This window comes from Lethenteron reissneri, chromosome 11 (assembly GCF_015708825.2).
Source record: "Lethenteron reissneri isolate LAM-NWPU_2019-01 chromosome 11, ASM1570882v1, whole genome shotgun sequence".
Classification (NCBI taxonomy): Eukaryota; Metazoa; Chordata; class Hyperoartia; order Petromyzontiformes; family Petromyzontidae; genus Lethenteron; species Lethenteron reissneri.
This window is the reverse complement of record NC_083789.1, coordinates 5,150,960-5,411,621: the sequence shown is the minus strand read 5'-3', so window position 1 is coordinate 5,411,621 and position 260,662 is coordinate 5,150,960. Positions and strand designations below refer to the sequence as shown.

The 260,662-nt window shown below is 50.4% G+C and overlaps 10 protein-coding genes across 24 annotated transcripts in view; 8 read left to right on the top strand and 2 right to left on the bottom strand.

The window, feature by feature from the left end:
* Positions 1-1,734: 1,734 nt before the first annotated feature.
* LOC133341323 (homeotic protein female sterile-like) lies at positions 1,735-15,292 on the bottom strand. The gene is made up of 5 exons (XM_061549856.1): positions 15,228-15,292; positions 13,801-13,825; positions 12,993-13,357; positions 9,426-11,099; positions 1,735-7,571 (listed from the first exon to the last, which is right to left on the bottom strand). Exons 3-5 carry the CDS (start codon positions 12,996-12,998, stop codon positions 6,468-6,470), a joined length of 2,784 nt encoding a protein of 927 aa, XP_061405840.1. The 5' UTR covers positions 12,999-13,357; positions 13,801-13,825; positions 15,228-15,292; the 3' UTR covers positions 1,735-6,467.
* Positions 15,293-18,848: 3,556 nt separating this feature from the next.
* ACYP2 (acylphosphatase 2) lies at positions 18,849-29,157 on the top strand. Of its 4 annotated transcripts, none has more exons than XM_061549854.1 (4): positions 18,849-18,891; positions 21,857-21,982; positions 27,152-27,261; positions 28,043-29,157. In XM_061549854.1, exons 2-4 carry the CDS (start codon positions 21,959-21,961, stop codon positions 28,155-28,157), a joined length of 249 nt encoding a protein of 82 aa, XP_061405838.1. In that variant the 5' UTR covers positions 18,849-18,891; positions 21,857-21,958; the 3' UTR covers positions 28,158-29,157. The 4 variants fall into 4 exon arrangements, with proteins under 4 accessions (XP_061405838.1, XP_061405839.1, XP_061405837.1 ...); XM_061549855.1 differs by lacking the exon at positions 18,849-18,891 and adding an exon at positions 26,225-26,241 and having other exon boundaries at positions 21,636-21,982; XM_061549852.1 differs by lacking the exons at positions 18,849-18,891; positions 21,857-21,982 and adding exons at positions 22,035-22,179; positions 26,225-26,241.
* A 309-nt stretch (positions 29,158-29,466) lies between these two features.
* On the bottom strand, positions 29,467-35,206 carry EIF3K (eukaryotic translation initiation factor 3 subunit K). Of its 2 annotated transcripts, XM_061549850.1 has the most exons (9): positions 35,092-35,206; positions 33,763-33,861; positions 33,138-33,258; positions 32,391-32,468; positions 31,719-31,779; positions 31,060-31,137; positions 30,537-30,662; positions 29,867-29,894; positions 29,467-29,645 (listed from the first exon to the last, which is right to left on the bottom strand). In XM_061549850.1, exons 1-9 carry the CDS (start codon positions 35,151-35,153, stop codon positions 29,609-29,611), a joined length of 690 nt encoding a protein of 229 aa, XP_061405834.1. In that variant the 5' UTR covers positions 35,154-35,206; the 3' UTR covers positions 29,467-29,608. The 2 variants fall into 2 exon arrangements, with proteins under 2 accessions (XP_061405834.1, XP_061405835.1); XM_061549851.1 differs by having other exon boundaries at positions 29,467-29,894.
* A 1,907-nt stretch (positions 35,207-37,113) lies between these two features.
* On the top strand, positions 37,114-59,421 carry PNPT1 (polyribonucleotide nucleotidyltransferase 1). The gene is made up of 28 exons (XM_061549849.1): positions 37,114-37,388; positions 38,037-38,097; positions 38,251-38,325; positions 38,965-39,070; positions 39,626-39,675; positions 40,157-40,220; positions 41,082-41,129; positions 41,796-41,909; positions 42,389-42,575; positions 42,754-42,805; positions 43,466-43,523; positions 44,090-44,186; positions 45,227-45,329; positions 47,392-47,462; positions 47,927-47,963; positions 48,840-48,906; positions 49,702-49,791; positions 50,298-50,351; positions 50,980-51,089; positions 51,553-51,624; positions 51,877-51,940; positions 52,467-52,550; positions 53,172-53,255; positions 54,085-54,191; positions 55,738-55,793; positions 56,511-56,589; positions 57,031-57,078; positions 57,887-59,421. Exons 1-28 carry the CDS (start codon positions 37,138-37,140, stop codon positions 58,043-58,045), a joined length of 2,448 nt encoding a protein of 815 aa, XP_061405833.1. The 5' UTR covers positions 37,114-37,137; the 3' UTR covers positions 58,046-59,421.
* A 3,490-nt stretch (positions 59,422-62,911) lies between these two features.
* On the top strand, positions 62,912-82,252 carry LOC133341319 (serine/threonine-protein phosphatase 4 regulatory subunit 3-like). Of its 5 annotated transcripts, none has more exons than XM_061549845.1 (17): positions 62,912-63,237; positions 63,909-63,964; positions 65,798-65,896; positions 66,543-66,758; positions 68,602-68,850; positions 70,095-70,265; positions 71,181-71,258; positions 71,396-71,512; positions 72,264-72,380; positions 73,256-73,387; positions 74,477-74,576; positions 75,295-75,453; positions 76,401-76,570; positions 77,198-77,343; positions 77,793-77,980; positions 78,942-79,339; positions 79,900-82,252. In XM_061549845.1, exons 1-17 carry the CDS (start codon positions 63,099-63,101, stop codon positions 80,017-80,019), a joined length of 2,655 nt encoding a protein of 884 aa, XP_061405829.1. In that variant the 5' UTR covers positions 62,912-63,098; the 3' UTR covers positions 80,020-82,252. The 5 variants fall into 5 exon arrangements, with proteins under 5 accessions (XP_061405829.1, XP_061405831.1, XP_061405830.1 ...); XM_061549847.1 differs by having other exon boundaries at positions 74,474-74,576; positions 77,793-77,902; positions 78,945-79,339; XM_061549846.1 differs by having other exon boundaries at positions 74,474-74,576; positions 77,793-77,902.
* A 6,030-nt stretch (positions 82,253-88,282) lies between these two features.
* Positions 88,283-163,802, top strand: LOC133341317 (girdin-like). Of its 4 annotated transcripts, none has more exons than XM_061549840.1 (34): positions 88,283-88,904; positions 92,204-92,304; positions 112,601-112,709; positions 124,547-124,616; positions 129,761-129,819; positions 130,014-130,097; positions 131,779-131,919; positions 132,836-133,038; positions 134,359-134,440; positions 135,962-136,120; positions 137,435-137,581; positions 137,712-137,856; positions 138,261-138,565; positions 138,995-139,132; positions 139,734-140,039; positions 140,516-140,836; positions 141,347-141,712; positions 142,328-142,455; positions 143,621-143,762; positions 144,355-144,543; positions 145,023-145,184; positions 145,683-145,960; positions 147,032-147,175; positions 147,464-147,650; positions 149,053-149,165; positions 149,761-149,853; positions 150,372-150,625; positions 151,881-151,958; positions 154,161-154,559; positions 154,745-154,822; positions 155,441-155,515; positions 158,177-158,388; positions 158,874-160,150; positions 163,142-163,802. In XM_061549840.1, exons 1-34 carry the CDS (start codon positions 88,842-88,844, stop codon positions 163,230-163,232), a joined length of 6,699 nt encoding a protein of 2,232 aa, XP_061405824.1. In that variant the 5' UTR covers positions 88,283-88,841; the 3' UTR covers positions 163,233-163,802. The 4 variants fall into 4 exon arrangements, with proteins under 4 accessions (XP_061405824.1, XP_061405823.1, XP_061405825.1 ...); XM_061549839.1 differs by lacking the exon at positions 155,441-155,515 and adding an exon at positions 157,724-157,804 and having other exon boundaries at positions 88,284-88,904; XM_061549841.1 differs by lacking the exons at positions 151,881-151,958; positions 155,441-155,515 and adding an exon at positions 157,724-157,804 and having other exon boundaries at positions 88,284-88,904.
* Positions 163,803-198,182: 34,380 nt separating this feature from the next.
* On the top strand, positions 198,183-204,904 carry CALM1 (calmodulin 1). 3 transcript variants are annotated; one of them, XM_061549837.1, is made up of 7 exons: positions 198,183-198,222; positions 198,460-198,554; positions 201,756-201,786; positions 202,259-202,402; positions 203,108-203,214; positions 203,822-203,957; positions 204,094-204,904. In XM_061549837.1, the coding sequence occupies exons 2-7, from the start codon at positions 198,552-198,554 to the stop codon at positions 204,120-204,122; spliced, it is 450 nt and encodes a 149-aa protein (XP_061405821.1). In that variant the 5' UTR covers positions 198,183-198,222; positions 198,460-198,551; the 3' UTR covers positions 204,123-204,904. The 3 variants fall into 3 exon arrangements, with proteins under 3 accessions (XP_061405821.1, XP_061405822.1, XP_061405820.1); XM_061549838.1 differs by having other exon boundaries at positions 198,192-198,235; XM_061549836.1 differs by lacking the exon at positions 198,183-198,222 and having other exon boundaries at positions 198,242-198,554.
* Positions 204,905-214,192: 9,288 nt separating this feature from the next.
* NRDE2 (NRDE-2, necessary for RNA interference, domain containing) lies at positions 214,193-231,826 on the top strand. Of its 2 annotated transcripts, none has more exons than XM_061549835.1 (17): positions 214,193-214,866; positions 215,785-215,875; positions 217,381-217,665; positions 218,420-218,569; positions 218,903-219,275; positions 219,629-219,850; positions 220,095-220,304; positions 221,623-221,755; positions 222,204-222,337; positions 223,057-223,180; positions 224,195-224,382; positions 225,059-225,511; positions 225,921-226,820; positions 227,301-227,440; positions 228,343-228,481; positions 229,000-229,071; positions 229,563-231,826. In XM_061549835.1, exons 1-17 carry the CDS (start codon positions 214,737-214,739, stop codon positions 229,686-229,688), a joined length of 3,870 nt encoding a protein of 1,289 aa, XP_061405819.1. In that variant the 5' UTR covers positions 214,193-214,736; the 3' UTR covers positions 229,689-231,826. The 2 variants fall into 2 exon arrangements, with proteins under 2 accessions (XP_061405819.1, XP_061405818.1); XM_061549834.1 differs by having other exon boundaries at positions 219,626-219,850.
* Positions 231,827-239,041: 7,215 nt separating this feature from the next.
* Positions 239,042-252,139, top strand: LOC133341314 (epithelial cell adhesion molecule-like). The gene is made up of 9 exons (XM_061549832.1): positions 239,042-239,388; positions 242,783-242,929; positions 245,345-245,597; positions 247,604-247,675; positions 249,247-249,310; positions 250,173-250,268; positions 250,448-250,639; positions 250,833-250,883; positions 251,353-252,139. The coding sequence occupies exons 1-9, from the start codon at positions 239,319-239,321 to the stop codon at positions 251,380-251,382; spliced, it is 975 nt and encodes a 324-aa protein (XP_061405816.1). The 5' UTR covers positions 239,042-239,318; the 3' UTR covers positions 251,383-252,139.
* An 8,436-nt stretch (positions 252,140-260,575) lies between these two features.
* The window catches only part of LOC133341313 (DNA mismatch repair protein Msh2-like), a 25,267-nt gene continuing 25,180 nt past the window's right edge, over positions 260,576-260,662 (top strand). The window contains 1 exon segment of the mRNA XM_061549831.1: positions 260,576-260,662. This exon segment is cut by the window's right edge and continues 803 nt beyond it. The gene's annotated coding sequence lies outside the window, so the exon portion shown is untranslated.

Below are 260,662 nucleotides of genomic sequence, written 5' to 3'. Positions count from 1 at the left end.
GCCGCTGATGTTCACGCTCCTAAAAATGATTATACTGCTGACGCTGCTGCTGCTGTTGATGCTGATAATGAACCTGGCCCTGCTGAGAATGTTGATGATACTGACGCCGCTGATGTTTACGCTATTTACAATGATTATACTGCTGACGCTGCTGATGATAATGCTGATAATGAACCTGGCCCTGCTGAGGATGTTGATGATACTGACGCTGCTGATGTTTAGGCTCCTGACAATAATTATACTGCTGACGCTGCTGCTGCTGCTGATGATAATGCTGATGATGTTGTTTGTGCTGCAATAGGGGATGCGGAGAGGGAGCGTCACGTGGTCCCGCTGCCATTAAGTCCCCGCCAGGCGAGGCGACGTGTGCGTCACTGGAGCCTGGAGACTCGATAGACATCCGTGGCAGTGGCAGCAGTGGCAAGGGCAGCGAAACTCATTGCTGTACTGTGCTTTATACTGCTCCCGTCCTCTTTGTTTCCCCGCCTTCACCAAACAGCACTGACCAGCGTGGCGAAGTATGGTCAAACAAACTCCGTAGCAGCGTGGGGAAGCCCTTATCCAGCAGTGGAATAACAAGCCTCGATTTGGGCTGGTGATGACGCCGATATTGTGAATTGCGATTTATATTTTCAACATTGTTATCATGGACAATGATCAGTCCACTGCTGGATGCAAGGCCTCTGCAATCCATTGCCATCTGTCACGTCGGTTCTGTATGTACGGCATGTTGAACTTCGTTCAGCACCGTACGTAGCCAACCCTGCTAATCGGAAGTGCAGGACAAAATAAAAATCATCAATAAGTTTGTTAATCTAGATGATGATTTGAAAGTGGATAGTTCCAGTGGCTTCCTAATATCGGAAGGAAGAGCGTTCCAGACGGCCGCAGATGCGCATCTGAAAGCGCGCGATGCGGTCACCACCGTCTTTGTTCGACGGCCAGTCAGAAGAGGCAACAATCCATCCAGCCTGCACCTGCACACGAGCTGGTTTCATCGCTCCATCTCCCGCGGTGGACGTCCTCTCTCTCGGGCGGGCTTCCCTCCTTTGGCTGCCACTCCGTCGTTCGTCTCGACCGCCCGCCATCATCATCAACGTGATGCTTCTGCTGCTACTAACTACGTGGATGAAATTGATAATGATTTTGATTATTTTTCTTGTACTTAAATGTATCATTCAGCGGCAATGCTACTCGCTGCTGATGCTACTGTTGCTGCTGCAGATGATGATGTCGTAAAAATGCATCATTCCGCACGCAACGATTAATCGATGAACTCGCAAACTCCAGTGACATTTCGATTTAAAGCTTCCGTGACTGCAGGGATTCATCTTCTTAGTTCTTTCGGTAAAGTCACGTAGAAGGGAAATAATAAAATAAAAATAAAAATAATAATATTGTTATTTTAAAAAATGTATACATTTTTTTTTTCTGATTTCCCTTCTAGGTGACTTTACCGAAAGAACCAATAAGATCCAGTGACATTCACATTTTCCGGTCAATTTATGGACGGAACTTCCGAGAATGTCTAGCGGCTTACGGGAGTCACGTGGGAAAAGTCGGCTCTGAGTGACGTCATAGCCCAATAATCCCAGACCACCTGCCGTGTGCGTTTTAGGCCCACAGGTGAGAGAGCCGCAGGTACAGAGATATGCCCTATTACGTAAGCACGCTTCATTTCACACGTAGGGCTTTCACAACCGAGATTACCATTTCACAATTTCGTTTATTCGGGTGTCAGATCGTTCCAATGTCAATTACTGCAATAACCCTCCACCACCCGGCACAGCCTAACGAATCAGTTGTCACGTTCGCAAATGTGCCGGTTGATTTAGTTTTTTGCTGTTGTAGCAAACCGGCTTTCGTTGTTATACGAGTGACATTTTAACGATCTGGTACAAAGTTGCAGACTGAACCGGGGGGGGGGGGGGGGGGGTAAATGAAGGTTATGAAAAAAATCTAAGAATACCGGTGTGGTAAGATGTCCAAATACCAAATGGACAACTGCCACGAGCATGATGTGTGGTCAATGCAGACTTGGCGCCTCGCGATAAAGGTGTCAGTTTGGTGTTTAAACATCTTCAACACGTCCCGTATTCTTGCCGGAAAGGGCAATAACGCATCTTCTCTTTTCATCATCTTGATATCGGGGTGGGGGGTGGGGGAGAGTCCCATGGATAAATCAGGGTTGCTGAGCCACATGACCATTGAACGCCAAACGGCCAGCAATCAACAGCACCTGGGTGAATAACGGAGACGTTTAGGGGCTCTACCGATTGGACAAACGTGGCAGCAGGGGCATGTCCATGAGTTCATAGCACACCTCGTAAAGAGCACCAAAAAGCCGTTTTAGTGATGATAAAATACACTTTCCATAATAGAGGTTTTTTTTGGGTTATATCGCGTAAATATAAATGTGTCGTTGAACCCGCCCACTACCCGACACAGCCAATTAGTGAGGTTAGTCACGTAAAACAAAGCATGCCAATTCGTTACCAGTACAGCACACCGGTGTGTTGGAGAGTAAACCCACAACATAAAAAATCCGAGTACGAAGTTTCGCCAGTAATTACAACCAGCATCATCAGGCGACGGCCAGATTTATGGAGAAATAAAACGCGCGTTTTCGGCTCGTGAATGCAGTGTGCGGCATGACTTAACCGGGCACGGTTTAACAAATTCCCCACGAGACCCACGTCTAACAAAAGTCTTCTCCACCTAAACTAACGTTTCAATAAACCTTTCTACTTAAACGCTGCACGCACCGGATGGTTTGGTATAAACACATCCCACATGGCGTGGAGAGCATTCGAATCAAGCATGCGCATCTCTATGCAACGTGGAAACCGCGTGAACGAAGACAAATATCCCCCGTATAGCCTGACCAGGCTGTTGGGGCGAGTGCTGTTAGCGAGCGGCACCTATGAAGGTCGGCACACGAACACACGTGCGTGCATAAACAAACGAATGAAATGTGACTTAAATAAATGATTTGGTGATGCTACTGCGTTGGCAGTGCCGTATAAGCACAATTCACAATACAAGAAAACTCAACCCATTCGTCAATAACACCGTGACCTTAAAGGGGAAAATATATAATAGGCCGAAAGGTCGCCTATTATATATTTTTTCCCCCTTTAAGGCCCCGGTGTTATTGACAAATGTGTTGAGTTTTTTTGTCTTAAATAGAGAGTCAGCAGTGCTCTTTACGTCAAGCCACGTGTAGTTCACCAATCATCCGGCTCGTACGACGCGTGACGACTTGGATTTGCATTTTGACGGTGAACAGTTGGTCGCTGTGGGGACACGCTTGTCTACACGCACGCGACTTCGATTTTAAATAGAATCCGCTCGCTGTAACATCACGTGGGAAGTGTTTACCAATCATCGGGTGCAATCAGCGCGTAATTACTTACTTAACGGAAATGGTCATTGTTGAGATCCACACTGTACGCTAACCCACACGGCTTCTTATTTGGTGATAGTACAGCGCTGGCAGTGTGATATGAAGAAGGACCACTGCACGAAACGTCACTTATTAAATATTGTGCTTTCTCTTTTAAGACGGCAGCGTTGTTGTTCGTTAATTGTGCCTGTGCACCTCTGCCAACGCAGAAACAGCGGCATAACCGAATAACGAGTTTAGTGGTTTCGTAAAATCGGAGCGAGGACGCGTTTACCAATCATCGGGCCCGTGCGGTGCGTACCGTGAACTCGTTCGTATTCGAAGTGAGAACACTGGGAGGGGGTGGCGAGTCGGATGGCCGTCGTGGTGCGTGGGGGGTGGGGGGGGTCACACGGGAGGCGAAGTTCGGAATGCGTCGCGCGCTCAGCGAACAGCGCGGATAGATAAAACAACGGAGGTTACCACCGCGACAAAAAATGCACTTGACGTCGTAAAAAATTAACCCGTAAAAACAAAGTTTTTCACTATAAATCCTTTATATGCGTGGCGGCTAGAGTCCTCTCGTCCTCTGGCTTGAGATGGCTGCCACCTATGGGTCAGATGATTGCCTGCCACCATTAAGCAATTGGTAATTAAATATAATTTATTTTTTCATAAAAAGTGTAACATTTTGGAAAAAAAATTTCACGAAAATAAATTGTCACGCACAACGAGTCTGTGTGCAAAATGTCAGCTCGATTGGATCACGGGAAGTGGGTTAAAAAACGACCAAAAGATTTGCACGGTCGTAAGCAAGCACGCAAGCACGCAAGCAAGCAAGCACGCAAGCAAGCAAGCATGCGAACTTAATATAAAGGATTTAAAAAGAGACTCGCCGTCTAAATTAATTCCGAAACGTCGTTGCCGACTTACTGCCAATGCAATTGCGATCGGCGACCGCGGGCTGCGTGGTCCAGAGTGAAAGGGGCCGCCCAAAGGCTGCTGGGGCAGGCCCCCGTGGCTCCTTCCCGTTGTGGAGGTGGAGGGGGTGGGGGGGGGCTCTTTTAAAGCGAGGCGGCCCCGGGCTCTAAATTGGGGCCTTTGGCACCTATCCCCGCAAACCACTTTGGGGGTCTCCCCGTCGCATGGAGTTCGTCGACAGTCGCGCTCAACGTACGCTACAGCCTACGATATGTAAGAGAGGTGGTGGTGTTTTTTGGGTTAGATCACGACAACCAGAACTGCGGCTGTTGCCTGACGAGGTCACTTGTAATTACCAACGAAACGTCACAATTCTTGAATTGTAAATGTTTCAGGTTTACTCTCCAACACTCAAACGGTGTGCCGAACTAGTAACTAATTGGCACGTTCTGTTTTCGTTGAAAAACTTTGCTAATTAGCTGTGTCGGGTGTTGGGCGGGTTTAACGACACGTTTATATTCTGCGCGATTTAACCCCAAAAAATACCCTGTATTATGGATAATATTGGGTCGCGAAAACCTACGACGTATTAAAGCCAACCATACGTAACATGCAGACAGCTATTAGCTCAGTTCCTTGAGGTGACCAGTTCAATTCCTGGCCGATGTCCACTCGTCATTGTCATCGTAATCATCATCATCATTATCACTCAGGTCAAGTGGCCTTAAATATGGAGTGTGCAGGCGGTGCAGCTGCACTGAGGCCGAAGGGGACTCCAGGTAGCATCGTGTTCGGAAGAGGCGGGGAAAATTGGACAGTGGCGAGTCCCATCACAATTTATTTCACCAGGGCCCATGCTCACCACGCGACACCACTGAAACCGAAGGTCGGAAAAATGTGCTGCACTGCACTGCTCGGTCCAAGGAAGTTAGACTGCAGTCCATTTAGCGTGAGCTGTGTGCGTGTTTAGACTGGTCCAGGCGTGGTTGCTGGCCACCCACCCCATCGCGTGCCGTGCCGGCCTTCATAGGTGCTCGCTTACAGCACTTGCCCCTTTGCTATACGGGGGATCTGAGTTGTGTGTGTGCGTGTTTAGACTGGTCCAGGCGTGGTTGCAGGCCACACACCCCTCGTGTGCCGTGCCGGCCTTCATAAGTGCTCGCTTATAGCACTTGCCCCTATGCTATACGGGGGATCTGAGTTGTGTGTGCGTGTTTAGACTGGTCCAGGCGTGGTTGCTGGCCACCCACCCTGTCGCATGCCGTGTCGGCCTTCATATGTGCTCGCCTACAGCACTTGCCCCTATGCTATACGAGGGATCTTTGTCTTTGTTCAATTTCCATCAATGGCCAGTAACGTAGACGCGTGTACATTTTGAGTTGGGTAAGCCGTGTGGCTCTGTAAGTGGGATGCATTCACTCAAATCTCGGTGGATGGTCGAATCAGTCAAATGATCGTCCATCATCATCTCAGGTAGATAAAAGAAGTACCAATTTGTGTAAAGTCAGCCAGTGCGGTCATCCTATGCCTCCTGCCATGGCGATGTGGATGTTGCCACAATTGGATCAGAGTTGGCAACAGAATGTTGATGGCGAATGTTTGAATCACGCATTGTTAGTGAGCGTTCCTCCTTTTTGGTCTCATGCTGGAGAATGCTCTATCCCCACCAATGAGCGATATGGCAAACCGACGAAAGAAGGTGATTTTCCGTTGTGCCGTCAAGGTATGAATCTCCTCAGATCTTAAGCTAAGCGGGGTTCAGCCTGGTTAGTACTCGGATGGGAGACTGCATGGGTGGGTGCTTCCTGGGGCTGCGGAGTGACACAAGGAGATGGTAGCACAGCGATGGATGATTGAATCTATCCGTGCAGAGCCATCACTGTTTCCCATGATGTATGTGTGGTGGGCTTTCTCTGCTATACTCCTGCCACGATGCCAAACACTCGTGGAAATCGGCCAAACATTCCAACCCTGCAGGAGCCTCCTGAAAACGAGTCTTGAGACTTGGCGAGACTCAGCGAGGCTCTGCCAGGTAAATGTAGGGGCAATGTTACGACTGACACGTTATGGGAGAGAGAGGCTCTCATCCAGCAGTGGGTTGACAACAAAGGGGCTATAAATCACCATTGTGAGTTCTTATCGCAAACATTGCCCCAACGCTTCAAACAGAAGGTACGGGGATCTGCCCCGCTTCTCCGGCCAACCCTTCCGCCACAAAGTCCGACAGCTTCGCCACGTTCTGCTGCTGATTTTGCTGTTGCTGCTGCTCTTGATACTGCTGGTACCGATGCCGCTGCTGCTCCTGCTGCTGACGTTGCGAATTGGCTGAAAATGTGGACAGCGCCCCGAGTCGGGAACGCGTCCGGCTGGAACGGAAGAGGCTGCCTCCGTTGCAGTCGTCGTCGTCGTCTTCGTCGTCGTCTCTGTAGGGGAGGTGGACGAAGCCGCCGTCGCTGCTGGCCTCCTGCTGCGAGGGGCTGCTGCTGCCGCCGCCGCTGCCGCCGTAGGGCTCGACGCGCGTGTTTAGCGAGCTGCTGGTGACGCCGCCGGTGCCACTGCCGCCGCTGCGGTGCACGTACGGGTGGCAGCCGGACACGAGCACGCCGCACGGGCCCGGCTCCGCCGTCGCCGTGTCCGTGTCCGTGGCGCGGCCGCCGCCCCGTCCGCCGCCCATGACGACGTCGTTGCTGGGAAACGTCCTCTCTCCCCTGCAGGAGGAGCTGGGGCCGCACGCCTGGTCCACCAGCTGGCGGCGCGGAGCCCTCGGCGAGAGGATGTACGCCGAGTTGGTGTCACGGTGCGATGACCTCCGCACGCCGATTCTGCCGCCTCCGCCGGCGCCGCCGCGGCCACGGCCACCGCCGCCGACCGCGACTCCAACGGCGTGGCCTTGCAGCCGGGCCTTGGGGCGGCAGCAGCAGCAGAGGCAGCCGAGGGCCACGACGAGACGCAGGCAGCAGGACACCCTCCTGCGCAGGCCGGGCCCACTGCGCGAGTACAGGAAGGGGTTGAGCGCCGACTTGAAGAGGGCGAGGGCTGCGCTGCACAGCTCGAGGCGGCGGCGCCGCGAGCTCTGCGGCACGGCCGCCTCCTCCTCCCCGAGCGCGAGCGTCGCGCTCAGCGGGGCGCAGCAAACCAGCGCTGAGATGACGATGAGCACGCACGTGACGAGGGCGCGCGAGTCCTTGGAGGAGGAGAGGTTGAGGTGCGCGGTGGCGGCGGCGGCGGCGGCGGGGGGCCTGGCGTGGCGAGCGTGGGTCGCGACCTGGAGCCGAATGAAGGCGCAAGTTGAAAAGGGAGCGGGCACATCCGGCATTCGCCTCGCCACCCAAGCACTCACATTCACGCAAAATGTGAGTTGCTTGCGAGCACCCCAAGCTGCGTTGTTTCTTTTCACGTTTACCGATTTTATCATCATCATCATCCATGGTTACCGGAGTGGAAAATGGGAGCCTTCACGCTGCCCACTCTGATCAGTGAGAAATTGCGACGAATGCCGTCGTCGATCCGGCGACCGATGCGTCGAAACGAGTTGCGCTGTGGTGAGCAGCAGCTCGAGTGTGAGCGTTAGAAAATGCTCACATTGTAAAATGCTCGCTCACCAGGTGAGAGAGAGCCCGCAACTGAGATTAACCACATGCTCTCAGGTAAAGATCGGCTGGCAGGCGACCAGCACCAGTTTGAGAAGCTACCGGTGAAGGGTGGGAGGGGTGCATTATGGGTTTGGCAGCAGGGCCACTGAGCCGAACTCCCTCCCTCCCCACCACTCCCCACCACCATCCTCCTGCCCCGCATTTCCCAGTGAGATTACCTTTAAAAACACATTCTGTGTCCTAGGAGTTGTAGCCGAGGGGACCGATGATAATAATAATTTACGTTTGAAAGGCATATTTCATCCGTAAATCCAAATGATGATGACGACGGTTGCTGAGTTTAACTCACGAGAGATGCGCGTTCCAATCCCCGGTTTGTCTATAGCCGGCTCTCGCTCACTCTTTCTCGCTTTAGCCGATCCTCTTTGGCTAAGGCGTCTCTCTCCATTGTCCCAATAGACCATCATTCTCCCAATAGACCACCATTGTCCCAATAGACCATCATTGTCCCAATAGACTAGAATTGTCCCAATAGACCAGCATTATCCCAATAGATCAGCATTGTCCCAATAGACCATCATTGTCCCAATAGACCAGCATTGACCCAATAGACCACCATTGTCCCAATAGACCAGCATTGTCCCAATAGACCACCATTGTCCCAATAGACCAGCATTGTCCCACTAGACCGGCATTGTCCCAATAGACTAGAATTGTCCCAATAGACCAGCATTATCCCAATAGACCATCATTGTCCCACTAGACCGGCATTGTCCCAATAGACCGGCATTGTCCCAATAGGCCGGCATTGTCCCAGTAGGCCGGCATTGTCTCAATAAACCAGCATTGTCCCAATAGACCATCATTGTCCCAATAGACCATCATTGTCCCAATAGACCAGCATTGTCTCAATAGACCATCATTGTCCCAATAGGCTATCATTGTCCCAATAGACCGGCATTGTCTCAATAGACCATCATTGTCCCAATATACCATCATTGTCCCAATAGACCAGCATTGTCCCAATAGACCATCATTGTCCCAATAGGCCATCATTGTCCCAATAGACCATCATTGTCCCAAAAGACCAGCATTGTCCCAATAGACCATCATTCTCCCAATAGACCAGCTTTGTCTTAATAGACCATCATTGTCCCAATAGACCATTATTGTCCCAATAGACCAGCACTGTCCCAATAGACCATCATTGACCCTATAGACCATCATTGTCCCAATAGACCAGCATTGTCCCAATAGACCATCATTCTCCCAATAGACCAGCATTGTCTTAATAGACCATCATTTTCCCAATAGGCCATCATTGTCCCAATAGACCAGCATTGTCTCAATAGACCATCATTGTCCCAATAGACCATCATTGTCCCAATAGACCAGCATTGTCTCAATAGACCATCATTGTCCCAATAGGCTATCATTGTCCCAATAGACCGGCATTGTCTCAATAAACCAGCATTGTCCCAATAGGCCAGCATTGCCCCCCAGCTGATGGTGCTGCAGCACTTCACCTGGTTGTTGCTTATGACAAGAGCGTGGGCCTGTGGCTGATGCTGAGAGTGCTGCTGCAGATGTTGAGGCTCCTGCTGCTGATGATGACTCTGTTGCTGCTGCTGCTGATGTTGAGACTGATGCTCCGACCGCTGCTGCTGTTGATTCCGCTGCTGGTGCCGTTGGGACTGCTGCTGCTGATTTTGAGACTGATGCTCCGACCGCTGTGGCTGCTGCTGTTGATTCTGATGCTGGTGCTGTTGGGACTGCTGCTGCTGCTGCTCCTGTTGAGATTGCTGCTGCTGCTCAGACTGATGACGTTGAATCACTTGCTGACGGTGGTCATTCTGAAGCTCCTGCTGGTGTTCAAGTTGAGACTGCTGCTGCTGGTGAATCTGAAGCTGCTGCTGCTGGTGGTGACCAGATGGCGCCAGCCCCCGTGGCTGCACGCGTTGCCTGGGCACGTCCACCGTGATGATGGCGCATCGTCGAATCTTGGCCTTGCGCCGCAGCGCGTGCGCAATGAGGCTGTAGGACGCGACCACCAGCGCCAGACAGCCCCCGAACCCCACCGCGTACACCTGCGGCGCCACCTGCGTCCACGCGGCCGACACCGACGCCGTCTCCGCCGCCATCCAGTAGTGGCCCGGGATCGGTTTCGGGGTCGCGACAGGGGCAGCCGGGGTCGCGGTCGGGTCGACGGTCGGCGTCGAGGCGGCCGCCAACGAGGAGGAGGCGCACAGGCGGACGCGCACGGCCGGTGAGCCGGCCAGGGTGGAGAGCGCGGCCACCGTCAGCGCCAGCGTCCACAGGCCCAGCGAGAGGCAGAGGGCGGTGGGGAGGGACGTCGAGGAGCGGCCCGGCTGGAGGCGGCCCAGCACCAGCCGCAGCCTCTGCACGGCGATGATGGCCACCGTCTGCAGGCTGAGCAGGGGGAGCGCCGAGCCCGCGACCGCGAAGGCCAAGCAAAGGGCCGCGGGGCCCTGGACGGCCGCGCCTGCGGCGGCGGTGGCGGCGGCGATGGTGGTCGCCACGGCGGCGGCGGCGACGGCGGCGGCGTCTTTGTTGTTCACGTTCACAATGATGTTGATGTCCTCGTCGTCGCTGCTCTTGTCACGACCGCCGCTGCTGTTGCCGCCGCTGTGGAGGCCGCTGCCGTTGCTGCCACCGCCACTGCCGTCGCCGTGGTTGTAGTTGTTGTAGCCGTTTGTTGTGGTGGTGGCCGCGGTGGCGGCGGTGGCCGTGGCGACGGAGGAGGATTCGTGCTCCTGCAGGAAAAGCACGAAAGCGAAGGTGGGCGCCAGCGCGCACGACACGAGCAGGTCGCAGAGCGCCAGGTTCACCAGCATCAGGTCCAGGCTAGAGCGTGCCTTGCGCAAGGCCGGGTCCAGGAAGGAAGCCAGCACAGCCACGTTGCCGTAGGTGCCCGCGCAGAACAGCAGCGCCAGCAGCACGGAGCACACGCACAGTGTGGCCAGGCACTCCACCTCGACGGCTGTCAGTGGCTCGGCCACGGACGGCCTGGAGCCGGCAGTGGCAGGTGGTGGTGTTGGCACGCATGGTGCTACTGCTGGTGGTGGTGTTGGACCAGGCCGTGGTGGTGGTGCTGTCTTCGTCCATTTATGTAGAGGGGAAGATGGGCCTTGGTGTCGAGTGAAAGGTGGTTGGCGGTGGTGCTGGTAAAACGACGGAGCCTGAGTGGAAATCATAACAATAACATTGGGTAAATATTCCGCCATGAAATGAACTAACTACTACGAGTTCAGCAATTTTTGTTTTACCAGGTAAGGCCCACTGAGCTCTATAACTCTTTTTCAGAAGTGACCTGGCTATCACAAATTGTAGCTCAAAGAAGTGGCTTATCGCATGGAAATTTACAGCCGCCAAATACTCCATTGTATGTTGATTCTGAAAAACCGGAGCAACCGGAGAAAAATCCACACGACCACCATGGCGAGAACAAAAAAATTCCTAACATACAGGCGTCAGGGTCGGGATCGAACCCATGACCTCCTGTATACCAGGTGAGGCAAATAACATCTTGCCACCAAGAACCGTCTTCCTCAAGCCACTGCTAGCGGAAGGGCTTCCGATCGACTACCTGTGGTTGTAGACATTTAGAAATGTGCAGCATTGCTTCAACTCCCGCGCCGGGAGACCGAACAGGGTTACCTCTGGATTTAAAGTCCAGTGTTACTGACCATTACACCAAGACAGCATCCCCATTAAAATGATCATGATAATAACAATAGTATTGTTTTTTGTAAAGCGCGGAAATACTAAAAAAAACACGGTAAGATGAATCACCTGCCCACTTACACCTACACCCAATGATGATTCAATAAATTATCACAATCCAGGGGTCGCCTTTCGATTAAATAAATAATCGATTTTGGGGGGGGGGGGGGGTGAGGGACTCGAATTTGCCAGCCTACTGCTTTGTCTTACTGTGTAACGTATCGGGCACTGGTGTGTGAGCCGCGCCCGGGAATCGAACTTAGGTAGTCGGGTTCATAGCACAGTGCGTGAACCCACCTTTGTTAAGTAAATGCACGGGTGTGTACGATGCTAGTGGAGATTGCGAAGCGGTTGTAAAGATTTGACTACAATAGAGGTGGTGTGAATTCCGGGAAAGGATAGCGAAATTATGTTAATTATCATCATCACCAACATCGAAATCAAAATCATCATCAGCACTCAGTCATTGGTTATACACTGCCAGGAGGCCTCCCCACGGCTTTGCTATTAATCAACGAAATCATCACTATAATAATCTTCAAGAACACCATCAGCAACAGCAGCGGCCACTGCCTCTCCACTGCTAGGTGAATACCTTCACAGGCCGTTGCCACCCCCCCTCCAATACAGGACCCGTTCAGATATGTATCGCCACTGATGTTAGCCGTGCCAAGGAATCGAACTCGTAGTCACCGGGTTCGTAGTGCAATGCGTTAACCACTGCACCACCGCTCCCCACTTTTGTTCTGTTCGCGAGCACACACGAAGCCCGGCAGGTCACACGACGGGGTGAGTGGCGAACGCTACCCCCGGCCGCCTTTGTCTCCCCACTTCTGATGTTTACACACCACATAATATAAGCTCGAGCGGACCTCAGTCGTTAGCGGTTATCGAACTCGGGCCGACGGGTTCGTAGTGCAGTGCCCTAACCACTACACTACCGCTCCCCGTACATATCGGGACACGTACCCACCCACGTACACACACGTATCCGCGCAAAGAGGCATGGGGCGATACACGCTGGAACAGCATTGACAGCACATGGATTAGAGGACATACGCCGGGCTAAAGACATCATTCGGACTGTCGCTAGAAGGGATGGTGGGTGGCTTGATGGTCAAGAACGATGACGGAGGAGCAGCCAATGGCTGGAACGCGACGGAGAGGATGTCCGCCGAAGCGAGGATGGAGCCAGCAAAGCGACGCGTCATGCCGACGCTGGGTGCATTTCTACATCGCGGGGGAGATGGTGGCGGCTTGGGAGAGGGGGGGGGGGTCTACATCCAGCAGTGGATCGACCGTGGCTGATGATAAAGACGACGACGACACAGACACACAGAAGCACGTACACGCATACGTACGGCGGCCGTTCCCTCCGATCGTGCTACTCATTCCCCCAGGGTCGATCGGTTTGTTGGAGAGCCGAGAGCCGAAAGGCTGCGAGCTGCTGGGATGCCAGGGACTGGAAGCTGGCACCCACGAGCAAGGCGAGTTGACAGCGTGGCCCTGCGAGCTGGGAGACGGAGCTGAGATCTGGACGGGGGCGATGGGGAGACCCTGGCCCCAGCCGCTGGACGTATCCTCCGCGCTGCGTTTGCCGTCTCCGCATCCGCTCCCGGTGTCTTCTTCATCCGTGCGTCGCGACGTCTCCCTCCGGATGCGCGTGCATTGACGCCATAGTGATGTATGCGCGTGCGTGCGCGCGCGCACGCGTCTGTGTAGGGGGGGGGGGTGTGTGAGTGTGTGTGTGAGTGTGTGTGAGTGTGTGTGAGTGTGTGTGTGAGTGTCTGCGCGTGCGTGTAGGTGTTTGTAAGGTCGACTCAGCCTCAAATGAGTACCTGGCTCGGTGCGTAAAAACATCGCCACTAGGGAGACAAAGGCGGCTGGGCGTGGTGCTGGCCACCCACCCTCTCGTGTGCCGTTCTGGCCTTCATAGGTGCTCGCTAACAGCACTTGCTCCAACAGTCTGTTCAGGCTATACGGGGGAGTTTTGTCTTTGTGTGTGTTTGTGGGGGAGCGGTAGCGCAGCGGTTAGTGCTACGATGCGCTACGAACCCGGCAAACCCGAGTTTGATTCCGGCTCACGGCCAACACCGGTGACGATTATCTGAACCTGTCCATGGCCTCCCCTAGGTCGACTCAGCCTCAAATGAGTACCTGGTGCGGGGTGTAAACATCGCCACTGGGGAGACAAAGGCGACCGGGCGTGGTGTTGGCCACCCACCCCCTCGTGTGCCGTGCCGGCCTTCATAGGTGCTACTCGCTAAGTGCTCTTGCCGCAACATCTTACAGAGGCTACGTGGGGGATCACCTCCTGTCTTCCCTATCACGATAACAACAACAATATTTACAAAATAATGATCACAACATCTCGTATAAAAATCATTGCCATCCTTAAACCGCTCTACCATACTCTCTGACTCACACCTCCTGAGCACTCCTTCAAAACTCTCTCCATCACCACCGCAACTATCACCATCGTACCACACAATCACTAACATCACCACCATCATCATCACCTTCACACCCACCATCACACCATCATTACCATCACATCCATCACCACCATCACTACCACACCATCATAGAAGACAAAGATGTCTTCTATAGCCTACAGAGGCTGTTGGGGCAACTGCTATGAGCGAGCACCTATGAAGGCCGGTACGGTACACGAGGGGGTGGGTGGCCAACACCACGCCCGGCCGCCTTTGTCTCCCCAGTGGCGATGTTTACACACCGCACCAGGTGTTCATTTGAAGCTGAGTCGACCTAGGGGTGGTCCAAGACCGGTTCAGATAATCGTCACAGCATCACCACCACCATCACACCCGTTACCACCACCATCTCACCAATCCACCACCACCATTACCATAACACAATCACGACCATCACCATCATCACCATCACCACAACCATCACTACCGTTACCACCACCATTACCATCACACCATCACCATTACCATCATCACCATCACCGCCACCATCATCACCATCACGACAACCATCACACTCGTTACCACCACCATTACACACATCCACCACCATCATTATCATCACACCATCGTCACCATGACCATCACATCCGTTACCATCACCATTACCATCACAACCACCATCACACCATCATCACCACAACCATCACACCCGTTACCACCACCAGCTCACCAATCCACCACCACCATTACCATAACACAATCACGACCATCACCGCCACCATCATCACCATCACCACAAACATCACACCCGTTACCATCACCATTACACCCATCCACCACCACTATTACCATCACACCATCACCATTATCACCAACACCATTCCCACCATCACACCATCATCACCACAACCATCAGACCCGTTACCACCACCATTACACCCATCCATCACCACCATCACCACCATCACCGCCACCATCCTCACCATCACCACCATCACACCATCTTCACCATGACCATCACACCCGTTATCACCACCATTACATCCATCCACCACCATCCTCACCATACCACCATCACCACCATCCTCACCATCACCATCATCACCACGACCATCAACACCCGTTAGCACCACCATTACATCCATCCACCATCACCACCATCACCACCATCCTCACCATCACCATCACCACCATCACCACCATCACTGCCACCATCCGCACCACCATCATCACCATGACCATCACACGCATTAGCACCACCATTACATCCATCCACCACCACCATTACCATCACCATCACCACCACCATCCTCACCATCACCATCCTCACCACCATCATCACCATGACCATCAACACTCGTTACCACCACCATTACACCCATCCACCACCATCCTCACCATCACCATCACCACCACCATCCTCACCATCACCATCCTCACCATAACCACCATCACCACCATCACACCCATTAGCACCAACACCACCCCTCCACGCGCACAACCTCACCCTGGCCGTTGCCAAGGCGACCGTTGCCATGGACACGCGGGTTGCGTCACCCATCAGAGAGCACCGGTGGTGATGAGATTGTGGGAAGAATGCACGCTATTTCGTAATGGCAATTATATCATTGTAAATAATAACGCGCATTATTTTATGCGACGGAAACATAAATCCTGTGATTATCACTTTAGTGTGGTGGGGAAAAGGCTGGGCCGAGTATTTATCTGCGATCTTTGCGATGATTGGTGAGAAGCGGTGTGCGGACTGGGGATGCTTTCATCCAGCAGTGGATTGGCCATGGCTGTTGATGATATTCCTGTCGCACCAACCGGTTGTGTATACTCTTTGATTTCTTTCGTTAAGGTCACGTCGGTAAAAAATAATAAATCAAGCAATTAAATTGTTGTTTTCGTTTTTTTATTTTAAAATAAATGAAAGCAATTAAATTGTTGTTTTATTTTTTTATTTTAAAATAAATGAAAACAAGTAAATTGTTGTTTTCATTTATTTTATTTTTTACCTAAATTGTTGTTTTCATTTATTTTATTTTTTACCTAAATTGTTGTTTTCATTTATTTTATTTTTTACCTAGATTATGAATCCTTGCAGTCACGAAAGCTTCAAATCTGGTTGTGTATACTGTTTGTGTGTGCGTAGTGTAGTGGTTAGCGCACTTCGCTACGAACCTTGAGTTCCATTCCCGCTCATGGCCAACACCCAGTGACGATTATCTGAACCTGTCCTGGGCATCCCCTAGGTCGACTCAGCCTCAAATGAGTAGCTGGTGCGGTGCGTAAACATCGCCACTGGGGAGACAAAGGCGGCCGGACGTGGTGTTGGCCACCCAACCCCTCGTGTGCCGTTCCGGTCTTCATAGGTGCTCGCTAACAGCACTTGCCCCAACAGACTGTTCAGGCTATACGGGGGATCTTTGTCTTTTGTTTGTATGCATGTGGGGAGCGGTGGCGCCGTCGTTAGCGCTGCGCAGCGCTACGAACCCGGAGTCCCACGGGTTTGATTCCCGCTCACGACCAATAACGGTGACAAATATTTGAACCGGTTCTGGGCCTCTCTTAGGTCGACTCAGCCTCAAATGAATACCTGCTGCGGAGTGTAAACATCAGCACTTGCCCGGACGTGGAGTTGGCCACCCATCCCTTCTTGAGCCGTTCCGGCCTTAATAGGTGCTCGCTAACAGCACTGAAGACTGCATAGGAGAGACGTCTATTGTATTTTATCTCCGTATGTATTTACAATACGTCTATTGTTAATGAACAGAGGTGGGAGCCAAGAAGAACCACAGCCAGAAACGTTGGCCTATCCGACATTGGTATGTCTTAAGGCGGTCTTAGTAACCGATGCGGGGAGGTTTTAATTGTTTTATTTTTTTAATATTTATTCTTGTGAATAACTTACGGTTCCTAATTTCAGTGTAGAGTACTGTAATTATATCCTCAATGCGTTTGTGTCCATGAATGAGTTATTTGCACTCGATTTCGTACGTGTATGAACGTATAACTAACGGGCACTGAGTCAATTAAATTCCACTGTTGGACGAAAGCCTCTGACGTTGTGTCAATTTGTATGGGAGGGGGGTGGGGGGTGTTTGACCATACTTCACCACGCCGGTCAGTGCGGCCTGGTAGAGGGAAAGCGGAGGGTACGGGGGGACAGGACTGCTTCAGATGGTGCTAACCGTAGCGCCACCGCTCCGCCTACTGCAAGTGTGCAGTATACAAACCACAATTGCCGTCAATGCAATCCACCAACACGGGACGAGAGTGGCCCGTGTACATTACACTCAGGCAGATGTGGGAGGACGGGATGAGATACAGCGATGGATATTATCAGGTCGCATTCATTTCCACGCCAAGTGCTTGGCCACAAATGAACCCCAATTCAGCGCCGATCTCGTCAAGGGGTGGGGGGGGGGCATAAGCCATCATCGCGCAAACTCCGGTGGTCACTCCTCGCAGCAGCGACGTTTGGCTCGCCATCTAACGAAGATAGCGGTCACCGCGTCGCGTGCTTTCCGATGCACTTGCACGCAGGTACCGCACCGTACGGAGGCAACGGTGCTAACCGGAGGTGCGGCCGTCTGGAACGCTCTTGCGATATTAGGAAGCCACCGGGGCCCGTGTACTTTTAAATCTCGATTGAAAACTAATTTCTTAAGAACTGCTTTTTTGTGTTTGGTTTGTTGTCCTTTGCCCGCACCTCCGATTCGCACGGGTGTCTACGTAGGGTGCGAAAGAGGCTCAACATCATACATACAACGTGAGTTTGACACCTGCGTCTGGGTATCTCTCTCTCTCTCAAAATACACGAGCAATTCCAGTCAGTCTCAATTCAGAAAATCATGAAGGCCTCCCCAGTCCCCATAGCAAGCCTTTCGTGGTGTTTTTGACCATACTTCACCACGCTGGTTAGGGGAAACAATGGCAGGGCCGGCTCTGGCATCACTCGCCACTGATGGTCACCGTGCCTTGGAAACACACCTGGATCACCGGGTTTATAGCGCAGTGCGCTAACCGCTGTGCCACCGCTCCACCCTCTTTGATTGGGCTCATACTTAATGAGGCGCGTCAAAGTCGCTGAACCAGCACCGCCGACAGCCTGGGTTTGAGTCTGGGACTCGGCGCGGGATGATACGTCCCAGGGCGGGCAGGAGTGGAGGAGGCGAGTCGTTGAGTCTGCAGCGAGGGAGGAGGGGGGGCTCATATTGTGTCAGTTTCATTTATTAGGTATAACCCTGTGAGCCATGCGGCTCTTGACTCGGGTGCAACCGCAATAAAACAAAAACATGAACAAGAAACATCTTAAAGTGGCTACACGCAACAGAAAAATCCTCGGGGAAAAACAGCAAAGTCTTCCAGAAAAAACACCGCATTTCAACGCTGTGTGCAAAAATCCCAGTGAGATGCAAGTAAAACAATAACAACCATAAAACAATGTAGGCCAACTCTGTACTAAAACAAACAAACATGGCCAGACCAAATCGTCCTCAAAATCACCAAAAGAAAGCCACAAAAACAATGTAACAGTGATCATAGGAACTGTGATTCAAATCCAACAATAAACGAAATACATAACATGTACGACCAAAATATTGGTTAAAAAAATATTACGCAAAGAGACTGTGCTCGCCTACCTCGGCGGGCACGTGGACACGTGGCGTCGCCATGGAGACTGTTACCATCCACGCATCATCTTGGTACCGAGGGGCGGGGGGGGGGCGTCCGTTTAATGATGGGCGTTGGCATGGAGATGGCGAGAGAGGCTGAGGAAATCGTGAGGAGGGCTGAGGAGATGGTGAGGGAGGCTGATGAGATGGTGAAAGAGGTGATGAGATGGTGAGGGAGGTGAGGAGATGGTGAGGGAGGTGAGGAGATGGTGAGGGAGGTGAGGAAATGGTGAGGGAGGTGAGGAGGTGGTGAGGGAGGTGAGATGGTGAGGGAGGTGAGGAGATGGTGAGGGAGGCTGGGGAGATGGTGAGGAAGGTGAGGAGATGGTGAGGGAGGCTGAGGAGATGGTGAGGGAGGTGAGGAGATGGTGAGGGAGGTGAGGAAATGGTGAGGGAGGTGAGCAGATGGTGAGAAAGGTGAGGAGATGGTGAGGGAGGTGAGGAGACGGTGAGGGAGGCTGAGGATATGGTGAGGGAGGTGAGGAGATGGTGAGGGAGGTGAGGAGATGGTGAGGGAGGTGAGGAGATGGTGAGGGAGGTGAGGAGATGGCGAGGGAGGTGAGGAGATGGCGAGGGAGGTGAGGAGATGGTGAGGGAGGTGAGGAGATGGTGAGGGAGGTGAGGAGATGGTGAGGGAGGTGAGGAGATGGTGAGGGAGGTCAGGAGATGGTGAGGGAGGTGAGGAGATGGTGAGGGGGGCTGAGGAGATGGTGAGGGAGGTGAGGAGATGGTGAGGGAGGTGAGGAGATGGTGAGGGGGCTGAGGAGATGGTGAGGGAGGTGAGGAGATGGTGAGGGAGGTGAGGAGATGGTGAGGGAGGTGAGGAGATGGTGAGGGGGGCTGAGGAGATGGTGAGGGAGGTGAGGAGGTGGTGAGGGAGGTGAGGAGATGGTGAGGGAGGTGAGGAGATGGTGAGGGAGGTGAGGAGATGGTGAGGGAGGTGAGGAGATGGTGAGGGAGGTGAAGAGGTGGTGAGGAGATGGTGAGGGAGATGAGGAGATGGTGAGGGAGGTGAGGAGATGGTGAGGGAGGTGAGGAGGTGGTGAGGGAAGTGAGGAGATGGTGAGGGAGGTGAGGAGATGGTGAGGGAGGTGAGGAGGTGGTGAGGGAGGTGAGGAGATGGTGAGGGAGGTGAGCAGATGGTGAGGGAGGCTGGGAGATGGTGAGGGAGGTGAGGAGGTGGTGAGGGAGGTGAGGAGATGGTGAGGGAGGTGAGGAGATGGTGAGGGAGGTGAAGAGATGTTGAGGGAGGTGAGGAGGTGGTGAGGGAGGTGAGGAGATGGTGAGGGAGGTGAGCAGATGGTGAGGGAGGCTGGGGAGATGGTGAGGGAGGTGAGGAGATGGTGAGGGGGGCTGAGGAGATGGTGAGGGAGGCTGAGGAGATGGTGAGGGAGGTGAGGAGATGGTGAGGGGGGCTGAGGAGATGGTGATGGAGGCTGAGGAGATGTTGATGGAGGTGAGGAGATGGTGAGGGAGGTGAGGAGACGGTGAGGGAGGTGAGGAGACGGTGAGGGAGGCTGAAGAGGTGGTGAGGGAGGTGAGGAGGTGGTGAGGGAGGTGAGGAGATGGTGAGGGAGGTGAGGAGATGGTGAGGGAGGTGAGGAGATGGTGAGGGGGGCTGAGGAGATGGTGAGGGAGGTGAGGAGATGGTGAGGGAGGTGAGGAGATGGTGAGGGAGGTGAGGAGATGGTGAGGGGGGCTGAGGAGATGGTGAGGGAGGTGATGAGATGGTGAGGGATGTGAGGAGGTGGTGAGGGAGGGGAGGAGATGGTGAGGGAGGTGAGGAGATGGTGAGGGAGGGGAGGAGATGGTGAGGGAGGTGAGGAGGTGGTGAGGGAGGTGAAGAGATGGTGAGGGAGGTGAGGAGATCTTGAGAAAGGTCCTGTATAGAGGGAGGCAATAAAACTAGCATCTACCCTAAAGATGCATCATCATCATCACCACCCACATCGTCACCACCTTCTCTTAGGCGTGAGCTCTGCGCCTTGTGCGTAATGCGACCTCTGCTGCTTCTCGAACTCCGGGGTGGGTGCCCATCGCAGAGAGTGCACGTTGTTGCATTTACAAACACTGACTCGACGTACGCCAGCGCCTCGTAGCCGAGCTATAAATACTGCAACGCGTAACGTGGCGGAGAGGGAGTGGAGGGGAGAGGAGGGGAGAGCAGAGATGGATTTGAGAGTGGGAGGGAAGAGAGTGAGAAGAGATGAGTGAGGTTGGAAGAGAAAGAGTGGGCTAGGTGAGAGAAAACGCTTCACGAATTTGCGTGTCATCCTTGCGCAGGGACAAATATTACATAGAAAATATAGGGGGAAAATAGGCATGGAGTAGGGAGAGAGGGGGGTTAAAGAGAGAGGGAAGGGGTAAGAAGGAGCAGAGCGTGAAATCTGTTGTGAAATATTTCATTTTAAAAGGGGGAAGGGGGCACATAAAGCAAAGCATTGAAAAAGAAACGAAATGATGAACGAAGCAAAGCGCCGACTACACCGAGCATGTTCTTGTTTCCACTGATCGTAAAAAAAGAGAGGGTGGACAGAAAGGGAGGGAAGTAGGCAGAGAGAGAGAGAGAGGGGGGAGCGTGGAGACGCAGGGAGAGGAGAGGCAACGCGATGAGACGGAGTGCAGAGGAGTGGAGAGACGGGCTGCGTGCAGAACGAGAGAGAGCGAGAGAGTGAGCGGGAGCGAGGTTACATAAAGCAAAGTTTAAAAAAACCGAAATGATGAACGAAGCAAAGTGCCGACTACACCGAGCATCTTCTTGTTTCTACTGATCGTAAAAAAGAGACGGAGTGGAGAGGGAGGGGGGGGAGCGTGGAGACGCAGGGAGAGGAGAGGAAAAAAAGGCAAAGCAATGAGACGGAGTGGAGAGGAGTGGAGAGAGAGAGGGGAGCGTGGAGACGCAGGGAGAGGAGAGGCAAAGCGATGAGACGGAGTGGAGAGGGAGAGAGAGAGAGAGGGCGCTGCTGGCGCGGGGTGCGTCAACCGTGGCTGGAGACAGAGCGAGAGGGAGAAAACGAGGAGTGCCGCCACTCATCATCATCACCATCATCACCCTCCTCTTGTGCCCCTCGTCATCTCCCACATCATCATCAGCTGCTGCTGCTGCTTCGTCGTCGTCGTTAGCTCCCCGCTCCTCCCATCGCACGTCCCCACCCACCAGCGCGGATATGAGCAAGCGATTGGTGTCCGTGGATTATGAAGTATTCGGACGGGTTCAAGGTAAAACTGATTATTATTTCGTTGTTGTTGTTGTTTCCACTTGTGCCCAAGAGTTGTGATCGCGTCGATATAATGGCATCGATTAATTTTCCGGGGAATTCTCCCGTGGGATTTCCCTCCTTGCGACAGCCGTCCGTCGGCGGGGGACATCGACCCAGACGCGGACGCGCCTCGAGGGACGATGCCGTTCGATCCCGGTGTGCACTTTTGCACAGCCATGAGTTTGAGGTTAAATGATAACTTCAATCATTATGATCACGATAATCATCATCATCATCATTGTCGTCGTCATTAAGATGAGCTTCAGCAGCATCATCGTCATCGTGAAAAATACAAACCAAGTCATCATCATCATCATCATCAAAAACATGATCACCAAAACAAATATCACCACACGCACACACTTCAGCAACAAACGTTAATCAATTACACCGTGTGTCCTTAAAATAATGAAACATATATAACAGACGACGTGTCGGGCAATGGCCCTTCATTGCACAAGAGGGCCATTGCCCGAAACGTCTCCAGCTACATATATTTTTCCTTTTAAGGCCACAGTGTTGTCATTGATGAATGTGTTGAGGTTTTTTTTTGTATTAATTCTGCTCGTGCACCGCTGCCCACTCAGCAGTACTGTCGCCGCATCATTGCACGGACATTAACGATCAGCATTTAAAACGCAATCAACCCCAGCAGCAGTGGCATTAAAGCACGCATCTTCTTCTAAAATAATAAAAATAAAACATAATAAAATAAAATATTTGATTATGTTTTATTTTTATTATTTTATTACTTCCCTTCTACGTGACTTTACCGAAAGAACCAAGAAGATGAATCCCTGCAGTCACGAAAGCTTTAAATCGAAATTTAAAGCACGCATGTTTAGCCATGCTAGACCCTGATTAGCTCTCGTCAGATCTCGGAGGCTAAGCTGGATTTGAACCTGGTTAATGCAGTACTGGGATGGGGGAGTGCATGGGAATAGTTGCTGTGGTAAGCTTTAGGCTGGTAGGTGTCCTCAAAGGATGGAACCAAGGCAATGTATTTAAATACATATGTGCGGAGCTTTGAATGTCAAGCCGTCGTGTGCATTGTGGAATTATCCCATGAAAGTCCTCTGGTTTTCGCTCACACGAAGCCAAAACACTCGAAATGAAGATCAATTGTCCAAACATCCCAATGTGGCACGACCCTCTTGACAACGTATCTTGAGACTCGGGTGAAGCCTTCCTGGGTTATTCATCATTACAGTATGAATCATCATCATCAACAACAACAACAGCAGCAGAATGATCGGCATCATCCACAGCGTTGTCATCGTTACCAACATCGCACCTTCAATCGTTCGGGAAAGCTTCACGGTGTCTCCTTCGTCATCGAGCTCCGCAAGGCCAACATAATTATTTTACAAAATTAAAACCCATATTTTTGTTCTCATACTCTTTGGTTCTTTCGGTAAAGTCGCGTAGGTATAAAATAAAATAAATCACGACGTTTCGGGCGCAACACAAGCGTCCGTCATCAGGTGGGAAAGCATGGCCTGCTGCTGAGGCAGACTGTTTTAAAAGGTTTGAAATGGGTGCAGCTCAAGGGTCATAAAGAAGTGGCCGGGGCTGGTGATGTTAATGTGAGAAATTAGCATGTAAGATAGGAAAGCGGCCTCCTCGACGAGAGCACGGAAGTGGCTATGTTAATTTGAGAGATTAGCATGGCGTTAATGTGAGAAATTAGAGGGCACGGAAGTGGCTATGTTCATGTGAGAGATTAGCATGGCGTTAATGTGAGAAATTAGAGGGCACGGAAGTGGCTATGTTAATGTGAGAGATTAGCATGATGTTAATGTGAGAGATTAGAGGGCACGGAAGTGGCTATGTTAATGTGAGAGATTAGCATGATGTTAATGTGAGAGATTAGAGGGCACGGAAGTGGCTATGTTAATGTGAGAGATTATCATGATGTTAATGTGAGAAATTAGAGGGCACGGAAGTGGCTATGTTAATGTGAGAGATTATCATGATGTTAATGTGAGAAATTAGAGGGCACGGAAGTGGCTATGTTAATGTGAGAGATTAGCATGATGTTAATGTGAGAAATTAGAGGGCACGGAAGTGGCTATGTTAATGTGAGAAATTAGCATGGCGTTAATGTGAGAAATTAGAGGGCACGGAAGTGGCTATGTTCATGTGAGAGATTAGCATGATGTTAATGTGAGAGATTAGAGGGCACGGAAGTGGCTATGTTAATGTGAGAGATTAGCATGATGTTAATGTGAGAAATTAGAGGGCACGGAAGTGGCTATGTTAATGTGAGAGATTAGCATGATGTTAATGTGAGAAATTAGAGGGCACGGAAGTGGCTATGTTAATGTGAGAGATTAGCATGATGTTAATGTAAGAGATTAGAGGGCACGGAAGTGGCTATGTTAATGTGAGAGATTAGCATGGCGTTAATGTGAGAGATTAGAGGGCACGGAAGTGGCTATGCTAATGTGAGAGATTAGCATGGCGTTAATGTGAGAAATTAGAGAGCACGGAAGTGGCTATGTTCATGTGAGAGATTAGCATGATGTTAATGTGAGAGATTAGAGGGCACGGAAGTGGCTATGTTAATGTGAGAGATTAGCATGATGTTAATGTGAGAAATTAGAGGGCATGGAAGTGGCTATGTTAATGTGAGAGATTAGCATGATGTTAATGTGAGAAATTAGAGGGCACGGAAGTGGCTATGTTAATGTGAGAGATTAGCATGATGTTAATGTAAGAGATTAGAGGGCACGGAAGTGGCTATGTTAATGGGAGAGATTAGCATGGTGTTAATGTGAGAGATTAGCATGATGTTAATGTGAGAGATTAGCATGACGTTAATGTGAGAAATTGTTTTCATATTTCGTGCCGGAGGGACACGCGATTATCCGGAGAAAAACTCACTCAAAACGAGGGGCCACCACCACCACCACCACCCCCACCGTCTGCATGGTGACCCACGTCTGGGTGCTCGTGAACAAGGGAAGAGGGGGAGTAGTCGGGGTGGTGGTGGTGGGGGAGTCGAGCTATTTCGGGTTGGTTGGACCTGCCATGGCCCTTAGCCGCGGGGTTTTGTATTTATAGACGGGCCAGTGGCGGTGGTGCTGTTGGTCCAGATCTGTCCAAGCGAGTAGGCATCTCGTGCAGGGCGTCCATACGAACGTGGAATGTCCACCTCTGGATATGGAGGAAGTGACACGCGGTGTAAGCGAATGATGTGGTGATGCTGCTGCTGCTGCTGTGTTGGCAAGTGATGCGCAGGCAACAATTAACGCAATAATACTGTGGCCTTAAACGGGAAAACATATATACACCGTAAGCGACGTTTTGGGCAATGGTCCTTCTTAATGGCATATTACAAATAACCATTATCCGAAGAAAGGCGATTGCACCGCTGGATGAGGGCCTACCCACGCCATATGGGTTGTGGGGGAGAGGGGGGGTGGTATTTGACCATACTTCACCGCGCTGGTCAGTGCGGGTTTGGTAAAGGGCGGGAAGCAATAATATACTGTAGGTGGTAGCACAGAAAGTACGATACAACAATGGATTTTTCTGATTCCCACCACGTAGCCTGCCCCTCCCCCCGCATCAGCCTGGCGCAGTGCACCGGTGGTAGTTTTGTATCTTGTGACTTCTTTCGCACCGTACGTAGCCAACGGCGCGAATCAAAGGTGCGACATTAGACTCGCACTGTGATTAGGGGCCGTCCATAAATGACGTCACGCGATTTTGGACGATTTTTGACACCCTCCCCCCTCGTCACACGGCGTCACAAAATGTCAAACCCCCCCTCAAATATGACGTCACAAAGCTCTGCCCCCCCCCCAAAAACATGCTTCAAATCGCTTTAAACTATTGTCATTGTAGTGCGTATTTAATGTGGCGCTGCACTCTGATGTTGTAGGAGAAAACATTTATTATGAAGTATATTTAATTAAGTAGAACGTGTTGTCCATACTTATTTAAAGTTGCGCATTTTGATGTGACGTCACATTTCTCACCCCCCCCCCCCACTCGTCACACATCGTCACAAATGTCTGACTCCCCCCCCCCAATAGGTGCGTGACGTCATTTATGGACGGCCCCTTATATAAGAATCACCGATGATGCTGTCGCGCAATCGTAGCTTAACCTCAGCGAAGATGCGGATTGAACTTCCGCCGCGTGCGTCGATGGGTGCTTGCTGACGTCATTGTGTCTTTGTCTTCCCCGACAGGCGTGTGCTTCAGATCGGTGAGTTGGGTGTTCATCTCTTACCGTAATTATAATATGCTCAAATGTCCTCCCCCCAATATATTGCTATAAAAAAATTGCCATGCTATGTAAATAAAAACAAAAATTTTCTAAACCTTGGCCACAATATCTGGACTTGTCTTCATGTAAATCAATGCATATATTTCTGTTTATATGATTGTGGTTATGGTTGCACTTTATTAATTCCTAATCTCTGCCATTACATACAATGAAAGAAGAAATGGTAAAAAAGTAAAAACAGAGCAATGTAATACAATACACTATTAGACATTATTGTAAAAAAATATATAAAATGTCCATCCTACGTGTTAGTGAATTTTTTAAAAATATATTTTAGGCAGGAAATTAGTTTTAAAATTTAGATATTTTTCTGGGTTGGGACCTCCAGGCACCCTGGAAGATTTGGTCCCCCCCAATGTTGACTCCATGGCTACGGCCTTGTCGCTTACACTCTCACGCGCGCGCGTGTGCGGGGGTACGGGGAGCGGTGGCGCGGCGGTTAGCGCTGCGCTACGAACCCGGCGACCCGAGCTCGATTCCTGTTCACGGCCAACACTGGTGGCGAATATCTGAACCGGCGCTGGGCCACACCCTAGGCTAAACATTCAAATGTGTACCTTGGTGTAATGGGGTAAACGTCATCATGGGACCTCCATTGCCAGGGGTAAACGTCACGAGGGAGACAAAGGCGGCCGGGCGTGGTGCTGGCCACCCCACCCCTTTGCGTACCATGGTCAGGCCTTCATAGATGCTCGCTCACAGCACTTGCCCCAACAGTCTCTATACGGGAGGGGGGTTCTTTGTCTGTACAACACGTGTGGTCTCCGCGTCTCCACGTGGCCGGTGTTTCGCCGCACACCTCCACCCCCATCCCGATGTGCCCGCGCAGTACACGGAGGAGCAGGCGAGGAAGCTTGGCCTGGTGGGGTGGGTGAAGAACACCCCGGCCGGCACCGTGGTGGGACAGGTGCAGGGCCCCGACGACAAGCTGCAGGCCATGTGAGTTTCGCACCGCACCGCCCCCACCCCATCGCGAGTGGTTGCAGCCCGTTTGCTGGTAATAATTTGTCGACGAGTATTAATATATTTCGATTTAAAGCTTTCGTGACTGCAGGGATTCATCTTCTTGGTTCTTTCGGTAAAGTCACGTAGAAGGTAAGTAATAAAATAATAAAACATATTAAAATAATTCTCACGTTTCGGCCACAACGCAAGCAGCCGTCCTTGCGTTGTGGCCGAAACGTCGTGAGAATTATTTTATGTGTTATTTTTATTTATATATTTTTAAAAAATATTTATTCGGGAGTACTGGAGGAGAGCGAGAGAGGCGTGGGCTTAGTAGTCACGACCACAGCGAGAGAGGTGGTTGCTGTTTACTCGATATGTGAATGACACCTCGGGCAAACACTCGTTTTTTGGTGGCCCAGCCGTATGTGGCCCATCGTGCTTATCGGAGGTGCGGGGAAGGCCATTCTAAACACAAAAAGTAGTTTTAAATATAGATTTAAAAGCGTGGTGCGATTATGATTACAGTAATGTTGTCGCGATAATCGTGTTGGTGCTACGTGGTGGTCAGTAGAGGGCAGTGCAGAAAAAAATCCATTGTACTGCAGTTCTATGTTCCCACGTCTACGCTCCCAAGCCTTCACAAACCTGCACTGCCCAGTTGTGGTGAAGAATGGTCTTAATTGCGCTCACGATCAGCAATGACCGTGGATTTGCGTCGAGACTGCGAATGATTTAAAACGACAAAACGTAACGGTGACATGTGTCTGTGCAGGAAGCGCTGGCTCAGCAACGTGGGCAGCCCCAGCTGTCACATCAAGCGCGCCGACTTCAGCAACGAGAGGGAACTCACAGCGCAGGACTTCAAGACCTTCACCACGCGCTACTAGACGTCAGCCAGCGAGGAGGGGGGCGTTTGGCGAGGCCGATGGAAGAGACGTCTGCAAAGGGGAAGCTGGAGGTCATAAAGATGGCCAGTTCGGCAAGGCATGAAAGGCCACACGTGGTGTAAACTAAATCGAGGTGCGCAGGGGTGTTGGTGCAGACATTTTTCGCGGAAAATAATGACTTATCGAAATTCTCACGCGGGAAATTCAGTTCAGCCACCCAAGTAGCGAAATTATTAGGAACGCGGGGTATGGAGAGGATTTAAAAACTTGCACCGTTTCAACTGTCCAGTCAAGATGTGGAACGGCAAACGTTTGATTGCAAGTTCAATGTGCCAATCATTACCACCACAGCGGTATTGTCTTTAAGATTGTCCCCGGTAGAAATAAGACATCGCACTCACTCTCTTACGTACGTTGTGTTACAATCCATCAACAGGGGTCGTAGTGCTACAATGCCCATGTACCAGTGGTCCTCCAGCCAGGCGGTTGCCTTCGTAAGCAGCCGTTTGGAGCACTCCTTCTGATATTAGGAAGCCACTGGAGCTATGCACTTTAAAACATAGATTGAAAACACACTTCTTTTCAACTTGTGTATCGTTTGTCCTTCCCACCGCACCTCCGATTAGCACGGTTGGGTATGCGCGGTGCGTCCCCCTATGCAACGGTTGGATGTGCGGCAGAATAGCAAATGGTTTTGCTTTCTTTCAGTCTCAATTTAAAAACGGCATTGCCCATGTGATGGAAGTGTATGCATGCTTACGTTTGGTAAAAACAAATGTGAAGAGATCGAATTCCAATTTTAACCCCAGGTCTACCTTGTATAATAAAGAGACAGCGTCGTCTCAAAAGGGCTCTCGCCTGGTTAAATGGTTCGAGTGAATGATAATTATTAAGTGCAACTGCATTCGATGCAGGCAGCTGAGATGCTTAATTATTTATCTCTTTGCGACAGAAACGATGCCAAGCTTGCTTGTTAATAAAAGTGGCTTACACAACCGTGTCAGGTTTCAGGATTGTTGATTTATATAAAAGTTTTCCATTTCAGAATGCAGCATTCGTGAACAACGAGTTATTTTGTCAATTTACTGCTGGATGAAGGCCTCCTCCTACATGTTGTTTCACAGGGTTTGTTTGAGCATACTTTTGCCAAGGTGGTCAGCTGTAGCCAGAAATCCAAATCCAGTTTGGCAAATTCACAGCGCAGTGCGCTAACCCGCGACTAAGCCACTGCTAGCTACCCCATGGATAATTAACCTTCACTAAATCTATCGGTAATTGCAGCTAAAATAAAAACATGTTCAAAAAGCAGCAGAAGACGGTCAAGTTTATTTGTATGAAATGAACACGAAGCTTTTAGCCATCTGAGTGTACAATGCATTGTTTTGTACAAAGTTCTTGCTGATGTGTTTTGGTAGAGCTAAGAATGAACTCTTGAGACGATGGGGATGAGATTACGCTTGAATTCCAACATCATCTGTGACCTCCGATCTATATAAATAACGGCAATTGCATACAACGTTAATTCACGCAAGCAACAGCCATTTGAACAAGCACAAAGTTGGTCCATCGGATAGATGAACGGTAACCACGTTTCAGATGTCGAGATTTAACAAGCTGGAAAAGCAGTTGTGATGTTTTGTTTTATCGGAATGCTTAAATTCCACAGAACTGGGCTTTGAGTCTACATCTGCAGATGTGGTGAGTCTCACTTTATCGAGGCCATGATGCTTGCAACACCTGAAACAAATAAAAAACACACGCGCACGCAGTGGAATCATTGCACCGCAGCTTTAGACGTAAAAAGTCTTAACTAGTTATGCTTAACCAATGGGATTAGATCCAGTTGTGTGGATATGATTATTAGATGTTAGTGCTGTATATATTTTTTTCCCTTCCAATTTTATGTTCGCTGTGCTATCGGCATGTCATATTTTTTTTATAATAAACTTTAGAGAACAGTCCTGCAAGAAGTCACAGGACTACTTTTTAAGACGCCCCATGATACGTATTTACACGAGGTAAACGTTGTATATGCCCTGCAAAGAGCATGTCGCTTTTCATTTTAAAGTTATTTTAGTCAGCCATTCCAAATTGAGTGAAAATCAAATACAATGCGAGTTCATTTATCGTGCTGTCATTGGTGACTTGCTGAGACCATCAATACACGACACTTGGGAACCCAGTTTAATCACCATCGACTCAACCCCTGATTTAAATTCGAGACCTCAGCGGTGCTGCCTCAGCATATTTCAGAGTATAAGCCCCCAGAAGCCACCTCCAATTATGTTAGCGTCAACAGCTGGCCGGATTTCTCTGCCAAACAAGAAACTCTTCTGTGGCTCCAGCTCCCGACGTTCAGACATCGCTGTATGAACTCACTCTCAAAGTCGATCTTCTCCACGATGTTCTTGGGCTTCACCGTCTCCTCCTGGTTCGCGATGTAGATGGTCCCTGGCTCTCCCTCGTTCCAGCCATACTTGCTCATCCACACATTGAGTTGGCCGTCTGTGCGGGAGTGTCAGAGTGCACGAGTGTACGTGTGCGCGTGTGGTGGAGCGAGGAGGAGGTGGCGGAGACAGTCGGCGAGTACGTGAAGTGTGACACGCCCAGATGTGGGTGTACTCTAGCACTCTATTAGCGAGGCTAAGATGCTCGCGGTAGCAGTAGTGGAATGAATATCGTTTGCCGGCCATTTTAAAGCGCCAAGCCTCACGTGGCCGCGGGCCGTATGAAATAAAGTCACGAGCTGCATGCGGCCCATGGTGCCATAGGTTCCATCCACCCCTGCGTTAATTTCTGTCATGAAACATTAAAGAGAATCTCCGCCCATATGGTTCACCACCTGGGTCGACGTGAATAATGAGTCTGAGTAGGGAGAACTCGTGAAAACCTAACCCCGTACCTGTGAGTCCGCCGAGCATGTCCGAGAGCAATCGCTTGCCGATGCGCTGGTACGTGATCCCGACCACGTGGCAGATGACTGCAGGACACGCGCAGCGAGACAACAGAGTTCACAAGGACCAGCCACTGGTATGCACCAGCATATCCTGGCTATACGTACCAAAGTTCCAGCGCTTTGGAGGCAAGGGTTGGTGGATCACGCAGATAATCATGAAACCCCTACCCCTACTGGGCCTTGCCATTTCCAGAAGGCATTACAGTGAGCAGATTTTTTTTACCCATCTGTGTGGACCTTGATTGTTCCTGTGTGAGTCTTCAATGGACACTCTGATTTCCTCCCACATACCAAACATGCCCTTCAAAAGGAATTGGCCGAACATCTCAATGCAGGATCCTGTTTAAAGTCTTCAAACTGAACGAGGCTTAGATTAACAAATGGTGTTATTTATACAATACATATTTCCCTAAGTTGCTTACAATGTGTCATCAAGTCACTCCAGACCACATTTCAGTTTATGCGGAAGGCTCTGAGAGCCAAACTGGAGCAACTTAACGACGTTCCTAAGAGTTGCAGGAGAAACATCACAAACCATCCTGAATAGCTGCCTTGTTTAAGTCATCACACAAAGCAGGTGTGTGTCAATGTGTTTTAATACGCACATTTTCTAATGGAGTCTTCAAATCCGGTGATTCCATCGACCAGTGTTTCGTCCAGTTCCGTCTTTGGGGGAACAAGTAGGAAGGTATTTGCGGCACAAATCATGACACACAAACGCAACGTGCAGTATTAATGAGACTGAGAATACGATAGCATCCAATTGCTGGAGAGATAAGTAACTACAGGTGTACCGATGTATCGATTAATATCGACGATTAAACTTAAGAGCCATGAATCATGCACGTTTTTAAAAGTTTTTGTTGCACTGTATTCACATGGCTGCTACATTCAATGCAATGTTAATTATTCTGAATGACAACAAAACATAGGCAGTAAATTGTTCCAACTCTCATCATCAGCCATGATCTATGCTCTGCTGGATAAAGGCTGTGACCGCCTCTCAGTCTTGTGATGCAACAATCCATCTCGCGCAGAGGTCGGCAACCAAAATAGCGAGACATTTTTTTTTCGAATTCGGTATAAAATCTCAACATTTCAAGAGCCGCAATGTACGTGAACACAAGACGGTGCTCCTTATCAAATAACGTCCATAAAGAGACGCATGCGGCCTCTGAAGACAGGTTGTCGACCCCTGATCGAGCGCCTACATGTGAGCCGATTTCATTGCTCACACTGGGCGACACACCCTTGGAGAGCGGTCCACCTCAACTCACCCAGAAGTTCTGAAAGCGGCAGGTCTCCAGGAGCTCTCCAAGAAGCAGGATCCTTCCCAGCTGCTTGTCTTCCAACTGCTTCACCTCGGTCAAGGCTCAATCGTAGCAGCAACGTTTCCATTCTCAAGTTGTCCCCAGCTTTATCCCAACTGTCCTAACAGTGTCATGTTATGAGACGAACTTTCACAGAGAGCTGCACCCTTCGAGTTATAGAACTGACCACCGAAGCGGATATTCCTGGGTTACCTCAGAGATTCCTTCAAGGTGACCTCTGTTCCACAAAGTAAGAGGCAGGACTTTGACACGCCACCATCGATGTTCGTCGCATGACAGTAAAACAGATATTTTTAATTCTTAGAAATGGAATTTTGTCAAATTAAGTTAAAATGTTTTTTGTGGTTATTATTAACCGGGTTGAGACCTTCAACCTAACTATCCCTGAGAATCTACTTTATTCACAGGAGGCTGAAACTAGGATTCAAACACAGAACCTCAGCGGTGTTGGCTCAGAGTTCCTAACAAGGTATTAGTACCCCCAGCCACCTGGCCCTCACTGTTAGTACAATTACTATGATACCCAGTATTTTTCAGCTGCCAGTGATAAAAATGTATTCTCACTTGAAGCGAGTCAATGGTCTTAGCCCGGTCACCCAATGTGACGTGCGTCTCTGCCGCTTCCATCTCAAACGCGAGCACTGCTCTCCCGTGACGTCAATCCACCCGACACATCCACCTCGACAAGGATACATGGACCTGGTCGATGAGGCACTTGCAGAGCGTAAAGTCGGTGTGCGGGAGGTTGGTGAGTGCCTTCAGCAGGATCTGTGCTGTCACGGACGTCTGGAAGTAGGCCGGGTTGAACTGGTACCTGTAGCGCAAGCGGGCACGCGTGGCGTTGTCACGTTAACCGTACGCACGGTAAATTGGCGGAGCCAAAACGGAGGCTGCCCTCTCTTCGCAAGTCCAGTTACAGTGATCCATTTCACAGGGGTGAGAAACTTGTTAATTAACATTTGGCACAGCATAGAATGAGTGTTTATTTCAGGAATCAAGTGATGAACAGATGTAAGTTAGATTGATTATGCTCACTGATGCATGGCATTATGCAAGGGAATCAATTATTTATAAAGTATGCATGTTATTATATTCCATTACATTTAAGCAAACTTGGAGTTCTCATGTATTCAAACAAAATATACATTTTAAACAATACAAACAGGCTTCGAACCCAAACTGCAACCTGTCCCTAGCCCGGCCACAAAACCAAATTAACTAACTCCTAACAGCTCTCCTCCTAGTCCTGACACTAACCCAAACCCTGGGTTACATATATCACACGTCTGTTCATAGTGCAGTGCGAGGAGCTACTCACAGTTTCAGAACCGCCAAGTTAGCCTCCAGGTCGTAGGCGTTCTCCTGCGCCTGTGTCTCCACGTAGCGCTCCAGCGTTCCCAGGTTCTCTGGGTTGTACCTGCCCCAGGAGACACCACACACACACACAAAGATTCACCGTGATGTTTTTTTTGTGGAGTGTTGGGGCAAGTGTTATCAGCGGGCACCTATTAAGAGAACACGGCATGCACAGGCACACCAACCAACGTCATGCACACGAACATGCAAGGAATTTTTATCAATCCACTGCGGGTTGAGAGCCTCAACACCGTCGTTGTGGTTGAGTAATTGACCAAACGTCATCACGCAGGTCATTGCGGGTTGGTTTAGGCGGGGAGCACAGCCGTTGGAATGCGGTACTGTACAACACGTGGAATTTCCAACGCCGGATCAGGGCTGTAAAATTTAAACGAGTGCCCCCTTGTGTCTAAGTGGAACATAACAGGTGTTAATTTAAGTAATGAATACGTGTACACAATGTAGCTTTATGCGCATAATCACGTGTGCGCTTGTGATGGTATCCAACCCAACGCTCGGTGTACGTGGTGCGGTGACGTGTGGATATTCCATATAACTATGGCGGGTACCATTCCCTACATAATTACAGTACCACCGCCGATTTCCCAACACGAAAAGTGGTGCAACCTCTTCGGACGGCGCCAATTTCACCTACACTCTGATGATCACAGCAATCACCATCGGCCGTTATCAATCCACCGCTGGATGAAGGCCTTCCCAAAGCAGCCATATAACTGCGACGCAACATTTAAAGAGATTCAATCGCTCTGTGGAGAAGCTCGCAGCCAAGCACGTGACGAGAAAACGCCGGGCGCGTCATGCCCGCGACACGAAAGCCAAAATCGCGGAGAGATTTGGTTCGGGCGGTGGTTGTGCAGGCGGTGGCGTGATAATGGAAACAAAGATGCACCAGTTCACGATCTTCATTGACCCACTGGCGGCGAAGGCCTCACAGCCACACAACGCGAACACCCCACACGTGTCGCTGCCAAACGTGCAGAACACCACGCACAAGAAGCCCGCGCTCCTTTAACGGAGTCGGAATAGCAAACACCAACCCCACACGAACGCGCTCCTGGTGCCCTCTCGTCGCGGCGAGCGCCGCAAGAGGTATGGCTCGCCTGAAACCACGCTGCCGCCATGATAAGGCCACCAGAAGAAGGCCGAATCAAAACCTCGGGGCTCCCACTTTACTCGCAACCCTACGGCGCCGCCGGTCTCTCCACAGCCCCAGCGACTAGGCCCGGCTCTCCCCGTGCGCGTGTCCCCACGGCGGGGACGGCTTACGGACCGGTCGATGCCCCTCAGCAGCACCGTCACGTTGGCACGCATCTGCTCGAAGGCCGCCGCCATGATTGCCCCCCTCCGCCTTATTCCCCCGCTTCCTCTTCCGGCCCCCGCCCCCCCAAGAGGGGGCGGGGGCCGGAAGAGGAAGCGGGGGAGGAGGAAGCCCCTCCCCCTCTACCCACAGGTTCCAGATTCCCCAACGCGGATAGGCGCGCCCGGCGCCATTCGCCCACCCCGTTGCTCCCTGATTGGTTGACGGCGAGGCGCGCGCGCGCGCGCGATTGGTGCCGATAGAGGGAGACGGCCGAAGCCACCAATCGTGCGCCTCGAATGTAACCACCATGGGGGGTGGGGAATGGGTGGGGGGGAATGGGTGGGGGGAATGGGTGGGGGGGAATGGGTGGGGGGGGATGAGTGGAATGGGTGGGAGGGAATGGGTGGGGGGGAATGAGTGGGGGGAATGGGTGGGGGGAATGGGTGGGGGGGAATGGGTGGGGGGGAATGAGTGGGGGGAATGGGTGGGGGGGAATGGGTGGGGGGAATGGGTGGGGTGGAATGAGTGGGGGGAATGGGTGGGGGGGAATGGGTGGGGGGGAATGGGTGGGGGGGAATGGGTGGGGGGAATGGGTGGGAGGGAATGGGTGGGAGGAATGAGTGGGGGGAATGGGTGGGGGGGAATGGGTGGGGGGGAATGGGTGGGGGGAATGGGTGGGAGGGAATGGGTGGGGGGAATGAGTGGGGGGAATGGGTGGGGGGGAATGGGTGGGGGGGAATGGGTGGGGGGAATGGGTGGGGGGGAATGGGTGGGGGGCCCACGTGTCTTCTCCAACGCCTATGAACTGTATCTCTCTCTGGCCTCAATGCATTGCTAATCGAATGAGCCAATAATGTGTGTCCCGCGCGTGACGTCACTCCACATGAGCCCCCCCTCTCATTAATAATCATGAGCGCATGACGTCACTCCACATGCCGCATCCCTCCCCAATAAACATGAGGGGGTGACGTCACTCCACATGCCCCACCCCTCCCCAATAACCATTAGCGGGTGACGTCACTCCCCATGCCGCACTCCTCCCCAATAACCATTAGTGGGTGACGTCACTCCACATGCCGCACCCCTCCCCAATAACCATTAGCGGGTGACGTCACTCCACATGCCCCACCCCTCCCCAATAACCATTAGCGGGTGACGTCACTCCCCATGCCGCACCCCATCCCAATAACCATTAGTGGGTGACGTCACTCCACATGCCGCACCCCTCCCCAATAACCATTAGCGGGTGACGTCACTCCACATGGGGCAACCCCGCCCCCTCATTAATAATCACGAGCTGAACAATTTTTCTATTTAATATTTAAGATTTACTGCAATATTCACCCGTCCTTAGACGGGCACACAAGCTAGTTTCCTATAAAAAGCCATTGCCAGGAAAGTTAACAAATTTTCTTTCTGTGGATTTCCCTTCTACGTGACTTTACCGAAAGAACCAAGAATATGAATCCCTGCAGTCACGAATGCTTTACATCAAAATTCAAAAAGTATTTGTTCAACAATCCTGACACTGCTGATGAGACCCAGAAGATCTAAATCCGTGTCGAGCTCGCTCAAACGAATTCTGTTTGGCGATATTGGTCTGGAAAGTCAATAAATTAACTGACGGGCTAAAATAAATCCAAGTATAAACACATTTCGAGCGGCGCTATTGACGATATTGAAGAGTGTGGAGTTTCACCCCACGCCTTGGTAAAGCCATGCGCTGCCTCTCAATGAGTCAATAGGCAAACCGATTTACTTTGCTGCCCGCTGATTCGAAACACCACCAACTAAAATACTACCCATGACTTCTGAAAATGAAAGCATCAATCGATAACAACACCAACAATAATACATAATTACAAAATCGATCAATAACGCGTTAGTTGCCCCCAAAAAATATTTAAGCATGCTGTTAGAAATTAAAAAAAACGTATTAAGACTACGAATCAGGTGTGCGCGTGAATAAAAGCCAAGTCCCACGTGGCCCCGCCGGTCCCCCCTTGCCAACCAGCAATGGCCGCGCCCTGTACCCGCCATGCCGCCGCTCTCGCGTTGGGCCTCAGGTCGCTGCTTCTCTGCGCTCGCCGCTACCCCCGCGGGCCCCGTCTCGGCTGGGGCGGCGTGCGGGGCGGCATGGGCCTCGGCGCAGGCCTCGGCGTAGGCCTCAGCTCGGCTCCCGCGAGCAGCCGGCGACGCTGGGCGCACAACAGCGCGTGGAGTGCGAGCGGCGTCAGGGGCCAGGCCGAGGTGGCGCTTGGAACTCGGTTCGTACTGCTGCTGCTGCTGTGGTCACCGGCTGCTGTCACCGGCTGCTGTCACGGCTGCTGTCATGCCTGCTGCTGATGCTGCTCGTGTTGATGTTGCTGCTACCCACTGGTGCTGTCGCTGTTTTTGTTGTTACTTGTGCTGCTGTCACTTCTGCTGCTGCTACTACTGCTTCTGCCTACCGCTGTTTTCGCATCTCTTGCTCTGTTGATGCTTCTGTTGCTGCTATCTGCTGTTACCTGTATATGCTGCTGCGTGGCTTTCTTGTACTGCTTCTACTCTCGCCGCTTGTGCAGTGGTTCCTGCTATTCTTGCTGCTCCTTGATGGTCCTGTTTTTGTATATCTCGTTGTACTGCTATTGCTGTAGACATCCCTGTCAAAGCGACCGCTGCTTCTACTATTGATACTGCTTTTCTGTTGCTGCTTCTGTTGGTGTTGTCGTCCCCACTTCTCATTATCCTCACTTCTCATTATCCTTCCCTGTCCTACCATCCTCACTGCACCGCGGCAGTCGAAAATGTGATGTCTCAGATGGAGACCTTTCTGTTGCTGACCAGCAAGCTTCTGTTTGTGATCGGCAGTCGTGCCTTTTGTGTTTTTAATTCAGTCCTATATCAGCGATTTTGTGTGTCATTTCTGGTCACAGGAAGCTTAAGATCTCTACGGGGAAGTTGGCGAGGTTCGCAGATGGATGCGCTATCGTTCAGGTAAAATCTCAATGTCGCCTCTGACGCCACGAAGAACCGGGCGCGCACAAGAAAATGGCACGGAATGAACTGCGTGCCCAGTAAAGTGACTCTGTTCTTCTGTTGTTCTCCGCGTGTTGAACGTTGCGTTTCTGTGTTCCCTCTTGCGTGTAGCTCGGGGAAACGGCGGTGATGGTGACGGCTGTCAGCAAGGCCAAGGCGGCCACAGTGCAGTTCATGCCGCTGGTGGTGAGTGTCGTACAGTATTCGAATAAATGTACATACTTGTATATAGGCAAATATGACAATCCACTACTGGATTGTCATGCGGTTCATGGGGATTATTTGACCATACTTCACAATGTTGGTCAGGCGCATAGCGTAGGTATTGGAAGCGGAGACGTATGAAAAATATATATTTGCAGTGCCTTCTGCTGCTTACAATGTAGTAACTCGATTGATAATCTGTTTGCATATACTGTAGTGGTCACCTATCCTATCACGATTCATGTTCAACTCATTAGCTTCTAAGATCTGACAAAATCGAGCACATTGTAGATGGTTAGGTCATAGGCACGCCTCTTCATTATTTGTTCATTATGGACTTGTTTAAAACTCTTGACACAGCTATTGCTTTTAGTAATTCCAGTTGAATTCATTTTACAAGCCGAAGCATCGCTTGGCTTTCAAGACTCCATTTCGGAAGGTTCTTGATTGATGATACATTTTTCCACATTGTGGAGATAGGTATTAGTGTAACAGTGCATTGCTTCAATTATTAAAATCGATCCTTATGCTTGTGACACATGCGTAGAATCATTGATTTACATTCCCTTACCAATGTATAATCTGATTTCATGAACATGAATCTGTTCTCCTGTGGTGCAGGTCGACTACAAGCAGAAGGCCGCGGCTGCTGGGAGAATACCCACAAACCACCTCCGGCGAGAGCTCGGGACCACCGACTTGGAGATCCTGACGAGCCGAGTCATCGGTATGACAGCCAGGCCCAGCACCTTGCTGTGCCAGTCCTCGGTGACCACTGACAGTGGCGACAAGTCATGTTGTATATACAGAAACCCTTTTATCTGTGGCTAAACTATCGGTGATTCCTGTTATTCGTGACAGCTGTCGGGTTCGTGAAAACACCTATTATCTGCGGGCCCTTATCCTTTCTTCGACTTTTCCCACAAGTCTTAGTGGAACGTCATTCTATTATCCGTGCTTTTAAGAGCGGTAGCGTGAGTGCTCACGTCTACACCTTCCCATAACTGAGGCGAATCGGGGTGACTGCCGCGGGGGGTGGGGGGTGTCCGATGTAATACTTGCGGTTTATTTTGAAGGCGTCGGGGGGGTGGGGGGCGGACCCACAGTGTTGTTATTTTTTTTCCCCCGGGCATATAGTTTGGATACTTTACGGGCCTTTGTCAATCAACTGCTGGATGAAGGCCTCCCCTAAAATAAACAAATCAAACTGGAACGTTATAAGCATGACCAGTTTGTTACTGTTTTTATTCCTAATTGTGTGTTTGTTATCGCTTTGTTACAGATCGGTCCATCAGGCCTCTCTTCCCGGCTGGATATTTTTACGACACGCAGGTGTGTGTGCGGAATCGTGGCAGAAAATCTGTCACATGTGCACCTTGTGTGCATTCATAGGTGTGACTTCAGTTGTAATTCTGTGACATCATCTTCAGGGGCTGTTCTTTGACATAGGGTGATGCACTTCTCGCTGCAAGGGTTCCAAGTGGACATGTATTCCTCTTGACTTAAAGCTTTCATGACTGCAGGAATACATATTCTATGGGTCTTTCGGTAAAGCGACATAGATAGAAAAATAAAAAAAATATCACGACGTTTCGATTGCAACACAAACAATCATCTTCATTTGAAAAAATACAGCTGTATTTGTAAAAATTATTTTTCTATCTACATGGCTTTACCGAAAGACCCATACAATATGTATTCCTCTCACAACATGACACCGACAGCATGATTTGAATATAATTGGGAAAAATTTAAGATAGTATATTTTTGGGAACTGTTCTTGCATCGTGCGTCTTTGTTTCTTTCACTTCAGGTTATTTGCAACCTCCTGTCGGTGGACGGGGTTAATGACCCCGAAGTTCTCGCCATCAATGGAGGTAAATCCATCCTCTTCAGATTTACGCTCCAGCCATCCCTTAATTTTTCTACAAAGACTATCATTTTTACGAGACGAGAAGGGGTCAAGGTGCTTGTGGCGGAAGGGCCTTTATGAGAGGCAGCCCTAGATAGCCTCTTTAGAATGTATCTTGGCCTACTCTTCAACGCTGGCCAGTCCCCTAACTGGAGAGTAAACAATGCTACATTTTACCCAGAAAAAAAACTCGTCGAGTGCCAATACTCTTGCAAGTGGATTCCGCGTTGACATATCAGGCCAATTTAATTTTGTGAGTGTTTGGCTTCATGTGAAAGGAAACTGGAGTACCTGGAGAAAATATAATCCTGCATAAGAGGAGATGTCACTCAAAGCTGTTCATAGCTAGCTTAAATCCATTGCTCTGCTGTGATTCCATGGCCACCTGTTATTCATTTGTGTGAATGTTGATTTAAAAAATATATATTTGTACTCCTTTCAAGTTTTGTTGAAAGTGTTAATGCATTAGCTCTGTCCATTCGTCAACATCTCTGTAATGGGGGGGGGGGGGGGGGGGGGCCACAACTGGTGTTAATATGATCCAAATGTGACCAAAACTTGTGTATTGAGTTTTGTGTCGCTATTAGAGACTCCTCCTATAGAAAACCACGATCCAGTTGAAGCGTTATCCGAGCTCCGTCGACTTTATGCAGCCTACGAACGTCCTTTTTTCTGCACGCCTGGCACAAGCGCTACCATTATTAACGCTAATTAAACACTCCCAAGGACAGACGCATTTGTCATGCTTTAAAGTGTGTGTGCATATGCATGACTTTTCTTCCTCGTTTAACTTATTTAAAATAGCCTTTGTCTCTTGGTCTTGCAGCATCAGCAGCGTTGGCACTCTCTGACATCCCGTGGGATGGACCCGTGGGTAAGTAAACTGGGATCGGTTCAGATCCGTCAAACACTGGGAAGTGGGATTCTCGTGAAAGGCAATGAGTAAATGAGTCGCTTGGGTAAAGTTATGGCAGTCGTTACCAGCAGCACAATTACTGCGAGCGGCTTATGGCAACATTTTAGAGCGTTTGCGTAGAGTGGTGGCGTTCTGTCTATCTGCTAAAAATATTATTGTTTTAACTGTGTTTGAATACCAGTTTAATCCTTGCCAGAAATCCATGTGGACAATAGTCATCATTGTCTGCTGCTACCTCGTGCCAACTCCGGTATTCCCGTAAGATGTTTGGCCTCTGACCAAATTACCCAGAATGCACCCGATCCCATCAGATCTCAAACGCCCAGGTGGCTTTAACTTGGCTAGTGCTTTGATGGGAAACCATCGTGAACATCGCCGTTGGGGAGGTTAAGTTATGGTCATCGGAGGGCAGTGCAGTATTATAAATTGTTGTACTCTACTTCTATGCCCCCGCATCTATGCTCCCCGCCTACAACTCGCCCTGACCAGCGTGGGTGAAGTGCGGTCAAATAATCTCCATGATCGGCATAGCATAGCGAGCAGTAGATTGACAACGGAGCACCGCGTGTATAGAGTGAGGCATCACTACACGTGCTCCCCCATTGCATCCCTCCCCCCCCCCAGGTGCGGTGCGCGTGGGCATCGTGAACGGAGACGTGGTCATCAACCCAACACGGCGTGAGCTGACCCAGAGCTCGCTCAACATGATCGTCACGGGTGGGGTCAGCAGCTCTGTGGGTGAGTCCCGTGCGGCTCGTTGCGTTAGACACCAGCTCAGCGTGGCTCCCTCTGACTCTGCTTAACACTATGTGACTCAGTGGGATTGGAGTATTTGGCTGCTGCCATACATTTCCACAAGATAAGACACTTTGTTGAGCTGTCATTTGTGGCCAGGTCGCTTCTGAAAAAGAGCTACATAGCTCAGTGGGCCTTACCTGCTGAAAAAAACATCGTTTAGTTTTAGTTTATTGAGCACGTAGGTTTTCATGGCCACCACAACTGCGGTCTTCGTGCTAGTCCACGAGTTGAGCATTTATTCTCGCAAGATTTTGCCAGGCGCCACAGCTGGGCACCTTCAACTCCCGAAGTTGCCCGTTGTGGGGCATTGGCGAAGAGCACATTTGGATCACCCTGATTGGCTGTGGCTTAGCGTGGCTTCCCGTGGCTCGGCTCAACTCTCGGCAACCTCGGGGGTGACTGCGCGTTTCTCGGTGCAGTGATGCTGGAGGCCGCGGCCGAGGACGTCCTGCAGCAAGACCTGTGCCACGCCATCAAGGTCGGCGTGAAGCACACCACACAGGTGGTGCTCGCCATCCAGCAACTGGCACGACAGCACGGGCGCGCCAAGCGCACGCCGCAGAAGCTGTGGGTGCCCCGCGCCGACATGGTGGAGAGGGCCAGGCAGTGAGTGACGCCACCATCGTCGCCACTGCTGCCACCACTGCCTCTTTCTCTCCGGCACCATCCGGCTCACTGGCATCGCAGTCGCTCATGCCGGTTTGGCTGCCGGCGCTTCATAATTGCTCGTGCCAGCGTGGCTGTGTTGAGTGCGTTGTTTAATTTAGGTTTTTCCGGATCGCAGGTTGGCATCAAAGGAGGTTTACGCGATATTCACAGACTACACTCACGACAAGGTGAGCGCTATCGTTGTCATGTTATTGATAATACGATATTGATTTTTGTATTAAGTATTAAAAAAAATACAAAAATACTTCATTATATTGTGTTCAATCATTCTAAAAAGTTATGTGACCATTAAATATTTGTTATTTTATAAGATTATGACATTAAAGAGTGTGCTAAATTAAGGATAAATAACTACCAAGGTGTGGGCAGACCCTTAACCAGCAGTGGATTGACAAAAGGGCTTTGCATGGACATGTTATTACATTTAAATATAACAATGCATTTATTTTTTATGTAAACAAAGCATGAACATTAAACATACGTTCCATACTTGATTTGGAGCTTACTTGATTTGGAGCTTTTATGACTGCAGGAATTACTCTTTGGTTCTTTCGGTGAAGGCATTTTTTAAAAAGGGCAAAGATCATGCCAAATTATTTAGAACATCACTACTGGGTTAGATGCATTAGATTGATTAAATTTATTAACCCTATATATGGAAACATTTGCAAAAACCCTTAAAGCTGAGTGTAAAATCATCAGCCACGCTCAACAAGAACCACAACTGGCACAGGCAGCCTGGAAAACCTGCATCTGGATCCGCTCCGCTGGACCGGAATTGACCTCCGTTTGACGTCGTGACGTGTGCGCGTGCCGGGTTTGTTCAGATCTCGAGAGACGAGGCCGTCAACAAACTCCGCCTGGAGACCGAGGAGCAGCTGCGTGGTGAGAAAACAGTGACGGGAGTCGACGTCACGGTCGCCGTGACGCCGCCGCGCCGACGACGATGGTTACGCCGGCTAACGCGGCGGTGGGGGTATCCCCACGGGCCCACTAGCCTGACGCAGTCCACAGCTTCGTTTCATACGGCCCGTGGGACACCTGCTTCGATATGGCCCAGAGTCGATAATTATCGACTTTTATAATTATAATTATCGAACAATGCAGGCATCTAAGGCGTCACTAATTGGGTGCTAGAAGTGGGAATATTTTCGAGCTGTCCCCCATGCGTGCTTCTAATTTTACCGTGCTCACGTTTCTTTCTTAGGGCCGCTGGAAGTATTCATGTGTTCATGTGTAGTCCGGCTCGGGCACATGATGGGTTATGTTGATTAATTAACTGAGAAACAGAGACAGTATCGACCGAGCCGGGAAAGTTGCTCGATTGGTGTTGCAATAAGTTTACATTTTTCTCGGTCACTTGCATTATTCCAGCTACAAATGCGTGCTCGCCCAAGGGGCTTTCACCTCCCCGTGTGTTACGTAAGCGTTTTCATTATTTTTTTTTACAGCGTCGTTCACGGATGCTGAGCATTATGACATCATCGAGGCCTTCAACGTGATTACCAAGGAGGTTTTCCGAGGACTTATTCTCAACGAATACAAGAGGTGACTTGCTGGACTACGGAGTTTTGTTTTTGCATAAAAATCTCATTCATCTGTCCGTTCTGACACCTATTCATGAACCGTCACTCATTCGTCCGTTCTTTCCGTCAATCCTCACGTGTAATTGTTGTCATTGTCACCGTCGCTGTTCGCTCTTGCTCTGCCACCTTCACTTTTACAGATGCACGTGTACTAAACAACAGAAACTTGCCGTGCGAGACGGAAACACGCATTTAATATAAACCACTCAAAGTACATTCCGTAAAACTAGTTTAACGCAAAAAATAGTCGGAGTATTATCATATGCAATGTGTATTCAAGTAAAATAGGGAAAAGCCATATCTATGAAATAACGGAACTGACAATAGATATTTCCTCAGGAGTTTGCCTTGAACCTTCACGAATAAACTGGTTTCCAGCTTAGTTTCAAAGGGATTAAGGGGGGGGAGCGGTGATGCAGTAGTTAGCGCACCGAGTTGCAAACCCAGCAGCCAGGGTTTGTTTGATTTGAGACCGTCGCTGTCGTCAGTGGTGAGTGATATTGTAACTGGTCCTGACCCATACGTTTCCAGCATGGGGAAGTATGGTCAACAGAGGGCTATACAGCTACATACAAGGTTGTACTGTACTTTTTGTACTGCCGTTATCTATTCCTCTTCGCCTTCATCAACCCGCACGAATCAGCGTGGTGAAGTATGGTCAAATAAACCCCCGTTACCCTCACGGTGTGGAGACGCCTTCATCCAGCAGTGGATTCACACAATGGGCCGTACGTATAGGTTTGCAATACCAACAAAACAATCGGCAGTAAGCGTAGCTTTCCATTTTGAGTCTTGAGACTCGGTCACGACCGTGCAGAAATCATCATTATCATCAACCTCGGTCAGCCCACTGCTGGAGAGAAGGCCTCTCCCAATCCTAATAACTATCATTGAGAGCGGTGGAGTAAGGGTGCACAACGGGCCCGACTGCGTTGCGTTCGGAATGTTTTTTGTGGCCAGTGCGGGGGCCCTGACTGACGACGGGTTTCCCGGGCGGCGCAGGTGCGACGGCCGCGAGCTGTCGGCCCTGCGCGACATCGCGTGCGAGGTCGACCTCTACCGGCCCCTGCACGGCTCGGCGCTGTTCCAGCGTGGCCAGACGCAGGTGCGCGCACGCACTCATGCGCGCGCCCACGCACACTCGGAATCAGATCAGAATCAGAATCTTTATTTGTACTGGAAGAATCCGATGAGCTGTAAAGCTCTGTGTTTACGGATGTCCAGTAGGGGGCGAGTCAGAAAGTTACAAGAACAAACAGTACGAACACACGATAGGCGTGCAAAGTATAGGAAACGTAGGCAAATCACACAAACAAAAAAAACTTTCATTTTACCAGGTTAGGCTCGCTGAGCTGTTTACTTTTTTTTCAGAAGCGACCTGGCCACAAATGCTAGCCTAACTAAATGGATTATTGCGTGAAAATGAATAGTAGCCAAATAATCTAAACACTCGCGTGTCTGTTCCACATACAGACTCAAACAAATATAAAGTTCCCCCCCATAACGTCAACAGACTGCTGCGGAAAGTACTGTTAGCAAGCTCGTAGAAAAGGGCACGGCGCACGAGGGGGTGGTGTGGGTAACACTATGCCCAGCCACCATCATCTCCCCAGTGGTGCTGTTTACGCACAGCACCAGGTCCTCATTTAAGGCTGAGTCAACCTAGTTGAGGCTCCAGGACTGGTTCAGATATTCGTCACTGATGTTGGCCTTGAGAGGGAATCGAACTCGGGCCGCCGTGTTCGTAGCTTGGTGCTCTAACCACTGCACTTGCTCCCCACATGGGACACACATACAGGGGCGCACTCTTGCAGACAAGCATATGCACTTGTGCACATGCACTCACACACTGGCACAATGCAGACTCCCGCACACACATGCACACTCGCACATAATGCGGCCACGCGTGCACATGAACACACACACGCAGATATCCCCACACGATGCAGACGTACGTACACAAGCACACGTGCACACATTGGGACTCACGTGTATGTACGCACACACACACAAACGTGCACATATGCCTGTGTGTGCAAAGATACACTTGATATCCTCTCCAGCCCATAATGTTTTCTTTGTTCAGTCTAGTTAAATTATTCTGTTTTTTTTATTATGTAACCTGGCAGTGGCAGGTTACATAATAGTCCCGCACATTTTTAAAGGTCATGAGTTAAAATTCTGGAATGGTGGTTATTGGCTTGGGGCCCCATCACTCCTTTTGGGGGCCCAATCCCTTTGTTGAGTGGCTATGATTTTTTGCCACCAGTTCAGGGCCGCCGCCACCGCCTCCCCCCCCCCCCCCCCCCTCCGTGGAGGCGAGCACGGCCCAAATGTTCGTTAGGGCCAGAGGAGGGTGGTATGGACGCATTTGGAGTAGAATTCCCACGTCTAATGGGCTATTAACTTTTGTGCAGCAAATTGCCGAGGGTAATTTTGTTATATCGGCTGAAACGTTTCTCTGCTGGCAATCCACGTCATTGCTGGTGGTTAACGTCGATGCATTGGCCAGTGTGTGAATCGGGCCTGGTGAAGGGGGGGTGGTGGTGGGGGAGGCGTTTCGGTCGTTGTGTGAAGACATGAATCTGATTACCAGAGAAGGGGGTTTTAAACAAATATCATTATTGTCTTGTTGAACTTGTGTGTATTTTTTTTGTCTTCTTAAACGTCTTTTATTGCAATTGTGCTGTCCGCCATTCTGTCACGGAGACGAGAAAGCGTCCATTCAGAAGTGTTGCCGAGTGGCGTGTCACCTCGTGAATTGGCCCGCGGAAGGAAATATCACAGAGTAACTTCTGGGAGGCCCCTTCAAGTGACTCTTTGTTACCCACAACACTGAGGGGTCGCTGCGATTATCCGCAAGCCCCGCTACGGATAAATGTGCATCGCACGACAGTCAAACGGACACTTAAAAATAATCTGACATCTGGAATTTAGCCAAAAAAATTGTGAAAAAGTTATTTTCATGTGTGTTTTTTTTTACGCAGTAATGTGTGACTGAGCTGAGACCACGAACTCACTACTTTTGACAATACGGTTTAATCACGGGTGGCAGAAGCCAGGATGCTGAACCCAGACTGTCGGTGTTGCCAGCTCGATGTTCTCTCCGCGGAGCCGCCCGGTCCACCTCTCACCCTTCCGTGTGTCGTCGTGCCGACCGCGCGCAGGTCCTGTGCTCGGTGACATTCGACTCCATGGAGTCGGCGCTCAAAACCGACCGCATCGCTGCGCTCGGCAGGTGGGAGATATCGCCGCGAGGTTTCATTCGAGATAAAAACAAAGATCCCCCGTAATAGCCTTAATAAACTGCTGGCAAGTGCTGTTAGCGAGTAGCACCTATGAAGGCCGGAACGGCACACGAGGGGGTGGGTGTCCAGCACCACACCTGGCCACCTTTATCTCCCTAGTGGTGATGTTTAAACACTGCACCAGCTAATCATTTGAGGCTGAGTGGACCTGTCACTCGGAGTTCAATTCCTGGCCACGGCTAACATCGGTGGCAAGCAATCTGAACCCGTCCTGGTCCCTGTTACGCTAACCCGCACTGACCAGAGATGGTGAAGTATAGTAGAAAAAACCCCATGGCGGACACAGTGTGGGGGAGGTCTTCATCCGGCCGTGGATTGACAGAGCTGTACATTATTGTTTTTATTCTTATTATCATCGTTCAATTAAGATGTCGATTTGTCTTTTGTGTTCCAGCGGGGTGAAGGATAGAAACTTCATGCTTCATTACGAGGTGCGTATTCATTTAATTTATACTAAACTGACTGCAATCATTTAACTTGTACAGTTGATCAGACACTTATCTGACGCATGTTCGTACAACTAACCCTACACAACAACAAATCCTGTGGCATCTAAATGCGACTGCATCTCAAGACATGCAGATCCATCCCATTTGTCAATGGGGTCAAAGCAGATTGAGAACAAATCGTCTGGTCTCCTCTGGAGGCACGGATCACTAAGAAATAGTCAACTTTAAACTAATGGTCAATACATCTGCCATCATAAACCTGGTGGTATGCAGCCCTGCCACAGTGCTGAGATATTAACTACCTCACCTGGTATCCAGGAAGTCGCGGGTCAATCCCGACCCTGACGACTGCTGTATATTTGGAGTTTGCGTGTTTTCCCCATGATCGCGTGGATTTTTCTCCGGGTCCTTCAGTCTTTGCCTCCACATTTAGAAACATGCGTTTAAGATTATTTGGCTGCTATAAATTTCCACATTATAAGCCACTTCGTTGAGCTATCATTTGTGGCCAGGTCACTTCAAAAAAATAGCGATATTGCTCAGTGGGCCTTACGTGGTAGAATAAAAAATTGTTTAGTTTAGTTTAACATGACCTCAGTCTGTCCGCGTCAATCACTGGGAACATTTTTCTGCACTCGGCACACCGCATCCAGTGTGCCTCTCGCTATGGCTACGGCTGGTAGACGTGTGTGCTTATTCGGTCTACCAGCCAGCCGGATAATTGTCAGTGGGATATTAAGCCCTGCTGATATCAATACAAACATTAAGTAGCTCGCTTTAAACGGTTGGCAACGATCGCCACCTTCTGGAGAGAGCTACGTGGCATTTGTTTACGCTTAACCGTGTCTCTCCCGGCAGTTCCCTCCATACGCCACCAACGAGATCGGCCGAGTGAGCGGACTGAACCGGAGAGAGCTGGGCCACGGTGCGCCAACACGGCAGCCACAGTCATACCCGCAGCAGTAACAACTACAACAACAATAGTTAGCAGCCTTAGTAGTATTAATAACAGCAGCAGTAACAGCAACAGGAGCAACAACAACAGCAGGAGTAACACCAACGTAATAGTAATACCAGCAGTAGTAACAACAGTAGTTGTAGCAATATCGGTAGCAGTATTGTCAAAAGCAGTAACAGCAGTTGAAGCAGCAGGAACAGAAGCAATAGTAGCAGCAGCATTAACAACAGTTATGACAGCAGTAGCAGCAGGAGTAGCAGTTAGCAGCAGTATGGGTGGCAGTAGCACTAACAACAGCAGTAGTAGGAGCAGCAGCAGTGATGTATGTATCTTGAACCTCTTTCGCACCATACGTAGCCAACCGTACTAATCGGAGGTGTGGGGGAAGGACAACAACACAAAAAGCAGTTCTTAAGAAATTCGTTTTCAAAAAAATATCAGCAGGAGTATCAGCAGCAGCAGGGGCAGCATTAACAGCAGCAGTAGTAGCAGGAGCAGTAATAGCAATAGTCACAACATCAACCATAACAATGGCAGCAAGTCGTAGCAGTCACAGCAGCAGGAACAGTTGCATCAATGATAGCAACTTCAGCAGTGGGAGCATTAGTAGTTGCAACAGCAGCAATAGTAGAAGTCCAGTCATACAGCCACGCCCAGATCTACCACCAGATAAATGTGCATGCACAGAGAGTGCCTTGTGAAATTGCATCGCCATGTGGTGAGGGGGTTGCCCTTTGACCCCGTGCGGCTCGTTGGTTCCAGGCGCGCTGGCGGAGAAGGGCCTGCGGCCCGTCATCCCCAAGGACTTCCCCTTCACCATCCGTGTCACGTCCGACGTGTTGGAATCCAACGGTGAGGGGAGGGCTGCGTGACACGGGCAACCTCCCCACCCCTCCTTCCACCCTGGTGGTCCCTGCGCTAGCGAGAACACGAATGGCCACCTTTTCTCCACTGTCGTTTGTTTCAAAATTAGAATATTATTTTTTTGCCCACGAAAAGATGTGACCACGTATTTATGTCGATAAAAAGCCTTCCATCACCCCACACACGGCCAAGCAAATTGGTTTTGTGAGAGTTTGGTTGCGTATCTAAATCTGCCAACTTTCGTTGTGAGAATTGTTCTTCATGTTACCGGTGTGCTCAAACAATAACCATTGGCACGTTGAATGCTTGCAGACGTGGTGATTTAATATTGTTTGGCTATGTCTGGTGGTGGAGGGTCCTATGACTCAAATTTGATTAGATCGTTTGACCTCTGAGCCACCGGCACGCCTCCGTTGTGTCCATTTGTCGACGTTTGTCGACGTTTATTTCTAACGTTCCTCGACGCCCGCTGCTCCTCTGCTTGTCCCGTCCAGGCTCGTCCTCCATGGCGTCCGTGTGCGGAGGAAGTCTCGCTCTGATGGACGCTGGTGAGCTTGGGATAGGAGAGTTGCCCATCGTCCCCCCTGGGCATTGATGAAACCAGTACCACTTTGTTGCAAGTCAGCAGCGGTCATCCTCCTATGGACACTTGTGCTTGCCTTTAAAAAAAATTTAATTTTCACCACTGGCTCAGGAACCGCCAAAGGAGATGAGCGCCACCACTCATCACTATTTTGAGTTGGCACTGTCAGACTTAACAGTGACCAGTAGATTTTTTTTTTCGTGTGTAACCATTCACCCCTTGCCTGGCGATTTTTCCCATTTCCATGATTCACGGCTATGATTCGATTCCAGTCAGCATAATTTTTGTCCCATTTTTCAAAAATCCCGTTTGCATCATCTCTTCACTCACTTAAATGTACCATGACCATATCTTTTCTATACCATTTGCATAAATTGTAAGTCATGGATTTCCACACCTTACGATTGGGTGGCGTGTAAATTATGAGCATAAGGATCGATAAGTCGATGGGTCGCTGCTTGCCGAGTTATTGATTTCCCGTATTTTATTTCTTTCTCATTTCGTTTCCCCCATATCGGCATCGCTGTTCCTTGGCTACGTTTTCCCTCGGTTCGGTGCCGTACCGTACCGTGCCTCTTGTTTTGCCACGCCAGGCGTGCCGATCTCTAGCGCTGTGGCGGGCGTGGCCGTGGGTCTGGTGGCGAAGATGGACCCAGAGAATCCGCGGGACATCTCGGACTACCGCCTCCTCACCGACATCCTGGTGAGCCCTGCGCGCTCCCCCCACTGCCCCCCGCCCCGCCCTACCCGACCCTGTGCCCCCTGTCCTCGTGACTCTGTGCCACCCTGTGCCCTCCCGACCCCATGCCTTTCGACCTCTTCGGGCCTCCAGATGACGGCGCTTTGTCGCACCCGGTCGCAATTTTCCCGTCAACTCCTGTATGAATGTATGTTGAACTTCTTTTGCACTGTACTTAGCCAGCAATGCTAATCGGAGGTGCGGGGGAAGGACAACAAACTAAACACAAAAAGCACTTCTAAAGAAATGAGTTTTCAATCTAGATGATTTAAAAGTGCACAGCTCCCCAATGGCTTCCTAATATCGGAAGGAAGAACATTCCAGATGGCCTCCCGATCGGCGAATTCATCCCTTTCCTTGCCGAATGCTTTCTACACCCATTGATTACAATGTGGCTGTGTGTGTTGATGGGTGCTGTCACTCGCAGGGCATTGAGGACTACTTTGGGGACATGGACTTCAAGCTCGCGGGAACCAAGAAGGGAATCACGGCCCTGCAGGTGGGACCATAGCACCTGCTCGACCGCCTTCCCGCACACCTTTACACTCACCATGCACACTCATTTACCCATACACACACACACACGATCACCCGAACACACATCCACAAGCATGCACATTTGCCCTATATGTAATATTTTCCCTAAATGTAATCATTGCATGTCATTTACAACATGACGTGAGGCCTGAATTTCACTGCATTGTTACATGGCTGCTGTGCATGCCCTCTGCTTGTCTATCGCCGTGTTCAGGCTGACATTAAGCTGCCAGGAATACCCTTGAAGGTGGTGATGGAAGCCATCCAGCAAGCCACGGGTGAGGGGGCTCGCCATCCTGTTTGCACGGCCGTTGTTACACCGCCCGCACTCCCACTCGCCTGTCGCCACCCTTCCGGCTTGTGATCGTGATTCATTGCTAACACTGTACTGTACTCTCGCATGCGTTTGGTGATGAAAGTATTGCGGTACTGATTTTTCAATTAACCATTTTGTTGTATGTGCACGGCACTTCATCGATGCCTCTTAATCCGCTGTTAGATGGGACTTTCCCATGCTGTGGGGGATATATTGGACCATTTTGGGCAGTGGGGGGTTGGTCAAGGCAGGGAGCATAGAAGTGTAGTGCAACAAAGCCTATAAAAGCTGTACTATATGGTGGTTGCCCATCCAAATACTATCTATGCTCCATCCTGCTAAGCTTCAGAGATTTGTTAAGATCGGGTGCATTCTGGAAGATTTCATCAAAGGCCAATGCCCCTTTATTAAATTACAAATAAAGCTCATATCTGTATGTGTGTGTGCATCTTCCCTATGTATTATATATGTACCCATTTGTGGGGCAGTGGCAAAGTCGGAGATTCTGCAAATCATGAACAACACCATCGCCAAGCCCAGGCCCAACCGCAAAGAGAGTGGCCCCGTTGTCGGTAAGGTCCCAGCATCGGCTGTCAATGTCGCTTCGTGCCACGCAAACATTTATGTAAATCCGGATTTCAGCCAGTCGATTTGCTTCAATACCCACACGTGTGTGATACGTCACATGATGCGAGCGCGCACGTGGAACTAATGTCCCTGTTGTTAGGGACGGCGCACTGTTTCATGCTCGATAAGTGTTCACTGCTTTGGGATGATGGTAAACGCCTCGGATTGGAATGACCGAGACGGACTGAAAATTATCAGGCCATCACGTTGTGCGTCTCCTCCATGCGTCTTCAATCGCCACAGTTAAAAGATGCCCCTTGTATATTAATTAATGAGTGCCGCAACCTTATGGATCGTTAAAATTAAATGATAATTGTATTAAGTCACTACCCATTATCAGTCCATGGCTGAATGAGAAGGCCACCCCATGCTGTGTCGGTTAGGGAGGTTTGACCATACTTCGAGGGGGTCAATGTGAGTTGGTCAGGACCGGTTTGCATATTTGCCACAGATATTAATATCGTGCCTGGGTATCAAACTCTGGTTGCTGGGTTCATGGTGAAGTACGCCAACCACTGAACCGCTCAAATATTTTACATTAATCTTTGTTGTAAATTTTTTTTCAGACACAATCCAGGTGCCCTTGTCCAAGAGGTCGAGGTTCGTGGGGCCCGGTGGGTACAACCTAAACAGACTGCAGGCCGAGACGGGTGAGTTGCCCCATCTTTAGAGGGCAGGGGGTGGCGCAGTGGCGACACTTGCGTCTCACAACATGAATGGTCTGGGTTTGATTTCCCACTCTGTTTAGAGGGCACCTCTCTGTATGGAGCTTGTCTCTTCTCCCCCTGTTCACATCCGTTTTCTCTGGGTTTTGTGGTTTCCTCACGTAGCTAAAAACACAATACTTTGTAAATGGTATTATTGGCCAAACATCCCAGTTCTGAAGAGTTACCGACAAATTACTCAATTTGCATTACACATAGTAACATTGCCTCCTTCTGAAAATAAGTCTTGAGATTCAGATTTTCCTGGGTGAATAAGTGTAATGGTAATAATTTTAAATTACAGATGTTTGTTCAGCCACTGCTGGATGGGGCCCCGCCCACACCGTGTGGGTCGCGGGCAATGTTTGACCGTCCTTCACCACGCTGGCCGATGGGCATTGGTGAAGGTGGGAGGATAGAAGTTCAGTTCATCAATGGATTTTTCTGCATTGGCCTTCGTTGCCCACCATGAGCCTTCACATTTATGTATGTAGAACTTATTTCTCACCGTACGTAGCCAACCGTGCTAATTGGAGATGCGGGGGAAGGAATCTTAGTTGCCTACCATGTAAGGCACCCAAGGCTCTTTAACAACCTGCTTGTGCATGGTGGACACCCATCTAAACATGACCCGGGCTAATCCCTGCTTGGCTTCAGAGATCTGACGAACTCGGCGATTCTTTATATCTCCAACATTTTAATGGGAGCTTGGTGAACGAGGCTAAAGCGAGCGGCTGGGGGGTCTCCGTGTCTTGCGCGCGACTGCGTCGAGCAGGCGTCACCATCAGCCAGCTGGACGAGGAGTCGTACTCCGTGTTCGCGCCCACGCCCGACGCCATGAACGAAGCGCGCGAGTTCATCGACAACATCTGCAAGGACGACGTGAGCTCTCACCGCGTCGGAAACGACGGAGTTTTTGGCGGTCGTAAATTTACGGACTTGCCTTGCCATTGGTGCATAACATTGACTTGCCCTCCCCACTCCTGTTGCAATCTTTCAATGGATTGTTGCGATTCGACATCTGGATAATTTCAGAACTTTGTTGTCTTTGGTGTACTATAGCCATGTGACATTTTGTCCCCAATCGCAATTTGATTGTGGCGATTTGGCATCAATCGCAATGGTAAATTAAGAACATGCATTTGCATTGATGTGTAATAGTTGTGACATTTTCCCCTCTCTCCGTTTTTCGATAAATTGACACAGGCCGATTTATATATTTCTTTAATTACTGCTATGTTTCTATTTCAGAGCTTGTGGAATCTCTATTGCCTGCAGGGTTTACGTGACCCAATCGTATATAACCTATACAAATTGCTAAGTAATTGATTCTCGCAATACGGTTCAATGGATCGTGAGTGTCCAGGAAATTGAACTCTAGTGTCACCGGGTTCATGGCGCAACGTGCCACCCAGTAAACTGTATCGCATTGCATGTAACTCATATCCGGAGGAGTACTGGTTTGACCAAGGGGTCGGCAATATCTCAAAGAAGAGGAGCCATTTTTTTGTCTTTGCCAAAATAGTTCGAGAGCCGCATCACACGCAGAGCTACTTGTACACAAACACAGCAGCATGTATACAGTAGATGACAAACAAATGTTGGCTTAAACAGCATAGGTGATGGAATAAACTGTCTATTTCGCTTTTGACCCCCTTAGTTATTCTTTAACAAAAATGTACATTTTGTCGTCACGAAGACATTCCATCGTGACCCATTCCCTGTCATATTTAATAAATTGCTAATTATCTTTGCATTAAATTATGTTTAAGAATGAAAAAAACGACTGCCTGCAAGGGTCAGCCAAAGAGCCGCAAGGGGGGGAGCCAAAGAGCTTCAAGGGGGCAGCCAAAGAGCCGCAAGGGGCAGCCAAAGAGCTGCAAGGGGGGGAGCCAAAGAGCCTCAAGGGGGCAGCCAAAGAGCCTCAAGGGGGGCAGCCAAAGAGCTTCAAGGGGGGAGCCAAAGAGCCTCAAGGGGGCAGCCAAAGAGCTTCAAGGGGGCAGCCAAAGAGCCGCAAGGGGCAGCCAAAGAGCTGCAAGAGGGGGAGCCAAAGAGCTGCAAGGGGGCAGCCAAAGAGCCTCAAGGGGGCAGCCAAAGAGCTTCAAGGGGGCAGCCAAAGAGCTTCAAGGGGGCAGCCAAAGAGCTGCAAGGGGGGGAGCCAAAGAGCTGCAAGGGGGCAGCCAAAGAGCCTCAAGGGGGGCAGCCAAAGAGCCTCAAGGGGGCAGCCAAAGAGCTGCAAGGGGGGCAGCCAGAGCCGCCGCAGGTTGCCGACCCCTGGCTTATACCGTGGCACAGAAATTGCTTAATGATCGATAAAGGTTTCCAGAAACAGACGATGAGCCGTTTGCGACGGTGGAGCGAGGTGCTTGTTTTGTCGCTGCTCGCAGGTCTCGATCTTGTGGCTCACGGTTTGCGATTCCTCCCGCAGCAGGAGCAGCGGCTCGAGTTTGGTGCCGTCTACACGGCAACCATCGCGGAGATCAGGTGCGTTGCTCCCGTGGCCGTGGTCTATGTGGTGTACAGAATCGGTGCTGAATTGAGTGCTAGTTGAACCCTGACTGGATAAAATTAGTTTATTTTGAATGCTCAATCGCTGATCTGCACATTAATGAACAGTTTTGAGTTGGATACATTTTATAGTCAGGTGAGCTCATAACTTTCAAAGAACATCTGGGTCAAACATAGAATTCTAGTAATTGTCTGTTGAAAGGTCAACGATAGCCTTTTACAAAACCTTAATACATTAATTATTCACGATAATACTAGTTAAACATACACATTCAACTTAGTACTGTGGGAAAATATATATTTTTTAATTAAGTGTTAAGGTACAGGGGAACGCTTTAAATTCATAGCAAACAACATACAATGTCATTTGTGTTGGCCAAACATCCCAATGTAGCAGGAACCCTCCTGAAAACGAGTCTTCGGATTGGGTAAATAAGTAAGTTACTATAGTGACCAATTAACAAATGTGATTTTATGTTTAAATTCTGACGTAGAAGGAATAGTTATGAAAATATAAAAGAGTTGGAATATTATTCCATTTTTGAGGTGCATCATGGCAGAAAGAACACTTCCCAAATGTTGTATTTACTCTTGGAACATGACTTAACATCCAGTACGAACATTCGTGCTCGTTTGGCACTGTTTTTCCAATCGTAGCCTGACCATCGTTCTCTTCCACTCTCATCGCCACAGGGATTCCGGTGTGATGGTGAAACTGTACCCCAACATGACTCCCGTGCTTCTGCACAACTCCCAGCTTGACCAGAGACGGGTGCGTTCAGCGATCATTGCGTACAAATGTATTATTTTTACACCGTTAATATATTTTTAGCATTTTACCAAATGACAAATGGGTGCATTGGGCCAGGTCGATGCGGGGATGGGTGAGTGACGATCAGGGCTTACCAGCTGTGTGGGGCTTGCGAGGTGGTCAGAAATTGGCAGTGTCGCGTGTCACTCGCTTGCGTGCATGGATTGTCTTCGCGCACTCCGGTTTCCTCCCACGCAATTCCAATCAACATCACAATGGAGGCAGGACCAGCCAGAATTAAATAATCGCGAGACCCAGTGAGTCTTTGCAGGTCGTTATTATTATTTACTATTACCAACGTCTTGGACCGTGGCGGAAAGTGAATTGTGGTGCTCGACTTTGTCGGTGAAACTTGGTGTTATTTATTGTGCACTGCGCATGTGTGTGTGTGTGTGTGTGCAGATACAGCATCCCAGTGCGCTCAACCTTGAGGTGGGACAGCAGATTCAGGTGAGCCCTGTTCTCTTGTCTTGGCACTCTGGTTTCCTCTGACGTGAAGCCAAACGCTCTTTAATAATTAATTGGCCAAACTTCCCGGTGCAGGACCTTTCTGAATAATTTTTTTGAGATTAAGCGAGGATTTAAGGAGACATCAAGGGGGTTAAATTTCGATTTAAAGCTTTCGTGACTGCAGGGATTCATATTCTTGGTTCTTTCGGTAAAGTCACGTAGAAGGGAGATGATAAAATAATAAAAACAAAACAATCAAATAAGACAGACGCTGTCTTTCCGACAGACCTGTTCTTCACCTGAGGACGGCTGCTTGCGTTGTGGCCGAAACGTCGTGATAATTGTATTATTTTATTGTTTTATTTTTATTATTTTATTATCTCCGTTCTACGTGACTTTACCGAAAGAACCAAGAAGAGACATAAAGGGTCCCACAGTTCTCACCCAGCCGTGTAAATGGGTTCACCACAGGCGATCGGCAGTGTGATGGGGTAAATTGTGGGTACTCCCATTTCTTCAAAGCCCTCAGGCCAGCGTGGAAGTCAGCCAAAATACCCTCCAGAGGAACCATCTTGAACTCCCTATAGTCAAGGCCCTTCTGCCATCAATGGCATGAGCAAGACATGGCAGGTTTGCACCTTTTATGTTTTGATGAAGCTTCAAACTCATGATGGAGAGCCCTCGACACACAGCCTCGGTGTGTATCTACAAAAGCCGTTGGATTTTTGGGGTTGCGTCTTCTAGTTAGTGCGGCCCTTCCGATGGTCATGCCACCGTAGAACCCTGACCTTGTCTCGCATTCCGGCAGGTAAAGTATTTTGGGAGGGACCCAACGGACGGCCGCATGCGTCTCTCACGCAAGGTGCTCATGGCGATGGGCTCCCAAACTCCTGCGAAGACGCTCGGAGACCGCCAATCCATCTCCATGACCGGAGACAGGCCCCTGGCCATGCAGGCTGACAAGTAGCGCTGCCGAACCCCCCACCCCCGCACTGCGGTGTTACATCGTGGGACTGGTGGCCAAATGTGGTCACAGCAGAATAATTGAAACCTCATGTTGCTCTTCCTTGTCAAACTCATTCGCCTGGAGTCCACTCTTCTCTCGCCGCTGGATATGTGGGCATCAACCTTCGTCCTCGGCCGTCTCTGTCAAAATATATTCTGCATGAATATCTGATTTCTACAGCAGATTCAGCCTGGAGTAAAAATATTGTTTTTTTCATCGCGCACTTAATGGACTGTTATCCCCATTCAAGAATGTTGGGACTGCCGGGGTCCGAATGATTGTTTCCTGCCAAGTTGAGTGATTTATTGGTTGGTTGTGGACTTGCGAAGGCGATTGTAAAACCTGTTGTGGCCTCTGGAATGTTTTTTGAGCTCTAAGGGTGTCTGTTCCCGCACATCAGAATCAGAATCTTTTTTTGAGACTGGAGCAATCTGATGAGCTATGAAGCTCTTTTTCACATGTCCAGTATGTCCACATACTTTGTTTGGTCAAGAAAATAATATGGGTTAACGTTCTTGTTGCCGGTGGTTGTGTTAGCTTGTCGCTCAGTATTTTAATAAAGAATATACTCTGTACATATATCAACTGAAATTACAAAAGAATGTGAATGAAATTGTTATATATCAACTGCTTGCGGGGTTTGTGTGTATGTGTTTATTAAAGATATTATTGGTTATTTCACGACTTGGATTTGAGGCTGAAAGCTTGTATGTGGTAGTTATGTTTGCGATTCAACTACGTGAGATTTGTGTAGCAGTGTACATTTAAAGCTTCCGGTTGAAGCGTTATTGAGTGAACCGCACATTGTTTTATAGTTACTTTGTGCATTTGGATAAATGGTCTTGGTTGCCTCATAAATGGTTTATGTGGCAGTCTTCACTTGTTTGTTGCTGTACGGGAAGAACCAATAAATTAATGTCGCACTTGTTCCCATCTGAACTATAAAATCCGTGAATTTATTTGCACGGTAAGAGATACTCTAATATGTTATAAACTGCACATGGATTTATTAGTTACATAATGTGTACTGATTCGTAATTGTTCATGTACCAAACGTGTCTTTTTAAATGTCACGGTTCAAATCTTTATTGTTAAATTACCACATTGCTAATGTTGAAAATGTTTGTCACGTTTCTGCTGTCAAGGCACATTGGTCTGAAATGTTAACTTGTTTTGGAGATTTCAGTTGTGAAACGGTGTTAGAAATTAGATTAAATCAGGGTGTACCATGGAGCACTGTGGGGGGAGATTTTGATGTACACTGCTGCTGTGGATGAGGTGTTGTGACATATTTTTTTCAAAAGTGGTCAACACTTGAATAAAACAATTATTCATAATGTTTGCGACATGTTCAGTACTATTGTTGCTATTCTTATCCGTGCTGTATTTTACACACGATGGACCGATTAATCGGGACATGTCTGCTTTAACTGGAAAAATTATGATTTTATCTTGTGTTCAAGCCATCCCAGCTATAATCTGGTTCAAAGTGAGCTCCTTGAATGAAAAAAAACCACACTGACCACACCAATAAACCCATGTCACTCAGACCAAGAGGAACACCCAAAACCCATTTCACCGAATATCCCTCAGTCACCGCAAGGGCCACGCAGATGATCAACCTAAACCTCTCCACCCAAATCACACTGACAACCTCAATAATGTTAAGCCACACGGACCACACTGGTCACAGAGAATACCCCAGCCACTTGGTACATCAACCAGCCACAGGAGCTTTTAGCCTGGAACTGGCTCATCCACAAGATTGGCTATATCAAGGGATGTGAGAGATGGAATTCAATGTTTGATATTTACTACCAGTTTCCACTTTCTGAAAATGTAGAATCGGCATTATTGCCATGAGAACGTGAGAAACACGCTGAATGAGTGAGGCCCAGATGCATGACTTGTGAACTTTGCCCTGTAACCACACCAGCCAGTCAAGGCCACACTGGTCACCCCAGCCACTTAATGTTTGTCCCATAGAACATCACATGTCTCTCGTCTTCTCTTTCACATCTTTTTTTTGCAGAAGGGCCGCATTTCCGGACCCTATGAGACGCATTCCAAAATGTACTCGTGGCCACAACGCATGGTGGTAACGCGGTCACTTCGCTCGTGGCTGGCTGTGCTGTGGTGTGTGGATTTTTGAATTTAGAAACGTGTGTGTGACCGCTCCAGGAGGACGCGTGTCTGCCTCTGTTGCCAGGGAGCAAGTGCAGATATATATTTTTGCTGTCTCAAATACAAAAGTTATAAAATCCACTTCTTATTTATCGAGCTTCACTTATAAACTGTCCGTGAGCGACATGTTGATTGCAGGCCTGCAGTTTGGCCTCCATGGTTATATTGTCTTCGATGATGAATTAAGAAACATTTCCAGGAAGGTGTTTTATTTTTGCAACCAGCCTAAGGGATGACATCAGACACTCCAGTCATCTGTGCATCTCATTCAGTTCAGTCACCCAAAGTCACTAAGCCCACACCGTATCCCTCATTCACCCCCAGCCAATTTTGCCAACTGCTGAAGGCTTTAAAGTTGTCAAACGAACCTCAAAACGTGGCTAGATGTTGCTCGTTACACCTGAAGTCAACAACACTTGTCAACACACAGTATGAAACATAGTAACCTCATACAGAATCCTAAATGCATAGCCATACACACTACTAACTAAATGTGCACGCCCTCGGTTTCAGAAATGTGCGGTACCGTATTTGTCACCACGAGTTTGAAAACAAACTTCGTCGTGAGGCAAACCCATAAATCTCGCCAAAAAACTTCCTTCCGTGACCTTTTTAAAATTCCTTCCTTAACATTGTGGTGAACCAACTCCTCTCGAGTTATATATTTCTGTGTTGCCTGCCGGTGTTACTTGAATTGTGCGTGGTTTGAGTGTTGCTCTCCTCCGATGCGTTTGCAATTCAGCGTTTGCAGTGTTTACGGGTTATTGGCCGTCACTTTGTTTTACACGTACGGTGCGAAAGAAGTCCAACATATAGTGCACACATACACCAAGGTCCTCCCCCGGCTCACCCTTATACAGCAGCTTCAGGTCTGAACATTTCTCACCCACGCGAAAACAAACAAATCACACAGCGACAAAATCTTGAAGTTGGCAATATTGGGGCCCCAATCATTCCCAAGTGCGGGGGTGGGTGGGGGGCTCCATTTGCCTACCCCAAACCCCATTGCCCCCCGATAACCACCCAGTTGTGCCCCCCTTAGCCACCCCATTGCGCCCCTCGCTGACCACCCCGCCGTGCCCCCCCTCCCCCCGTTTACTAACCCCGCCGTGCCCCCCGTTACCCACCCCGTCGTGCCCCCCCGTTGACCAACCCCGTCGTGCCCCCCCCCCTTGACCAACCCCGTCGCGCCCCCCCCCCGTTGACCAACCACGTCGTGCCCCCCCCTCCCCCCTTGACCAACCCCGTCGTGCCCCCCCCCGTTGACCAACCACGTCGTGCACCCCCCCCGTTGACCAACCCCGTCGTGCCCCCCCCCGTTGACCAACCCCGTCGTGCCCCCCCCCCGTTGACCCCGTTGACCAACCCCGTCGTGCCCCCCCCCCGTTGACCAACCCCGTCGTGCCCCCCCCCCCCGTTGACCAACCCCGTCGTGCCCCCCCCCCGTTGACCAACCCCGTCGTGCACCCCCCCCGTTGACCAACCCCGTCGTGCCCCCCCCCCGTTGACCAACCCCGTCGTGCACCCCCCCCCGTTGACCAACCCCGTCGCGCCCCCCCCCCGTTGACCAACCCCGTCGTGCCCCCCCCCGTTGACCAACCCCGTCGTGCCCCCCCCCCGTTGACCAACCCCGTCGTGCACCCCCCCCGTTGACCAACCCCCGTCGCGCCCCCCCCCCCGTTGACCAACCCCGTCGTGCACCCCCCCCGTTGACCAACCCCGTCGCGCCCCCCCCCCCGTTGACCAACCCCGTCGTGCACCCCCCCCGTTGACCAACCCCGTCGTGCCCCCCCCCCCGTTGACCACCCCCGTCGTGCCCCCCCCCCGTTGACCAACCCCGTCGTGCACCCCCCCCGTTGACCAACCCCGTCGTGCCCCCCCCCCGTTGACCAACCCCGTCGTGCACCCCCCCCGTTGACCAACCCCGTCGCGCCCCCCCCCCCCGTTGACCAACCCCGTCGTGCCCCCCCCCGTTGACCAACCCCGTCGTGCACCCCCCCCCCCGTTGACCAACCCCGTCGTGCCCCCCCCCGTTGACCAACCCCGTCGCGCCCCCCCCCCGTTGACCAACCCCGTCGTGCCCCCCCCCGTTGACCAACCCCGTCGTGCCCCCCCCCCCCCCGTTGACCAACCCCGTCGTGCCCCCCCCCCCCGTTGACCAACCCCGTCGTGCACCCCCCCCCCCGTTGACCAACCCCGTCGTGCCCCCCCCCCGTTGACCAACCCCGTCGTGCCCCCCCCCCCGTTGACCAACCCCGTCGTGCCCCCCCCCCCGTTGACCAACCCCGTCGTGCACCCCCCCATTGACCAACCCCCCCTACCCCCCCCCCTTGACCAACCCCGTCGTGCCCCCCCCCGTTGACCAACCCCCCCTACCCCCCCCCCGTTGACCAACCCCGTCGTGCACCCCCCCCCCGTTGACCAACCCCCCCTACCCCCCCCCCGTTGACCAACCCCGTCGTGCCCCCCCCTCCCCCCCCCCCTTGACCAACCCCCCCCCTTGACCAACCCCGTCGTACCCCTCCCCCCCGTTGACCAATCCCGTCGTGCCCCCTACGTCATTGGCCACCAGCGGGCCGGCAGTTTGAATGTCCCGCCAATTCGCCCCTGCCGCCGGGGCCGGGAAACCCCGCGGGGTGGGGGTGGGGGGGGCCGTGATGAAGCGGCCGAGGCCGAGGCGCCAAGATGGCGGCGCGACCGTGGTGAGCGGCCCGGGGTCGTCTTCGTCGTTTTGGCCCTCACGTCTGAGCGCGAACGACGCCGCGAACGACAAGCGGACCGACGACAGCGGTTGCCGTCGCGACGAGCGACGAGACGAGAAGGCGACGCCATGGACACGAGGAGGCGTGTGAAGCTGTACACGCTGAACGAGGACCGGCAGTGGGACGACCGGGGCACGGGACACGTCTCCTCGAGTTACGTGGAGCGGCTCAAGGGGATGTCCCTGCTCGTTCGCGCCGAATCGGACGGTATTTGTTGTTTTCATTAAAGATTAATTCCTTATGCGCAGAGTGTTGCTGCTCGCGGGCGAAACATTGTCATTATTTTTTTAAATATCCGAGGTCTTTTGTTAGAATGCGAGAGCCCCCCTCTGCTCTCCTGACGCGGCCGCCGGGAACCCGAGTGAGGGCCTCCCGCGGTGCCGCTAGCCGAGGGTCGGTGTGTGCGTGATAGCGGTAGGCCGCGGGCGGTTTTGTGGAAATATTTTTTATTATTTTCCGTGTTTATCGCGGCGGTGTTGAACAATGTGTAACGTTGCTATGAAAGCCGAGGCTGTGGTGTCTTTGCGTTTTTTGATAATGTCGCAGGAGTTGTAAGCCGTGTGGTGATCGGTCCGTGATTATATTAAGGAGTATTGATAACCATTCGTGCTGTATTGTTTCAAAATGCATTGCTGCAAAAGTGTTTACTCGTGTGGTTGATTGCATAAACCACCTACATTTTATCGTAGTTTGCCATTTTAATTAGTGTAAGTTGAGAAGGGTTAGGTCACTTAAGGTACCTTATGCAACCGTCCACTGGTCCCCTGGCGCTTGGTGAATTGTGTAGTCATTTGTGCCGTGTACTACTTACTGCCTTGTTAACTTATTACCATCATTATTGTCCTAATCAACGATCGCTTCATGTTAAATATTTTCAGGTTCCGTGCTTCTAGAGTCCAAGATTCAGCAGGATACGGCTTACCAAAAACAACAGGTGGGAATATGCTGTGTTTTTTGTGTAAAAACAAAAATCAGAGGTAGATGAACGGGTAGGGAGCCCGGTACGTTTCAGTTTATGAGCTGAGTCATTGGCTGTAATAAGTACCTTTTCATCCGTGTACCATCCGATAAAGTATACACGTTTTGTCAAGGCTCACTTTAAATTTCGGGACAATTGTGTTCGCTTGACTGAATTTAGCCTTACCGCGAAATTGAGTACATAATGTGCATTCAAAAAAAAGAGAAGACAATACGAAATTCTATTTTAAACAGTACAATACATTAGCCACCAACAAGTTTTAGTCGGCCTAGAGCTAAAGCAGAGCTTCTTTACCGGCTGTCAACCCGTATAAAATGTATTGATAATAGTCTGGGAATTATGTTTACAAATTGGATGTACAGTATACAGCGTATAAATGCAAGCACATCTCAAGATGCTGTACACAACAGACCACATCGGTGGGTTTTCCTTGTTTTTGTTGTCAGTACTTTAGGTGGGGGGTGGGGTGTTTGACATGCTTGCGACATTACCGTGCCTCTTTGCCACCAAAACGAAAGTCGGACTTTGTGCACGACTGCTAAACCTAGTTAGCCCAGCAAGATGGAACTTGTGTCGAGGGGAGGGAGGGGGAAAGAAGTGTTTTTAACGGCCTGAAAAATACCCTGAACAACAACTATGGCTGATTTCAGGAAACACCTCAAATGACATGTAAGTGTTTAGGCTTAAGCATTACAAATATAATGTAAATATTTTCATTGAAGAGTTTTTATGCCATTGACTACAAAGTCACATTTTAACTCCCTAGTCAAGTCACACTGCAATGAAATGCATCATGTAATGCTGCATTTAATACAGGTCACATGTAATACTGGGTTTTATTGAACATTAAACAATGCTCCGTTTATGCCTCTTGTTTTCAAGGATGGCTTGTAAAGGAACGCCATATCTAACAAAAGAACAGTCTAATTTCTCAATACACTACATTCGCACTTTTGGGTTAAAAATAAAGGATCATCATGTTTGACTGTCATCCACATGACATCGCCTCATTTCATGGTGGGCAAGTGGCTTCAAATATTTTTTTGTCACCGCTCAGGTTTGGTGGAAGATTGGTATATATATTTTTTGTTGGCTGCCAAGAAATACCTGCCATTCATTTCAGGTTCCATCTTCTACCCTGTTGGTTTCTCATCAGCATAACGTTTCATTTACTTGACTGTCACTGACCATTTCTACTTTTCAAAAAAGTATTTTGTATTTGTAAATGCTTTCCTTATAGTTACTTAATACTACCCAACATTTTACTTGGTGTGACATTAACAGTTTTTCAGGGATAGAATGTATTTTTTTACAATCTAGAAAATTTAAAGCAGGACCTCTTTTGGTTGGGGACAACGAGTGGCCAAACGATTATGGCATTGAAAATCTATGACGTTGAGGTCCTTTTTAAGGAAGTCGTGGAATAAGCTGTCACCTGCTTGCACATGTGAAGCAAAGCTTAAAATAACCACAGCTTGGAAAGTTTTTCTCTCAAGACAAAATAGATAATGGAATGTCCAGTATTCAGCATGGCCTGACAGTTTGTGTGCTGTTTCTGTCATCTCCATAAACTGTCATGTGTGCCACAAAACAGATATAGATGATAGCACATTCTGTTTTGCTGTTTAGTGTGTCAAAACATTTGTATTTGTTGATTTAAGGAAAATAAGATGGAGTTTAGTGAGTTTTTTGTTTGCAACATGTTTCCTTGATCAACATACTTAACCAATTTCCGTTGTCTCATTTCCGGTTATATTCGTGATGTTTCGGCAATCTCTGCCACTGTAGGACACGCTCATAGTTTGGTCGGAGGCGGACAACATCGATTTGGCCCTGAGCTTCCAGGAAAAAGCTGGGTGTGACGAGATTTGGGAGAAAATCTGTGAGGTATGACACTGCAAAATGAGTAAATGTGTTAAATGTGATGTCTCGAGTTTTTTTATTTGCTTTTATGTTAATTGTGTGGCTGTTCGAATGTGGGTTTGCAATGTTTTTTTAAACTTGCAAGCAGAATGTCCTGCAAATATTACAAGTGATGATTATCAGTCACAAATTTATAACAGTAAACAAAACAGTAGCAATTTATTATAATTTTAAATAGTGTACAATCTGGATATAAGCACACCCTTTGGGAGCAAGTCATTGTATGCTTATATACACAGTAGTGTGCTTGTATTATAAGTTTGCCTTTGCCTTCCCTCCCACCAGTTTAATGTAAGGATGTGTTTCTTACCTCGTAACCGTGTTCACATTAGGTTTGCTTATATCCAGTTTCTATTGCACGAATAATATTAACGCTCAAATATAATGTTTAATTACTCTCCCTAAGTGCAAGTGACATCCACATGAACAGCAATGGTTCTCAGCAAAACGCAAGTAAAGTTTCTCAACGGTGCACTGCATACACAGATGTAATGTCTACGCCCGCTTGTATATGGGACCCTCGAGAAGGCCCGTCGGGAAGGTCTACGCAGAAGAACTGCCTGGGAAGGCCGACCCGTGGGTCTTGAGCGCCGCATGTCGGCCACCACAGGTTCAAGGCAAGGACCCGTCGGTGGACATCACGCAGGATGTGGGCGAGGAGGAGTCTGAGGAGGAGCGCCTGGAAGATGTCCCGGAGCCTGCTGTGACGTCGGCGTGCGTGGACCTGCCGCCATGCGAGCTGGGCCGGCTGGGCGAGCTCGCTGCGCTCGTTACCTCCATCCTGCCGTCGCCTATACGGCGCGAGCGGCTCGCTACCGCCATTGAGGTGAGGTCTCTCTCTCTGGCACCCGCCCAGCTGCAGCCCTCTGAGTTCCATAGATTAGGATTTTCTCTTTTTAATCTGTCGGTCATGTTGTGAAACGGACGCACGGGTTCAGTTGGACCCAAGATTACCTGATTTAGGGTTTATGAAGACCCAACCTAAATGATCAGCTCTTGGAGATATGTAATGCACCTAATGTGCGTGTGTTCTTGGCTGTCTGACATTTTTAAGCTTTGTTGAGAAAGGAAAATATTAAAACCATGCTCTAGCACTCTGTCGTATTGCACTGCCGGCACTGCTTTGGCATTTTATTGAAATGTGTGTTGAAATGATTTTGCACACATCACTAAAATATTACATACTCTTTGGTTCTTTCGGATTATTATGGATTCCTGCAGTCACGAAAGCTTCAAATCAAGATTAAAATATTACAATGATGCGCTTGACTATTAATGAGGCTACAAACTAGTGTTGGACATACATATCAGGTATTTATCTACATGATAATGGTATATTTTGTGTTGAGTTGTGGCTTCATCTAGCTTCAAACAAAGTGAGTCTTGATTCAAATGGGTGTTTGGCAGTGCTTATCTCAATTGGTGGACTTTCGTCTGTGGCGGAAATTCCCTATTTCATGGGTGGTCTGTCTAAAAGACTAGCACTGTCTTTCTTTATTGCTTGTTTATAATTCTAATAATTGGGTTTAGTTTCCCATGGTGGTATACCACCAGTGCTTTAGAAGCAAGATTTGGTGGATCACATAGATTTTTTTTTAATTCTCAAAGGCAATGGACTATCAGGTAGCCAGAATATGGCATGACAACTGTGTTTTGTGAATCCTTAGGCATTGACCCTTAACTGTTGCATGGTCGTATGCCAGAGATTGCTTGGACATGTCATATTCCTCCCACATGCAATACACTCCTTGAAAAGGAATTGCGGCAACTTCCCATTACAGGACCCTCCCAAGATATAGGGTTGAATTTCGATGTGGATTTTATGCAAGCATTATAATGTAAATAAATGGTACCTTTGTAATGTATACGTTTATTTCAAATGGTGTTTAGTTTAGTTTTGATGTATGTTCTGGCAACACAGTGACCTTCACCCACACTGATAAAAGAGGGTGCTGCTCAGGAAAGGTCTTTGCATTTGTGGGCCAGTGAGTGTAGTGTGATGGCAGTAGAGAGCCCACTTGCCTCTGGCCACGAGGAATATTTTTTAAAGAGCTACCTCATCCTGTGGATCTGCCTTTCTTGAAGGACCTTCCATAGCTCCATAATAAGGTGGCATTGGTTAAACCCCTCATTGGCAGGAGGTCCTTGGTTCCTTTTGGTCTGGCAAACACCGTAGGTTTGAGGTCCAGAGCACTGCAGATTGTGGAGGAGACTTGGAAAGGGCTAGATAGCCCGCTCCTCTTGTCTATTGTGCCTTTTCATGGAGCCCAATAATGGGGTGGTGGTTTGGGGAAACTCCTTCCTGTACTCTCGATGTCCGACTGAGGGGGATAGCTTTCACATATTACCCAGGTTTGGAAGAGGTCATTTTGGTTGATTGGATCCTTTACATAATTTGGCAGTACTATTGCCAAATCGTGATTGATTGTGAAATGTATGCATGTTTAACTTCTTTAACATCATAATAATGTCTCGTTTTCACCACTTGTTCGGTGATTGTAAACGAGATCTGAGCATTACCCAACCAATTTTCCAGACTTTTGACAGTTTGCAGAAGGAACAGTTATGTTCTCTAAGCCATCATCCTGTGGTTAGATACAAGGTGGTAATAAATCGGTTGTTATTCAATGCACTTTACACGAGCTCCCATGTCCGTGTCGCCTTCGTAGAAACAAGGCTACGTGAAGAAGCTGCTGGAGCTGTTCAGCGTGTGCGAGGACCTGGAGAACACTGAGGGCCTGCACCACTTGCACGAGATCGTGCGCGGCCTCTTCCTGCTCAACAAGACGCCGCTCTTCGAGGTGATGTTCTCCGACGACTGCATCATGGACGTAGTCGGCTGCCTGGAGTTCGACCCGTCCCTCTCGCACCCACGGAGGCACCGCGAGTTCCTCACCAAGATCGCAAAGTTCAAGGAGGTGCGTGTCCTTGGATCTGCCAAATCGTCTATCGAGCCTTCCCCCCCCCCCCACCCCCGTTCTCCATCATCTCCCTGACGATCGCATGGCAGTATTCCCATCTGATAGTTATGCGATAAACATGAAGCTGATGAGTTGTCTTGGAGAGTTGTCTTGGAGAGTTACGTAACAATTCTACTGTTGTCCACCATAAATTAGATTAATTGTTATGATGCAGTCATGATTTGATTCAAGAATTGATTGTTTTGTCTCGTTTATAATGTCTAGTTTGTATTTGTTAGATTTTTTTTCTGTATTGTTTGTGTTTTTTCATTCTGTATTGTTTGTGTTTTTTCATTCTTTGTTTTTTTATAACGGTTCTCATTTGTTCTATCTTGTTTCCACCGTTGGCCTATAAGTATCATGCCAATTTTTTATGTTGCAGCTTAGCATAAATACAAAATATACATCAAGCGTATATAATTTTCTTATGCATGCGATTTGATGTATGTATTGTAAGCAAAAGAGTACATTTTATCGCTCAACCGGTAACTTGGTTAATGCCTAGTCTTGAATGTAATCCCACACTTTGAAGGTAAGGCGAATGGATAGATAGATATCATGTTATTAAATATCACATGTACGCGATACTCCAAATCGACAGGTGTAGTATTGCATTTCATGTATATAGTTAGTCTTATTTATACTTTAGTTCCTGTAATGTATGTTGTGTGGTTTATGTAATATGTATTGCACGCATGTTACAATTCTTTCTCTGCAGCCTTTCCTCCCTTCTCATGTCTGCCCCTTCTCCTCACATCTCATAGTAACGCAGAACCCTCCGAGCTATCATGAGGTTCTAGTTAAATGTGTAGTAAGCATGTCATTGTTCACCTACCCACCTCACCATGTGAGGAATTGTTATGCTTAGGGGGTCACAATGCTGAAAAACATTCTCTTGTGTACGGTCTCATTTGTATTGACAGTCTTGTTGTCTTGTTCCATGTTGCTTTAAGGTAACATGTAATTGTATTAATATGCATAAATAGTAATAATAGCTGCTGACACACCTGATTTAATGCTTGTAGCTTATTTATCGACGAGTCGATTAATTGCCTAATAAGTTGCTATATTCTTATGAAGTGGGTTCTTACAGCCGTGACATTTTTGTTGACAATCGAGATGATCGAATACTCTTGTGAGTTCCAAATATTGAACGCGAGTTAAAAACGAAAGCCGTGCGTGCCACGTTGTCGCGTGTGCAGGTGATTCCGATCAGGGATCCCGAGTTGAGGCAGAAGATCCACCAGACGTACCGGGTGCAGTACATTCAGGACGTGGTGCTGCCCACCCCTTCCATCTTTGAGGAGAACATGCTCTCCACGCTGAGCTCCTTCATTTTCTTCAACAAGGTGGAGATCGTCGGCATGCTGCAGGTACAATTCGGCATCCTTGCGTCGTGTATCACAATCGATCGTCTTTATTGGTAACGGCACCTTCCGCGGCGCACGTGTAAAATCGCGATCGTTTCAAATGCAAGTGCTGTGGGTGTAAGTCTAAATTTAAAGCAACGCTCAATTCGGGAAGCGCACGTAGATCAGCAAATGGGTAACTTCCCTTGCAGCGTACAGGAACCACCTATACCAGGGGTCGGCAACCTACGGCTCCGGAGCCGCATGCGGCTCTTTACGGGCTGCTTCTTGACGATATGTACGTGTGTACAGTATGTACTCAGATGCATTGCGGCTCTTGAAATACTGAATTTTGTACCGAATTGGAAAGAAATGGCTCTTCTTGTTATTTTGGTTGCCGACCCCTGACCTATACGAATGATTATTTTTTTATTGCAGATATAGAGCAGCAATTAGATGTTCGAACTGAGGTTGGTTAGCCATTGAATGGTGTCATCCTGAGCATTGTTTGGAGTCCTGGCTTTCCTCCTTTGGGCTTATGTTCAGGGCAGTGTGGTGTTTTGTGTTCCACTTTGTGGTAAGAATCACTGATGGAGCTTTTTGCGGTTCTCGCTCCTCGATAAGGAACTCGTTGCCAGAATTTGTACTTTATGCTTTTTCACGATGTCCTAATACAAAAATAATGCTGAAGAATATTAGTTCAGTATTGCGTTTTGAACGCTAAAACTCTCCTACCACTGCCTTTAGAGATATATTTTGGTTTTGTGTTCTGTGTTGTTAATGATGCTTGGATTTTTTGTTACTTGTGTGCTGTGTCAATGTCCAAACTCTTTTAATGCCTTGAGGCACTATGTAAGTCAATGATGATCATCAAGATGATGATTGTGATGTACGATGAAAGTGACAAATACAAATTGATAATCACGTCACCGTTTGCAGGAGGATGAGAAGTTCCTAACGGAGCTCTTTGCTCAACTCACCGACACTGAGACGGAGGACGACAAGAGACGGGAGCTGGTGAGTTCACCTTTTAAGAACTAACAACTTTATTAATGGTTTCCGATTATGATTATTTGTGGTTGTTGTTGCTGACTGGTCACGGGTTCGTTTTATATATATATAATATTGTACGTTTTGTCCGTTTTTTGTAACAGGTTAATTTCCTGAAGGAGTTCTGTGCCTTCTCGCAAACCCTTCAACCACAGAACAGGGACTCGTTTTTTAAGACGTTGGCAAACCTGGGCGTCCTCTCTGCACTGGAAGTCATCTTGGTAAACACGACCGCATTGCAACAGGAGCGCACGGCTTGTCCAACGCCATGGGAACACGGCACTTTATAATGGATTTAAAGAACCAGTTTTCATTCGCTTTTGTGATGAATAGCCCCAAAGTCGATTGAGTGGTCCGATTGCAGTGCACTGGTTAACATTTTGCATTCCCACAGCTGAGCAGTAATTACCAAGTATGCAGTCTAATCTGTTGTGGACATTAAATAACCACAAGACAACTGTTCACTGGTTTTTTATAAGTAAAAAGTAACTCCACTTATTTAAATCAATACTTAGCTTTTTATTTGTACAATTGGAGTAAATTACCATTTTACAAAACATAATTTGACTTCTTTAACAAAGGCGTCTGGTACTGGGTACTCTGACTTGCGTTTTGTTTTTGCAGTGGCCTTCTGATTTTAACTGTTCATAACTGGACAGTTTTTTTACATACAGCTAATTTTCAATTGAATCCTGTTACCGCATTCCAAAGTGCAATTATTCAACAAAATAGGAAGTACGTAAAAAAGATTTGTCTTCTCGTTTTGGAAATATAATTTTTTTATCCCATCGATTTCCCAAACAGCTGGTGTGGTGTTAAGCGGCACTTAATTTGAATAAACACGTAAATTGCAAACGAGGCCATAAAAGCGCATGGGACGTTCCGACGCGCTTGTGAATTCCTCACGTGCCCGAGCGGTACTGACTCGTTTGTGTGCATGCGTGCGTTGCGACACGGGCCACCGTGCTGCAGGGCTCGGAGGATCCGGACGTTCGGAACGTAGCGACAGACATCTTCTCGTACATCGTGGAGTACAGCCCGTCCATGGTGCGCGAGTTCGTCATGCAGGAGGCGCAGCAAAATGACGATGTGAGTCCATACACGCCGTGTTTTCATCCGGCGATTTTAGGTTTTTGTTTACACGGCTAGCCATACGTACATCGAGTCGCGTGTCTGAGGATGGGTTTCTATAGATTTTTATCAATCCACTGTTGGATGATGGCCTCGCCACGCGGTGATGGTCGTGGGGGTTGTTTGACCATTTGTCATCATCACTGGTCTGTGGGGGTTAATGAAGAGGGGACACCAGGACAAGTTCTGATATCACTGATGTCAGCCTTGACTGGCAATCCAACTTGGGTCGTTGGGTTCATAGCACAGTGCGCTAAGCAGTATGCCACCACTCCAAAAAATGTATTACTTTCCAATAATATGCATGATTAATAATTTACTTACTAACATAGGTCATACGATTTTTCGCTGAAAAAAGTTTATTTATGAAGGGTAACTGTCTAAATTATAGTAACTCACTGAATTATAGTGGGATGAATCATTACATTCCTAACAGATATTGTGCATGACCTACAGGCATGACACTATATATAATACATTTTTGCAAACTATGTGATAGTGTTACATTTATATTACTGAAACAAGACTATACGATTTAAACAGACAAATAAAGAAACGAAATCTTAATTTGAAGCATTCGTGACTGCAGGACGACCGCTTGTGTTGCGATCGAAACGTCGTGATATATATTTTTTGTTTTATTTTATTTATCTACCTACGTGACTTTACCCGAAAGAACCAAAGAGTAAAGAAACGAAACTGGAATTGAATCCAAACCTCAATAGTGACGGCTTGTTGACTCATGAAGGGGCTGGGGAGGGTGGGACGTGAGTAATTGTATCCTTTGCGAGAATCCCCTGACCTGTTTTGCTTGGTGTGTGTGGGTACTTCAGGATATCCTGCTCATTAACCTGCTGATAGAGCAGATGATCTGCGACTCAGACCCGGAGCTGGGTGGCGCCGTGCAGCTCATGGGGCTCCTGAGGGTGCTCGTCGACCCGGAGAACATGATGGCAACGGCCAACGTGAGGGCAGCAACGCCGGCACGCACGACACACGCCACACACGCCACATACGGCAAACGTGAAATACAGCATACGCAACGATTTACACAACGCTCCGGACGCGGAGCACACCACCATTCGCACCGTGAGCATCCCCCACGCACTCCGCGAGCACATCATACCGTACACAAAATAACACGAGCGTCTGTCCACACCAAACACTCTACACACCTTCACCACATGCACCACACGTGGAAATCACCGTGCACACTACACACGGCACACACCGCATACATGGAATTTGCCGTATACGCCTTATGCACCGCAAACGTGGAATGTATATGACACGCTATGTGTATCACACCCGCAGAGTGCACCACAAACACGGAACACGCCCTGCATACACTAACGCTGACACCTTGTTTTCACCACTCCACAAACGGAACGCAGTGCATCGTACACACATTGTGCACCACACACTTACGGCAACACACCATACATGGACTACACCATGCACACACTTTCACTGCACATACTACATGTGTAGCATGTTCTGTGCACACCACATGTACCCCACAGATGCATTTACATGTCCCAGCATTAATCCTAAACGTTTGCTGCTTAAAAATGTATGTACGTGGAACTTCTTTCGCACTGTACGTAGCCAACCGTGCATGATCACTTACAGCTAATTGTGTACACATAATGTATATCCATGTATGTAGTAGCAAGCACCCACAAGCTTATTGGGTGATTGTACACGTATGTACGGTATCTTTTTTCAAATACGTTTTCATTCTTTGCTTTTGTAAAGTGCTCTGAGGTGTTGCATTTAAGCTTGAAATAAAGCAAAATCTAAATCCTATTTACTTCCATTATCTACGCCACATGTATTTTCTTTTTATCATTGGGCGCTTTAAGCAAAGCTGGATTAACGTAAATTTTGCTGAATATTACTGAATTTATTGCTTGCGTTTCACTTACAATAGATAAGTAAACAATTGAACTGGTCTTAATCTCGAGGCATTAGGCATACAGTGGTAGTCTCTTGTGAATACATGATGGGGGAGTTAATGGAACTGGTGGAAATTGTACGTTTTTCTTTAGAAGACGGAGAAAACGGAATTCCTCAGCTTCTTCTACAGGCGATGCATGCACATCCTTTCAGCACCACTGCTTGCCAACACGACAGAGAACAGTCTTTGCAAAGGTGAATAATCAGAAAATCACAACGCTCATCCACCATCATCATGAAACATCGATCATCAATGGTCATGTATAAGCATCTGTGACAACAAATATGTTTAATAGCACGTTTCATGTACATTCATTCGTTTAAAAAAAAACATACCAGGAACCGTAACTCATCTGTTGGGTTAATGAGGAGAGGGGTCTGCGCAAAACTCTACCGCCGTTTATATATTTCTGTTACAAGACTGTTAATCACTAACTTGGCTTTTTTTTATTAGTAATCCGGCAATAATTTGAAATCGGTGACCGTTTTAGCCAGTAACATTCAATAATTTTCTCTGTCTTTGAAGAACATGAACTGTCTAATTAACATTTCAAACAATTAGTATTGGTGTTTGGAGCCATTGTATATATTGCGAACCAATGGGCTCAAGTCCTCAGTTTTGTTTTTCAAGGAATAAAAGTGGAGGTGGCCAGATGGCTCAAGACATCAGAGAGCTGAGCTGACAACTCCAATGTTTGGTTTGAATCTAGGAAGTTACCTATGGGTAAACCACTATTCTCTGTTATATCCGCTTCCATGGGACATTCCTTGACATGCTGTGCGAGATTCCGAATGGATCCTTCATGTCATACCACAACACTGAAAGATAAAATTGGGTAAGGAATTTTTTTTTAAAGCATAAAATCAACTGCAAACAAAGTAGCCACCGAATAAACGACCGCCCCTGTTTCAGATGACTTCCAAACGGCGCAGCTCCTGGCGCTCATCCTGGAACTGCTAACGTTCTGCGTGGAGCACCACACCTACCACATCAAGAACTACATCCTCACCAAGGACCTCCTGCGCAAAGTGCTCGTGCTGACCACCTCCCGGCATGCCTTCCTCACCCTCAGTGAGTGACAGGGACCGTCACTGCTCTCGTTTTACGTTTGTTTACGTTTGCATATACAATCTCCCACTTTCTGCTTATCAACTAAATTGCAATTATTTCGCTTGTAGGGGCCCACGGAGGAATGTGATGAATGTTCATAATTAATAAGCTATCATTTTCACACCATCTGGTGTCGCGTAGTTTGTAATTGATGTTCATTTTCCGTGTAGCGTTGGTTTATAATCCCACCCAGACTAAGCTCCTTACTTGTGCATGAGAACAGCTATTTTTAGAGCATCATTCTTGGCTATTAAACGAAGATGCATCCCATTTAAAAGACTCTCTTAAATGTACCCAATACATAGTTCCTGGGTTGCCTGAAACTATTTGGATGCTTTGTTAATCAGGAAAAAAGACGAGTTATGAGCAAGCGCCCCACCAAAATGCGCTCTGGTGACCTCATTGCATTGACATTCAATTGTGTGGGAGTAACATCACTAGTGGTTAAACTCTAGTAATCTTTAACCTTTTGTAATTGTCGACTGAAATGCATGTGACTTAATGACCTCGAATATGCTTCAGCTTGTCAGACCTCTGAAGCAAAGTGGGTATGAGCCTGAATAGTACTTGAATGATTGACCACTATGCATGACAGGTGCTATAGGCTCTAGACCGGGGGACTGCTGAAGGCAGTACAGCAGAATCCATTGTTGTACTGTACTTATATACTCACATCTTCGTCGCCACCTTCAACCTATACCGACCGTCAAGGTAAAATATGGTCAAATAATCCCCACCACCCATACGGTGTGGGAAGGCCATCATCCAGCAGTGTATTGTCAAAAGGGCTGCGCACGTACAAATTGTAACGTCTAACGGTCGAGAAAAACCATGCCATGATGCTGCTGCAGATTTTAAAAGGTGTCCCATCGCGAGCATCATCACCTGACACAAAAATCCCTTCCCAGGTGCACTGCGCTTCATGAGGAGGATCGTGGGCATGAAGGACGAGTTCTACAACCGCTACATCCTTCGGGGAAATCTCTTTGAGCCCGTCATCAAGGTGTTCATGAGCAACGGCCCCCGCTACAACCTGCTCAACTCTGCCATCATCGAGATCTTCGAGTTCATCCGAGTGGTGAGAGAGACACGGGCGAAACTATTGTAATTGTGGTTATCAGCGTTATGCACACCTCGGGTGAATTATAATTACAATTACAGCAGCATTATTAACCGAAATTATAATTCCACTGTGAATGCAATCTGTTATAAATGACACAGTTACAATAGTAGTTGTTCCCAAATTTCGCGTCATGTCAGGAGGTGAAGATTCTATTTGGAACTGTACTGCTTGCAGTTCGTCGCCCTGTGTCGGAGAACAGACCCGGAAGATGACATCGCAGAGCCTTTTTTTTCTCAAGTCACTTCATTAGACCTCAAACTAAATTTGTGGCACACCTTTTAACACCCTTCAAAGCTTATTCTTCACATTTTCAATTTAACCAAACGTTTGAGTGAGAGCTGGACTAGACCACATTAAGTGGAAAATCAAATTTAATGTGATGAGTTATTTTTGATGGAGTCAAGGTTGACCAGGCCAAAATCGTCAACTTGCAAAAGTTGACAACCTGCTATAATTGCAACCTACGACTTGAAATCTAAATTCATACCCAGGTTCTTGGCAGTGCCGCATCAGTGCTCTGATCCCTGTGCAGCCCAGCTCTGTGTATTGGCTGGCTCTCTAACCTGAAAATTGTGCTGTTAGGAGAACATCAAGTCTCTTACGGTGCACGTGGTGGAGAACTTCTGCAAGGCGCTGGAAGACGTGGACTACGTGCAGACGTTCCGTGCCCTGAAGCTTTGCTATGAGCAGGAGCGCGGGCGGCATACGAGCCAGAAGCTCTCCGGCAGGTGAGCTCGTCGCGATGCGACTGAATTGATTATACGGGATGATGTGTTTGTTTACGGTGTCTGTTGGCAGATGATTGATTTACTGATCCTGCAGCGTTCGATTAGTAGGCAATACATGCATCTGGTCATGGGTATAAGAATACATTAATTGTGATTTGTGCATAATTGTATACCATTTTTCCCCCTTTGGGCAAATTGCGTGATTGCTCAAGACAAAAATTAGAGACCTTACATACGAGACGAAATATGAAACATTGCAGGCAGGTCAAATGATATATTACAGTTGAGACGGAGCACAGCATGGTTCAGATGAAATGGTGAAAATGTAATGCACCCTGCAGACTAGATGGTGCAAAACAGTATAAATGAGACAAAACATCGTTACACGACTCGTTTCATGGTGTTTGATGCATCTCATTTAATTAATTTCACAATCTCTCAATTCAAAGCATCGGAGCGTCGATATTCCGCAACGGCGCCGGGGCACGTGACCCTCGCGCTCTGGACGACTCGGACGAGCTGTGGAACGGCGAGGCAGAGAGCGAGGAGGGGGAAGAGGGTGAGGCGGTCGTCCCCCACTCCAAACAGTTGGGGACAGAGCACGACAAAGAGGAGAGCTTAACCGACACCAAAGAAGGTGCCACCGCTGCGCCCGGCTGCCTTTCCCTGCCACGTGTGGCATGCAAGCCTTTGTCGGCCTGTTGCACAGCTGGGCCCATTGTCCACTCCTACTATTGTAGCGTCATGATTTGCATCCATTTCATTATTACCAAACCACATTCGCCTGCTGTGATGTGGATATTAAAGACCCAGTGGTGCAATTCGCAAGCGTCGGCCATTGTGTTTTTCCTACATTAAATGTCAGCACGCACGTCGTAATCCCTCCCCCCTGGCACTTGTCGCTACATGCAGAGAATCCTAAGCTTTTCCTCGAACTCTGTCGGGGTCCTCAGGCAGCCGTCCAAATGAGTTTAAATGTTACATTGGAAAAAGTTACGCAGCAAGTCGTAAGCAACCGTCCCACCGAACTCGAGTTAGCCAAGACTCCCTTTCTCAGGAATTCTTAGTTTGAATGGAATTTCAAGGTGGTTGATGTGTACATGAAATTAAATGACTAATTCAATTAATATGGTTCTGTAGTTATTTGTGGCAGCATTCAAAAGGGGCTTGGTTTTAAACGTAAAAATGTGAATGAATCGGCCGTATGCCAGCAAAATGCATTTTGTTAAAAATAAAGCATTAACTTTTGTTGATTTGGGTAAGTATGAAAACAATTATTGTACACCTCAGGGTACATGTATTACAACTCTGAAGTTTCAGTAATAAGATATATTTTTTTAACCCTTAAATATTGTCGTTGTGGAGTTACTCTGGTGTGTTTATACTATATCCGTTATTGTGGCTTCACTACATTTCTGCCGACAGGTTTGCAAGTCTTTTCACAATACTTATGCTTAAAACTCATCCAACACACCATTACACACACGACATAGGTACATATCTCTTCGAGATAATCTCCATAAATGTTACATCCTATCATGAATGCAAATTGCCTTTTTGCTTCATTTGTTAATTTTTTTTTATCGATGTCCATCCAGCAGAATGCTTAGAAAAAGATACGCTGTTACCTTGCAAAGAGGACGCCGACAGCCCTGAGCCGGAGAGCAAGTCCCCCAAAGGCCGCAACTCCCCCGAGGAGGAGGATGCCCCCATGCCTGAATGCAGCAGTGGCACCGGTGACGACGCCACGGCGCACGCCGCGGTCTACACGGACAGCCCCGGGAGTGGCAGTAACAGCAGCGGCAACAGCAGCAGCAGCAACAGCAGCGGCAACAGCAGCGACGGTGGCGGGAGCCCCGAGTCCCCGCTGTCGTGCGCTCACGCCGCGTCGCCCAACGAATCGCTCTCCCCGGACTCGACCACGGGACCCGACGGTGCGAGCGCGGAGGCGATCGGAGGCAGTGTCGGCGTCGCCATCGCCGCCACCGCCACCAAGGCAAGTCGGCCCGCGCGGCGTGCAGACCGAGACAACCCGAGGGTCTCTCTTCGTAATAAACTTCCAGATTGGTTGCTGGCAGACGAAATTAGTTTTGTTTTCTTATATATATCTTTTTTCAACCAGTTATTCTTCAGTTTTGCTATATTCATCGTGTGACGAGATGAAGAAGTGCAAGTTGGTGGTCTCGTAGAGAGCTGTGTAACACTGTAAAAAAAAGGCATGCTAATGATTCACACTCCTTCCCTCCCCTTCCCACAGCAGTGTGAATTGTCAAGATTTGGGAGTCATGGTTCAATTCAAGAATAGTTTGTTTCGTCTATTTTTGACCATCTTTTTATTGTTTCTTGTTTTTTGTACGGTTTTCATTATATAGCTTGTATACATTCTAAATAGTTGATTTTCAAGTACCTTTCTGTGCATGTATAGTGAGCAAAATAATTTCAATGTACGAATTGACCCTTGAATCACTTGCCGCTGTTCACCATTTCCGTTAACGTTTTGCCTCCTCTCGCCCTGCCCCCCTCCCCCGTTGGTGTCCGACCGTAATCGTGGCGCAGGGAAGTCTCGGGCTCGTGGACTACCCGGATGACGAGGACGAGGAGGACGAGGAGGAAGACGACAAAGAGGGGGAGGCAATGGAAGAATCGGTTGCAAAACGGCCTCGTTTGGAGCCATAACGGCGGTTGCGGCCTGCCGCAACTTTCCACAACCGACAGGAGGCAGGAACTCCAGGATTTAGTGTGCTCGGCAGCATCCAGTGCAAGTGAGATCGACGTTTTAAAGAAATTACAAAAGAAGAAACGAAGAAATAAAGCAAAACAAAAAAAACCTGTCACCTTCCCTACCAGCATCAGCGGAAAAATACACTTTAAATTAAAGAAAACGGAAGGAGGGGCAGGGTGCGTTTGCAGCACTGCAGTCACTTTTTGCATTGACCAGCAGCTGTTCTGTGTTGCAAGTCAAGTGCCAATTTCTGCTTGAAGCGCTGACAAGACAGATCTTGTGTGCGTTTTTTTTGTGTGCGATGATCTCCGAACACTATACTCAGGGTGATAAGCACGGTTCCTGTGAAGCATGTTTGATGCCAGTCCCAGCTCTTGGTGCGTAGTAAACTTTCTACTCAAATGAAAACTATTCATCTTGCGGATGCGTCACAAGGGTTGCGTATTTAAACAGTGTCCCTTTTAATGACAAAATTCCAAATTGATTTAATTGAAGGATTTAAATGATGGGTGGGGGGGGGGGTTAGGTTTGGGTAGGGGCAGCTTTTTTATTCACTCACTTTTATTAAATTTTAATGAATTATCCTTCATTTTAAAATACTGTAAAAGTTTAGCATAAAAACCACTGCTGGCCCTGGTGTCTTGTGTGTTCGGGACCAATTTTACTATTTGTTGTGCAGATTACATGTTAAAATTAGTGATCAGTAGCAGTTGGTTTACTTGACAGACTTTAAAACTTCCTGCCCATTTCTGCAACAAATTTTGGAAACTGTCTCTATCCATTGCATAATGCATAAATCTTTGTGAACCTCATTTAAGAAAAAATGTCGCCAGTTGTGATCTCTCTGAAAGCCCTACAATCAGTCCCTATAATATGTATTTAAAGGAACATTTTGAACACTTTTGATATGCATGCCCTGTTGCGCTTGAAGGTCGGTCACAATGCGACTATCTTTTGCCATTTGTCATCGTTTCACAAAACTGGTCTGTCACGATCCAGTTATGAGAACCCAGTCCATGGGAGCCACCTGTTCCCCGACGCAGCTTCAAGTGTTTTTCCTTCTTTGTTGGCAGTTGAGCGTAAAGTTTTGCTCGTGATTGCCGATCGATGGAATTGGTGCGACTTAGATTGGGTTAGAATTGCATCACATTACCGGTATTTGTAAAGCAAAATTTGAAATAAAGGCTATTTTCAGAGAGACACCAACTTGCAGTCATTTCATTGAGAGACTGATTTTTATTATCAGCTCAAGAGGTGCTATTGACTTATGTTGAATGCGTGATTGCAGTGAATGTCCTAAGACCGGTGAAATGTCACGAGAAAAGGCCGCTGAGAAACTCCCCCAACTAATTTGTCATCAGAATCTTTTACGAACCTGGTTAGGACAAATACATTTTTCTACACATTTATTTTTTAAACTGAAACTGCTGGCTGCACTTGGTCAACTCAATTTTTTACATCCTTACAGAAACAGTGTTTTTAGTATCGACTGTGTCATATGTAATATACAAACCCTTTATTCACACAGTTAAGGCAATCCTTGCAATCAAATCAAACATGAAATGTACAGATCCACAACACTGCAAGTGTTAGGATTATTAATATTATTTTATAAATGTATGTACATTGTACAAAATTGATTGCCTTCGAAGTTCTGTTTAAAATGTTTTTTTTTGTCCAAGTTGTGCGGAAAACTTCACCCCAATTGCTCCAATAACCGTCTGTTTTGAGTTGCAAGTCATTTGAGCCCAGTGGTGCATAATGTTCGCTTTTATTTCCAATGCAGATTTTGCCGTTGAGTTCGTGATCAGTCAATATACATCCCAAAAAAAGAAAAAAAATTAGCGGTTTTTTGATTGGTGTGGCTTTGTGTTTTTAATAATACTTTTTTCTACATGTGTTGAACATGCTTGGGACTGAAAAAAAGTAGCTGATTGTTTTAAATTAATTCCATGTAGTTTGTACCAAGAATAACATGTAAAATAACCAGCATACAGTCATAACAATGTATAGTTTTATTTCTGCGAGCGTTTAAAAAAAAATGTAGCAGTGCAGTTATTTGTAGAATGAAGTGTTTTGTGTTCACTGTCGCAGTGAAGAAATTTAAAAGAAAGAATTATACGATCGGCTTTTGTCCTGTTTTAAAAATTTCCATTTGCCCATTGCCACAATAAAACTCAAGTTTCAGTCGGTGTTTGTATGGTTTTCATTGAGTCTTGATGGCTTTCAAGAACCCTTTGATAACTTAATTTTGTCAATGATATACCAAGAACAAAGTCCTCTTGGACTGGTGCTGTGGCCATAATGAGTTTTTGTAAGTTTGCGTATTTTTGGACTTCGCGTAATACCGCTGTGCATTGTCGTGGGCAACAAACAACATTCGGTTGCATTTTGAGGTACCGCTCTTTGGCAATGGTGCACAATCGGAAACCATAAACATCTCACAGTCATCGACAAAGCACTGTCTACTTCTGCATCACAAAGCTTCAGTTTGAACTCCATGCGTTACCTCCCAGCCCAAACCTCGCCCCCACACTCACCATGCTCCCCTCCTCCTTCCCCCACAGCTATATCATTCCTCGTCACAGCCATCTCTTAGACGCACTTAAGCGGTTGTGCTTTCGCTGCGTTGACCCCACCTGAAGACAGACGCTTGTGTTGCGCCCGAAACGTCGTGATTTAATTTAGTTTTCATTTATTAATTTTTTACCTACGTGACTTTACCGAAAAAACCAAAGAGTATAAAAGCAAGTGAATGAGCTTACCTTTTGAGCACTGACTTGGTTTCTCATACAAGAGATACCCATTTCCAAAAATGTTATCCTGATCCAGTATGATGTATTTATACAGCACTGTTGATAACGAAGGTAACGAGAGTGTGTCTGTGCCTGTGCGCCACTGCCAATGTGATCTCGGGTTAATTTAGCAATTTCTCCGCTAAATCGGAGCTCGGTGGTGTTGGTGATTGACAAGGCTCAGGAAAAGTTAACACGAGGCCAGGGTTTGGCCTTATTGGCATTAACGTATATTGACACAGACCTATTTCTACGATTACTTAAGTTAAATTTCACGTCGGTATTTTCTATTGTCTAGTGAATTAATTACATCTTCTATGGTTTACGTTTTCCAATCATGATTTGGACAAACTTATTTTGTATTCTGACCAAGCTTAAGTTAAAACAAGTCAAAAACGACAAGGAACTTTGATGGCAGTATTTGGGTATTTTCATGTTTTCTCATATATAGTTATGCACTCCATTAATTTACTTGGTGTGGCTTTCCCGGGTCCTGCTTTGTTTTTTTAAGGTGTTTTCGGACGATTAATGCATTTATATATATATGTGGGAGGAAACCCAAGCATCCAGAGAAACCCCATGCGCGTGAGGGGCCAACGCTCTATCCCCGTACAGATGGAAACAGATAGCGATTATTCCACTTGCTGTACTGTCTCCTGGGGACCCAGGGTAAGGCACAATGGTGCCCACGGGAAGGGATTTTCACAGAATTTGTGAAAAACTAAATATAAAAATTATTCAAGTTCAGGAGTCAATTCATTATACGTCAACGGGGCCATCATCAGACATCACCAACCAACCGACTACCAAATCTAAGCAAGGTTGAGCCTGGATAGTGCCGTCCGCTTGCGTTGTGGCCGAAACGTCGTGAGAATAATTTTATTATGTTTTATTTTTATTATTTTATTACTTCCCTTCTACGTGACTTTACCGAAAGAACCAAGAAGATACCTCGCCTGGTGTCCATAAGTCGTGAGTTCGATCACGACCTTGACGGCCTGTTGTATATTTGGAGTTTGCTTCTCTCTCTCTCTCTGTGGTCGCGTGGATTTTACTCCGGGGCTTTCCATCCACGTTTATAACCAGCACGCGTTCAGAGTATTTGGCTGCTGTCAATTTCCACGCGATGATAAGCCACTTCGTTGAGCTATCATTTGTGATCGCCAGGTGGCTTCTGAAAAATAGTTATAAAGCTCAGTGGGCCTTACCTGGTAAAATAAAAACATCTTCTTGGTTCTTTCGGTAAAGTCACGTAGAAGGCAAATAATCAAATAATAAAAATTAAACATAATAAGTAGTGACTAATCCCATATCTGCATTTCCCATAAATATGCTAAATTCCTCTTGATATGCAAATTCCTTTGTCAAGGCGCTCTTCCCCCTCCAACCCAGCTTAAATATACGCTGCCAAGCGTGGTGGTGTTTCATTCAGACGCTGTCTTTCCGACATACCTGTTCTTCACCTGAGGACGGCTGCTTGCGTTGTGGCCGAAACGTCGTGAGAATTATTTTATTATGTTTTATTTTTATTATTTTATTATTTCCCTTCTACGTGACTTTACCGAAAGAACCAAGAAGATGAATCCCTGCAGTCACGAAAGCTTTAAATCGAAAAATAAAAACATGTTTAGTTTTAGTTTAGTCGTGCAAAGGGAGGCCCCTCGTCCAGCGATAGAAGCACTAAAGGGCTGGGGTACAGCTGACGACAATAGGCGTCTCGACAAGCAGTTGTCGATGTGTCCGCCAGTGGGCAATGTTGACCATATAACAACATACTTTTTTAAACGTTAAATTTAATATAGTTACCGGACTGTATATGGCCGAAAGGTTTAGTTCTAGAATGAGATCCAAAATATCGAAATAGGAAATCTTAGATTTTAGAAAAGTTAGACGATTAATTATTTTGTGAAAATAAATAATTCGGCAGAAATTTGTATTCGTGAACCCAACAGCATTCATCAATCACACAGCCTTAAAAGGAATGCATACACAGTACGTATTATAGACTGATTAAATAATGCGTTTAAAATAAGGCCGAATGGTATGTCTGTAAAAGTATAATAATCTACCTACAATTTACAGACACTTGCAATTGACAATTACATGTCCCACTAAATGTGATATATAGTACTGTACTTCTTAAAGTAAAAGCTAATGAAATTTCAAAAGTGTACATTTCGGTTCACTGCATTTAAAATAAAGAAAACGCTAAATCAGAAACATTTAAAATCATCCGATCAGCCGATCACGTGACGATGTAAATTATAATGCACCCAATCGTCGTCCACGGGGTTGAACGTCTCCCGCTTTCTTAAATCACTAAATAGATTAAACATTCAGCACCAACATTACGATTTCACGTAACAAAATGTAACATTTACTTTCACACGCTCACCAAGAAGCTGAAAAAAACCACAAAATTATAACAATTTGAAAAGTATTTTAACATAAAAGTGTTATTCCATTTAAGAAGCTGTAATAAAGACCCCAATTGGAACGGTCATGTTTTCTATTTTAGAGTATTACAATATACAGTATTCATATTCTATTCTTGTGTATGATGGCAGCAATGTGTTCATCATAAGCTCTGCACTCCTATCGTTTTGTTGTTGCATTGTTTCTTGTTGTAACTCTCTGACCCGCCCCTTACTGGACGTCTGTGAACAAGAGCTTCACAGCTCGTCGGATTTCTCCAGGATAAATACAGATTCTGAGCTTAATCATAATTAACGTTTTTGGGTTAGATCGCGTTATTTATAAATGTGTCGTAACCCTCCACCACCCAACACGGTCAATCAGCAAAAAAGTGTCACGTTGACAAAAGACAAATAGTTCACTACTTTAGCCCACCGGTGTGAGCTTAATGTCAATATCGAGGTCTGCTGGCCACTACGAATGGACTTAAGGAGTTCGTAGAGTTTTGATTTGACTCCTCGTCCTCCGTTGAAGGAGCCATAGTGTGGTTCATATTTGTTTTGCTGAGTTGTGCACTATTTTTCGATTTAAAGCTTTCGTGACTGCAGGGATTGTGCAATATTCTTGAATGGAACTATATCCTCGTTCTCTGCAATATTGACTTTTTTTGTTGTCTTTGTTTTGTTGTTGTTATACTCACCGCACCACGGATTCCCCCTTGTAAAAATAACCGGGCAACTGGCTAAACGGGATCATCCGTGTAACAAATAAAATAACACGTAGAGTCAGTGGCCCGAGTAAAGACGTTAGCAGCTCAAGGCGGGGGGGGGGGGGTCAATCGGTCAAGTGCCCCCCAAAATTTGATTTGTCTCGCACGGTGGCACCTAGAGGCTTTATTACAACATCGTGGACTCCTCTTGGCTAATCACGTCGTTACGCTCACGGTCTCGAACATTGCAAACTGCATTTTAAATAATTGTTGTTGTTCTTTTACGCTGTTGTTGAAAACTAATATCATGGTGGTTGTAAAAGGGGGGCCCCAGCTCGTAGCTTTGGCCACGGAAGGGGAGGGAGGGCAAGGCACCCCCTTGCCTGCCCCACGTTAGTCACGCTACTGAATCCAGTAACAACACCAATACCCGCCATTCGCCACGAAGTCACGGTGACGCCTGTGGTGCCAGGCCATGTGCACTTCGAGGCCACGTGAAGTGTCGAAGTCTCGCTGCAGGCAAGGGGGTCACGGGACGGAGACCAAGCAGGCGCCATGGGTTGGCCGACCGAGATTACTGGCAGATGCGACCAGCTGTAACCCCCCTTACTGTGCCAACTTTGCTGTATTTTATCCGCCCGGCGCTCCGCTCGTCGTTGTTGTGAGCGTTGTTGTTGTTGGAGGGCGACTGCCTTCCAACTGCCCAGTAGTAGTAGCGTCCTTCACGAGACTCCTCAATATAGGGGCCAATCTTGACACTGCTGTCAACCCCTTATCAATGCCCTACCTTATTACAAATTACAAACAAATTCAGAACTTATTGGTCACCCCGTGCCCTTATAAATCTCAATTTGCATCCTACCAAGTCCCCATCACAAGGGAAAAATGAAAACAAAGACCCATTTTTTCTGCCTGTATTAAAACCGTTGTACGCGGTATGCACCTGAAAAGTCAATTTCTCTACAAGTGTAATGACAGGGTGCCACCTGTCGGTCTGAAGGGGTAATCGCGGTTATGGGTATATGACGTAATGCCTAATTATGAGGGGGGCGTACCTGGGGTCAAGGTGAAAGGCGGAGTCAGTTGAAGCTCCGGGAACCTGCTTGAAGGTTCTGGAAGGGGGTGTGGCCGGAGGCGGGGCTTGGCCGCGTTGGGGCAGATATAAGGGGGACCGAACCAGAGGTTCGGTGCTGTTGCAGGTCCTGGGTCCTGGCTGCGTCGCTGCTCGCCATCATCTCTCTTCGTCGTCTAACCACGTGGTCGAACATCTGCCAGGCTCTCATTGTCGCCGTCGCTGCGCTAATCGGACAGCTGCGTAGTTGGACGCCGACGATGTGGTTGTGTGATAGGGTCGGCGATGTGTAGCTGCGTTACGTAAATGTATGGCCCAGTGTGTTCCTAATAAAACACATTCCTGCGGAGGGAGCTGGTAGGAACGTTGGGTTGCTCGGTCAATGGCCAAGGTCAACGGCGGCGTGGTGTATTCCGCAAATATGGCCGACTGTGAGGGCGGGCACAAGCCGGCGTGAGTAGGTGAAACAATGAGTTTTATAAGGGCACCACGGGGTGACCAGCCCCTCCCCACCCAGCCCCACCCCTTCCACACCCCACCCAGCCCCCTCCCCCACCCAGCCCTCCCACCCTCCCCCACCCAGCCCCTCCCCACCCTCCCCTCTCCACTCAGCCCCACCCCTCACATTTTTGAATGCACGACGGACGGACGGACACAATAATCCCCTGTGGGCTGGTGTAACCAGGAGGTTCCTACCAGTATAAGAAGCCTTCTATACGATGTGTCTCGGAAGCCGCTCACTGCACAAGAATACGGGTTAAAAACCGTGTGGGTTGACAGGTTTATGGGTTACCAGTCACCGGCAAGTCTACGATACCGTATATTTAAACACTTATATGGCCCATATAGTATTCATATTGCCATCAGCGAGAATCCTATAGTGGGTGGGTGGGTGGTGGGTGGGCGGTGGTGGTGGTGGGTAATGGGGTGGTGGTGGTGGGTGGGGGGTGGTGGTGGGTGGGAGGTGGGGGGGGGTGGTGGGTGGTGGTGGTGGGTGGGGGGTGGTGGTGGTGGGTAGGGGGTGGTTGGTGGATGGTGGGTGGGGGGTGGGGGGGATGGTGGTGGGGGGGATGGTGGTGGGGGGGATGGTGGTGGGGGGGGATGGTGGTGGGGGGGGATGGTGGTGGGGGGGGAGATGGTGGTGGGGGGGGATGGTGGTGGAGGGGGAATGGTGGTGGGCGGGTCTTATACCAACGGGCCACGTCAATCATCTCCGGCGTCACGCCCCCGGGAGCTTCCCACCCACGGGGTCCCCGCTCCGCCCTCTCCCACACCAGCGGTGCCTCCGCGCCTAAGCAACTCGCCCGCGGGCTGCTGGTGTGGTTTGGTTTTGTTCTTCTTCTTGTAGCCTCTCACCCCTCCCTCCCACCTAAGTCTCGTCGATAACTTAACCCAAATAAATCGCTCGTTCTCCCGCATTCGGCGGTGGCGGTGACGACCTCGCCCACGAAAGCGGGCAGAGACTAGATAGTCGCGGCGGTGGGTGGGTGGGTGGTGATCCGCGCGTTTTCTCATTCGATTCGATGTTAGCGAGAGCGAGACGAGTGATTCAAATGTGAATTTGAATAGCGAACCGCTTCGCCCTGGGCCCTCTCCGCCCCCCATTGTGCACCTAACGGTGCCCTCCGCGCTCGCCTCGTTAACGGCGGCGGCGTCAAGAGCCTCGGTCGGACGGTGGTTTAAGATGCGCTGGTGAAGATGATGACGGTGGTGGTGGTGGTGAGGAGTGATATTTGGTAGTTTGTTGTTGGGAGAGAAAAGGAAGAGAGACGGGGAAAGGGAGCGATGCAGGCCGAGGGTGGAATCTCTGCAATGGAGGAATTCATGGGCACGCCGCTTGCCACATGGGTGAGTAGTAGTGGTGGTGGTGGTGGTTGTTCGTGGCAGCATTTAACTTCACCATCACACGCACACGTTTATAATTGTACCCCGTGTATGGTTAAGACGTAGAGCACGTGGGTTTAACGCGGTGATGTTTTCACGATACAATCATCAATGCTGTTGTAGTGCGCGTGTGGTGTAGATGACTGTGCCGGGCATAGAGTTGCCATGGACGCCTGTCCTACTCGCTCTACATCGTGTTAACAATCTAAGTTATAACAGTCGTGTGTACATATATATTGTTTTCTGTTGTAATGTTTTATAACGCGTGCGAAAATGCATCGTAGAGTGACGATTCGTGCGGAGCGCTGCGCTGTCGTGCATCAGTTGCCAAGGACGCGTTGCACCGCTCATTATAAACAATATATTGCGAACAAACCATGGGTTATAGCCACCGTGTATGTATGTATGTACACATGGTTGTGTAGTGATGTTTGACAACGTGCCATGCCGTCAGGCTACGTAAAGTGATGTGCCGTGCATCAGTTGCCATGGATACGCCGTACACTGCCTCCATACGTTGTAGTTACATCAATTAATAATAATAATCACGCGTGGTGGTACTAATAATCATCATCATCGTGTATGCACGAATGTAATGCACAACATCGTGCGATGTCGTGGTGTTGTGTACGAGCCGTTGCTATGACTACGTCAACTGTACAGTACACATACAGTACACGGTACAGTACATAGCACGTGTACAACGAACTCAGAGATTTTTTAATTTCGATTTAAAGCAGGGATTCATCTTATTGGTTCTTTCGGTAAAGTCACGTAGAAGGGAAATAATAAAATAATAAAAATAAAACAATAAAATTCTCACGACGTTTCGGCCACGACACAAGCAGCCGTCTTTCAGACAGCTCTGTTTCTTCACCTGAGGACGGCTGCTTGTGTTGTGGCCGAAACGTCGTGAGAATTTGATGTTGTTTTATTTTTATTACTTTATTATTTCCCTTCTACGTGACTTTACCGAAAGAACCAATAAGATGAACTCACACATCTTTTCATGACCATCGTGACGATTCTATATCGCGATTTAAAGTAATTGATCGCACTTTAGATGATTTGACCGCAGTGCACTGAACGCAATGATAATTTGTAAACGTGTCATCATTTATACAACTGTCACCCGAAACCGAATACTGCACCCAAGTATGTACAGACTCAAGAGTGGCGATCATCCAGCAGTGGATTGGCTTATACAGTACGGTGCACACGTGTCAAACGTGTTGCAGCTGCCATGCAACAACAATAGCCGACGTTTCAGGCAATGCCCCCACACCCTCCCGCTCTTCGTGTGTTCTATGAAGACGAGCGATTGCGTGCGGCCACATCGTGGTGGTGTTAACGAACGTGGTGGTGGTGGTCATGAGTGGTTTAGTTTTTCGAGTCTTTATTTAGTGTCAACAGCGGGTGACGATGACACGGGTCTCAGACACATGGCCCTTCACAAATAAAACCGGAACAGAAGATAAATCCGCAAAGTAAAGTGTATAATGCACAATATAACAAGACGCTGTTTATTTGTAATTACATCAACGTGTACAGTACTCTGCAATACACATTTTCCCTATACGCTTTTACATACACAGTATGCATAAGTACTGCATTTTATAATCTGTGTATGAACCCAATATTTGCACAAATGGCTTGCCCGTATACAATATCACGCAATATACAGTTAAATTCACATTTAAACACGAAAACAATTATTCGGTACAATATATTTAATTCGAATAATATAAAAAATATATGTCATAAATCTGTGCTCCTGTGTTACACACTGTTCCTGGATGATGTACAGGAGCTCTGTGCTTGGATCACGTTGCTATGGACACAAACCTTGCCTGCACACTCAGCTGTACACACACCTTGACACACCCTCTGCCGTATACACAGCGCCCCTAACGTATACATAAAGCGTGGAATAACATTCACGTTCAAGACAATCTACTGCTGGTTGAAGGCATCTTCACACTGTGGCAGTCCATGGGGGGGGGGGGGGGGGTTACATGACCATACTTCCCCACGCTTGGCCAGTGCTGTTTATTGATAGTGGCACGGGAGGTTTGGGGGCAAAGACCAGATCAGATTTCGATTTTATGCTTTCGTGACTGCAGGGATTCATCTTCTTGGTTCTTTCGGTAAAGTCACATAGAAGGGAAAAAAAAGAAACATAATAAAATAAAAAAAATAAAAAATAAATGCAAATATTTAATGTTTCAATTTTATTATTTTATTATTTCCCTTCTACGTGACTTTACCGAAAGAACCAAGAAGACCAGATCAGATATTACTTCGCGCCGCTGGTGTTAGCCGTAGCCAGGACTCGAACAGGGGTTGGCTTGGTTCAGAGCACGAATGTGATGCATTGTGCATATGCATGTTGCACTTCTTTCGCACCGTACGTAGCCAACCGTGATAATCGTATATAGTGTATATCTTATCATTGAATGCCTTACACTGCACATACGTTTTTTTTTCATAATCGATGTATGTGTGTGGAAGTAAAATTGAAGGTACAGATTCCTTTGTCAATTCACGACTGGGTTGAAGCCCTCTATCCCGCTGTATGGGTCGTTGAGGTTTGACCAGTTCAGAAATCACTCGCCACTGATGTTGACCGTCGCCGGGAATCAAACCGAGATGACCACGTGCGGGGCGGTGGAGTGCGTTGACCACTGTGCCTCCCCCAACCCCTGCCTATTTATTCCATAAAAATGTTGCGTGTGGAAATGTACTTGAATATACATCTCTTAAAATACTTGGTACGTAATGTCACGCATTAGTTGCTATATCACACAGCCGTATATCATATCAGTCGCTACGGACGCACGCGTTGCGTCTCGTAAAATGCAGGCAAACGCATTTTTAGAGCCCTGTTATATTACACGGAAGTGGGCTTGGCAATGCACGGAGCGATCCACTTACAGATACACCACTCAAATAACACGTTAAAAAAATGACAGCGAAAAACATATTTCCAAGTGTCTAACACGTCTGTCCACCGATCTCAATGCACTGATTAAATCTCCTAGCTCCGCTCTCTTCTGCAAGACAGACAGGGAGCTCATCGCTTTCATGGTATTCAATTGAGGCTTGCATAGACACTGGTGTGGTGTACAGATACAATGGATCACCCTGCCCGTATTCGTAAACCCTACAAGCCGGCAACAGCAGCCGCGGTGCGGCACTACGCCTCCTAACGGATCCTTTTTTGTTCTGTCCCTTTCGCCGCCACTGTTTTTAATGGGAACCAGGTCAGGACGTTCTCCCCAAAAAACGAGGAGGAGGAGGACACGTTGACGGAGTACACCAAGCTGGTGGATGGCGTGTTCCTCAACGACATCATGCAGCAAATGTGAGTCTCATCCCCCCCCCCCCACCGTGCTGGAGGCGAGAGAGGCGGCGGGCAGGCAATTGTGTTGGCAACCGGCCGTTGCCGGGGTCAGAGGTCACCACCAAGGGGGCACTGCATGGACCCCTGTGCTGGCGGGAGGGCGGAGGGGTGGGGGTGGTTGGCGAGATGGCCCGCTGGCCGTAAAGATGTACTTAACAGCTCTTAATGGCCGCACCAGGGCAACTCGTTTTATTAGTCGTCTCCAGACCCTGTTCGGCCAGGAGGGATGGAGCCGCAGCGTAAAAGTGAATCCTGGCAAAATCATTGTCCAACCAGAATGTTTCCCGACACAGTAGCTGCTCGTATGTTTATATTCTTCGTGTACACTACCGTACACCATCATCGTAAAATGAGAATAGATTTTTTTCAATTGAATCGTGACCCTGAATCACGACGGAGAGAATCGTTGCACCCCTCGTAACATTGCACAATGAATAGCATGTTACGTATACATATATATGTTGAATTTCTTTCGCACCGTACGTAACCAACCATGCTAATCCGAGGTGTGGGGGGAAGGACAACAAACTAAACACAAAAGCAGTTCTAAAGAAATGAGTTTTCAATCTAGATTTAAAAGTGAATAGCTCCAATGGCTTCCTAATATCGGAAGGAAGAGCATTCCAGACGGCCGCAGAAGTGCATCTGAAAGCGCGCAATGGTTAGCCAAAAGCCACTGAGAATGACCGGAGTTTGCTTGATGGTTTATTCCCCTCGACGAGATGAAATGAAGAACAACATTGGATTGGAACCTTCCCATGCCGTGAGGTTCACGGGAGTTATTTGAGCATATTCCACCACGCTAATCAGCGCAGGGTTGGTGAAGGCGGGGAGCACAGACGATGCCCTAAATCGCTCCCAGTGTTGTTATGAGTTTATAGTCACTCATGCAAACACGTACAGTGCAGTCACAAAAGAAATGTGTATCTTTATGGGTTTCTGGTTAAATAGAGCTCATTACCGTCATCATAGTCATCGTCTCATTCAAAGACACATGATTGAGGAACAGGCTGGAAGTCGCTGACTCAATTGCGCTGTGCGGTTTGACGTGGCGCTGTGCTCAGTAGTTTATGCAAAGCTCATTTTGGCTGCTGACCATCCCTCGGGCAATCTCATGTGATCCGTCCAGCGCATGCCAGCCATGAATCCCTGCGTATGTAATAGTTGTGTAATTGTTTGCTCCCATCGCGATTTGATGATAGTGATTATCACAATTTAGGTTGACGATTCAATCCAGAGATCGATTGTGATTATTTTACGTTGTTGTTGCCGCCGTTGCTGCTATTGCCGTGCACGTAGAATCTCTCGTGGCCGCTGGGGTCACGCGACCCCATTGACCTACAATGCATACGAATTGCAAACGATTGTTCGTCACGAGCGTGATTGGATGCAAGTGTCGCGAGTGTAGAGGATCGATTCTAAGCGATGAATCAACTAATCGATGAGTGCCTAGAATGTAACCAACAGAAGAAGTGCACACGTGTAAAGTTAGCAACAGCAAAAAACGCCCATTGAGTTGGTTGGCAAGTGTCAACTTCATGGGTGTCTGTCATTATACTGATAAACCCACTGGCAAAAAAAAATGGAACAACTGAAAGTTGTTCAAAACAGCACGGAGAAACGCACGATTGGAATTATATTTAGAAGCAGATAGAGGAACTCATGGATCAGCAGACTAGACAACTCATTGTGATGACTCTTTTGGAAAATTGGCTCGCATGGAACACATCGCAACAAGGGGGGGGATGATGGCTGATGGATGAGACCGGTGAAAGAAGGAACACATCTGAGAAGATGGTCACCGTGGAAATGGATCGACAGGGATCATATGAGGTGCAGGAGGAGAGAAATCGATCGTGACGGCGTTGGGGGGAGGCATTCATCCATCAGTGGTTAGACCACGTTTGACGGCGATCGTGAATTATTGTTTCCTTTAAAGAAATACCTTGCATTTGTAAAACACGGGTTTACCATGTTACGTAAATGAAGGCAGTGTTGTTGCAGTGAGATACACAATGCCCTGTCGTAACAGCAGTGAGTGGCTGTGGCTACAGCCGCCGAAAAGGTGCGGCTGCTGCCGCCGACAGCTCGCGGTGATGCCGCTTTTACAGCCAAGCGAGCACATAAAGAGACAAGTGTATATGCCCGTTTTGCCCTCGGTTTCAACTATATTCACGATGTGATGGAGGGATTCATCCGGCAGTGGGTAAAACACGGGTCAACCATCAAACGTAAATGAAGGCGGTGTCGTTACAGTTAGATACACAATGCCCTGCCGTAACAAAACATTTATTGAGCTAGATTTGAAGCTTTCGTGACTGCAAGGATTCATACTCTTAGTTCCTTCGGTAAAGTCACGTAGGTAAAAAAATTAATTAAAATTAATAAAAATAAAACAATAAAAATCACGACGTTTCGGAGGCAGCACAAGCTTCCGTCTTCAGGCTGTGACAGTTTCACCTGAAGACGGAAGCTTGTGTTGCCTCCGAAACGTCGTGATTTTTATTGTTTTATTTTTATTAATTTTAATTAATTTTTTTTACCTACGTGACTTTACCGAAAGAACTAAGAGTATTTATTGAGCTGCTTCGCTCCTCACCACTGCCTCCTGGCCGGTGGAGGCAGTGGCAGCAGTGAGTTGCTGTGCCCACAGCCACCGAAAAGGTGTTTCAGCTATTTTCACGGCCTTCCTTTCTTGAGAGATGTCACCTGTTTACAAGGACAGAAGGAGGAGGGAGAGGTGGAAGGGAGGATGCGGTGGAAAGAGATGTCATGATCAGTGGATGCCCACCAGAGTAGAGGCACCCAATGTGAATACTGTATGTTGAGAGAGAACATGTGAGCAGCCGACCCCAGGCAATAATGACACGTTTTGGCTTAGAATAAGAATTTACTGTGTGTGTAACGCCTCGTGCATTGTTGCACCTCATTCCTTTAGAACAGTTTTTTTGTGTGTTTAGTTTGTTGTCGTTCCCCTGCACCCTCCGATTAGCAAGGTTGGCTACGTACGGCGGGAATGAAGTTCAACATACGTACCTCGTGTTTTATACCTTTTCACTTTTGTAGGGGGCTCTCACCTGGTTTTAATCAGGTGAACCAATTGTGTTTGTGCAGATTATGGACGGAATGCCACGTACAGTACAGATAGGTGTTTGATGATTCACCAGTACCATTGTGATGCTCTGAATTGTCACAAATTGTGGGGGGGGGGGGGGGGCGTGATTAGATTTGCAAATAGATTTTTTTTGCCCTTGTAGTTGCATGTATAATCTACTGTGGTATGGAGCCTACAGAATCTACCGTGATACGAACGTCCAGGATTTACAAGTGGTGCGAGTCAAAAAATGCATCTATTATCAAATGTAGTGTTATCTATATATATAAAATCGCAAATCTGTCTGTTTGTCTGTCTGTCTGTCTGTGTGTGTGTGTGTCTGTTTGTCTGTGTGTCGCTGGACCATACGCAGTTTCATTGGACGAAATGTGAGGGATTTGCGAGACGCGATTGGTCCGTTTGGTTTTCCACGGCGGTTGCCCCTGGCAACGGGTAGCGACGCATTCGCTGCGGGGTGGACGCCATTTTTAATTCCCATTAAAAATATGCGCACGCATTAACACGCGACTCTGAGGTAAATTCATCAAAGTTTCAAGTCCTCTTCACTCCCCCCCACCCCAATGTGTGCAATTACTATTATAGGGTCGGTAGATAATAAAATTATAGCGATTAGACAGTATTATTGTAGCGCGGGGGGGGGGGGGGGTTAACGGCCCCAGTACCCAGCCTCAGCCGGGTGGGCAATTTAGGCGAGGCCGGAGGCTCTGCACGGTACTAGGCCTTGACACCTCACTCGTGTCAAGCGACGACTTTGTGGTATAAACTCGATATACTCAGCGTTGTCCGGGGGGAAAATACATTAAAATCTTCTGCTTAGATGAAAGCCTCCCCATGTTGTGTTAGACCATGGGAGTTGTATGACCATATTTCACTGTACCGATCGGTTTGGGTTAGTGCCGGTACGGTTCAAATATCGCTCCTAACCGACGTGAGCTGTGGCTGGGAATCGAACTCAAGTTGCCGTGTGCTCAGAGCGCTCACCACTCTACATCACCTCCGTCCACTATTACTGATATGAATATTCAGAACGTATTGAGGTATAAGAACTGTGAAGACACAGTACGGGTATATAATTGTTATTTATACATGCGGTGAATCATTGCACGTGTCGTAAAAAGTGAGGATAAAATGTGACGGCTAAATCGTGGGGTAGTTACATCCATAAGTACTGCACATAACCGGGTATGCGAGTCAGCATTATCCCCGCGAATGCTGGCCGACCAAAAAACGAAGCAAAATTGCCTTTATTTTCACATCCCATCTTGAAGCCGTAAGCCGTGTTACTTATCGTAAGCCGTAAACGTGCACAGCTTTGTGTTTTATAGGCGCAGCGTTTGTGTGAAGAGTGATGCATGGCCGTCCGTACACGTTTTGAACGTCGGTCGTATCAAGCCGTGATGCATTAGAAAGGCTCGATAACTCTGCCGGGGTGCCGTTTGCAAACCCGCGGGGTGGTGGTGGTGGGGGTTTTTTATCAGCTGACAGGCAGCACAGGAAAAGCTGACGGATGATAATGGGAGTGAGGTGGGGGCAGGGGGGGGGGGCAGCCTGCCAGGTGAACGCACTTGGCACGCGGCCGAGGCCGGTCCGCAGTGGCGGAGGTGGGGCGAGAGCCGTTTTTGTGGCAGCAAGCGCTGGCTGTGACATCATCCGGCTTGTGCAGTGCGCACATCCACAAACGGGGTCGCAGGTGTATGGCAGGTAATAGCGCAATGGTGGTGACTCATGCTAGCCACAGCCGTGGTATAGAGCGGTGGGTAAATAATTTATAAATGTGTGTGTAGATACAGCTGTTTAGTCAATCCCCTGGTGGTGGTCCACGAGCCCGAGCAGATGCAGCATTTCACTCCTGTCGGTACCGCTTGGGGTGGGTTTTGACAGCCCGCTACGCTCTCCTATCTTGTCTTCTGTCATGTACGGTACGTAGCAGGTACCAGGAAAAACGCCCCCCCCCCCTCCCCCGGCGTAACAACCATTGGGTTGTCGCCGTGGCGCACGCCGCAAAGCATGCCGAGTTCGGCGGGCGGGCAGGTGGCGGGGGGGAAGAGGTGATGGAGAGGTTCTGCAAAAATAATTATCAGAGAAAAATCGGGATGTAATCTTCTGCAGCTTTACGTGCATGCCGGCAAGGGGCGGGGGCGGTGGGGGTCTTGTATAAATCGTTGCCGCCGCCCCCCTTATAACATTTTCCGCCGCCGTCTGCAAAAGCGCGGAGTCGGTGCCGTCGGTTTGTTTTCGTTTGGCGAGCGCCCGGGATGTAAGCCAATCCTCGGGCCATACGTGAGCAGCAGATGGCTCGGGGAGCTGGGCTCAGTGGGCCTGGTGGTGCCCTTTGTCTTGTGTTTTTGGGCCACGGCAGGGCCGGAGATATCACGTTGCTCGCGGCTTCGTGCACTCTCGCCCGCACGATCGCCCGCTTTACCCGTGACCCGCCGACGACGACTGCCGTGTCGTTAGTCTCGGAGGGTCATTACTGATGAGTTTAACATCGATCGTGTGGTCCATCATAACAACAACTATAATAATAACAATGGAAAATAATTTACAGCCACCGGATGAAGCCATCCCCATGCTGTGTTGGTCGTGACGGTTTTCAACACTGTTTACCCATATTTCACTGCACTGGTCAGAACGAGCCGGTGAAAAATTTAGCGCCCAGGACCGGTTCGGATATCACTCACCACTGACGTTCTATAGCTGTGGCCGGGAATCAAACTCAGGTCGTCATGTTCCGAATGTGAGCTCGCTCACGACTGCATCACCGCTTGCCCGGTTCACCTTTGAGAATGCGTTACACCAAAAACATTAGATGTTGTACCGGAGGAGAAAGAAGGTGAAGCCTAATGTGCCCTCTTCTAAAATCACGAAAAGTTGATGAAGCTCATTATCTGGGGATCAACATTTTAATCTGCTCTTGCTTACGAGAGGTTTGGGGGGTGGGTGGGCTTGGAGTAAAAGTGCCCTGTGTACACCTTCATAAAATGTCCGTAATGTTTAACAATTCCTTCGGTTGTAAGACGATCAGACCCACTGTAGCAATCTGCATTGAAAACGGCGTGAAAGGCAAAACGGGCGTTAATTAAATTATTCAAGGATGTGAAGTCATCGCCTTACACTCTACGGGACCGAGGTTCTGGAGGCGTCTACAATTTCAGTAGTGGCACTGTTGTATGTTTTTTTAACTGGATAGCACTTAGATCAATGCATGTTGGTGACTTTGTCACAACAATTATAATACTGCCTCTGTTTAACCAGAAAGGCCTCACTGAGCCTCAAGATACTTACTCAGGAGGGTCCCGCTTTTGGGATGCATGGCCGATTGCAATTGGAGTATTTTTTATTATACGAAAGGAGAAAATGCTAACTCTGCACGAAGAAGGCATACATTTACCGCGTAGGTTTCTGCCGTTGTGCGCTCTGGCTCTCTCACCACGTGTTGTTTGGAACGACATCCGACGTTTCGCTCCGCGTCCTGAGAACTCCTTCAGTAACCGAAATGTGTGGAGCGAATCCACGGGACACTGTTGCCAAACAACGTGCGGCACAGCCCAAATACACATCGGAGAGTTGTGCAGCAGCTTAAACCTACTTGCGATACTTTCTCCAACGCACATTCCATTGCTGTGCAAGCTGGCCCCTAGGCCACTGGAATAGACATGCCACTTAGCCATTACTTGATCATATTGGCACAAGGGAGTGGAAACAAATAAGAAAATGTGCAGCGTACACCTACGGGCTATCTGCCCATGGATTGCGATGATGATGACTTATCCATTAACAGGCCAGTTTCCTCCAGTGACTCGGTTGTTACTGGCGGACGTCCCCATCTACTTCTGTTGCACATTAGAGAGAGTTTGAAAACGAACGGTCGTTGGCCCACTGGAATTTTTTTTGGTGAAAATGATAAATTACAGACGTGGCGGCTGCCGAGAATTTGGATGTCGTAACGTTCCAAAGTGTGTGCGCAACTGCCAGTGAATGCATTTTTATCGCCCCTTCTTGTCAGACTTTTCTCCAGGTTCTCCTTCTGATATTAGAAAGCCACTGGACCTATGCACTTTTAAATCTATATTGAAAACTCATTTCTTTGGAACTGCATTTTGTGTTTCGTTTGTTGTCCTTCCCCCCCGCACCTCCGATTAGCACGGTTGGTTACGTATGGTGCGAAAGAAATGCAACGTATATACGTACACGTCACATGTTATTCATTGTACAATGTTACTAGGGGTGCAACGATTCGCCCCGTCGCGATTCGGGGTCACGATTACATTTTTCAAAATCTATTCTCGCTTTACGATGATGGTGTACGGTAGAGCCCCTAGTGTACATGCAGAATATAAACATACGAGTCGCTACAATTTTTTTGCCAGGATTCACTTTTACGCTGCGATTTAGCATTGTTGGCTACGTACGGTGCGAAAGAAGTTCAACATACATGCATGCATACATACGCCACGTGCAAAACACTCATTAATGGAATTGCCCAAACACGTGGCCATGCAGGACCCTGCTGGAAAAGTCTGGGAATTCGGTGAGGTTTTTGAGCACAAGTAATGGCAGCTATAAGATGTATGTGTATCGACTTAGTGGCTATGAGATTGCAGTACAGCAAGTGGCTTTGTTATAAACCCATCTGTGTGGACTCATGAGTATCATCACCTCACTTGTGTGGATCTCTTCTGGGTTTCTTCAGTTTCCTTGCGCATGCAAAACAGAAACCGCTCCTCCCAAAGGAATTAATTGGCCAGATATTTAAATACAGGGCCATCTTGAAAGGGCACCTTGAGACTCGGAGAGCCTTGCCTTGGGAAATACATTCCATTGTCATAATATTATTACTACTACATTTCAGGATTGCAAGAGATGGCAACAGCTTCGGAGAGACCTTCGTCCAGAAGTGGATTTACCATGACTTACGGCATACACACCAACGGTGTGCATTTTCAGTCGGGGATTACACAATGTCCTGTACGTGTGGATAATCGTTTATGCGGTCGCTGTGTTTGCTGCAGTGTGGCTGAGTCCCATTGTCTCGAAATTCTTCAGTGTCAAGAGCCGCACGTTTTAAAGTTTTATGAATTCTCAACTTTGGTCACATCCCCTTTCTGGCCGCGTCGTCGCTGAGCGCTAGGAATGCAAATCACATCGGCACGAAACACCCCGCGGCTCAAACCTGGAGCGATTTGCCTTTGGTATTTTGATAGAAGGTTTTTCTCCGGCTTGATTTTTTTGCTTGTTGGCAGAAGTCCTCCGAGAGTGGTCGTTATATCCATGGAAATGTGGAATTTCAAACGCGCGGCCGTTGGGGGGGGGGGGGGGGGGGGGGCCTCTGCCAACATGTTCAAATCGTTTTTTGTTTCTTTTGCGAGAGAGAGCGGGAAACGTTGGTTAAAGTTTATTAATGGCCACCCGTCTTTTGTTACGGATGCGTCACCAGCAATAATGTAAATCGGTTAACGACGCGATGAAGAAGAGCGTTTGTTTGCACTGATTTACCGCGTGCTGCCATTTCAAATCGCGGTGGTGGTGACGGTGGCAGTGACTGCTTTCACAGAGCGAGAGCCATAGATTTTACGTGTGCCCGCCGCTCAGCGAAGGTCCGGTTGCTTTTAACGTCACTGTGAGCCTCTCTCTTGTCCAGGCGCTCAGCTCCCGGCCTGACCCCGGCAGGGCTCCCGTCATGCTTGGGCAGTGACATCACTGTGTGGTGCATAGGTAGTCACGGGATGGGGGGGGGAACGCGATGCGCGTGGCGAAGTATAATGAGTTTAACAGCCTCGTGACCGCCGGAGAGAACAACCGAATGGCAAGCAACTGCGCTCTCGCTGTCTTTGGCCAAGCGTGCGTGCCAACATGTCCGCGCTTGCTCTTGACACCGCAAACCAACGCTGCGAACGTTTCGCGAGTGTGAGGCTTAGCTGTAATTGACACAAATATGGCATTTGTCCCACTCGTGTGGAGTTTGCCTTCCTGGTCCTCTTTCTACACTCAGTTCTGTACACGGCCATCATGTATGTATGTATGTTGAACTTCTTTTGCACTGTACATAGCCAACCGTGCTCATCGGAGGAACGGCGGAAGGACAATAAACTAAACACCAAAAGCAGTTCTTTAGAAATGAGGTTTGAATCATCTCCATGTCCTCTACATCCTGGCTCACCGGAAGGAACCATCCATGTATGTCTAGACCTGCCTCTTGGTCTCCACTCATGTACTCCCATGTTCATCAACTTTCTTGATTCGATGTGGCTTTCCTCTTATTACCACATGTCCTAGCCATCTGAATTGAGAGGGGGATGGTTGTCATCTGGTAGGCAGCCAGCCAGCTATAAAACTACCACTATACTATGATTACTGGTTCAATCATGTATAGTGTGATACAGTGCGATCTGGATTGATATGGCATCGCATCTAAAAGCAAACGCATCTCAATGCGTTGTGTATAATTGAAGGGGGGCATGCATGTCGTGGGGAAAGGAGGAATGTTTATTTGATAGAGAGACTGTCATAGGCAGAGGTGAATCGGAAAGTACTGTGTCTTGACTTCAGAATCAGAATATTTCTTTATAGTGGAGGAATCCGAAGAGCTATGAAGCCCCTTTTCACAGATGTCCGGGCTTGAACAGGGACAAGGAGTCCACGGCATGGACGGGTCAGTGGGAGTGAATCGCAGGGGAAAAGGAGTGACCTCCCACTAAGCAAGGCATCTGCTGGAGCAGAGAGCACATAAAAATATGTTACAAGCAGAAATTATTAAGTGGGCTAATGTTTGTAGTAATTGCCCTTCTATAGAGCAGAGTTAAAGCTAGGCGACCTCGGAAAAAAAATCTTTACTACTCTTTGTTACCCCTATAGATGTGTGATATTTCCCTGTGTTTTTGTTCTATAACATGCACTGCAGCAGAAAATCCTGCCCACACATTTTCTGGCAGAGTTATTTTATTTTTTGTGTGTGGAATATGAAACCTAAAAATAGAAAGCGGGCACTTTTTGCAAATGCAGCCTTGCAAATCGGCACCGCTGGAGCGTGCTGCACTCTGGCAGCCACGGATCTGGAAGATAATCGCAGCCCCCCAACCTCTGATTAGCAGGGTTGGCTACGTACGGCGCGAAAGAAATTCAACGTACATGCGTACAACAAGTCTTTGCCTGGGGCTCAGCGAAACTTCAAAAACCACGGAGAGAAACGAAATCCGTAGACGGTCCGGCCATCCTCGTTTGAATATCTGGGGGGACCCAATAACGATACCAACAACAATACAAAAATAAATTCCGTGGCATGCGATAATTTACCTGTCAGCCGGGGAACTGTGTTATGAAGGTCTCCATGGGTAATTGAGCTCAACATCATGGCTGGCGTTTCATTTTCAGCACCCGATGGGATCGGAAGCTTTTGTTCGCCATGGCGACGGCGTGGCATGCGCAAATTGCCATTCTCAAGCGTTGGGTGATGGCGTAATTGCAGTGGGCGACATGACTGGAGAGCAGCTGGGCCACATTGTCAAGCCGCGTTTCGTACGCCCACCGAGCGGAACGAAGGAGCAGGGCAGTGTGTTTTAATTAAAGAAAGTGCGGGGCTCTGAGACCGCTGGAGCGCAAGTCACGTGAGGTAAATATTATTATTAATAATAATGGTGGTGGTAATGACAGCAGCAATGTTGTCATTGCTGTGCAGCCAGGGCCATCCATAGGTGGGTGCGGGGCCAGGAACAAATCACACCGTGTGGGTCCCCCGACGCCTTCCAACTAAACCGGAAGTATTACATCTGACACCGTGACATCAAAGCATGGGGGGGCCCCCCAAACCACGGGGCCCGGGGAAGTCACCCTGATTCGCTGCACCCTGGGGACAGCTCTGCGTGCAGCGTTGTCGCGCGGCTGTGCTGTCGTGAGACATGGTGGACACCTTTGTGAAGCGGCAATGGAACAAAAACTGGTGGAGAAATGTGGACTCTGTGGGGGAAAAAAAGTGGAGCCCTGCAATTGCTCGCTATCTCCACCGCTGGTGGAAGGGCCTCCGCTAGAGGGAGCTATTTAGAGCCACTCTCGAGAGGGGAGTTTGACCCTCACTTCCACGCTGAATAACTGCTGTGGTGTCCTTGTTTATACTGTTGGGTGGACAGAGGTGGGGGAGGGGGGGTGGTGAGGATGGGGGTGGTGAGCAGGGAGATGACAACACTTTTTGGGACACCGTAATGAGACGAGAGGGCTCGGCTAAGCAGGGCATCACCAGTGAGATTGAGGGCAAGAGAACAGCAGAGAGAGACGGAAGAAGGGAGCGTCTAGATAAAGTTTTGAAGCGGTTCGGTTCACAAGGCCGCACCGTGCGCGCTCGCATTACAGGAAATAAGAGACGGGAAGAGATGGAGACAAGACACTTGTCGGCCCCCCGATTCGGGGACCACGCGTGGCGGAGGAGAGATGTGGCAAATGAGAGCGGCAAGCGCACGGTCGAGGTCGACGTGCCGACGATTGGGAGGTTTGGCGCCGACGTTGGGCGGCGTCCTCCAGAGAGGACGTTAGATTGTAGAAGGCGACCCGTGACACAACGGCCGCTCAGCCAGGCGGTGTCCCGGGGCCTGTCTTGTGAGACGCCGAGTTTGAAGCCCCCGTTAATGAGAAACCGAACATGGCGCCCACATTGAGGGGTGCCCTGTCGGTGTCATTTGCGGTGGCGTCGTAGGAAAAAGTGTTGATTGAAAAAAAAAAACGCCACTCGCGCGGGGTGGGTGGGGGAAGTATGGTCAAATAATTCCCCCCCTAAAGTCTTAATCCAGCAGCAGTTTGACAAAGGGGCTGTAAGTTATTGTAACGGAAAGATACAGAATTTATTGTTTAAACCCACATGCAATGTAACTGGTATTGGTCAAACATCCCTACGCTAATAGGTTACCTGAAAATGATATAATTGGGATTGCACTCGGCTACTTCGCCCGCAACTGGTAGAACTTGGCAGGACCCTTCTGACAGAGAGCCTTGAGACCCAGTGATGCGTTCCCGGGTAAACGAGCGTCGTAGTAATAACAACAGTCGGGCGACGTTTTGGATAATGGCCCTTTGTGAGAGCAGGGAGAGAAGGGACAGAGAGATTGCCTGACTTTATAGTTGATGATCGTACTTTATACCGTGGGACCCTCTCTCTCCTGGCAGCGATGCCACCGTGCCGTTTGCCGCGTTATTGTTTGGGGTTTTGCCTTGTCTTTACGGAGGCACGCTTCCCTTACGCTCGTTGGCGAGTCTACCACGCCGGCTCGTGAGCGTGCATGCGTGCTACGCCAATTGATCGTTCGCTCGCATCCTTTATTCACGGCCAGGTGACGTCCCTTCGAGGATTTTGTATCCCGGCTCTGTAAGAGACACGCCCGGTGCTGCGTGACACAGCAGGGCACGGCCATCGCAGTATCGGTTGCGGTATTCATTTTCGCAGGGACCAGTGGCGATAAGGAATGCATTAGTGAGTCAGTAGTCAGGATAAATGCTGCTGCTGGTGCTGATTATAATAATTGTACACAGCTCGTAATGACGATGAATGCTGATAATAATATTTAACGCAAAAAGATTGAAGCATTAAGTGCCTTATTCTGGTTCTCAGCAGCATTTATTATTTTTTTCACCACAGTGAACATCTCGGTCCTTAACGAAAAAAAAATACGCACGCAATGCAACCGGTATTGGCCAAGCATCCCCAAACGCCGAAACACTACATGCAATTTACCCAAATTAGGATAAAGCGCAACAGCTCCATCGCCCTCCTAACTGCGAATACTTGGCAGGACCCTCCTGCAAAAAAAGTCTCTTGAGGCTTTTCATGTTTAAACATGCGGAAGCGTCACAATAGAAAAAAAAAATCAGACCTCGTCATGCGTTCTAATGGACGCAGAGCTGTGATTCACGCCGAGGTGGCAAGCGTAGCTCGGGATGATGCGGTAGCGCCGCTTGAGAGGCAGCGGCGGGGAGGGGGGGGGGGCGCAGGGCGGCTCTGCAGGCCTGGTGTTTCAAAATGCTGTTGTGCATTTGCAAAGGCCCGCTTAATGTTTGCCGTGTCTCGCGTCACGCGACGTCGCTCCTTCACCCAATTAATCGAGAATGGACCCACGACGTCGACGTTTGCGCATCTGCTGGCTGCGGGGGTTTCATTAATTATATCATACTTCCACGGTCACTCGCAGGACAGGCTCCACATTAGACCTAATTAAAACTGACCCGCCGCGCTGCAGACGGATGGCCCCAATTAGCCGTGGCCGCCACGGGTTAGAGGTTGCAGCCTGGAGAAGCCGGGAGGTTGTAAAACCATGAGCCCAGAACAGATATTTGACTTGTGGCCAATAACAGTGGGTCACGTGATAACCAGTTGATACGAGTGGGATGTCAAGGAATTCACTCATATTAGCCATATAAAAACGTCGGTACGACGAAATATGGTACTAATTTTTGGCTTTGGTCAATTGGCTATTGTCAGTCACTCGCGTTGCAGCATGTTCTGAAACTTGGAGCCAGATTCCAACGTTGGACAAAACGTCTGAAAATCGTCACCTTGGCGAATAACCACAGCCGTTGGTGATGGAGACATCGGCGCAATTTATCCAAAAATTGGGAAGAAAATGGACATTCACCAACACGCGAATCGGGGCACGAAAGCAGCACTGCAAAAAAAATGGATAATGATTATGATGATGATTTTAATACAATTTATTTACGTCGAAGAGCCTCACTGGGTCTCAAGATACATTTTCAGGAGGTTCCTGCATTGGAATGCGTGGCCAGTACCATCGGTGAATGTCTGGGACTTGAGAGGCAAACCGAAGTAACCGGACAAAAAAACCCTCACCACGTCAATGCGGGGCCGACAACTATCGCTGCCATCTCCCGGCCACCTCACAACATATGGCAAGCCCTGGTGGTCACCCATCCGAGTACTAATCCAGCTCAGCCCTGCTCAGCTTCCAAGATTGGGCGCATTTAGAGTGATTTGGTCAGAGGCTTGACTCCTCTGAGCCACTCGTTTCACCCGAATCCCCCCCTCGCGCGGTGACTTACGACAAACCCTATCGATTTCATCGACCTGACAGCGCGGGCGGCGATATTCGGGTGCACTCCGGCTGAACGAGCACTCGGAGATGTGATTCACGCCGAGGTTGCAAGCGCAGCTCAGAGGTGCGGAAGCACTGCTTGGGAGGCAGCGGCGGGGAGGGGTGCAGGGGGCGTCCGCGCAGGCCTGGTGTTTCAAAGCGTGCCTGTGCGCACCCAATAAAGAGTTCCATTATTGTGGTCGGCACTGGAGCCAGTGGGAGTCGTGCCTATGATCTCCGTGGGGCTCCCCGGGGCAGAGCAAGCGGTGTGACACACAATACGGCCGGCCCCACAAAGCCGCGGCTTGTCCGACGCGGCCGCCGGATTCGAGGCATGGCGTTATTAATTTAACCGATTTAGCAGCGGTGGAAGGTTTTATAAACGGGCCTTATCCTTTGAGATGGGGGGTGGGCTTGAAAGAGTTGTGATTGTCTGCCTCCCAGAATACCCACAACTCCTGCTGTCACCCTGCCTCCCTCCTCCCCCCCTCAACTGCAGTTTTATCTGTAATCGGTCAGGACGTTGGCATTTGAAGCGTCGTCTGGGCATCGATTGCCGAATATTACGTTCGTGGTGTTCTCTGCCAGCGGCGGTTTTCTAATCATTCCACCCCAAGTCGTTGCCGGGAAACGATGACCGCTGCGCTGGATGCTGCTGTGCTTCGAGACAACAACATCATATTTCGCATCGATTTTATTTCCGGGCGTCTGCAGCCGGTAAGCTCCTCTCAAGTCACTAATGAGGAGGAGCAGCAGCAATCAAGCGAGTGAGTGAGTGAGTGAGCGAGCGAGCGAGCGGGCGAGGGGAGAGCAGCAGACTAGCTGCCCGTTCCCCACCACCCCCCTCCCCTTCAGCAAAACTGCAGAGGTTTGCAAAGTCTGGTCCCAACGAAGAAGCCCGCGGTGCATCCCCCACGTCTGCCCCGGCGTGGTGCGGATTTTTCTCGCTTGCGGCTTAAACCTATTTTCTCTCGCGAGCAGCTCTACTCCATCACATTTCCTGTAACTCGGGGCACCGCTGTAAATAGATGCTCGCCGTTGTGCCCCCGAGGTGCGGGAGAGATCTTCGGAGGAAGGATGCGTCACTTCGGATTATCGGAGAGGCATCTCGCTCGCTACAAGTGCGTCGCGCGTTGGAGGTGCCGCGTCCCCGACTCGAGCGATATCTGTACGGGGCGGCAGCACCACAGCCACTGCCACCCCCCGCCATCTCATGCCCAATTTGTGCGGTTTGTTTTGTGGAGAGCCCGGCTTGGCTCTGTGCAGGGACTGATGTCTGCTGGGGCGTGTAATGGAGTGCGTGCGTACAGTGCCGCCTGTCTTGCGGTTGCTGCACTGCCGTAGACACGTGATGCAAGGATGGGGCTGTCGTCTCTCCTGAGCGTAGAGAAAGTGTGGTGCTGTTGCTGCTCTCAAATGCCGAGGTTTAAGCGGCACCGCGTTTGCTAGTTAACGTTGACGCAGCTCCGCGCTTCCGAGGAGCCGTGTTCAATTCCCTGTCACGGTAGTTGATAAGAGACAAGAGGCCCCATGTCATCATTCCCCGCACCAGAGTCCATACCAACCACCCCTACGCCACTGATGATGATACATTCGTCGGTGAATATAATTGTTTCATCCCGTTATTTATGCATCGAATCGTGTGTGAAAGAGTCAGTGCGTGTTGACGTACGTTGCACACAATAGGCTCTCGTGACCCCCCGAAGCTACAATGGAGCCGACCGCACGTCCACTGCAGTGTTAAGTAAAGAATAGATTCTGGAATAGAATCGCCACGGTTGAATTTCGACGAATCAGAGTTTTTCGTGATTGGGGGTGGTGGGGGAGGGTCAGAGTTGGATCGTCACGCCCCCTACTTTACGTACACGTGTATCCACAGATTTAAAAAATGCGAATGCTGCTGCAAGTCCACTGCATGCAAGTCACCTGCACGTAAAGCAGTCCCCCTCCTTAACCGCCTTCCATTCTTCTCTTAAAGCCTCACATCTTCTCTATTGCCCATTCTCTTCCCTCCCCTCGCCCCTCCACTCCTTCCCGTTCCTCCCCTACCCTTTCGTGATCCCCCGAAGCACCCCTCTATCGCTGTCACTCATTCCTCAATCCTCGCACTCCGCTGCCATCTAAATGATTATTTTCTGCCACCGTCTGTCAAACTATGCCAAGCGCCTTGAGTGAAGGCGCTCTATAAATATATAATATTACATTAGATTGTTGGATTGCTTGCAGGCAGTGAGGTAAAGTGTTGGTGCACGTCTTACTTCCTACCTCTATTTCTGGCCGGTGTGGAAAAGTAAACGCTGAGTGGCAACCACAGAGGGAAGTCTTGGTGTGGAGCGGAGTGGAATAAATACGAGCTCTGTGTGCCCCAGCTGACCTTTCCTTTTTTTTCCACTTGGTTATGTGGTGCCACAGTGGCGAGATGTTAACTACCTCGCCTGGTTTGCAGGAGGTCGAGGTTTTGATCCCGACCCTGACGCCTGCTGTACATTTGGAATTTTCACATCTCTCTTTCCCCCTGGCTGCGTGGATTTTTCTCCGGGCCTTCTGGTTATTCCTTCCATATTTCGAAAAATGGTTTTAGAGTATTTGGCTGCCATACATTTCCATGTGATGATAAGCAACTGAGTTTAGTTATCATTTGTGGGTAGGTAGCTTCTGAAAAAGAGCTGTATAGCTCAGTGGGCCTGACCTGGTAAATAGAAAAAATTGTGAATAGTTCAAATAGTTTTGTAGTTTACGTATATATTATTAATTTTCACGAAGAATTTGAGTGCCCCAGAAAGTGTTGAGCCTCCTTCGCCTCCTCTTCTCCACCACTGCATGCACTGTGCCACATTCTGTGCGAGGAAGGGTGTAGGATTACACGCATTCGACCAGACTGATATTAATCGACCTTTTCAATTGACCGCATCATCCGGCTCAGCCATTTGTGGTTGCTAATTCATCTTAATTCTAGAAATGCTTTCCCATTAGATTATCACGTAAAGTGTGCACGCACTGTATGCCTCTCGACGTACGTGCAAAAGAGATTGCGATTTGAGATTAATTTCCGTTGCTAACATCGCTCCCTCTTTAAGCAAAACCTTTGCGAGCGAAATTCTAAACGCTCGCTTGCAATCCACCCCTACCAATTTTATTAACTTTATTGCGACTGTTAGCGACTGCCACGGCCGCCACGATGCTGTGCGGGTGTTACCCCCGGCGATTGTGGAGACCCTGGGCTGAATTACCAAGCCGGTCGCTGCCACCGGCACCCGCCACGAGCAGGGCTTCCTGCCCGGGTGGAGGTGTGGCGGTGATGACGGCGGCGAGGGAAAAAGTAGATGTACAAGATTGCGTATCGGGGAGCGCACGCGGAGTTGGCGGTGGCTAATCGGGGATGGCACAAGCACGCACTGCCTTCCTTCCCTCCCCCATCCTGCCGTTAAGTTCCATGTGCCTCTATTTCCTGGGTGGCCCGCAGTCACGATGCCCAGTATGCGGGCACGAGGGGCGTAACGACTCGTCGATTCATGCTTTGAAATTGGGGTGGCAGGGTGGCAGCGCAGTAGAAACAATTGTGCATCCCAGTAATAAGATCCTGGGTTTGATTCCTGACTTGGGCACCACTGTATATGTTCTCCCCTTGTTCTGCATGGGTTTCCTCTGGGTTCTCATGGTCTTTTCCCATATCCAAAGAAACAACCAAAGATACAATGTAACTAGCATTTGCCAAACATCCCAATGCTGAAAAATTACCTGCAAATTACTAAATTGGGATCACACACATCAGCATCGCCCCCTCCTGCAAACATTTGGCAGGCTCCTGCTGGAAAAGTCTTGGCATCAGGTTTTCCTGGGTAAACGAGCACAATAATAATAAAATGAACCCTTGCTATTCGTGCGTTGAATAGTGCATGTAAGAATTGATTATTTTCATGATATAGGGTCGCGATACGATTCAAGAATCAATATTTCACATACGCTGTCCGCGCTCATGGCACGCATTTCAGAATCGGAATTTACAGACGCGTTTTTTTGACTACTACCACCTCTTTTCTGTGTTAATTTGCAGATTTCCGTAAATTCTTATGTCTCTTCCAAAATATGTGGCCAGTCTTTTGGAGTCGGCCCAAATTCCCTGTGGAGGGGCTCTCTCCAACTCCCTCTCGCGGAGGCCCCGGCCTCCAGTTAATGGCGTGAGCAGGAAATTATCAAAAAAAAATGTTTGACTCGTGCGCAGATGATACCACATACGAAGAGAAATCCGTCACATGACTGGGCCGTGCCTCGTCAAAATGTGATAAGTAACCTTGATCCTTCGTCGTGTATCGATAAGTGCAATTTTGAATGTGCAGTTTTATTGAGGGACTACCGTGTGTTGTCTTGCTGTGGTCTGGGACTGTTGTTATTGTTGTTTTGCTGCCTTGCCCAACTTTGCATTTATTGTAGAAAAATTGACAGGAATTTATTAACTTTTGAAATTTTTACTTGTATACTCGATTAAGTTTTAAAAATGTATTTATTATTAGTGACTTGCTTACCTTTCCCATATTTTGCACCCATATCAGTTTTTGTATTGTTGTTGTAACTTTCTGACCAGCCCCTACTGGGCATCTGTGAAAAAGAGCTTCATAGCTCATCGGATTTCTCCAGTATAAATACAAATTCTGATTTTCGTCGTCATCGACGCCGATCGCCGCGATCGGCGTCGATGATGACGACGACTACGATTATGATGATGGCGGTGGTGGTTATTACTGAGCGCGACGGTGCTGGCAGCAAATAGCGGTGCCAGGAAATCTCACCGAGACGCAGGCACCCCTCGGCGCAATCATCCCGGGGGGATTCAGCGTCTCGGCCACTCACCGGGAACGGCCGCTACGCTCGCCAGGAAACTTAAACAGTTGCCGCAGACGCCTCATCCCCAGAGGGGTGGCTTGTGGGGTCAGGGGGGCCGCCCGGCACAGCTGTGTGCCGAGTTCACGGTTCCCCAAATTGACGGTGGCCTCCACGCATTTCACCGCAATAGCAGAAGCGTTACGTTTTTATGCGCGTTATGGAATATTATTATTACTAGCTTGTGTGCCCGTCCAAGGACGGGTGTATATTGCAGTAAATGGGAAATATTCAATAGAAAAGTTGTTCAGCTTGTGATTATTAATGAGGGGGCGGGGTTGCCCCATGTGGAGTGACGTCACCCGTTAATGGTTATTGTGGAGGGGTGCGGCATGTGGAGTGACGTCACCCACTCATGATTATTAATGAGGGGAGGGGTGCGGTACGTGGAGTGCGCGACCTTCTTGTGCGTTAGTGTAAATTTCCAGGCGGGCATGAATATTAATAAAAGGGGGGGGGGGGCGGCTCTTTTGCAGTGACGTCATTCACGGATGTAGCACTGTGCTGCGTATATTTATTTTTTACCGTCATTTTCTGTAAAGAAACGTCATATTTGAAGCGACTTTGCATAATAAATTATTTAAATCAGCTCGACCTTCCGCTGCGTTCGTGTAAAAATCCACCCACTCTTGAATATTAATGAGGGGGGGTGGGCCTCGTGGAGTGACGTCACATGCGGGACACACACAAATTCTTGGCTTATTATAGTAGTAATTATCGGTAGGTTAAATATTTTCAAATCGCCCCCATCCACCCCACTCCCCCATGCTCTTGAAAGCTGAGTTAAGCAGGCTTGAGCCTGGATAGTCTTTGGATGGGTGACCGCAGCGCACACCAACTTGCCTGTGGGGTGGGGGGGGATTGTGGTAGGGCAGGAAATTCCGTTGTTGTACAGCACTTTGTATGCTTCTATGTTCCCTGCCTCCACTAGCCCGCATACCGTAATTACCCTTAAATTCTAAACTGCATTTGCACAGCTGTTTATAAACGTCTGTGCGTGTGTGTAATGCATTCCTATGCACATGTTACGTGTGCCTCTGTGTGCTTTGTATGGAGTGTGTGGGGAGGCCCTCATCCAGCAGTGTTTCGACAATCGGCCATACGCGTGGATGGATGATTGTGTCGCCAGTGCTGTAATGCGACGGTCCTGTTGTCACTTCCCCGCCCCCCCACCCCCCCCTCATTTTCGCCACAGAGACCCGAGGCCGGACGACCACCGCGTGAACGCGAACGTGAACGGCGACGTGAACGTTCGTATTGAGAACCTCGGTGTCCTCGTTCGTCACATCAAGGCCTACTACCAGGTGAAGGAGCTTTCCCCAGTATTGCCGGGCGACGGCGTACACTGTATTTTAATAGGGCGTGCGATGATTAGAAGCTTTCGCGACCAAATCGCTCAGGACGTACCCCGGTCTCATCGGATGTCAAAAGCTAAAAGCTGGGTTGAGTAGGGATGGTGCTTGTGTAGTGACATCGCTGGATGTCAACAGACTGTGGGTGCAGTACCGGCCCTAGAGGGGCCCAGTGTGCGCTGAATAATAGCGCTAGATGGCACCACGCTTTAAGTGCAGTGCCGACCCTACAGGACAGGGTGTGTGGGTGCCGACCGAAGGATGAGGTTGTGTGAGGCCATGGCACTTTGGTTGACACGGGAGGACACGTGACTTGTTAAGTTGACAAAGGGGCCCCAAGAGGGAGCTAGGGGTGGTCACGTGATTGCGACCCAGATTCTTCCCGAGGATTCTGGAAGGTGGTCGTGGCCAAGGGCGGAGCCGGCCACGCCGCAGAATATAAGTCGGGTCCCGAGAGGGACCAGGGTTGTTGTTCATCCTGGAAGAAACCCTTCGTCTACGTTCTCCATTCAACGAGTCTCCAACACGTGGACCCGGGCCGAAGTCGTTGGTCCCGGTCCTTAGTAGCAGTTACGTTGTAACTAGTGTAGTTAGACTGGTGGTCACCACCTTAGGTTGTTATTCTGTTAAGGGGAAGTTATCCCGTGTTTTGGAACTGAATAAATGTGTTGCCTCCAAGTCTACGTTTGGCGACTCAGTGGAACCCATTACACTTGCATGGGCAACCATCGTGCGTAAAAGCAAGGTGTTGCAGGCTGCAGCAGAGAGCAGTGCGGCAAATATCCATTGTATTGTACTGTCCTCCAACGTCTACGTGCCTTCCTTCACCACCTCCATGCCGAGCGGGTGGTTAAGCGTGGTAAAATTTAGATCTTGTCTAGCGGTGGATTGACAGAGGTCCTTACGTGTACGTTACAGTGACGCATCAACCCTGGTGAAGGCCTTGAGCCAATGTACAGATAATCTTCCACATCACAGAATATCATGGCTCACCCATTCCCATTGGCATCAGCTGTAAATGTTGTTTTTACTGCAGTGTTTATTGGGGAGCAGTATTCCGTAACCGTTTTGGACCCTGTGTCTTTCCTTGGCCTGGACCCATTTCCAGGAGTTTTACTGCAGGCGTTACATTTCTGTGCAGTGAAATCTGCATCCAATTAATCCGATTAACCGTGCCGCACACACGCGCGTCGGACCAAACAGCAAAACTCGAGACGGCATCTGAAGGCTTAGCGGAAGACGAGTTCTCGTGACTCCATCGTTTGAGAAAATAAGAAGAAAGGAGTGTTTAAATCAATTGCCAGGCTTGGCCGAAAAGAGCCTCGCTGTTTAATTTGTTACTCCGTTTCCTGGGGCAGGCCATTGAAATGCAGAGTGCGAACCAAAGGAGTACAAATAACAAACGCTGAGCAAACCGAAATAGCTGGCGTGAATGGGCGATGGCTTTAACGCTCACTGGAAGCGCGTTCTGTTCATCGTTGGAGCATTTGATGCACTTGAAGACATCGGCTCGTAACTCTGGAGGTCATTCAAGGTGTCTCTGGGTCATTAACTACGCGCGTTCCGTCAGATGCAGGGATCGGCTTGACGTTGTCATCAAAACTTTGCACGTATATCGACAACGGCGGCCAATTTGGGTGCATAAGTTAGGTTGCGTGCAGAGAAACTGTGGTCAATCTTCTAAAATCCCCCCGCATTTGTCCCCCGGACAGTATAAATGTATACTCCCCAGTCGATCAGCAGGTCGTGTGCATTGAGGTAAAATGTACGTACTCCCACCTCTTCCAAGACCGCCTGGCCAGCATGGAAGAGTAGACCAAATACCCTCTAGAGCGGCTCTCTAGAGCGGCTCTCTAGAGCTCTCCCCTGACTCGAAGCCCTTCCACCCACGCGCAGTGGAGCGGTATAAAATTTCACGGCTGCACACTTCACCGCCACCTTTTTTTAACGAGAAGCAACTGTCCAATGCCTTTGTCCCCCCCATGGGGGAGAGAGGGAGAATCCCCGGGAGAGCGGTGGTTGCTACGAGGGTTTTGCGGCGGGGCGGAAGCCATCGGTTGACAGCGAGCCTCGCCGCGCTCTGGAGCTAACGGCCAGCATCGCCAGCGGAACCGTTTTTCAGACTCGATCCAAAAAAACGCCGTTGGTTGTGGGTGAATTTTGCTCCCTTTGTGTGGGTGCGGTTTTTAACGGGTAGGCTTTCGCGACCAATATCATCCATAATAGCGGTTTTTTTGGGTTAGATCGCGGCGGTTATTTGTAAGTAAAAAAATGTAAATATTTACGCGATCTATCCCAAAAAACCCTATATTATGCGTTTTTAAGGGTTTTTTTTTTACTTACAAATAACCAACGCCGTCTTTTTGTTTGAATGGACGGTTCTTGGGAACTGTACGACGATGAAATCTAAATCTCACTGTTGACGGTAACGGAGAAGAACCCACTCAGAAACGCGTTCCCGAGAGCGTCGGCGTTTTATAAATGCGAGTTCTGTTTTTGGGGAAAAAAATCTGCAGTTTGTTTTTACCAAACTGGGTCTTCGTCCGTTGGGTCTACAGTTTCCTTTTTAATCACGAGACCTGGTAAAGGAGAAGCTACGCTCGTCGTTGAAAGGCGTGCCCCACTTTTGTCGTAAACGTTTACCAAGAATTCCTCTGGCGTGTTGTGTCCGTCGGGCTCCGCCGGAGCCGCTGACAAACACGGGCGGCGAATCGCGGTGGTTTTCTAAGTGCTCTGATTTCACGCTTCTCCACCCCGCTCCTCCCTCCTCCCTGTCCTCATGGAGCTCTCGCTCGGGGAGATGTGTTTGAACAAGCAGAGGCCGCCGCCACTCTGCGCTCAAAACGGGATCCAAAACGCCATCGCTCATGTGACATTGTTCCATTCGTTGTTGTTGGGGCTGGGCAGTGGGGGAGGTAGGAGTGCGTGGCTACCGATTGTTTTGACTAAACGCAACACGTATTTTCCTCACTCCAACAACCAGAACTTTATTTTTGCGAATTATGCAGTCAACTTCTGCTCAATGGGCGGTCACTCCTTCTCTGCTGCTGCCTCCAGTCTCGGAATTCCTTTTCCCCCTGTTGTCTGTGCTGCCGACTGCCTGCTCCTGTTTAAGTCCAGGCTGAAGGCCTTCTTCTTCTCTGCATAGGAATTTCTCTCATCTGTGAAGCAGCTTCCATTCCACTTTAGCACACATCTAGGAGATTTTGTGATATCCAAGACCAAAGCACCCTGAATATGCCATCATATGTCAAAAGCTCCCGGTTCGTACTTGGGTGGGAGACCTACTGCATATACCAGGTATCATAAGGGGGCAGGAGGTAACAGTAAGGCAATGGAACCCAGGAAATGCGCGTATATTCAAGGGAACAGCTATTAACAATTCCCCCGTCACTGGTGTTATAAAGCGCGTAATAGTTTATCGATGCATCTGTTAAAATTGATTCCTATGTGCACGGCAAAACGCATTGCACCTTGTCTGTAAGTTGGGGTTATTTCCAACATGTGGAGATCACGCAAACCGTTCCTATTCGACGAATGGGTCAACTCGACAAAGATCAAACCAGAAACAAGAACGCAACCCCGAACTCGCGACGATTCATAACACGCTAAGCAGCAACCTACTCGGTTGCTGTCCAGCCATTTGCTGGACAGTGTGCGTGAGAGTCTCACGCACACACAAGATTGATTCCCACACCTCGGAGCTTGTGCCGTACGCATATATCGGCCCCGACTGAACTTTCTTGGTCCTCATTAGGTGAGCCAAAGGGAGCGAAATCTGATTTCTGGGTTTTTTCTTTTCTTTTTGCGAGCACCCTTTATCTGATCCAGATGAGCTGCTTTGTTGAGGCAGACAGCAGCACCCATTGTGTTCGTCTGGATTGCGTTCTCCCTCCGGTCTCCCTAACCCAATTTGGCGAGCGTCCGGGCGAGGGTCCGGGCGAGTATCGAGCAAACGCCGCCCCCCCCCCCCCCACTCGGTTTATTATTTTGTACAGCGATCACTGCCGCCGTGACCCCGGCAGTCCCGGGGCCTACAGTAAAAACAACAGCGAGCAGAAATGTACACGCTTAGGATCACACACTAGTGTTTGCCGGAGAGGGCGACTCTTGATCCGATGCTCGGAGGAGGGTTGGGGGGGTAACACTTGTGTGTGTACAGCGTGCCTCTAAAGACCTTTTGATGGCAAGGTTTTCATAGCAAAACCCTTTCATTCGCCCCTCTTCTCTTCTCTTCTCAAACCCTTGTTCACTTTTGACGAGCAAATGCTGCCCTTTAGTCTCCAGCTCGAAAGAAGAAAGATGGTAGGAGGAGGAATGAAAGAGGACAAAAAAATCGGTCATGAACAATCCGAAACACACACGCACACATTCAACAAAAACCTTGAGCGTTTCCTGTAAGTGCTAATTACGATGGACAGCTGGCGCAGCGTGCTGACTGACGTGCTGTCGGACAGGAAAGAAACCAGGGTTGTGGAATAGTTCGAAAATAAAATTCCTGGGAGCTGCCGGAGGTGATTGGCACGAGCGACACGCTGCTCACTCACAGCCAGATGGCTGCTCGTAGACTGCTCACTGGCTGCTCACTTAGAGCTCGCTGGCTGCTCACAAGCTGAAGTTCTCTTTTGTTTGAACCCCACTGGGCTTTGAGTCTCGCAGCAACAGGAGTGTAAACGTGTTTGCACGTCGTGATGAAACGAAATCGCCATGTTTCACACTGAGCCCTTTGTCAAAAGCTGGCCGCGGCGGTGTTTGGGGGCAAAGCGCCCGAATTTCAGTCGGAAGGTCGTGGGTTCAAATACAGGTCATGGGGCGGGGGGGGGGAGGTCGACCCACCGCGCCATCATGTCTCTTAAAATAACAATAATTTACATCTCTCTGTCAACCAACTGCTGGATGAAGGCCTCCCCATGCTGTGTCATTCGTGATGGGCAGTGACAGGGTTGGTGAAGAGGTTGGAAAGGTGGCCAGAAATTAGATCGGATATAACTTGCCGCTGATTTTAGCCATGGCCTGGAATTGAACTCGTGTCTACGAGGTGTATAAAGGGAGCACTGCCCTGTGTGGCTTGGAAGACAAGCAGGGGCTTGCGCTGAGGAAAAAACCTGGCAGTTTCCTTTCTCCTTTTAACGCACAGGCCTCGGGAGATAAGTTGTTCACACAGGAGATGCATTCTGCACACACAGGAAAATGATGCTCAATGTGCCGAGCGCGACAAAACAGTCGTATTGTGCGAGGGGCGGCATGAATTATTAACGACAGTATTGATGATGAGGTATGCTCGTTAAATAATTCATCAGCGGAGCGGTGTCTTTGACGATTCCGATGCTCGGTTCCGCCCCCTACCCCCCCCCCCCCACCCAGTTACGATCGATCGGTGCGACGTTGCCGTGTGCTTTTGTCTTAATTGAGAGGCATCCTGCGGTAATTAATTATCCCCCTGTGCGATTTTCGCAGCGCCGGCCGGTTCGTTTGTGCTGTCGCTCACGAAGAGCCGCACCTGAAGAAAGCCATTTGGCTGAAACATCGCGATCTTCCCCGTCTTAGCAGTTGCCGTAAAAATAAATACCTTGCGGTATGTTCAGTGAACCTGTTATTCATTGTGCGCGCTTACGGGGGCTTTCACGGCCGCCCTGCGTCACGATTCAATGACCCGAATCGTTTATACGTGTACCAAATGTCGGTACAACACGTCCGGCATCGCGGTGCCGGTATCGGGGAAGCCTGCTCATCGTCGCCAGTGCTGGTTTTGTGCATGTTGGATAGTGTGCCCTTGCGTATCGCCCAGCACCGCTGCGCTGGCTACACCTGTATACCGGCCTGCGTGTGTGCGTGCACATGTGTGTGTGTGCGTGCGTGTTTGTGTGTTTTGAAACTGAATCACGAGCGCGGTGTTATGGTTTTCCGCTTGCTCTCCCCGTGGGCCGTTGCCAAGCAGTGCGGAGCATGGTTTGCGAGTCTCGCAACAAAGCGCCACGACAATCGGGGGGGGGTGGGGTCGCGTTTGGGGTCGCGTTTGGGGTCACAGGCTTGCGTGTCTCACCGGCGTCGCCCGTCCCATCGCAGCGGCGGCCTCTCCTCAGGAGCGAAGGCCCCGTGAGGGTCATTGGATGCCCGCCGTGGAGGATCGCGGGCCTTGTGCCTTCGTGGGGCGCTGCGGCGGCGAGATGTTAATTAGCACGGTTGGTATACAGGAGGTGGTGGGTTCCATCCCGACCCTTGACGCCTTCTGTATATTTTGAGTTTGCGTGTTCTCTCCGTGGTCGTGTGGATTTTTCTCCGGGTCCTCTGGTTTTTCCCTCCACATTTAGAAGACGCGTTTAGGAGTATTTTGGCTGCTATAAATTGCCACGTGATAAGCCACTTAATTGAGCTCTTATTTGTGGCCAGGTCGCTTCTGACAAAGAGCTTTATAGCTCAGTGGGCCTTACCTGGTAAAATAAAAAAAATAGTAAGTAGTTTCTATAGGTTAATCTTCCCAGCGCGGCGGTCCCTTAATAAACACGCAGAACAATCACGCGATTCTGGAGCCCGCAGAGACCATATAAGTAATACTAGTAATACTAAAACACTATTTTGTTTAGCAGCCGCATACTGGGCATTCCATTTAAGAGAAACGTTTCGTGGCTTAGTGAAGCCACTGAGGTTTGTTTACCTTAATAATAATAATAATAGCGCTTTCTTTCTGCCGGAGAGGCTCGCCCGAGTGTAGAGTGCCCGAGACTCACAATAATACCTGGGCTGTGTTTTGCTTGCAACAGCACCTTGGACAAATTCTCTTTTCATTCCAGCGCTGAGCACGAGGGGGCTTGTGCCGCCAGCGTTTTGATAACCTCTCTGGCAAAACCAGCAGCATCATTGCCGTACGCATAACTGTTTGACGCATTCCCATATTTCAGGCCGATAATGATGTTCATGTTATTTTTTCCCCTTTCTCTTACATGCGTCATTTATAGTGTTAGGAATCAATAGAATCTGCAGTGGTACAAACGTACATCTGGCCATTTGGTCAATCCACTGCTGGATAAGGGCCCTACCCTACCGTGCCGTGCAGGTCTCATGGGTTGTTTGATCTTCACTGGTCGGCGTGGGTTGGTGAAGGGGAGGGAAAAGCAGGATCAGTTCTGATAGAGCTCGCCACTAATGCTATAGCCGCGGCTGACAATCAAACTTTGGTGGCCAGGTTGACGGCGCAGTTTTTGCTCGCCATTGTGCCACACCGTTCCACCCCTTTATTTTAATAGAGGCAACGTTTCAGTGTCTGAACGGGTCAATATATCTAATCTGCTGGTTATTTAAAGGATATTACTATTTATTACTCTTTGACTTTACTTCACCACGCTGGTCAGCACTCGTTGGAGGGGAGCTGTCAGCTGTCAGCTGTGGCCGAAGTTAGTGGCAGCCGCAGCTGACGCGAGGGGACCAGGTTTGTGGCATTCCGCTATGGGTCTGGTCAGAGGGATTCTTAGCGGAATGCGCAAACCACTGCGCCACCGCTCTAAGCCGCAGCGAATCATGCCTCTACAAACGGCAGGACCCTCCCGAGGAACCGTCCTGGCTCATGAAAATAACGAGCCGCGACGGCACCCATCTTCTGTGGCCCACCTTATCCGTGCCGAATTGAACTTGGCCGCCACGCGGAGGAGGAGGCCTTGAGAGCCACACCCACCGCGCCCAGCCGGGAGGTTAAACGTCACCCATCTCCCTGCACCTCCCAAGCAGAACATGTGGGAGGCAGCCATGCTTGTTACTGTTTACAGAGTTGTGTAGTTGTTTGCGTATGCCTGTGTGAATTGATTGCGTGGAGCGGACAATGCATTGTGCTACACGACCCGGTGACCCGAGTTCGATTCCCGCTCACGGCCAACACCAGTGACGATTATCTGAACCGGTCTCGGGCCTTCCCTAGATCGACTCAGCCTCAAATGAGTACCTGGTGCGGTGGGTAAATGTCGCCACTAAGGAGACAAAGGCGGCCGGGCGTGGTGTTGGCCAACCACTCTCTCGTGTGCCATGCCGGCCTTCATAGGTGCTCGCTAACGGCACTTGTCCCAACAGTCTGTTCAGGCTTTACGGAGATCTTTGTCTTTGTGTGAATTGATTGTGTGGAGCGGGCAGTGCATTGTGCTACACGACCCAGTGACCAGAGTTCGAGACGCGGCCACGGATAACCTTGGTGACGAGTGGTATCCGGGACACGTCCTCCAACTTCCCCAGGTCAACTCGGCTTAGGGGAAGAGTGGGGTGGCCGTGTGTGATGCTGGCCTCACCACCTCCTTGTGCTCTGTCAAAGTGATTAGCATCTCAAAAACGAGCGTTGAGGTGGTATTGGTGCTCATCTGTTCACAGCCCTGAGCCAGCGGTAGAAAATCCACATTGCTGTGGTGAGGCCGAGTCTATCCTAATGGCAACCGCTATTGACTTCCCCACACAACGTGGAATGTATTTTACCGACCCTAGAGTGATGATGGTTTGGCGTCGATAACCCCCAGCCAGGATTTGAAATCAAAATCTTTCTGGGATTGCAAGCCGCCCGCTCAAGCGGTGTGCACTCCCGGCTGGCGACTTGTGTTCTGTGCCAGCTTTAATAGGAGCTTGCCCCACAGCACTTATCCTGGCATGATGGTTTGGCGTCGATAACCCCCAGCCAGGATTTGAAATCAAAATCTTTCTGGGATTGCAAGCCGCCCGCTCAAGCGGTGTGCACTCCCGGCTGGCGACTTGTGTTCTGTGCCAGCTTTAATAGGAGCTTGCCCCACAGCACTTATCCTGGCAATGTTAGCGGCTGCATAGGAGACTTATGTCTTTGTGTGTAAGTGTATCTTTGGGAACGGTAGTGCAGCGGTTAGCACGCTCCGCTACGAAACTGGCGACCCGAGCGAGAATCCCGTTCATGGCCGTGGGCCTCCCTGAGGGTCGACGCAGCCTCTCATGAGCACATACCTGGTGCGGTGTGTAAACATCGCCACTAGGGAGACAAAGGTGGCCGGGCGTGGTGTTGGCCACCCACCCCCTCGTGTGCCATGTCGGTCTTCATAGGTGCTCGCTAACAACACTTGCCCCAACTGGTCTGTTAAGGTTTAATGGAGGCTCTTTATATTTTGTCCTGTAGCCTAGTGTTTAGCGCACTACGCTACGAATCTGGTTATCCGAGTTCGATTCCTGGTGAATATTTGAACCGGTCCTGTGCCTCCCCAAGGTTGACTCGGCCTCAAATGACTACCTGGTGTGGTGCGTAAACACGAGCACTCGGACACGTTCTTGGCTGCCACATAAACATTCTTGACCATTGGTCACCGATCCTTCTCGCGACACCGCTTCCTGTTGTCGAGCGCTGATAATTAATCACCGCGCACGGTTGGCCATCGCTCGGACCCCCGCTCTGCAAACAAACAAGGACAGCACTCTGTCGGAAATGTCGGTGGTCTGACACACGGGTGGTGCAGGAAATGGCCCAGACCAGGGAGGAAGATAAAAAAAAAACATTAATTCAAAAGAAGCATAGATACAGAAAGGCTCGGAGATCGCGCTGCCCCTTTGTGTGGCCGCTTGTCAACAAGCATCGCAGAAAGGGGAGACCGGAGTTGCATTCCTCTCGGTGGAATCTCTCTCCTCCTCCTCCTCCTCGCCGCCATGCCACTGGCTACCCGCCCGTTCTCCGGATTAGCCTCCCCTCCCAGGATCACAGGCACAGAGCGACGCTAATCCAGGAGCTGTGTGAGCGCGAGCAAGCCCAGCGAGCTGGTGCGGTGTCCCCAGCGTCACAGATGATTAGCTCTGGAAATGAGGGGTGTCATGATTGCCTCACCACCCCATCCGCCCGATTCCATCAATTGTTGCGATTCGGTTCAGGAGGAAAAGATGTTCCCCAAAGTGGCTGTGGATGGTCGCGCTTCGAGTGGCTGCAGGGGTGGCATCAGCCCATGACATAAATTGTAAACAAATCTACCAAAACGTCGATTCTTACTCGATTCAATGCGTGTATCTCGTGAGCTTAAGCATCGATATGAATCGAGGTGTCCCTGCTGTGAGCGTTTCCTTTGTCACTGATATTTGGCATCACAACATGAGAATGTTCCTTCGTCCATGCCACATGTACCAACACATAGCTTGTGCTGGCACTTGTCAATCCACTGCTAGAGGACCTCTCCATACATTACGGTCCATGGGAAGTTGCATGACCATAGTTCACCACCCCGGTCGGTGCGGGTTGGTCAAGGCAGGGTACATAGAAGTACAGTGCAACAGTGGATTTCGCTTCACTACTCTCTGCTGCCCGTAACGTAGCCTCACAGCATGGGGCTCGCCGAGTCCATCCCTGAGTTTTAATTTGTCTTGGCAGTTTTTTTTTTCAACACTCGTGTGAACAGGACAATTAACTCGAGCACTGCCGCCACTGCATTCCTGTGCAGCTATAAATATCGCGGGGGCGCCCAGAGCTCTCAAAAGCCTGGTCTTTTGGCAGCGCGCTTGGCCCTGAAGCTTGCTCGGAGCCCCGGCAGCAGCGACGGGGGAAACAATCGGCCCGAAAGAAACGAATGACGGGGAGAGTGAGAAGTAATGAAGGAACCGCGGTCGCGACGCTTGTGGCTGAAGGAGGTGACCTCTGGTAGAGGGGGGCGATCGCAGAGCTCTTCATCTCACTACTTGCCGAGTCTTTACAGTGGTATAGGGGTGGAACTAATTTATATACACCCCTCGCCACCTAGCAATGTGATGAATTGTTCTGATTCCGGGTAGTTATTCAATGAAAGAATCGGTTTTTTTTCCCCCGACCAAGAACTGCATCAAGATCGAGATGTGTTTGTTTCCAAAGCCATTCATTGATGCTGCCACCACGGCCACTGCCACCGCACCTCGTCGCCAACGCTCCCTACCCTCCACCAGATAACCGCAGCTGCTGCAAAGTAGACGCACGACGACCTCCAAGATCTGCCCTGACAGTATCCCACCATCCGATTTCATTTTTTCTTCTTCTTCGTCTCTGGATTTGTGGAGACAATGATTCCGGTGACCGATTACCCCACGACAAAGCATGGCAGGAGAGCCCAACTGAGAGTTTCCGGTCTGAGATATCCGTATTGCGTGTGCGAGCGTTCGGTAGCGGGAGACGTTGAGAGAAACAACAGTGGTTTCTGTTTTTCGAGCGTTGCGTGCGAATGGTAGCGCCTCTAGTGGTCGCAGGGGTCACGTGAACCTGGTGCGCAACATACGAATTGAAAATCTATCGAGACATGCGATTTGATGCACGTGTCGTGAGATTGAGAGTCGATATTCGTCAGTGAGTTGTTGATTCGTTAGACACACTACAGTTTGCTGCTCATCCAGTCTCACAGTTATTGATACTGCAATTAAATTACATTATTCACCCCACGATAGATATATCCGTATACATTTGTATCGCTAATTACAGTGTTTATGCTTGGGCGGTGCAATGGCGAGCGAACTGAGCTTTGAACTTGGCAACCAGAATTTGCTTCCCGGCCACGGCTAACATCGGTGGCAAGTGAGGTCCGAACCATTCCTCGGTCTCCCACCCACCCACCTGCCTTCACCAGCCTGCCATTGTGACCATCTTGGGTTGAAGTATGACCAACGTGGCATGTCGAGGATTTCGTCCAGCAGGTGGATTAACATATGTCTGTAGTAACGTAATACCATACAAAGTAACGCAACGTTTTTGGGGCGGGGGGTGGGGGAGTATTTTTAAGCGCCGAGCGTGCCACCCGTGGGTTGATGCCCGCGGACGCCCTTTGACCTCCTTGTTGCTGTGTGTGTTTTTTTTGCAGGACACCCTGCAGCAGCTGATAATCATGATGCCACCCCACGTGCTGACCCTGGCTCGCGACCCCTTCTCCGGTACGGCCTCCGCTGCTCGCCCACCGTCCCACTCCATACATGTGCACGCGCGACCCTTTTGCTCAATCCACTGCTGGACGTATGTATGCATGTTGAACTACTTTCGCACGTAGCCAACCACGCCAATCGGAGGTGAATGTGGGCCTCCCTCCAACCCATGCCATGCGGCTAGTTATTTGAGGATATTTCATCACGTTGGCCGTTTTCGGGTTGATGAAGGCGCGGTATATAGAAGTGCAGTACAACAGTGGATTTTGCTACACTGCTCTCTGTTGCCCCAAAATGTGTTTTTCAGTTCTCATAAATGTGAACAGTATATCCATCATTTAAAAAAATTTCAAGTTAGTAGAAATTGGTTAGAGATGTGGACTGATAAAGTCAATAAAGATTAAAAAAAAAATTCCTTGAAATAAATGACAACAGGAACGCTATGAAGATGGCGTTAAATGTGGCGGCGGGTGCACGCCTGTTCCAGCTCGCTCGCGTGCAAATCTAATTTTAATGTTAAGAGCAGAAGCCGTAAAAAAACTGTCGCAAATATTTAATCGTTTAAAACCCCACGGCGCCGTAAACTACACCATATGGTTTCGCCTCTCTGTGCAGTCGGCGTTAGGGTGTTCTCTCCGCTCGTTTGCATTGTGGTTTTCTGCGGCCACTCTACCAACATGAAAAAATATTTTAGAAGGAACTATCCAAATATCTCAAATGGGCAAAGGAACCCAGGACTCCCTGGGTAAATGGATAATTGCAATAGAAGTCGAGTGTATCATATTCCCGCGCGCTCTCCCTCTCTCTGCGACACATTTCTGCGGCTTTTGAAATCTGAACGGCGACAGAGGGGGCTGGGGGCAGTGGTGGGATCCTCATGTGATTTGGATCCCTGGGGCCGCTATTGAACGTCGGGCCACCGGCATGGCGGTCGCCGGAGAGATAAAAAAAAATATAAAAATCCAGCACCTCGAGCCGTCCGCGCGCCGGCGTGACCTTCACGCAAATGGCTGCGCGTCTGTAGCCCCACTCCCCACCCCCCCCCCCCCCCCGTCTACCCCACATTTCTCCGTTTAACCCTTTTCTGGCAGCGAGGCCCGGTTGCCACGGGGGCCTTGAGAGGCATCGATCACGCGGCCGCTGGGTTGCAAGGTAACCTCTGTCAGTGGGTTGATTGAAGATGGAAGATCAATGCTGCTGAATAGAGAGAGACTGGTCTCTCGGTTGTCTTTGTCACGACGAAAGACTCGGCATAGCTCGCTGATTAGCGCACGACGAATCACCGTTTCGTCTATTTAAGAGGATTGCCTATGTTTGCAATATTCACGTTTAATCGGGCCCGTGAGAATTGACTATTTACAAAGGGTGGAATTTGGACGATCGTGCCATGTTTAAAAGCAGACAGGGGAACAACAAGAATGATTACAAACGATATAGAGAAAAAATCAAGAGAATAATTATTCAGTTCTTGAATTGCTTCGCTGCTCTGAATCGTGAGGGTGGGGGGGAATTGTTACCTGCTTTGACTCACAGATGAGTCCTTATGAAGGCAAAACATTCTGTCTCCCCGGTGCAGTGAACCACTTATTATCCTTAGCTGGAAAGTGTGTTGGCCTAAAAAAAAATCACTAATGCAGTCTTCAGAAATCGGAATCGGAATATTTATTTATACTGGGGGAATCCAACCAGCCATAAAGCTATTTTTCAACGAATGTCCAGGTCAGGGCAGGTCAGAACGTTACTACAACAAACGGGACAAAAACACGATAGGAGTACAAAGTATAGAAAAGGTAAACAAATCACTTGGTAAAAATATTTCCAAATTAAACTAAACATTTTTTTTCTGATCAGGTAAAGCCCACTGAGCTATTAGCTTATTTTTCAGAAGCCCAAGTGATAACTCAACAAAGTGGCTTATCATGTGGAGATTAATAGCAGCAAAATAATCTAAATGCATGTTTCTAAATTGCTGTCAAAAGATTGTACTTTTTTCCCCCACTTTCTAGGCAAGGAATGGTTATTGCATCAATTGTGTTCAATGTTTGTCTTATTTAAACCGGGCAGCAAAGGGTCTGCATTTGACCGCTACAGCACACAGTCAGATGACCGAATTAAACTCAAATCAGTGCTCGCGAGCAGAGCTCAGCAAATCCCAAAGTGCTTTTTAAATTTAATTTTGTTTTCGATGTCGGCAGCAGCAGAAGGCGGCGTGGCAGAACGGCCGCCTGCCCGCCCGCCCATCCGCCCGCCGTATTTAATCCTGCACGTGCCTGCCGACCTTTAGCAACAGATGGCACGACGGTCAATATTCGCTATCGTGCGGACGAATATTGCGAAAAAAGAAATCCCTTTCACAGGACGCGTAAACGAGCGATGCTTTTTGTGACGTGCGGCAAAGCATTTTTTTTTTTTGCTGCTGCAATTGCACCACGGTAACGAACGACCCTAATATCGTTGGCGGTGCGGTTGCTCGTGTTTATGATAAGTGCACGGGGATGGGGCGTCAAATTAAGCCAAACAGCTGGGCTGTAACGCACAACCTGAGACCACTGAAATAAATTTTCTTACGCCACCAGCTAGAGCGGTGGCGCAGTTGTTAGCGCACTGTGCTATGAAACCAGTGACCCGTGTGCTTGCTTAAACAAACGCTGTTTGATAATATCGATCTGGAAAGCCGGTAGGCTGGTGGAATAAAACATATTTATACCTGGAGTAGGCACTGAGTCCTGCTCATATTTGTTTTTACATCTGTGCGGTATCTGTCGTAGCGAACAAAAATCACTCTGTTTGTTAAGAAAAGTAAGTTGGCTTGGGCAGGACACGTCACTCGAAAAGACTAATTGCAGAGTGGAAGTCAAAGGAGTGAGACGCTCAAGTGAACGTCGACCGGAGAGATGGAGTCCGCTTGGGCGAAGGAGCTTAGCTGTGTTATTTGTATTGCAAGACAAAGAGAGGAGATGGTGACGGCCTTCATCCAGTCTTGGATAGATCATAGATTATGATTATGACGATGATGAGTATTTATCACAGAACTCTTCTCATAATTCATTTATATTCTAAGGCCGCACTCCTTACACACAAAGTGCGTGCCACAAGTGAACCACAATACCATTCTGATCTCGTCAAGGAGCATAAACCATCATGCCAACTCTGGTAATCCTCGCAGCAGTTTTTTGCTGGCCATCAAACAAAGATGATCACTGCATCGTGCGCTTTCAGATGCCCTCCTGCGGCCGTCTGGAATGCTCATCCCTCCAATATTAGGAAGACACTGGATCTCGGCACTTTTAAATCTAGATTGCAAATTTATTTCTTGAACTACTTTTTGTGTTTAGTTTGTTGTCCTTCCCCCGCACCTCCGATTAGCACGGGGTTGGATACGTACTGTGCGAAAGAAGTTTGACATACATAATTATGGTCTCTCTTCCAGAATCCTAAAAATTACTTGACAAATGAATCATATTACGGAAATGAAGCAGTTGTATTGAATTGCTGTAGATCTGGCTCGTTTTCAAAGAGGCGTTCGCCCCGCGCTCGCCCCGTCCTCGCTCGTTCGCCATCAAGCGGGCGGACGGCTCCGCTGCTTGCGCCTTGTGTGCGCCCGAGCACTTTCGGAAAGTGGTTCCGTCATGTCGCATTTCGCTCATCGGCTAATGTAGGCCATTTTCCAGACACGACTGCCGCAGTGACCGCACCCATCACCGCCATCGCCGCTGCTGCTGCCGTTGTCGTGCGTTTTAATCCGGCTCGGCACGCCATAGCGGTGGCGCGAGTTCGCGTGAGAGCCGCGTTTGCCGATGGGGAGAGAGACAGGGAGAGAGAGAGAGAATCGCCGTCCTCTGCAGATATGCAGATTTGCTCGAATGCAATGAAGCAATGGTCCTTGCAAAATTCATCTCGGAAGCAGGATGATAACGAATGAGCAAATTAAAAACCGTCGGGGTGGAGAGGCCGTGGTGTAGGAATTATCGCCATGACGAAGCCGCCAACCCGAGTTTGATTCCCAGCCACAGCTGACGTCAGTGACAAATGATGTTGTACCCTGGGTTGTTAATGAGAAACAAAACTAATTAATTGTTTGCTCAAGTCCATCATTATGACACCGTACTGCTGTCACGTGCGCACATTTTAATACATCGTCATCGCGGTGATATCACAAGATTTGTATAATGGCATGGCTGACTTAATTTATACATTTTTTTAGTCAATGAGGTTTTACAGATTTCTAAAGCCTCATTTGTATCTCCTAAACAGCCCTCTATTTCGTGGGTTGCTTCTTCGGTTTGCATGAAATCTGTAAGAGCGCTGTGTGTGTGTGTGTGACCTATTAGTTGTCGAGCGGTTTTCAACGCAGCTAGCGGACTCGAGTGACGCCTGGCCCCGAGATGGAGGGGGCAGCGTTCACTCATCACAGGGGTTGTCCCAGTTTCCGAGGCCGTGTTGACAGCGCAAATGCCCGAAAGGGGGTGGGGGGGGGGTGGGAGGGGTGTGGGGCGGGGGGATCCTCAGACCTACTTTCCCAGCGCAATTCACCCCCTGACCTTGTTTCATCCGCCTACGATCGTCAACAGTCTGTCTGCCGTTCCATCGTAGATATTGATTTTCAGAAACAGATGCTGGTCCACCTGTCAAACCTGTATGCGTCTAATGGTGAGTCGATTCACCGCCGATCAATGCATTTGTATTCCCAATAAGCTCCACAATACTCCCATTGAATTGTGTGCGAGAGAATGCAAGCGTGGCACGTGCAGCGGGATCATGTGACCCTTGCAGACACGGGAGGTCACCACATTCAGCGCAGTGTCTCGATAGAGAATCAGTTCTGGAATTCGAATCGCCACCCTGAATCGTGACAATGTACTTGTGGAATTACTGATGCTTGGGCATTCGTGGGGCGGGGACGTGGGGTTAGAGTTGAAATGTCACATCCCCTTACTCGCCAGACACGCGCCGAGTCGCACGTGTGAGAAGCTACGTTTGTCGATACGTATGAACCGTGTGCGACGTCATCTCGTCCATGCAAGCTTGAAGCCTAACATCATTAATGGTGCTTAAATAACTCTCGTGGTGGGGGGCGGGAACGCGTCGTTGTTGGATGTCGTGAAGAGAATCCGTCCGCGTGCATGATTTTTATTCCTCGTGCTTTTCTTCTTCAGAGAAGAGCATTCTGGAGCTGAAGAAGTTGCTGCTGCTCATTCTGGGCTGCGCTGTGCAGGTGAGGAACTGGCGTGCGCCGCCCATGCCGTGCGCTCTCGGTCGCGATCGTCCCTTCCACGATTTTCTTTCAACAAACTCTCGCGGATCAAATCGGGCCGCATTGCGGTTCGGAGGCTTGATGTGTTGTTGTTGATATTTTGTCGTTGACGTGCTGTTATTTACGTGTCGTTGATGTGTCGTTCGTATATGAAGTGTGAGAAAAAGGAGAAGCACATCGAGAAAATCAAGGAACTAGACATCAACACCCAGGCGGCGATCGTCGCGCACATCAAAGAGGTGAGAATGCACGCTGCGGACTATTCCTTTCCGGATTATTCCGTTCGTGGCAGACGATGACAATAATGATCAATCAATCTTTATTGATTGATTTACAACAATAACAATAATTTACGGCCCTTTACAATCCCCTCCTGAACGAAGGCCTCGCCCACACCATATCACGCTTGGGAGGTTGTTTGACCATACTTCACCTTGCTGGTCAATGGCGGGTTGGTGAAGGGACCGATCAGGACCTTAAATTCAAACATCACTCGCCACCGATGCCAGCCGTGGCCAGGAATAAAAATCATGTCTTCTCGGCTCACTTGCGTATTGCGCTAACCACATTTTTTGTGAGCTTAAGAATCGATACGAATCGTTGAATTGTTGCACCGGATGGGTGTTGTGGTGTAGGCCAGGCCACGCACCACCACTTCTCTCCACCCCCCTCCCCTCTTTTTCCCCTCTCTCTCTCTGCGTTTATTCGTCCTCGGGCTGCACTTAGCGCGACGATGACGGGGCCCCGTAATTGCCTCCTCGGCCCTCCGCTGACTCGAGGGCACTTTCAGGGTTTATTTTTTTTAGTTCTAATGCCGGTTGTCTGCCTCGTGCGGCACAAAGCTTGGCGCGCCGCTTTCCACGGTGTTTTTTTTTCTACCTCCTTCCTCCCTTGGCGTGGTGCTGCGGTAAATGTCGGAAAAATGCCGACGGTGCCTGAGCATGGCGCCCCCGGCGCTTGCATTATGCATGCGGCCGAGCCCTCACGGTTTTTCCTTGCCATTGTTTGTTTCATTCGTTAACCTAACAACAACAATATTAAGTAATAATAATCAAATGCAATGGCCCTTTGGTAATGCACTATTAGATGAAGGCCTTCTCATGCCGTGTTGGCCGTGTGGGTTTGTTTTGACCATACTTCACCACGATAATTATTCCGATATCGATCACTATTGATGTTCGCCGTGGCTGAGAATCGCAGTCTTGTGGCCGGGCCATCTTTGTCTTCCCTGTGCTGATGGCTAAACACCATACCAGTTACTCATTTGAGGCCGAGTCGACCTAAGGGAGGCCCAGGACAAGTTCAGATATTCGCCATTGAATAGGAATCGAACACTGGTCCGCTGGATCCGTAGAGCAGAGCACTAACCACTGCGGCCACTGCTCCCCACATACAATGAAGACAAAGATCCCCCGTATAGCCTTAAGAAACTTTTAGGGAAAGTGCTGTTAGCGAGCACCTATGAAGGCCGGCACAGCACACGATGGGGTAGGTGGCCAGCACCGCATCCGGCCGCCTTTGTCTCCCTATTGGCAATGTTTTCACATCGCACAAGGTACTCATTTGAGGCTGAGTCAGCCTAGGGGAGGCCCAGGACCGGTTCAGATAACCATCACTGGTGTTGGCCGTGAGCGGGAATCAAACTCTGGTCGCCAGGTTCGTAGCGCAGCACGCTAACCGCTGCACTACCGCTTCCTACATACCAATACCCGTCATACGCCTCTAAGTGACGGTGACGTCACCACGACGCCTGTGCCCGGCCAGGCCCCACATACACACACATACAAAGACAAAGAACCCCCATATAGCCTAACACAGACTGTTGGGGCAAGTGCTGTTAGCGAGCACCTTCACACACACACACGTGCGCACACCAACACGTGTGTGGGGGGGGGGGTGGGTGATCTTCCGCCACCACAGGTCACGCAGAGCCAGGAGAACATCCTGGACATGCAGTGGATGCATGTGACGGAGGTGGTGCCCGAGGATCTGTACGCGCTGACGCACGGCATGGTCTACAACCTGCGCCGGCTCGTCGACGAGCGCGACAAGTTCTCGCAGGTGATGCGTTGGGGGGGGGGCGCGGAGAGGAGGGGGGGGGCTAGTGCTGGAGCACGGAGGGGGGTGAACCGGAGAGGAGCCAACTGAGATACGGAGTTCACGGGATCACTGTTCAGGTCATTTCTTTGGAGCTGCCTTTTGTGTTTAGTTTGTTGTCCTTTCCCGCACCCCGATTCGCACGGTTGGCTATGTACGGTGCAAAAGAAGTTCAACAAAGTACATATATACATGTCTTATTATTATTGTTTTGTAATTGAGGTTCTAAATTGAAAACTCATTCTTTACAACTGCGTTTTGTGTTTAGTTTGTTGCCCTTTCCCGCACCTCCAACTCACACGATTGGCTACATGCGGTGCCAAAGGCGTCTAACATACATACACACGTATATGCATGCAGGTGAAAGGTCAAGACCAATTGTAAATTCTAACGGTAGGCGTGTAATGAACTTTTAATGAAAAGCGATCGTAACAATCGCGACGTGTGCGTCAAGTTGCACGTGTTCGGATCACCAATCACGATTTGTGCGTGTTATACTCGATGCAAATATTACCTTTAAGGGAATGGAGTTGGTGCATCAGAGGAATACAAATGATCCAAAACAAAGAATAGATTCTCCAACCCAGTAATGAATCCTGAATAGTTCGATGCAAGTGGATCATTGCCTGCCTATTGAATGTCATCTACACCGCAGGCCTGCAAGTTGTGAGCGACTGACACCCCTAAAACTATTTCTAATTCACATGTTGACGGAAAGGCCCTCCCAGCTCCGATATTTCATTTCAAAACGGATATAAATTTCCACAATCGGCCGCCAGCATTGCCCACTTCTCCACGCGCCAATCCGACCGTCTTTCCGTCAACCAAATGACCGGCGCCTTTTAACGTCGGGGCTGTCTATCGATGCCTCTCCTCTCAGATGATCGTGGAGCTGGCCCAAGAGCGAGACCACCTCCAGCAGCAGCTGCAGCACGGGAAGCTGGAGACGTCGTCACCCAGCGGGCCGGAGCGGGCTCCCTCGCCGTCGGCCCACGTCCGCCTGTCGCCCATCGACAACCGGCAGCACCTCGCGGTGGAGCTCGCCGACACCAAGGCCAAGTGTCGGCGCGTCCGCCAGGAGCTGTGAGTGGAGATGGCCAGGGGCCTGGAGCGGCTCGCCCTAACGCCTATTCCTCTGTTCCATCAAATGCTTCCCCTTCTCGGTGTACAATACAGTGCAACGTCGCGTATCCGAACAGCCGCATAGCCTGATTTCTCTTTTGCTTCATTGTTGTCACTTAATTTTCATATGCTTTGCTTTTGTCATTTATGGTGACACCACAATTTATGTATGTGCGTATGTTGAACGTTTTTCACACCGTACGTAGCCAACCATGCTGATTTCTCACCTGGTTACACAAAATAAACTTGAAGCTACCCATCCTGTCCAATTAATCACGCACACCCAGTGCAGTATTTGTGCATCGTGCAACCTTCATTTGAAACGATGACAGTTACACCAGGCATTAGAATTGGTGTCTAAATTAATTAGCTGAGTGGCTATCCACAACGCCGCTCAAAGGATTTCCGAGTGGCAGTTTTGAGTATTCTCCTTGTCTGTGCGGGGTTTCTCTAAGCACTCTGGTGTCTTTCTACACACGGACATACACAATGAAAGAGCTAATGGCAGATTGTTGAATGCACATAATTTATGTTTGTGATCGGAGAAGATTGCAAGATGAGTAAAGGAGCCAACGGTTGCTTTTAACTCTCAGATCAAAGTTTGGGAAATTACTGCCCTCAATTACTAAGCCCTACACTATGGGGACCTCATTTGCCAGTAAAAATATGATATATTTTTACTGGCAAATGAGGTCCCCATAGTGTAGATGCTTGCCCCGAGCTCTCATACTCTGATGGTGCATTGTCCTTGAGTTGTGCGCCTTTTGGCGTCATCTGGTCCAACCCATATGAGACTAGGCTCGAAGGAAAGCTGTCTCGGGTGTGGACCAATCAACTTCAAGGACAGTGCACATTATCAGAGTTATGTTCTTTTGTTTGTATTATGACTGCAGGTATTGCGGTCTATGCAAACATGACTCCTTGCAAAAAGGTGTCAGTTTTGTTGCCAGAAAGAAGGGTAAAGAACCAATTATCTTACTAAGCCCTATTATGAAAGCTCAGGCTGCATACGCTTTGTAATGAGGGTATATTTAGCATCTAGAGGCACGAGTGTCTCGCAATGCTTGGGTCGAGGTGAGATTGCGTGCCAAAATAAGTGTCGCTTATTTAATCCGCACGGATTTGCCATCATTGATGGGTTAAGTGTTCTCATTTCCGCCCGCAATTACAGATTTTGTAATTCAGTTTTTTTTCAGTTATTTGTAACGATCTGCACGTCTTTTTTAAAGTTAAGTTTTTATTACCTTGCGAATTTTAACACGTCGCTGTCATTGCTTTCAGGGAGGAAAGGACAGAGCAGCTTACCGACTGCAGACACGAGCTTCAGCAAATGGACCTGGAGCTGAAGAGGTTACGGCAGGAGGTCAGTGACGTCCGGGGCAGCCTCATCTGACGCTGAGTAGCAGAGAGTTCGCAGGCAGTCGGTCAAAACCACCTTTATTTTATGGTGATATGTTCACCCCTGTAAAGCCACAGCCGACTGCGTAATTTATCTAACGTTTCTTCAGAAGAATAGGCACTCACCTTGGGTCTCCATTCCTAATACAGACTCGCTGTCCCATCGGATTAGTAAATGGTAGTGAAGCAAGGAGGTTGCTGACATATCTTTAGGGTGCCACAATGGGGAGATGTTAACTACCTCACCTGGAAAACAGGAGGTTGTGGGTTCGATCCCGACCCTGACTCTTGTATATTTGGAGTTTGCATGTTCTCCCCGTGGTCGCGTGGATTTTTATCCGGATACTCCGGTTTTTCCCTCCACATTTAGAATCGACACGCATTTGGGAGGATTTTGGCTGCTATAAATTCCACACGATAAGCCACTTCATTGAGCTATAATTTGTGAAGGCCAGCTCGCTTCTGAAAAAGAGTTATATAGATCAGTGGGTTTTGCCTGGTAAAATACAAAGTTTAGTTTAGTTGGTATGGATTTTTGGCTGTTATTCCCATGTACGTGTGGGTTTGCTCCAGGGGCGGAAAGCCTGGTCAAACATCTGAAGTGATCACAAGCGAGAGGCTTTGTGTCCCCCTGCTCAAATGGGTGTGAGGGAGTTGCTAACCTCCGTTGGCAGCCCGTGAGCCAGTGCTCACAATTCCACATGCTAATAAAGGTGACCAGCCTCTCCTCGTAGAACAAAACCAATGCTGACTTTTTGCGTCTTAAAGTCAAGGCAGGTTCCGGGTTTTTTTTGTTTACGATTGAACAAATGGTGGGTCCAGAAGGCTGGTGCACTGATGTGTGCTTTTATGGGAAGAGACATATCCGTGTGTGTGTGTGTGTTTATTTATTGATATGAGCATTGATGGTTACATTTTACCTTGCCAAGGTGTGGGGCTTGGACCCTATAATGAATCCCGTGGCATCCTTTGGGGGGCCGTGGCCCAATCGCTGATTTAATTCGAAGGCATTCCAGGTGGGGTTGCCACCTGAGGTACATTGAACTGGGTCATATCAAGCAATACCAGCATATAAATGCGTTGTCTTGAGCAGTGTAATATTGTTGTTATTATTATTGAGCAAGTGACGAAAACCTTGGCTTTTAATATCCTGGGAAGGCTCTGGAGATTTCCCAGTACCGCTGCTGTCGCCTCACCGAGAGAAAAAATCCTCGGGGTAAACCAGGTCAAGGCGGCAACCCTCATCGCAGGGCACGCGCGCGCAAATTCATTCAGACGCTGTCTCCCCGACAGACCTGGTCTTCACTTGAGGATGGCTGCTTGCGTTGTGGCCGAAACGTCATGAGAATTATTTTGTTATGTTTTATTTTTATTATTTTATTACTTCCCTTCTACGTGACTTTACCGAAAGAACCAAGAAGATGAATCCCTGCAGTCACGAAAGCTTTAAATCGAAATTGAACCGCCTCTGCTCGTGTTTGCGCAGAACCTGCTGCTGGTGCCGGAGGCGCGGGCGGCGCGGACGTACCGCGACGAGCTGGACGCCATGCGGGAGCGTGCGGGCCGCGTGGAGCGGCTCGAGAGCGAGGTGGGGCGCTACAAGGAGCGCCTCCACGACGTCGACTTCTACCGCGCGCGCGCCGAGGTGAGGCCTACCGGCGGCGGCAGGAGCGGCGGGAGGGCGGCCCGCGCTCGGAAAGGGGGGGGATTGTCCGGAGGGTGGAGAGGGCTTGCGCCAGACAGTTACCTCGACCAGACAGCCAGACACGAGGCCCAACGCGTGGCTCTCACCTTTAACAGACTGGACAAGTAAATCCTAGGCCTACCCATAACCCTAACCGTTCGAGATGAACCTGATCCTTGCCCTACCCATAGGCAGAAAATCACAAACTAATTGGACACTAAATTATCCATAAACATAACCACACTGGCTAATCAGACCCTAGCTTTTCGTGTAACCGTAACGACAACTAGCCAACCAGACACGAACCCTACCTGTGACCCTTACCTATAACCACGCTAGATGAGCATGTCCTTGCCCTACCCCGAACTCTACCGCATTAGCCAACCAGGCCGCAGTTCTAAACCAAAACTTAATCACACAGGCTAAGCAGATGCTTGATCTGCCCTTAACTATAGCGTCATAAACCAACCAGGCCCAAGCTCAAAACCAATACCACACTGGCCAAACAGACCCTCACATTAATTATCCTACTCCTGCCCTGTAAGCTTGTAAAATAGAATTTCTTAGTTCAACGTTGGCCTCTTTACACACCCCCATATTCCATTATCTACTATTTGTGGAAGTGTTATCCTTAGGCTAATGGATAATGGAAAGTACTAAGCAGAACAAACAAGACAGACCCACGACAGGCAGTGCAGAGCACACAAAAGGTAATTTGCTCCAATAGTTTCGTAGCCTCCCCCCCCCCCCCCCCCCCACTTGGTGCCAGCCAATCGGATTGCAGCGGGGAACACAGCTGGGAATAACAAATAAAGCAATTTGGCAGCAGCTCTTGGACATAAATTAAACAACATTCAGAAAATATATAGAGGTGAACGTTAAGAGGTGCTGCTCCGCAAATTATTGGCTCCCACCGCTGCTGGTGGAAGGTCCCTCCACTAGAGAGAGCTCTAGAGCAGAAATGTCCTATGCTGGCAGAGGTCGCAACCGGGTACCCGATACCCGTACCCTACCCGATACCCGGCTACCCGTACCCAGCCGGGTACGGGTACCCGTTTGCGACCCTGGTGCGGCCGGGTACGGGTACGGGTAGGCCGTGAGTCACCGGTGAGTAACCGTTTGTCACTCATTTCGGGTAGGGTACGCGTACGGGTACCCGTACCCGGTAGGGTACGCGTACGGGTACCCGTACCCGGCCGGGTACGGGTACGTGACACCTAACCCTAACTCTAAACTCCCCCCCCCCATGCCGCTCACAACCGCGCTCGCGAACAGGAGCTGCGCGAAGACAACGGGGTGCTGCTGGAGACGAAGGCGATGCTCGAGGACCAGCTGGAGGTGGCGCACTCGCGCTGCGACAAGCTGCACGAGCTGGAGAAGGAGAACTTGCAGCTGCACTCCAAGATTCACGACCTGGAGATGGTAAGGGCTGTCGATGCGACTAGACCACGTGCGCTCGAAGATTCGCGGGAATGTTTTTTTTTGGGGGGGGGCGGCACAGGATGTGCGCAAAATAACGAGCGGGCCGCCGTTGTCGCCATGGTGGGGTGAGGAACGGGACGCGGACAGGACGAGGCTGGAGGAGCTGGTGGAGGAGAACCTGACGCTGGAGATGGCGCAGAAGCAGAGCATGAACGAGTCGGCGCACCTCGGCTGGGAGCTCGAGCAGCTGAGCAAGACGGCTGACCTCGGCGACAGTGAGTGTCGCGATCGCGCGACGGCGAGCGACTGGACGAGAAGCGCGCCGTATGTCCTGCGGTTCAAACGGCAGCCAGTTGCGTCGCTGTTCGTGGCACAACGTTTGATTCCCAGCCACGGTCAACATCGGTGACGAACAACTGTAACCGGTCCTGGGCTGCCCCAAGGGCGACTCGGTTCAGATGAGTAACTGGTTGCGGTGGTGTGTAAAACATCAGCACTTGGGAGACAAAGGCGGCCCGGCAGTGGTGTAACCGTTAATAGGTGTTACTCGCTCACAGCACTTGCCCCAAAGATGTGTTAAGGCTATACGGGGGGATCTTTGTCATTGTATTTGGCTGTGTGTGTGTACGTTTGCACCGCTCGCCCCCACTCCCCATCTCGTGCCCTCCGCCGCCCCCAGACGGACGGCGGCAGTCGGTGAGCACGGAGGTGAGCGAGGCGACGTCGAGCCGCGTGCTGCGCTTGGAGAAGGAGAACCGCAGCCTCATGCAGACCGTGCAGGAGCTGCGCGAGGCTGCGATGGCAGCGGCGGCGGCAGCGGCAGCCACAGTAACAAACGCAACCACCGCAACCGCTAGCAAAAGCAGCAGCAAGAACACCGCCGCTTCTGGCGCGGCCAGGATCCCCCCACGGCTGCCGCCCAAGCCAGTCGAGGTGGTGCGGTTGCGCGAGCTGGAGGTGAACAATCGGCAGCTGAACGACAAGGTGGGCGCGGTGCACAGATGCGTGCACGCACGTGCGGAGACGCATGTACACACGCGGGTCGGGCGACGGAGAGATGCTGTCGTCACCGTTGAGGGTGTGTGTTACCAATCAGCGGCAGGCTCTACGAGAGACCAAAGGACGTTGAATATAAAACCTCAAATTAATACAATCGATTAATTCATTGTATTAATACATTCACCATCTAATGATATCAAAACGGAGTTTTTATTTTATAATTATAACCTGATTCGAATCCTAACAAAACGGCCCAAACGTATCTTTTTACCGAGTTCCTCCCCCCCCCCGCCCTCCACCGTTGGCGGCGGCGATAGCGGCACAGTTTTCACAAAAAGTCTTCATGGGAAAAATCAAATTTGTCCAAGTGGTATCTGGGCCCTAAACGTCGTGCGTGCGTGCGTGCGGCGCCAGGTGGAGCAGCTGCAGGCGGAACTCCAGAGCGAGCGAAGAAGCCTCAAGGATATGGAGAGTCTTAGCAACGAGCTCCTGCGCGACAAGGAGCACCTGGAGGGGAGCATGCGGACCGTGCACGACAACTGCAGGAAGCAGGTGTGCGGTGGCTACGCGGACCACAGATCCAGAATGCGCCGAGCTGCGAGTTGGCCTGGAGATTGCAGTGCACCAATTGCTTTTCATGAACCCATCTTTTCGGAGCTTTGGATTGTTATTTTTCCCGTGGGGTGTCTCAAGTTTTTATTCGTGGATCATTCAAGTTTCTAATCTCGCGCACGAAAAAAAACTACTTTAAAATAAAATTGGCCTAACAATCCCCACGCTGCACTCTCCTGAAAACACACAACGATACTCGGTAAGACTTTCCTGGATAAATCACCGACCTTCATGTAACATCCTCTGACCGAATTCCGCAGAACGTGCCCGATCTCATCAAGTCTCGGAGCTAAGCAGAGTTGAGCCTCGGATAGTGCTTGGAGGGGCGGCCGCCTTGCATAAAGCCGGCGTTCTCGGCCATCTTGCGTCGGCAGCAGAGTGGATTGGATTGACAAAATAGCCATTTAAACGATAAAGAAAAAGACATACAACACACATTAAAAGAGTAGAAACTGAAAATCCCATCGGCAGTCTTTTCCGCCGCCACTAGGCTGCTCGGCTCGACCGCACCTCCTTTAACAGGGCCCGTGACCGCGTGCAGATGAAGGCGCTGGAGCAAGAGAAAGAGAAGCTGATGCGGCTGGTAGAGAAAGACGCCGACGACGCTGGCAGCCCCGTGGCAGTAACGCCGGCGGAGCCGGGGGGGGCACGGCTGGCGCGGCTCGAGGCGGAGCGGCGCGAGCAGGCGGAGCGGGCAGACGGCGCCGAGCGGGAGGTGCGGCGGCTGCAGCGCGAGCACAGCCAGCTGCAGCGTCGCGGCGCCGGCAGTGCGGAGAGGCTCGCCGCGCTCCAGCAGGCGCACTCCGCCCTCGAGGAGGACAGCCGCAAGCTCCGGAAGACGCTCGAGGTCGGGGAAAGCGCCGGTCGCGCGCATGGGCATGCGTACTCGACACGCCGGCCGATTCTTGCAATTAAATCGCGCTCACGAGCACTTGCGGGTGGGGCGTCGGTGCCGTGGTTCGCAGCTCTTGCTCGGAACCTTACGAACCCTAAAGCCTCGTGTGCGTAGGAGGCACTTGAAGGGATCTCGAAAGTAGTTCTGTGATATCACCTTCGATGGCACAGGGTGCTGTTACACTGCTTTACGTTCAGTTCTATCAATTACAGCGAGGTGGGAGCTGGACGTCCCGCCCTAGATAAGTGTTCCAAACTTGGCCGCGTGTGTGCTCTACACAGCAGTTGTAATTGCAGGCCAGCACGCAGGCCCTGGTGACTGAGAGGTATATCGGAAGGGGGGCGATCGATGCCACCGGTAGAGGATTATCTCGGTTGGAAAGCGCTAACGACGCGCGCTCGCTCGTGCTGGCACGCGCTCCCATGTAGGGGCTGCAGGGCGTGCGCTCGCAGCTCGAGGGCCTGGAGAAGGACAACGCGCAGCTGGACGAGGAGAACGCCGCCCTACGCCACACCGTCGAGTCGCTGAAGTCGGCCGAGGCGCGGCTTGTGCAGGCCGAGCGTGACAACCGCGACCTGGAGCAGGAGAAGGAGACGCTGCGGCGCTCGCTCGAGGGCCTGCGCACTGCCGGGCGCAAGGCCGAGCGGCTCGAGGCCAGCGTGCAGGCCCTCGAGACGGAGAGCCAGCGCACCCAGCGGGCGCTGGAGGCCGCCAGCAAGAAGGCCGCGCAGACAGAGTGCGAGCTGCAGGTGCGTGCGTGCGGGCGATCGCGGGAGAAGGATCGGAGAGTGCTTGCCATTATCGCCACATGGATCACTGGAATAGTTGGTGGGGGGAAGGGGGGTAAGCTCGTGACTGGGGAGAATCGGTGAGAGCTGCATTGTTTATGAACCCGTGAAGCCTTTCCAGTATAGTGAGGTCGAAACTGGGTGCTGTAAACGGAGATAAAGGTGGCTGGGCATGGAGAGCGGTAGTGTGGCAGTTATCGCGCTATGTACCCAGCGACCCGAGTTTGATTCCCGATCAGGACTAACATTGATAACGAATATCCGAACCTGTGCCCGAGCCTGCCCTCGGTTGATTTATCCTTCACGGAGTACCTGGTGGGAAAGCTGGACTGGCCACACCGGCCCGTCATGCATCTGCACTGGCCTGCCTAGGCCCGCAGAGTAAAAACAACGATGTTTAACTCAACCTGATTAGCTATGTAGCCGTTCCGTGACGGGTCAGGTGACATTGCCGTGGCTGTGCCGGCACAGGAGATGGAGCTGGAGAACCAGTCGCTGCAGCGCAGCGTGGAGGAGCTGCGCATGTCGGCGCGCCGGCTGGAGGTGGCGGAGCAGGCGGCTCGCTCGCTGGAGGCCGAAGTGGCACAGATCGAGAAGGAGCGCAAGCAGCTGAAGAAGGAGGTGTGGCGGCTGCGCCAGCAGGCGGAGGTGCGCGAGGCCGTGGCGGAGGAGGCGGCGGCACGCATCGCGGAGCTGGAGGTCAACGGGCGCTCGCTGTCGCGCGAAGTGGCGCGTCTCTCGGAGTCCTGCGCCCGCCTGCGTGACGCCGAGCGAGACAGCAAGGAGCTTCTCAAGGAGGTCACCATCGGCAAGAAGACGCTGGCGACGCTCCGAGAGGTCGGGCCGATGCGCCGGCGGCATCCTGCGTGTTTTGGCTTCGTCGCGTTTGAATTTATGTTGCGGGGAGGGCGTTAAAAAGCTTGTTTTGGCTTCAGTTGGGCAACCAGGAGTCGTGGCATGAGATGAAGAATCCATACCGAACTCTCTTAGAAGGCGATATTGCAGAACTATTTCTGAGATTACTTCAAATGATATTTAGTTTGCTTATCTAATTTGTGATATTCTCCATAATCATGCTAACTGTTACGTTGTGTTATATATTTTTTATACTTGGGGATGATGCATTTTTCCTCTTTGGCCTACGATAGGGATGTTCACATAGCAGTCAAACTAATTTTTAAAAATATTCCTAGACCTGGAGGGTTTATCACATCGATACATCTCAGAGCCAGATTTTTGGCACGTAGTGATTTTTTTTGCGTGCAGTCATTCATCGGATGGGCTGAGGACTGAGACCATCGGCCCAATTCACCGGTATAATCACGGTGGTGGCTTAATACGGGATTCACACCCAGGATTTTGATAAATCGATTGGTTGCAGCCCATGTTTGAAATACACCGAGCATCCTGGAGTTCTTGTACGAGTTCCGGGTTGGTGCGTGCGGCGCGCAGGACCTGGTGACCGAGAAGCTGCAGGGCCAGCAGCTGAGCAATGAGCTGGACAAGCTGAGCAACGAGCTGGAGAAGATAGGCCTCAACAAGGAGCGGCTGCTACAGGACGCGCACAGCAACGACGATACGTAAGGCACACGCGCCACCGCTCCCCCACTGGTTCCTGTGCGTACCTCCACCATCAACAGCAGCACCTACGCCAGCGCTGCTGCCCACCTATGTACGCTCGCACACCACCATATGCGCCAGCACAAGCTTACATGCACCATCCACTACAATGCCTACGCAACAACAACCGCCATTCGCCACTAAGTGGCGGTGACGTCACCACGATGCTTGTGCCAGGCCATGTGCACCTTGCGGCCACGTGAAGTGTCGAACGCCCGCTGGCAGGAGGTCACGGGGCAGACCCAGGTGCCACGGGTCGCCTACTCAAACACCGCTCACGCCAGCACTGACAATACAGCACCACCACCTACAACACCTATACCACCACAAGCATCGTGGTGGCGCCGTGGTGGAGAAATGTTAACTACCTCGCCTGGTATGCAGAAGGTCGTGGGTTCGATCCTGACCCTAATGCCTGCTGTATATTTGGAGTTTGCATGTTCTTCCCGTGATCATGTGGATTTTTCTCCGGTTTTCCCTCCACATTCAGAAACACACATTTATAGTATTTGTCAGCTTTCCATTTCTACACGATAAGCCACTTCGTTGCGCTATCATTTGTTGCCAGGTTGCTTCTGCAAAAGCTTTCTAGCTCAGTGGGCCTTAGCTGGTAAAATATAAATAGTTTTAATTTGTTAGTTTTAACAACCTCCCCTCCTAGGACCATCTACAACCAAAATTGTCTCCTACATACACCACCTTGAACAGCATGAACTCCATCACCCACATTGAGAAAGGGAGTGATCACCCTTGTTGAACAAATAAATTTGACTTGAGCTCCATCGTATCAGCACCACCACCAGCAACACAACCTTCACTATCAACGGCACCGCCACCACCACGACCATCACCACTTCCGCCACCTGCAACCAAATCAGCCCGATTACGACCGATCTCTTTGCATCTCGGAAGTTCAAAGCAGGTCGACGCATGGTTCGTACCTCAATGAGAGACTCGGGCAGTAGGATTGGCTTGCACGGGTTTGTCGGGAGACGTCGGCGCACCGATGGAAAGTCAAATGCGTTCGTGCAGAGCTCCGAGCGTTTGTTTGTTTGTCGCCGTCACGGTGTGAGCTCTTAACGGTCCCCTCCCGTGGTCGCGGCGGTCGCGGCGACCGCTGAGCAGGAAGTACAAGATCCTGGAGTCGAGGATCGAGTCGACGCTCAAGAAGACGCTGGAGCTGCGGGAGGAGAAGATCTCGGCTCTGGAGTCGCGCCTCGAGGAGTCCTCCAACCTCAACCAGCAGCTGCGGCAGGAGCTCAAAACGGTTTGTGGAGCACGGCGCCTTGTCCTTCGATCCGCCCCCCACCCCCCCCCCCTAACTTTTTGGGTCATTTTGAATAAAAAAGAAAGTTATTACGAGTAACGAAAACCAGTGGCAGAGATATTTGCTTGTGGTGAACCGTTGCTGCTGAATGAATGCGCTACCCCCAGTAGGCTCTATGGCTGATGGTTCGTGTAAAAAATATGTTTTGTGTTTTTGGTTTTATGTGGAGGTACAGATATGGCAGGGAGGTGTATTGTTTTCTTATTTATCTTGTTTATTACATTCCCCACGGCGACATTTCTCTTCAGGTTGTACAACGGTCATTTAAGGGCAAGTGAGGATTTTTACTCACGTATTTGAAGTTGAGATTAAAACCCGAAAGGTAGGGGGAGTGGACTTTATGACTCCTCCGACCCAGAACCCGGCGGCCAGTTCAGCGGGGCCCTCCGCTTGCCTTCGGGATTAGGTGACGTCACCACCGTCCGGGCGTGAGAGACACCGTCGGCAGGCAGGCAGGCGCACGCGCGAGCTTACAGAGAGGAGGAGCGGATGCGAGTTGCGTTGACGGGCCCGCGTTGTGGCTCCCAACCAGGTGAAGAAGAACTACGAGGCTCTGAAGCAGCGGGAGGAGGAGGAGCGGAAAAGCGGCGGCGGCGGCGTCAGTCCCCTGCCGGGCCGGCGCGCCGACGCGCTCGCCGTGAGCCAGACGCAGAGCGAGTCGCGCGAAGCCACACGGGAACTGCTGCGCGTCAAGGACCGGCTCATCGAGATCGAGAGGAACGTACGTCCGTGCTCTCTCTCTCTCTCTCTCGCTCGCGCATGTGAGCACGGCCGCTGCTAAAGATGTCGCGCGGAGCGAGGTGTTCCGCCGAAGGGTGCTTTGGTAGTGAGGCCTACGAATGACGTGTTCTGGGATGGAAGCGTGACCCCCTGACCGTGACGGCGCGTCGAGAGTCGCTGGGGTTGGCGAATCGTCGCATGCCGTGATTACTCCCTCTCCTTTGGAGAAGACTGAACTTTACATAGTAATGTGGAATTTCAGCATCTGGCTCAGGTGCAGCCAACGGATTCAAGTGCTGCCCAAAGCTCGCTTGAGCTTGCAAGATCTTTAACGTGACTTTGTAGTTATAATTATTATTATAATAATCGTGATTTTTGTTGATTTGCTACACGATGAACGATGAATCCTGTGACACAAACTTTCTTAAGACTGCTGCCCCACCTCCCCCCATGCTGCTGCTTCCCCCTATGCCCCAACAGAATGCGACGCTACAGGCAGAAAAGCAGGCACTGAAGGCGCAGTACAAGCAGCTGGAGTCACAGAACAACCACCTGCAGACGCAGATCCTGGCTCTGCAGAAGCAGGCCGTGTCGCTGCAGGAGCACAACACCGCGCTGCAGACGCAGAACGCCAAGCTGCAGGCAATGCTCGCACCCCAATCACAGCCCATCGCACAACCACATCCACACAGAGAGCTACGTTTACTGTTCAGGAGAGTGCTGTTAGGGAGCACCTATAAAGGCTGTCGCGGCACACAAGGAGGTGTTGCGACCAGCCCGCCCGCCTTTGTTTCCCCAGTGCCAATGTGTGTTTAGACATGGAGGAGGCCCAGGACCTGTTGAGATGTTGCTCTGATATCACTCGTCACTAATGATAGCCATGGCCTGGAACCGAACCCAGGTCGCCAGGTTCACAGCGCAATGCGCCAATCACTGCTTTGTGCCCCAACAGCATCAGCTTCCGTGCTGCCAATTATTTTTTTCCATAGACAAGCAACACACTCCATAATGCACGCGTACGCCCGACGTTTCCCAGCTCGTGCCCTATATCTGCTGACTTCTTGCGCACCGCCCCCCCCCCCACCCCGTCGTCCTCATACCGTCCCCGTCTCCCGCCGTCGCCCTGGGCCCCCCGCGCAGGTCGAGAACTCGGCCGTGAGCTCGCAGAGCGCCTCACTCATGGCGCAGAACGCGTCGCAGCAGGGCCAGCAGGCGGCGCTGGAGGCCGAGGCGGAGGAGCTGGCGCGATCGCGCGAGGAGCTGCACGCCACCTACGAGGCGCTGAGCCGCGACCACGAGCGCCTCGTGGGCCTGCACGAGCGCCAGGCCGCCGACTACGAGGCGCTCATCGGCAAGCACGGCCACCTCAAGAGCGCGCACCGCGCCACGGAGCTGCAGCACAAGGAGCTGGAGGACAGGTACCGCTGGCGTCCGTCCCCTCGACGGCGCCGTCGGGGACGCCCCACGGCGCCTGTCATGGGCTGGCGTTGCGGGATTAAAGTCGGGGGCGTGCAAACTTTGTAGCCCACAGGGCGGGCCGGAAGCCGCCTGGCTTTGGGCGACGCTCAAGCACCGGCGGGGGGGGGTGGAGTTGGGGTCACACGAACGCGGGGCCATCGACAAGGCGGGCTGTCCCACCAAGCGACGTCACTCTGGCTTACGCAACGTCTAGGCTTCCATTTGACCATTTTTGGTCCAAGGAGAGCCGGGAGATATTCTCACAGTGGCCCGAGCTCAAAAAGGTTGCACGTGCCCCAGATTTTTAATCTTAAAGTACGACGCGGCAGCGACTGCTTGTCCTTCAAGTCTAACTGAACACCGGTCAATCGATCTTGAATAAAAATGTGTTTGGTAAGACGTGAGTTTGACGAACACGCTGCTTGTGCTGACCTTTAAATCGGTCGGACGGGAGGAATGGTGGTGAGGGATGGAGGTGAGGGATGGGGGTGAGGGATGGGGGTGAGGGATGGGGGTGAGGGATGGGGGTGAGGGATGGGGGTGAGGGATGGGGGTGAGGGATGGGGGTGAGGGATGGGGGTGAGGGATGGGGGTGAGGATTGGGGGTGAGGATTGGGGGTGAGGGATGGGGGTGAGGGATGGGGTGAGGGATGGGGGTGAGGGATGGGGTGAGGGATGGGGGTGAGGGATGGGGGTGAGGGATGGGGGTGAGGGATGGGGGTGAGGGATGGGGGTGAGGGATGGGGGTGAGGGATGGGGGTGAGGGATGGGGGTGAGGGATGGGGGTGAGGGATGGGGGTGAGGGATGGGGGTGAGGGATGGGGGTGAGGGATGGGGGTGAGGGATGGGGGTGAGGGATGGGGGTGAGGGATGGGGGTGAGGGATGGGGGTGAGGGATGGGGGTGAGGGATGGGGGTGAGGGATGGGGGTGAGGGATGGGGGTGAGGGATGGGGGTGAGGGAGGAGAGCCGAGGAGGGAGCTGAGCATAGGTTTAGTGAGCCATTCGTTCTTCATGTGCACGGTGCCGCAGGTACAACACGCTGCTGAAGCAGAAGGTGCAGCTGCAGGAGCTGGAGGGCGTGCTGCGTGCCGAGCAGGACAAGCTGGCGCAGGATGCCAGCAAGTACGAGTCCATCGCCAGCGACTACCACCGCCTGCGTGACGAGAACGACAGGTGCAGGCAGCTCGAGCCGCGACACATCTGCGTGCGCCAGTGTGTGTGTGCACGCGGTAGTGCTTGCCGAGCAGAGGGGCGGCGACGTAACACTGCGTGTCGTATTGGCGCAGCGGGGAGTTCTGGTGGTACGCGCCTGCCAGTCGTCTCGGTCGGCGAACTCGCGGCGTTGTCAGTTAGCCGACCGAGACGACTGGCAGCGAGCCCTTCCCCACTTCTCGCGGTCTCAAAGCGCGCCCAGCCCCGGCACGGGCGCCCTCGCTGACTCTGCGTCCGCCCACCCCGCAGGCTGAACCTGACCTACAGCCACCTCATGAAGGAGCACGAGGGGCTCCAGGTAGATCACAAAGCGACCAAGAGCCAACTCAACGGGAGCCGCCTGGAGCAGGCACGCCTCGAGGCCGAGTACTCGGAGCTTCGCGAACACTGCCAGCAGCTGGACGTCACCTCGGCTAAGCTGAGCAACCAGTGCGAGGTGCGCCCCCCCCCCCCGCACCCCCCCCCCCCCCTCCACTCCACAAAGACAAGACCCCCCCCCCCCCCCCCTTTATATAGCCTTTAGAAACGTATTGCTACAGGATACTGCTGCATCTAAGCTGGACCCCGAAGAGTGACCAACGTAGACGTAAGAAAAAGGTGGCACACTTTTTGAACACGCGTGTAGGATGGACAACAACAGGACCTAAAGGAGAATGGCTTGGGGACGACGTAAGAGATTTGTGCTAGAAAGATGTTACACTACTCGAGCATATTGGCGCAAGACGAAGGAAAGTGGAAACAAATGACGAAATGTGCAGTAGACACCTGCGGGCTTGTCTACCCATGGATCGTGATGACAATGATTTTGATAGCCGTTGGGGCAAGTGCTGTTGGCCAGCACATACGAAAGGCCCATTGTGGACAGAACTACGCCTGGCCTCCTTTGTCTCCCCACCGGTGGTGACGTTTACACACTGCACGGGGTACTAATTTCAGGCTGAGCCAACCTAGGGGAAGCCCAGGATCGGTTCATATATTCGTCACCGATGTAGGCCGCGAATGTGGGATTCGAACTCGAGTTTTTACGGGTTCGGAGCGAAAGTAAGAAGAGACGGCTGTCATTGTCATTCTCCTCTCACCATCCTGTACTCGGATGCCACCTCAGAGCACCGATGGGGTCTGTGTTCCCACTGCATGTGATTGTGCCCGTGCACGGTTATCAAACCAAGCCGTGTGCTTTCAATCAGGCCGATCCAGCAGGCCAGTCGTGGAAACCGGCCGTGACGTCACACGCCAAGTTCACAATCCCAGCCATGGATTATTTGTTTTTTTATCAAATGCGAGCCCGTTACAGCCCGTTGCGCAGCTCTCAAATCCTAAAAATTATCCCGACGCAACTGAGCCGCATGTAGCGGTTGGGGAGGGGGTAAAAAGAGGGGGGGCGGACCCGCTGCTCCAACTAAGTGAGGACATCACGTTGTGGGAGAAATGAAAGCCGTGGGTATTGTTAAAAACGGAAGAGCATTTTTTTGATGTGAACTTTTAGCCATGCCTTACTTTGCTGGTTCCGTGCTGATATGTGAATTGGAGGGGGGGAGCCTAGGACCGGCTTGGATAAATTCTCGCCACTGATGTAAGCCATGGCCAGGAATCAAACTTGGGTTGCCAGGTTCACCATACGATGCAATAACAATTGCAGCACCGTTCCACCCATGGAAAATGAAATACGATCCAAAATCACACAAAATGTCATAGGCTTTCGTTTAAAATGAGATTTCATAAATCTTGTCACGAGCATAAACAAACCAATTGTGTAACGATGACTTGATGCGTCATCACATGCTCTCTTCTGCCAAGGCCAAAGGAGGAGGTCACCGTCTCTGTGTTTGCATGTGCAGCTTTTATCGCAGCTCAAGGGCAACCTGGAGGAGGAGAACCGGCACCTCCTGGACCAGATCCATCGACTCATGGAGAGCAAGGAGCAGTACCACTCTGAGCAGATGCAGTACATGTACGTTACCAAAACACTGGCCCTGCGCGTTTTGCAGGGGTTCCCCTTGGCTTAGCCCGTTGACATTAAGGTACGGGGGTGGCTCAACCTGCCGAAGCTGGTACCGCTGAAATCCTGGGTTCTAATCCAAGCAGCCATCTGCAGTTTAATGGAGTTCTCAAGCGTAGTGAATTCATTGTCTCAGCCCGGTCACCAGTGATCGCACGAAAGAAACCCATCGGATTAAATTTGGCTCCGCACTTAATTGGACTATGCTTCAGCTTTGAGAATTCATATATTAGTTTGACTGTTGGACTACGATCATTACCCTCGGTGGCAGAGTGAGTGACAAAGTGCTGCCCCCTCTACTGCTGCATTGAATAGAGGTCACTTGAAGGGATCTCAGAAGTAGCTCTGTGGTATCTGCTTCCGTTAGCCGTTTCCAACCACAAATGGGGCTGTGCTCGAGATCTAAATAGATTCTCCGTCTCACGACAACATTGTGACTTTTGACCTCTCGTAGTCATTGGACGGTAATGTCTGCACAGGGCACATCGAGCAGGGAGGGGAGTGGACGGTACACGGTATACGGGATCACGTGCCACTTGTGCCGCAGAGACAAACTGAACGAGCTGCGGAGGCAGAAGGAGAGGCTGGAAGAGAAGATCATGGACCAGTACCGCTTCTACAGCCTCTCGCCGCCACGACGGTACGGCAGGGCTCAGCGCGGCCGCTACAGATGCCCTAGCGCACACTCACCACACGGTCAGTGCCACACCCAAACTATATGGGACAGCCAGATGTAACCCAGCGGTATCGAGGCACCGCCAGTTGAAACCTAGTAGCATCTAATCCTGTACGGCTGACTGCTGGTGAGCGCCGGAAGAGTGAAACCAGTCCAGAGTTTCCATTGTTGAAGCAAATACGACGTGGTGAGTAGCAGAAGGCAGTGTGGCAAAATAAAATTGTTGTTCCTATGCTCATGTCGATGCTGTCGGGTCTCATCGAATAGTCCTCATCGTGAATCGGAATCAATTCTCGCGCACGCGGTTTGTTGGTGCCACGTAACGTGCATCGCGAGCGCAGGAATCGATTTGAATCGATTTGAATCTATTTAACCGTTACATCTTTAACTTCTTGAGACCCTGCCTCGCAGTGAGCCTCGCGCCTGGCTCAAAAACCGTCCCTAGGCCACGTCGTCATCAATCCCCGCTATCTCTCTGCTAGGAAAAGCAACTGGATCGCGGCGAAGATGAAGAAGCTGATCCGGCCGAAGAAGGAGGGCGGTGGCGGCGTCGCCGGCACCGGCGCCGGCAGCAGCACGACCGTCGGTCGGGAGCAGCTGCGCTGCAGTGTGGAGGGGGCGCTGGGCGACGGCCTCCCCGGGGACAGCCAGGACAGCTCGTCCGTCGGCTCCAACTCGCTGGACGAGATCGGAGCTCACGGCGCCCACGCCGTCACCGTCACCCGCAAGAGCAGCAGTGAGTGGCTCCGCCGGGCGGGCGAGGCGGGCGAGGTGGCAGGGCGGGTGGACAAGAGGGCAAGCGGGGCACCGCGTAGCAATATCAGAGTTTCGAGCTGTTGTGAGACTTTTTTTACCCCATAGGATTTGGACCCGGGATCAATATACTATATTTATTTGAACCCTGGTGTACAATTCCTATTCAAGCAATGCGACTCCCCTCCACCCTGCCCGCGGTCAGAATTAGGGTTATCATTCGGATTAAAGAGGTTAGCCTTCCTACCATGGGACTGCGTTAAAATAATAGAAAATATTATGACCCCAGCATTAGAATACTATCTCACACCGTCTCCGGGTATTGACGCCGAGCTAATGTTCTCAACCCTTGCTTGTGCCGTATGGATGTTCCGGCACACGGGCACGTGAGTCACCGTCCGGCAAACCGCCTCGGCCGCGCCCATCGCCAGGGAAGGCAACGGTTCACCAGCTGCGCCGTTAAGATCGACTCGTAGCTTCGCATGATGTTCGGTGCCTGACGGTGCGTCGATTCGTCAATCAAAATCGATTCTTGCACTTGCAAAACATCCGTGCGCTGACGGTATTCCAATGTTTGCAAAATATATATCGCTCGTGCCATGCCTATAAAATGCATCCATCAAGTCATGCATACAGGAAACGATTATTTTCAGTCGATATATTTATACCACTACATACGAATATGTACGTATGTATGTTGAACTTTTTTCGCACTCTACGTAGCCAACCGTGCTCATAGGAGGTGCGAAATATAAATTCTATACATGCCAACGTAAATATTCTGCGTGCACCACAAGACCGAAGAGCATACATTTGCCAATCTGATCGCGACGATCTGTGGGATCGTGGAAGGTGGTGGAGGGAATCGCTCCGTCGCCTTGTTTGCAGGTCACCATCTCCCTGTCGTTTTTAAACATCGAAGGATTTCTGAGCTCTCTCTGTCTCCCTCTCTCGCGGCTTCGCTCTCTCGCCGGGCTGGAGGCCACACCGCGCTGGGTCGGCACGACACCCCTCGGCTAAACTCCGCGCCGCACCCCCCCCACCCCACTGTGGTGCTCTCGCTGTCGGTACCCCCCCACACCCCCTCGCCACCTTCTCCAAAGTTTGACCTCTCTCTCCACCTCTCTGCCTTCCTGCCTACCTTCCCCACCACCTCGCGGCTCCACCGCCTCCCGCCCACTTCTCCCCTCCCCCCGCACCCCCCCTCCCGTGGTCCACGTTGCGTCCCCCGTGCGCAGCGAGCACGCTCAAACGGCTGCTGCGGAGCAGAGCCAAGGACAGGGACGAGCGGAAGGCGTTGCACCGGCGATCCATGTGTAAGGCGCTCCACCACCCCCCCTCCACCCCCCCCCGCCCTCCCACCTGCTGCGTCGGGCTACCTCCCCCAGCATGACCCTGCAAGCAGCTTCCATACTAACAGCCCGAGCCCTTGCCGCCCGTCATCTCGCCCCGTGCGTCTCGCCCGCGACTGCGACCAACTCGAACCCCCCCCCCCCCACCCCGCGCTGCTCGGCGCACTGTGGTGGACTCTGTGTACGTGAAGCGGGCTACGCGCTGCGCTTGCGAAACCTCTTCGTGCGTTTGTTTTGACGGATGTGTGGGAGCCCGTGGTTTTATTGTCGTCGTTGTCTGCCTTGCGATTAACATTTTAATTTTTTTTAACGCCGCGTGACCGTCGTACTTTGTTGGCTTGCATCCCCTTTCCGTTGCAGCTTTTTCTTTTTTGGGTTTTGTCGGCGAGGTGAAGTAGATGGCTGACCCTAACGCTCTAGTTCCCTCCTCCCAGACGATAAAATACCCAGTGGAAAAATTGGCCAAACGTACCTCAGCAAGACCCTCCTCAAAAAAGGAGTCCCTGAGACTCGGCAAAGCTTTTCCCGGGTAAATAACGGGGGACTCCCTTGTTTTTTTACCCTTTTATCTGGCAACAAGATAGATAACGGGGGACTCTTCATACCACTCCTCCGTTGTGTTCCCGGCTTGTACCGCGTAATTGAATAGCACGATGTCCGACGATTCTTCAGGCCCTGATGCGCTCCGGGTTTAGCAGTGGAGGGTTTAGCTCTTAAACGTCAGACGCCGTGCCGAATAACACGGGCGTGCAAACCGAAAACCACGGTGGAGAAGCCGAGCAGCTCAACCGCGCAAAACACCACCCAGCAAATAAGACTCTTTAACGTCCTTATTAGCGTTCCGGATGCCTTCCTTTCCAGAGACCCGGGTACGGCCGCGGCGTCTTCGCGTCTAACAACACCGACGTGTCGCCCCGACAGCTGCACGCCGAACGCCCTTTAACCCCCCCCCCCCCCCCCCCACCACGACCCAGCATGATTATGGCGGCGATGCCGTGCGACCCCGGCGCATGCTTTGGCATGAGACTGCATGCACACGATGGGAGAAGGAGGAGGATGGAGAGGAGGGAGGGAGGAGCGAATGATGTAGGCGCACGCCCCCCCTCCCCCGGGGGCTCGGGTTGCCTGCTGCGCTTCGATTAATCAGCCGTCACGTTGTCGCAGTAACCCGCGCCGCGCACACCGCCGCTTTTGTCTCCGTGGTGATCATGTTTTTGTTACATGAACGGGGGTGTCGTAGGGGGGCCCCTAACTAACAGGGGTGGGGGGCAGGGAGAAGGGGGGGCGGGGGGGGACACCAGCCGATCCAATTCTGAGTGATGCCCGAGGGGGATTTGTAAATTACAGGCACAGCTCATATACCGTTTTCAATTAACAAATCGCTGATGTGGCGAAAAGTCATAACACCGCATTCATATTCCTGTCGTTTGAATGACTGGTTCAGCGAATGGAATTTATATCTCGTCTACTATGTAGATTTTTTTTTACGTACGAGTTTTATTTTAGGGACGTAATGTAACTATTTGCCGATTAATATGGAATCTTGCTCTCATCCTGTACACTGGCAAAAAAACAACAACGAATGCATTTGTGGGGTAAATTTTTTATCCGGGAGTCGTTACAGTTCATCAAGTTACAAGGGGTGATTTATTGCATTCCCACTTAAAATATCGGTTATGTAGCCTGCTTCAAATCGTACAAGCTCTCTTTCTCTAGTGGATCACAGCGAGCATCTTTTTATGCCACTGGTATTTGTGCAACACGATTGGACACGGGCCGTTTTTTTTACGCGCATTGGCATGCGCATCACCACCGGCTGCTTGCGTGTAAACAACTGCCCGGGACCAGGATCCCCCAGCTCCGACTTAAGACCCTGGCCCCCGCCCCCGCCCCCCCCGCATTTAAACATGAGGGCGGGCAGCGCATCGCAAACGCCGAGCGATGCCGGCACACCGCCGAGAGTGCGTCTCTCTCTGCGGCGGTCACGGACGTCGCCGACGTTGCCGGCGCCTTCGCGTCGGCCCGACGAGAGCACCGGCGCCATCGCTCCGGCACAGCCCGGCAAGGCGTCCGAACTCCAACCTCGTTTCTTAATCTCTCTCCACCTTATTCACCCCCCCCCCCCCACCTCGTTTCGCCGTGTTTCCCGACCCCCGACTTGCTCAGCGATGAACGACCTGGTCCAGAGCATCGGCTACTCGCTCTCAAAACTGGGTGGCGTCAGCGGCGATGGCAGTGGTGGTGGCGGCGGTGTCAGCGGTGTCAACGGTGGAGGTGGTGGTGGCGGCAGCGGTGGCGTCGTTAACATTTCCAGCAGCTCCAAGACCCTGGAAAGGCAGCAGCAGCAGCAGCCGGCAGGATTGATGCAACAACAGAAGCAGCAGCAGCAGCAGCAACGTGCAGGCAGCATGGACGCGCTGGACGCGCCGGACGAGGGCCTCTCTCGGCACCGCCGGCGCGACCTCGGCTGCATGGCCTTCTCCACGTCAGCCGTCAACATGGTGGCCAGCACCTCCACGCCGAGCCTTCTCCTTGCGCGCCGCCGCCCAAAGGGGAAGATGCCAGGTGGGTGGGGGGGGGGGGGCAAACGTGTAAATCACGTTGCAATGTTTTGAAAAAAATGTCTTTAATGCACACTCATTGTGCGTTAACCCCATCGCGCACCTAGCGTGGCACAGCTTGTGTTTGTGGTTTATAAAACCCTTGTGGAGCGTGCGTCCCTTGGCTTTTGTTTGTCTTTTTTTTATCAGTGAGTTCGTCGTGCGAGGATTCGGCGTTGCCCAGTCCCCAGGAGCTGCATTCGTCCACACCAATGTCCAGCGCGACATGTACGTAGCCAACCGTGCGAATCGACCCCGGGCCATGCGTCGAGTACACCCACGAGTGGAGTGCCCATCATGTTACATGAGGTTTTGACTAAATGCCAGCTCTGAGAATTAAAAATCTCGCTTTGACTGTCATACAACAAAGTTTCTCTCCGTAGCAGGGCGCGTGGGAAAGTGCTGCCACTGGTGTACATAAGAGGTCACTTGAAGAGATTTCACAAGAAGTTTTGTGATATCCCCTGCCATTGACCGTTCAGTAACACGGGGCGATGAGACTCCTCTGTGCGAGTTCCGAGCGGATTCATTTTGTGATGTTACGCCGATGGCACGATTGGGATAAAACTAGAGGGAAAGACACAAAAAAAAGCCACTCTCGTTATTGATCTCGGTCAACAAGAGATTGTTCCTGGAATATTCTTGTAATGATAATGCACCAATATCACAATCTATTGCCGTACGACTCGAGCCGCTCGAACCCTCGCCACCCTCCCCATCCCGATCCGCCCGCCGGAGCCACCGAGCGATTAAAACCCGTGAGCGCCGACCCCAGCGAACGTGACCGTTTGTGATGTGTGCCGCCGCCGTCACGTCTCCTCCACGTTCCCTCCACGAACCCGCCAGACGGCGGAGCGTGGGAGATGGAACCCGCGGGGGACGCGGGGGCCTCCGTGTGCGCCGCACCGTGCCACTCCTGCTGTAAGTGCAGCGCTGGCATCGCTGCGGAGGGGGGGCGTCCCGCCCGCTCCCAGCCACCCCCCCATCCTCTCCCCTCACCCCCCATGCAGCCGCCTTTCGCGCTTTGTCTGCGCTTACCAACGCTTTTGCCCAAATGCGCCATCGCCTCGTTTGTTTTTTGCGGTTTGTGTTTCTTTTCATTTCCAGGGCTCTTGACCGGCACCCGACGCCGCCGATCGAAGTGCACTGCCCAGTGATCGTTTGGGTTTGGTGGTTTAATCCGGCCGTGCGGGTCGTGCCCCAACTTTGCGCGTGGGCCACAGCAGACACTGGGCTTTGTTGGGGGTGGCCGAGACTGTGGTGGTACTGGAATTACAGGAAACATTAACGGAATGCATGAGCTCAGTGTGCACGAGTACGCATTACACAAAGTAATCAAATCTCCCCACTTAACAGTTAACGCCGCCTGATAACAGAAAGAGCCCCAATCGGCTGGCGTATCGGTCAACGCGCCCGCTCCAACGAAGGGCGATTTCCACAGCGATGTCTGCGCATGGCATGAAGCGGACCGCGCTGTTCGTTGTTACTGGTCCGACAAGGATTAGCGGTTCCACTGGAGCCGTTCCGCGTCAGGTGGCCCCGGCGAGCGCAGGATCTGCTGTGGGCCCGTCCACGACTGTGGGTGGTGCTGCGCTCTTTGAGCCGCGGCGTGCGACAAAGGCAGCTTGACTCGAATGGAAGAGGGGAACGTTGCTCGGCTTTATCGTGGAGGGTCCGCGCCGAGGTTGCAAAGTTGTTGGACTTTAGTTTCCCGCCATGTCGCCACACCAATGTTCAGGGGTACGCTATTGAGGAACAGAAAGGTTTACAAATCGCGGTCAAGTGCGTCATCGAGAGCACTCTAGCGACACATCGCTACACGGACATTGTATGGCATAGCTGGGCCTTCAAATCCCACATAAGACAGGTCTGTGAAAAAAAATCCAGGTCGAGGATCGCCGCTGCTGTACGAATTTGCAGGAACGACCTGGGGGTGCCCTCGGCTGATGCACTACGATCTGCCACCTTCTCGCTGATCTTAACTCGGTGGCAGTCGCTGGACTCCAGGATGGGCCCCGGGAGCTCGTGAACAAAACTGCTGGATGCACAGTTAAATAACGCACTGCACTATCACAACCAGGACGCTGAAACCAACAACAATCTCCTGGTTCCCTGATCTGGCGAACATTCTGCCACCAAATATCCGTGAAGACATCGCCCAAACTGCAAGGGGCGTTTACACATTTTCTTGCCAACAACAACCAAACCTACCCATCAACCAAGGCCTCGACAGTGTACCTTGATACCGACTCAAGTTCCGACGAGTCTCCACCTAGTCCAACCAGATCCCAAAGAACGCCGGAAAAACGCGGACGTCCAGAATAAATACCTTATCCGGAACCCAAACATCATCGCACCTCCTGGCTTTCACATTCCTCCTCGAAGACAACCGTTGCCACCATCGGCCGCATCGGAACATCAACAGGCCGATGCGCACATCTCCTTCATGAGTGGGAAAATTAAAGACACGGCCACAGGAGTGCGACTGTGGCTATGCAACCCCAAACTATGGACCCAGACAGGAAACCACTGTAGTCTACGCTCCTTCGACGGAGGAGGAACGGCAACGCTGCACACACTCTCTCGTGAAGCCCGGTCACGGCTAGCAGACCTTGACGCCGGCACTTGGCTCCTGAACATATTGCTGCCCTGCGCAAGAATAGAAGACTTATTTTCTTATTCGAAAAAACTTCAAGCGCTAATGTCGCTCGGCCTGAGGCACGCACACACAGCCTTGGCACACATCTGCAAGGCAAGAGCTGTCAGTCTTTTTTTTGGGCTTGTGTCTTTTAAATCACAGAGATTGATTCAACCACCCGATTCGCTGTTGTTGGCGCGTCTCTGGACGATCGGGTGCCCGCCTTCCATCTCCGTTCGGGCCGAAAGCATGGCTTGAGGCTGCTTGATGCTACACAGGTGTCCAACTCATGCATTCCCAGTTTTGTTTCATTCCTGCGTGATGTGTTCCCCATTCCCCTTTCCCTCCTCCCTTCTACCTCCCCTCCTCCCCGACCTGGCTGTAACTTCACCTGCCTTCCCGCTCGCCCGCCCGCCTGCCCGCTCGCTCGCCCGCCCGCTCGCCCGCCCGCTCGCCCGCCTTCCCTCCATCAACGCCCTTCCCACCCCAAGCCTCCGGATCTTCAAGCATAGACGGCAACCGCCGGGACAGTAGCAATAGCAATAACAACGCCAGCACGCGGGCCAGCAGAGGTAATGCCTCTCACCTTCCCTGTGCCCCCCCCCGCCCTGTGCCCCCACGCCCCCCCCACCCATTCCCAGCGTCCGCTTGCCTCTTCATTTGTTTCGTAAATGAAAGTCGGTTACTGCTTTGCCGCGGCAGCGGCGTTCTCTCGTTGTTTGATCTCGTAGTTAAAAACCACATGGCCGTCCGCCATTGTGACTGCATTCCGAGTCACGCAATCTTTCTCTTCGATAAAACTGGCCAAATGTTTCTCGATGCAGGAGGGCCCTCCTGATCGACAATAAGCAATGGTATTAATACGACTATTATTATTTGTAAAGGCTTCGCATCGACAGCGAGCCAGGGGCCTAACGGTGCAACTGTGCGGCGCGGTTCGGCAGTTAATGGCGCGCCGGACAGCCCGGCGAGCGAGGAGCCGGTGTCTCCCAGGACGCCGGGGACCCCGGCGCCGCCTATTTCCACGCAGGTGGCGCCCTCGGCGCCGCCTGTGCCCGGCTTGCGGCAGAAGCCAGGGATCGGGTCGCCGGGCAGCGAGCTGATGACCCTCGAGCAGTTCCTGGAGGAGAGCAACCGCCTGTCGCCGACGTGCCTGGTACGTACGGCACCACTCTGCACGCCACCGCCGGCAACGTGATCGCGTGGCGTGTGCGGTGTAGTAGTAGTGTGTACGCACTGCTATGAACCCAGCTGCTTGCGTTCACTTCAATTCCCAGCCACGGCTGACATCAGCAGCGGCGAGCGATATCGGAGTGATATCTGAAATGACACGGCATGGAGATGCTTTATTCCAGCCAGAGAATGACTTAAAGGCCGAATTCAAGCCAAAAAGGGCATGCCAAATTGAGGCGGTCAGAATGTTACACATCCCTTGGTCTTTGACACAAATCCCAGGCCTGCAAATGAGCATCACCCCGTAGCACAATTGAGCAGCTGTGCTCCATTAATTTGGTGACCCGCATCTCGCAGTCCACTCAGGCAGGTCGTGCTTACGAGCTTGCCGTGACGACGCAGACTCCTACCACCTCCTCACCCTCCAACATGACCCTCCGCCCCTGCGTTCCCCCCGGTATCTCCCAGCGCAAGGTCGTCAGCGAGGAGAACATCCTGGACGGGCGGGAGGAGCGGCCGGCGACGGGCGAGGCGCAGGACCGGCGCCATCAGCGCGAGCGCGTCGGCTTCGCCGCCCGGGACGGCGTCCGCCCACCCAGACCCGGGCAGTACGTGCGGCCCAGCCCCCGCAACGGCAGCGCCGCGGACGGCGTCAGCGGCGACGCGTCGGGACCGGGTCTCGACGGCCAGCGCCGGGCGCTGTCCGTGGCCGAGCGGCTCGACCGGCTGCAGCAGCAGCAGCCGCGATTGTCGGATCCCGACGGGTACCTGCACGGGAGCAGCACGCTGCCACGCAAGGGGCTCTCCCTCCGGGACCGCCCGCCGCTCGCCGACGACCGGGGGGCCTCGCCGGCACGCGCCGCCTGCCGCGGCGAGGACGCCGGGAGCCCCGGCGGGGCCGTGGCATCGCCGCCGCCGCCGCGTCCCGGCTTGTCGGCCGGCGGGGTGGCGCGCTCGCCCTCGTGCAGCGTGCAGGAGCTGATGCAGCACGACCGGCGGCGACCTGTGTCGGTGGACGTCTCGCCCGTCGGCGACAAGGCGCCCTGCGCAACCGCCGCCCCGCCGGGTTCACAGAATTCCCAGCTTGCCGTAGAGCGGGAGGCGGCGGCGGTGGAGGCGGTGACGGCGGTGACGGCGACGGCGACGGCGGTGCGCGTGCATCAGCAGGAGACGCACCCTCGGCTGGAGCGGCCGCAGTCGTTTAAAGTCACGGCCGTGACGGCGAAGTCGTTAACGCCCGAGTACCCCTGCCGGCCGGTCGACACACGCCGCTTCTCGTTCGCCCCGGCGAAGGAGGAGGGCGGTGGTGGTGGCGGCGGCGGCGGCGGCGGCGGCGGCGGCAGCGGCGCCACAGCCCGGTGGTGCGTACCGGGGACGGGGGGCAGCGTCAGGAAATCGGCTACGGCCACGCAGATCGGATCGCCGCCGGGCAGCGGTGCGGCGAAGGAGATTGTGGTGACGCAAGTGCAGCTGTCGGTGGCGCCGCCATCGGGCAGCCTCATCCGGCTGCAGCGGCCCGCGCCGAGACCCAGCGACATCGCCATGGTGACGCCGGTGGTGGCGGTGGGGCCGGCATCGGGGTCGCAGGACGACGCTGAGCAACAACAGCAGCAGGCGGTGGCGCCGGTCGCCATGACGGGCACGGACGCGGCGGACGCTGGCGCCGTTACGCCGCCACCGCCCAAGGACGGCGCTCAGACGCCGCCCCAGGCCACCTCCACCCCAACGGACAAGCAGACCGTGTGGTACGAGTACGGCTGTGTGTGAAGGGTGGGGGGCGGCGAGCCAGAAGATTTTAGGAGGTGGGGGGGTGGCAGTGGTGGGGATACCTGAAACTTAACTCGACTTCCCTAGAGCCTGCCCACCACCACCACCACCATCATCCCGCCTCCTGAAATCCGGCCTCCTGAAATCACGCCTTCCCAGCACGATGCGATTGAGCAGAGCGAAATGGTTTTGTTTACTCTGGTCCGCTCGTGTTTTTCCAAAGCCGGAGGGAGGAGAGGCGCCCGTGGCTGGATTGACTTCACCGAGGGATCGCGGTACATTCCCGTCGGTCCCTTGCAGGACAAACCTGATGGACAACCCTGATGAATCAAACCCCTTTGCATGAGAATTCACAAACCCCCACCACCCCCTGCTTACACTACAGACGGACGGGCAGCAGCAGCACGGCAGTCGGGGAAGACTGGCGACGGACGGCAAGAGGAACCCTTCATCTCGTTCTGAATCGCGACCTATATCTTTGCGGCGTTGCGTTCTTTTGCTAGTTAAAGTTTTGCCTTTCCTTGACTTTCGTATTTTTTTCATCTTTATCCGTGGCCATCACCAAAATGTAGAGCGTTGTATTGAAGAGAACGATGGGAGTCAAAATTTTAAACCAAGGATCTTGTTTTTGTGTCACGTAGGTTGTAGCCGCGAGTGTAAAGAATGCAAAGCAATAATGTGTGTACGACAGGGAGGGGCGCGAGGGATTTTACCCCCGGACGTTAGCCCCTCCGTGTCCGTAGTTTACAAGCAACGCGTGATTGTAAAGGGAGAGCATTGCTTAACACTTCCAATCATCAGTCGGTTCGTTTTCCGAGCGCGGTCGTTTAAATCGTCTTCAACGCTAACGACAAATGCGGTTTGAAGCGCGCGGGCGGGGCCTGTCCATTGCATCGGCTCAGTGACAATTAAACATCTAAATATTTACCCAGGGGAATCTGGAGGAGTCTCGCGACCAAGTTTTAGGAGGTCAAACCGCACCGATTATATCGGCAACGTTCCATTTCATTGAGACCTATCAACTCGTGAGAGATCATAACCTTACCCCGTCATCGAGCCCTGTTTGTTGACCACCACCCTCCATTTACTTGAATGGATATCCGATAGTTAAATTAAACCGCCGTCAACTTTCGTACACGTCCATTTCATACAAGCAGTCGCCATTCGCTTGAACTGAGCCTCCTTCACCTACGTCACCCACGCGGCAGTGGCACAAACGCACAGAAGCTCATCTGGAACCCGCGTTGCGTGTTGTGATCGCGGCAGTGAAATTATGCGGCGGACGCCAAACGCATCGCTTGGTAGATCTCTGCACAGGCGCGGCGATTCTTTCACATACCTGTCAATCCCTTATCAGTGCCTAGCTTATTACAGACCAAGTCAGAACCTTATTGGTCACCCCGTGCCCCTTTAAATATCAACGTTCATCCTACAAAGTCCCATCACAAGGGAGAAACACAAACAAATAGACACTTTTCTAAATAATTTTTGTCCGTATTGAGAAACGGCTGTCCGCCGTGTGAACTTTCAAACTCAATTTCCCTGTACAAGAATACGGGTAAACCGTATGGGTTGACAGGTATGCTTTCGCTAGACCAAATATGAAGCGGTAACTGTCCTGGGGGAGGGCGAAGGGGGGGGAAGCCCTTCACCGAGCAGCGGTTAGAGATTTCGACGATGACTATTCTCAAGGGTACTATTGCACGTCGCTCGTCGCCCTTACTCTTGCGGACTCAAATTAGCCGGCGACGAGTTCACGCGTCGTCAGCTAATCGCCCGCGGCGCCGTGCGCTCAACGGGTTGCGTGAAGCCCCCCCTCGGCCTACTGTAGGCGCGCCGCGCCGCGCCGCGCGTGGTCTCCGCCCGCCGGCCGCGAGGCCCCTTGGTGTAGTTCGCCGCCTCGTGCGTAACGGTAGGAAGTCTTGAGACTGGGCTGTCGTTTTAATTGGGCCCCTTTTTATCGACGGTAGTTTTAAAGTTTTTTTTTAGTTAGCTCGTTTTTATTGTTATTTTTCGTAGAGTTTTTCGTTGGGTAGCCTGTAACACGTTATTTAATTAACGTCAGATTTTTATTTAAATACTTCATTCAGTCGGAACGGAGCCCTGAATTTTATACAAATATATATGCGAGACTCCATTTTATCTGTGACGGGCGGGCAAATGTGGGAGAACGGAGGTCAGAGATAAGAGAGGATTTGCACGAAAGAAAGAGGGTGGTGGATAAAAACGAGGTTCACATTTTATTTGCTGCAATCTACACTACACGATGAAGGTGACGATCGGGGACTTGGCTCGCAGAGAAATTATTCCACAAGGACTCTCGTGTGTTTTCGGGTTGCACCGCAAGCTCCGGTTCACGAAGAAGCTCCCGGCACGTGGCGCGAAATGTCGGTCGGGACTTCGTGCCGAACAACGCGCGGTACGCCCCAAATACGCATTGGGGGAGGTGTTGGGGGGAGGTGTTGGGCGCAGCCGCGAACACCGACGCAGCGGCGATGAACTCCACAAGTCGGTTGTCGTTGGTGAGTCGTCTGTGGAGGTCTCCGACCAGGAGAGCCTCGCTCAATCTCAAGGCTTTTCTCAGGAGGGTTCTGCATTTAGGTGTTTGGCAAATGTCTTTACCGAGTAGTTTTTTTTCTTCTATTCGCCAAGTTGAGGGAAAACCACGACAGTGCCCGGAGAAAACCCACACGTATGAGGCAATGACGCCTTTTGTAAAACAATTGTACGAATTCTTCGTGAACAGCCTATTTTTGCCTTCCGCAGGGCCAGCCTGTCACCCCTGAGCGGGTTGTGGGGTTTACGCGTCGCACACAACGAAGTGCGCATACATCTGCGCGATTCACCAAACCGCTGCCTCCAGGTCACCCTCCCCCCTTCCCCAGTGGGCGCATCGTGTTTGGCATCGGCGTCGGTGCTCGGAATGAAATGAGGTTCCTCACCCCCTGTCCATGTTTCCCTCTTCGTAGCCTCCTGGCGCCTTGGTGCAGGTGCACCGCCTGCGCACTCGAACGCTCCGCCACCCGGCCGCGGCCGCCGCCGCCAAACTCCACAATCTGAATACGACTTGAGCGAGCGGTTCATGATGAATTGGACGATTGGTTTTATGCAGCCGACAACGCTTCCACGAGTTGCCTCTCAACCCGGGTTTAACAGCTCTCTTGTTACTGCGTGTCCTTGCACTATGTAAGTTACCAACCGTGGGTTTTTTTAATCTATGGAATTAGTTTTTTTTACTACTATAACACTCCGTGTTGCCTGTCTGTCTGCAGCAGCAGAATCGACCTAACCTCCGTGTCCCACCACTTCCGTGCGACGTGACGTCGGCTGTCAGACACCCCCGCGTGTCACAAAGCTGTGTTTTTCTCAAATTCGACACCGTGGTTTTTTTTACTGACGTTTTTTTTTTCTACAAACTCCGCCTTTGTTTTACAATTTAAGTTATATTTGACGTTCACTTTCTTGAGACTGCTTTCCCAGCTGTTTTGAGATCGTAGCGATACGTATTCCACCCTGTGCTTTCTCACAGATGATTGACCGTCTTGCCTGATGTCGATGTTTAAAGTTGTACGTCAGCGTGTCGTGTCATTATCATTGCTGTTATTATTATTAAAAAGAGGCCGAGTCTGGATGTTACGGAGTTTTCTTCTCGCATCATCATAACAACAACAGCGGTGAACGGTCACCACACAATGCACACTCCAGTATAGTAATATTCTAATAACTCATACTGACTCAATACCAAAGGTGTGTGATCAGCGTGGAAGAGTAAACCAAGCCCCCCCCCCTAAGAGATGCCTCTCGTCGGGAAGCCCATCCGCCAGCTGTGGTTGTCGGCAAGAAATTGCAGGGCTGCCACTGCGACCTCTGACCCAACGGGTACCGCGCAAATACCCACAGCGCAACCACACGATGCACCCCTTACGGCGTGAGTCAGTTCACGAAACGTCGATCGCAGCACGCGGAAGCGAAACGTCGGACAACGGAAACGCATCGGAGAGCCGCTACCCCCCCACCACCACCACCGTGCACGTGGGAGGAAACCCGGGGCCCGCACGCCAAAGTCCGCGCACAGAACAAGTTCACGAACCCGTTCTGTGCGCGCCTGAAGTCCCCTGGCCAAACCTCGCAGCCAACGCTTAGCGACCTCGCACGTCATTGCTGATGACAGGCGTGCGGTTAGGGGCCATCCATTTAGTGCGTACGCATGGAGGGGGATGGTTCACCCAAATGCGTACGCTTGGGGGGGTCTACTGACAATGTACGCATAGGAAACGGGGGGGGGGGGGGGGGTTAAAGCCTCGATAATTATTTGTCTACATTGGCCTTCAAATGAGTTGGATAGTCCGGCGGTGGACGATCTGTTTGCTTAAACACGTGAATATTATGAATCCTTGATCGTTTCTGCGTGGATTAAATATTGGCCATTCTATAGGACTCGGGGGGGGGGGGTGCGTTAAGCGAACGTACGCGGGGGGGGGGTCAAGTTTTGACATCTTTGCGTACCTACTAAATGCATGGCCCCTTAAGAGACGACGCTGTTCATCACGCCGGGATGTTGGCAGCAGCAGGCGCCAGCCGATTCCGTGCCACGGGGGGGCGCTCTCCCGCCAGCATTAGGCCGCCTTCTCTTCATCCCCATCTTCTCTTCCTTACGTTGGCCCAGTTATCAAGTTCAAGTTTCGCATGTGATTTGTTTAGCCAGGTGAGAACTGGTCACGGGTCCAGGATGGGTCTTTTACAATGAGTGACCTCTACCAACAAAGATCCCCCCCCCATCTCACCTTAACATAATAACTATGAAGTCTTACACAGTACACAAGGTGGCCAGCACCACGCCCGACCGCCTTTGTCTCCCCAGTGGCGATGTTTACCACCAGGCTTCTCATTTGAGGGAGTACCTAGGGAGGCCCCAGGACCGGTTCAGGTAAATCGTCACCGGTGTTGTGCCGCGAGAGCGGGAATCGAACTCGGGGCCACCGGGTTCGTAGCGCAGCACGCGAACCGCTCCCCCACGTGTACTGAGACAACAGCAACAACAACAAGCCACAACCATTGTCGTCGTACCCAGACGCCGTAACAACGATGAACAGATGAGCACAATCGACCGAGATCGGAGAGGGGCGCTTGCACCAACTTGCACAACACCGCCCGCGGAACATCCCAGCGGCGTCCGGAGAAAAAGAAAAAGAAATCCGCTGCACACCGAGATGGGCAGCGATACCCATCAAAGAGGCGAGCACCCAGACGGGCAATCTGAACGGCCCTTCATATGATCCATATGGCGGAAACCCGGGGTACCAAATAATACAAAATGACCGAGCCATCTTCTTGGTTCTTTCGGTAAAGTCACGTAAAAGGGAAATAATAAAATAATAAAAATACAACAAAATAATTCTCACGACGTTTCGGCCACAACGCAAGCAGCCGTCCTCGGGTGAAGAACAGGTCTGTCGGAAAGACAGACACACCTGTTCTTCACCTGAGGACGGCTGCTTGCGTTGTGGCCGAAACGTCGTGAGAATTATTTAATGTTTTATTTTTATTATTTCCCTTTTACGTGACTTTACCTAAAGAACCAAGAAGATGAATCCCTGCAGTCACGAAAGCTTTAAATCGAAATATGACCGAGCCAATTGTTTTATTTCTGGGAAACTTTTTGGGTGTACTTCACTCCGCGACTGGGGTACCAATCAATCTGAAATCAGTGCCACTCCGCAAGGACGATTGCGCCGAAACTCTGAACGCTCGTACGCACCGTGGTGCATCGTGTACAGCTCGTCAAGATGAGTCGATTGCCGCATCGCCGACCATCGACAGACTAAAAATGACTGCATCACGGACATGATGCGAGAGCCGGGGTGCTATAGAACCCCGGGATGCTGGCATCGGCGGTGTTTGGCTTCGATATGGATTTGGGCGAGTGGGCAGGCGTTCGCTTTGTCCCTCGCGTAAGGAATCACGGATGAAAAAATTGTATTTATTTATTTTAGCTGAATTAATACCGTGTCAACCCATACGGTTTTTACCCCGTGTTCTTCTACAGGGAGATTTAGTTTTTAGATCCATATGGCGTACAGCCGTTTCAATACGAGCAAAAATATAATTGCCTGTTTGTGTTTCTCGCTTGTGATGGCACTTTGTAGGTTGAACGGTGATATTTATAAGGGCACGGAGTGACCAATGAGGTCTGAATTGGTCTGTAATTAGGGGTTGGCAGGTATGTTGATAGTAAACCACTAAAATAATGAGAATAGAGGTGGCCAGTTTGGGCGGGGCATTGCACCACCCCCACCGCAACTTTATCCCCAACACCCTGCTGTTTGGATTTCAGTTCCGAGTTTTACTGGTAGGAACCTCCTGGTTACACCAGCCCACAGGGGATTATTGTGTCCGTCGTGCAGGGAGGGGCTGGGTGGAGAGGGGCTGGGTGGGGAGGGTGGGGCTGGGTGGGGAGGGGCTGGTCACCCCCCGGTGCCCTTATAAAACTCAATGTTTAACCTACTCACGCCGGCTTGTGCCCGCCCTCACAGTCGAGCATATTTGCGGAATACACCACGCCGCCGTTGACCCTGGCCATTGACCGAGCAACCAAACGTTCCTACCAGCTCCCTCCGCAGGAATGTGTTTAATATGCACGATGGCGTGCAGAACGAGTGGCGAGTTTACACTGAACCCAATCCTGGGACCCCTCTACCCCACGCACCAATCCGCACGAAGCAGCTGCGGTGAAGTATGGTCAAAGCAACCTGATGTGGGGGAAGCCTTCATCCACCATTGGGCTGACAAAGAGGGCTCTCAATTAAACTATACTAACTAGTTCGTTTTTTTTGCCAGGTAAGGCCCACTGAGCTATTTTTCAGAAGCGAGCTGGCTATCACAAATGATAGCTCAACGAGTTGGTTTATCATCACGTGGAGATTGATCGCAGCCAATATCCACTTGATGAGCGCATTTTGGTTATAAATTTGGAGGGAAAAACCGGAGGACCCGGAGAAAAATCCACGCGACCACGGGGAGAGAGAGAGACACCGCAAACTCCAAATATACAGCAGCAGGCGTCAGGGTCGGGAACGAACCTACGACCGCTTGTATACCAGGAGAGGTAGTAAACACCTCGCAACTCTATTACATTATTAAGCGGGGAGAGAACTAAAAACGAGCCCCCATCCCCCTGGAGGCTAGGCCCTGCTTTTATCTGAAATATTTGGATGTAAACCCACGAATTCATCCCAGTGCCGCCACGTGACTCAACCCAGCGGCACGGGGCCAGGGCAGCTCCCTACCCCCCTCGCTCCACTGCCCCCTCACCCAGCCCCTCACCCAGCCCCTCCCCCAGCTCCTCTACCCCCCACCCATCTCACAGCTGCCCCCCCCCTCTCACCCCGTCCTCACATCCTCCTCCTCTCGCTGCGGGTTTTGCTGCACTGCGGTTCAGTAGAGCGGAAGAGAGGGAGAAGGGGAGGGGGTTGTGGGAGATGATGATGATGGAGCGAGAGGGAGTTGGGAGGTAGAGAGAAAGTAGAGAGTGGGAGGGAGGGAGCGAGCGAGAGGGAGGGAGAAGGCACGGGATCAACATCAGCCCCTGCCCTGCACCCCGAAGAGACATCAGCAGCTGCTGCCACATCCTCTGCAGCGGCAGCAGCGGCAGTCTCTTGCTGCAATGCAGCTGATTTGCCGATGCACCCCAGACGTCCGTTGTCGCGCCCTCTGCACCAATGCCCCGTCACTCGGGTTGGATTTCATTTAATTCATCGGCCAGGCTGCCCCCTGAAGCCGTCCCCACTGGCGCAGCGACCTATATGCATGAACGACACCGAAGGTCGTCGATCGGCTCCCCCGGCCACAGGACAAACGAAGTGTCGATTAAAGCGCACGCAAATTGTCCGCGTGCGTCTGTGAACCTCCCCGCCTGAGTCTACGGGCCTCCGTGCGAGTCTGCGGGACTCTGTCTAAGTCTGCGAACCTCCCCGTGTGACCGAGTCTCTTATCTCAAAGCCATGGGGCCGCAATGGTTAACGCCGTTGCCACGATTTGAGAAGTTCGCACGGCTCCTGCCGCCGTTGACCGGGTTTGCTCACAACCTCGCGACACGAACAGAGACAGAGATTGGTTTGTTGTCGATCAAACTCCCCGCCATACAAGAGACAGAGCGTGCTTTGTGGTGGCTGCGGCTGTGGTGCTGGTGCTTCCAGTTAGTGTGGGGATTGTTGTTGTTCGTAAAACAACGAATGTTTGGGGAGAGCGGTGGCGCAATGGTTAGCGCAATGCGCTGCAGAACGGGGCTGCCTGAGTTCGATAGCCGCCCACGGCGACATTTCAGTGGCGAGGGATATCTGAACCGGTCCTGTGGGCTTCCTCTCCTCCCCTGTGTCACCAGCCCCGCAATGACCGGCGTGGTGAAGTATGGTCGAACAACACCCCATGTGCGACGCGGCGTGGGAATGCCTTCGTCCAGCAGTGGATTGACAAAGAGCTGAATTTCACTCAACTCCCGTTTGTTCAAATAATTTTGGTGCGTGTAATTATAAACGATTAGACGGATATGCAGTATCCTGATGTCCATGTAACACGCGACAGTAATTAGAAACAACAACAGAGCGTTTTGACAGTCACCGAGAGGAAAGAGAGGCGTGGACGTTTCGGCCAATCGGCCTTCTTCAGGAATCATTTATTGCCGCGTTTCCCAAAACTGCAGTCCTGGAAAGCGAAGTGCGCGCGTGATGTTAAACCTGCAGCCACGTGACAGATCTTCATTACTCTTTTGCTCACTCCCGTCAATGAGTTTAATACTACATTGGTGTATATGTTCTGTTATTACCACTACGCTTGTTTAATCATATCTCAAATTTAGAATGCGCATTCCATCTTAGGCTCGCAAGAAAGCCTCACTGAGTCTCAATACTCTTTCTCAGGAGGTACCTGCCAAGTTTTCGCAATTGGGTATAATGATGATGCTATGTGTGCTGTACACGCCCCCCACCCCCCACACTTCATGCGGTAGATGTATCGCTCCAGGAAAAATTGCGCACAGAACAAAACCGCACGAGGAGACGGCTGCCTGCCGGATCTCGCGTGCATGGTATGCACACGCAGAGTGCTGTCCCACGTCCGACCGCATCACCGCATATGAGAGAATTCAAACGCATATACCGAAGCCTGTAATTCCAATTTGAGGTTTCAGCATTGGGGCTGTTTGGCCAATACCGGCTACATTGCATGGAGGGTGTGCGATTTGTAGCTTTGGGATAAATCCGAAGAAACCCCACAGAGAACAGGGGGAGAACATACAAACGGCACAACAGCAAGGCCCACGAGCCTGGAATCGAACCCGTGTCACGACCAACTCCATCACCACCACCGCCACCCCACGGCACTTTCACGAGTGTCCCACCCCACCGTTGATCTTCCTCGTGCCGGCGCGCGCTCCCTCGTCAATCGCGTCGTCCTCTCGTCAAAAGCAGGGATTGTGTCAATCACAGCTCGCGGGATTTGGTGAGGAGCAGGCAGTGCAGTTCCGGCTCGGAATGTTGTATTTTGGACTGGAGGAATCCGATGAGCTATAAAGCTCTTTTTCGCAGACGTCCAGTGGTCCCATGGGTCGCGCTCGTCACACACAAAGTGCTCGGCCACAAATGAGCCACAATACCTCGCCGATCTCGTCAAGGAGCATCAACCATCATCGCGCGAACTCCGCTCATTCCCGCAGCGGCAGCGGATTTTGCCTCGCCGTCGAACAAAGACGGTGGCCACCGCATCGCGCGCTTTCAGGTGCGCTTCTGCGGCCGTCTGGAAAGCTCTTCCGTCCGATATTAGGAAGCCAACTGGAGCTACGCACTTTTAAATCCAGATTTACAAATAATTTCTTTAGAACTGCTTTTTGTGTGTGTGTGTTGTTTGTTGTAATTCGTCCGCATCTCCGATTAAGCACGGCTGGCTGCGTACGGTGCGAAAGAAGTTCAACATACTGTACTTACATAATCAACGGCGACACGCAACTCTCTCTCTATAGGCGGCACCCAGTAAAGGAATTCGTTTGGGAGAGAGAGAGAGAGCTGCGAGAGATAAAGGAGAGACATGAGAGAGAGACACACACAGAGAGGGGGAGGGGGGCAGAGCAGAACGCTCGATAGAAAAACACAGCAGGAACAACAGAAACAAAAGATCGAATCAAGATGTCTCAGCGGCTCTCTCCCCCTCTCCTTGCAGAGGGTTCTACGGAACGCCGCTGTGAGTCGGCGAATAATCGTCGGGGTCAAGGTCAGGGTCAAGGCCAACGGATTCGCCCTTGGTCGTTGCGTGAGCACAGGGCAGCAGGGTTACCCATAACGCAATGATGTCCACAACATTTGATAACTTTTGCCTTCAATGGCAACGAGGTGGTGGGAAGTAATCCGCACACCGCGCACAGTAAAAGATCCGCGCAACCTGCCTGCGCACAATCAGCCCACGTGGTAATCGAGAGCGTTTCGCCGTCGTTGGGAAAAATTACCTTCACCGTGGAGATGGAGCAATGAAATCTGCCCATGCTGCGGGTGCTGAGTGGATGACTGCATCACACTGTCGTGAGAGTTGGCGGCTTGTCGGGGGGGAGGCCTTCATCCAGCAGTAGATAGAACACAGCTGACGACGGTGATGACGATGCAGGCTGTCAGTAATATTTATACACGACTGTATATATATTTATTATTTTGATTGTTTTAGAAAATCTTCTTGGTTCTTTCGGTAAAGTCACGTAGAAGGGAAGTAATAAAATAATACAAATAAAACATAATTAAATAATTCTCAAGACGTTTCGGCCACAACGCAAGCAGCCGTCCTCAGGTGAAGAAAGTCTACGTGACTTTACCGAAAGAACCAAGGAGATGAATCCCTGCAGTCACGAAAGCTTTAAATCGAAATTGTTCGGCCAGGCAGGGTTGGGTGTGTGGATGGGATTTGTGGTCACAATTCACGCAGTCGCCGCGGCTGCTGTCAGAAACCGCCGCCGCTGGTGTCGGGTATTGAACGCGGTCGACCCCACGCCAGGGGTCAGGGATTGCTGGTGGGTGGGTGGTGGTGGTGGTGGTAGTAGGGGTAGGGGCTGTATCCTGATAAGGGTGGAGCTGTGAGATGAGACGCGGCCAGACACTGCGGCACGGCTTCACATTTATCTGCGGACTACGCTGTTGTTGGCGCACTGCACAAACTGTGCCCGGCCAACCGAGTTCGATTCCTGGCACACAGCACCTATGAAGGCCGTATCGCCAACAAGCACTTGCCCCAACATGATGTTAAGGCTATAACGGGGGATTTTTTTTTTGTCTTTGTGTGCCTTAAAATGAATTCATGATGTTGTGTGTAAACATTGGCATTGGGGGAGACAAAGGTGGCCGCGTGTGGTTCTGGCCACACCACCCCCTCGTGTGCCATACCGGCCTTAATAGGTGCTCGCTAACAGCACTTGCCACAACTGTCTGTATGTATGGGGATACACGTGTGTGGGTGTGGGTGTCTGTGTCGCACAATGCGACACAGACACGCCCCAACATTGTGGACACATCGAGTAGGTGATGTCATTCAAACTCTGTCAAGTTTTTTGGTAAAATTACGTAATCGCGTTGCGATTTGATCTTCGTGGTAATTTCCCCCTCCACATTTAGAAACACGCGTTTAGAGTATTTGGCTGCTATAAATTTCCACGTGACAAGCCACTTCGTCGAGCTATCATTTGTGACCAGGTTGCTTCTGGAAAAGAGCGATATAGCTCAGTGGGCCTCACCTGGTAAAATTAAAATAGCTTAGTTTAGTTTTAGTATCATAAAAATGCTATTTGTAACTCGCACAATATTTCACAAACATCAATTATCGTGACCCTGAGGAGCCAAGCTCAATGATGACGGTTATGATGATGGAGGTGGTGATGATGGCGTTGGTGATGATGGTGATGATGGTGGTGGGATGATGATGGTGATGATAGTAAGGCACGGGTGAAAGCACTGTAACTTCACTCGGTCTCGTGGTAACGTAATTAGATTCACATTTTAATTAATGCTGCTGAATCCTTAGGTCAATCATGGCCACGTGTGAGCCCAGGTCCCCTTGCCACCGTCATGGCAATGAACTTTAAACACAATTTAAGGAAAAACACAACATTTAAAGAACGAATCTTTGAAAATTCCGTGCAGAGGGCGTGTACACAAAGACAAATATCCCCCTATAGCCTTGACTATACTGTTGGGGCAAGTGCTGTAAGCGAGCACCTATGAACGGTACACGAGGGGATTGGGTGACCAGCGCCCCGCCTTTATCTCCCCAGTGGCGATGTTTACACACCGTACCAGGTACTCATTTGAGGCCGAGTCGACCTATGGCAGGGCCCAGAACCGCACACGTGTGTACACACATGTGTTATTGTGGGTTTTGGTGACACACCACCAATAATAATAATAATATTATTAACTGGGTCATTAATCATAGGGCCGGACCACGCGTCCCGTGTTTGTTTACTATTATTAACCCACACACACGCGCGCTGCCTCGTCACGACCATGTTGGAGTGGGGGTGGAGGAGATGCAAAGTCCAGCGAAGGGAGGATAAATATAGAGGCTCAGGGAGGCTGCAAGGACGTGGTGCGCATAGGTGGTGGGCGGTGGGGGGGGGGCAATAGGTGGAAACACGTGTATCACGTGATTTTCGGCGTGAAGTTCGACGTTTCGCTTCACGTGCTGCGAGTTACTCCACGAGCTGAAATTAGCGATCTCAATTTTCTCCCACGATTTGTATCGTACGGCAATACCCCCTATTCACGTCTCCCCCTGTTTACGTCGTTTCGCAGATACGTCGTCACTTTAATAATAGCTATTACTTCTACCAGCTGTTTTGCGTCGCCTCAACCCACACTCACGTCGCTGACGGCATCGTTCGTGTCCTTTTCTCGTTACCCGTCGCCTTTCAGCCTTCGCCTCCACCACCGTACTTCCCTGTAAGTCGCTTTGCATTTTACGTCGTTTCGACGATATTCGTCGACGCGGCACCTTCCAGGAAGGCATCCCCCGACGTGCACCGGGGTACTGCTGCGCCGTGCAGCGTCGCCACCGATTCTCGCTCAGGTCAGCCGATGGTGTTTCGCCTTTGACGACTTCGTCCGGGAGGAAGGCGGAGTACCCGGAGAAAACTCATCGCCACCGGGGGGAGGGTGCGAAACGTCGGACATCGTGGCGAACGGCACGCGGTGCATTCAGAAAACACATCGGGGCGCCGTACCGCGTAACCGCGGACAGAGAATTGAAGTCGGCCAGTGGAAGTGTTCACTCGCACACGCCACGATGTTCCTGACCGACCTGTGTTCGATTCCCGACCACCGCTAACGTCAGCGGCGAGTGCCATCTGATAGTCCCCATTCAGCTCCGATTAGCGCGGTTGGCTACGTACGGTGCGAAAGAAGCTCAACATACACACACTGCGTTTAGACAGCCTCCCCCCCCTCTCCATTCAATATCTTTCACCAGGACCAATGCCAACCACCCTACGCCACTGCCATCGTTACCCATGCACAGACCACGTGGTGGGTATACAGACGGGACCGGAGCGTGCACTTATAACGAATCAGAATAATATCCGGGTCTCCTTGTCCGCCTGTGTCTGCTCCCTCCTATGTAATTCTATTTTTCATTTTACTACGACAAGTGCTGCATCTGCACCCAGCCCTTCTCGCAGTCCTACGGCCTCCGACGGGTAGCTCACATCTGCACGCAGAGCTCCCCGTCATTTGACACCGAGCACACGGCCTCCTCCATCGCCCACTGCTCCTTGAAGGCCGGCACGGCGTGGGTCAGTCGCGCCGCATGGCGGAACTCCAGCCCACACATCCTGACTTCGACCAGAGCGCGGAAGATGCCCAGGCCCTCTCCTTGTCTCTGTGTCTCGCCGCATCTCTTAGGGCCCCTTTGCTGGTGCACACGAAAGCCACTTAGTGTGTAGACGGCAGCGGGGGCTCAGGCCGTGATGGTTGGTGGTGCCGCTCCCTGCGATTGGGATCTCGAGAAGGAGAGATCGGGGGCAGTGAAGGAAGAAGAACGGAGAGAGAGCGTGACGGTGGGACCGGGAGGAGAGGGGGAGATGAATTGAAGAAGGGGACAGAAGAGAGAGAGATGGAGGGGTGATGAGAGGAGAAAAGGGAGGAGATGAGAGAGAGCGAGGGGAGTATTGTAGGAGGGAGAGGTGCGTGGAGGGAAGATGTAGCGACTATCGCAGGGAGGAGTTATCCGTCGGAGGCCGTAGGACTGCGAGAAGGGCTGGGTGCAGATGCAGCACTTGTCGTAGTAAAAAAGTATTACATAGACAACAGGGAGAACATAGACAGAGTAGGGAGAGAGGGGTATAAAGAGGGGGGGGGGGGGTAGAGAGAGGGAAGCGGTAAGGAGGAGAGAAGAGCGTGAACTCTTTTGAGAAATCTTTCATTTTAAAAAGGGGAGGCACATAAAGAAAAGCATTGAAAAAAAAACCGAAATGATGAACGAAGCAAAGTGCCGACTACACGGAGCATCTTCTTGTTGCCTCTGATCGTAAAAAATAAAAAAGAGAGAGGGGGGGGGAGAGGAGGGATGGAGGGAGGAGAGAGCGCGAGTCTCGTGCGGCGGGTTCTGGCTGAGCTGTAGGGGAATCGGAGCCGCGTTCACGCACTCCCCTAGATAGACGCGAGGGCTGCCGGCACCTTGAAGACTGCGGCAGCGACGGCTGCAACGGCAGTGAAAGCGGAGAGCACGAGCCCTCTGCGCGCGTGCACGTGTGTGTGCGCGTGTGTGCGCGCGCGTGCGTAATTGAGGTAGTGTAGCGGTTAGCGCGCTGCGCTACGAACCTGGCAATGCGGGTTCGATTCCCCGCTCACGGCCAACACCAGTGACGATTATCTGAACCGGTCCTGGGCCTCCCCTAGGTCGACCCAGCCTCAAATGAGTACCTGGTGCGATGTGTAAACATCGTCACTAGGGAGACAAAGGCGGCCGGGCGTGGTGTTGGCCACACTCACCCCCTCGTGTGCCGTGCCGGCTTTTATAGGTGCTCGCTAACAGCACTTGCCCCCACAGTCTGTTAAGGCTACACGGGGGATCTTTGTCTTTGTTTGCGTATGTGATGGGGAGCGGTAGTGCAGTGGTTAGCGCACTGAGCAACGAGCACGGCCACCAAAGTTCGATCCCGACTCGCGGAAAAAATCAGCGGCAATATTCCGAACCGATCCGAGGCCTCCACCTTTGGTGACCCAACTTCAGAGTGAAAACCTGGTAGAGTTTGTAATCATCGGCACTGGAGAGACAAAGGCGGCCGGGGGACGGCTTTGGCCACATCACTAACCTCGTGCGCAGTGCTGTTCTTCATAGCTCACAAAAAAACACATCAATTGTCTGTGTGTTAGTATGTACTGTATGTTGGACTTCTTTCGCACCGTACGTAGCAAACTGTGCTCATCGGTGGTGCGGGGGAAGGTCAACACAGGCAAGGCTGATGAGTCAGGTGGAAGCCTTCTCGAACCTGCGTTCCCTCTGTCTTTTTCAAGAGAGAGAGAGCGCGATATTAATTGAATTACTTTCATTTCTAAGTGGGTCATTACGCGAGCACTTGATGTGAGCGATGGGAAGTCATGAGCCAGATTAACTTAAAGAATAATGGTAGGAGGCTGTTAGGTGTTTTTTTTTGTGTGCGTGCAGCCAATGGATCCGAGCAAGAACATCTGCTGGGCTATGCAGCGGTGTGACGGCAAATGTGATCCCCAAATCATTGACACCAGGATCTAGAAGTCAAACTGAGCTGTCGACCGACTTGCCATCTGTGACATGTGCCTGCTGTTCTTTCACTGCGGAGGTGGACATCAAAGTTTGATCCCAATCGTACTAGCCACGGCAGTCTGGCCTCGATTAGCTTTTGAAAGTTGTGAGGATTTGATCGTTTGCAGCTGGGGTTGGCACCTGCCCCCCCTTCATCCCCATCCTCCTGAGGCCAAGGATAAATTCGGTGAGGTTCAGGGGGGACACTGGCTCGTGCAGCTGCCGTGGCTGGTCTGGATGCCCAGTCTAGACCTCCCCAGAAGCCCTGTCCGACGGAGGTGGTAAGGTGCCCCAGCTGTCTTCTTGGTTCTTTCGGTAAAGTCACGTAGAAGGGAAGTAATAAAATAATAAAAATAAAACATAATAAAATTATTCTCACGACGTTTCGGCCACAACGCAAGCAGCCGTCCTCAGGTGAAGACCAGGTCTGTCGGGGAGACTGCAGTCACGAAAGCTTTAAATCGAAAAGTGCCCCAAGCTGGTTGAGAGAAAGCGGCAGGCTCACTCTGACCGAACCAAAGTTTCTCGTGGCCCGAGAATGAGGAAGGAGCCTTCACTCAGGAGGTTTGGCGGACGCGCGCTGCTGAAAAGGCGACTGCCCCTCCAGGAAGAGAATTGGAGGTCAGACAAGCAACGCTCACAACAATGAGCAAGAGCACCGGGGTGGATAAAACACACGGCGAGTTGGCACCTTGGGCAGGTTGGTGGATCTGTCGTATCGGCGAGTCAACCGATAGCACCTGGGTCTCTCCCGTGGTGTGGGTGAGCGGAGGTTGTTGGGTGAGTGAGTGACTTTGTAATGGAGCCAGGGTTAGGGTATGGTGAGTGGAGGTGGTTGGGCGAGGGACAGGGTGAGCAAGTGGTGTGGCGATGGGGGAGTAGTCGAAAGGCGGGCTGTCTTGCTGATAACAACAAACACCCAACGCGCATACAAAACAACGATCTCCCGTGTAGCCATTTAACAGACTGTTGGGGAAAGTTGTTATTCGCGAGCACCTATTAAGGCCGGAACGGCGCACCTTGTAATGGGGTGGCCAGGACCACGCCCTGCCGCCTTTGTCTTCCCACACACACACCACACACACACACACCACACACACACCACACACCACCCACACACCCACACACCACACACACACCCACACACCACACACACCACACACACACCACACACACACCACACACACACCACACACAAACACCACCCACACACACACCACACACACACCCACACACCACACACCCACACACCACACACACACCCCACACACCACACACACCACACACACAAATACACCACACACACCACACACACACACCACACACACACCACACACACACACACACCCACACACACACACACCACACACCCACACACACACACCACACACCACCCACACACACCACACACACCCACACACACACCACACACACCACACACACACCACACACACACCACACACCACCCACACCACACACACCCACACACACACCACACACACCACACACACACCCCACACACACACCACACACACACACCACACACACCACACACACACACCACACACACCCCCACACACCCACACACACACCACACACACACCCACACACACCACACACACACACACCACACACACACCACACACACCCACACACACACCACACCAAGTACTCTTTTTTTACGGCTGAGTCGACCTAAAGGGCGAGACCCAGAACCGGGTCTGATGTCAGTCGTGTGGTCGGGAATCGATCTACGGGTCGCCAGATTCGCAGCGCAGTGCGCTAACCACTGCGCCACCGCCCCCCCCAGCCAACCCACACACACCCACACACACACAAGGCCGCAGCACACAACCCCCCGGTTAACTCAATCGGTTGGCAAGGAGACACCGCCCGCAAACAACCAAACAAGACGGCATCGCTTTACCGCGAGGGATCGATAACCCGGGGAGGGAGGGGAGCGGTGGGAGGGGTAGGGGGAGAAGACATGCCAGACCGGCACTCCAGTGTGAGAGTGTGTGGGTGAGTGTTAGAGTGAGTGTGTGGGTGAGTGTGTGAGTGTGTGTGGGTGAGTGTGAGAGTGTGTGGGTGAGAGTGTGTGGGTGAGTGTGAGAGTGTGTGGGTGAGTGTGAGAGTGTGTGGGTGAGTGTGTGGGTGAGTGTGAGAGTGTGTGGGTGAGTGTGAGAGTGTGTGGGTGAGTGTGAGAGTGTGTGGGTGAGTGTGACGGTGAGTGTGAGAGTGTGTGGGTGAGTGTGAGAGTGTGTGGGTGAGAGTGTGTGTGGGTGAGTGAGTGTGTGGGTGAGTGTGAGAGTGTGTGGGTGAGTGTGTGGGTGAGTGTGTGGGTGAGTGTGAGGGTGAGTGTGTGTGAGAGTGTGTGGGTGAGTGTGAGAGTGAGTGTGTGGGTGAGTGTGTGAGTGTGTGTGGGTGAGTGTGAGAGTGTGTGGGTGAGAGTGTGTGGGTGAGTGTGAGAGTGTGTGGGTGAGTGTGAGGGTGAGTGTGAGGGTGAGTGTGAGAGTGTGTGGGTGAGTGTGAGAGTGTGTGGGTGAGTGTGTGTGGGTGAGTGAGTGTGTGGGTGAGTGTGAGAGTGTGTGGGTGAGTGTGTGGGTGAGTGTGTGGGTGAGTGTGACGGTGAGTGTGAGAGTGTGTGGGTGAGAGTGTGTGGGTGAGTGTGAGAGTGTGTGGGTGAGTGTGAGGGTGAGTGTGAGGGTGAGTGTGAGAGTGTGTGGGTGAGTGTGAGAGTGTGTGGGTGAGTGTGTGTGGGTGAGTGAGTGTGTGGGTGAGTGTGAGAGTGTGTGGGTGAGTGTGTGGGTGAGTGTGTGGGTGAGTGTGACGGTGAGTGTGAGAGTGTGTGGGTGAGTGTGAGAGTGTGTGGGTGAGAGTGTGTGTGGGTGAGTGAGTGTGTGGGTGAGTGTGAGAGTGAGTGTGTGGGTGAGTGTGTGGGGAGTGTGAGAGTGTGTGGGTGAGTGGGTGAGTGTGTGGGTGAGTGTGATAGTGTGAGAGTGTGTGGGTGAGTGGGTGAGTGTGTGGGTGAGTGTGTGGGGGAGTGTGAGAGTGTGTGGGTGAGTGTGAGAGTGTGTGGGTGAGTGTGTGTGGGTGAGTGTGTGTGGGTGAGTGAGTGTGTGTGAGAGTGTGAGAGTGTGTGGGTGAGTGTGAGAGTGTGAGAGTGTGTGGGTGAGTGTGAGAGTGTGGGTGAGTGAGTGTGAGAGTTTGTGGGTGAGTGTGAGAGTGTGTGGGTGAGTGTGAGTGTGTGGGTGAGTGTGAGAGTGTGTGGGTGAGTGTGTGTGAGTGTGTGAGGGTGTGTGTGAGAGTGTGAGAGTGTGTGGGTGAGTGTGAGAGTGCGAGTGTGAGAGTGTGTGGGTGAGTGTGAGAGTGTGTGGGTGAGTGTGAGAGTGTGTGGGTGAGTGAGTGTGAGTGTGTGGGTGAGTGTGAGAGTGTGTGGGGGAGTGTGTGGGTGAGGGAGTGTGAGAGTGTGTGGGTGAGAGAGTGTGAGAGTGTGTGGGTGAGAGTGTGTGGGTGAGTGTGAGAGTGAGTTTGTAGGTGAGTGTGAAAGTGTGCGAGTGTATGGGTGAGTGTGAGGGTGTGGGTGTGTGGTGAGTGTAAGAGTGTGTGTGAGAGTGTGAGAGTGTGTGGGTGAGTGTGAGAGTGTGAGTGTGAGAGTGTGTGGGTGTGCGAGAGTTTGTAGGTGAGTGTGAAAGTGTGCGAGTGTATGGGTGAGTGTGAGGGTGTGGGTGTGAGTGTGTGGTGAGTGTAAGAGTGTGTGTGAGAGTGTGAGAGTGTGTGGGTGAGTGTGAGAGTGTGAGTGTGTGTGGGTGTGCGAGAGTTTATAGGTGAGTGTGAAAGTGTGCGAGTGTATGGGTGAGTGTGAGGGTGTGGGTGTGAGTGTGTGGTGAGTGTGAGAGTGTGTGTGAGAGTGTGAGAGTGTGTGGGTGAGTGTGAGAGTGAGTGTGTGGGTGAGTGTGTGAGTGTGTGTGGGTGAGTGTGAGAGTGTGTGGGTGAGAGTGTGTGGGTGAGTGTGAGAGTGTGTGGGTGAGTGTGAGAGTGTGTGGGTGAGTGTGTGGGTGAGTGTGTGGGTGAGTGTGAGAGTGTGTGGGTGAGTGCGAGAGTGTGTGGGTGAGTGTGAGAGTGTGTGGGTGAGTGTGACGGTGAGTGTGAGAGTGTGTGGGTGAGTGTGAGAGTGTGTGGGTGAGAGTGTGTGTGGGTGAGTGAGTGTGTGGGTGAGTGTGAGAGTGTGTGGGTGAGTGTGTGGGTGAGTGTGTGGGTGAGTGTGAGGGTGAGTGTGTGGGTGAGTGTGAGAGTGTGTGGGTGAGTGTGAGGGTGAGTGTGTGTGAGAGTGTGAGAGTGTGTGGGTGAGTGTGAGAGTGAGTGTGTGGGTGAGTGTGTGAGTGTGTGTGGGTGAGTGTGAGAGTGTGTGGGTGAGAGTGTGTGGGTGAGTGTGAGAGTGTGTGGGTGAGTGTGAGGGTGAGTGTGAGGGTGAGTGTGAGAGTGTGTGGGTGAGTGTGAGAGTGTGTGGGTGAGTGTGTGTGGGTGAGTGAGTGTGTGGGTGAGTGTGAGAGTGTGTGGGTGAGTGTGTGGGTGAGTGTGTGGGTGAGTGTGACGGTGAGTGTGAGAGTGTGTGGGTGAGTGTGAGAGTGTGTGGGTGAGAGTGTGTGTGGGTGAGTGAGTGTGTGGGTGAGTGTGAGAGTGAGTGTGTGGGTGAGTGTGTGGGGAGTGTGAGAGTGTGTGGGTGAGTGTGAGAGTGTGTGGGTGAAGGTGTGCGTGAGTGTGTGGGTGAGTGTGAGAGTGTGTGGGTGAGTGTGAGGGTGAGTGTGAGGGTGAGTGTGAGAGTGTGTGGGTGAGAGTGTGTGGGTGAGTGTGAGAGTGTGTGGGTGAGTGTGGGAGTGTGTGGGTGAGTGTGTGGGTGAGTGTGTGGGTGAGTGTGAGGGTGAGTGTGTGGGTGAGTGTGAGAGTGTGTGGGTGAGTGTGAGGGTGAGTGTGAGAGTGTGTGGGTGAGTGTTAGAATGAGTGTGTGGGTGAGTGTGTGAGTGTGTGTGGGTGAGTGTGAGAGTGTGTGGGTGAGAGTGTGTGGGTGAGTGTGAGAGTGTGTGGGTGAGTGTGAGGGTGAGTGTGAGGGTGAGTGTGAGAGTGTGTGGGTGAGTGTGAGAGTGTGTGGGTGAGTGTGTGTGGGTGAGTGAGTGTGTGGGTGAGTGTGAGAGTGTGTGGGTGAGTGTGTGGGTGAGTGTGTGGGTGAGTGTGACGGTGAGTGTGAGAGTGTGTGGGTGAGTGTGTGTGTGGGTGAGTGAGTGTGTGGGTGAGTGTGAGAGTGAGTGTGTGGGTGAGTGTGTGGGGAGTGTGAGAGTGTGTGGGTGAGTGGGTGAGTGTGTGGGTGAGTGTGATAGTGTGAGAGTGTGTGGGTGAGTGGGTGAGTGTGTGGGTGAGTGTGTGGGGGAGTGTGAGAGTGTGTGGGTGAGTGTGAGAGTGTGTGGGTGAGTGTGTGTGGGTGAGTGTGTGTGGGTGAGTGAGTGTGTGTGAGAGTGTGAGAGTGTGTGGGTGAGTGTGAGAGTGTGAGAGTGTGTGGGTGAGTGTGAGAGTGTGTGGGTGAGTGAGTGTGAGAGTTTGTGGGTGAGTGTGAGAGTGTGTGGGTGAGTGTGAGTGTGTGGGTGAGTGTGAGAGTGTGTGGGTGAGTGTGTGTGAGTGTGTGAGGGTGTGTGTGAGAGTGTGAGAGTGTGTGGGTGAGTGTGAGAGTGCGAGTGTGAGAGTGTGTGGGTGAGTGTGAGAGTGTGTGGGTGAGTGTGAGAGTGTGTGGGTGAGTGAGTGTGTGGGTGAGTGTGAGAGTGTATGGGGGAGTGTGTGGGTGAGGGAGTGTGAGAGTGTGTGGGTGAGAGAGTGTGAGAGTGTGTGGGTGAGAGTGTGTGGGTGAGTGTGAGAGTGAGTTTGTAGGTGAGTGTGAAAGTGTGCGAGTGTATGGGTGAGTGTGAGGGTGTGGGTGTGTGGTGAGTGTAAGAGTGTGTGTGAGAGTGTGAGAGTGTGTGGGTGAGTGTGAGAGTGTGAGTGTGAGAGTGTGTGGGTGTGCGAGAGTTTGTAGGTGAGTGTGAAAGTGTGCGAGTGTATGGGTGAGTGTGAGGGTGTGGGTGTGAGTGTGTGGTGAGTGTAAGAGTGTGTGTGAGAGTGTGAGAGTGTGTGGGTGAGTGTGAGAGTGTGAGTGTGTGTGGGTGTGCGAGAGTTTATAGGTGAGTGTGAAAGTGTGCGAGTGTATGGGTGAGTGTGAGGGTGTGGGTGTGAGTGTGTGGTGAGTGTGAGAGTGTGTGTGAGAGTGTGAGAGTGTGTGGGTGAGTGTGAGAGTGTGAGTGTGAGAGAGTTTGTAGGTGAGTGTGAAAGTGTGCGAGTGTATGGGTGAGTGTGTGAGTGTGAGAGTGTATGGGTGAGTGTGAGGGTGTGGGTGTAAGAGTGTGTGGTGAGTGTAAGAGTGTGTGAATGTTCACTGGATGCGTATGCATAGCCCGAGCAGACTGTAGGGGCAAGTGCTGTTAGCGAGCACCTATCAACGCCGGCGAGGCACACGAGGGGGTGGGTGGCCAGAACCACGCCCGGCCGCCTTTGTCTCCCCAGTGGCGATGTTTACACACCGAAGCAGGTACACATTTGAGGCCGAGTCGACCCAGAGGAGGTCCAGAACCGGTTCAGATAATCAGCAGCAGCAGCAGCCACCAACACCACCTCCTCGAGATCGAGACTCCATCAGCAGCAGCAGCAGCACCTCCGATGAACACGCTTGACTACGCACGGTGCGAAAGAAGTCCAACATGCGGTACATACATAGAGCACTGCCAACATCACCACCCACTCACGACTCCACCACCATCACGACCCCCACCACCACCACCAACCATCATCATCACCAAAGACAAAGATCCCCCGTATAGCCTTACGAGATTTTAGGGGCAAGTGCTGTTAGCGAGCAGCACCTATGAAAGCCAGCACGGCACACGAGAGGGTGGATAAGAGCACCACGCCCGGCAGCCTTTGTCTCCCCAGTGGTGATGTTTACACACCGCAACAGGTACTGATTTGAGGCCGAGTCGACCTAGGGGAGGCCCAGTACCGGTTCAGATAATCGTCACTCGTGTTTCCGTGAACGGGAACGAATCCAGGTCGCCAGGTTCGTAGCGCAGCATAGCGCTAACCGCTACACTACTGCTCCCCACACCATCATCATCACCACTACCAACACCAGCCACCACCACCAGCAGCACCACCACTACCAACACCACCAACCACCACCACCAACCACCATCACCACCACCAACCACCAGCCACCACCAGCAGCACCACCACTACCAAACACCACCAACCACCATCACTACCACCAACCACCACCAGCCACCACCACCAGCACCACCAGCCACCACCACCAGCAGCACCACCAACACCACCACCACTACCACCAGCACCAGCACCACCACCACAGACCACTTCCCTTGGTCAATGACCACTCGTGCGCGCACGTGTTTAAAGCGACCATCAAGCCCCCCCCCCCCCCTCCAGAGCACCCACACGCAGCTGCCGCGTCGCCTTGTGCACACTGATGGTCGCGAGTGCTATTAGCAAGCACCTATTAATGCGATACACCACATAGGACCGCCTTTGTCTCTCCTTTGCCGATCGCATAATTTTTTTTATCCCCCGACAATGAATTTATTGTTCTAAATCGCCTTCCAAATTGGTAATCTCAAAGCGGTGTACTCTACATCAGATGTAAAAAATATATATATATTTATATATATTAATAATACACTTACTAACGCACCAGTAATAACTCAATCACAGAAGGTATTCACGTAAGGCTGAGTCGACCTACAGGAGGCACACAACCGGTGAAGATGTATTTCGCCAGGCACGTCACCAACATTACTTACACACACACACAGATAGAACACACACGCATGTTACACACACACACATAGAACACACACGCATGTTACACATAGGTGAGAAAGTATACTCACCGGCTTTTACACCATTGGAACCTCATTTGCCAGTAAAAATATGATAATTTGTTTCAATTATATAATGTTTCTAAACCACGGTGCCATTGTGGCAATCAAGATCTTCCTTTCTCTTAAGTTGATGGTCACCATCGGTCATACTTTGACCATGTGCGCCTTTTGGCGTCATCTGGTCCAACCCATGTGACACTAGGCTCTAAGGAAAGCTGTCTCGGGTGTGGACCAATCAACTTCAATGACAGTTATGTTTTTTGTTTGCATTATGACTGCAGGTATTGTGGTCTATGTAAACATGACTCCTTGTAAAAAAAGGTGTCAGTTTTGTTGCCAGATAGAAGGGTAAAAAACCAATTATCATACCCACCGGCTGTTGAGGCAAGTACTGTTGGATTAGCGTGCACCTAAGAAGGCCGCTCCGGTGGTAACATCAACAGTGCGCGTTAACATACCACACACACACAGATAGAACACGCACGCATGTTTACACACACACACACACACGTCACTTACATATATTACACACAAACACCCACACATACACGCGTCATTTAGTACATTATACCCACCTTCGGTTAGCAAGGTCGGCTACGTACGGCGCGAAAGAAGTTCAAAGTACCTCTAAACACCCACAGATAACACGCTCACATTTATAGTATACAAATGTCACACACACATATATATAACACACTCACAGCACACTGATACTATACACATGTCACACAGTACGTATACACATACACTGATACTATACACATGTCATGCACAGTACATACACAAACAGATAACACACACCGATACGATACACGTGTCACACACAGTACACATGTAGTGTTGTTCAACACAGAGGCACACACTGTGGACTGGGAAGCAATACTTTTATTTAACAACTTCCCTAGCGGGTAACACTCAACGTAACTCGGGTTCTATAGTAGGTGATGTGGCTAACTATGCCAGTAGCGAGTTAACTCTCGAGTCTAGACGGAGACCCGGACTTGATTTCACCGACGAGCCAACAACGCTCTCGCGACTGCTCCTTGATGCTCCTGGGCGTGGCCTCGCTCCGCCTTCGGCCACACCCCCTTCGAGACCTTTCCGGAAGGATCCCGACCGAGCATCATGTGCCCCACTTGGGCTACCACGTCCCCCCTTGCCCTGTCTCTCTCAGGCCATCACAGGACTATGCCCGCTAGGGCTGGCTGACATGCCGTACTTACTCTGGTGCTGAAGAGAGGCTCCAGACGCACAGTTGCACTACTGTAACTGTAGCTGGCGCGAACACCCTAGTGACACCATTTACATCACTACATCACCCCCCCCCCCTTTCTAAAAACACAGCCGTCCTGGCTGATCACTATACCCTTAATAACAACAGCGACAACCAACAACAACAAAATAAGCCTCCCAAAATTTTCTGTGTAACAATAACCAAAAACCCAATGACAACAAAGCAAGCAGCAACCATCGCCCAGACAATATGTACATCTACGGAGGAGCACCCAAAAAAATGCCCACAACACATGACTAACACAACACCAGACAATGTACACCACCCAACACCAGTAAGCATGTCACAACCCACGAGCACACGAAGGACCAAGTCCAACCGGCAGCACAATCTGGCTCGTGTGTGTGTGTGTGTGATCGTGTGTGTGTGTGATTGTGTGTGCGATCTCCAATGGCGTAGGGATAAATAAGACGGTGGGGAAGAAGGTCCAACGGGTGCGACCTCTCCCGGGAAGAAGAACAAATGGGAGAAGCAGGAGTGGGTGACGGCTGCTCCACTCTCCCCAATCCACGTCCGGTCGGTGCTAGGTCTTGCTGTATTCAGTGCGGCATCCTCTTGCGACTTAAGCCGGCATCCTCTTGCGACTTGAGCCGGCAGGCCAGACTCAGAGCCGACGACGGGGTGCTCCTAGGCCGAGTGAAGCTCTCCCTCCGCAGACATACATTTTGGCGGAAAACGCGTTTTTGGCGGGAAGCGCAATTTTGGCGGGAACCCGTCTCGCCGGGCCGCGAATGGCGGCCGCTCGCACCGCGTTTTTTGGGTTTCCCGCACGCACGGGAACAGTAGCGGCGGAGCCGTCTCCCCGCGGCCCCAGCACACCGACTTATTCGACTGGCTCCTCCAGCTCGGAGCTCGGTGAGCAGCGCAGCTGCCGATAAAATTAATCAAAATAAAAAAAGTCGTGGAGACGTAGCTTCCCACCCGCTGTAAGCCACCATGCAGTGGGTAACCAGGCTGAAAACCCCCGGGGCCGTCTGGAGAATCTCCCCTCGCCGTCCTCCTCCATCGAAAACGTCTTTGTAAGTATCGCTATCCTAGCCTATTTCCTAACTAGTTACCACTTCTGACTCCAGTTGTAGTGTTCAACACGGAGGCACACACTCTGGACTGGGAGGCAACACTTTTATTTAACAACTTCCCTAACGGGTAACACTGAACGTAACTCGGGTTCTATAGTAGGTGATATGGATAACTTTGTGAGTAGAGAGTTAACGCTAGACGAAGACCCGGAGACGACGAGACGCGGGGCCCAGGCTTGATTCCACAGACGAGTCCAGAACACTCCCGGGACTGCCCCTTGATGCTAATGGGCGTGGCCTCGCTCCGCCTTTGGCCACGCCCCCTTCGAGACCTTTCCTGAAGGATCCCGACCGAGCATCACGTGCCCCACTCGGGCTACCACGTCCCCCCTTGCCCTGTCTCTCTCAGGTCATCACAGGACTATGCCCCCTAGCACTGGCTGACATGCCGCACTTACTCTGGTGCTAGAGAGGCTCCAGACGCACAGTTGCACTCCTGTAACTGTAGCTGGCGCCAACACCCTAGTGACACCATTTATGTCACTACACACACACAAATAGTAAACACTGATACGACAAGGCAGCAGACATCATGCTGCTCGCAGCAGACATCGCGGCTATAGCGATTTTCACCTGAAGACGATGGCTTGTGTTGCTATCGAAACGTCGTGATTTTTTTTATTTCTACCTACGTTACTTTACCGAAAGAACCAAAGAGTAACAACACACGTCACACACAGTACACATATACACACAGATAACACACTGATATACACGTGTCACACACAGTACATACACACAGATAACTCACACGCTGATACGATACACATGTCACACACAGTACACGTGAACACTCACAACACCCCACACCCACAGATAAAACACACACGCGCATTTCACGCACACACACAAATGTCACTTACAAATAGTACGCACACGCAAACACCCACACATTCACACACGTCACTTGCAGAGTACATATACGGTAATTCTAGATTTGAAGCTTTCGTGACTGCAAGGATTCATACTCTTAGGTTTTTTTTAGGTAAAGTCACGTAGGTAAAAAATTATAATAAAATTAAAATAATAATAAATGAAAATAAATCAATTAAATCACGACGTTTCGGAGGCAACACAAGCTTCCTTCATCAGGTGTAAAAATGCACAGCAAAATAACGTTATTTTGCTGTGCCTCCGAAACGTCGTGATTTAATTGATTTCTTTTCATTTATTATTATTTTCATTTTAATATTTTATTTTTATTATTATTATTTTACCTACGTGACTTTCCCGAAAAAAACCTAAGAGTACATATACGGTACCCACCTCCGATTACCACGGTTGGCTACGTGCGGTGCGAAAAAAGATCAGCATACATACACCCACAGATAACACTCACACTGACAATGATGTACACATGTCACAGGGTACATACACACACCCACATATAACACACACGTCACTCACAAAGAGTGCAAAGATAAAGATCCCCCGCATAGCTTCAACATGTTAGGTGGCCCAAGTGCTGTTAGCGATCACCTATTGAAGACTGGCACGGCACACGAGGGGGTGGGTGGCCAGCAACCACGCCCGGCCGCCTTTGTCTCCCCAGTGGCGATGTTTTTCACACACCGCACCAGGTACTCATTTGAGGCTGAGTCGACCTAGGGGAGACCCGAGACCGGTTCAGATAATCGTCACTGGGTGTTGGCCGTGAGCGTGAATCGAACTCGGGTGGCCAGGTTCGTAGCATACCGCGCTAACCGTTGCACCACCGCTCCCCATAAAGAGCACAAGACAAAGATCCCCCGTATAGCTGGGAACAGACTGTTGGGGCAAGTGCTGTTAGCGAGTAGCACCTATGAAGGCCGGCACTGTGGCACACACGAGGAGGTGGGTGGCAAGCACCACGCCCGCGCACACAAACAGACAACACAATCACACACACCGTCACTCACAAAGAGCACACACGTGCACCCGCACAGATACCACACTCACGTCACACGACGAATCTGAGTCTGACAACTTCCTCACCTCTTATCACCCCTAATCACTCCCTTCCTCTTCCTTTCTCACACTTCTCCCCATTCCTGTGTGGTGGGGACAGGGGGTAAGGGGGGGGTCTGTGTGGACCTTGAGTGGTAGTCCTTAGGCCAACACGAAAATGAGCCTCGCTTAAGTTGAGAGGAGCACGATGACGAATCGCGAATTCCCCCGCGGCGCTTAGAATAACATAGCCCAGCAGCAGGTGCACACAAAAGACAAAGATCCCCCGTATAGCCTTGATCAACTCGGCCTCAATTGAATACCTGGTGTAGCGGTGTGTAAACATCGCCACTGGGCAGACGAAAGCGGGCGGGTTTGATTCTGGCCACCCACCCCCTCGTGTGCCGTGCACGACTTCACAGGTGCTCGCTAACAGCACTTGCCCCAACAGTCTGTTAAGGCTACACGGGGGATCTTTGTATTTTGTCTTTGTGGTCGTGGTGCAGTGGGTTCGCGCACTTCGCTACACACCCGGTGGACATTCACACAAATACAAAGGTCCCCCGTATAGCCTTAACAGACTGTTGGGGCAAGTGCTGTTAGCGAGCACCTATGATGGCCGGTACGACACACGAGGGGGTGGGTGGCCAGCACCACGCCCGACCGCCTTTGTCTTCCCCCAGTGGCGATGTTTTTCACACACCGCACCAGGTGCTCATTTGAGGCTGAGTCGACCTAGGGGAGACCCAGGACCGGTTCAGATAATCGTCACTGGTGTGTTGGCCGTGAGCGCAAATCGAACTCGGGTCGCCAGGTTCGTAGCATACCGCGCTAACCGTTGCACCACCGCTCCCAAGGTGCACCACGCGCACACACGAGTTCACCTGCAGTAGCAGCAGCCCCGTGTCAATACAATCACGGACGGACGCCTCCCCACGCGCGCCCGGGTCGTGTCCGGTTAATTTGGTCATAACTTCGGGGCCGTCCATAAATGACGTCACGCACCTAGGGGGGGGGGGGGGTGGTCAAACATTTGTGACGATGTGTGACGTGGGAGGGAGGGTTTGAGAAATGTGACGTTACATCAAAATGCGCAACTTTAAATAAATATAGACAACACGTTCTACTGAATTAAATAGACTTTTAATACATGTTTTCTCCTACAACATCAGAGTGCAGCGCCACATTAAATACGCACTACCATGACAATAGTTTAAAGCGATTTGAAGCATGTTTTATTTTTTGGGGAGGGGGGGGGCAGAGCTTTGTGATGTCATATTTGAGGGGGGGTCTGAATTTTTGTGACGCCGTGTGACTAGGGGGGGGGGGTCAAAAATCGTCCAAAATCGCATGACGTCATTTATGGACGGCCCCTTGACCACGCCACTCAATGCGCTGTTGGTAAAAGCCTCCGACAACCTGCGTACGGTGCGAAAGAAGTTCAACGTACGTACCGTAGATACGTTGAAACAAAAACACCCCACCTCGCACCACACGCGCGGGTCTTCCTTAAACCGTGCCCAACCTCAAAGTGGAACGGAAGCAACCTGTTGAAAGGGTAAAAACCTATTACTATATTTCGCCACTGGTAAAGGAGGTCTCAATACTCTGATAGTGCGCTGTTTTTGAGTTGTACGCCTTTTGGCGTCATCTGGTCCAACACCAATGGAGACTAGGCTCTAAGAAAAGCTGTCTCGGGTGCATATCATTATCATCATCAAAGTTGTTTCTTTTTTGTTTGCATTTTGACTGCTTGTGTTGTGATTATTGCAAACATGATCCCTTGCATAAAGGTGTCAGTTTTTGTACCAGTTGAAAGGGTAAAAACCTATTACTATATTTTGCCACTGGTAAAGGAGATGTCTCATAGTGTTAAACCTGCAGGTAGGCAGTGTCCGTAGGTGTAGATGGCGCTGGGTTACGCTTAACGCGCGACCACTTTTAGTTTGCGAGAAAAGTTTGTTTACTTTTAGTTTGTCGGTTAAAAAACTAAATTCGCTTCACTGGCCGCAGACTTTGTTTCTGAGCATGTTGGGTTCTAGATTTGAAGCTTTCGTGACTGCAAGGATTCATATTTTTAGGTTTTTTCGGTAAAGTCACGTAGGTAAAAAAATATTTAAATTTAAAATTAATAAAAGTAAAATAAAAATAATATAATATAATATAACATTTTTATTTATTTTACTTTTATTAATTTAAAAAAAATGTTTACCTACGTGACTTTACCGAAAAAAACCTAAGAATAAGAACGTGCATGTTGGGGTTTACATGGCCGCGCTTCAGAGGAGTGCGGGAGACATTAACGTGTCAACCCACACACGGGTTTTTAACCCGAATTCTTGTACAGGGAAATTGAGTTTTCAGGTCCGTACGACGTATACAGCCGCTTCAATACAGGCAAAACTAAAAATTCACACGGCAGCATCAGCATGCAAGGTCACAGACAGTAAGTAGCATGATAAGTAGCATCATTGACACCAATTATCAAAATGAATACATAAACCAGTTTTTGTTTCGTAACATAATGTGTCTCTTATTCTTGGTTCTTTCCGTAAAGTCACGTAGAAGGGAAATAATAAAATAATAATAATAAATATTAAACAATACAATTCTCACGACGTTTCGACTGCAACACAAGCAATCATCATCAGGTGTGAAATCCAAAAATTTTCTTGCTGTGGATTTCACACCTGATGATGATTGCCAGTGTTGCAGTCAAAACGTCGTGAGAATTTTAAAAATATATATTTTTTATTACTTTATTATTTCCATTCTACGTGACTTTACCGAAAGAACCACGAATATGAATCCCTGCAGTCACGAAAGCTTTAACTCAAAATATAATGTGTGTCTATCTGTTTGTGTTTCTCCCTTGTGATGGGACTTTGTAGGATGAGATTTATTAAGGGGCACGGGGCTCTGTAATAAGGTATGGGGGTTGACAGGCATGGCGACCGTCGACGTGGAACCATAGTAATACAGTACAACAACAGCGACGTTTCCGTGCCGCCACTCTTTGTTGTCCAGCACACAGCGTAGGACGGGGCGGCCAGGAATGTGCCCGGACTCGTTCGACTCGGAAAGCCAAGCAGGGGCGTTGTTCAGCCTGGACAATTTTGATTTAAAATAATAACATTGTTGTATCTATATGCGACCTTTTGTTGTTGTTGTTGTTGCCAGCGCTGTATATCGATAGTAACGCAGAGGGGGGGAAACGGGTCCTATCGATGTATTGTACTGTCACTGCACATAACCCGAGCGATTTCATGCGTTGGCGTTTGCATTGTCCTTGTGATGTTCGCATTTTGGTCTACACAGCAATATTCTTTTTTACAAATATTTAAATTTTCTTGCTGTGGTTTTCACACCTGACGATTACTTGTGTTGCAATCGAAACGTCGTGAGAATTTAATAGTTTTTATTTTTATGTTTTCCCTTCGACGTGACTTTACCGAAAGAATCAAGAATAACTTTTTAAAATATTTTTTTTTGGAGAATGACGGAGAGGAGAAACATGTCGACGTTTCGGCCGACTGGCCTTCTCAAGGAAATGTTGAGGTGGTGTCGCACGTCTGCAATCCAGCACTGCGGACGCAGCGGACAACACCGTGGGGGGGGGGGGTCGAGGAGGTCCCGTAACCTCCTGGCTCACTAATATCATCCGTCTCATCTGTGCGGGATACAGTGTTGCCCCCTCGCACACGTGGGGGGGGGGTATGAGTAAACAAAACAAACAACATACAATGCAGGACCCTCTTGAAAAAAGAGTGGAGACCGATGGTTATGCACAAGACGATAACGGTGATCTGTATCTGATAACTTGAGCTTCATCTCAGCCAGGCCTCTAAGGGGTCAGCGACCCCGAAAAAAACACACGTCCGCATCCAGCACACCACATGCACAACACCTCTCACCGACCGTGGCCGGTGGGCGATACGATAGCGTCAGCCATGCACCACGGAAGCAACCCTCGTTTAAGTGGCGCAAATGAATGAGATTGGAGTAACGCGACACGCGAAGATAACTCCGTTAGGGTACTGCACGCGGTGCACGTTACAGAATTGATTCTATCGCACGTGGGTGTTGCGTTGTGCCTTCACTGCAGCGTGGGGACGCACCACCGTAGTTCTAATCATCATAGCCACTTCGTGTGCGATTAATCCATCGTGCTATACACCATCATCATCAGCAGTGGCGGCAAGCCACGGTCAAACCCACAGTTCCGTCGAAATCTTTCACGGTTCTGCGATGGCGCCGCAGTGGCGAGATGTTAACTCCCTCGCCTGGTATACAGGAGGTCGTGAGTTAGACCCCAATCCTGAAGTCTGTATATTTGGAGTTTGCGTGTTCTCCTCGTGGTCGTGCGGATTTTCTCCGAGTCCTGCGGTTTTTCTTTTACCCCACATTTAGAATCAACGTGCGTTTAGATTATTTGGCCGCTATACATGTCCACGTGATGTGAAGCTACTTCGTTGAGAGTAATTTCTGATAGCCCGGTCGCTTCTGAAAAAAATAGCTATATATAGCTCAGTGGGCCTTACCTGGTGAACTGAAATATAGTTTAGTTTTATATTTAGACGACGTTCCAATACACCCAGCAGCACCTTTGTTTTTTGTTTGTTGCAGTTGCACCCGATTCAAGAGCTGAATGGCTCACAGGGCTATACCTAATAAATGAACTTGAACTTGAACCTCTGGAGCATGACCTGTTTTTCACGTCCGCACATTGAGTAGAGGGGATCCGACACAGATAATTGCACCCTTCCCGTGTTGAGCCACCAAATGGAAAGCGTCGCAATTTATCGCAGCATACACCTAGTGGCGGGAGGGGGGGGGGGACGGTGTGTAGGCATCAGCACTGGGGAGACAAAGACGGCCGGGCGTGGTGCTGGCCACGCACTCCCTCGTGCGCCGTGCCGGCTATCACGGTTGGCTACGTACGGTGTGAAAGAAGTGCAACATACATAATGAACATAACATCAACACAATATCATATGAATATAGTACATCGATGTAAATAATATAACAATCGTATATTGTCAATTTCGTAGAATAAATCATCACCACCAAGACGATCAACCATAACGTGCGTCATCATAGTCATCTAATTTCACATATAAGTGTCATCAATAACAACAGCCGCATTATTAACCATCATCCCTCCATCGTTGTTGTCACCACCACCACCACCATTATCATCAGCGCCATCATGACCACCAACATCACTAACCATCATCAAAAGCGACATCAAAGACAAAGATCCCCCGTATAGCCTTAACAGACTGGTGGGGCAAGTGCTGTTAGCGAGCACCTATGAAGGCTGGGATCGTACACGAGGGGTGAGTGGCCAGCACCACGCCCGACCGCCGTTGTCTCCCTAGTGACGATATTTACACACCGCACCAGGTACTCATTTTAGGCTGAGTCGACATAGGGGAGGCCCAGGAACCGGTTCAAATAATCGTCACCGGTGTCGGCTTCTGTGAGCGCGAATCGAAGTCGGGTGAACAGGTTCGTAACGCAGCAGCTCGCTAACCACTTGCACCACCGCTCCCCTCCATCATCACTTTCAGCACCACCATCATCATCATCAGCACCATGACCGCAGCCCGGATCTCCCCTCCCCCCCTCCAGCGTGATGCAGCTCAGCGCCGGGACGTCATTGGTATTGTACATTATGTAATCCTGAGCACAGTAAAGTGCCCCGAAACATTCCCCGGGCGAGCATATAAATGTAATTTTTTTAATACCGTATTCTATGGATTACGAGAGTCTTCGGAAAGTAAGACGCATCCCAAAATGTGTGCCCGTTGTCAATAAAGTTATACAAATACGGTTATATATATATACACACACCGACCTACTGGATTATAAGACGCGCCTTCAAAGCTTGTTGCTCTAAAATACAGGCAGGGAGGAGGGATGGATGCGTCTTATAATCAATATAATACGGTAATTGTTGTTATAGACCACATAAACCAAGCAATATTAACAGATATCCCTGGACACCGTTGAAAAGACTTTCCGGCTAAAAATATCCATATATACATAACATAAGTGGGAGAAATTTGAGAGGCAGTTGATTCCAAAGTCCCCACATATGCACCACAAAATCTCCAACACACTTGTTAAATATTGTAACTCTCCACTCTCTCTTGATAATATGTGACGCCAACGCTTTCACAATATTCGGTCACCTGTTGAGAAAAAAGTCAGAAGGCTATTAAGCAATCAGCGGGGTACGTAATTTAACGTGTTCACGAGCATATATCAAAACCCCGTGAGTGCCTTGCGTGTTCAGTGAACTGATGTGACCATCTTTGGGCCAATGTGCTTCAAGGCAACACGTGATACACTAATCACGGATGAGTGATGATTAGCCAAGGCATGATTGGAACGCGTCTGAGAGAACGTCCACGGAGGAGATGGAAGCAGGTGATGACAGTTTGAGCAGTGGATTGGCCATGGCTGACGGTAGTGAACAGTGTACTGTATATGGGTAAATCTATTTACTAATTCATTTAATGGGGGGGGGGGGGGTGTCAATGTGATGGATGAAGACCTTCACACACCGTGTCAGCTTTGAAAGTTGTTTGGCCATACTTCACCCACGGTGGTCAGGTTTGGTGAAGTTGTGCAAGGTACCTGCAGAAACAGTTCCGCTGTCACTCGCCACTGATGTATGTAGTCAGGAATTGAAGAAATGTAGCTGGGCGTTATGGTAAAGTGCGCAAACCAATGTGCCACCGCTCCCTCAATATGAGTAAACATGTATGTCAACTTTTTATTCTTGGTTCTTTTGGTAAAGTCACGTGGAAGGGAAATAATAAAATAATAAAATTTTTTCAATAAAATTATCACGACGTTTCGATTGCAACACAAGCAATCATCATCAGGTGTGAAAACCACAGCAAGAAACGTCGTGAGAATTGTTTTTTTTTAATGATTTCCCTTCTACGTGACTTTACCGAAAGAACCAAGAATATTAATCCCTGCAGTCACGAAAACTTTAAATCGAAATATATGTCAACTATCATAATCTAGTTCGTGGACCAGTATCTGAATGCTGTAGAGGACATCTAAATCCACTTCAGCCTCCCGTATATCACGAGACTTCTGTGTGACCACCACCACTATGAATACCTCCCCGTGTCCCTGCCCCACAGCATTCGCTCACTCTGTGTTGAGTTTGCTGCCCTTCCCCCGCACCTCCAATTATCACGGTTGGCTACGTACGGTGCGACAAAAGTTCAACATAAGTTCAACAGACTAATAGAGAACGACTCTGGAGCGCGATGGAGAACCACAGACATTCAGCAAAGGCAGCAGTCGCGTTGTGATGTGTAGGCGCTCAGGTCTGCGGTCCTCTATACATTAAGGTGCTATCGGCCAAATAAGTAGTGCACGCATGTGGGAGAAAACCTGGAGCATCTGAAAACGCACGCATGCGAAGGAGCAACACGCTATCCCACACAGATGGAACAGGTGGGGTCCACATTTTCTGTGTGTGCACTGCTTTGTGGCAAGCCAGGGTTATAGCATCTTGACGCCCGTGGGGGAGTTTGAAAACGTTTGTGTGATCCTCCAGCCCTCGTTGCCTCCACAGTGCTGGATTACAGGCGTGTCACAGCCACCCGGCTAATAGAGATACAGTGTGAACACAATTCTCGTTCAACAAGCTCGCTAAGCAATTACGGACGCCGCAGAAAGAAAAAAAACACATTAGACAGCATGCCGGGGGCAATTATTGAAAGTGGATTGGGATCAAAGTGAGGATTTACTCAATTGGGAATACATGTACACAAACGCAATCTTTGCTAGTGATTGCAAAAACTTAGCAGGACCCTCCTGAACAAAGAGGCACGGTCAGACTCTCCTCGGTAAGCAAACGTAATCATGCATAATACAGAGGCAGACCAGAGCAGGTTGCCGTCGATATGAAAATGAAACTTGTTCGTGGAAAGTAACAGCAATTATTATCTGAAGAGAGGGGCGTTCTCTGTGCAAATTACCTGGTGTGCCATTTCAATCAGAAACAGACGAAACGAAATAAGAGTTGAAATGTCCACAAAGCAGAACGGGGAGACGCATGTTTAAAATTAGACTGCTAGGCAGAAAGAGGAACGTTTAGATTGGAGCGGAAAAGAATATATTAGAGACACTGTCATAAGAGGAAGTAGGATTGGGACAGGATATGTCGAGAGAAGGAACGATGACCGTGGCTAAGTGCTCACAAGGCAGTCCCACTAAGGAGATGGAGCGATGGGATCAGCTCATGTGCCGGTAGCTTGATGGGACTGGTTGTATCCCCAAGATTGTGAATTATCGACGGATTGCGGAGGCGTTTATCCAGCAGTGGATTTAGCCATGGCTGCTGATGATGACGTTACACACAGGGCACACAAGCATGCACTATGGACTCGTGTATCATTCAGTCCATGGCCTATATACACACACACACAGCCATCTTTGTCGATCCACTGCTGGCTGGGTGAGGGCCCATGCCTGGATGAGGCGTCTCTTCCATGGGGATCTTACAAGTCGTTGGGTAGGTCAGTTGACCATACTTCAGCACGCTATCTCGGTGCAGGTTGGCATTAGGGCTGAACGATTAATCGATTTCAAATCGAAATCGCAATTTGAAACAATGCAATTAGCAAATAGAAAAGGCTGCGATTTTTGCGATTTCAAAAGTCCTATTACATTCTTATTGGAATTGTTTTATTTGTATTATAAATTTATTTAACTTAATTATTGTTCTATGTTTGATTGTTCTATTTCATTAAAACATTTTAATAAATACATGTTGGAAGCAATGAATATATTTTAAATTCTCATCCTTGCATTAGAATATATAGAGCAGTTCATATTTTGATGGTATCATGTGGCAATGCTCCGTCACATGTTTTAAATATATTACACAGTGAATATTGAACTGAAGCTTGACTTAAAAAAATGTAATCGCAAATCAAATCGGAATCTGTCAGAAAAATCGCAATTAGATATTTTCCCCAAATCGTTCAGCCCGAGTTGGCATTCATTGAATACGAGGATGTTGTTAGGCTTCATGGAGGCTAAAGCGGGTTATATGGCGGAAAGGCAGTTTGACGATTATGGGCCTAGATTAGAGGGGTTATTTGTGGGTAAGGCTATTGGACTATATGGAGTAGGCTACGGGGGGGGGGCTATATGGTCTGCTATAACTATAGGCTCCAGGCATAGGGTCATACGGCGGCTAAAACATTGGATTGGGAGGGGTTCGGCCAGGGGTCGGCAACCAAAATAAAAAGCATTTTTTTTCGAATTCTGGGGAAAAAAACTAATTTCAAGAGCTGCAATCCATGTGAACACGAGATGGTCCTTAAAGAGCCGCATGCGGCTCTTTAAGGACGGGGCTATGTAGGGTCTATGGCCAGGCTGTGGGGCTATATGGTGGAGCAGGCTGTTATTGGAGCTGGGCTACAGCCATAGCGGTCATAAGGGGGCTAAACCACTGGGCTGGGAGTGAGTTTGACTATTTGCTGGCTGCAGGGTTATGTAGGGTTTATGACCAGGCTATATGGGGGAGCCGGCTGCTATTGGAGCTGGGCTACAGCCATAGGGGTACCCATAAGGGGTCTAACCCACTGGGCTAGGCACCCTCTGCTATTCTGTGGGCGTGTGGGGTTGATGGCCAGGCTGTGGGGCTATATGGGGGAGCCGGCTGCTATTGGGGGCCGTGTAGGAGGCGTGCGCTTGCGGCGGCGGGGGAGGAGATGGCGCGAGCGCAGCGGATCTGCGCGACTCTTTATATAGCGCCACCCCCGGGGGGCCCCCGACGTTTGACGCATTGCGGATACCCCGCAGCCAATCAGAGGCCGCGATTCAAACGCGTCCCCCCCCCCCCCCACACGCGGATATCCTGCCGCGTAACGGCCGAGCCGAGGCCACATCACCGCGTACATGAAGGCGCGCTCCGCCGCAGAGCAAACAGAGTGCGTGGTTTCGGTGAGGGGTAAAAGCTATCGCGGGGAGATTTTTTCGTCCCTTTGATGTTTGTTTGTTGAAACGAAGTCGATCTTTATTTTTCGACGTCGTCTTATTGATCAGTTTCGCGCGTCTTTGTCGGTTTTTATAAGAGGAGAAATCACCCCGCCCGTGTCCGTGTTAAACAGCAGCAGCCAGCAACGTCGCGGAGACGACCACGAGGTTTTTTTTATTCTTCTTCACAGCGGCGGCGATTTTGCAAGCGAAGAGGAGAAGAGTTTTGAGTTAGAAGACGAAATAAAATTTGATAAAAGAAAAGCTCAAAGAACTTAAAGCAATGGTGAGTTGTCGCTGGTACTAACTTTGCTTTACGATGTTTTCAAAGTACGGGGTTTTTAAAAAAAAATGTTTTACCTCAGTTATTTGTGGTGTCACGAACGCGATCGATTTTATCGCGTCTTTGACGTAAAACAAAGTTAAATTATGAGAATAGTTTACGAAACTGAGGCGGTTGAGGTAACGTTGTTAGCGTGTTAACAACAGGTGGTGGGGGGGTTGATATTTTGGCGGGATTTTTGTGCGTCTCGCCCGTCAACGAAACAAAATGTTAAATATATTAAAAAATAAAGTCACGTAGAAGGAAAATAATAAAAATAAAATAAAGCAATAAAATAAAAATATTACAAATTATTAAGGAAACGAAACGTCCACGCCCCAGTTCAACCATAACGCGACACCCGCATAGTACAGCACATTTATACATTAAACACACGCGTGGGTATGACAACTACACACATTTTTGTGTGTTACAACTACACACGTTTGTGTGTATTACAAGTTACACACATTTGTGTGTAAGTTGCTGCTGTGAGGGGAGCGGTGGCGCAGTGGTTAGCGCACTGCGATAAGAACCCGGTTCTATTCCCAGCCACGATCAATGTATCAGCGGCGATTGCTATCTTTATTTAACCAGTCTTGGGATCTTAACCTTACGTTTGACTCGATTATTAAACGAGTACCCGGTGTGGTGTGTGTATAACACATCGGTACTGAGGAGAGAGACAAAGGTGGCCGGGCGTGGTTCTTACCGCGACACTTTTGCCTGCTTTGGCCTTCATGGTACTCGTTTAACAGCACTTTATTACGTATATGTCTCTTTCTATTCGCTAAAACTGACCTAATAATCAAATATCAAGTGACCAAATGTTTGGCTAATGTTGAACGCGTGTCTACGCTTGTTGTACACGTTTATTTTTATCAGGTTAAACTATGTAGCTACCAACTTAACATTGCACGTGTAAGAATATAAAACTGTGACTATCCCCCACCACGTGGGTCATTTAGCAGTGTCTCGTGAGTCTAATTAAAGTATTTGTGTTTGGAGGTAAGCTTTGCACAGGTATATTTATTGATAGTGTAGCACGAGTCTAATTAAAGTATTTGTGTTTGGAGGTAAGCTTTGCACAGGTATATTTATTGATAGTGTAGCACGAGTCTAATTAAAGTATTTGTGTTTGGAGGTAAGCTTTGCACAGGTATATTTATTGATAGTGTAGCACGAGTCTAATTAAAGTATTTGTGTTTGGAGGTAAGCTTTGTACAGGTATATTTATTGATAGTGTAGCACGAGTCTAATTAAAGTATTTGTGTTTGGAGGTAAGCTTTGCACAGGTATATTTATTGATAGTGTAGCACGAGTCTAATTAAAGCATGCGTGTTTGAAGGTAAGCTTTGTACAGGTATATTTATTGATAGTGTAGCACGAGTCTAATTAAAGTATTTGTGTTTGGAGGTAAGCTTTGTACAGGTATATTTATTGATAGTGTAGCACGAGTCTAATTAAAGTATTTGTGTTTGGAGGTAAGCTTTGTACAGGTATATTTATTGATAGTGTAGCACGAGTCTAATTAAAGTATTTGTGTTTGGAGGTAAGCTTTGTACAGGTATATTTATTGATAGTGTAGCACGAGTCTAATTAAAGTATTTGTGTTTGGAGGTAAGCTTTGCACAGGTATATTTATTGATAGTGTAGCACGAGTCTAATTAAAGTATTTGTGTTTGGAGGTAAGCTTTGTACAGGTATATTTATTGATAGTGTAGCACGAGTCTAATTAAAGTATTTGTGTTTGGAGGTAAGCTTTGCACAGGTATATTTATTGATAGTGTAGCACGAGTCTAATTAAAGTATTTGTGTTTGGAGGTAAGCTTTGCACAGGTATATTTATTGATAGTGTAGCACGAGTCTAATTAAAGTATTTGTGTTTGGAGGTAAGCTTTGCACAGGTATATTTATTGATAGTGTAGCACGAGTCTAATTAAAGTATTTGTGTTTGGAGGTAAGCTTTGCACAGGTATATTTATTGATAGTGTAGCACGAGTCTAATTAAAGTATTTGTGTTTGGAGGTAAGCTTTGCACAGGTATATTTATTGATAGTGTAGCACGAGTCTAATTAAAGTATTTGTGTTTGGAGGTAAGCTTTGCACAGGTATATTTATTGATAGTGTAGCACGAGTCTAATTAAAGTATTTGTGTTTGGAGGTAAGCTTTGTACAGGTATATTTATTGATAGTGTAGCACGAGTCTAATTAAAGCATGCGTGTTTGAAGGTAAGCTTTGTACAGGTATATTTATTAATAGTTAGTGTAGCACGAGTCTAATTGCAGCATGTGTGGTTAAAGGTAAGTGTTGTAGAGGTATATTTATTGGTAGTTACGGGTTGTGGGTGTTGGCAGTCCGTGGTTAGCACCGTTTCGCCACGAACCGGGGGGGCTGTAGCAGCGTTTGATTGCAGTCCACGGCTAACTTCAGTGGATATTTATATCGAAACCTGCCTTGCCCATCCCTCCACCTCTTCACCAATGGGTTGACCGGAGTGGTGAAGTATGGTTAAGTAACCCCCAGCCCCCCCATGACCAACAAGGCGTGGAGGGGAGAGCCCTAAGCCAACAAGTTGATTTTTTTTTCCTTCAAAGGGCTGGGTCAGTTGAAGTATGCGTTGGCTTCCTGCAAGACGTGGTAACTTTAGTTCAAGCAGCAATGTGTAATCTGTGTCATGTCACATGTGGTATGCGTTTTCAGCTTACTCTTTACAAGTAGTATTTTGTCGTCTTATCGAGGCTACAATCCCAGTTTGTACTGCTGCTGTGTGTGTTTGCTAAATAAGGTAGTCGGCATATCACCATGGACGAAACTAGGTCACATTTCATAGACATACTTAGCCGCGTATTTTTAATTAGGGGGAAAAAAGTAGAAAATGGCTTTACTGTTAAGTAACGTGAACACGTTAATGGGCTCTTATGTTGTATATCCGCTCCCTGTTCAACTCTTCTTACATTACCTGCGTGTGAACGCCATTCATAAGACTTGGCTGGGTGGGGCAAAGGGGAGTTAACCAGCCTCTGTCGGTACGCTGTAAACCTATTAATACTTACACTGCAAATGTATAAAAAGTTAGTCGCAAGAATCGTTACATTTCCAGTTTTCTGGAAGAAAAACCAGAAGTGTTTTTAATTGCGTCCACATGTCATTTTGTGCCGTAGGCCGATCAGCTGACTGAAGAGCAGATTGCAGGTAAAAATCGCACGTGGTGTTCGAATTTTGCAAAAGTCAAGTCAGTCGTCTGCCACCTTTTTCAAACTTACCACAGACTTAGAAAGTGCACACTTCTTAACATGCAACATTCATTCTTTAATATTTATGATCAGGTGTGTTTTATTTTTCTCAATGACTACAGTTGTGCCAGCGGTGATTAAATATTAGACCATTGTAATAAACCTAAATAAAACAACTTTCTTGTCCTGCGTGTAACGTTAAGTGTATTTTCTGAAATGTAACTCTCTGAATTAGTTAAAGCGGTGAACAAACGGCCCTTTTATGTCCTTGGATCCATAGTCCAGACCACGAGTTTGCACGCGAAGTTTTTACTGCTCATAAAAACTGCACGCCCACCAACTCCCCCCCAGCAAACGCACTCACCCCCCCATCCGCAGTCCCAACCCCACCCACTGAGCCAACTCTACCGTCATTGCCCTCCTCCCCGCAGAGTTCAAGGAGGCGTTCTCGCTTTTCGACAAGGACGGCGATGGCACCATCACCACCAAGGAGCTGGGCACGGTGATGCGCTCGCTGGGCCAAAATCCCACCGAGGCAGAGCTGCAGGACATGATCAACGAGGTGGACGCCGACGGTACAGGCTCCACTACAACCAATAACCATGCCCCCCCCCCCCTCCTACTTGCTGCTTGCCAACTCTGGCCCGGAAGCACACGCGTTCATGGCAGAAGTGCATTTTGGACAGCTTTAGAGACTGCTGTCCTTGGGGGTCGAAACTGGATCCCTGGCTGTGCCAGTTACTTAATTGAAGCTGGTGGTGGTGGTTAGGGGGGTGTAAAGTCAGTTGTCATCTGCGCACAGCTTTTATCTCGTGAATTTAAGGGGACATTTTATTTTTGGGAGCTGTTGAACATATTTGACTCTCAGTAGCCTGCAACCTGCTCTGCTCAATGCAGTGTTTCTCCAAGACTCGTTAATCTCAGGTAAACACATTGAGAAGGTGATGTGGCAGTTTTGGTGTACACTTACACTTGTGGTTTTCCACAGGCTTGAATTGCATGGCCACTATACAACTGCTAGGCCTGCCTTTAGTGCCTGCAAAGTAGACAAGCATTTATATTACCCACATTTTGTAACGGCCTGCAATGTAGTGCATCAAATTTCGCTTCATTGGGCTTCCTCATTGTGGCATAGAATGTGCAGACTTGGCAATGGATTAGTGACGTCCCCATTGTTTGACAAGTTACTGTGAATATGGCATGATGTGGATGGCCATCTCCACATCTGTCATTGTGATTGGGAGTCTTCACACGAGTTGACATTTTGGTTGCTTTTGCAGGCAATGGTACGATCGACTTCCCAGAGTTCCTCACCATGATGGCTAGGAAGATGAAGGATACGGACAGCGAGGAGGAGATTCGTGAGGCCTTTCGGGTCTTTGACAAGGTGAGTCTGCTTGAACCTTATCTGCCCCCAATGGTTCTCAGAAAATGCACGATAAGGATGTGAGGAGGCTTTTGGCTTTGCAGTAAATATGAAATAAGATCTGACCTGGTTGTACCAAAATCTACCTAAAAGGGCTATAAATGGAGGTATTTGCTCATAAGATGACACTTTCGATTGATAGATGGCTGGTAACAAAGTGGAGTTATTTGAAACGTTTTTAAAACTGAATATGTACAACGAAAGTATTCACCATCCATATTCTAGCATAGGTCACTTTCCTATGTCAATTTAGTTCCATCTGCAACCATTTGCAATTTAAGGTTTTATACCCAGCATTCTAGTCCGCACTTGCACATTGTGGCACGGTTACTGTAAAAAGCACATTGCATGTGTTTCTAAACCAATGCAGTGCTGTGTGCAACTTGGCAATTCAGCCAGCAAGGAGGGAAGCAAGGGGACCTGATAAAAAGCATGTACAAGTAGCATGGAAACTGCATGCAGTTACAGCAGAGATTCATGCTTCATTAATGTTTCATTTCCACGTGCACCTTTGAGTTTGTTCAGCCAGTGGCCCTGTAAAGGCAATTTGTGTGTGTGCGGTCATTAGGATGGGAATGGCTACATCAGCGCAGCTGAGCTCCGCCATGTGATGACAAACCTCGGGGAGAAGCTGACCGATGAGGAGGTGGACGAGATGATCCGCGAGGCCGACATCGACGGGGACGGCCAAGTCAACTACGAAGGTCGGTCACTGCGACTTCTGTCACCATTGTTGACCTTAAGTTAGTCGTGGTGGATGTCCTTCAATCGTAAACTGAAATATTGCAGGCAGAGGTATCTGCGGTGTTTTGTAATGAAATCCATGTTTTCTCTCTTCAGAATTTGTACAAATGATGACCGCAAAGTGAAGTCTCTGCATTGCAAGCCCCTTCCTACTCTCATCCCGAAGTGCAAGTTTGGATGACTGCCTTTCTTTTCTTTACTACTATTCTGCGCCACACAAAATGGTCACGTTAAAAAGTTTGAGCTCATGGATGTTCGTATAAAAACGATTCCAAACGGCTCCCTCTTGCCCCCCCATCTTTTCTTTTTGGCAGCTGGCCACTGCCTTGGAGCAAAGGGGTTGGTGCCCCTGGTCTCCCGTTCCCCTACACACACTCCCCTACGCCGCCGTACGGCCATGCCACCCGTACGAACTAACTGGCAACTAACTAGCGCGTTGCCACGCAACGTGGATGCGCTTTGCGAGGTTGGCTGTGCTCTGCCACCGGGTCGTTGGCCACATGCCGAGGCGGGTGCAACACACGCAGGGTTGTTGCTGGTATCTTTGTCTAGGGTAGTATTTCCCATCTCGGTGGTCTTGAGGCGTTGTGAGAATGTTACTTCATGTAGCCTCTCAAAAGAGGTGACTTATGTGAGTGTAATCGTATCATCTTTGCACTATTGTGTAAGAGGTTATTAAGAGGATTACCCTTTAATATTCTTCACTCACAGTTATACCTACGCTTCATTACGGTGGGTGGAAAGTTTCATATTCTCAGATTGTTTTCTTTTCTCCTGTATATTTACTTCTGGTTGTGATGCATTCTTTCTGGCTTGTACAATTTTAAAGTCTGGTTATTTGCTACTGAGTCCATTCCAAGTTGTACAAGTTAAAAATTTTCAATAAATACTTTTGCATAACATTAAACCTGATAATGGTTTTGTTTTGTGTGCTTGCGGTGGTTCATTTGCTTTGGACAAGGCGTATTTTTTGTTGTTGGTCACGTGCCTTTGTGTGCTCGTTCAGTGTTCGTGAGCACTCTGGACACCTCATGGTAGTGTTGCATCAGTGGTATTTGTGATTTAAAAGTATTTTTTCCCTTTGTGATCTGATATTGAAAACAATAAAATGTGCTTTAAAATAATTTTAATGTAAAGCTACATCCACTCTTCAGCAATTCATTTTATACAACTTTTGGGGGCCGAGTTACCCATAAACATTCTAATATAAAGTGTAAAGTGTCTACTTTGAACACAGGTGAAATTTAAACAAACGGACATGTTTAATTTAAAATTTTTGGTAAGTCTTTGCCTCCAAACATCAGTATTGTGTAGAAATGGCATTGCCTTTGTAACGGTATATAATCAGCATTTCTTTAGAATGTCATGCCACTTTAGTCTGTCTCCAGAAAATGGAGGCTTGTAATTTTCTGAACTAGGAACTTAAGTAGATTTTGTGCCCTCAGCTTACAACTTGGGGGCTTACAACTTTGGAGTATATAAAGCAATTGCTTGCAAGGGATATTGCTTAAACTGTAAACGGAGTTATTTGTAACTTGGTTGCAGGTGCCTATAATTATATTCAAGAACTGAAATTGCGCAAAAGTGGATGTGGCTTATATTAAATGTTTATTAAATTTGCTTAAAATGCATGCAATGGTTTATTGGTGTGAAGACTTTGTTTTTAGGTAATGGCATATAAAGCTGCCATGGAATGTAAGCAGACCGCTTTCTAGTGATAACCTTGGATGTGCATACAGCAATTGTTAAGTAAATGTATGTACATTTTAAGTGAATGTCATACATTTGAAATGGCATGTCTGCATTGGTGCTGCTGCTGCTATGTAGCGCAACAGACGTGAGCACAAGCTGATATCAGTCTTGCATGTCTCTTCCCAAACTTTCTCATAAGAACGAATGTGCTGTAGCATAAATAAATGGCCCAACCTAAGTTTAAAAGTTAAACGAAGTCCATAGTCAAGTACAAACGGGTTTTTAAAACGTTTGAGAGAAATAAAATGCACACTAGCATATTAATATATTTTCATTTGCACCCATTTTTGATACTGCAAATATAAGACTTGGATACATTGGATTCAGAGGTGGGTCTTGCAATTGGAGGGGGGGGGGGCATCCGTGACTCGTATTTGAGTATTTCGTTATCAAAATTACAATATAAATACTGTATACAACCTGAACCATTGTTATTGAGGATTTTTGTGATATCTGATTAATAAACATGGTTGTAGAGGAGCGCCTGGCTATTGATCTTTTAATTGTTGAGTTTTAACTGTTGGTGATGAAACGTGTTTTGGGAGGAAAACTTCCATCAAGTTTTCCTTCATTACATAACTGTAAAACAGTAAAACATTTTTACACGGTGACCCTTTTCTAAATAATCACTATTGGCCCTCAACCATTGCTGATTATACATTTCCAAGTTTATTAGTGCTTGTTAAGTACAAAAAAAAATGTTGGCAGCCTTTTTAAGTTAATGTGAAAGTACGAGTCCCAATATCTGGCGGACATTGTGTGCAGGGTAACGTCGCGGTTCGGTTATGGTATGCTGTTGATTAAAGTGGCGCATTTCTCCCGGCTTGTCCGCTAATTGGTGGGAACGTGCTAAGCGGATTCATTAAGTTCAAATCCTGCGTGGCTGCTTTTTCCACGCCTTGGATCTATCATCAACCTCGTAACAATGACCACTGGCTATAACCCCAAGTGAACCCAACTTCTAACGGACCACAAGTCGTCCATGAAAACGCGTTTCAATACTAACCAAGACGTAAGTGAAGTTGGGCAATTGTCCAGAGTTATTGGCTCACCTTCAACCAAAAATCCCTACGATTATAGTATTACATGCAATGGCAATAAACCATGACGGGTTCATGTAAGGTTTTGCTACAGATTTGTCAAGCGTTTGTAATATGCTCATTACAAGACGCGAGTAAATTGTTTACAACGCGCCACCCTTAAGATCCGGTTGAGGTCGGCCGTGGATAAGATGCAAGCTCATTCACTGCTGGATGAAGGCCTCCCCAAGCCGCCATCAGCCCTGAGGGTCGTTCGTGTTGTAATGCAACAATCAATCTAGCTTCTGCAAACAAGGTAATCTCATCACCCCACCTTTGTGTTGGACGTTCTCGTGGCATCTTTCCTCCCTTGGCTGGCACTCCATCAATCTCGGCCATCACTTCAACTGTTTAGAAAAGTAAGAGGGCTTGAGCAGGACAAAGCTACAAGAGATTATGGCAATATTTAAAAGCATATAGTATTTGTATATGAAGTATTGGCAAGACAATAGAACTGAGGCTCCCAAACTAAACCAAAAATTCCTTTGAAGGTTGATTTTGGCCCAACAGCTTAATCGTAATCCGTTTGTGGTCGCTGAAATAGGCATAATCTGGTGACCTTCCCCCTCAATGGTAAGTCATACTATGAGAGTTGGTAAGCTTAATTAAGAGGACGATGATCCTTGGTGTAGGAAATTTGGTCGTGGGTTTCTACCACTTACTCCGTAGTTGCCAGCGGTTGAGACGATCATCGCCCATCTGTTTAACTACAAACTTGAACTCGGTAGTAATTAGACTACGTAGATCAGCCCCAATTAATTAGTGATACCGTGGCAAGCAAGATTAGCTTCTGAGAAAAGTGGAGATTCATCTGCGAACGTGAAACAAAGCATCTGTGCTGCGTTTAGGTAACGGGATATAGCACATGTGTAAAAATATATATTTAGAGAAACATGCGGGAGGAAATGATGAATTAAAGACGAGGAGAGAGAGAGAGAGAGCTGTCCTCATCGGCGAGGGATAGAAAGCATTGCTCGGAAAGATCGTTAATATTTAATTTGCGGGTGAAAGTTAGAAAGGGACCTTTTTGCACGGAGCCGCGCATCACTTATTGATGATGGCACCGCGCGCGTGAGACGGCAGGAGCCCGGGACATTGGTGGGTCGCGCGCATGGCGAGGGAGACACGCTCCAGGGATCACGTGAAGAGTCCCCTTGAGCGAGCACGACTCGTTTCGCCTAATGAATTGGCAAAGGCTAAATGGTTGCAGAGGCCGTGGCGAAGAAGGGAGAGTGAATGAGAGTTAGGCTTGGGTGGTGCGCTGATGAAATGTCAGGGGTTTGCTTCATTAAAATAGTGGTCGTATGTAATCATAACCATTCAATAAGTAAAAACATATATACAGAAAATTAATAATCTTTAGCAACAGCACCACCACAACATAACATAATTAATTACCAGGTCTCGTGATATTTTATTAATTACCCACGACTAAAATATCACTAATATAATCCTAATCAGCAGCAGCATCACCATCAATCACAAATCACTCCCAGTATCCCCATCATCAACACCATCTTCATCATAACAAATTTACATGAAGTAATTGTTGGTGAAACACGAGTAGAAAACGCAGCTGAATATGTTAACAATTTGAGGGCGGTTTGGGATTTTAATGGTGAAATAAAGTGGGGGGAAAGATCAGGATGGAGTGCTTTTTGGAAAAATGAATGTGACGGTGAAAAACAAACAAATGTGTTTTACGAAGAGCGTTCTTAAGGAGTTTATATTACCTGCCACGGCATATGGATTGAATTACGGACATTGACGTAGAAGTTGGAACAAAAGTGGAAACCTGCACAGAGGAATGCCACTGCAAAAGGAAAACGCGGATCAGAAAACATACGCAGGTTTAAGACATTCGCTGTTAAGGAAAAACACATTCCTGCGGAGGGAGCTGGTAGGAACGTTGGGTTGCTCGGTCAATGGCCTGCAGGGTCAACGGCGGCGTGGTGTATTCCGCAAATATGGCCGACTGTGAGGGCGGGCACAAGCCGGCGTGAGTAGGTAAAAGTTGAGCTTTATAAGGGCACCACGGGGTGACCAGCCCCTCCCCACCCAACCCTACCCCTCACACCCCCTACCCTCCCCACCCAGCCCCACCCCACCCTACCCACCCAGCCCCTCCCCACCCTCCCCTCCCCACCCAGCCCCACCCTCCCCACCCAGCCCCTCCCCACTCTCCCCACCCAGCCTCTCCCCACCCAGCCCCTCCCTTCTCCACCCAGCCCCACCCCTCCCATTTTTGGATGCACGACGGACGAACGGACACAAGAATCCCCTGTGGGCTGGTGTAACCAGGAGGTTCCTACCAGTATACGTGTGCTTGGAGGGGACACCACGAGGGAGACCAACGTGTACGACCAGAGGAGAGATGGAAGCGATGCAATGAGCTTGTATGCAAGACAGAATGAAACATCGCGTGACCGTGAGTGATGGTGTGGGGAGGCCTTCATCCAGAAGTATATACATCATGGCTCATGATGTTAACACATCCATCCTAACCATCACTATCATCCAACATCGTGCAGTGCGAAAGAAGTTCAAAATACATCATTAACATTTAAATGTGAAAGTGCAGCAACTCAATGACTTGTCCCATTGCCTCCACTAGAGGGCGCTTTAGAGAGCTTGAGAATGCAGTTACAGCATCTCCATCTCACTCGAGAGGGGTGTTTGGCCTACTCTATACTACGCTGGACCAGACATTCTGGAAGAGGTGGCAGTACCCACACTTTACTCCACCACACGGACGCGACCTCGACTAATCGGTGCAACCGTTTGTACTGCTGAGTGGACAGAGGCAGGGGGGATGAGTGGTTTAGAAACCTTTGGGGCCGTCCATAAATGACGTCACGCGATTTTTTACGATTTTTGACCCCCCCCCCCCTTCGTCACACGACGTCACAAAAAAGTCAGACCCCCCCTCAAATATGACGTCACAAAGCTCTGCCCCCCCCCCCAAATAAAACATGCTTCAAATCGCTTTAAACATTGTCATTGTAGTGCGTATTCAATGTGGCGCTGCACTCTGATGTAGGAGAAAACATTTATTAAAAAAAATTTAATCAAATAGAACGTGTTGTCTATATTTATTTAAAGTTGCGCATTTTGATGTGATATCACATTTCTCAACCCCCCCTCCCTCGTCACACATCGTCACAAATGTCTGACCCCCCCCCCCCTAGGTGCGTGACGTCATTTATGGACGGCTCCTTATCCATTGTTTCAACTTACACCATAGCAGCATCCTGGTTAGTCCATGGGCCCAGATATTCCGTACCAACCGAGGTGGCATAATATTTGAAATTCCAATTTATTGATGTGGTCACTAACAGTAAATTATGTGATAACCATTACGAATGAGTGAGTTATCTAATAATTAATGTAGATTAATTATCACGGTTAGCTACGTACTGAGCGAACGAAGTTCAACGTACATACATATAAATAAATCGGTACAGTACTTGGGAAGTTTTGCTAACTTTAGTGGTATACAAATGTCCACTCTGTCCCATGGGCTACATGAGAAAAGTGTGCTTGATAGTTGCAGCTTGGGAGTGATGCCATGCGCCTGGCTGTTTATCCGTTGGTACCGCATCTATTTTTAATGGAAGAGTGGCTATAAGCAGCTTCGGGGCCGATATTAAAAGTAAAATGTATATTTATTTGACCAAATAAGGCCCACCGAGCTATACCGTCTATCTTTTTTAAGAAGCGACTTGGCCACAAATCATAGCTTGACGAAGTGGCTTTTCACGTGGACATTCACAGCAGCCAAATGCTCTAAACGCGTGATGTTAATTCTAAAAGTTGGGGGAAAAAACCGGACGACCCGGAGAAAAATCCACGCGACCACGGGTAGAGAGCGAGACACGCAAAATCCAATTTTACAGTAGGCAGTCAGGGTCGGGATTGAACCCACGAGTCTCCTGGATAGCAGGCGAGGAAGTTTACATCTCACCACCACTGCCCCCTATGCCAACTTATAGGTGGATTTGTACATTTATAAATTAGACTTCTCATGAACTGCAGATCAAACAGCTGGCAGGTGTACAAACGTACGTGCGCACAACACTGGGTAAAAGTAAACACAACTCCACTTTTAAATAAGTTAATCAGCCTATTTATTGGTCTTCCAGAACCTAGATTGTCAAGAGACATTTATTTTTGCAGCTGGCAAACTGTGGACCTCTCTCATTTGCAAAACCCAGCAAATGCGAAGATACCGGTCTCTTGAGTTCTCACATGGCTCGGCAAAACTTTACATGCAATACTACTCGACATGTGAAAAAAGAGCATAATAGCTCATCGGATTCCTCCAGTACACCGCCTAAAATAAATATTTTGATTCTGTAAATAAAACCGGTGTCGACCTGGGTCGCATTGGCAGAATCGTGCTCAAGTTCGGGTACAAACAGTGCGGATGAGCCACTTATTATGTAGCTGCCAACAACATCAACAATAATCATTGATTACATTTACCCGACTGTATAATGTGTAATGACAGTGTGACACCTGCTGGCCTGGAAGGCGAATCACGGGTACGGGCACGGTTAAGTAACAACCAATCAGAGAAGTAGGGGTATCTGGGGCAAAGGTAAAAGGTGGGGTTAGCCGAGAAACTCCCCAAACTTGCTCGAAGGTTCCACGAGAGGGCGTGGCTGGAGGTGGGACCGAGTCACGCCTGGGAGGATATAAGGAGTGGGCTCAGGGCTTGTGTGGCGTCTTGGGTCGTGGCTGCGTCGCTGCTTGCAGACATCGCGCTCTGTCGTCTGGCCACGTGGAAGATCTCCTGCGTGGTTTCCATCGCCGTGATCGTCACGCCAGCCAGCGGCGTAGCCAACTGAGGGCGATGGGACCACGCCGAGTGATCGGCTGTGTGTAGCCAGTAGAGGTGTTAACACCTAGTGATGTACTCGGTGTGAGAAGGAATAAGTATTGGCCCGTGTTGTGCCCAGTGTGAGTAATAAAAAGTACCCTCTACACGACGTGTCGTGGAAGTCGCTTATTACAAAGATAAAGATTCCCCCTGTAGCCTGAACAGACTGTAGGGGCAAATGTTGTTAACGAGCAGCACCTATGAAGGCCGGAACGGCGCACGAGGGGGTGGGTATGGGTGGCCAGCACCAAGCCCTTTGTCTCCCCCCAGCGACGATGTTTTTAGACACCGCAACCAGGTACTCATTTGAGGCCGAGTCTACCTAGGGGAAGACCCAGTAACCAGGTTCAGATATTCGTCATTGGGTGCCTTGTCGGCCGTGAGAGAGCCCCAATCATGCTCAAAGGAGAACTCTCAATCTCCATCATCTGCGCCGAGCCACTGCACTCGAGCTGTTTGCATTCCACGTTGCTATGACGGGTCCAAAGTACTTTCAGTTTCATTTCAGTTTCATTTATTAGGTATAGCTCTGTGAGCCATTCGGCTCTTGAATCGGGTGCAACCGCAACAAACAAAAACATGAACAAGAAACATATTAAAGTGACTACACGCAAACAGAAAAATCCAGAAAAAACAGCAAAGTCTTCCAGAAAAACACCGCATTTCACCGCTGTGTGTAAAAATCCCTGTGGGATGCAAGTCAAACACAATAACAACCATAAAACAATTTAGATGAAAGTTATCAGTCTAACTCTGTACTACAACAAACAAATATGGCTAAACCAAAACGTTTTCGAAATCACCAAAATAAAGCTATAAAAGCAATGTAACAGTTGTTGCTGCAACACTGCACGTTCGAAACTTTGTTTCTAGTCGGTCACCAGAGGTGGTGGTAGTTGTGTAAGGAACACATTCCTGCGGAGGGATCTAGTAGGAACGTTGGGTTGCTCTGTCAATGGCCAGGGTCAACGGCGGCGTGGTGTATTCCGCAAATATAGCCTGACTGTGAGGGCGGGCACAAGCCGGCGTGAGTAGGTTAAACGTTGAGTTTTATAAGGGCACCACGGGGTGACCAGCCCCTCCCCACCCAGCCCCACCCCTCCCTCCCACCCCCCACCCAGCCCCACCCTCCACACCCAGCCCCTCCCCACCCAGCCTCTCCCTCCTCACCCAGCCCCACCCCTCCCACCCCACACCCAGCAGCATCCTCCCCACCCAGCCCGTTCCCACCCTCCCCTCCCCGCCCAGCCCCTCCCCATCCTCCTCCCCTCTCCACCCAGCCCCACCCCTCCCATTTTTGGATGCACGACGGACGGACACAATAATCCCCTGTGGGCTGGTGTAACCAGGAGCTTCCTACCAGTAACCCCCCCCCCCCCCCACAAAGGTCTCAACGCAGGCGAGAACACTCCCTTGGGGCCGTTCTTGTAAACAGAGCGGCCATTGGCTCCGTGTAACAGCCCCTGCGTCATCTCGGGACGGCTGCTCGCCTCCTTCATCTTGCTCAAGGAAACTTGTCGCCGCTAAAATTCGATGTCGCTGAAACTTGTTGTTTGTTTGTTATCGTCTTCTTGGTTCTTTCGGTAAAGTCACGTAGAAGGGAAATAATAAAATAATAAAACATAATGAAATTAAAATCCTCACGACGTTTCGGCCACAACACAAGCAGCCGTCCTCAGATGAGGAAACAGCTGTCGGAAAGACAGCGTCCATAAATGACGTCACGCGATTTTGGACGATTTTTGACCCCCCCCCTCGTCACACGACGTCACAAAGAGTCAGACCCCCCCCCCCTCAAATATGACGTCACAAAGCTCTGCCCCCCCCCCAAAATAAAACATACTTCAAATCGCTTTAAACTATTGTCATTGTAGTGCGTATTTAATGTGGCGCTGCACTCTGATGTTGTAGGAGAAAACATTTATTAAAAAGTATTTAATTAAATAGAACGTGTTGTCTATATTTATTTAAAGTTTCGCATTTTGATGTGACGTCACATTTCTCAACCCACCCCCCTCGTCACACATCGTCTCAAATATCTGACACACCCCCCCCCTAGGTGCGTGACGTCATTTTTGAACGGCCCCTAACACGGAGTCTGCACTATAACGCACCGTGGGTGAGTAAGTGGGTGGGTGGGTGAGTGAGTGGGTGAGTGAGTGGGTGGGTGAGTGGGTGAGTGGGTGGGTGGGTGAGTGGTGATGGTGAGTGGGTGGGTGGGTGGGTGAGTGGGTGGGTGGGTGAGTGAGTGAGTGGGTGGGTGGGTGAGTGGGTGGGTGGGTGGTGAGTGAGTGAGTGAGTGGGTTGGTGAGTGAGTGGGTGGGTGGGTTGGTGAGTGAGTGGGTGGGTAAGTGAGTGGGTGGGTGAGTGAGTGGGTGAGTGAGTAAGTGGGTGGGTGGGTGAGTAAGTGGGTGGGTGAGTGAGTAAGTGAGTGAGTGGGTGGGTGAGTGAGTAAGTGGGTGGGTGGGTGAGTCCCCTGAGGTGAATGTAGCTTTACAGAAAGTCTCTTTTTTTAAGAGCGAGACTAGAATTGTAGATTAAAATAATTGAAGACTAAAATAATTGAGGACTAAAACAATTGAAGATTAAAATAATTGAAGACTTAAATAATTGTAGACTGAAACAATTGTAGACTGAAACAATTGCAGACTAAACTAATTGTAGACTAAACTAATAGTAGAATAAAACAATTGTAGACTAAAATAATTGTAGACCAAAATAATTGTAGACTGAAACAATTGTAGACTAAAATAATTGAAGATTAAAACTATTGGTGACTAAACTAATTGTAGACTAAAATAATTGAAGACTAAAATAATTGTAGACTAAAACAATTGTAGACTTAAAGACGAAAATAATTGAAGACTAAAATAATTGTAGACTTAAACAATTGTAATAGAATTGACCGGCGGTAGGAGGACGCCTTCCCTACCTAACATGGCTGCCACGGCATCCACCCTCCTCCTCTTCGTCTCGCCGTGAGCGCCCTCCCGTGGCGAACGGAAGAGGGTTCAAATAGAGCGGCCATGGACACCTCCTCTCGCTCGTCTTCTCCTTCTCCTCCTCCTCCTCGTTCGTCTCCACCGCCGACGGCTCTTCCCGCTCTCTTCCCAGCTTTCTCCGGCGCCCAAGACGCCGACACTGACGCCTCGAGGGGTGAGGAGGAACACGCGGCGGTGGGGGGAGGGGGTGGGGGGAGTCGGGGGTCCGGTGGGGGGGTGGGAGTCGGGGGTCCGGTGGGGGGGGGAGGGGTGGGAGTCGGGGGTCCGGTGGGGGGGTGGGAATCGGGGGTCCGGTGGGGGGGGGAGGGGTGGGAATCGGGGGTCCGGTGGGGGGGTGGGAGTCGGGGGTCCGGTGGGGGGGTGGGAGTCGGGGGTCCGGTGGGGGGGGGAGGGGTGGGAGTCGGGGGTCCGTTGGTGGGTGGGAAGTCGGGGGTCCGGTGGGGGGGGGGAGGGGTGGGAGGCGCGGGTGTCCGGTGGGGGGTGGGAGAATCGGGTGGGTCCGGTGGGGGGGGAGGTGGTGGGAATCGGGGGTCCGGTGGGGGGGTGGAATCGGGGGCTGGTGGGGGGGTGGGCAAGTCGTGGGTCGACGGTGGAGGGGGGTGGGAGTCGGGTGGTCCGGTGGGGGGGGTGGGTAATGCGGGGGTCCGAGTGGGGGGGGGGGAATCGGGGGTCCGGTGGGGGGGGGGTGAACTCGGGGGTCCTGTGGGGGGGTGGGTGGGAGTCGGGGGTCCGGTGGGGGGGTGGGAGTCGGGGGTCGGTGGGGGGGGGGGAGGGATGGGAATCGGGGGTCTGGTGGGGGGGGGGGGGAGTCGAGGGTCCGGTGGTGGTGGTGACGAGACTGTCAGTATAGATCTTAAGAGATCAGCTGCCAACTTTTCAACAGCTGCAAGCTCAAACAGTAGGAATCTATGGAGGGGTTTGTGGTGGAATCAACTGACATGGGGTGCGAACGCCCCTTTACAATGACTACACTCTCATTGCATTCATATCACGGTTTGTTCATTAAGGCACCAATGTCTGTTCAGCTTGACACGTGTGTGTGTGTGTGGGCACGTGTGGTTTCTGTGCGCAGGCCTGGGTTGGCTCAGCAACCAGAGCTTCCGGACTGTCGATGCCTTGGCTCTGAACAGCCACGTCTGTCCAAGGCGGTGCTCGGATAGCAGGTGACACCCCGGCACCCGTTCTGGCTTTTATTCACGGGAAGATGCTGACCGAACAATAAACAGCTCTTCTCTACTCTTAGGTTTTTTTCGGTAAAGTCACGTAGGTAAAAATAAATAATAAAAGTTAAAATAATAGAAATAATAATAGAAATAAAATAATAAATCACGACGTTTCGGAGGCAACACAAGTCTCCGTCATCAGGTGGGACCGTCACAGCTAGATTTGTTTGATACACTAAATCTGGCTGTGACGGTCCCACCTGATGACGGAGACTTGTGTTGCCTCCGAAACGTCGTGATTATAATTTTATTTCTATTATTTACACTTTTATTATTATTTATTTTTACCTACGTGACTTTACCGAAAAAACCTAAGAGTATGAATCCTTGCAGTCACGAAAGCTTCAAATCTAGCTCTTCTCTAGTAGCTACACACCTGAGCTGCGTGTCGCAGGCTGTGCCACACGAGTTTGAACGTTCATTCATTGAGGATCACCGCAGCGCTCATGCCTATGACCAAGTGACCAGGAATACATCTGATCTCATAAAATCTTGAAAGCTAAGCAAAGTTTAGCCTGGATAGTCCTCGCATGAGTGACCACCATGCACAAGCAGGTTGTCTTAGGTGGCTGTGGGGCTACTTGGTGGGTAACAGAGGACAGTGCCCTCTGATGGACTGTACTTCCGTGCTCCGCATCTATGCTGCGCAAATTCTCTAACCCACACCGACTATTGTGGTGAGGTATGGTCAAATAATCAACCTTGACCCGCAGGGCTTGCGAAGGCCTTCATTTAGGAGTGCATTAACAAAATGCTGTGCAGTGCGCCTGACTGATTGCAGAGAATATTTTCTCATTAATGACACTTCAGAGTCATGTTAGATAGACTAGGAAACAAGGCTTAGGTCTGTATGTCAATGTGCCATACTGCATTGACATTCCTTAATCGAATCAAGACAATTCATCGAGTGGCTGCGGGGGTAAATCGTTAGTTGCTTACTGCTGAATTAATCATTGCAGTGATCATTGAAGTTGAATCATTCCTGTTGTGTACAAACAACTGTTTTTGTCACTACATTGTGTGTTGATGACAACAAAATAAAGGAGAGGTGGCCGGGTGGTTAAGAGGTCACAGCGTGGGGGCTGGTGTCATTGAGATCGTGCGTCCGAAACCAGGCAGCCGCTCGTAATTAAAACCGGGTTCTCAAGTTTAGTGAATTTATCGTCTAAGCCCACCATAAATGAATGCATGAATAAAACATCACATTAAATTTGAGAGTTAAAAAACAATGTGGGTGGCAGAGCGGGTGTGAAAAAGCTCACCCTACTTTGTGGAACAGAGGTCACTTGAACGGATCTCAGTGTTTATAAATGTTTCACAATAAATTATTTAACGAATCGATGCCACAATAGGGGACATTTTAGGGAAAGCTACACAAATATAAAAATGTAAAAATAAAAATATTGTTGTCTTAAAAGTGATGGCATTATCTTTGTCCCCAATAGCTACAGCTCCTCCGAGGATTCTCAAGACAACGATCACCAAAGAAGCCCGCTCCGGAGAAGTCCAGTCCGGAGAGGCCCACATCGGAGCAGTGGTGATGATGATGATGGTGATGAAGAGAGGAGGAAGGCAGCTGCAGAAAAGAGGAAAAAGGAGCAGAAGAAGAAAAAGAGCAGCAAGAAGAAAAAGAAGAGGCATCACCGGCGGCGAGATGACAGCCACTCGTCAAGTGATAACGATAAAAAAAAGATGGGGAGAGACATTGTCAGCCGTGACAAAGTGCAAAGGTCAGCTGCCTACCTCAATCAACTTTTATGGTGGAGAGTGGGGCCACATTAACAACATTTTTTTTCTTTCCCAATTGTATACTAATTGTGCCATTGGCATAATTTCATTCGGTTCTCTCACTTGGCCTATAGAAGTTGATATTCCACAGCTACCTCTGAGATCACTTTAAGTGACCTCGGGCCCACACAGTCGGTGGCAGCACTTCTGTGCCCACCCAGCCACAGAGAGGAATGTTTGTCGCACGACAGTAAAGCGAATATTATTGAATTGTCAGAACCAAATTTTCGGAAATGTTTTTTTTTGTCGTTGGTTACTGGGCTGAGACCAACTTACTACACTCGAGAACTCGGTTTAATCACCGGAAATTTCCGTGGATTGGAACCCAGGATCTCCACAGTGTTGGCCCAGCGCATTGATCTCTGAACCACTTGGTCTCCTCCGGAGGAGCCATGTATTTCAAGTTTCTTTTTCTTCCCTTTTCCAAATTATATTCCTGTTGTAATATCGGCATCACGTAAGAACTCTTGCAAGCCTTGCCCTGTGTCGCGGTACGATATTACACATTTTTAATTAACATGTTTAAAAAGGTATTGTCTTCCCAAAAGGTTTGAGTAGTTTTTGTGAAAGCAGATAATTTAAGAGTGTACAAATGGGCAGATGTGATATTTCTCAGGCATCACAATAAGCGTTGAGTTACGTGTGTGTTGGAACGACTCGGCCAACTGTCGCTGAATTTGTCCTTTGCAACTAAAGCGTGAAGTCAGAAGCCGAGGCCCCAGTACAGCAGCACGGCATTTGGCTCGAGGATCTCACCGACCCCGCTGCCAGCCCCTTCTACCAGGACTCCAAGCCCGACATCGCCAACTTGCAGTACATGTCCCTGTACCGGGCGCACGTGGCCAGGTGAGAACACGGCACCTCAACTGGAGTGCTGCTTTCAGCACATGTGAGCCCTGCGCGCACGCACGCAGTCCGCTCACCTTGTGCCGCGTGCCAGGTGTCTGTACTCGGCATCTTACCGGGACAGCTGGCCTGGCTTGAGTGGTGTGTGCGAGGTGACGCCGACTTGCGTTCAGCACACCTGCACGCAAAAATACATTTGCACTGGCACCTGCTCTGAGATGACTTCCTCCACCAGAGTTGATTTATTTTAGCCAGAGTCCTCGTCCGTCAAACAGAAATGTGTAATTCTTAGCCACGTTCTAAATTCATCAACTTGAACCCCACCCACCATAGGTACCGGAGGAAAGGTCAATCTTGCCTTGGGCTGCTCACTGGACGGCAGGCGGTGGAGTGGCAGACGCCCGGATCCGGCAAGAAGCACCATCGGAAGCGGCAAGGAGGCGGCGTTCGTGACGGTCGCTACTTCAGCCCCAATGCTGTCGCCGCCACCGCCGCTGCTATGGAAGAAGAGGAGGGACGGACGGTGGCACCACGAGACCCCGCGCCCCCGCCTACACCTGGGGAGTTCCTCCCGCTGAAGTCCGCTCCCGTTGGCGGCGCGACTGAGCGGGCGGCGAGGGAGATGGTGAACCCGCTGGGCGTGTACGATGACTCCACCACGCTGTGGCTGCAGGGGAAGGGGACGGAGGGCGACGGCACGAGAGAGGTGCGTGCACACGAAAATCGGGATGTCCGATTATTTAAGTGATTTATTACTCGACTAATCGAGTGCTGCTGGACGGGAGGTGATGGGCAGTGCTTGGTGACGCATTCAGCATCATTATCCGCGTCGCGCTGGACGTGGCCTTGTAGAGGGCTTTCTGACTTTTGGAGGCAGGATGTAGGGGCAGCTGCCACTTTTTAAGGGGCTGGAATAATCAACCACAAAGTCGAGTCTTGGTAGACCGATCGTTCCATTTTTAATCGATCTGAATCGGTGACTCAATGCATCATGCCGCGCCTACTGAATAACACGAGGAATAGTTCTTTCCGCGTGGTGTGCCTGATGACGGCGAGCAGGACTCAAGTGGCATCACGGCCCTGAGCGCGAGGGAGCGACGACTGCGCGACCGCGTGGAGCAGCTGAACCGCGCCGTGCGGGAGGACCCCGGCGACGTTGCCTCGTGGCTCGCCCTGGCTCGGCTGCAGGATGAGCTGGCGCGCGACGCTTCCTCGCTGCTGCTCATGATTGACGGCGGCGGCGGTAGCACCGGCGGCGGGGGCACGGAGAAGAGTAGGAAGGTGTGTACGGCACACGTGCGTCGACTCGCATGCACGTGCATCACGGGCAACAGCTCACCCTCGCTAGGCACGCCGTCTTCAGCAGGCCCTATCGTTATCGCCGTCATTATTGTTGTTGTCATCGCCTTGCTTTTTAATGTCTCGACATCACCATTGGCTTGTGTTTTTAACGTTTCATCATCGTCATCACCGCTATCTCTAACAACATCTCCTTGTCGTTGTTTTGCCACGCTTGTCCGCGGAGGTGGCCGAGCGAGCGGTGCTGGAGAAGAAGCTGTCGGTGCTGGAGCGCGGCGTGGAGTCAAACCCGAGCTCCATGGCTCTGCGGCTGGCTCGCCTTGAGCTGGGTCGCGACCTCTGGGAGTCCGGGCGCCTCGCCGGCGAGTGGAAGAAGCTCTCCTTCCTGCACCCCAACGACCCCGAGCTGTGGCGGCAGTATCTGCTCTTCGCTCAGGTCAGCCACCGGGCTGTAACAATTCGCCCCCCTCTCGACGATTCAGTGAATTGTTATGATTTCCATTTCACCATTCGGTTCAAAAATATGTTTTTACATTTGCGATTTTGCTTTCTGATGTTGTCAGGTCGTGTACCGCGTTTTGTTCATCATGATGCCCAACGTTTTGCTCGCTCCACATGCAGGGAGCTACAGTTAATAAAATGTGAGAGACCAGGCTCTACTGGACATCTGTGATAAAGAGCTTCATAGCTCATCGGATTCCTCCAGTCTAAATAAAAATTCAGATTCTGATGCTGAGCAATATATGGAACAACTTAAATACGCAACCAGAGGGAATTTTACACCACAACCATGAAAACATATCCAGTAAACAGCAAAAGTGTTGCAATGATAAATCGGTTAAAATCATCAATTGATGAATCGATAATAATCAATCGGCAGTTATTTCGAAATGATGAGACACTGGCTACCCGGCCTCCAAAAGCTGGAAAACTCGCTGTTTCATGGTGCCGATGATGATGGTGATAACGACGATGATGATGTCATACATCTACATCCACCGCAACCTTGGATACGGTGCCACCCAAGCAAACAGTGAAGTCAATCCTTGACCTCACACTTTCGTGAGTTATTTAGCTCCACATTTCAGAATGTTTACAGGGTTCACAATTTAGAACACAGGATTATATAGAATGAAGTGAAAATAGTAATGGTGCCACGGGAGAAGGCGAATGGGCACAGTCAAACGCATGAACCTGCGTTTTGTGATCTTGCGCATTTTCTCGCCCACGCACACACAGGGCAAGTACACTTTATTCAGCGGGTCGCGCCTTAATGCGCCCTTCTGTGGGTGGGTGTGCGTGTGTGTGTGAACGTGTGTTTGCACGCGTGTATTCCTTTTTGTATGTATGTATGTATGTTGAACTTTTTTCACACCGTACATAGCCAAACGGGATAATCGGAGGTGCGGCAGGAGGACGATAAACTAAACACAAAAATAACTTATAAAGAAATGAGTTTTTAATCCAGTTTTAAAAGTCCATAGCTCCAGTGGCTTCCTAATATCCGAACGAAGAGCCTTCCAGACAGCCGCAGAAGCGCATCTGAAAGCACGCGACGCGATGACCGTCTTTGTTCGATGGCTCGCCAAAACCCTCTGCTAGGATGTCCGGAGTTCACGTGATGGTTTATGCTCCTTGACGCACGCAGAGCTAGTACGCAACTTTTGGCGGGTCGCGCCTTAACGCACCCGTCCGTGTGTGCGTGTGTACGAACGCGTGTTGGCACGTGTGTATTCCTGTTTGTGCACACGCAGAGCCAGTACGCGACGTTCGGCGTGTCACGCGTCAACGCGACCTACGGGAAGAGCCTCACAACGCTGGCCGGCGTGGTGGACGGGACTCTCGTGTCTCACCCTCTGCTGCCCAACACGGAGTCGGCCATGCTGGGTAAGACGGCGCTGCCATACCGCCCCTGACGCGATCATCGGCCTCCCCGTGCTGAATCTATTGCGTTATCGTAATCGTCGCTGTTATCATCCGATATGATTAGGCCATTGTTGTGCCGCCGTCCAATTTGTCGTGTTTGAAAAATTACCCGCATATTACTCAATTGGGATCACACAGGGAGTCATCGCCCCCTAATGGAAGACTAATGCCTTGTCGCTGGCCAGGTGCTGAGTGACCTTGTGCTGAACAGGCACAGCTATTACTGTGAGTGCCATTTCAAATATCATGAGATGCGATGTCGATCATTTTGTGTAAAGCGCTCCGAGACGTCCCGGCGTAGAGACCATGACGATGGTGATCACAAACAGCAGGAGGATCTTTCCAACCAGCACCATCTTCATCTCTCTACCCTCTTCACCTCCCCCCGCTGCTTTGCCTCCCCACACAGACATCTTCTTGCAGCAGTGCCACTTTTTGCGGCAGGCCGGCCACACGGAGAAAGCCATTTCGCTCTTCCAAGCCATGATGGACTTCAACTTCTACCGGCCAGACACTCTCGCCGAGGTCACCACCAGGGGCCTGGTACGTCTTGCCACTGCGCACGCGTAACATAATCATCATTGTTACTTAATGTTTATACCTCGACTCCAATGCAGTGCGTCTCAAGACGCCCTGCGGCAGGTAGCCCCCGGTGGCAGCTGTCCCTGTGAGGCACAAGTTGTAGCTTCCCAGCTGAGTAATTTTAGAGTAATTAATCAAATTGCCAGATCTTCTTGGTTCTTTCGGTAAAGTAACGTAGAAGGGAAGTAATAAAATAATAAAAATAAAACATAATAAAATAAAATAATTCTCACGACGTTTCGGCTACAACGCAAGCAGCCGTCTTCAGGTGAAGAATGAGACACTGCCAAGCTAGGAGCTTATATATAAGCTGGGTTGGAGGTGGAAGAAGAGCGCCTTAACAAAAAGAATGTGCATATCAAGAGGAATTTAGCATATTCATGGGAAATTGCCAGATTTAGACCACGACACCGGCACACGGTGAAATATTTAACGTCCACTCTGAAGAGGATGGATGCGTATTTGATGGTTAATACGCCCGCAGTATAAACCAGGGTGGCTGTCAGGAAACTTCTGCAACAAGCGGTGAATGTGCTGCCACTGAGTCACCTGTAGCGATTCCCTCTCCCTGGCAATTCCGCGAGTTGTCGCGATTTGGGTGTTCAGATGCCGAGTAAAGAATCGATCATTTAGTTTGTCTCGGCTCTGGGGTGCCGACACGTGTCTCCGCTCTCCTCCAGGTGGAGTTCTTCGAGACATTCTGGGACAGCGGGGAACCGAGGTTCGGCGAGCCCGGAGCGCGTGGGTGGAGTGCCTGGATGAGGCAGAAGGAGAGGGGCGGCTGGGTCACCCTTGACCCTCCAGGTGGGGGGGGGGGTGGGGGCGGTGACTGACCTGAGAAGTGGCGATGGTGAAATGTTTAATTAAGCGGGTGGAAGTGAGAATTAGGTGGGTTGCTCGAGGCAAGAAGGCTGACCCAGCACCGCAGACTTCCTTGGTTTGTTTCCAGGCAGCCGCTTGTGATAAAACTTGGTTCTCAAGTCTAGTGAGTTTATGGTCTCAGCCCGGTCACAAAAAAATAACCCAACCCATCGCATCTAAATTGGTTCTGCATTTAACACACAGATTTTAAGATTGGTTTATGATTTTTTTTTTGGGTCAGAGTGCATGACTACAATACCAATGTGTACTGAACACCCTCCCACTACCCGGACACAGCCGAATAAATATTGAGAGATGTAAAAATAATTTCAGCCAAGCCGACAGCTGCAGACTGAGTGTGGCTTGGAAACGCATTGTGGAGTTATAACATATAACGTAACCGCAATATAATGCTGTCACGTTTACAGAGTCGGCGTAGAATGAGCGACTCAACCCCAGCAACAATATGAATCGGAATGCACTACTTGAAAATATACTTAACTAATTTATCATAACACAGCACTCTAAAACATTGCAAAATCTTTACAACAATTCAGACGAAATAATATTCAACATTTAATCATTGTATATACCTTAATGATAACATCTAACGTGTTTATCATTACGACACAAATTGGTATTGGACTCAAAGTAAAATTTTATTTCGAAATGGTTCTGCACTCATTCGGCCGAATTACAGTTCTGAGAATTATTTATCACTTTGCTGTCATGCGACAAACATTACTTATAGCCTCTTCCTGTCATGACGTGCTACAATCGGTATAATAAAGCTGGAGTAACACATAAAAAACGATATCTATAAATAAATACATGCCAATAGGCTCTAATGGTGGTTCGTTCCTGGCTTTTCATCCGGGCCATCGCATAGAAGGGCCGTCGTGTTTTGTGTTGTTTGCCCTTGACTCTCTGGTTTCTTCTCTCTCTCTGCGGGAGCAGACGAGGGTGATGAGGTGGGAGACGATGACGGGGAGACCCCTGAGGAGGAGCTGGCGGCATCCTCCGTGCCTCGCTGGCGCGCGTGGTTATCCGTGGAACGCTCGCGCGAGCGCCGCCAGTGGCTGCCGTGGCGACCGGATAAGGGCAAAGGTCAGACGGAGACCGACTGCGAGGACCCGGACAGACAGGTGAACCCACCGTGTGACCCTGACGCTGCACGCGGAATCTTCTGTTGCTGTAAAATGAGTTTGATCCAATTCCTGTCCACCAATGTTATGCCGATTGTGCTGTCGGCGCCATGTCATGAGACCGAGAATCCATGGGGATAATCTCACAGAGCAATGCAGTACCCCGTGTGCAATAATGGCCTGTAGGAAGTGGATATCACATAACTACTTTCAAGCCCTATTCACGGTGACCTCTGATCCACTCTTGGTGCGGGGTGCTTTACCACATGCGCTGCTGTAGAGATGGTTCATTGCAGCACAGTCAAAATTAGTGTAGTATGTTTTTTTTAATTCTCAGAGCTGGAAGCTAATACATTTAAGTGAAATACCAAATTTAGTGGGGGCGGGGGGGGTGTTTGTGCAGTCATTGGTGACTTGGCTATCAACCCAATCGACTTCAGAACCTGGTTTAATAATCACAGGTGACTGAAACCCGGATTATAACCTAGGGTCGCAGCATGACCAGTTCCGAGCTCTCCTACTTCGCAGTGATCGGTGGCCAGACTTACACAAATCAAATGCACTGCACTTGACAAGCAGGCCTAATCACAGGTCGGCTGAAACCTGGATTTGGACTTTGGGGTCTCCGCGGTGCCGAAACGGCGCTCTGACTCGTGAACCTCGTCGCCCCCGGCAGGTATTATACGACGACGTCGGCCCGTCTCTCTTCACGCTGCGCACCGCCGACCTGCGGCGCCAGCTCGTCGACCACTTCCTCACCTTCCTGGGCGTCCCGCCGGCGCCAGGACCCACGGACGGGGGTCACCGCCTGCCCCCGCCCTCCGCCTTGGACGACCCGGGGCTGCTGTTCGCCGAGGAGCGGGCGCTGTCGTTGGTGCGCGGCGCGGCGGCGGCGCGGCCCGGCGCCACCGCCCTGGGACCGTCGCCCGACGTGGAGGAGGAGCAGGAGAACGAGTGGGGAGGAGCGACGGCGGCGGCGGCGGTCGCCGGGACCCGGCGGTGGCGGTGGAGCGGCGGCGCCGCCGGAGAGGAGTTCGTGAGGAGCGTGCTGGAGCAAGCGCTCCAGCTGTTCTCCGGCGCGGAGCGGGCGGCCCTGGGTCTGCGCTGGCTGCGGCACCAGAGGGCAAAGGTCGTTGCGCTAACACTGATGCTGTCGTAAGAGCGTTTTCTTGGATTTGCGCTTCTTTCTCGCGATGAAGGAGATGCCACCTGGAGAAACGAGCGGCCCTCCACTCGTAGATACACGCCTCTGAATGTCGAAATACAAGACATTAGAGGCCAGTATGAGTAGAATGATGGGTTAGGGTAACATTGACCCGTGTTGATTCTTACGCTCATTATACACGCATAGAATTGTGTGCAAATGAGATAAAACAAATATGCAAAAGAGGGGAAACAATAAAATATAATAAAATATCTGTGAAAAACAAACCCAGAGTTGGGGAGATTGAGCAGTTAGCGTTAGCACTTCAGGCAAACGGAACTCGTGCAATAACCACCGAACCCTAAATCACCAGATGATCGCCGTTTCCCTGCAGGTGGAGGCCGTGCTGGGCTCGGGCGACCGCCGGCGCGCCAAGGCTCTCGGCAAGCGTAGCCGGCGCCTTGCAAAGACCCTCCTCAAGGAACCGGCAAACCGCAACCGCCTGGAACTCTGGGAGGAGTTTGCGCTGCTCGAGTGGCGGCTCGGTGAGCATGCGGCGGCCCGCAAGGTCCTGGACACGGCCATCGCCATGGCCACGGCCTCCGGCGCCGCCGCGAAGACGGCCTCCCCGCCGCCGCTTAGCGACGGGCCCCTGTGCTCGCTGTGCCTCCGCTACGCGCAGCTGGAGCTCGAGGTGAAGGAGGGCGGCGCGGGCGCGGCTGGCGAGGGCGGCCAGCGAGCGACGCACGTGCTGGTCGCGCTGGCGGCGTCGGACGGCGCCGGCTACACCCCGTTTGACGGACGCCCCGCACCGCCGAGCTCCGTGCTGCGTGCGCGCAAGAGCTTCGATCGTGAGCTCGATGCGCTGCTGGCGACCGAATCGAGCGCCGTCGCCGACTCCGGTTCCAGTGGACGGGCCCGTCTGGCGACGGTGGCGTGCTGTGCGGCGACGCTGCAGTACGTCACGGCCAGCGTGTGGGCCGCCGATGCCGTGTTTGTGCGTGCGAGCGCTGCGCTGCTGGCACAAGGTCGCGACCCCGGAAAGAAAGATCCAGAAGAGCAGGCGGCGGTGGCGGTGGCGGCAACGGGAAGAGGCCAGGAGGCGCCGGCTTGCGGTGGTGTCCCTGCCGGCAGCGTGGAGCTGGAATCGCTGCTGCTGGAGCGAGCGAGGCTGCTGCGTTTCCACGCGACGTTGGTGCCATTCCCACGGCGACCGCTGCGCGAGGCGCTGAGCAGCGCCTTGGCGCTCGTCCCCGACAGCGCCGAGCTGCTGCGGATGTACACGCAGAACGAGGCGAGTGAAACGACGCGAGAGTGGTCCCTGTTTAAATTCCAAGCGGTCCGAGCCTGGCGTTGGTGCTACGGTAAAGTTACCACCGCTAAGTGGCTGCTGATTGATGTCTGTGCGCTTGTGCTTGCATATGTGAGTATGTGCCACTCAGTCCTACGTGAGTACCTGGTGCATTGTGTAAACATCAGCACTGGGAAGACAAACACGGCCAGGCGTGATGCTGGCCACACACTGCTGTTACGAGCGTGCCGTGGCAGCCTTAATAAGTGCTCGCTAAGGGCACTCTCCCGCCTACTGGGCATGTAGTGACTTCCCCCCCCCCTCCCGCCAGCATCGGTTTGCGCACACAGTCATGAGCACGCCGTACAGGGAGGACTGCGTGAGGGATGCACCATCCAACCCCTACGCTGATTCTTGCACCACGTCTTCAAGGTGTCTGAGAAGTGCGTGCGACCTCGTGGAACCGCCCGTGCGTCTGTCTAGACGGCGAGCGGAGGCCTCCACATGGGGGAGCTGCGTCGAGCGTTGGATCGGCTCACGAGGACCGGGGGCAGCCCCCTGCCCTGGCTCTTCGCCGTGTACGCCGAGCTCCGGCGCAAGAGGGCGGTCGACTCCATCTCCGGGTGAGCCCTTCCTCCACCTCTTGTAACCACCACTCCATCACCTCTCTCTCTTCCTCTAACATCCCTCCCCTCCCTCTCTCCCTCTCTCCCTCCCCCCCCTCCCCTCCCCTCCCCCTCCCTCCCCCCCTCCATCCCCCCCTCCCTCCCCCCCTCATTCCTTCCCCACTCCCTCTTTTTTTTACAATCAGCGGAAACAAGAAGATGCTCGGTGTAGTCGGCACTCTGCTTCGTTCATCATTTCATATATTTTTTTTTTATAACTTTGCTTTATGTAAACCCCCACCTCTCGCTCACTCTCTCGCTCACTCTCTCGCTCTCTCTCGTTCTGCACGCAGCCCTTCCCCACTCCCTCTCTCCCTCCCTCCCCTCTCTCCCTCTCACATCCCCCCTCTCCTCCCTCCCCTCCATACCCCTATTAGATGTACCCATATTGTGCAGTGTAATCCTTTTATAGATATCCCACATTTCGAATGAGCCCCTCTTTCTTCTCAACAGGGGATTGAATACTGTGAAAGTGACGGCTCGTACAGATCGGAGCTTTATAAGGGTTCATGAGTGCGTTGAGACTGTTGGGAGATGTGTAGAGGCTTTGAAATACAATAAAATTTTCTCTATGCTATTTCAGTGGCATATCTATCAATGGATCACTCTGTATTTTATCATAAATTGTGTTCCATCTTTTATAATTCGCGTTTCAGGGTTTTATTTTACTTACTTCTTTTCGCTCCCTGTGGAGCATAAGGCCACAACAAGCCCACACCATGCCGGACGGTCTTTAAAAGCTTACAGGTTTTTATTTTGCGTTCCACTAAATCTATTAGTATATAAAAAAAATTAAGTATTATCATCGTGTGTCCTGCGCTGCGCTCTCTTGCGCCGCGTTCCCTTGTGCTCGTGCGCAGCTCGGGCAGAGACGCGGTCTCCGTGGCGATACCGGAGTCCGGGCTGAGCAACCGCTTGCGCTCGCTGCTGGAGCGTGCGCTGAGCGTGCCCTCCGTGGCGCGCTGCCCCCTCGCGTGGCGCCTCTACTTGCACTTCCTGGTTTGTTACCCCCCCCCTCCCTTCCACATTCATCATCGTCATCAGCAGCAGCACCATCACCATCGGCAACAGCACCAGCAGCACCATAACCGTCGCCTTAGTAGCACCATCATTATTGTCAGCAGCACCATAATCAGCATTTTCAGCAACAGCACCATCATTCATCAGGAGTACCATAACCATCATCGTCATTATCAGCAGCAGCTGCATCGCCACCATCGTCGTCAACAGGGCTTTGACCATATTCATCACCGGCGTCATATTCATCACCAGTTATTGTCACAAACATCAACATTTAAATTGTTTCTGTCGGGATGATCATTTTTATCACCGTCATAATCAGCATCATTATCTCGCGCTTTATTGTCACCAACATCATCAAAAGCGCCGTGATGTCACATTCACAAGAGTAAGTCGCTGTTTCTCTGTCTCTCTTTGTCACCCTTGCTCTGTCTCTCGCTGCCTCTCTCTGTCTCAACCCCCGTCTCCACGTGCCCCCTGCTCTGTGCCGCCGCTAGAGGGTTCAGGGCACGACCTCGCGCAGTGAGGGGATCCTCTACCGTGCCGTGCAGGCCTGCCCCTGGGCCAAGGTGAGGCCTCGCGCAAGCCCACGGCGTCCGAGAGGGACGCCACCTACCGCCCCTTCCCTTGGCCCCCCGAGTTTCTCTGTCGCTACATTGTTGAGTCTCTCCTGACATCGACTCTCACGGAATGCGAGGTCTCGCCAACAGCTATTTTTGCTGCATGCGGTGCATTATAAGTCATTGATTGACAGTCAAGAGTCGTTTGTTTTTGTAATTTTTACCATCTGGTTTGTGTTTCATGATTGTTTCGTCTCGTTTGTGACATTACATTTTTTCCGTATGCCAAAATGTAACATTGGTGTATTCGTTGCATATAATTTGCTTAAATTATGACAACGATTATTACACGCACAATCCGATGCATGTGTTGTGAGCATCATAACTAACTTCATAACCAATTTCACGATGTAGCATTGCTTGCTTCACACACGTGTGTGCGTCCCCCTCCCCTCGCCGGCATCCCCACTCTGCGCCCACCCCCACCCTCCCGCCCCCAGGTGCTGTACATGGACGCTGTGCGGAGTTTCCCCGAGCGTGTGCAGGAGCTGACGGACATGATGACGGAGAAGGAGCTTCGTCTGCGCGCTCCACCCGAGGAGGTGGACATCCTCATGGAGGACTAACCGGGAGGTCGCTACTCTTGCCGCGCTCTCACCCTGCCTGCTTCGTTGTCCTTCCTACGCACTTCCGATTAGTGCGGTTGGCTACGTACGGTGCGAAAGAAGTTCAACATGTGTAATTTGCTGCCCCCGCTGGCACGGGCCAACCAAACACCCGGAGAAATGGAAGGCCCTGGTGGCCGCACACCGCGGGTGGTAGTAGATCAGAGATGGTACTCTGGGGGCCACCGAATGTCGGAATCACCGAACGCTGGAGGAGGGGCGGGGGACCGAAAACTATTGGGGCTCAAGAACAGTGGGCAGACTGAACCCAGGAGCATTGGTTGGGTTGATCGAACAACGAAGATGTTGACACCGGAGAGACCAAACACCAGAGTGACCGAACACTGACCTTGTAATCTTTCGGAGCGAGGAGTCACAGGAGGGGGACGTGGGTCTGCAATAATAATAATAATTATATGTCACTTAATTGCTGGTTGAACGGGGCCCTCCCCATTGTTTTTCAATCTCGTGGCTTGTTTGACCATACTTGTTACCATGGTGAACGGCGAAGAGGGCTCAGGAATCGGTTCAGATGTCGCTCGGCCAGCTGATGGTAGCCGCGGCCGGGATTCGATCTCGAGTTTCTACGTTTGGTAACACGGGAGCGTCCGCCGCTGCGCCACCGCCCCGCTCCGCTCCTGCGTGTGGGCTTGTGCGTGAACTCCAGCTCGGGTCGCTGTTTTGTTTTGGGAGCGGGGAAGTTGCGTTTTTGGGGAATTTTTGTGAACACATTGTGAGCCGCCCTTCCGCTGTCTGTGAATGCGGTGGGCCGCGGGAGCATTGTTCACCTGCGTTTTAAGGTGGGCGTGTGAAGCAAGGCAAATATTAGTTTTGTCTTAGCGCTAATGCCTCCTGAAATAAAGTTTTTTTAAAAGAGAGTTGATATAAACCACCGTTGCGAAGTTCTTTAAAATATTCGGAAACCCTAACGTGTGAGGAGCTGGGTGTAGCTTTGTCCTGTAACTGGCTGTACGTAACCGTTTTTGTAAAGGTAAATAAAGCGTAGAGTGGGCAATTGTTCCCGAACGTTTACACCCCGGTGTTCCACACCGCAGGCAATCCCCGTTTCCCTGAGTGTGTAAATACAGAAGGGTGTTTCTCACGATGGCCTGTATTGCTGTGTTAATGCGTACAGCACACGCATAGCCGTTTTTGTCAATCCACTGCTGGATGAGGGCCTCCCGACAAGTTTTTTGAAAGTGGACCGGCCCCTCTTTCCTTAACCCCCACCCCACCGAGCAACGTGGTGAAGTATGGTCAAACAACCCCCATAATCGAAGCGGCGGGAGAAGTCTTTCATCCAGCAGTGGATTGACGAAGGGCTTCATATTCTTGGTTCTTTCGGTAAAGTCACCTAGAAGGGAAATAATAAAATAATATTAATATAAAACAATACAAATTGTCACGACGTTTCGACTGCAACACAAGCAATCGTCATCAGGTGTGAAATCCACAGCAAGAGAATGTTCCCTTCTACGTGACTTTACCGAACGAACCAAGAATATGAATCCCTGCAGTCACGAAAGCTTTAAATAAAAATTTTACGAAGGGCTGTTGAGTGATACGAGTGTGCAAGTATGAACATTGCGGGCTGATGGTCGAACGTTGTTAACTGTTGCCAATTCCGAGCTTGGCCGCTGGGTGGCGCCGCGTGACCACTGGCCGTGAAACGGTGGAAGAAATCCGTGTTCAGCCGACGACATTGTCCTGTGCAATGACGACATTGCCCTGTGCAATGACAACATTGTCTTGTGCGGTGACAACTTCTGGTAGATTTCCATCTGCGAGGGAGTGTACGCGTCCAGCAGCAGCAGCAGTTCGTTTCTCAATCCGCTGTTGGATGAGAGCCTCCCCCATGAGGGGGGGGGGGGGGTTAAGACCATACTTCACCACCCGGGTCATTGCGGACCGGGTGGTGAAGTATAGACGTGGGAGCATGGCAGCCCAGTCAATTTGCTGCGCTTTTACCCTCTGCTGCCCGCAACGCGTCCCCGTAGAAAGACGTTGCATTATTTTATTTTATAACAGTGACGCAATGGTCTAATTTTAAAAGCACCGCTGGTAAAACAACCCCGGGGGAGTCGCATGTCAATGTTGTTAAGGGGGGGTGGGTGGGGTGGGTGGGTGACTTCGCGTGGGGTAAAACCCCACCACGACCAAACAACCGGGCGGCAATTACGCGCAGATTGGCCACCCACCCACACATCAGGGTAGGTTCATTGCCCGGAGCGTATGGCGCTCGCAGGTATAACCCAGAACCAGCCAGTTGTATCATAGACGTGTTTGTATTGTCTTAGGGGTGGGTGGGGAGGTGGGGTGTACGGGAGCGGTGGCACAGTGGTTAGCGCACTGCTGCTCTGAAAATCCGGACGACCCGACCCGAGTTTCCATCGCTTGTCGCGGTCCCAACATCCGTGGCGAGCGATGCCTGAGCAGGTCCTCGGCGCGCGCCGATTTGCGTGCAACAAAAATACGTCGAAGACGCAAACCTCCTGTCTGTGACGAGACACTGCGAGGCTGGGTTGAGGCTTTCACTCAAAAGTCGATTGACACCGGGGGGGCCGGGGGGAGGGGCTGTACATGGAACGTCAGGAGCCAAAGGTGCCTCGCTGCTCTGACAAGCGCCACAGGATGCTTGCTGTGTCATTTTGGTTGTCTGTGGACTGCCCCCCCCCACCCCCACGTGGACACAGCGATGGATTTGAACGAGGAGAGAGGGCCCATGGCCCATGATCCTAATCCCCTTGCAGCAGGACCCGTGTCAGACACGACGCCACTCATGCAACAAGCAGCACATGGCAAGGGGTCTCAAGGCGGCGACTACAATAAAAAAAACACAACAACGCGACCTGTTTGTCAGCTTCAGGAGACGACGACAACAACAACAACAACCGTCAATCGCCACTTTAGTGGCGGTGACGTCGCCGCCGGCGCTTGTGCCAGGCCAGGTGCACTTTTAAGTCCACGTGACATGTCGAACGCTCGCTGGCAAAGAGGTCACGGATACACAGACCCAGTTACCATGGGTTGACCAACTGAGGTGACACGAGGTGACGTGTCTCCGTCACGAGTCGCAATACATGCCTTGTGGCCCACACATACACCAGGGTGACGAGACACGCACACACATGACGTCGTCACCCTGGTAAATGTGTATGGCAGAGGGTGCGGGGAGCGGTGGTGCAGCGGTTAGCGCACTGCGCTACGAACCCGGCGACCCGGGTTCGATTCCCGCACGCGGCCAACGCCGGTGACGATTGTCTGTACTGGTCCTGGGCCGCCTCTAGGTCGACTCGGCCTCAAATGAGTACCTGGTGCGGTGTATAAACATCGCCGCCGGGGAGACAAAGGCGGCCGGGCGTGGTGCTGGCCACCCCCCACCCACTCGTGTGTGCCGTGCCGGCCTTAATAGGTGCTCGCTAACAACAACAACAGTCTGTTTCTACACGGGGGATCTTTGTCTTTTGTATGCGACTCGATTGTAAATAACCAAGCATCAGGAGGGGGGGGGTGTCCCCCAGTGTTTTGTTTAACTTGCCGCAGGGTTGCTGATGAGTAATAGTGGTTGAAACCGGTCCGATGGGATGATCTCTTCGCTGTTGGAACGCCTCGATCTTCTTCGACTGATGGAATCACATTGTGCAGTTAAACATCGAAGCCGGACGAATTGGGAGGCGGAGAGCCGTTCCGGTTAAGGGAGTTATACGAGATACTGGATTGTCGGCGTTGTGTTTTAGTTACATTTTACACGGTTATAAATTCTACGTCTCTGTTAATAAATTGGGTAAACCCACATCATTTTCCTCTCCTCCCCCCCCCCCCATGACTGCGATGCTATTGATTTGTGAAACCGTCTTCGTGCTATGATTGCGCCAAAAGAGTAGCGCGGATACCGAATTCAATTGTAGAGAACTTGAATACACACACTCACTCGCACAGGCAGACCACCCCATTTATAGCCTTAGACTGTTGGGGCAAGAGCTGTTAGCGAGCACCTATTAAGGCTGGAGACGTCACACGGCGCGGCACCGCGTGATGTGCGACAAGCCACCACGCCCGGCCGCCTTTGTCTCTCCCCCCCCCCTGGACTGATATTTGCACACCGCACCAGGTACAGTACTCATTTAAGGCTGGGTCAGCCTAGGGGAGAGACCGAGAAATTCGCTCCTGTTGTTGGCTACGACCGGGAATCTAACAAACAATTTCCCCAGGTACGACCTATTTATATAGAACATCGAGACGCGCATACCTAAGACATGATACATAATTACACGCGCTGAGACAACACGTGACACAGGCACACCTATGATCAGTTCACTCGGAATGCGCCCGATCGCGAAAGCTAAGCAGGTGTCTTTAGGCCTGCATGCTGCTTTGAATGGGCGACCAGGGACAGAGACGGACAGATGCGTTCGGCACCGAAGCTTTCGTGGTAGGCGACGGAGATCTGCGTCTGCGATCCCCGCCTTTGCCAAACCGCACTGACCAGCGTGGTGAAGTATGGTCAAAATTAAAAACAAATGGGACCTTTATTTAACACCACGAGTCGCACGGCGTTTGGCAGGACCGCCTGCAGCGGGGGATCGACAAAGTACAGCACGTGGGCACATTGACAAAGACACCCCGTGTAGCCTTCACAGGCTGTTGGGGCAAGTGCTGTTCGCGAGCACCTATGAAGGCAGGCACGGTTACACAAAGGGGTTGGTGGCCAACACCACGCCCGGCCGCCTTTGTCTCCCTAGTGGCGATGTTTACACATCGGACCGGGTACTCATTTGAGGCTCAGTTCACCTAGCCGAGGCTCAGGATCGGTTCAAATAATCGCCACTGGTGTTGGCCGTTAGTGGGAATCGAACTTGGGTCGCCGAGTTCGTAGCGCAGCGCGGCAAACATACTCAATGTATGAAACCCGCACCCACCGATTAGCACGTTTTCCTACGTACGGTGCAAAAGAAGTCCAACATACCTGTTCAGGATGTCTACATCCACGTACAGACAACATTAAACCCAACAGCGTTTTGTTAAACCGGGGCCACAACGCTGCCGTTGAGACTCAAAGTCGAATCCACATACCGTGTCAACCCATGAGGTTTACCCCGTATTCTTGTACAGAGAAATTTAGTTTTCAGGTCCATACGGCGTTCAGCCGTTTCAATACGGGCACTATTTTATTGTCCTATTTGTTTGTGTTTCTCCCTTGCGATGGGACTTTGTAGGATGAACGTTGAGATTTATAAGGGCACGGGGTGACCAATAAGGTCTGAACTGGACCTGTAATAGGATCGGCACTGATAAAGAGCTTGACATGTATGGAATCCAGTTCAGGGTTTGTTGCTTAAACAGATGCTGCGGGATAACATTGATCTGGCATGCCGATAAGCTTGATGAACCAACAACGCTTTATATAATGCGAAAAATATAAAACGTTGAACTATAAATGCAATTAATTTCACGTGAAGATACAGACCCGCGTCGTTCTTTTTTCTCCCTTCGCCTGTTAGCATACGGGTGGTGTTCATGTTGACCGGTGTAACTGTGCTGGTTGCCAGCGGGCCCTATTCAGAAGTTTGGCGCGACGCGAGAATTGCTTGCGAAAAACCCAAAAGGCAACAGCATTTTAGTGCCGAGGCAGGTTTGGTGGTGGTGGTGGTGTTGGTGTTGCTGGTGGTGTTGTTGGTGGTGGTGTTCGTCTTGGTGAGCGCGCCGCGAGCGTACATCTGAGTCATCCGCGCGGTTCGCTTATCATCCATCTATGGGAATGTTTTTGCCAGTTTCGCAATGACGAAAGAATAAGAATAGGTATGTAAAAAAAAATTGGGTTTAACCTTTCTGGCAATAAAACAGGAGGTGTTAAGATGTCCAAACACCAAAGATACATTAACCACGCGTACTTGCGGCAAAAAAACATGCAAACAAACATGTTCTGATAATAATCCATAAGAGTTTTTTTTGGGTTAGATAGCATGAATATATAAATGTGTCGTTAAAACCCGCCACCACCCGACACAGCCAACTAGTAAGGGATTGTCACGTAAACAGAACGTGGCCAATTCGTCACTAGTACAGCACACCGGTGTGTTGGAGAGCCAAGCCACAACATTTACAATTTGAGTACGACGTTTCGCCAGTAATTACAACCAGCTTCATCAGGCGACAGCCAGATTTGTCGAGAAGTCTTACCGTTTCGTTCCTTATTTAGAGGCGTAGATGTGGTGACCACACTTCATTTAATATACGCATTCTCTTTGGTGGAGTGCCAATCAGTTTCAAAGGCAATGCAACATACATTATCGCTTGTTATTTTGTCAACTGCTGAGTGGGATGACGGGTCGTGAGCAGGAGGTGTGAGTCACGCGGAATCCGGCGTGGAATTTCCAACGCGGACTCTCAGAGGGACCCTCCCTCCAGACCCTGGGGGTGATCGCGTGAGCCTCACGATGAACAGTTGACGATCACAGGTGACGCACACGCTCCCTGCATGCCCATAGCAAGGAAATCCACCACTAACACCGTCGTCATCTTAATTAACAACATCATCGTCAGCATCAGGTCGCACTCATTACGCACAACGCAAAGTGCCTGCCACAAATAAACCACAATACCTTGCTGATATCTCGTCAAGGAGCATGAATCCATCTCGCGGCGACTTCTATTGGTGAGCCATCGAACAAATAGGGTCACCGCATAGCACGCTTTCAGATGCGCTTCTGTGGCCGTCTGGAACGCTCTTCCTTCCGATATTAGGAAGCCACTGGAGCTATACAATTTCAAATCTAGATTGACAAATTACTTTCTTTAGAACTGATTTTTGTGTCCTCTGTCTTGTCCTTCTCCCGCACCTCTGATTAGCACGGTTGGCTCCGTACGTTGCAAAAAAAGTTCAACATACATCGACAGCTTCATCTTCAGTCGCTTGCCCCTAGCTGGAGTGACTCTCTCCTGAGTGCGGTACCACGCTGAGCACAGTCCAGGGACGAGTGCCGTTTGATGTTAGCCTCGGCAGTGGCTCGAGACCACCTCAACCGTGGTGATGTCCGGAGGCCTACTGAACATCGTTGAAAATTATCTTGATAGCTCATCCTCTGATCATCACCGTTAAAATATATCAACAATGATTCGAATCAGCAGCAGCAGCATCATCAACGCATATAGGCAACAGGTGTTGCTGGAACGATGTCATTAACTGTTTTTTTTATTTTACCAGGCAAGGCCCACTGAGCTACATAGCTCTTTTTCAGAAGCCACCTGGCCGCAAGTGATAGCTCAACGAAGTGGGCTTATCGTGTGGACATTTTATAGCGGCAGCCAAATACTCTAAACGCGTGATGTTGATTCTAAATGTGGAGGGGAAAACGGGAGGACCCAGGAAAAAAATCAACGCGACCACGGAGAGAGAGAGAGAGACACGCAGACTCCAAATATACAGGCATTAGGTCGGGATCGGGATCGAACCCACGACCTCCTGTAGATCAGGCGAAATAGTTAACATCTCGCCACCGTGGCGCCCCAAATGAGGGCCATATATATATGTAGTAGATACAAACCTGTCAACCCCTTATCAGTGCCCTACCTCATTACAGACCAATTCAGACCTTATTAGTCACCCCGTGCTCTTATACATCTCAAGGTTCGTCCTACAAAGTGCCATCACAAGGGAGAAACACAGACACATTTTCTTGCCCTTGTTGAAACGGCTTTACGCCGTAAGGACCTGAAATTTAATTTCCCTGTACAATAATACGGGTAAGCCGTTTTGGCTGCCAGGTATGAAGGTGTATAAGGTGCGGGCCACTCATCTATGCATAAGGTGAATCCATGTACACAATACAAGGTGTGTCTATGTACAAGGTGTGTCTATGCATCATACATGACACATTTCGGTGGTAGCGGGTGCATGTGGAGCTATTATTGAGGGGGCACGGCGTCTGGCTTTACCCCCTTGTAAAAACTTAGGTGAGGAGGGGGGTGCTCTGTTGCCCCCTACTGCAATGCCCCTGAATCCGCAACGGCAACAACCATCAGCTGTCATCAGATATCCACACACAACAGTTGCCCGCAATTGAAATGTAGAGTGTAATGTGTGTACACAGCCATCATTAATGGTTCACACGATCCCAATCACCGCAACTTCACGTCTTAACCTCCCCCTCTACACACCTGCCCTGTTTCCTTGCCCTCTGTGTATCCTCCTCGCCCCAGCCCTTGCCCTCGCCTCCTCTGCCCTCTGCTGCCCTTCTCTCTCCAGCCCTGCCCTCACCGCTCCAGACATTGCCTCATCTCCCATATTCCCTCCAGCCCTCTTCCGTTCCCTGCCCTTCTCGTCTCTCTCTCTCTCTCCACCTCTCGTCTCTCCTGCCCTGCCTTACTCACTCCTGCCCTGCCTTACTCCTGCCCTGCCTTACTCACTCCTGCCCTACCTTACTCACTCCAGCCCTGCCTTACACCAGCCCTCCATTCCCCTCCCCTCCATAGCCCCTCGGGCTGCAGGACGGGGCTGTAAATAGGTGATCACGTGGTGTAGCCTCACCTGTGGCGGCTTGGGGGGGAGGTGGGGGAGGGGCTCTCACCTGTGCTACGTGAGGGGGCGGATTGAATGTGGGGGGGGGGGGGGGGTTGAGGGGAGGGGCTGTCGCCTGTGGAGTCGACGGGTGATGGGTGGATGGCGGTAAGGAAGGGGGGGGGGGTGCCCGAATTATGGAGATGAAGGGGGGGGGGGTGGATTCCCACCTGTGCGACGTGAAGGGTGGGGTGGGTAGAAGGGAGGGGTTACAGGGGAGGAGTGGATAGAAGGTGGGGGAGGGGAGGGGCATGAGGGGAAAGGGGGAGGGGATGGAGGGGGGGGAAGGGGAAGAAGAGTAGAGGAGGGGGGGACGTAGAGGGGGGGGGGCGTAGAGGGGGAGGGGCGTATAGGAGGTGGGGGGGGCGTAGGGGAGGGGGGGGAGTAGAGGAGGGGGGGGACGTAGAGGGGGGGGGACGTAGAGGGGGGGACGTAGAGGGGGGGGAACGTAGAGGGGGGGCGTAGAGGGAGGGGAGTAGAGGAGGGGGGGGACGTAGAGGGGGGACGTAGAGAAGGGGAACGTAGAGGGGGGGCGTATAGGAGGTGGGGGGGGGCGTAGTGGAGGAGGGGTGCAGGGGGGGGACGTAGGGGAGGGGGGGCGTAGGGGAGGGGGGCGTAGGGGAGGGGGGGCGTAGAGGGGGAGGGGACGTAGGGGAGGGGGGGACGTAGGGGAGGGGGGGGGGCGTAGGGGAGGGGGGAGGAGGGGTGCAGGGGGGGGACGTAGGGGAGGGGCCCTCGCTTGTGCGCCCCGCCCCGTTGTCTCTCCGCTCATTCCACGCGCGACTCGTGCACCAGCGAGGAGCACTTCGCCTGTTGTTGCCGACAACTTTAACAACAAATTAACGCGCCTAAACGTTCGTAACGAGCGTTGAGAATTGCCCCCCCCTCGCCCAACACCCAAACGGAACGAGCAAATCAAGAAGAGGAATTATTGAGCCGTGATATTTCAATTTAAAAACAAAATTATTTTTTTTGGTGTCACTCGAGGAGGGAATTTGGCGACGATCGTGACAACGACAACGAAGACGACGAAGATGACGACGACGACTCCGCTGTTCGTGGTCGCGGTGGTGGCGATGTTCTGCGTGAGCGCGGCCCAATCACGTGAGTGAGAGAAGGGCAGCGGCGTGAGAGGTGGAGGAGGAGGTGGTGGTGGGGGCAGCGGTAACGCGAGAGGGCAGGCGGTGATGAGAGAGAAGGGGGGGTGGTGCAGAGCGGAGCAGTGGGTGAGAGAAAAGGGCAGCAGAGGAGATGGGGGCACCGATTAACGAAAATCTGGCCACGGTGAATGTTGGGCAGTCGTGAAGGGCAGTCGTGGTGGGATTGGGCAGCGGAGAGAGAAGCGGAGCGGGCGGCGGTGCGAGCGCGACGGGGAGAAGGCGACGGAGAGGGCAGCAGGACACGTGGGCAGCAGGGAGGGCAGTGAGCAATGGGTAGGACGGTTAAATGACGAACAAGGGGCAGCATAAGGGGCAGTAAGAAGAGTAGCAGGAGAGGGGGCAGCGTTTTGGCATTAGACGCGGTGGCGGGGAGGGGGTGGGGGCAGAGATATGGGAGAGGGCAGCAGAAGGGCAGTATGAAGACATTACACTCGGAAGGAAGGTGATGTTAACGTGTTTTTTGTTAGTTTTTTTTAAGGTCAATCAATGAAATGACATTAGTCCGACGCAGAGGATTAATAGGAAGGGGGCATCTCTTCAAAGACGACGGAGCAATTAGTTTTCACTAAGGGATGTGGTTTATCTCGCTCGCTGCAGATTTAATAACGTTCAGCTCATCAGACGAGGATGGTGTAGGAGCAGTGCGATGTGCATGCAGTGAAATGGGGCAATTCGTGAGTGCTTAGGGAAGAGTGCTTGGGGAGAGGGCATCTCTCGTGTTCTCTCTCGCGCCCTTTCTCTCTGGGCAGGGCGTGGTGGTGATGGCGGTTTCGGATCTTTTCAAAACGACGCAATTCCTTTACCCCATCTCTCTCTCTCTCTCTGTTGCTTATCCGTATGTATGTTACACGTTTGTTAAACATCTTTCGCGCACCGCACGTAGCCAGCGGCGATAATCGGAGGTGCTGGTGGTGAGGGAATTACAACAGACTCGAGGCAAAAGAGAAACATCGCTTGGTTTTTTTGTGTTAAATAAAAATAAATCAAACTTTTTGAGTTCTGCTCGGTTCGTTTAAGTCTACGTCGCAAATTGGGTGTTTGCATCATCGCCACGGAGCAGTTGTGCGTTTACAAGATAAACTCCCCACGCAACATGAGGTTTCAAAAACACAAAGATAATTGAACTCCCAACATTGCGCCACAATCGGATAAAACGAGACGTGGACTTGGCTCATCGCCGTGGCTCGTGGGGGGTGGTGGTGGTGTTGGACTCCCTGGAAAACTGGAGTCTTTAAGACTCGATTTTAACGAGGGTATGTATGTTGTCGAACTTCTTTCGCACCGTACGTAGCCAACCGTGCTAATCGGAGGTGCGTGGGGGAGGGGGAAGGACAACAAACTATACACAGAAAGCAGCTCTAACGAAATGAGTTTTCAATCTAGATGATGAGTTAAAAGTGGCATTGCTCCCAGTGAATTCCGAATATCGGAAAGAAGAGAGCGTTCCAGACGGCCGCAGAAGCGCGTCTGAAAGCGCCGCGCCATGCGGTGACCCCGTCTTTGTTGTACACACGATTGGTGACCTCGGTTTTGGCCCCATAATGTTTTGTTGGCGATATGATGACGATTATCGCGATGGTGAAATCCTGAAATGTCATTACAATGTCATTATATTTCAGGTTTTTTTTGTTGAAAATGGTTGTTGCTTTGCCTCATCTCTCCCCACCCTCCCCACTTCGTGTAAGGAAATATAAAAGTAAAATGTATTTATAATATATTATACACTATTATTTGAAAGCCCCTCGGCGTAAATCAAGCTTGACACAAAACATGTTTCGTAATAGTTGCAATCTATAGATTATATAACGATTATATAATCCGTAACGATTAATTATGTAAACGTTCTAGATTGATACAAGTTGCAATGAAATAAATTAACGATGACGTGGACATTGAGGCCACGCCGTCAATAACTCCGGCAAAGATTTAGATATTCTCCTTATCTTACAATGCGTAATGGACCGTAGCTATTAACTTTACAGCTTTCATCATAACAACGATAACAAATTATCGGGGGGAGGGAATGGTGAAGCTATGATATGAGCGATGATAATAACGATACATTACTGTGTATAAACGATATATGTATCAATCTTGATTTCCACTTAGGGGGGCATACGATTATCGTGAATGATATCGTATCGTGGCTCATATCGTGGATCAATTCGTACGATATATCGTGGATTATACCGCACGATTATCGTGAATCATACCACACGATTATCGTGAATAATTCCACACGGTATATTGTAGGCGGTGTCCCCCATTTCGCGACAATCCTCCGTTCAGTTGTATTCCTCGGGCGAACCGCGTTTATGTTTCATGAACGCGGAGTGCTCGGAGAAAGCCTCCCCCGACACTGGAGGGGTTACCTCGTACACAACAACAACAACAAGACTCGTACAAAGAGCTTGGTGCAAACCTACTCCTTGTACTGTCATCTGCTGGGCCACCTCGTGGCGATCTCGTACGACGATTCTTAGTTTCGCAGTCCACCAACCCCGCTTGGTAATTGCCACCACGCCCAAGTACACCACATCATGGAAAGCCGCTTGGGTTGGTTCGATGGATATTCAAGCCCCCGTCATAGCAATGTGGAATTTCCTCCGCTGGCTTAGGGCTGTCAACAGGAGGGGCTTGATAAAGGGCCCCCGTCGTTTGAGCGGGAAAGTGATTTGGAGATTTTGGGGGTGGTACGAGTGTGCCGAATATGCCCTGACCGCGGGTCAGGGCAGTGGATGTGGTGGTGCAGATGGTTGTGATGATGATAGGGGATGATGGTGGAGATTGTTTAAATTTGGTTGATGGTTCAAGATGGCGGTTGTCGTGCTAGTGACCATGACGACGGTGGTTGTGATGATGATGGAGGGATTGGTCGGTGATGATGATGATGATGATGACAATGGTGGTGGTTGTCGTGATGAGGGATTGTCGTTGATGATGGCGGTGACGGTTACCGTGGTGTGTTAAGTAAGTGGCGATGGCGGTCCCAGTGTACATGGAAAATTAGCGCAACTTTGGACGTTCACTTGGGATGGTATTCGCGGTGTTTGTGGTAGTAACCTCGCATATTACATTTTAAATTCGCAGTCGTCAACTACGACGAGAGGCTGCTGTGTATATTCGTCATGGATTAAGATGACGATGATAAAAGTCGTGGGTAATTTTGAGTACACTGATGATTGTGCACGGTCGGCTACGTACGCTGCGAAAGACGCTCAACATGCAGGATGATAATCATGATGATGATTCTGTCCATAGATTGATGATGCTCACGATAATGCCCCCCATCTCCCCTCTGCTGCCCACCCATGCACGTGCCGCGTCTTTGCTCTCAGCGTGCCCGGCGCCCAGCACGTGTCAGCAGGACACCTGCGCCGGCATGCGGTGCCCGAATAACGAGTTCACCTACTGCGAGGTGGACTGCACCACCTGCAAGCCCAAATTCCTCGACCTGGAGAAGCAGGAGGAGAAGTGCGACAAACGTGAGACTCGGCGGCGTGGGGGGTGGGGTCACGTGGGGGGAGGGGTGAGGTGGGGGGAGGTGGAGGGAGGGGTGAGGTGGGGGGAGGGGTGAGGTTGGGTGAGGTGGGGGAGGGGTGAGGTGGGGGGAGGTGGAGGGAGGGGTGAGGTGGGGGGAGGGGTGAGGTGGGGGGAGAGGTGAGTTGGAGGGAGGGGTGAGGTGGAGGGAGGGGTGAGGTGGGGGGAGGGGTGAGGTGGGGGGAGGGGTGAGGTGGGAGGAGGGGTGAGGTGGGGGGAGGGGTGAGGTAGAGGGAGTGGTCAGGTGGGGGGAGGGGTGAGGTGGGGGGTAGGGGTGAGGTGGGGGGGAAGCGGTCAGGTGGGGGAGGGGTGAGTTGGGGGGAGGGGTGAGTTGGGGGGAGGGGTGAGGTGGGGGGAGGGGTGAGGTGGGGGGAGGGGTGAGGTGGGGGGAGGGGTGAGGTGGGGGGAGGGGTGAGGTGGGGGGAGGGGTGAGGTGGGGGAGGGGTGAGTTGGGGGGAGGGGTGAGGTGGGGGGAGGGGTGAGTTGGGGGGAGGGGTCAGGTGTGGGGAGGGGTCAGGTGGGGGGAGGGGTGAGGTGGGGGGAGGGGTGAGGTGGGGGGAGGGGTGAGGTGGGGGGAGGGGTGAGGTGGGGGGAGGGGTGAGGTGGGGGGAGGGGTGAGGTGGGGGGAGGGGTGAGGTGGGGGAGGGGTGAGTTGGGGGGAGGGGTGAGGTGGGGGGAGGGGTGAGTTGGGGGGAGGGGTCAGGTGTGGGGAGGGGTCAGGTGTGGGGAGGGGTCAGGTGTGGGGAGGGGTGAGGTGTGGGGAGGGGTGAGGTGGGGGGAGGGGTGAGGTGGGGGGAGGGGTGAGGTGGGGGGAGGGGTGAGGTGGGGGGAGGGGTGAGGTGGGGGTAGGGGTGAGGTGGGGGTAGGGGTGAGGTGGGGGTAGGGACACTTAGACCCCTTGGGCAAAGATGAGGGAGGGTAAATGTGACGAGCGTGTCCTTGTAGTTACGCGCCAAGCCGCGGATCTATTCTGTAAGCAAATGAGCCCTGTTTCCGAGAACTCCAATTACCTTCAATGTGACACCCCACATGAGCACCGCTGGACATCTGTGAAAAAATAGCTTCAGACCTCATCGGATTCCTCCAGTTTAAATACAGATTCTGATACTGCTTCTGACCAAATCACCCGGAATGGGGTGGGGGGGGGGGTCACGCAGCAGCTTTGGATCACGAGGGCTCGCAAAAAGTCGGCATCATTTCTGCCATCGTCATAAGAGGAGGATTCCGTCTCCTCTTCGTCGTCTCGTGGTGACACGCGACATCGTCATCACGAGACGTCCGTCTTAGTCGTCGTCACGTCATCGTCATCATCATCATCACGTCATCATCATCACGTCATCATCATCGTCGTCATCATCGTCACCCAGGAGGCGAGGGTCCCAGGTGTCATCGTCGCCATCTCCACCTTCGTCATCGGGGTTGTTGTCGTCACCGTCGCTGCGACACTTTCACCATCGTCACGAGATGAAGCTCCCCATTGTCATCATCGTCTAAGTTGCCTACAACCAAATCACGGTGTTAACTACCTTGCCTGGTATACAGGAGGTCATGGGTTCGATCCCAACCCTGACGCCTGTATACTTGGAGTTTTCCCCTCCACATATAAAATAACGTGCGTTTAGAGTATTTGGTTGCTATAAATTTCCACATGATAAGCCACTTCGTTTTGGCGATTATTTGTGGCCAGGTCGCTTCTGAAAAAGAGCTGTATAGCCGAGTGGGCCTTACGTGGTAAATGTTTTTTTCAATAGTTAAAATCACCCTTGGTGTTCTCAATCTCGATGGCCGTCGGTCAAGTATGACGACGGAAGTGAGGGCCAAAGTAATGGAACGCGTCCGAGACGATGTCCACAGTGGCGATGGAGCGCGGCGATATCGGTGCTCGAAGGTCAGAGGTCGCAAACGGGTTGTGATTCCTTACCCGTACCCGGCCGTACCAGGGTCGCAAATGGGTACCCGTACCCGGCCAGGTACGGGTACCCGTTCCCTACCCGTACCCTACCCGAAATGAGTGACAAACGGTTACTCACCAGTGACTCACGGCCTACCCGTACCCGGCCGCACCAGGGTCGCAAACGGCTACCCGTACCCGGCTGGGTATGGGTAGCCGGGTATCGGGTAGTGTACGGGTATCGGGTAGGGTACGGGTATCGGGTACCCGGTTGCGACCTCTGTCGTGCGTGCCGGTGTGCTCGGGCTCATTATCGCGCTCCGAGATCGCGAGAGGTGGCGGTGGCGGCGGCGGGTTGGCGGGGCCGTCATCCAGCAGCGGATTGACCCTGGCTGCCGATGCCTGCCGAACAACCGATGAAGACTTCCCCCTCGGCTTGTCTCTTCCCCCCGCCGCCCCTGCGAGGCAGTGACGCTCAAGTGCCGCCTCATGCACCTGGAGATGGTGAAGAAGAAGAAGGGCTCGCGCAGCGGCGGGGTGCCCGAAGGCGGCCGCCAGGACACGGACGAACTGTACGACCCGGACTGCGATGCGCAGCAGCAGTTCAAGGCGAAGCAGTGCGACAACGCCACGGGGGAGTGCTGGTGCGTCAACAGCGCCGGGGTGCGCAACACCGACAAGAGCAAGAGCGGCGTGGACTGCCCCAAGCTCGTGTTGAGCTCGTGAGTGCTGGGGGTTGTCGTGGTCGTCGTGGGTGGGTGCGGTGGGGTGGGTGGGGTGGGTGGGGTGGGGGTGGGGTGGGTGGGATGGGGGTGGAGGGCGTGGGGGTGGGGGTGGGTGGGGTGGGTGGGGGCGGGTGGGGTGGGGGCGGGTGGAGTGGGTTGGGTGGGGTGGGGGTGGAGGGGGTCGTAGTCGTATGCAGTGACAGACTGGGACTAAGAAAAAATCGGCCCATGTATCTTGTAAACACACCGGGCCCAAATTTCCTTGCGATCCTAATTGGAGCCCCATTTGAGGTTGGGTCAAAAAAACAAATGGGGGGCGGGGGTGGTGAGGAAGAATCTTTAGGGCTGCCGAATATATGGGGATTTAATAGCAAGTGAGAGCATAAATGAGTAATGAAGCATACACGTTAATACAATATTTGAGTTATTAATCACATTTGCAATTTCCTCACACGGACCAGCCCACCAGCCCTCGGAATGTACCAGCACACTGGGCATTTTCCCGGACTGCTGCCCTATGGGCCAGTCAGGGCCTGGTTGTATGTATTTGTGTTGAACTTATTTCGCACCGTACGTAGCCAACAACAAACTAAACACAATGAGTTTAACACGTAGGTTTTCAGGACCAATATCATCCATAATATAGTTTTTTTAGGTTAGATCGCGTAAATATGTGTCGTTAAAACCCGCCACCACCCGACACAGCCAACTAGTAAGGGTTGTCACGTAAACACAACATGCCAATTCGTCACTAGTACAGCACTAACCGGTGTGTTGGAGAGCCAAGTCACAACATTTACAATCTAAGTACGACGTTTCGCAAGTAATTAAAAGTCCACCTGTTTCGTTCCTTATACGCCTCTATATAAGGAACGAAACAGGTGGACTTCTCCACAAATCTGGCTAATGAAGCTAGTTGTAATTACTGGCGAAATTTCAATCTAGATGATTTAAAAGTGTGTAGCTCCAAGTGGCTTCCAAATATCGGAAGGAAGAGCGTTCCAGACGGCCGCAGAAGCGCATGTGAAAGCAAGAGATGTAATTGTTGCCATTGTGATGGTGGTCTTGGTAGTGTTGGTCGTGTGGTCTGGTCCCTAGTGGTGGTGGTAATCGTGGAGCAGTTGGGATGATCATAATCGGTGCTTGTGAGTGAGGAAGTGTATTACCCGCAATTTACTTAATTAGACAAATCCAGGGGTAATTGTTAGCCCACGTCGCCGGGTTCCATCTCCATCATTCGTTACGCTGAAGATTACTGAACAAAGTTGTGCTGTGGTGACATCAACCAGTTTCCTCTTCGAAACAAACGAAAGTAAATTCCAGACTATTCTCAGTCCACCAATTGATAGAGGGCCTTTCCACACCAATGTTGGTTATGGGCATTTAAAAAAATAGTTACCTTACTTCACCACTCTAGTCAGTGTGGGTTAGTGAGGGGGGGAGGGGGGTAGGACTGGTTCTGATACAGCTCGCCACGGATGTTGGCCGTGGCTGGGAATCAAACTCGTGTCGACAGGTTCACAGCGCAGCGTTGTATAACCACAGCGTGCAGCCTCTCCTCTCACCCCTTACTTTTAATCGGTCCCTCGCACACAGCTGGTCCCAGTTGCGTGCACTGTAGGCACGCACAACTCGATGCCGCTAACGAATGCGGCCCTCAAGCCTAGACCTGTCCTCCAGATTCTAGTACGACACCTCGAAGCGACGCGCACGAATTACATCACCGTTTGCGCGTAGATTTTCTGCGCGGGGAGTGGTGGCGCAGGGGTTAGCGTGCGCTGCGCTATGAACCGTAGCGATCTTAGTTCAGCCCGGCTTGCCATGCTATCAGAATTGGTCCTAGATCCCCTCTTCAGTAAACCGCTCTGACCAGCGTGGTGAAGTATGGTCAAACAGCCCCCAAAAGAAAAAAAACATGGATTCTTACACTGTACCCACGCCACCGTAGCGGTTGTCATGTTGTTGGTGTTGTAACATTAACCTCCTTGTTTTTTTGTTCATAGCCAAATCGTGCTGGACTTCTTCATACCAATGGATCACAAACCCTCCGACGATGAGAAGACGCAGAATGTGCAGTAAGATTTGGGATCTCATGGGGAGGGGAAGGGATGGAGGAGGTGGAGGGAGAGGAAAAGAGGGAAGGATGGATATAGAGAGAATCTATTCATATTGGAGGAATCTGATGAGCTATGAAGCTCTATTCCACAGATGTCCAGAAAAGGAAGGAAAAGGGAAGGAGGGAGAGGATGGGCAAGGGGGATGGAGAGGAAGGAAGAGGGAGGGGAGGAAGCTAAGTGGAAGAGGAGGAAGAGGTGAATTGAGGGGCAGGGAGACGTAGTCGAGGGAGATGAGGTAGAAGGGGAGGAGGAGGAACTCTCTCTCTCTCTGTTAGGATGTTTTGTTCTGATCGCACACAGCGGGGGTAGGAACTTTGTGCTTTCAGATACCTTTGCCTAATCGCGCATTAACACGCAGTTAAGCGTTAACCAATGATAACCTGTCAAAAATCACGAGGACCAGATCTCATTTAAGAACGCTGATGTTTATCAACATACTGCGAAGTCTAAAGTTTCTCTGGTACCCGATTAGTGCGGCTAATAAAATGCTTGCAGGGAACAATGGGTATCGCTTTTGCGGGCTGTTTTCGAAGTGGCAGGCCTCGTGGCCACGTGATCCCCAGAGCCTGGAGTGTAATGAACTGTTGGGAGGCCGCTCGACGTATCGAGTAGGAGCCGGCCGCTCAGGGTGGGTGGGTGGGGGGGGGGGGGCTGTGCTGTCGGAAGTCTATTTGCTAACACGAGCACAGGGGAGAGACACACTAAAACTAAACTTTTATTTTTACGAGGTAAAGCCCACAGCTTATATTGCTTTTTTGTTGTTGCAGAAAAGTTCCTGGCCTACACGTATTGATAGATCAAGGAAGTGGGCTTATCACGTGGAAATTTAGAACAGCCAAATACTCTAAACGCATCTTGAGCTCTAAATGTAGATGGAAAAACCGGAGGTCCCGGAGAAAAATCTACGCGATCTCGGAGAGAACATGCAAACTCCAAATATACATGCATCGGGGTCACAATTAAACCCACGACCTCCTGTATACCAGGCAAGGTAGTTAACATCTCGCCCCCATGGCTGGGTTAGAAAGGGCGATTAAAATCTGGTAGAAGTAGTCGTACTGGGTGGACACATGACCCAGTCGTAGCGCGTTTATCGAATTGTTCGCGGTTCAAATTCGGCGGACCATGTGCACCCTGGTTATTACTACGGGTGTGCTAACCATGAAGATGTACGGCATCGTCTTCACAGCAGGCGTTAACATCTCCTGACGTCATTGGAAATGAGCAGACCGTCGTGGGTCAAATTTGCAAACATTTTTACGGAGGATTCCACCCGCAAAACTTTTTACACGTCGCAACGTCGTCCCCCTACAGTGAAGCAGACTGTCTGCGAAACATAGCGGGATCGTAAAAGCCTTGCACTATAAGAGCACAAATACCAAATTTACGAATATTGTTAGGATAATTATTAATATTTCTAGCCAAACTCTAGGAATAGACTGTGAGTGTCGAGGTCTTGTATTTGGTAACTCGCTGACATGTATACAGTTGTTTTATGTTCAAACAAAATCGATGTCCTTCCCTCGTAGGAAAGTTAAGGACATTCTCCAAAAGAACTACAAACTTCTTCCTGAACAGTTCAAAAATGTCCAAGTAAGTCACGGCCAGACACACCCACACCAGCGCACACACACACGCATGTAACGTGCACTGAAATCTATTTACACATTAGCTCAGGCTCCCTCACAAATCACGTGAATTATGTATGGCCACCCCCATTCTAAACCCCTCCCCTCTCCCCGCCCCCTGTGAAAATGGACGCTGCTCCGTGCAGCGTCGAGGCCTTTGTCCGTAGTCTTTAACTCCTCATCTTTCCTGACCCTGCGGTCCCATTTACCTCTTCCTTTTTCGTCCTTTTCATCTCATTTCCTATGTTATCTCTTCTCTTTCCTTCCCCGTGCCATATACATTACATCCTTGACCTTACTCCCCTTGCTGCAGCGTCCCACAGGTACAAAATTGATTATACACAAAGACAAAGATCCCCCATGTAGGCAATAACAGGGTGTTTAGGCAAGGCCGGCACGGCACACAAAGGAGCGATAGGCCAACACCACGCCTGGCTGCTTTTATCGCCCAGTGTTGCTGTATACACATGGCACCAGGTACCCATTCAAGGCTGAGGCAACCCTTGGGGAGGTCCAGTACCGGTTCAAATATTCGCGACTGTTACTGGTCGTGAGTTGGAATTGAATTCTGGTCATGGAGTTCGTAGCGCAGTGCGCTAACCGCTGCACTACTGCTCCACGCATACAGATACACAAACATGCGGACACACACACACGCCAATAATCATTTACCTAACCAGGACCCCCCCCATTCCCAGTGCAGATTAATTTAGTTTTTTATTTTGCTATACAATGAAGATATATTTGGCCAATTGCTGAGTGTGAAGGAATGCATTTTGAACTCTCCACTGCTGCCCTGTCTCTCCCCTCCCCTCGTCGTGCCGCAGCTGCTGGACACGCGGAACATGATCGTGACGCTGACGCAGAACGTGTCCGGGAACGTGGCTGACATTGCGACAGTCGCCTACCTCGCAGAAAAACAAGTACGACTCAAACCCACGCAGCACCAGCACGACCAGCAACCAGTACCACTGCCACCTCCACTGCTACAAACCCACAAACTACCTCCACCTGCACCGCCGCCCGTTAACACGTTGTGGTGGTGGTGTGTGCGCGTGTGTTTGTGTGTGTGCGCCTGTGTGTGTGCGCTTGTGCGCCGCAGCTGAAGACGGGCAAGCTGCAGACGAGTGATACTCCGCCGCAAACCATAGAGGTGGACCCAGACGCGCGGAAGCCCATCGTGTGGTTCTACGACGACGAGCCACCACGCATGAGCCCCTCTCGCATGGCGCCCGGCATCATCGCCATCATCGTCATCGCCGTGCTCGCCGCCGTCGCCGCTGCCGTCATCTTCGTGAGTGACATCCAAGCTGTCGAGATCCGACCTTTGACCCGACCTTTGACCTTACCTTTGACCCGACCTTTGACCCCCTCCCGGAAAGATTTCAACTGGTGTTGGCCAAACCTATGGTCAGTTGGTCTGAGAGACGCGCGACAATGGTTCACCTGACCGTGTGTGTCCCTCACCCCTCTGTCTCGTAACCCAGTTTTGGTGGAAGAAGCAGCAAGGAACCAAGAAGTACAACCGTGCTCACAAGGTCAGGGGAGAGCAGATATCACCCACATACCATTGTCAACACCACCACTACTACTGGCAACAACACGACCATAATCATCTCCGTTGTTACCACCACCCACCAACTCCACCATCATCACCAGCAGCCACCTTCCGATGTCACCATCTCCACTGCCCTCGCCATCGACCTTCACCAACATCACTACCATCATCATCATCTCAAACTTTCGGCACGCTCTCCTACGCGAGCGTCTCGAGGTGAATATTCCCGCAGTCGTTGAGTGGCGAAAGCCCCAGAGAGAAAAGAAAATGGCCAACACTCGCGGCCAGACCCAGAAAGCTGCACTCAGACTGGCAGCGCTTGCGGGACAAAAACTTTCGCTAATCACTGTAATTAATTAATATTTAATTGATTGCTCTTCCCCTTGCCCCTCCCCGCACCACTCCCTGACCACCACCGCCTTTCTCTCTCTCTTTCTACACTCCCGCAGGAGCAGCAGGAACTGCAGGACACTGCCTAAATCTCCCGGCCGGGCTCGACTTCAGTTCGAGCCGCGGGGTGCTGCTCTGTTCGAGGGGGGTCCCTTGACCCCGTAGCGGGGCATCGTGGTGGGGAGGGATCTGGTTGCGTTTTTCAGTAGCTGCGTTAACAGGTGCTTGGGTTTCTACTTATTCTTTCATTCATTCGGCCCGATTCTTACGTTGGCGGATACCGCTTTTCCACCGGTATTTTTGTTGTTGGGGTGTGGGGGAAACGGGGCAAATGTTTTTTTGCCACAGCAGAGCAAGGTTTGGCGGGGGGGGGGGGGGGGGCTTGGCGATGAGGAGTTATCGCTGGAGATGCGCTTCGGTGGCGACGTGCAACGTGGGGCCGATTTCACGAGGATTTCACGCCGTCGTTTTTTTGCATTGCCATTAAAAAAATAACAATAATGGCGTTTTTGTGCGACGTCTGAGCTTTTGCCCATGTAGAATTATAGGCTCGCGTGTTTGCGCTGGAAACATTTTACGCCTCAATTTACACTGTACTGTACTTCTTTCTCCTGCCGTGCCATTTTGTATGACTTTATTTTATATATAACTACAAAGTACGTGTTTGTAAATATGGAAATACTGAGTAAGGCATTGCGATAAGGGGGCCACACGTGTACACGTGTGCTCCTCTGGTTTTCTTTTTTTAAACAATGCTTTTGTACACTGTTTAAAAAAATATATTTGCTCATTCATTTTTACGCTCAGTTCTGCTTAAATGTTCAATAAAGATCTACGTACACAATGCGGGCCGCTGACAAAACAGCGCGCGTGTGTGTGAGTTTCATGGAATTCTGTCGAAGCCGGGCCATGGCGGTTGTGCTCCGGGACGATCCAACGTTGCCCCACGCTGCCAGGGCAGAGGTCGCAACCGGGTACCCGATACCCGTACCCTACCTGATACCCGGCTACCCGTACCCAGTCGTTTTGAGACCCTGGTGCGGCCGGGTACGGGTAGACCGTGAGTCAGTGGTGAGTAACTCTTTGTCACTCATTTCCCAACGTCTTGTCTCTTCTCACAATTCAAGTTCCTAGAATCAACCCACCTGCGCCTGCAACATGGCTTCATCCCAGAGGTCGCAATCAGGTACCTGATACCCGTACCCTACCCATACGGGTAGGGTACGGGTACCCGTTTGCGACCTTGGTGCGGCCGGGTACGGGTAAGGAATCGAAACCCGTTTGCGACCTCTGTGCCAGGGCTCGGCAACTGCTGACTCCCCCAATCCCAGTCGCGGGCCAATTTGGAGACGACACTCGCCATTCTCAAGATCGGTTTAGCCACGGAGGCTTTCGCGACCAAATATCCATGGAAGGTTTTCTCTTTGGGTTAGATCGCGTACATGTAAATGCGCTCGTTTACCCACCGACACAATTCGTGAAGTTTGTCACGTGAATAAAACGTGCCAATTATTTACTACTAATTGACTGACAATTCTCGTAATCACCAGAGAAATGTCGTACTTTAATTGTAAATGTTGTGGGTTTACTCTACAACACACCGGTGTGTGAACTAGCAGCTAATTGGCACGTTTGTTGACGTGACGAACCTTGCTAATTCGCTGTGTGGTGGTTTAACGTCGCAATTATATTATTTACGTGGTCTAACCCAAAAAAACCCCATCAGGATCCTCCATGGATGACTCGCCCCTGCCCACCCCTCACCCCCTCTTCATCTCACTCAACAACCCCACCAACACGCAACTCTCCAAATTAACGGGAGGTTGCCGTTTCAGCTCTGGTGCTGCCCAAGTTCTGAAACCTCCCTTCCTTACGCCTTTCGCGCCGTCCACTCTGCCCCCCTGTCCATGTCCAGGCTCAAGACCTGTGACCAAAGGCACCGTGACATGAGCCAGCCGTTGCTGTGCAGCGTCTCATGGGTGTAGCCGCCCTATAAACCCGCGCGACACGAGGGGGGTGCCAAGTTTCCATCCGCACCCCCCCCCCGCCACCAGCTCCTTCACCGCCTCGACAACAATGCGAGAGCGGCGACTGCATGCTGAGCTTCCAACAATGTGGCTGCGTGTTTGGGTAGAGACCCCCCACCACCCCACCCTGCTCAGCATGGGGCTGGTGGATCACCTCGAGATTTGTAAAACTCCCAAATCTACCCCGTGCGGCCCGCCGAACGCACCGTCTGGTACGCGCGGTGGCTTCTCTCTCGGCACTCGGGGATTCACGACGCTTTCGAAACACTCCTTGCACCCCAGCCGACCTCCATCGCAGATGTCTTTTCTCGCGACGCTCTTCCCTGTCGCTCACGGCCATTCCGGCACAGGAACACGTCCTCTTGAATTGCCGCCGTCTGAATTTTTTTTATTTTGGGGTGGGTTTAAAAAAAAAATCTTCGTCGTTCCGAATCCTCCCTTTCTATTTGTGTCCGTGGGTAATTCTGAGCGCGCTTGTGTTCACGCGTAATTAGGGTTCACGCGATCTGTGGGAAATCGCAAAGGGTTCCCTCACAAGGCTAAATAGAGGCCGCCAGTAAGTCCTCTGCGGTTTTAATTCTGCCTTTCATTTGTCACGTCTGGTGTATGTTTAATCCTGTGTCAAGCATAAAGCCATGAGGTCACTCTTGCAAGTGGTGAAATGTCTTAATCGGCCTGTAGAGCCTTCCGTTTGGACATACAGCCATGATGGGGCTTCCACACGAACGGTTCGTGACTTTTGAGCAAGCAATAGATGCAAGTCATTTGCCATGTTCCATCCACTGCCGGATGAAGGCTTCCCCACTTCATCGTCATCCTTCCACGGGTCGTGCGATGCCACACGAGATGTATCTCATCGCTCCATCTCCGCTGTGTTCTCTCCTTTTGCTGCCATTCCATCACCAAGCCCTCTCGCTTGTCGTTATGATCCAAAATGAGCTGCGTGAACTTGCATTTGTTCTCTGCTCCGTGTGTTCCTCTTTCTGACTCTCAGTGAAACTCCCAGCATGCACTTCCACATGCTTTTACGTTTCCGTATATACCGTGCCAGGGCATGCAATATTCAGTTTAAAAAAAATTAAACACGTGTCAATTTTGCCACAATAGAATACATTTTCAGCGAATCGGCCGTCGGGGTGAATGTTTCCCCGCAGCATTTGTTTAAGCAGGCAAACCCCCGACTAGTTTCCGAATTTTGTCACCCAAAGTAGCTGGGTAACTGGCTAAACAGGATTTTCTGTGTAATTAATAAATAAATATATTTAATTGGTAGCCACGAGGTGGGAGTAACGAATGCAGAAGGCTGACACGGTTAATTTAAAATCGATCCCAACTTTTCAATGTGTGCTCCTAATAATGTCATTCTTTGGCCAGAGTATTCTTACTATTTAAAAGAATATAAAAAACCCACACTTACAATCTCGTGGGGGAAAAAAATCGGATTACTTTTTGTGCTCCGTGTACAGGATTGTGAGAAGAGCATTGAATCGACAGCTTGCCTCTTACTTTCACTCCGAACACGGCAACTCGCCTTCAAATCTCACACTGGGCTTCCCCTAGCTTGACTCAGCCTCAAATGAGTACCTGGTGCGGTGTTTGAACGTCACCACCGGACAAAGATGGCTCCGGCATGTTTCTTCTGTGCGCTCGCTCACAGCACTTGACCTCAACATCCTGTTGGAAGACTACAGGGGGGATCTTTGTCTTTGTGGCGTGGGGTGGGTGCTTGAATGACGCGGGGTGTCACAGGGAACGTGCCCGGACCGGTTCGGCTCGGTAACGCAGCCGCGGCGCCGGAGAGGATGGAGGGAGAGCGGCCAAAAGGTTTAATATGGGGCCCATCACTTGGGGGTGATTGGTGGTAACGATACAACTATCTTCGAATCAGCAGCAATCGATTGGTGTGAATGTCGAAGACGGTCCAAAGTTTTTTGCTTGCATTGGAAGCAATGCTGCTGAAATTGTGCACTCCCAGAATGCCTCGATTTTGGCTGATGGGCAGTGTAACAAAATACTGCCGTGGTTAATACTGGTAGGAACCTTCTGGTTACACCAGCCCACAGGGGATTATTGTGTCCGTCCGTCCGTCGTGCAGGGAGGGGCTGGGTGGGGAGGGAGGGGCTGGGTTGGGAGGGGAGGGTGGGGCTGGGTGGGGAGGGGAGGGGAGGGTGGGGAGGGGCTGGGTGGGGAGGGTGGGGCTGGGTGGGGGGGGTGGGAGGGGTGGGGCTGGGTGGGGTGGGGCTGGGTGGGGAGGGTGGGGCTGGGTGGGGGGGTGGGAGGGGTGGGGCTGGGTGGGGTGGGGCTGGGTGGGGAGGGGCTGGTCACCCCGTGGTGCCCTTATAAAACTCAACGTTTAACCTACTCACGCCGGCTTGTGCCCGCCCTCACAGTTCGTCATATTTGCGGAATACACCACGCCGCCGTTGACCCTGGCCATTGACCGAGCAACCCAACGTTCCTACCAGCTCTCTCCGCAGGAATGTGTTTTCTTACGTGGAGGGACATCCGTATGAGGGAGATACTGCATGTCGCCTGCTTATATGTTTTTGTAAACGTATTGTACCTTATAGCTACTCACGTCTATCAATCCATACGGTTTACCCCGTATTCTTGTCCAGGGAAATTGCCCGTATTGAAACGAACTGGGTACAGCCCGTTTCAATACGGGCAAAATGTTTAATTTTTTCTCTTGTTTGTGTTTCTCCCTTGTGATGGGACTTTGTAGGATGAACGTTGATATTGATAACGGCACGGGGGGGTGACCAATGAGGCCTGAATTGGTCTGTAATAAGCGGTTGACAGGTACGGACTCCGCACAGAAAGGCACCACGAGTTTGGGAATCGAACCCAGGACCCTTTTTGCCGTGAGGCGCGAGAGTTGCCACTGCCGCAGGTAATTCAGCACCAGTCGACTCTGGTACCCGTTTCGGCACGCAGCGGAGGGCTATCTCGTCAGTAGTCAGCCGGCCTCGCTGGAATCAATGGAGAACTGATTTATAGCTCATCGCATTCCTTCAGTATAAATATTCAGAATTATCTGATCCGCTCACTGTACGATATAAAGAACTTGGACCTATCACTTTCACAATACTGTATTCTGTCACCATGTTGAGATGAAACTATCACGTGTCATTCTAAAACAGTCGGCTGTCTCGAACTTTAACCATCATCACCATCATCCATGGTCAACCTACTGCTGGATGATGAAGGCCTCCCCGAACCAGCACGCGCCACACCAACGCTCCACCTCGTACCAACATGACACAGATCATCAACACCCAGTGTATATATATTTTATACACATGTATTGACAGGGTGACACCTGCCGGCCTGAAGGGATAATTACGGTTATGGCTGCATTACATAATGCCTTGTTATGAGAGGGGCGTATCTGGGGTCAAGGTGAAGGGCGGAGTCAGTCGCGAAGCTCCGGGAACCAGCCCGAAGGTTCTGGAAAGGGGGCGTGACCAGAGGTGGAGCTTGCAGATATAAGGGAGGTTCCTATGCGGGTCCTGGTTCCTGGCTGCGTCGCTGCTTGTCGTCATCTCTTCGTCTTCGACCACGTGGTTGTTGTTCTGCAAGACCATCTCCGTCGCCGCCGCTACGCTAGTCGAACAGCTAGCGCAGTGTATGACGGAGATGGGCTGCGTGTTATCAACACCTATGTGTAGCTGCGTTACGAAGTGTATCGGCCTGTGTGCTCTTAATACATAAGCCTTCTACTAGACGTGTCTCAGAAGTCGCTCACTACACACACATAAACATACATCTTTGGGCGCGTGGGTGGTGGGGGTGTTTATCTTGATTAAAAGAATGCGGGTGTTGAGTGTGGTTTTTCCCCACTCAAATTCGTTTGGTGTCTTCAATTTGTCTTTTGGCAGGTGTTTGCGTCAAAGCACAATGTTTGTTTTAAAAATTTCAACCGCCGTCGATTACTGCCAAATTGTTACTGCCGCTCACGTGAGTTTGACTTCAGGCCCCGGCTAACGTCAGTGGCGATGTGATAGAGTGTCTGAATAGGTCTTGGGTTACGGACCCCTCCCAGTGTCGGATTATCCTCGTAGCAAAGGTAGATACATATGCTACGGGCCCCGCACTTCCAAGGGCCCTGCGCTAAATGCCTTCAAGCTATCAATTCCGGTTCAGTGATTCTGCACTTGCTCTATTACTATAGTACTATACTGCCTTCAACTTTTCTGAACGACTGGGTGTTTAAGGTTAGCGATTTGTCGTCTTATATGGCTGTATAGCAAATAAAATACGATAACTTTACTCTGCAAGTAACAAAAAAATGTGTTTTAATATTTGTGTGTTTTTTATTTAGGGCCCCTTTATAAGATATGCTACAGGCCCCGCTTAATCCGGCACTGACCCCTCCCCGTGGGCCCCACCACCGCGCGTCACCAATCCGCAATGAACCAGCGTGGTGAAGTATGGTCAAACGACTGCCCCACCGCCGACACTGGGCGGTGGGGTAGGGGGAAGAGGCGCCCTCGTCCAAGAGCGGACCGAGAAATGTCTCGAGCACTTAATTTTAACCGTTCGGATAGCCACCGCCTTAGTGCTGCGTGGACGCAAATAATCAAATAATACATTTAAATGCATGCCTACAAAGGGCAGCATACTTCAATAGGGATTACTGTTGGTAGGGCTATTTTAATAAACACAATTTAATAAAAGTTCAAAGGGCTCGCATAATACACATGCATAATACTGGTAGGAACCTCCTGGTTCCACCAGCCCACAGGGGATTATTGTGTCCGTCCGTCCGTCGTGCATCCAAAAATGTTGGGGCTGGGTGGAGAGGGGAGGATGGGGAGGGGCTGGGTTGGGTTGGGAGGGGCTGGGAGGGGAGGGTGGGGAGGGGCTGGGTGGGGTGGGGCTTGGTGGGGAGGGGCTGGGTGGGGAGGGGCTGGGTGGGGAGGGTGGGGCTGGGTGGGGGGTAAATCCAAATTAACTCCTGTCGATTACAAACATGTTGTACGGCCATGCACACTGAACACGGGGATTGGCTTTAAAAGTTGTATAATCTCCCGTAAATGTAGATACCACTGCTTCTTCAAGGTTTGTAGACGCCACTGCTTCTTCACGTTCTGTAGATGCCACTGCTTCTTCATGTTCTGCAGATGTAGATGCCACTGATTCTTCATGTTCGGTAGAGGTAAATGCCAATGATTCTTCACGTTCTGCAGATGCCACTGGTTTTTCACGTACTGTAGATGTAGATGCCACTGGTTCCTCACGTTCCGCAGATGTAGATGTCATTGGTTCTTCACGTTCTGCAGATGTAGATGTCACTGGTTCTTCACGTTCTGCAGATGTAGATGCCACTGGTTCTTCACGTTCTGCAGATGTAGATGTCACTGGTTCTTCACGTTCTGCAGATGTAGATGCCACTGGTTCTTCACGTTCTGCAGATGTAGATGCCACTGGTTCTTCACGTTCTGCAGATGTAGATGTCACTGGTTCTTCACGTTCTGCAGATGTAGATGTCACTGGTTCTTCACGTTCTGCAGATGTAGATGCCACTGGTTCTTCACGTTCTGCAGATGTAGATGCCACTGGTTCTTCACGTTCTGCAGATGTAGATGTCACTGGTTCTTCACGTTCTGCAGATGTAGATGTCACTGGTTCTTCACGTTCTGCAGATGTAGATGCCACTGGTTCTTCACGTTCTGCAGATGTAGATGTCACTGGTTCTTCACGTTCTGCAGATGTAGATGCCACTGGTTCTTCACGTTCTGCAGATGTAGATGCCACTGGTTCTTCACGTTCTGCAGATGTAGATGTCACTGGTTCTTCACGTTCTGCAGATGTAGATGTCATTGGGTTCTTCACGTTCTGCAGATGTAGATGCCACTGGTTCTTCACGTTCTGTAGATGCCACTGGTTCTTCATGTGTTGCAGATGTAGATGCCACTGTTTCTTCACGTTCTGTAGATGCCACTGTTTCTTCACGTTCTGTAGATGTCACTGGTTCTTCACGTTTTGTAGATGTCACTGGTTCTTCACGTTCTGTAGATGTCACTGGTTCTTCACGTTCTGTAGATGTCACTGGTTCTTCACGTTCTGTAGATGTCACTGGTTCTTCACGTTTTGTAGATGTCACTGGTTCTTCACGTTCTGTAGATGCCACTGTTTCTTCACGTTCTGTAGATGTCACTGGTTCTTCACGTTCTGTAGATGTCACTGGTTCTTCACGTTCTGTAGATGTCACTGGTTCTTCACGTTCTGCAGATGTAGATGCCACTGCTTCTTCACGTTCTGTAGATGCCACTGGTTCTTTACGTTCTGTAGATGCCACTGGTTCTTCATGTGTTGCAGATGTAGATGCCACTGTTTCTTCACGTTCTGTAGATGCCACTGTTTCTTCACGTTCTGTAGATGTCACTGGTTCTTCACGTTTTGTAGATGTCACTGGTTCTTCACGTTCTGTAGATGTCACTGGTTCTTCACGTTCTGTAGATGTCACTGGTTCTTCACGTTCTGCAGATGTAGATGCCACTGCTTCTTCACGTTCTGTAGATGTCACTGGTTCTTCACGTTCTGTAGATGTCACTGTTTCTTCACGTTCTGTAGATGTCACTGGTTCTTCACGTTCTGTAGATGTCACTGGTTCTTCACGTTCTGTAGATGCCACTGCTTCTTCACGTTCGGCAGATGTAGATGCCACCGTCTAGTGCGCAGGCGGTTGAACTCACGACTCTCGCTCCGAAACAGGCGAACTGGACGTGCAGGACCGGGGGCTGTTCGTATCTCGGAGAGTTCATAAGTCGTGTGTTCGTAAGTAGAGGAGTCCCGCCGCGTTCGCGTCGTCGCGGACACGTGATCTCTGACCCAATGACGTCACCAAATGACGTCACCAAATGGCGCTGTCATCTTTCCCGCGCTTTTTAACAATTAGTGAGGAGCCACTGGAGCGACGCACTTTTAAATCGAAATAGAAAACTAATTTATTTAATAACGGCTTTTTGTTGCGTGCTAAGTTTGTTAATAATAATTACATCAGTATAGCGGCTTTTCCTCAAGGATCTCAAAGCGCTGTATATTATAAATACATTCAACACATAACAATTTTTTTTTTACTAAATGAACTGCGATTAGCCCGGTGCGAAATAATCTCAACAGAGATATAATATATTCACGTCGTCACGAGATCAAACATTACCATAATATTCAGCCAATGACATTCCAGAAATAGCTCATTAACATAATATGTGCATAAGTCGAACGTGACGTCACATCCGCACGGCCTCATTAGCATAACACAACACGTGTTGCAAAGCGTGGCTCTTCCCGTGGCGGGAAAACGCAGCAGCGGCAGCAAAATCTTCATCATCAG

Excerpts from the sequence above, each read along its gene's own strand:
- PNPT1 (XM_061549849.1), top strand. The coding sequence starts at position 37,138 with ATGGCCGCGCCCTGTACCCGCCATGCCGCCGCTCTCGCGTTGGGCCTC. Across the intron at positions 45,330-47,391 it reads TCCAGCGTGGCCAGACGCAG|GTCCTGTGCTCGGTGACATT; the intron begins GTGCGCGCACGC and ends GACCGCGCGCAG. Across the intron at positions 47,964-48,839 it reads ACTTCATGCTTCATTACGAG|TTCCCTCCATACGCCACCAA; the intron begins GTGCGTATTCAT and ends CTCTCCCGGCAG.
- LOC133341317 (XM_061549839.1), top strand. The coding sequence starts at position 88,842 with ATGCAGGCCGAGGGTGGAATCTCTGCAATGGAGGAATTCATGGGCACG. Across the intron at positions 136,121-137,434 it reads TCTACCGCGCGCGCGCCGAG|GAGCTGCGCGAAGACAACGG; the intron begins GTGAGGCCTACC and ends GCTCGCGAACAG. Across the intron at positions 142,456-143,620 it reads GCGCACAGCAACGACGATAC|GAAGTACAAGATCCTGGAGT; the intron begins GTAAGGCACACG and ends ACCGCTGAGCAG.
- LOC133341323 (XM_061549856.1), bottom strand. Across the intron at positions 7,572-9,425 it reads TTGTCATAAGCAACAACCAG|GTCGCGACCCACGCTCGCCA; the intron begins GTGAAGTGCTGC and ends ATTCGGCTCCAG.
- ACYP2 (XM_061549855.1), top strand. The coding sequence starts at position 21,931 with ATGAGCAAGCGATTGGTGTCCGTGGATTATGAAGTATTCGGACGGGTT. Across the intron at positions 27,262-28,042 it reads GACGACAAGCTGCAGGCCAT|GAAGCGCTGGCTCAGCAACG; the intron begins GTGAGTTTCGCA and ends GTGTCTGTGCAG.
- NRDE2 (XM_061549834.1), top strand. The coding sequence starts at position 214,737 with ATGGACACCTCCTCTCGCTCGTCTTCTCCTTCTCCTCCTCCTCCTCGT. Across the intron at positions 221,756-222,203 it reads CACGGAGTCGGCCATGCTGG|ACATCTTCTTGCAGCAGTGC; the intron begins GTAAGACGGCGC and ends CTCCCCACACAG. Across the intron at positions 227,441-228,342 it reads GCGGTCGACTCCATCTCCGG|CTCGGGCAGAGACGCGGTCT; the intron begins GTGAGCCCTTCC and ends GCTCGTGCGCAG.
- LOC133341314 (XM_061549832.1), top strand. The coding sequence starts at position 239,319 with ATGACGACGACGACTCCGCTGTTCGTGGTCGCGGTGGTGGCGATGTTC. Across the intron at positions 245,598-247,603 it reads CCCAAGCTCGTGTTGAGCTC|CCAAATCGTGCTGGACTTCT; the intron begins GTGAGTGCTGGG and ends TTTTGTTCATAG. Across the intron at positions 250,269-250,447 it reads CCTACCTCGCAGAAAAACAA|CTGAAGACGGGCAAGCTGCA; the intron begins GTACGACTCAAA and ends TGTGCGCCGCAG.
- CALM1 (XM_061549837.1), top strand. Across the intron at positions 201,787-202,258 it reads GACTGAAGAGCAGATTGCAG|AGTTCAAGGAGGCGTTCTCG; the intron begins GTAAAAATCGCA and ends TCCTCCCCGCAG. Across the intron at positions 202,403-203,107 it reads CAACGAGGTGGACGCCGACG|GCAATGGTACGATCGACTTC; the intron begins GTACAGGCTCCA and ends TTGCTTTTGCAG.
- LOC133341319 (XM_061549843.1), top strand. The coding sequence starts at position 63,099 with ATGGACACGAGGAGGCGTGTGAAGCTGTACACGCTGAACGAGGACCGG. Across the intron at positions 74,577-75,294 it reads AGAGAACAGTCTTTGCAAAG|ATGACTTCCAAACGGCGCAG; the intron begins GTGAATAATCAG and ends CCCCTGTTTCAG. Across the intron at positions 77,981-78,941 it reads CTTAACCGACACCAAAGAAG|CAGAATGCTTAGAAAAAGAT; the intron begins GTGCCACCGCTG and ends ATGTCCATCCAG.
- EIF3K (XM_061549850.1), bottom strand. The coding sequence starts at position 35,153 with ATGGCGGCGGCCTTCGAGCAGATGCGTGCCAACGTGACGGTGCTGCTG. Across the intron at positions 33,862-35,091 it reads CTGCTGAGGGGCATCGACCG|GTACAACCCAGAGAACCTGG; the intron begins GTCCGTAAGCCG and ends CTCCTGGGGCAG. Across the intron at positions 31,138-31,718 it reads TGAAGACTCCATTAGAAAAT|TCATCTGCCACGTGGTCGGG; the intron begins GTGCGTATTAAA and ends CGTGTCCTGCAG.